This window comes from Neomonachus schauinslandi, chromosome 3 (assembly GCF_002201575.2).
Source record: "Neomonachus schauinslandi chromosome 3, ASM220157v2, whole genome shotgun sequence".
NCBI classification, from domain to species: domain Eukaryota; kingdom Metazoa; phylum Chordata; class Mammalia; order Carnivora; family Phocidae; genus Neomonachus; species Neomonachus schauinslandi.
This window is the reverse complement of record NC_058405.1, coordinates 163,147,495-163,435,852: the sequence shown is the minus strand read 5'-3', so window position 1 is coordinate 163,435,852 and position 288,358 is coordinate 163,147,495. Positions and strand designations below refer to the sequence as shown.

Here is a 288,358-nt window from a genome sequence, read left to right as displayed (position 1 = left end):
CAACTACACATGCACTAGGAATTTGATATAATAGGAATTCTGTGGGCAGCCTGGCTTTATCTGTCCAGAATTCCTTTGGGTAAAAGCAAAACACTTTTTTTTTTTTTTTTAATGAATCATACTTTTTCACAGTAGGGTAGGGGTAAAATCTGGGAGCTGGCTTTTGTTGTGGTCTTTCTATCTTTTGGAGGACTCAACCTGCAATAATCCTGGAGCCTATTACTATTTATAGAAGACGGCAACACTTGCACAGAGTGGAGTCTGTAAGTCAGGTTATAGAAAAGAGTTTATAGTTTCCCTTGTTTGATCATTAATTGGCTTAAATTGAATCATAGAATCTTAACACTGAGTGGAAACTTGGAAATAAATCTATTTCAATCCTTTCATGTTATAGATGAGAAACCTGAAGTGCAGAGAGATGACTTACATTTATAAAGACCCAGATCAGTGGCAGCGATGTCCAGGTGTATCAGGTATCCAGGTGTATGAAGTATCCAGGTGTATGGAATCTCCAGGTGTACCAATTATGTTTTCTGGTTGCAAACAACGGAAACCAACTCCGGAAACTTTACTGGGAGTTTATTGAAAGTTTATTTGGAAGGATACTGGAAGCTTCCAAAGATAACAAGAAACCTAGAGAACCAGATTTAGAAATGGATTCAAAACAATGCATCTCTAGAAGGCTAGGAAGGGAGCCACCTAAGGAGCATCTGCTATCAGGAGCAATCTGGTCAGGGCAGAAATGGGCCTCAACTTTTTCAGTCTTATGTAACTCTATTGACTTTTCAGTTTACTTTTGCATGAGCTAAATTAAGACATGTCTCTTGCTAGTTCCTTGGCTAGGGGAAAACATGGTACCTGATAATAGTCCCAGAGAGCAGATCCAATGAAGAGGAAGTGATTCTCCTAAAGAAAATTTCAGTGCCTCTAGGAAGGTCCTTTGGGAGGACTTCAAAACAAGTATCTGGCAGGCCACCTGTCATATACCAGTTTCATACACGTGTGGCTCTATATTAGAGCTCCATATTCTTTGTTTTAAATTTGAATTCAATTAGCCAACTTAGAGAACATCATTAGTTTCAGATGTAGTGTTCAATAATTTATCAGTTTCGTATAACACCCAGTGCTCATCACATCGAGTGCCCTCCTTAATACCCATCATCCAGTTACTCCGTCTCCCCACCCTCCTCCCCTCCAGCAACCCTCAGTTTGTTTCCTATAGTTAAGAGTCTCTCATGGTTTTTCTCCCTCTCTGATGACTTCCCATTCTGTTTCCTCTCCCTTCCCCTATGGTCTTCTACCCTGTTTCTTACGTTCCACATATGAGTGAAACCATATGATAATTGTCCTTCTCTGATTGACTTATTTCGCTCAGCATAATACCCTCCAGTTCCATTCATGGCAATGTAAATGGTAAGTATTCATCCTTTCTGATGGCTGAGTAACATTCCATTTTATGTATGTACTACATCTTCCTTATCCATTCATCTGGCAATGGACATCTCATGAGCTCCATATTCTATTCCATGCTCTGTTTGTCTGACCCAGTACCAATAGCATCCTGTCTTAATTATTGAAGTTTCACAAAAAAGCATGATATCTGGTGGGGCAATTCTTCCTTGCATGCTCTCTTCTTCATTAAAGCACAGGGTATTTTTTTCCCTTTTACTCTTCCTTTCAAATTTTAAAATCAGCTTATCAAGTTCCATGAAAGTGCATGTTAGTATTTTGATTGGAACTTTATTGAATTGGGGAGATGGACAACACTCTGCTCTTGTCTTCCTATTCATAATGTGATTTATCCTTTAATTTATTTGGGTCATTTTATTGGCTACTAATAAAGTTTTATAATTCTCCCTGTAGAGGTTTTACATTTATATTTAAATTTACTTCTAGGTTCTTGGTATACTTTGAAATTATTGTAAATTTTGTCTTCTCTTTAATTACATTTTCTGGTTGTTTATTCCAAGGGTACAGAAATGCAATTGATTTTCACTAAACTTGGTTACTATTTCTAATAATTTGCTCATAGATCTTTCTTGCTTTTCTGGGCAAAACAATTATGTCACCTGAAAACAATGACGGTTCTATTTCTTCCTTTCCATTCATTCCTTCTTTCTTTTTCTTCTCTCTCTCTCTCTCTCTCTCTTTTTTTTTGCTGGTTGAGGCCCTAAATATCATGCAGAACAGAAATGATAAGACTAGGCTGTCTTGACTCACTTCTGGTTTTAGAATTATTCTAATTTTTTCGCATTCAGGATGATGTTTTAAAGTTATTTTATAGGTACTCCTTATCAGGCTAAGGAAGTTTCCTCTCATCTTAATTTGCTGAGGTTTTTTGAAAATTTTTATTATGGTAAAATATATATAACATAAAACTTGCCATTTTAACCATTTTAAGGGTACGATTCAGTGGCATTACCTTCATTGTTATACAACCATCACCACAATGTTTTCCCAAAACTTTTTCACCACCCCAGAAAGAAACTCTGTAACCATGAAGCAATAATACCCCTTCTGCTCTCCCTCCCCAGGCCTTGATAACCTCTACTCTACTTTCTGTCTCTATAAATGTGCTTATTCTAGATATTTCATGTAAGTGGAATGATACAATATTTATTCTTTTGTGTCTAGATCCTTTTGGCTAGTATCATGTTTTATCTTTGTGTGTGTGTGTGTGTGTGTGTTTCAGGCAGGGCTTGAACTCATGACCCTCAAATCAAGACCTGAGCTGAGATCAAGACTCAGATGCCCAGGCAACCCCTTTGAGTCCCCTCCCTCCTTGGGAGCTTTGTACTATCACTTTGCTATCGTTCAATAGACCTTGCTTTGCTGCCCACCAACCACTCTGTCTGGTCTACCTCTTCATTCTTCAAAGTGGCGTGACCAAGAACTGTGGGCACCAATGGAGAAAAAGATCCTGTAACATTATAAAAGCTAGTTTAAGGTTAATGGTTTAACTAAAACAAACATGTCTTTAGAGTTAGCAACTCTAAATATAAAACTTTTATTCTACCTAAGTTTACTAGCCAATGAAATTCATGTTCTCTTATAAGCTCTGTCAACAAAATATAATGATTAGGATAATGACTGACTTTGTCTAATGTATAATAAAGCTTTTATAGGTAGTGAGAATGTAAGTGTTAAGAACAAATAGATTAAATAAAAAGTTTTGGGTAAAAATTTAAAATAGCTTTAAGTCTTTTTGATAACTTAAAATCTTAAAGTTTTGTTAAGTTAAATGATGAGTTGAATTCATTAAATATCTAAATCATTTCCAACTGAGACAAAATACTAGATCATTAATTATTAAACATAGGATTATCTACTTTTGGCTTCTTATTACAGAAAAACTAAAGATATGTGGATATATTAATGCTCCATTGGAAAATTAAAAAGGCATATACTTCTAAACATTTTTAAACGTATTCATAAATTTGCAAATTTAAAGTACACTAGTATAACAGACAATCCACGATTATTTGCTCCTTAGTTTTCACCAGAAACTAAGGTTTCTAAGGGTTAAGAATTCTAATTAACATATGTGATTAAAGCTACTAAAATTAATGAGGGACACCAGGATGGCTCAGTTGGTTAAGCGTTCACTTTTGATTTAGGCTCAGGTCATGATCTCAGAGTTGTGGAATCAAGTCCCGCATTGTATCGGGCTCCCCACTCAGTGTGGAGTCTGCTGTTCCTCTCCCCCTGCTCCTCTCCTCTCTTTTTCTCTCTAAAAAAAAAAAAGAAAGAAAAAAAAAAGACTCAGATGCCCAACCAACTGAGCCACCCAGAAGCCCCCGCCTGATACCATGTTTTGATGTTTCAGAACATGTATGTAGCATGTATCAGAATTTCAGTCCTTTTTTGGATTAATAATATTCCATTCTGTGATTCTGGGTATAAACTACATTTTGTTAATCCCTTCATCTGTTGATGGACACTTGGATTCTTTCTACCTTTTAGCTATTGTAAATAATTATTTAATAAGTTTCTTTTTAAATCATGAATTTATGTTGAATTTTATAAATGCTTTGTTTGCGTATGTTGAAATGATCATGTGTATGTATTGCCTTTTACTCTGGTATTGTGTGAATGACAGTTCAAGTCATGCAGGGTCTCAATCACTTTACTTGCCATCAGTCATCTCTCAGGAAGCTACTGGAGGATATTCTCCAACAAACTGAGGATGTAAACCAAGAAAGAGGAAGACAGGGGAGACAGGAAACAGAAGACTCAACAAAGAAAAGAGGAGGAGCCTGGTGACAGCCACGCACCCAGTACCGAGGTGCTGAGGGCATCTGGAACAGGTCAGGAGGACCCAACAGGGGTTTATTCAATAAGATGAAATTGAAAGTCTCTCTGCTGCATTCAAACACATGGAAAACAGGAGCCTGTGGAGTTGAATTAATGCTAATAATAGGAAAGCAAAATATTAACATCAGACAAAACAAAAAATGTGCACGGGCAAGAAAAAGTAATCATAGGATAGTTCATGGCTCATCTGTAAAGAAAATTTACTTAGAGATATAAACATAGAATATTAATCTATCTAAAAATGTGATGCAATGTCTTGGAGAATTGAGGGTAGGAGCAGGAGGAGTGCATGTGTGTGGGAGGGATGAAGACATTTGGCAAAAAAAGAGCTAGATCTTCACGTTCCATAGTGGGAAGTCTGTGCATAATGCCTCAAAAAGAACAATCACATATTAGAAATACAAACATGTTATTTGCTGATATGGACATAAACTCCCAGAGAACTCATGGAAAGAATTGAAATTAGTTGCCTCTGGGGAAGGGATAAAGGGGGCAGTGACTGGTATTTGTAGCAACAAAAAGTCTTACAAAACGATTTGACTCTTTAAATTTTGTGCCCATATAACCTTGACAAAAACTAAATTAAAAAGAAATGAAACACTTTCTTCTCTATCATCCTCATATCCAATCAATCACCAAATATCTCCAGAATGTACTTCAAATCCATCCTCTTCTTCCGTCTCTTTTGTTTACGTGGCTCTTTAACTTTTGTGTATTTCAAAGGAAAGTTGAAGGGACTATTCAAATAAGTACGTGACAATTTAAAATCAAGAGAAACCAAGGTTTAAAATTAGATTTCAGGGACGCCTCGGTGGCTCAGTTGGTTAAGTGTCTGCCTTCAGCTCAGGTCATGATCCCAGAGTCCTGGGATGGACCCACATGGAGCCCCGCATTGGGCTCCCTGCTCAGGGAGGAGTCTGCTTCTCCCTCTGCCTCTGCCCCTCCCCCTCCGGCTCGTGCTCTCTCTCTCTCTTTCTCTCTCTGTCTCACTCTCTCTCAAATAAATAAATAGAAATCTTTAAAAAAATAAGATTAGATTTCAGAAGGAGAACAAGCCCATAGACAGGCGCCCTGTCAATTTCCTGCCTCTAAACCTGAATCCACACCCATCCTCCCTCCTTGCCTACTTCAGTCAAGAGGTTGGCTCTCCTCCCACCTGAGAACCATTTCTTCACCTGCTGTCACTCTCTTAACCTCCTCAGGTATTTATTCCACTTTCCTTTTTATCTCCTCTCCTCTGGCCCCTCATATGAACATTTCAACAAAACTTTGCCTCTCTCATTTTTTTAAAAAAAGCCCTTCCTTGATGTCTCAGCTCCTTCAAGCTACTATTGTCCTCCTTTACTTACCCATTTATTTATTTATTCATTCAATATGTGTTGAGTGCCTACTATGTGTCAGTCACTGTTTCAGACTCAGGGGCTCAGCCCTTGCTCTCAGGGTGCTTTTAGCCTAGTTGGGAGTTTATAGTCAAGTTGGGGAGATCATCCTTAAAAATCCACACAAATAATTCATTGCACTTGTGCTAAGTGAATCAGAAGAAAAGTACAGTGGACAAGAAGAGAGTGTAATAAAGAAACCTAACTTCATGGGGAATTGGAGGAAAAGGTGGGGCATCAGGAAGCCTTCACGGAAGACACGCCATTTAAGCTAAGCATTGAAGGATGAGTAGAAGTTGGTTGGTCTGGGGATTGGGATGGGGCAGAGGGTAGAATGAACTCTAGGCAGAGGGAAGACTGTGAGTGACTGACCCTGATTTTGAAAGGGCACCAAAAAGAAGACCATGTGCTGAATTATACTGAACAAGGGGGTGGGGGCACCAGGTCAGTTTGTGTTTGGTTAGAGGGATGGGCAGGGGCCTCTGCAGGCCCCAGTAAGGACTTGGGATTTTAGCCCAAACTCTTTGACTCAGCATTCACTTCCTCACCCAATATTCGCTCATCCCACCACACCAGGTTCCCACTTTAGTGAAAGTCCTTTTTCTAGATCACTTACGAGCTTTGTTGCTAAATTCAGTAGACTTTTTTCTTTCATGTAATTCACTTATTTTCATTAAACAACCATTTAGGGAATACTGTTCTGGGCACTGAAGATACAGTCTCCTGACACCAGTGGACCCTATCGACATGTCTCTTAAATTATTTATTTTCCCTGACCTCTGTTTTTCTCTTAGATTTTAGCTAGTATTTAGTCTTTTTTTTTTTTTCAGACTTTTTTCTGCCCACTCTTAAAACATTGATGTTCCTGTGGAGTCCATCCTAGGGGCCCTCAAATCTTCTCACTGTCCTAGATGTATTTTAGATGCTCAAATTCTCTCAGTTCTGGTCCTGTAAATGTGCTGCTCCTTTCGTCTTGAATGCTTCTCCTCTCCACCCTTCTGCTCCATTTGGTAATTCTCTCCATCCTTTCGCTTCTGCTTACTTGTAACCTTCAGCAGGAAGTGGTTTCTCTAAGTGGATTTATTAACTAACATGGCTTCAAAAAGCACATACATCCTCTTGACTCTCAAATGTGGTTATAGAGCCCAGACTTCTTTCCTGAGCTGTGGACTTACACGTTCAACTACCTACCTAACAACCACATGTGAATGTCCTTCTGACACCTATAAACCAACCTGTGCAAAACTGAACTTGTCTTCCTTCTAAATCTGCTCCTTTTCTGGGCTTCTTTGTGTGCATGAATTACATGATCATTCACTTGTTTGCTTGAACCAGAGCATCACCATTACCTCTCTCCCCCAGGCTCCCATTCACCCTACTATCAAGTCCTTTCGCTCCAAAAGAACTCTGTCCTCTTTCCCCATACCCACTGCCATTTATTATCCCAGTTGAGGCAGTCATCGATGATCACCCATCTGGTTTTTTGAAATAGCCTCTAGCTGGTTTCTATCTCTGTTATCGCTCTCCTGTAGCACACTGTTCACACTGCAGTCAAAGAGATCTTTGGAAAATGCAAATTTCCCTTTCTCCTGTTTCAAATCTTACTCTGGCTTCTCAATACCCTTAGAATAAATGTCAAACTCTGTGAAGTAACTTACACAGCCCTATGAGGTTTGTCTGCTACGTATCTCTCCAGCATCATCTCTCCAACACTCTTTTCCCCTCAACCTGGTTTAAACTTTATTTTAGTTCTTCACGTTCTTTTCCTGCTGGTCTCTTGAACATGTGTTCCCTTTATCTTGTACACTTCTTATTCTACTCCATTCACTTCACTTCTTAATTTCTACTTATCCTCACCTTTCTGCTTAGATGTCACTTCTACCAGGCAGCCTTCTCTGACTTCCCCTTATAGGAGGGAGTGGTCCCTCCTATGGGCTCCTAAGGATCCTTTATCTCCCTCATCATAGCAATTACTAAACTGGATAGTGATTGAGTTATTTATTCTCAGCTAGGCTGTAAACTCTATCAGGACAAAGATTAACATCGGTCTTGTTCACCATTTTAACATCAGTCCCCAACCCAGAACTTGGCACTTGGAAATGCTCTGCAAATATTTGTTGATGGACTGGCTGGATGTATTACCCAATTTTCTTTTGGGACTTGGGGCTCCTTTGAAGGGCTGAGCCAGGGGGAAGAATGTTAAAAGCTCTATCTGTGGTCTCATTGTTTTTAAAGCCCACTTGTGGCCTCTGATTGTTTTAAAGCCCCAGAGCATCAGAACTAATGGACCTAGTTTGTTAGCTCCAGATGTGCTCAGGCCAACACATGTGCAAATGGGGAACCACATCAAAAAAGGAGGAAGATGGTACCAGCTGACAGAGGCACCAACGGCAGGGATGGTGGAGTGACAGAGTACAGAGAGTGGTGAGCTACCCATATCAGGGCTGGCTCTGCTGTTGGTTAAAAATGATGCTAACTTAACTGGACTGGGTTTCATCTGGGACCACAATAATAGAGTCAAGGCGGTTAGCAGGAAATTCTCAAATCCTCTTAGAGAGATGTTCTCGAAGTGTGGTCCAGGTTCCCTGGTGGTCTGCAAGGCTGGTCTCCTGTCGGGTGAATGTTAACATTAGGCTTTTGTTGCTGGTATAAATTAGTAAGTGTTTATGATGGGCGTCCTTTGTTGTTTCAGTCAAAGCACTGCCATTCTTCTCCTGAATTCTCCATTTCTCTTAGGTCGGTGAGTGGGAGCTGCGAGGGTGCGATCTTTGTCTCCCTGTGAGCAGGGAAGTCTGAGAAGCACGGCTCTGAGTGGTGACTTGGCCAACAAAGGGATAGAAGCCAGGAAATCATTCCACGTCTCTCTCTGTTGCCCTGCAGTCATTCTTCATGGGGCTGGCTGCTAGCCTCTAGCTTCTAGCTGCCTGGAGTGCAAATTGTAGGAGGAGAACTAGAATTACCCAGAAAGTGTGTTTTTTTCTGAGACTGCCACAGCGCAGCCACCATTAGGTCAGCAGGAAGCCGCTGTTGATGATAGTGGTGATGATAAGGGTAAATGAGTGCTTCGGCTCATCTGAACAATTTTAGACGAGGCTCTCTAATAGCAGAAGGGTCCAGTTATTGTCTCCCACTCCTTCTGCTCTGGAAGATCCATCCATTCATTCACTCAACCATTGATATTTTTTTGAGAAACTATTATGTAGGAAGCCTAGAGCTCGACTCTGAGATAACACTGGTAAAGAAAACAGATTTGGCTCCTGACTTCATGGAACTTACAGTCTAGCAGGGAAGGTGAATGTCAGCCAGATAAAGACTCAACTGCTTAATTACAAATTGTGATGTGTGCTATAAAGCAAAATAACAGCGTGCCCTGAGAAAATGGGGCAATGTAATTTAGATTGAGGGGTCAGGGAAAGCTTCTCTGAGAAGGCAAAGAGGGGAGGAGAGAGCATCTTGGGCAGAAGAAACATGTGCACAGGGTAAAGCCTCAAAAGGAGCCAAGAAATATCATTGCATCTGGAAAAAGTGAGCTAGGAGGAGATGATGAGCAAGATGAGGGTGAAGCAATAGGCAAAGGCCAGGTGATGCAGGTCCTTGAAGGTCATGTTAAGGATTTTGTACTTTATCCTAAGCACAATGGACAGCTGATGAAAAGTTTTAGGCAAGGGAATGATATACTTTTAAAAGATTACTTTGGCATCTTTGTGAAAATAAATAGGGGGCAAGAGTGGAAGCAAGGAATAAAAAAGGAGTGAAATACTGATTCGTGCTGCAACATGGATGAACCTTCAAAACATTCTGCTAAATGAAAGGAGCCAGACACAAAAGGTCACATATTGTTTGATTGCATTTATATGAAGTGTCCAGATAGATAAATCTATGGAGACAGAAAGCAGATGAATGGTTGCCTGGGGCTGAGGGGAGGTGACTGCTGAATGGAGATGAGCTTTCCTTTTGGGGTTATGAAAATGTTCTGCAGCTAGATGTGGTGATGGTTGTACAACATTGTGAATGTACTAAATACCACTCAGTTGGGCATTTTGCAATGGTTAAAATGGTGAAATAAATAAATTTATCATGAAATAAAGGTTTAAAAAAAAGAAAAGAATGAAAGCAAGGAAACCAGTTAGGAATCCATTGCTTCTGTCTTTGTGAAAGCAAGGATGGCCTGGACCATGGTGGTGGGAGTAGACATGGGAGAGAAGTGAATGGATTAATATTTTGGAGAAAGAACTAAGAGGACTTGGTGATGGATTGGTGGTGGAGAGCGATGGAGAGAGAGGTTTAAAGGACCACTTCCAAGTTTCTGGCATGAACGCAACTAGCTGGCCTGGATCTGGGTTGGGTGGGAAGGCCAGTGTACAGAGTGGTGGGGGAGGGCAGACCCAGAGCCCGTATTTGGACAAGTTAAGTTTGAGGTTCGCATGAGACAACAGGAGAGATGTCCAGTCAGCAGTGAGTCTGAGCCTGTAAGTGGGCTCAGGAAAGGGACCTGGGTTTGAGCTGTGGGCCTGTAGGTAAGTGCAGGAGACAGTGCAGGTGAGAGAGGAGAGGGCCAGGTCTGAGCCCAGAGAGAGTTCAGTAGATGAGGAGGTGTTAACAAGAAGATTAAGAAGGGAGACAGGGAGGATGGTAGCAAGAAAGTCAAGAGAAGAGAGAGTAGGAATGCTTAATGAGAAGGAAGATGGCAGCATCTGGAACCTACTATGGGCTTCTGAGCAGAGAATAGTAGTAAGGATAATAATGAACATTTAAAGACTCATAGTCTACCAGACACTGGGCTAAATGCTTCACATGACTTCTCCTGGCGAATCTTCACAAGAACTCTATAATATCTTCTTTTTATAAATGAGGAAACTGAGGCATAGAGCTTTCCCAAGACCCCACAGCTAGTAAGCAGTGGAGCCAGGTCTCACACCTGGTTCTTGCTGACTCCAGAGGATCTACAACTAATCTCGACCCTCACTGTCTTGACTCTTGGCCCATATGGATGAAGATGGATGTGCTTTAAACTCACCATTGATGTATTAGAGCTTAGATTGAGAGGTCTCACCTTATTGGCAAATATACCTGAAAACAGCTTTGTTCTTCCAATAACTCCGGCCAGCTGTACTCTGTCGACCATGAGTCCCTCCCTACCTGCTAGAGCAGCAGGTTCCCTTAGCAACTTCTCAATTGGATTCCATAATTTTTCACTCATTTCTGCTTATTAGAACAGTCTCCTTCTGGTTGTTAGAATTTGTCCTCATTCATTTTGCAGTTTCAACTTCAACCTCAGATTCTATTTTTTTTTTTTTTAATTTTTATTTTATTTTATTTTGACAGAGACAGAGATAGCGAGAGCAGGAACAAGCAGCGGGAGTGGGAGAGGGAGAGGGAGAGCAGGCTTCCGCCGAGCAGGGAGCCCGATGTGGGACTCGATCCCAGGACCCTGGGATCATGACCTGAGCCGAAGGCAGACGCTTAACGACTGAGCCACCCAGGCGCCCCTCAACCTCAGATTCTATTCATAGCTCTTTGTCTTCCTCCCAGCGCTGGTTGAGTTCACGGCCCCAGTGGCTCAGAGAGGAGGGAAAGGTGTGGTTAGCTGTCTTGTATACCCTCTCTTCCAATGCTTTTCCCTCTGTGGTGAGAAGTGGGGCTGGGAGGGATAGGGGTAGTCTCTTTCTACCTGATTGCCCCATGGGGAGCTTGTTTTTCTCCTTTCAGGAGATCATTACACTGGTGCAGCTTGTTGACCTTGGGTTTGGTATGGAGAAGTGGAAACACCAACAAGCCCTCAAGGGCCTATTGATGGGAGCTCAGCAGCTTCTAAGCTTTGGAATCCTGGACTATATATTTCAGACGTTCCCCAGGTAGTACCCTGGAGCCACATTCCCCTGATATTGTCCCAGTTTGGCCCATGCCTTAATGGTGTCAGGTAAGCCTGCAGCTCAGTGTCTACACTCAGTGGCCTCATTGCAGGGCCTGTAGGCAGGGGTAAATCCATCTTTAGTTCTTTTGGAAACTGGCACTTTCAGTCTAGCCATCTGTTCTCATTTCCTGCTACTAGGGTTAGTCAGGAAGTCCACGGGCTAAGAAGTCAACCAATCAAAATGCCAGCCTCCTTTTCTTACACATACCCCTAAATGTGATGAGTGAACCTCTGAGGGCACCCACTTCCCTGGCCCTGAGAGGGAACCCTCTCTCTTCTAACAGCCTCTCTGAGTTTCCCTGCCTTCTCTTTTATCTCTTTTGCTCCTGAGCACCAGAGACTCTGGAAAATGTGGAACTTTTTCTTTCAGTAGGGATTTCTCTACGTCTGGTGTCATTTTTGGTTGGGAGAAGACCCCAATCAGTGTCTCACACCAGCTTACTACAGGTGACTATATGACTTTCAGAAAGCTGGCTGCCATGAAATCTTTCAGTTTTTAGATCCAGAATACCCATGAAGGAGTGGAAAGAACCTCGGATATGCCCGTTTAGGCTGACATAGAGGGGATTAAGGGGACACAGCACTGGACTTTTTAACCTCTTTACATTTTTTCCCCCTCAGAGATAAGGAGAATGAATAAATGATGTAGCTAACCCTCTGGACATCTAGGGCTCCTGAGGGTAATGAGTGAGGTCCTGGGGCCTAGTTTCTTTAGTTACTCTGAGAAAGGCAAATACTTGTCACATCTTCCTTCAATACAAATTCTACTGCTGTATGTCAAAGGCACCTGCCCCAACATTAGCTTATTTGATCCTCACAGGATACTATGAGGGAGACAGGATATTTCACAAATACTGAAGGTCAGCATGCTGATGTGTTCTACCAATGGTCACCCAATAAGTAAATGGCTTGGAGTTTCTGGCTTCACATCTGATACTGCTGGCTACCTCTCTGAGGAAGTGAGGAGGTGAGAGAGGGAGGTAAGATTGGCCAGGAAAGAAGCAGTATATGTGTATGTGTGAGGGTTGTGGGTACACATGTTGTGTGCATGTGTGTGTGTGTGTGTGTATGTTTTGTGTGTATATGCTTTGTGTATGTTGTCTCATGTGTGTGTCTTTCTATTCATTGCAGTAAGTAGGCCTCATGCTGGAGTCACCGGTGTTTCTGATGGGTGTAATAACTTAGAGGCTACCTTCAAAATGTCAGCAAGGTGGTTAAAAGCACGGACTAGAATATAAGTTTAAGTTCTGGCTCCATTCCTTCCTAGCTGTGTGGCATTGGGTAAGTTACTCTATCTCTCTGAGTGTCCTTATTGTTTAAATAATATGATCTTCTTAAAGTCTTGTGAAAATTAAATTAGTATATGTGACTAATAAATGCTATTATATTTAACATAATAAGTGCTATTCTTCTTAGTAATTACATCTCCATGCAAGATCACAGTCTCAATAATCAAGCTGGTATTATTTTAAAAGTATTCTGTTACGTATACTCTGCAGAGTTGCTGTTGAAGCTACAAACTCTGCAGGACAGTGTTTGGCCTCTATTTGCAAAGAAAAATTAATGCGTGTAAAATGCAAAGCTAGGGAAAAGCCCCAAACAGTCAATCAGTAGTAGACTATTTAAGGACCTGTGTGTATGTTATTAATAAAATATTAATTTAAACAACTTTCCTGTTAATCTTACGCTAAGATGAGAAAGATTACAGATGCTAAGATCACAGAAGTCAAACTGAAATTCTACCACCCTGAAAATGACTCTGGACTGGTCCTGAGCTGCAACTTTTTCAGTGTGATGCAGATAGAGACATGAGCCTGCTTTGCTCTAAGGATCACACGCCAGGAAATATTGTAATACAATATCCTTTAAAACACTTGTGTTTGCAGTCTGCCTCCTGTGCATTCCAGTTAGGGCAGAGATTGGACTGCTCTACCTCACTGGTCCTACCAGTAGAAGTCAGGTGTATGTTTATACTCTAATGAAATGCAAAGCTTGCAATAGGAACTATATGTCAAAACTGTGCCAAATCCAGCTATGTAATCATAAGGACTAGAATCATCAAAACCAAAAGAGCTTCAGCTGTTTGTTGTCATTTTAGAAACTTTTCAAAAGGCACCATCTGTGTGGTTGGATATTTAATTAAAGTTCATTATTCAACCTTGGGTACACCCTTTTTTTTTTTTCAGATTGGTTTAAAATAATTTCCAATGATCATAATAGAGCTTTCCTTTCTTAAGCTCAGAAGTTTTAACAACAACCTGCTTCTAATTATACTTTTTACCACTGTGGCAAATCCCAACACCCATACCTACTTCTGTTATCGGCATTTCGAAATTCCTTAGGGGGACCACAGCACATGCTAGTCCATGTTTCAGGTGAGTCTCCCCATCAACCACCTAGAGATGAGTGTGGCATCCAGGTCAGATCAATCAGAGAGTCTGTTCTCCAGTCCACTGTGATTGAGTGATGAATAAATATTCTGTTTTTGGGAGGAGTGTTCTTTAGATGTCTGTTACATTTAGCTGGTTTATGCTGTTGTTCAAGTCTTATATATCCTTGTCAGTCTTCTTTCTAGTTGTTATATCCATTATCAAAATTGGGGTATTATAAAAGAAATGAAATCTTGCATTTGCAACAACGTGGATGGAACTAGAGGGTATTATGCTAAGTGAAGTCAATCAGAGAAAGACAATCATCATATGATCTCATTCATATGTGGAATTTAAGAAACAAAACAGGAATTTAAGAAACAAAACAGAGTCATTTACTGTTCCACACAGTAGAGTCTCTCTTTATCATAGGGGTAGAAAATAAAAAATATAAAAAAATAAAAATAAATATAAAAAGAAAATAAAGCAAGACAAAATCAGAGAGAGAGAGACAAACCATAAGAGACTCTTAATCATAGTAAACAAACTGAGGGTTGCTGAAGGGGAGGGGGGTGGAGGGATAGTGTAACTGGGTGATGGACATTAAGGAGGGCACATGATGTAATGAGCACTGGGTATTATATAAGACTGGGGAATCACTGACCTTTACCTCTGAAACCAATAATACATTGTATGTTAATTAACTGAATTTAAATGAAAATAAATAAATATTTTTAAAAATAAATAAAATAAATTTAAGAAGTATAACTAAAAAAACAGCAATTTTGTAAGAGTATACTCATAGCCTAAATTTGGAGTATACATAGGCAAAAAAATTTTTTTTCAAAGATTTTATTTATTTATTTGTCAGAGAGAGAGAGAGAGCACAAGCAGGGGGAGCAACAGGCAGAGGGAGAAGCAGGCTCCCTGCTGAGCGCGGAGCCTGATGTGGGACTTGATCCCAGGACCCTGGGATTATGACCTGAGCTGAAGGCAGACGCTTAACCAACTGAGTCACCCAGGCGTCCCAATATGCGAAGTTTTTAAAAACAGTATCTTAATGTAGGATCACAATAAAGTCTACTAAGTCCCCCCCACCCCCCAAAAAAAGACTGGGGTATTGAAGTTCCAACTATTATTGTTGACTGATCTTTTTCCCTTCAGTTTTGCTAACTTTTGCTTCATGTATTTTGAGGCTCTGTTGTTAGGTGCATATGGGTTTATAATTGCCATAGCTTCCTGATGAATTGATAATTTTATCATTATAAAATATCCCGTTTATTTTAGAAATCATAGATATTATAAAATGTATTTTTTATTTTATAATCTAGTGACATTATTTGTTTTAATGTCTATTTTGTCTGATATTAGTATAGGCATTCCTGGTCTTTTTTGGTTTCTGGTTGCATAATATATCTATTTCCATCCTTTTACTTTCAACCTATTTATATCTTTGAATCTGATGTGTTTCCTCTAGACACCATATAGTTGAGTCTTGTTTCTTATCCAGTCTGACAACCTCTGCCTTTCGATTGGATTGTATATTCCAGTAATATTTAGTGTTTCTATTGATGTGGTTAGATTTATGTCTAACAGTTTGTCTTTTTTTCTGTATGTCTCATATCTTTTTGATTCTCTTCCTCTTTTGCTGCTTATTTTGCATTAATTGAGTATTTTCTAGTGTAACATTTTAATTCCTTTAGTTATTTTTAAACTATATTTTTATATTATGTTTTTTATATTTTATATTTTTTAACTATATTTTTTAAATTTTCTTAGTGGTTGTTCTAGGGCTTTCAGTATACATATTACATATATTAAGATTTAGTAGATTTTCTTAAATGAATGCTTCTCCATTTGATGTATCTCTTAGGAAAATTTCCAGAGACTTTAAATGGTTTTTCTTTTATAACTTTCAGTACTTAAATGGTATTTACCTGGGGAGAGGTTCTTCAGCACTCCTTACATTGCCTTTCTCTAATCAGTCTGCACCTTACTACTTTTAAATCTGTTTCATGCAGCAACATCCAATCTGGAAACATCTTGGGCACAATTTGAACTAATTCCTGTCTAGAAAAAAATACCAGAAAAGGTTAAGTCATTTACTATTCCACACAGTAGAGTCTCTCTTTATCTTGTGCCAGCCACTTCAAACAAAAAAATTTAAAACCACAACCAAAATGCCAGGGTGATGGATTAATCTGATGATTCCTTTATGATCATAGCTCTCCAGTGATACCTATTCTTACATTTAGAGGCACACTAATTTATTTCTGCTTTGATCTTTGAAAATTATTTTAAAGAGCATTCTGTGCCTACTCCTTGCTCTGTGAGTGTTGAGAGGATCTTTGTCCAGTTGTGTTAGAGTTTAGATCTATGACAAAAATTCACATGCAAGGAACAACTAGTGAACTATTAAGAACAAAAGTGGGCAGGGGCGCCTGGGTGGCTCAGTTGTTAAGCGCCTGCCTTCGGCTCAGGTCATGATTCCAGGGTCCTGGGATCGAGCCCCGCATCGGGCTCCCTGCTGGGCGGGAAGCCTGCTTCTCCCTCTCCCACTCTCCCTGCTTGTGTTCCCTCTCTAGCTGTCTCTCTCTCTGTCAAATAAATAAATAAAATCTTTAAAAAAAAAAAAAAAGAACAAAAGTGGGCAATCCTGTGTTGAAGTGCAGTAGAAGTTCAGATAAAGGAGATGTTAGTGTAGGTTGGAGAATTTGGTGGAGGCTCCAGAGGGACTCAAGCCGGGCCTTGAAGGATGAGTAGGATTAGTTCAGCAGTAAAAGGGAAAGATAAATATCTGAAGGACCACAGATTCCTTTCTTCTTACCTGGGAAAAATTGGTTTTCAATTAACATGTATTGTTGACTTGATTGAAGAAAGAGTAATGACTTGACCTCTCCTGATAGCAGTTTTATTAAAGGTGGTGTCTTACTCAAGGTGTAATCTACAGACCAACAACATCAGCATTACCTTGTCAGAAATGCAACTTCTTTTTGGAAATGTAGATTCTCAGACCTTAACCCAGATTTGCTGAGTCAGAATCTTTTGGGGTGGGCCTAACAATGTGCACTTTATAATTTACCAGTTGGTTCTTATGCATGGTAGAGATTGAGAACATTTTCTCAATGTGTTTTTCTCAAGTGTTTTTCCTGGCCACTCTTGGCATCAAGGGCATATCTGGAATGAAATAGCCAGGGTTAGCATCTAGGACCTCTAACCATGGATCAAAGCTGGGCAGGTATGGATATCCAATTAGCAGGTCATGTAAATGGAAAACCACATGATTGTACTCAGGCCAGAGGAGTAGTTAAATAAATAGAAAGATGCCTGGCTCTCATCTCCCACAGCTGCCTCACATTTTTCAACCCCAGGCACTGGGCAGCCAAAGTAGCAGGAGTGGTGCTGGCTCCCTGGCATGAGGCAGTCTGGTTATCTAGGGAGAGAGAGCAGCTCACTTAAAGTGCCCTTATGAAAATAACTCACTATTAGCAAGGTTATTACCCGAGCTCGTTCCCCTGACAGCAAAGCAGAACCATAACCAATACTCCCAGTCATTTTGTCAACCTAATTGTATACTTCCCCTCTATTCTTTTTGTTAACATTAGTTTAGGGAAAATTTTCCTGATTCGTTGAATCTCCAAGCCCACAAATCATTGAGTCTTTGCTCCCACTCTAGACAGGCTCTGGAGAGTGTGATGAGAACCACTCATGTATTCTTAAAATAGTATTGGTTTCTTAATAGTCTCTTTTAGCACAATAATGCTAAAAGGGGCTTAGAGGAAAGGGTCTCCAGGGGAGGTCAGAGGCCCTTAGAAAATGCGCTGCCCAGATGGATGGGCTGGGCTTTCCAAAGCCCAGCAGTCTGGTTTCCAATGGTGGTTGGATCCAGCTGCCAAGAACCCAAATTAGGGAAGGTTTTGTTGACAGTTCATAAGAGGACACTTTGAAAGACTGATTGAAGGTTATTGCCAACCCTAGACAATAAGTAGATATATATACAACCCAGAGAAAAAACATGTGCAAATGTGTATTTGTAAGTGTATATATGTTGCTGTGTGTTACCAAAATGAATGTTTCTCATAGTCTTTGCCATGGCTGAAATGATCAAAACCAGCTGCTCCATGTAATTCTTCATTGCAGGGAATAGAGGGGTGGACCTGGCAGTTCAGGGGGATCCACAGGCACACTTCAGCATCAGGCTGACTTATCTCCTCTCTGGAAATGGTTAACATGCCTGGCTCAAACCACCCGTCATGTGGATGTTATGGGCCTCTGAGAATTTCTGTAGATGACAGGTATTTATTTCACCCCCAAATCTGTGGGGCAAAGGGTCACATCACAGGGGAAGCCGGTTTGCTTCTGAGCCAGTTCATTTGCATTTCTCATTAATCCAGGCTAGACCCTTTTCAAGTCTCCACCATAATCTATTCAAAACAGTTCAAACATTTGACTTTGTTTTGGTTGAGTTTACTCTAATGTGGTTTCTGCATAGCTCTCTCTTTTATGGTAATCAAATGTTCTGCCAACATTTCTCCTGCTATGTGCACCAGCTAAGGAAACCAGATGCTTCGGGTTGGTCTTTTCAATGTATCCGAGTGTTGTTTTTGTTTAGAATTTCAGTGATTTGGCAAAAGGCCACTGTTTTCTAAATCTGACCCTTGATGCACTCCATTTCCCAACCTACTAATAGTTTTGGCTACTGCTCACATCTTGATTTGAAATTGCTCCCCATCACTATGCAGATTAGCATGTGGAAAGAGAAGCTCACTTAATTAATCTTGTTTGATTTGCTTAATTTTCCCGTTCATCATTTATTCCATTTTGTAAGTTAAAGAGGATGAGTAGAAGAGCTGGACAGTTGACCCAGAACCGCGCCCTGCATTGTTTCTCAACCAATCACAGCCCTGAGCAGGATTGCTCTTTGATGTGTGGGGTGTTATTTTCCCCTCTCACACCATCAGTGTGGGAAGGAAGCAAGCCAGCTCTCGTGGGAGTGTTGGCTTATAGTACAGACTGAAAGTGTTTCAGAAAAGTAACTTGGCATTGAATCAAACTAATAAGTGGAACTGCTTGTCTGTATGGATTGAAAGAAGACTTTCTTGGGCCTCAAGACTTTGTTGGGAGAGAGAAGAGGAAAGAGCTGAGGTGAACTCTGTGAGAAGGAGCTTTGTAAAATATGGGGCTTGAAGTCAACTTACAGGGAACAATCCTTCAAAAATGGGAAGGTATAAAAGAAAAACCACCTGGGAACGTTAGCCCTCTTCAACCCTGGTCCTACCCTCTTGCTTGGTTACTATGAACCTCTGGTCTGATTGATTCTATACTGAAGACAGGAGGGAAAATTAGAAATTCAAATTCAGTAACTGAAGAAAACCAAAAAGGACCTAATGGTTCCCTATATATGAGCATAGGATAGGATACCTGAACATATATCGATGGAAGCAATGTTTGAGATTACATATGGTTGTTAATAATTGCTGAGCCATGGAGAACAGAGAGGGAAAAAGGCTAAACTTACCTTAAACAAAATCAGAAGGATTAGTCTTCCTTCCAAGGGTCTTCAGTGTTGGCCCTGAGACCTAGAAGTTGAGGCTCTAAAAGACACAGGGTGAGGAGAGTATAAAGACAACCAAATTCCAAAAAAAAAAAAAAGAATAGAAAGTAACTGTTAATGGATTGAAGTTAGTTTAAAGCTATGAGTCTAAACTAATCCAAAGAAAAGGCACCAGACATTGGTTTTTTGAGAACAATTGTTATAACCACACACATTCAAATTCAAAAGAAAGACAAATCTGAAATCTCCAGGGAAGAGTGTTCAGACCAAAGTCTTGGCATGTATTCCAGATGTTCAAAAGGCTGCACATTTTCATTGTAAGTTTGTGTCTTTGTGAAGTCCACTGACAAAGAGGTGGTCCATTTGAAATGGGTCTCATACTATCACTATAAAGGATAAATAGTGAAGTTTCAGCTATGTGCCAAGCAATGTTGGGAAGCTTGGAGAATAGAACAGTGGTGGGGACCAAGACCTATGCGTCTAGAAATAGGTTTAATAAGAGAGAAGGTAAAGACATGGGCATTTTTAGAAGAACAGCAAGCAAGGGTTGACAATAAAAATGAGCAAATACATGAAAGATGTTTCCATATTTTAGCCCAAATAGGACATTATACTCCAACTACAGCTTTTAGTTCTAGAAATTATTCATTGTGTTTGGATCTTTTCAAACCTACTTTTGAAAATCCAGGCACATTTTATTTTCCTCATGGGCACCAGTGAATTTAACAAAGGGAAAACCATCTTGCTTGGGAAGAGATGATTAATTTTTTTTTTTTTTTTTTTAAAGATTTTTTTTTTTTTTTATTTATTTATTTGACAGAGAAAGACACAGCGAGAGAGGGAACACAAGCAGGGGGAGTGGGAGAGGGAGAAGCAGACTCCCTGCTGAGCAGGAAGCCTGATGCGGGACTCGATCCCGGGACTCCAGGATCATGACCTGAGCCGAAGGCAGTCGCTTAACCAACTGAGCCACCCAGGCGCCCGAGATGATTAATTTTGACAGTAGCTATATCAGTAAGATCTGGATTAATGAGTTTTCCAACAATTATGTCTGTTTGTTTTAAGTAGAGATGGATATACAGCATGATGATTGGATTGAGGATGTTGATATGTCATTTTCAGAGTCTTCCAGGATTTGGCTCAATTAGAGGAAATAGATAAACTGGATTTCAACTTTTGTGCCATTTAATTTAGTTGTTCCTTTTCTTTCTTTTTCTATCAAAAAAATTATTCTTCTATTGATTCCTTTCTTCTTTTAATTTTTAAGATGTGACACACCAACCCAGTGCATAGATATGCAAATGTTTGTGGAGGAACATGACCAGGAGCAGAGATTTTTATCAGCGGCTGAGAGGGTCAAATGATGTTCATAGAAGGGGAATGCAGGGCTCCATTTAAGATGACGTACAGGGAGTGAGAGATCCCTGGAAATGTGGAAGTTTGTGAGGAAATGACTTTAAGAGCCTGGGTGGGATGTGATATGAAGAAAAAAAGATTCAGAAAATGCTGGAATTTTGAAGTAAGCTGAATGATGGTTTTAAATGCCTACGCTTAGGGAATTTAGGGATGCTGTTAATACTGCCAACAAAGTCAGGCACAAACATTAGCTTTTTCTTTGCTTGGCCTTATATGATGGCAGGACAATTATGGTGTAATAGACTGATTGGGAAAATGGCAGATATATGAACACCCAGTTGAGATCAAACAAGTCAGGCCCACATCACAAAACTATCCAGAGCACTCATATACTCATGAGCAATAAAAATTGGTTACTGTTTTAAACCACTAAGTTTTAAGGTAGTTTGTTATGCACTATTATTTTGACAATGGATAACTGACACATGTATCTTGGACAGAATTTATGCTGCAGATCTAAAAGATAAGGAATAAGCTGGAGATCATACATGTAGTTGATAGGAAATCTACATAATTAGATGAAACACTTATTGGAAAAGCTACATGGAGAAGAGTTAGAAGGGATGGTCATTGGGCAGGAGGACATATAAGAATCTGCCAAGGAGTTATCAGAAAAGTTGGAGGTGATCTGCTATATGGATGCATCTCTGACGTTTATATTTAAACTTTATATTTAAACTATCACAGTACTAGAAAAAGTGATAAGAAGAACACGATTTCTAGAAAGATTTGTATATAGGGAAACTACTGAGTTTGACACAAAGAGTCATATGTGGTGATGGACAGGAACCAGATTATAAGGTGTTAAGGAAGGAGGAAGAAGAGACAAATCAAAGTCAACAAGATTCTCTGTGCATTCTAGAGGAACAATATGGTAGGGGCCCTAATGGATGGTGGAACAACAGTACGGCCTTCTAGGAGTCGGTGATTAGATGTGTCCTTAAGCACAGAGGGATCAGACCAGACACAAGAGAGTGATGACTTAGGAGAGGGGTGGTAGTACAGGGGTATTAACAGTTACTCTATAATGATAATACCATGAAGTCAACATTCAACCTGAGGCCCTTTAGGATTTGCAGATCTTCATTAATTCTGTGAAGTTCCTCTGTGAGATTCAGTTACACATTCAAGGTTGGAAGCAGCCCAAGAGCCAAAACTAACACGGCTATCATCTTGTTTTACTCATGTTACAGATGAGTAACTTTAGATATCAAGTAGTTAAATAACTTGCCCAAAGTCCAACAGGAAGCCTGTTATTGAGTTGCTGAAAGACCCCAGTTTTGCAAATAAACTTGTAGTCTACCAGCTTTTCACCAAATGAGTTAGTTAGAAGTCAGATTAAGTTCATTTATTTATGGATCCATCGACTTAAGAAAAAAAAAAAAGTTATTTCTTATTGGAGGTCCTAATATCAGAATTTCCTTACATATGAGGTGGTGTTTACTTTTCCATTATTTATTTATTTTTTTAACTTTTTACACACCTTTACCTTCCACAGAGACCTTTTTGGCTTCTTTCTATTTGAAGATAGTACATGCTAGGTCTGGGTCACAGCAGCCAGTTTTTTTTGTGATCCACATTGAGTTTATAACACCTTAAGGCATTTATTAGGTTCTAGAGTGTAAGATTCTTAACTTTTTGTGGAAATCCCTTTAATTTGCTGGAGAGTCCACGATGTGAAAAGATGATCACTATCTTTGGGAAATGAATTCACTCCTGAAGTTTATATCGCTTATCACTTTGAAGCTTAAATTTCCTCCCCAAGATTATTGCTTAACTTTGCTGATCTCCCCTTTCCTTGGTTAGTCCAAGGAAAGTCTCAACCCCCTCCCCGCCCTTGAGCTTTCAGGCTTCAGGTTCTGCATGGAATGAGAGTTTCATATTAAAAGTACAGTCTGCTAATCAACGAGTCTGACACATGGAAAAGTAGCATTTTTTTTTTCTATTTTTACTACAGATTAAGAAAACTAATGAATATTAATGACCATATGTATTCACCTATGAAATGACATTGCATTTGAGATGCACTCTAGTTTCTGAGACAAATGGGAGGCGTGAGAAACTGAGGAGAGTCAAAATGGCAGACAAGAGAAAAGATGGAAGCCAGGAGAGAAAAGTGGACAGAAATTTGATAAGAAGGCAAGAGCAGCCAGGAAAAAGAAAAGAAATGCAGAATGTAGAAAATGAAAGGAATGGAGAAGAATGTTAAGCAGGGAGAAGATATATTGATTTTCATATTTCAAAAAAACTGAAAAAGTTGCATTTCGTAAATGCTTGGATAGATGTATACATATACAGCCCCATTACCACTGTGTCAACAATTAAATCTTAATCTCAAAGGTTTGAAGTATACCATGGAGCTATTCACTCAGTTAATCCTCTCCTGCAATTGTGAAACACATCCACCAACTTCCCTTCCACGGTAGGGGGAAGGGTGGGGGACACCAAGACAGAGGCAACAATGCTTCATTCTGGGACATGGGTGAAGCTGCCACAAGCCCTGGTGACCCCCCCCCCCCCCCACAGTGCCAGTCCTGCTTTTCCAATCAGGCCTACCCCCAGGGAAAGGCCACTGAGCTTGGCATTTTAATGATAATTCATGGTATGTCATTTTCAGTTGCAGTGGTTTTATGTATTTTAATTAGTGTCTTCACATATTTTACTTGGGCCCCAGAAGGAATAATCCAAACACACAAAACCCCAAACTCCAAAATACGACAGAATGAGGGAATGAAAATTAAAGACAATCCTGGGAGTTCTTGGCTTCCCAGCCTGTGTTGTAACCAAGTGGAAACTCCTGCCCCTCCCCAGCTCCCCCTCCATGACCTTCTTCAGCCCCCCACCTCCCATCTCATCTGTGCAACCAGGAGCATCCACCTCTTTTCTGTTTCCTTTCTTTGGGGATCAGCTTCAAAGGTCCCCCCCACAGCCAAAGGCGTGTCGCTGGTGCCTTTGTTGGTGGCCTCTGCCAGCAAGCTGCCCCCTCTCCCGCCCCCACAATCTGCAGTGCGCGCTGCCTTCCTTATTTGCAGTCCTCACTGCACTCCTTCCCCACCATGCCTCTGCGGCTGGCCTTGCCTCTCTTTTAAGTCCAGGTTGGACTCTTTTCATCACGCCCATTTTTTCTGCTCCCAGCTTAGATTTATGGCCCTTGTCAGGCCTTCCTGCTGTGGCCTCTGACAGCCCCTGCCTTTCCTAACATCAGATTCATTGCTGTTCCTAAGGTCCTTTAAGATTTTAATGCTAAGTCTATAAATTTCGTTTCCTTTCTGCTTTAACCTTTCTTTAGACCTTCCCATTGTCTGATGGGATGTCCCCTGGGCATTGATTTGCAGCCCCATTTCTCCACTCCCGGGGAGAGCTGCAGGAGGAGGGGGCCGGTTGGAGCCCATGGAGGGGGAAATGGGGAAAGGATCTGATGAGTTTAGATTTCCATCAGCTCCAACAATTCTTCGGGGTTTGATAGGGATTGACATTTTCCTTCAAAGCTGTGATTTGCTGAGGACTTGTGGTGGCTTTTCATTAAAATAGTATCTGAGAGTTTAAAAAAAAAAAAAAGGAGGCTTGGCTGAACAGATATCCAACCTCCCTTAATAAATGCATCTGAGCTTACATTTTTCCTCTCTGATGTGTCAGCTGGAGATTCTCTTCTCCAGCACACATGGGCACTGCTTAAATCACTCTGATTTCTCTCCCAGGCAGACTTCTGCTGAAGAAACTTTTCTCACCTTAAGATAATAAAGCCCCCAGTTGAGAGAGGTGGAAATGGCAACCGGCTTGAAATTTCAGGGGAGAAGACTAGGTCACTGCAGAGAAAGAAAGAGCTTGCCAGCTCCGAGAAGCACAATGAGTACTTTGGAAGTAGGATTTTTGTATTCATTCTGTCTTTCGTTGGCCTTGGAGGTGTTAACAGCCTCGCGGGCCTCACTTTTCCTCTACTCCCATTCAGGGCGGCTGTAATGAGGGGAAGGTTGGAGAAAGAGTGGGAGAGAAAGACTTTTGTGTCCAAATCACTTTGATTACATTGCTTGTTCAATCTTAAATTTATTCAAGGTGACAGTAAAAGTCTAGGGAGCAAGCCATTAATGGAACGGTGAATTATGTAACTTACATGGAAGTCTTGCTTCCCCAGGCCAGACTTAAGTGGAGTCAAGGCTTTTGTCATTTGATGGTGCCTGTCTCTAAGAACTCACTCCGTTTTCTTGCTTGGATTCCAGGCATTGGAATCCTGTGGGTCACTGATGCTTCGCATGCTTTTTCTTTAAGTTTTGATGTAGTTTTCCATTCCTTTGAGCTGATTTGGGTCTGTTTTATTGCTGTCGCTACTTTTCCAACTGTTCAATGTCCTCAAATCTGGTGCCAGGACTCCCCTCTATTCTTCCAGCCAGGAGGAATGGTCCCCTAAATTCCCAACAACAAAAGATTCACACTTTGTAAAGCCAACTTTAGATGGCTTGACATTCAAGTAAAGGCAGCTTAATATAGAATATGGCAGAGACTAGCTAACCATTCCCTTCAATGGCCCCCTTTTCTTCTTGGGCACACAGCTCCATTGCATTTCCCAGTCTCCTTTGCAGCTGTGAAAGTTGCAACCACATGACTCAGTTCTGGCCAATAGAAGGTTGAAGTGGTGTCTGCTACTTCCAGAACGGGCCCATGAAATTCCTACCCGGTCCTCCAGGTCCTCTCTCTTCCCTTGAGTGATGGTCAGATTAAAACCTGCCACTGAAGATGATGGAAGACCTACACACCTGAAAATGTGTAATATGATAGCAAGGACTTTGTAATTGCCTTGGAACCCGTCGATTCCACCTGCTACCCATTAGCGAAGCTTGGCTAAGTTTATAAACATTCACTTTGATCTGTGTTTTCTACAACTGAATAAGAGTTACCTTGAGTGAATTGGGTCACATTCCTTAGAAGGAGGTCCTTTGCTTTAAAGGGTTATAAAAGCTGGTGGGAAAGATATCGAGCAATTCTTGCCATTTAGGAGAATAGAAGGAAAAGGTCTGTGTAGAGAAAGAGGTCCCAATTCTTTACTCCTTTCTTTGTCATTGTGTTTCATCATTCAACTTCTAAAATTATTCTTATGCATTTATGTATTTCCATTTTTTATCAAGGTACGATTAACAAATCAGATCATATATATTTGAGTTGTACAATATGATTTCTAAAAGGTGTACAATGTGATGATTTAATGCATGTATATATCATGAAATGATTGCCACAATCAAGTTAATTAACACATTTGTCACCTCACATATTCACGTTTGTGTGTGTGTGTTAAAAACACTTAAGATTTACTCTCTTGGAAATTTCAAACATACAATATGGTATTATTAAGTATAGTCACTATGCTGTACATTAGATCCCCAGAACTTATTCATCGGATCACTGAAGCCTTGTACATTTGACCACCATCTCCACATTTCTGCCCACCCCTAACCCCTGGCAACCACTGTTCTAGTCTCTGGTTCTATGAATTCAGCTTTTTCAGACTCCACATCTAAGTGAGATCATACAGTATTTGTCTTTTTGTGTTTGGCTTTTAAATTTGGCATATTGTCCTCCAGGTTCATCCATGTCATCACTCAACTTTGCCTCTCCTTTCACCGGTACTGAAGATACTGGAGTGTGCTTCCCTGCCCTTTGTCCTCGAGCTCAGCTGTGTGACTTGCTTTGGCCAATGAGATGTTAATAGGCATTATGTGGACCAAGGCTTTAGATACATTGGAATATATTGGGTCTTCCCTCCTGTGCTTCTGCCATCACTATGGGAAGAAGATGCTCTGCCTAGCTTACCAGTGTGAGGGGGATGAGAGACATGGGAGCAGACTTGGCTCCAGCCTGTATCCCAGAACAAAGCTCAAACTAGCTCACACTAGGTCACCTTACCCATAGATGACCTACAGATGAATGACTGAGTATAAATGATTTTTTGAATAGAGATTTTATTTTTTTTTAAGTAGTCCTTACACCTACCATGGGACTCAAACTTACAACCCCAAGATTAAGAGTTGCACACTCTACTGACTGAGCCAGCCAGGTGCCCCAGAAAGGTTCTGATTTCTTTACATCCTCACAAACACTTATCTTCTTTCTTTCTTTCTTCCTTCCCCCACCTCTTTTTCTTTTTTTAAAAAAGAATTTTTTATAAATAGTCATCCTAGTGGGTATAAAGTAGTATCTCATTTTGGTTTTGATTTGCATTTCCCTAATGACAATGATGTTGAACATCTTTTCATGTGCTTTTTGGTCATTTGTATATCTTCTGAGAAATGTCTATTTAAGTCCTCTGCCTATTTTAAAATTGAGTTGGTTGCTTTGTTTGTTGTTGAATTTTAAGTGTTCTTTGTATATTCTGGGTACTAGACCCCTGTTAGATATGTGATTAGCAAATACTTTCATTCTGTGGGTTGCTTTTTCACTTTCTTGATAGTGTCCTTTGTTGCACAAAAGTTTTTAATTTTGATGAAGTCTAATTTATCCATTTTTTCTTCTGTCACTTGTACTTTTGGGGTGTCATACCTAAGAATCCATTGCCAAATCCAAGGTCATGAAGATTGACTCCTACGTTTTCTCTAAAAGCTTTATAGTTTTTGTTCATATAGGTGTGTCTTTGATCCATTTTGATTAATTTTTGTATATGGTATGAGGTAAGGGTCCAAATATTATTTTTCCATGCTGATATCCAGTTGTCTGAGAAAAGCCATTAAGTCTTGGAGTTATTTGTACACAGCTTTGTTGTAGCAATAGCTAACTGATACAAAGTTTGTCTTTTCTACTTCACATTTTACACATCCTTACTCCTGCATATACCACATTCTGAGGTACTATGCTGAGTTCACATTTTGGGGGCTCCTTTCAGATGAGGAAGTGAGGTGTAGTTGTCTTGAGAATTCTCCCACATCCCTCCTCATACATGTTATTAATGGTGTTGGAGAAGAGCTGACTTGCAAATGTTTTTCACTGTGATTCTCAATTGGATATGGATGAGGTTTGAGAATGCTAAGATAAGTAAGCCCTATTAAAATTCCTTATATAATGATAATTATTAGGATGCAAAAGCAGCTCTGTTAACCTTTGGGCCAGTTTGCAATATATCTGTGGCCACTTGTATTCTCTTCCTTCCCCACATGCAGCCCAGAGCCCAGAACAGAACTGAAGATGGTGGTGCCAGCCCTTTGTAAAGCTGGTGACTAACTGAAACATCTTTGGGCATCCTTATGCACAGCTGAATAACATGGGGCAAATTTCTTAATGATTTTGCACTTTAATCTCTTCACCTGTAGAATGGAGAGCACAATAGAACCTACCTCAAGGGGACATTGCGAGGCTTTGAAGAGTTGGTATTTGAAGCACTTAGACCAGTGCCTGGCACAGAGCAAGACCCATGCAAATGTTTGTTAGCTGAGTTTTAAAAAACCTTGTGATAGGAGTCATCTGCATTGAAGTGGCTGGCTTGGCTTGAGCTTCATTTCCTGACTTCATCCTTAAACTTCTTCCATAGCCTTTCTGGTTCTTCCTGACTCCAGGAGGCATTGGGGTAGTTCTTTTCCTTATGGCCTTTTGTGGTGTGGAATGAATCCTGTATTATTCTGTCCCTGAGCCTTCCCTTTCTCCTCCAACTGAGCTTGAAGCCAAGATGGCAGGTTCTTCTTTGTAGGTCTTTCACTGGAGTCGGGATGAGCCCATGCAGGTGCCTGAATCACATCAGAGGGTTGTCATATGGCATTGTTGGAACCCATAAAGTGAGTCAGATACATCCTTTACCTGAGGGAAAAACAAAGGAAAGGTTTTCTTTAGAAATAGAATTAAGACACTGGTTTCTCCCCAGCTCATTCATTATGCAGTCTGTTTAGAGAACTACATGGAAAGAAAACAAATGTTCATCCCCACTTTTTCCATTCCTTTTTTTTTTAATTGTCAAAGTTTAATACAGCTGCTTTGCTTTCCTATTCCAGGGCTGGCATCTGATTACGGAAGAACTGATTTATGGTGGGAAAACCTGGAGGTGAATTATTTATTCTCCTCATGTAAAGGATTAGCTATTTCTACTTTTAATGGATTTTTGTTGTGGTGCGTTTATATATTTTTAGATGGATTAAGAAGTCCTCTGACCTCTCATATCATATCATACAAAGCTATTTGCAAATCACATTAGAAGTCTGGATTTAAACTGATGAAAGCAAAGAAATAAAGAGTTATAATATTGAGTCCCTGACCCAAGAGATTTTTCTTAGTTTATCCTCCTGTGTCCCAGAAGGAATACATAGATATGAGAATAGACCATAGCCCAGCAGACTGTGTTAAGCTAGCTGATACAAGTGTCCAGCTTTCCAGGCACAGTGGCTCATCTCAAAGGCTGCATCATCCCCCAGTGGGTGAGGGAAGAGCCTGGAGGATAGGGTACAGACTGGGCAAAATGTTGAACTTTCAGGGCATCGACTTCCAGTATAGAGCGCTGGCAGATGAACACGCTCTTTAGATTGTCAAAGACTAGGTTTTCTTTTTACTTGAAAGCAAGGTGGGTTTATCGATCTATCTTGAATAGATAATTTAAAGTTTCACAGTAAAAAGTTTTCCCTTCAATCCTTACCTTCCCCCGAAGGTAAGAATTCTCCATTCCCTGCCATGGTAATTGTTCTTCTTAGTTTCCGTCATTTCCTTCCAGAGTTTCTTAATGTAGAACAGTTGCAACTACCTATTCTTATCCCCTCCTCATCACCACTTTTATACAAAATCTGGCATGTTTTATACACTGTTATCCTGTGCCTTTAAACAAACCCTTAGCAATACATCTTGGAGATCTTCACATAAAAGTACACAGAAAATGTCCTCATTGAAAATGTCTTCATTCCTGTATAGTATTCAAATGCTATGCTTCTACCAAGGTTTATTTAATGAGTTCCCCACTGACGGATGCTTAGCTTGTTTCCATTTTGCCATTTCAAACAAATCTGCAATGAACAACCTTGTACTTATCCTATGCCACATGGTTGTGAGTTAATCTGTAGGAGAAATTCTCCAGTGTGACCTGCTGGGTTGAAAAGTATTTGTAATTTTGATAGATGTGTTCAAATTGCCCTCTGTAGGAGCTGTGCTGCTTACGCTCCCACCAGCGATTCTTGAGAGACCATACTGTGTGTGTGTGTGTGTGTGTGTGTGTGGGTGGGTGGGTGGGTGGGTGGGTGGTGGGGAGAGGTGTGGTTTAAATTTCTTTAAAAGTTGTGATAGTATTTAAATAAAGGGGTGGAGTGAGAGAAGGAAGTGGGAGAGGTTCTTCTGGGTTCCCAGAATGTGAGCAAGTGGGACTCCAGATAATAATACTAATTGTTAATATTTATATGATGTTTGCTATGACACTAAGTGCCTTACTGTGTTCACTCATTAGATTAGGATGGCTCATTTTCATTTGATTTTCTTCTGATTTTTTTTTAAAACAAGTATTGAGTACCATGTGTGAGACATTCTGCTAGGTGTTGGTTGATGTAATGTTTGTTGACAGAAGTCCTGCCTAATGTCAACAGAAAGGGAATTTTGGGGCAAGCTCTTACCATCACTAACCAAGATTGTATGGAAAATACTAACAGCGATCTGGTTTTGGGTACTGTGTAATGTCTCCCAAAGATGTTTGCCTTGGAAGCTGCAACACAGAGAGCTGTGTGGTTGACTCACCTGGTGTAGGCTGAGGCAGAGCAAATTCCAACAGCTGCTTTACCTCGACGTGCACTGATGGTCTGCTTTGTTTCATGCCTCTGTTTAATAATTAGGGTTTGGGGTTGGATGAGTAGGAAGGGGGAGGAAGAATTTGATTTTGTGTGAGTGAGTGAGTGAGTATTTGTGTGTGTTGTAATACTAAACTAAGCAATAAATCCAGTTCAACCACATATCAGATTTAGTCAATAGCTGGCAGTTATAATTAGTACATGCAATGTATTACTTCAGAGGAATCCTGAGAATGCAAAAAAAAAAAAAAAACTGAATGCATATAAATGGAAAATATCTTCCAGACCTGCAGGCAAATATACTGGTACTGATTGGCAAGAAAAAAAAATTGGAGACCAGATTTGATTAACATTGAGACCTAGTGCCTCTCATTATTTTCTAGTTTCTCTCACTTTCTTTTCTCAGCCCTAGGCCATCCTCAGGATTACTCCAGAACTCTGTTGTCTTCACTCCTGCCGCTGGCTCCCAGAGATTGTCCCTTCACCTCAGCTGGCCTATCTTCCTGGTTCTTAACCCAAATTATTTTATAGTGCCAGGAGATGGTTTAGCCTCTGTTGGCGCACTGTGGGGCTCGAATGCCAGTGTTTCCCTTGTCTTCAGGGTGGATTCGAATAATAGAGGGGGTTTTAGGGTGGGCCAACTATGGTTAGAGTGTTAGAGATTGGAAAATAGTTTTAGTGATAGTATTTATTTATTTATTTATTTATTTATTTATTTATTTATGTTTAAAGATTTTATTTATTTGAGAGAGGGAGAGAACAAGTGGTGGGGAGGGGCAGAGGGAGAGGGAGAGAGAGAAGCAGACTCCCCACCAAGCAGGAAGCCCAAGGTGGGGCTCCATCCCAGGACCTGGAGACCATGACCCAAGCCGAAGGGAGATGCCCAACCGACTGAGCCACCCAGGCACCCCAGGGATAGTATTTATAGCTAGGGAAAGTGTTTGGGGTAGAAGAGTAGTCTTTTGGAGGTATTTGGAAATAGAAAAATGGGGGATTTAGTAGGAAAATGATTTACAGTAGTTGAAGATCGTTTCCAAGTCTGAAGCAGAGAATTGGGTTCTGACTCTAGAAATCTGGGTTAAATACCATTTCAGTCAAGGTCCATTCAGGTTAATGTAAACCACAGTAGTTATTTCAAACAGTGGGAGACTTAATAGAGAGACATGGATACAAGTATCATATCTGGAAATAACCTGCCTGAGCTTGGAACCAACTACACCCTTTATTTTTTAATTTTTATTTATTTTTTAAAAGTAGGTTCTATGCCCAGCATGTAGCCCAACGTGGGGCGTGAACTCATGACCCTGAGATCAAGGCCTGAACTGAGATCAAGAGTCGGATGCTCAATTGACTGAGCCACCTAGGAGCCCCCACTACACCCTTTAGAGAGGACATGTACTTTGCTTCATACCATAGTCCCTGTTTCGCCCATTAACTGAGTATAGGCGGGCTAGACCCCGAGTGTGTGATCCTGACTGTAGAGGAGTTTGTAGCAACAGAATCAAGATCTGTTTCTTGGATTAAAGCATTTTGCCTTGTTGATGTTTTACAGACAGACTATCATTACCTTTTGGTAGCTGTTGACAGGTGGCTCCCTGATTTTTAGACCTATGCTTTACATGCCTTAAGAATAAGCCCAAGGCCTTCTTTTTCTTCTGAGGCTATTTGTCCCTAAGAAATCCCATTCATATGATGGCTTCAGCTGTACAAGAACTATTTTGTGCCTCTGGCATAGTCTTCTCTTCTGAGCTCCAGTCCTCATGGATGCTTCAAAGGCCACTCATTTAGCACATGTGAGACTGAGCTTACCATGTCCCTACAAAACTTGATTTTCTCCTGGTGTTTTCCCAGGGACAGGCATCACCATCTACCCAGTGCCTTAAGTCAGAAACCTGGGAGTCATCTATGACCTTACCTCATTTCCCTACGTCTAATTCATTGTGAAGTCCTCTTGATTTTTTCTCCTAAATGTCTCCTGAGTCGGTCCTTTTCTCTCTATCTGCCCCTCCCTCCCTAGTCTAAGCTACCATCAACTCCCTCCTGAATAACTCAAATGGCCTCCTCGCTGGTCTGTCTCCATCTATTTTGATTTTCCTCCAGTTAATTTTCCAACTGACTCTCGTGTGCTCTTTTCAAAGGCATATCTCATGCTAACATATTTTTCCCTCAGGGATGCTTTCTCTGCCCTTCACATCACTAATCACAGTGGCAATTTTACAGTTCTGAGTGTGATTCCTCAATTACTGTCTGCCTTTCCCTGTGGATTGTCAGCTCTCGGAGGGTGGTGGCCATGTCTGTTTTTCCTCACGTTTCGGAGGCCCCAGCCCTCAGTGTGATACATAGCACATAGCTGGAACCCAGCACATATTTTCCATAATGCTTAGCCCAGAGTTTTGGACTTAGTGCTCAGTAAATACTAGATATTTATAACTACCAAATAACAATTGAGCAAATTGACTTTCAGGTTCCAAAATGGATTGATATGCAGTTATCAGCCTATCTAAGACTATAAAAGTGAGTCTGTGAAGCTCTATTTTCCATGGGATGTAAAAGAATACTTGTCAGGGATTTTAGCTGCAAGTGACTGAAGCTGTGTCTGGCTGACTGGGCAGAGAAGGGTTTGTTCAAAGGGGACAGAGGAGTTCATAAGGTCATTAAGAGAGCTGAAGAACCAGGCTAGAGGCTAAACCTATAGAAAGATGCCTACAACTATGCTGGTCTGATGGGGAAAGATGCCTACAACTATGCAAACTGGTCTGATGGGGAAGCCATTGCAGCCACCGCCATGGACTTAGCACTAGAATTTGCTCTGTTGCAGCCTCTGCACCAGGAACTAGACTTGCTGCTCCCTCGGTTGCATCTGATTGGAGGAGCCCGGGCCACATGTCTGCACTGCAGCTGCAAGGGAGATAGGGAAGTGAGATCCTCCCCAAACATAAGAAGCATATGTGGAGCACCTGGGTAGCTCAGTTGGTTAAGCATCTGCCTTCGGCTCAGGTCATGATCTCAGGGTCCTGGGATCCAGCCCCACCTGGGGCTCCCTGTGGGGAGTCTGCTTCTCCCTCTCCCGCTCTCTGCCCTTCCCCCAATTTGTGTGCTCGCTTTCTCTCTCTGAAATAAATAAATAAAATCTTAAAAAGAAGAAGTATATATAAAAGATGTCAGGCAGCCACCAACATGACGATGGTCCTCTACAAATGGACAGTCATAAAATAAATTCTTCACCTGCTCCTAGCTCATAATTGTGCATCTGGGTGTTGGCATGTACCAATAAACATAGTTACGTAGATAAGCGGTCAGAGCTTGACCCAGCGTACTCTAAACTCTTTTCCTACCTTTGCAACTGATTTTGCATTTCGCCATTAAATGCTTTAGCTTAACCATCTAGAAAACTAATGTAACACTAGCTACCAAATGCTAAGAATCAGCAGTAATAGTAATGCATTTTGAGGACCTTGGATAAAAAGCACTCGAAGGATTTGCTGTATCATTATTCAAAATAGATGATTTCTGATGAAAATGGTAAGTTCAAAGGGCTTGATAGCTTCTCAGGATGCAAAAGAGGCAATGCCCGGCACATACGCTTAATAAAACCAGTCCCGGAGATGTTTGCCTAACTCTCCTTCCTGCTCCTCCGTGGGCTTTCCAAGGCAGGAATATGCAGGAATTGTAATGGGCGTAATCAGTCACAACATGCGATATTATTATATTGGCTGCTTTCACAGCTGGAGCCTTCCGAAACTAGTCACAGCTTTTTTGCAAAGTTCATTGGGTTGTACTTCTAGCACATCCTCATCCCAGGTAGGCTAAGAGGCAGAGAAACTCCAGATGAGGCCCCTGAGAGCACCATTTACTTATGTATGATGCAGCTTGTGAGAATCACACGTGATAAACACACATCTCTTTTCTTTCAGTTGTGGAATCCAAAATCTCTTCCAACAGGGTAGTGTCAGCAATTGATTTCCTTTTAAGGCTCTCCTTCCTTTTCTTTTCTAGTTCTTTTATTTTTTAAAGCCTGGTAGTCTTAGTTCTCTTCTTCCCTGGGGCTGCCAGCCAGTTCTTTGGCACTAACTCCTCTGCAAAAAATGGCTACTCTAGCTTCTTCATCCTTCTCAAACTCTTGCAGCCTATGCTGGTCTGGTGCATTGCTCTCCACCCCAGAAATACCTTTATGGATGCTCACCCTTCCCCCTTAACACTCTTGCCTCCTTTTCCCATTTATTGGCAGAGTCTTCACGGATCTCCAAGATAAGGTCATGGTGCGCCTATGTATCTCTTCTCTGCCTGGTCTGTGGTGAGCCCTGGTCTTTTCCCCTTTACCCTTTTCTCTCATCAGCTGGAACACATACCCTGTTCTTCCTGTAATGACCATGGCCTCCATGTTACGAGGTTCTTCATGCAGCAGGTTCTCTTTGCCTGTCAATAACATGGGGCACATAGCAGGATGGATGCATTAGGTTCCTGCATCCCAGTTACCAGATGAGCTGATCTCAGCCTAGGAATAATCTAGAGAGACTCTATCAACCCCAGGACACTCACACTTACTTGGTAGCAAGCTTATTTGGAGGGAGAACAGCATTAAGAATTCCTTTTTTTGGAGCAATCACTAGATGCACGCACTCAAGAAAGGTTTTTTGAGCTGAATCTGGCCTCTGATCAGTTAGTGATTGACTATGACAAGAGAGGGAAAGGCACAAAGCTTTCCCAAATGGCATACAAATTATAGTGGGGTGGTCATAGACTGAGAGGATGTTGGAGAAAGATTGAGTATTTATTAAAATATCTTTTGTCAGCCAGATTTATTTTCGTCTTTCTTCATAGGATGTGATAGTTTTGCGTCAGCTCATCTAAATGAAATAATTTGCTAAAGGTCAAATGCAATTCCCTCCAGCCAGCTTTCATTTACCTTCTAATTAATAACTAAATGTTCACACATACATTAGACTGAGGCTCATGCATGAAATAATAACTACCATTTATTGAACACCTATTATATCCCAGGCATTTTGAATACATTATCTCACATTCTCACAAACCCAGAAGGTAGGAATAGCTCTTTGATAGAGGAGGAAAATGATGCCTGGAGAAGCTAAGTAATTTGTCGTTGGTCATGAAAATTAGTATATGATGCCAAATGCTTGGTGCTTTTTCCTACCACACTGTAGGCCAGTGGCTTCCTGCACAGATTTGATGTCTCGTGCAAGCTGCTGTTACTGATGAAAGGGAAGATGAGAGATTGGTATGGAAGACTGTGACTTTGTGAGTCAAACACTTCCCACTGGAGGACATTGCGTTGCCCAAAGCTTGTAGTCCTTGATGGTTGTCATGGTGCTAATAACTGGGTAACTGAGGTAGGGACCTTGAGGAAAGGGCTGGAAGAGCCTCTGAAATGATGAAAGCTTTAGGAAATGTGCTCTCTGACAAATCTTCGGCTCTCCTGAGCCAGTATGGGCTGAACTTCTCTAAGAGAGGATGTGTCTTAGTATGTCTCAGCTCATATTTCTTCTCTGAGTGAATGAGTGCCATGATGGGTCAGTGAAAAACAGATCTCCCTCTGTAGGATCCAGGTAAGAAGTCATTCCTCCTACTTTTCTATTGACCTATGGTGGCCACAGACTTTCCACAAAGGGAAATTACAAAAGTTCCTGGTATTAGGGCCACATTGCTCCATGGAACTCTCATAGTGATGGAAGGAGAGAGAGAAGGAGGTATGTGAATATTTGGGAAGGACCAAAATGCTGTTCTGGGCAGAGTTCTTTAACATTCAGTTCAGTTCACCCCCCCTCCCCCAATGCCCTCTCAGTTGAAGGAAAGGTTGCAATTAAATCAGAAGAACATGCTTTGTACTGGGAAGGCAGTTTTGGACATGCCTCACCTGGAGAGGTGGGTGAATAGGTCAAAATAGAGATTGGCCACCAAATGGTGACTTCATAATGCAGGTGTTAACAGTTTAGCTTGAAGTGTATTATCAGGTCATTACTTCCAGAGAGAGGCAGGTGGAACTGAAAAGTAGATAGAATTTTTTTCTGTAGCTCTCCAACCATTCTCCCGACTCCTGTTTCCATGTGTCCTGGACTCCGAAACTCTACAATATATTAGCCATTTACAAATCTAGTACTTGCTTTTCTTGCACATTACTTTTGGTAATGAACTTGTAAAAATCATCCGAACCTCTTATCATTCTCTTAATATTTGAAATTTGAACAAACCAAGTAAGCTTTGAAACATTTATTGAGTAGTTATTTGACTACATCACATTTAAATGACAAAATCACCACCTTCTGACCTCTCAGAGCTCTCCTTTCCATTATGCCTGTAATTGTGATAAATTTCCACCTGGTGGTGATTCTCTGCTCTAGCTGCATAGATCCAGGACATTACCTGGTACATAAATCATAAGAATAGCTTCTCAATAGTGAGATGTAAATCCCTTGCATCAAATTACCTAGGACTTATTTCCTGTCTCTTGTTAAAACACAGATTCCTGTGCTCCAATGCTTCATGTACCCTAATTAGACTTTTTGGGGCCTTGGGTTCAGGAAACCATCATTTTTCAAGAGCTTCCTTGGTGACTCGGATGTAGATAAGTTTTAAGAGTCACTCGTTTTGAGAAAAATAAGAAAATCTCATTATAATTTTTTAAAATAGTAAGAATAGTATAAAAAGTGATACTCAAAAAAGCATACCAAGAATTAGTGTACAAAAATCTATGTGCAGCATACGTTCTTTGTCTCACTAGACTTTGATTATCAAACAGGGTTTATCTGTGACTCTACTTTTCCCTTCTTCCCTTTAAGTAAAACTGCCCAGTCTTCAATTATTTGTAGAGTGTTAGACCAATTCCTTGATCTCTCCTCACAAGCTGCTGGGGGGTCTTCCTCATCCTACAGCTGTTACTGGATACCTTTAATACTTTGGCCTCATCACCTGGCTGAGAAGTTCAACTAGTATCCTTCCTGAGAAAGCCTGGCTTTGTTAGTCTTATAAAAGTCCCCAAACCACCTTCCTGCTTTCTGTGTTTCATTGCTCTGAATCTGAAAAAAAAAAAAAAAGACTGCCTGGCAATTTGCATAAAATTAAGATTTCTTTTTTTTTAATAAGGAAAATGTTCTGGCAACCAAGCCACACCTTCCCATCCATAACTGGTTCCTCCAGATGTGGCAGAGAGATTTTTTTTTTTTTTTTTTGCTTAGATGGATGATTATTCTTCAACTAAATTAGCAACTACACAAATTTCAGCTGTTTTTATTTCCTTCCACACTACCTTGGGTATTGAATTTGTAAAACTCAGCCAAACCTCTTTTCTCTCTTAATATTTTACATTTAAACAAGCCAGACAAGCTTTAAAGCATTTATTGAGTCGTTATTTGACAATATCGCACAAATACATTTAGGCACACTCAAGGGCAATATATTAAGCTGATCTGCAAAATGTTCCTCTTTTACTACATTCAAGACATTTTGTTCTCACTTTCCAGCTCTTGATGAAGAAATTTGACATTGGTTCTGTTTCATCTCCAGCTTCTGCCTACTGGGAATAGAATTTCTAGCAATTATCACCAAGTGTCAATGGAATAAAAATCATTTGAATATTTCATTGGTTGGCTGCAGAGAGGGGTTGGATTGTTATCATGAGATATTTCTTGTCTAACCCATTGTAGGGTGATGATAGTGTGTCAATTGACTGATGAGTCATTCATTCATTACCATTTCCACAAACATATCAAGAACCTATCTTCTGCCTTGTCGTGTTTCCGGTGCTGAAATGCTATCCGAAATTGGCTTTTCCATTCCAGTAGTTATGACAATTTAGTGGAGGAGAAATGCATGGCAATGTAGATGGCACCGATGTATGTACGATTTTCTCACATAGATACTTGTTCCTGGTGTCCCAGGCAGTTCAGAAGGGGTAACGTTCCCAAAGGAATGTTGTGGTTTGGTCCAACCTGTATAATATTTTTATAGCCAGTTTGAATTGAGTCCTAGAGTCTTCTTTTCCTCAGCTAAAGGATGCTAACATCTGCCTCTGATCTCCACCTTCTGTGACTCTCGATTATTTTACTGATTTATCTATACTCTTGGAAGTAATTCTTCCTCACTCTTTTTAACTGCTTACTGCTTACGTCACCTGGAGAGCTTATGGGTAAGTCTTGAGAGAGTTGCTCCCAAGAGGTGTCAGGTTGTCAAAATTTAAGAACTGTTTCCCAAAAAAAAAGGGAATCCAGAGCCATACTAACGGTCAATGTGGGCCTCAAACAATGAATGGTGAGCCGTGTGTTCATTTGACTTGATGGCGCAAAAGAATTCATAGCCAAATCTACCCAAATGAAAGTTGGCAGCCCTTACTTCCAAATTAGCCCTATTGTGTCTGGATGGAAGAGCCTGTTAAGTGGAACAGTTGAGAACTATTATTATATTTTAGTTCGACATCATATAGGTCATTTACATTAACATGTGGTTCATGGTGAACAATGTGGGCTTTGGAGCCTGGGTGTCTTTGTTCCACCCTGGCTCTATCCTTCACTCACAGGGTAATATCAGGCAAGTTACTTTTCCTCTTCGGACTTCTGTTTCCTTATCCACAAAATGAGAAAAATAGTGGAATGTGCCTTGTGGGGAATCGTGAGGATGAAATCAATAATTCATTTAGCATGTGGTAGGACCTCGATATGTGTAAACTATGATGAGTATTTGTAGTTCAGGAGCATCTCAGGTTCTGCTTCCATTTCTTTGGGTTGTACCCTTCTGGAGACACATGGATGTGTCTTTTTAGTTAAACTTGAAACATCTTGTTATTAGGGATTATTACTGTTGTTACTGATACATTCATCCAACCCATGCATTTAATGAGATTTGGAGTCCCTCTGCTCACTTATTAGCCTGGAGGATGGCCTCGAAAGTAGACACTGGCCCCTGTGCCCAAGTTCAGGAGGCCAAGGAGATCCTCACAGAGATCACAGAGAGAGAGAGAGAAAGAGAGAGAGAACATTTTCTATTTTATCTGGCTTCTGGAAGTCCGAGTCCAATGGCAAGTGAGTGAGTGTTAAGAGAGGACAGTTGCGGCTTTTGTCATTTCGGTCAGATGCTGCTCTCTCTGAGCTTCTTCCCATTCCTAGGACTTCCATGGAGCAACATGGAATCACTGAGAAAAGTGAATGGAAACCTATGTATTGTTTATAGTCTCTGTGGACTTTTTTAGAGTCCTGAAAACTTTTTCTTAACTATTTTAATTTTTGACTAGGTAAATCATCCACATGGCTCAAACATTAAAAAATTGAAATAGGTGTATAGTGGACCTTCTTCTCCTTTCACCTAGTTCTCACCCACCCCTCTGTAGGTACAGCTTATTACTTATTACTTATTTAGTATTTCAGGTTCACTGCATGGTAGCCGACCAGCAGGACTGGCTCTGTGGGTGTGGAGAATGCATGTGCAGTCACACAGGGCCCTGCGTTCAGGAGGGCCCTGCCTTTGATTGAATGTTCTGCTATTGCTGTCTTGCAATTCTTAGTAATTGTTGACCCCCCTGCCCTTCCATTTCATTTTTGCACAGGGCCCTGCAATTTATATGGTCTGGTCTGCATGCTTTTTTTTTAAGATTTAAAAAAAATTTTTTTATTAATTTATTTGAGAGAGAATGAGAGAGAGAGAGAACATGAGACGAGGGAGGGTCAGAGGGAGAAGCAGACTCCCCGCTGAGCAGGGAGCCCGATGAGGGACTCGATCCTGGGACTCCAGGATCATGACCTGAGCCGAAGGCAGTCGCTTAACCAACTGAGCCACCCAGGCGCCCCTGGGCTGCATGCTTGACGTGGTCCTTCAGTTTGCTTTTTGGCTTAACTGTATGCCTTAAAGATCTTTTCATATTTATATATAAAGAACTGTCTTGCTATTATGATTTTTTACAGCTGCCCAATAGTCTGTCCCTGAGGATTAAAAACAAAACAAAACAACTATAGGGCGCCTGGGTGGCTCAGTCATTAAGCGTCTGCCTTCAGCTCAGGTCATGATCCCAGGGTCCTGGGATCGAGCCCCACATCGGGCTCCCTGCTCGGCGGGAAGCCTGCTTCTCCCTCCCCCACTCCGCCTGCTTGTGTTCCCTCTCTCACTGTGTCTCTCTCTGTCAAATAAATAAATAAAATCTTTAAAAAAAACCCCAAAAAACCAAAACAACTATATACATGGCTGCTTTAGAATCCCTGTATTCCAGTCCTTCGATGCTTCCAAACTTGGGAGAGAGCAAAAGATTGATTGAGAGACGTACCAGAAAATCTTCCCTCTGGCTGGATCCCTCGTTCCGCCCGCATGATTTTAGAAGCCCTCAGAAGCAACTCTCATTTCCTTCTGAGCTTCCTGAGCAGCAGTGTCCCCACTCCCCAGGGCTACTTCCCTGCCACCCCCCAACCCCGCTTTACCTTTCAATTCACGGTTTCTGAAATGCTTGACAGGGAATCGTCTGGGCTCCATCAGTCGCAGCAAACTACTTCTGTCTCTGCCTCGATCTGGAGACAAATACTTTGGGCTGAAGGACATAGTGGTCACCAGAGACACACTTTTAAAACTCGCCTTCCATTCCTTCTTTATTCTTCCTGATCATTATTTCTGGATAAATCTATGGTCATGGCTCCACAATGTGGCTGCTTTTCAGAAGACAGTCCAAGCCCTCCCTCCTAAGGAGTCTCCCAACTGTTACAAGGCACCGGAGTAATGTCCTGAAGCCCATCACTCATTCTGAAACAGCCAATAGCCCTGACTCCATTACAGACCTGCGTCCTTGAAGCCCTCTCTCGGAGTCAGATAGGACCCGGCGCTCATTCAGGAACAATCGCGGGTAGTAGGAAGCGTACTGCGCCCTAGCTGTCAGAGCAGCCGTCCCTCCGGGGAGAGCAGAGCTCTATGCGAAGTCCACATTCCCTGGGAGGCCAGTGCCAGGGCTTTGTGCTTGAGTACGTGTCCTGCCCGTCACCCCTCCTCTGGCCATAGCTTGGGTTTGAGGACGTGGATTTGGATCGTTGTGCCGGACTGAGTTGTTCAGGTGCGCAATGGGGATGGCCGCCCTCCCGCAGAGCTGCGGCGGTGCGGGCCTCCAAGGCATGCGGCGGCCACGAGGCCTTGGCTAGCACAACGGCTGGCACGCATTCGTGCCGTGTAGACACGCCGCAGGAGTGAGCGGTGGAACGGGCGGGTGGGACAAAGCCCGCAGCCTCGCTGTGTCACCGCCTCTGTTCCTTACCACACACCACTCAGTGGTTTACTGCTCCGTGTTTCCATCAAGCCATACCCTCGGCACCTGAAAGGAAGATTAACTAGATGCTAAAAATGCACTTTTGGAGTCGAACCCGGCTGCCAGGGAAGGCTTCCAGGTACCCCGAGACTCCACCGGAAGAAAACAAGGCTACAATTCCAATTAAACACCGTATTGAGCACTTTGGTCTCGGCACACTCTATTTGTTTAGTTTATTTGAATATTTGATAAGAGGAGTGCTGGGGTGGCAAAAAATTAATCAAAATAAGAAAGAACGATCTTAAGAGAGAAAGGGGGAAAATTGCTAAGAAGCCGTAGATGGCTTCTCCCTGCACCTGCCAGCAATTAATTAATCGCTAATCCGTTCATTATTTCCAACGTAGGAATCTCTGTCCCCTGGACAAAAAAAAAAAAAAGGTTATTATTTTTTAAATGTCTAATTAAAATAGGTTGAAAGAATCTCTGAAATGGGTTTGGCCAATGCTAATCACATCTGCAATAGGGTTGGAAGTTGCTGAAGTGCAGTCTTGGGGCTTTCTGGAATTGGAGAAATCTTTTCTCATCAAAACGCTGAGCCTTGGAGGCCTCTTTTCCTTACAGTTCACCATGTGCTGTTTCTCACTCCAGGTATCAGCGGGTAAGGACAGGCTTGAACACCAACAACGATCTCCTCCGTCTTCCTGCGGTGGGGAGGAGGGGAAGGGAGGAGGGAGGCTTTCCACCGCAGTCGTCCTGGGCAGCTGGTTGGAGGATATGTATTTATAACAGCGGGCTGGAGACATAATTTACATACTCTAAAGTTCACCCTAGGTTGTATTTAACCCTCTGCCATTGACTCAGGAAAGTGCCGTACCTCTGCTTGGGCAGAGGAGGGGTGGACAGAGTTCTGAGGTTTGTGCATCTCTAGCTAGGCTGGGCCAAGTGTCTTTATCCCAGAGCCCCGGGCCCACGCAGGTGCTTGTCTCCCTGTTTTTCTATTACCTGCTCGCCCTTCTTCACTCTAGCAGCTGGGAATCTTTACCCAAGGTGATTTACCACCGTGTGTGTCAGGACGGGTCTGACACTGATTGAGTCCTTGATCGCCCCGCTGTCCTCCCTGCTGACAGCTTCCCCCTCGGGTATCAATCAGGGCATCAGCTCCCTCCTTGTGGGTGAGCCAGGGGCGGTCAAGGATGCATTCGAACTGTCATCTTCGTCTGAACTGCCACCTGCCCTTCACGGCTTAAAGTCTGTTTGAGGCGTACACTCTTCCCAACCAACCGGCCACAGCTCGGGATGATTCCACGTGTTTTGGACAAATTTGGGGAATATGGTTTCTAAGAGGCAGTGCAGGGGACATTTACTTGCATCTGCTGTTCAACCTCCGAATCCCCATCAGGGTGTTGATGGGGGTGGTGACAGCTTCACCGGGCAAGCCCCTTCCCCGACTAAAAATCAGCATCATGTCCCCTTAGCTGGGGCTGCAGTCAACAAGAGCTTTGTGAGTTCTAAAGCTGATGCTCTACAAGAATGCATGTGAGGAGTGAGCAACAGAGGGGACACAAAACGACGCCAAGTGAACAGAGGAATGAAGGGGGTAGAGGGGCAGCCCCCGAAGTTTCCACGGGAGATAAAAACATGGCGGGGGGGGGAAGAATGAAACCGAACATCCGTCTAAGCCTGGCTTTTGAATCGGCCCCAAATGCAGTGACATTTTCTTTCTTGGCTGCTTTGAAAAAGGAAGTGAGGAGAAAATGTAGACTCTGACATTAAAGATGGATGGGGCTTAGACAAATTGAACGTTTTGAAGGTTTCCCCAGGGCGGGGAAAGCTGAGGGCACGTGTCCACGGTGCGCTCCTGGGAGAGGTGCACTCTTGCTGCTTCAGCCCGGAGAAAGCTGCATGATGAAACGGCAGCTTTCAGCCCAGGCCAGCTGCAAGGGAGGTGGAATGCGCAGCATCCTGTTGGCTGGCGAGCGTGCCGGGGGTTTGCTCAGCCACTGTAGGGTGACATTTGCCACAGGAGCTCGACCTGGCCTCTTGGTAGTGAGGAGCTTGGCGCAGGGCTGAGACCAGAGTACTGCGCTTTCCGGGCTTCTGCAGAAGGCACCTGTGGAGAGCCCCCTCCCAGGCAGAGCCTGTCTGTTCTGGGCCTGGCTGTGCATTTGACTTTAAAAGCAGGTTCAGCTGGCTGGCCCCTGGGCATGTGAATGGCATCTTGAAGGAGCAGAAATCCCATTATTGAAGAACTATTGACCCATCGGTCTGCATGCTACTGACTCTCCGCTAACCTTCCATTTGTGGCCTGTGATTCTTTCATGCGGGGAGTGCTAATTGGAGAAGAGAGATTAGAAAGAGGAATTAGACAGTGACTGCATGTGACACTGGACAGCAAGGACTTGAAGGCACTTAATCTGTCACGTCCTCCTGGCCACCACAAAATGGAGACTCCCTGTTCCCATTGCCCCAGAACTTGTTGGTCCAGAGCGGCTCCAAACCCAGCGTGTCTTATGCATCTTGGTCACTCAGCTTTCTCCAGCACGGGCTCTGTGCTCGCATCTGCTAGTCCTCCATCTGTCTGTGTCTGTGTCAGGGAAGGTTAGACATGCAAGGGAACCTGGGGGCCAACAGGGACGATGGCGAGGCACATCTACAGGGACGCAGGTGCACCCAGGATGAAAAGCAAGATATAGGACCAACCCCCACCCCCCCAAAAAAATCCTCATCCTGTTTTAATGGCATAGATAGGTGCTAGACTACAGCGGTCATAGCTGGTGCAAGCTGGACATAAATAATTTCATGGCGTGTGCATGAATCTGCTTCAATTGGCTTTGGCTGCCACTGTGGCCCCCTTTTTGATTAGGATAGCTGAATTAACTTCCCCGCCTTTGGGCTCTGCTCCCACCATGCAACACAAATTGAAATAGCGGGGTGGCAGGCAGTGGCAGTGGGGGCTGTGGTGGGGAGGGGACGCGCAGGGACCTTCCATCTTGTTAATGTAACGCTTCCTTATGTGATGGGAGCTGAGAGCAGCCTGTAATGAATTTCTCCTCTGGTAATCATTCACCAGTGCATTGTGACCCGTGTGTTTTTGCTGTGCTACACATTTCCAGACTTGCACAGTGACTTGTCAGCACCTAGTAAAAATGAATTGGACACGACCCATCTCTTCGTGAAATGCCCTCCCCAGCTGCCTTTCGTCTCGGTTGAGAGGAGTAGGTGGGACCACCTGGAAAGGGAGCCGTGGACTCCAGGGCTGTGGTCTGCTTCCAGGCCCAGCTCGCAGGCAGATTAATGCAGGCGTGCCAAGTCTGTGGGCGCTCTTGTTATACTGAGCCATGTTCTCTGGTCCAAATGGCTCCAAAGTGGCCTTTGCCTTTTGCACCTGTTGTTTCTTGCTGCATGATGAGCTATGCAGGCAATTTCTTTCGTCGAGAAGACATGGGTGCAAGCGGTGGTACAATTAGGCATCTGGGCACCCCATGGGTTCTTACCAACTCTGGTGTGAAGACGCATTGATGGCGGGGGACAAGGCCATCGTCTGAGTCATCTGCATGAGCGTCGCCATCTGCAACTGTAATTCTAGCCACGTGGTCAATCATAAGAAGGGGTTTACAACCAGCTTTTACTGCATTTGTGGATCATGATGATTAAACAACAGATGGGAAACCCAACCAAGATTTTTAATCTCTACCTCTTCACTGATGGAGCGAGTGAGGGTTGAGGGAGTCACTTTGTGGTCTCTGTCTAGGGCTGAGTCTATAATTAGGGCAGGCACCCTCCTGATTTCCTGTGCCTATCTTGTACGCTCATTCTTATCAGACCACAAGCACTGAGTTTGGTTTTGAAACAATGGTCTCTGGATCCTGGGAAGATTCTAGGAAGCTTATGGTGAAGACGAAGCCCTTCATTTAGGGTTGCCAGATAAAATACAGGATACCCAGTTATATTGAAATTTCAGATAAATGATCAGTAACTTTTCAGTTTAAGTATGTCCCAAGTATTAGACATTAAAAAAAAAATGGGACTTCAAAAAAAAGACAAGTTGCTTTTTTAAATTGTGGTAAAATATACAGAACAAAAAATTGATGGTTTTAAACATCTTTAGGTATATAATTCAGTGGCATTAAATATATTCACAATGTTGTGCAACCATCTCTGCTATCCATCTCCAGAACTTTTTCATCATCCCAAATTCTGTACCCGTTAAGCAGTGATTCCCTATTCTTCTTCCCTCCAGCCTTTGGTAACTTCTAATCTACTTTCTGTCTCTTTGAATTTGCCTGTTCTAGGTACCTCATATTAGTGGAATCATATGATGTGTCTTCCTGTGTCTGATTTAGCATAATATTTTCAAATTTCACCCATGTTGTAACATGTATCAGAATGTCATTCCTTCCTAAGGCTGAATAATATTCCACTGTATGGCTAGACCCAATTTGTTTATTTACTTATCTGTTGGTAGACATTGGGATTGTTTCCACCTTTTGACTGTAGTGAATAATGCTGCTGTGAATGTTGGTGCACAGGTATCTGTTTGATCCCTTGCTTTCAATTCTTTTGGTATATGTACTTAAAAGTGGAGTTGCTGGATCACACAGTAATTCTATGTATGACATTTTGAGGAACTGCCATACTGTTTTCCACAGTGGCTGCATGGGATATTTTAATTTGTTAACTCTGGCAAGCCTCCAACTTTTTCAACAGCATTTTAATCTGAATATATTTAACCTAAATCATTATTTTTAAACAGAAACAGTGCCCATCTCCATGTTGGAACTTGTGGGCATAATTTCCCAGTGCGGACTCTAGGAAACCTACTTTCACGGTTTCCTCTATCGTGAAGGATGGGTAGCAATGAGGAAGAATAAAAAAGCTTCTCTAGTCTGCACAAACTGGGGAGCTTGATGCCTGTCAGAAAGGAGAATTTATACAAGTCGTTCATTCATTCAATAAACATTTCTTGTGTTTGGATGGTAAATGCCAAGTATTCGAGGTCCTGATTCACAAAGGTGAATGAGACGCTTCTCCTTACCCTCCACTTTTGCTCCAGCCAGGTTTCCTTTGGGCTCCGAATCTCTGTACATGCTGGCCCTCTGTCTGACATGCTCTCCCCCTGCCCTTCCCATTCATCTGACTCACCCTGGGATTTCAGCCTCCATTGGCTGTGGTGCTCAGGCTTCTCTGACCCCTCACACACTCACAGCTCTCCACACGTCACTTCATAGCTCCTGCCACGGTTGTTATGATGGATTTGTGTGGTTATTTGATTCACTTATGTCTCTCTAGATTGTAAGCTCCCTGAAGGCTGGGATCATGTCCCCTACCTAGCACCTAGCAAGGCACATAGTAGGCATTTACTATAAAATGTGTTGACTGTATGAATGAAGCCATGCATAAATTCTTTTCTCAAGAGCTAATGGGAGACAAGTAAGCACATCCATGTCTACATAAATTGCTATGAGTGAGGGGCTCTGGCAAAGAGAGAGAGCACTTCTGCTGAGACGAGCTTGGATTGGGGCCAGCTCCGGTGGAATCAAGCCCGAGGATATGCTCCTGGGGCCTCTGCGGAAGGGAACCGGCGAGACGGTAGGGACGGGAGGCTCTGCAGAGCTTTGCCCTCACTGAGCTGTACGACACACAGTCAGACAACCAAATGGAGCCATTCCATGCCAAGGATGTCTGAGCTCGGGGCTCAGTGTGTGTTTAGCCCAATGGCCTCTTCCCAGGTGGGAAAGCCAAAATGTGTGTGACCTCCCCGGGGTCACAGAGCTTGAGGTGGAACTGAGAACCCTGGTCTCCCAAGCTCGGGGACCAAATCTCTCCCACCATCTGGGTGTGGCCACATTCAAGGGGAGAAGGGCACTGGCAAGTTCAAAATCCTCTAAAGGTTTCTTTGAACTCCCACAGGATTGAAACATGGTTGGCTGGGAATAGAAATGTGAGCGCTCAGGAGCTGTGAGGTGAGGGCAGGGGGTGGGAAAGATTGAGAAGAAGGGCACATCCAGAAATGCTGCTTGCCTGCCGAGGCAAGGCCCTGGCAAGGAGGTTATGCGGTTATGTGAGAAGCTTGGCAGGCGGTGGGGCAGCCAGCGGGGCGCTCGGAAAGGCTGCGCTTCAGTTCCCAGCGGAGGCAGTCAAGGGCTTCAGGATGGAGATTTATTAGCAGAGCTGTGCTCCAGAGCACGGCAACCTGGCCCCGCAGACGGTGCTGAGTGGGGGCTGTGGAGGCTGCCGCCTGCACTTTGCAAGCAGAACTACACGGGGCTCCAGGGGACTGGGTTTGAATGGGGGTGGAGGAGGGTCCACGCCTGACCACAGCTGCCCAGGCCTGCTGGTTTGGTGAGGGGCCCAGAGGGGAGCGCCCCAAATCCTCACGTCCCAGGTCCTTGGCCCGGGGCCTTACCTCCCTGCTGGTCGAGGGCTTTTCTGGGCCCCTCTGTGTGGGGCCTCTGGCCCTCAAGACCTCAGGCTCTTTGCACCCTGTGTGGGACCTGCTTGGGCTGGGTCCTCCATGGAGAAGTGGCGGGGGGGCCGCTAACCTGGTGCCACAGGACCAGAGGGGGGGATGAGGGAAGGCTCACCGGTGTGGGATGGGGTTTTCTGGCAGGGAAGAGAGAGGAAACAGGTGTTATTCTCTGGATAAGCGGCAGAAACAACTGCAGAACCTCCCTCACAGGTCTCTCACCTCAGTCTTCAGGGAGAACACAGAAGGCATGCTCTTCCTCCAGGAGCTCCTCTGAGGGTCCAACGAAGGAATGAGGAGGCCCAGCCTTGCAGGCTGCAAGGCCTGGGATATTCTGAGAGGTGGAAATTCAGAAGCAAGCAGTGCCTCTGCCTCTCAGTCCTCAGGCTTCTCAGGGAGCGAGAGTTACAGTTCCTGTGAAGCCCGCGGTGGACGGGAGGAGTCTCCGAGGCCCCACGCAGGTAGCGTTTCCTAGCCTGACCATCACCTCATCTCACACCCAGTCTCCTGGTGGGCTGGGGCGGGGGCGGGGTGGGGGGGAGAGAAACACTTCCCCAGGAATTTGTTTAGCTCAGCCTGGGATTAGAGACAGAAGCCTGTAAGAACTGGAATGGAGTCATCTTTCCATTTCTTCTTCAGGCTCCCCTCCCTCCCCCATCGCTACCACCAACGTTGCAGAGACAAGGGCACCTCAGCATCCAGATGGGTCCTGTTTCCCTCAAGGATGGGCCTGTTCCAACTTCATTTCACTCCCTCCCCTGAAGATTGTATAAACATTTCCAGAAGGATGCAGATATGGAAAAAGAAAAAAAAAAAGACCTTATGTAAACACTAGATGGCTAGGGATCAGGAGATACTATTAGTTTATTAGGGCTTTAAAAATCCCCAAAAGCTCAACTAAAGGAAAGTAAAAATTTGCTTTCATTTTAACCTTTGTTATTGCTGCTAAGGTCAGTAATATGATAGAAGCAGGCATCTCAGGAGACACATGATATCATAAAGATCACAGAGGGGCAGAGAGGGAAATTGCAGCAATTTGACTGTGGTGACCTGACTGGTCAGTGAGGAGTGGGAAGAAAGTGGGGGTGGGGGTGAGGGGCCTGGTGGGGGGGAGCTGTCTTTTCTATAAACTAAGGAAAGCCGAAAAGTGATATGGATCAGACAGTGCTCCGCCCCCCCCACCGCCCCATGCCTGAAAGGGTCTTACTCTGCTCCCCAGCTTCTTCTCCACACTTTTCCCACTGCTTTGAGTTCCTAGGGGTGCAGCAAACTCTTTCCCACAGTGGGGATCTCTCAATGCTGTTCCTTCAATTTGGAAAGCATCTCCCAGGCACTTGGCTGAGCCAGCTCCTCCTTATCTCTTCAGGTTTTAGCTTAAATATTACCTCCTCAGAGAGGCCTTCCCTGGTCAACCATTTAGTGGGAGTAACCTTAGTAATTCTTTTTAAAAGGAATTTTAAAGAGCTATATTGTAGTAGATTTCAGATTCATTAGGTTTCATTATGGTAAGTGTTGTTGACTATAAAAGACCATTGTATTTAATTACAGCAAATCCTGTAACATCAGTAACAAAGAGACGTGTTTTGCAAATACAAACTCACGTAACACAAATATTACACTTTTACTGTCTAGTAATTTTCCATCAGAGCTACCTGTTTACTGCCTTACCACATTTATGTAACCAATCCTTATTTTATGTGTTTGGCTATTTGCTCTCAGTCCCCTTCACTGGAGTGTAAGCTCCAAGAGTTTACAGAATCAGGAAGTGCTCAAAAACATTTCCTGAGTAAATGATTGAGCCAAATTTTCTTTCCGGGGGGAACAGAACCCCAGATGGGGGCAAATTTGGTTGTTGACTCCTATTCATGTGTGTATGTGTGGGAAGTTCATAATAAAGCTTCTCCTTCCTCCTCCCTTGGGAACTTGTACTACCTAGAAGTGAACGGCCTCCTTTAGCTTTCCTGGGCCAAAGTCTAGTTTTTTTCGAATCCAAAAACCCGCAGGTGAAAAGATCCCTATTGGTTTTGGGAGGCCAGGCTACTTTTCCTTTCTCCTAGACCAGAGGTTCTTAAACTTGAAAGTATACCAGAAGCCCCTAGAAAGCTGGTTAAAACACAGAGCCCTAGGCCCTCCTCCCAGAGTTTTTGATTCAGTAGATCTGGAGCAGAGCCCAAGAATGTACACCTCTGACAAGTTCCCAAGTGATGCTAATCCACTGGTCCAGGGACCACACATTGAGAAGCACGGCCACAGACCTTAGAATCACCACAGATATTGACAAGCAAATGTTTGCACAGGAAGGAAGCAGCGAAGAGTCAAAAGTTGCAGGGCATTGGCGATGTCTTGTGAGGAAGAGGTTTTACAGGGATGACAGTCTCAGAAATCTACCCGGCAAGTCTTTGAGTTAAAGCAGCCCACCTGGCCAGGTAGCCCAACCCCCATCCCCATCATATTTTCATTTTATAAAAAGCCAGCCAGCCAATCAACCTACTAACTCCATAAGAAGGGTTAAGAAACACTGTCCCAGGAGAACGACTAACCATCCTGGTTTGGCTGGGATTGAGGGGTTTCCAGGGATTTTCAGAGCTAACACTCAAAGTCTTGGGCAAACTGGGATGACTTGGTCACCCTAAACCCAAGTCTCTTTGTCTCCACCAAAAAACATGCAGAAAATATCTCTGGTATAATGTTTATTTAAATAGCAATCTTAAAAAGGCTTTATACAAATCATATAAACACAGTTTGACCTTGTTGTTTATTTTTTACATTGAGGAATCACAGTAAAAGCTCTCAAGTTCCCGTGATCTGGCTCAGCCAGCAAATGGTCGAATATCTTTAACTGCAAACCCTGGAAAAGTTAACCTTCTGTGTGACCGTTTAACTTTTCTCCTTGTTTTCTTGCATTCATGCTCATTCCTCGGACCCTCATCCCTGTTGACTCCCCATCCCCACCGGAGAGAGAAAGCAAGCCTGTGGCCCTGTTGACTGCCTAGTCCGGGAGAGCGTGGAGGTAATGTGTCATTCAATACAAGGCAAAATAGATCAATACTGTGAGTTGGGTTTCCCAAAGGGAATGACTCAAGGAGACGGGTCAGCTAGGCTACCTGCAGATAGAGACAACAAATGCACCAGGGTGCCCCCTGGCCGAGTTAGAACCAGGCCCCACTATCTTTCTGTCTTACAATAGACCGGTCTCCAGTGTTGGTGAGGTATCTACACGTAGCCCTGGGTGGCCTGCTTTTCTGTAGCAGGGCCCACCCAGGGCTTCAAACCAGCCAATGGTGAGTATGGATGGAGGACTGTCATGGGGATGCAGGTTGGCTTGTGCGTAACTTAGAGGTGAACTGCAGGCTGAAGACAGGGCTGGTCTTGGGTGGGGGGCACTGTATAAGGACCCACAGAGCGTGAGAGGGCCCGGACCCCCAGGGTAAGCTTTTGAACTTCTCTTCTTCTGCAGGCAACTTCTGGAAATCCCTAGGACTTGCTAGCTTCCTGAACACTGAGCTACGTGGGAAGGCGAAGAGGAGGGTGGGCTAATTAAAAACTTGTTTTCGATAAAGCGTTAAGAACTTGCTTCTGCTGCATGCCCAGCTTGGGGGGGGTGGGTCCTAAAGCCAAGCCCTTGGGCTTGACAGCTTTACTTTTCACCTCTAACTACCCCTGTGCCAACGAGTGCCGAGATCAGCAGTTATACTCGGGGGCCCTAGGTCAAAGTCACAACAACATCACGGAGTCCCACATGACCATTCACATACACAGTAGATACAGAGAACTCAAAGGCTTGCAAAGACACACACACATATGAATAAATAGCTGTTGGTTTGGACTTGCCCTCTCCGCATACAAAACACTGTGACATTACCATTTGAACTAGCATTTCCATAAGTTAACATTGAAAGGAACCAGCCAGTCCCATTCACCCTTTTCCTTTCACCTGGGTAGGAGACAAATGAAATTGTGGGTGACCATAGCAGCAAAAATGGTCTGACAGTTTACCACTGATAAGCAATGGGCTGGGCATACTGGTTGGGTTTCAAATGTATTTCCAGCACACAGGCAATCTTTAGGCATTACTACAATATCAAGATTTGGATCTTGACGTGGACAATCTTATCCTTCACACAGTTTGATGCCTCCCGTCCTGGAGTAGTTGAGAGTCATCTAGGGCCATGCCTACCTCTCCGGCAGCAGGGCTCAATCCGTTAATAGGATCAGCGGTGAGCTAGGGGAACTGGCAGTGGAGTCACGGGGGTTTGGGAAGAAGGAATGCCTTACTTTTATGATATTCACTGATTTCTACATAGAGGGAAAATACAGTTTTTCTTCATTGTTTCAAGGCACTTAATAAAAAACACATAAATTGTGTGTGTGTATGTGTATGTGTGTGTGTGTGTGTGTAAGAACATAGATCTCTCTGGGGTTGAAGCAGTGTTGTTAGTGTTTTGGTCTATAGTACTTGCACACTTCTGGTTAAAATCAGCTCGCAAACATCCTACCTGACTCTCCTGAAATGCTGAGGTGGGGGCTCTTACCCCAAGGAAAACTCAATGTTTACTAGCCTATCAAAGAGACTACTTCATCAAAATGTCTCTGTAGAGTCTGCTTAGCCTTTGCCATGACACAATCACAGAAGTTGGACTTCTTTTTCCCTCTCCACTGTTCTCCTTTTCATCCAGTGGTCACCAGTTACATCTCACCGGTGGAGAAAACATACTAACAGCCAGTCTTTGCACCCTCCCTCCATCTCTGAAGATATCCAACAATGCTACGTCTTGGGGAGTAGACACCTGATGAATGTGTGTGTGTGCATGTGTATGTGTGTGTGTATGTATATGTTTTAGAAGAACCAGGAGGAGGCAAAAGAAAAAGCAAATCCACCACCAGAGGCCCCACGCAGTGGCCTCACAGCCACAAATTCTGGGTCTAGATTTAATGAATGGCTCCTAGTCACGAAGCATGTTAAGGCTTGTCCGCTTCTAACATGGAGGTGCTTCTATGGATTTTGACGTGTCAAGTTTCCTTTCTGGTTTTAAATCACATATAAGAAAGAGCTATTCATCCTGACCCAAAAATGGCAATTTTCCCCTGGATAAAAAAAGTTAAAGGCAACAACATCCTACTTAAATGCTAGGACTGGAAACGGCAGCTTGTAGGATTGGCTGGAAGGACCTACACCACAGCAAATCCCGGGAGTCATAAGACGATCAGAGGACAGGATAAGTCGGACGGTTTTTTTTTGTTTTTGTTTTTTTCTAAAAGATGAAAAGTCTGAAAAGACCTTTTGCTTTTCAAGTGTTGATTAGAATAAGAGAGCAGAGTACCACTGACCACTACTCTGCTTCCATCCTGGAAAAGTCATTCTTCTCTTCTGCCTCTTGGAGTTGCTCACAGACCAAAGAAATAAAATATATAATAATAACAAACTCACAAACAAAATAGAACTGTGACCCCAAAGAGATGAGCTCCCGTCTTAGTCCCAGCAATGACTCAGCTGCACCACTCCCAGGTGGGTCCTAGCCCCCTGTGCGGCCGCAATCTCCCCACCTCCCTCGACTCGTCTGTCCATTCTGTCCACACCTTCGGTATTCTGGATCGGTTTGATTGAGATTATGGCATTCAATTTCCAAAGGGAAAAAAAAAATGTAATCTCCACTAGCCCCTCTTGCTGGAATGAAACGTCAGATGTGATTTGGATGCAATCTGTCATGCTTCGGAGCAGCACTTCTGGTGGTTCATCTTGACCTTGTGCTTGAGGCCGTCGTAGAGCTCAAAGTTGTAGTTCTCCAGGGTGGTGCAGCTGCGGGAGCTCAGCCCCGAGTAGGAGCAGGTACAGTAGAGCAGAAGCCCCGCACACGTGGCCCCCAGGAGGACGCCCAGGGAGCTCATGGCGATAATGGTGATGAGGATGGGATCCAGTGTGTAGAGCCAGCTCTTTTCTTTGTCGGCCGAAGGGGCCCCAGACCCTGAGGTTGGGGAAGAAGAGTTGCTCCAGTCCACCTCGTACTCATCTGTGACATAAAGCACATGAGAGATTGTGGGCGCTGCCCCTTTCAAGGTGAAGTAACTGAGCCTCCCCAGCCCGGTTGACAGGGTCTCCAGAGCACCGGGACGATCGGGGGGACTCTGGAACTATGCTGGCTGGAGTCCAAGCCCACCCTCATCACATCCTGGCTGTGTAACTTTGGGCATGTTATTTAACCCCTCTTTGCCTCAGTCCCCTCCTCTATAAACCAGGGGTACTCTTATGTATCCCTCACTGGGTTGCTAGGAGAATTAAATGAATTAATATTTGTAAAGTTCTTGGTGTCCAGCACATACCTAGTATGGTCTAAGTATTTGATATTTAAATAATTTAATTCCTACTAGGGAAGTTCGGATTTTGACAGAAGCTTCGGGGTGCCTTTGGAGCACTGGGGTGGTCCTGTGTTCTGGGCACGCTTCTTTCTTTGCCCCCTCATCCCCCACTTCCATTTGCTTCAAGTTAAACCAAAGGACAGGCTGAGACTATTTTTTACATGACAAGTTTCCCAATGTAGCATCCCTGGCCGTCCGAGCTGCAGACTTTTTTCCGAGCCACCACACCTCACTTGACATACATCTTACCTAACTGTTATGGGTTGAATTACATCCCCCAAGGCTCATATGTTGTAGTTCTAACCCCTAGTACCTCAGAATGTGACCTTATTTGGAGATAGGTCTTTATAGAAATAATCAACTTAACATGAGCTCATTAGGGTGGACCCTAATCCAATATGGATGGTGTCCATATTAAAAGGGAAAATTTGGAGACAGACACAGATGGGAGATTGCCTTGAAAACACGGAGATAACCATCTATAAGCCTCATGGTCCTCAGAAGGAACCAACCCTGCTGACACCTTATCTGGGACTTCTAGCCTCCAGAAAGGTGAGAAAATACATTTCTGTTGTTTATGACGCCCAGTTTGTGGTACTTTGTTATGGCAGCCCTAGCAGACTAATATACTCAGGTTTCCATAATGTGGCCAACGCATGACCACATCCACAGCTCATTTTGTGGGATTTCCTAATAATCCCATGAAGAAGACAGGGTGCTATTATAGTTTTTTTTTTTTTTTTTAATAGATGAAGAAACTCAGGTTTTTCTTAAAAGAAATTAGGTGGCTAGGTAACTCCCTCAAGGTCCTGGAATTAGCAAGCAGTGAAACTAGGAATAGGACTCAGGCTTTCTGCATCCTCACGCCCTGCTCTCTCTATGCCTCATAGAGCTTCAGCTGCTTGACCTACAGCAGCCTCTCCCTGTTCCCCAGTTCCCCAGCTTTGTCCATAAAAGGAGTGCTAGATGGGGTTTTGCGGGAGAGTCTGCATTGAGTTAACAAGGTGCTGTTTGGGTTAGTCACTCTGTTTCTATAACTGCACTTGAAGTGTTTGATTAAGGTCAGGTTAAAAGCAGCTGTTCTATAAACTGCTCTTCTTAAATGCATCAATCTTGGTCTAAAGTTGTTCTTTGAGGGAAACCTTGGTGATCTGTTTGGAGATCAGTTCTGGCACTCAGAGAAGCCCAGAGAGACCCGTACTGCCCTGAGTCAAGGGGAGAAATTATATCTACATGTTTGCTCGGTGGCCCTCCAGTCAGGGCTCTTGCTTCAGCCCCCTGAAGTATGTGTATTTGAAGTGGGAGAATAGAGCTTCTAATAAGTATGAAAATACAAGATGGGCATTGTAGAAAGGAAACCTAAATCTTGCAGTGGGCCCCAACTTGGAGTCTTGGATAGTGTGAGAAAGGCTCCCCTCAAGCCAGGGAACAGGAAACCACAGAAAGCCTAGGAGAATATTCACATTTATACTCATTTTCTCAAGTCCTTTTTTGGGAAGAGGTCAATGGGTTCAAGCAGCGACACATATAGGGGAACCTGGCTTTTACTTCTAAAGGGTTTATCCAGATTTGAAGTCCATCAATGTCAAAAGTTGCCTTACGTAGGGGACCTGTTTCAGATTAGGCAGAGGGAACTCAATAAACTTTCTAAATTTCTAAATTTGACCTTGACAAAGCAATTGATGGTTTCATCATTCCTCTCTGGATTCTTTTCACTTATATTTCTGACTGGTAGTTCTAAATCCTGGCCTTCCAATACCCTGGGCATTACTTTTGTTGACGTCTTTATAACCAAACTTGAATTTCATAATTATCTGCTAAATCATACCAATACTCACCATCAATTTCATCTTCATAGCCTTCTCTCCCATGTATTTCTGGGATGTCCACTATAATGAAAAAGAAAACAAACAAATCAAGTTATAACGAGTTCTATCGCCATGGCTAACAGGCAGAGACACAACCTTCCTCAGAGTGACTCCCTGGTACAGTAGGCAGCTAAAGAATCACATCTGCTTCTAGATCATTTAGTACGTACATTACTGGATTCTTTCCCCTTCAAACGATTTGTCTTTATTTCTAACAGCAACCAGAAGAAAAGAAACAAAAAAGGTTTTTCGCGCCAAGAAAATCGTCACTTGTGTTGTTGTAATGACTGTAGTTCATTGCCAATATAGGTTTGCATTTATCCAAGGCAACCTGGATGGCATGCCCATCATCAGTTGCCATTACTGTGATGTTTATATAGTATAACTGACCCTCCTCATATGCATGCATCTAAGCAGACATATACTACGAGGGTCTTTCTCCTGGATTTCAAATAAATGTATGGCAATTTAACAAAGTCACACTTCATCATCTTATGTTTTAATGTAGAAGTAGGACTGCAAAGAATGTCACAATGCCTGACCACCTCCACATATCTGTGCTAATCTCTCTCGTCTTTCCTCCTCAGTCTACTTTTCCTACTGGCTTTCTTTATGGCTTAGAATAGGTCAAACACGGGCATCCAATCTGACTAGCCCAGGCTTGAATAGAGCTAAGTTAATTTACTGTGAATTTTCTCCAGTGTTATCGCTGTCTATCTTTTCTTTTTTTATGATAATTTTTGGGGGGAGGTGGGAAAGACAGTCTCTCTATTCACTATGCTGTCCATCTTACAGAAATCAGAGCCAATGAAAATTACCTGTCTAAAATGGTAAAACATCAAAGAAGAGAATCAAAACATGGTGATTTATCATTTCTTTCTTTCTCACAAGTTAATTATGCCTGCCCTGGCCGTCAGCTCAGGATGGCACCAGCGAGCATATGGGCCCTTTAGGAGTTTTACTGAACCCCAAGTCAGGTGAACAACCTTGAGGTCAGCACTATAAATTGATACCTAAAAACCTAGGCTTAAGCCAAGCCCAAATTCCAGACAGCTAAAACTATCAAACAAGAGGAAAAAAAAAAAAAAGAAAGAACTTCAGACCGGCCTGAACTTTTCCCTCATCAGCACATCTCAGAGAAGATCTACTTGACCATGACCCGAACTGAGGATTGATCTATCACTGCCACGCTCGAAATTCAGTCTTTTCCTGGAGGCTGTGTTTTTAATCATGTTAGATAGAAGTCTTCCTCATTCCTGACCAAAGTGCTAAAGCACATTCTGATCCCCCTGGTCACCAGCAAGGGATGCAACAAAACAACTTGCCAAGACCCCCACTTGAAAGGATCAATGCCATGTGGCACTGATTTGCCATAAATCCAGCCTGTTTCTGGCATGTTTATAGCCCAGCAACTGGCACCTGCAGGTCACGCCAGCTTCCCCACCTCAATGCCCATTCCTGCATTATTCTCCAGACCCCTACGATGCAGGCTGTTTCCTTGAAATGAAGATGTGAATATGAATCAACAAGAGGCAGGTGGTGTCCGTCATAGGGATCAAACCGAGCTTGTGAAAGTCAACCTGGAGACTTTTTTTTAACCGTATGAAACAAACAAACATGGACGAAAACCATCACATTTCCAACAATTAATTGTTTTCACAGGATGCTCATAAGCCTTAACACCTTCACGGTTAAAAGATGCAGAACACTGGATAAGAATATGGGAATCTGCCTAGCACAAAAACTGTGGGGCTCTTGCCAGTGACTTTTGGGCCAAATCCTGTTCTTGCTTTTAGGGATTTGGTTTCTGCCAAGGATGTGACAGATTCTTGGAGGCTAGAATGACATTTTGCTCCATCTCATACCCTCAGGGAAGAACTCTTAGGACACTATTGATCACGGCTAGAAAGGGGTGTATGTGGCATTGATCTTGAAGGATAAAGGGTAAAAGGATGGTAATGAGTATGAGAACATTTTGCCCCAGGAGATCACGGCCTCTTGTCTCTGGAGATAGAGGACTGGATGAGATGACCTCGCAAGAACCAGTCCATTTCTAAGGTTCTCTGAAATTGATTGCCCAGATGTGGCTGAGATTTCTGCACCTGGAGAATGAAAGGCTACTCAAGGTGAAGAAGAACACTGTAGAGGCTTGACTTGGCTTTTTGTATAATCACTGCTCCCAGGAGTTTAGGTGAGTGGGAAGGGGTCGACAAAAGGATAAGTTAATCAACATTTTCAAAAGCGCATCTGTTCACCAAGCCTTAAAGAAAGAATGGCACACTGGGGAAAACCCAAATAAAGGGAACATTTGTACAAAAAGCAATTTACTTTGATAGCAATTTTCTCTAGTCCCCTTGCTAATATTCTTGATATCTGTGTTTGATTAAGAGCTTTTTTTTCTTAAAAGCCCCTTTGCCCTTCATGGGCCACTTTCCTTTTCTGTTAAACCCAATAGGTAAACCTGAGCCTGTTTCCTCAGGATGTTGGCAGGAAAGGAGTGTGGCTCTCCCGCCAGGTCCCTGTAGTTCTAGCTAGAAAAGGCAAGGGTAGAGAGGAGGGAGAAATGGTGAGCTCAAGACACAGAGGGGAGGCAGCACCGCCCTGATAGCAAAAGAGCAAAAGCATGTAGGGACCAGGGACTCGGAATTGAACTGAATTGTTCTTTTTTGTAAAGGACAAACTTGGAGAGGACCTTTTAGGACTCCGGTTCAGTGGGTGGGTATATCTGTGAGTGGGAGATGGACGAGGGAGAGTGGAATGGGCCATACCTATAGGATAACACAGATCAGGAACAGATCTTACCACCCACACAACTTCCACTTTCAACCTTTGTGCTCCCATGACCTGATTTCCTCTGGGACCCTGTGTAGACTCAATCTCAGGCCAGTTTGACTCCAAAGCCTGAATTCTGACTCTCAGTACTGTGTTAGGGCCAGAGGAGGCCTCCCACCCCCAAGCAGCGAGTTCTTTGGATATAGACAGGACACCACAATTACCACCATATCATCACTAACCTCTTCTAACAGGCTAGTAATGGATCCTAGTTGACTGGATATACACTCTCTGGCTGTTTGCCTGCGTCACCAGCTCACCACTTTGATGGGAACTCAGGAGGATTTCTCATGAATGCGAAAATCTGATTTGAAATTTGAGGCTCATGTTTTCTGTGATAGGCGTTACTCAGAGGGGGGAAGGCTGATTTACCTTGTTCTTCCAAGGGCCGTCTTCATTAACCAACCAATCAACCAACCATCACTTATAAAGGGGATTTACAAGGTGCCCGGGAACCACACTGAGGACTTTGAAAAATGAAGATGTATGGGATCAGGTATCTACAATCAAGGCCCTTCACCATGGTTGGGAAGCAAAGACCCGTCCATGCCAAAACAGCAGAAAAGAAAGCGGGGCATTGTAGAGGGGACTCCAAGTGCTGCTGGTGTCCAGGGTGGGGATTGGACACATGAGGCTGGGCCGCTGCCAGGAAGGGAAACATGCGAGTGGGGAGGAGGATGCTTTGGAACCGAGGCTGCTGAGAGGTAGGGGTTGGGGAGTTCTAGCTCCTTTATCTATGGAAAGGAATGGTTCCAAACATAGCACCTGAGTCTTTTCACTCACATACTGATCCCTTGGTGTTGGCTTGAATTCACTTCTACCTGATCCATTAAGGAATTCAAAGACATTGCCATGCCTGGCTACAGATCTTCCACCTGGATTTCCCTTTGCGAGAGTCAGGTCTCTGCTCCTCCCCCCGACTAGCTGCTGTGAGCCAGCAGGGTGAAAGGCAGAAGTGAACTCATTCAGGACTGGAAAGGACTTTCATAGAGTTCAAGTCATCAAGTGAGCAGAGGGGCCACCACTTAAAAAACAAACAACACAATTCAACAAAATCTGGTCGTTTTCATATTGTGATAGAAGCCTTGGCTGCAAAGTCCCGTTTCCCCAGGAACCCCTCCCCTTAGCACCATCAAGAGGTGGGTTAGGTACACAGTGAAGAGGGATTCAAGTTCTTACCCATCCCCTCTAGTCCTGATTTTTCAGGGCAAGAGGCCTGTAGGGGCTAGTTACGAAAACATTCACTCACTGTTCCAAACTCCCTCCACACTAGAAGAGTCACAGACTGTCAAGTGTCCTTATCAGTAAACTGCAACACTATGGCACGAAAGTTGAAAGGCCATACCCGTTTACAAACCAAACCTACTCTAAGGAGATGTGTTTTTCCCTGTGGGGTCTGGAACGCTGCCTGGTCAGACCACACATGCTATGCAGGGGAAACACCCCCAACACTCCAACCTGCAGCCGGGAAATTCCCCACTGAGCATGCTTTAGGCCGCAAACAGGAATGCTCTCTCTCAGTCTTTCCTTCCCATTCTCTCCTTCCCCGCCTTGTGTACGCACGCGCACATGCACACACGCTTTATCTTCCGCTGTCCCTCATTTTCTTCCATTTTTTTCCCCCCAGCTTACATGAAGATTCTTTGGGGTTAGACTGCTTTTCTGCAGGTACTCTTAGAAAACTTTCCACCTTCACTTTCCCAACTTCTGCTAGGCTGTGGTCTCCTGTGAGTGTACTGGCATTGACGTTGTTCTGTTTACTTTCTGCATTGTAAAAGGAGCTCTGCAAGATTGCTCGGGGAGTGAGAAGCCTGCCCCAAACCACTGGCTATTTTTAGATAAATTATTTAGGACAGCCCATTCCTGGGTCACTTGAATGTAGATCATTGCAGGATAACTAACATACTTTTCTATGAAGAGCCCCTTCCATGCCAACTCGGAGCGGTGGATTAAGTGGCCTGGTTGCTGTGTATCTGAGGGGAAGCAGCATGGGCTATGGAGGAGCACTACACTGGGAACAGGCTGCCTACTTCTCGTCTGAGTTTGGCGATCCACCCCAGGTGTGAGAGCCTGGGTGAGACCCCCTGAGTCTCAGTTTGCTCCTCTGCCAAGTAACCACTGGCGTTCTTCCCTGCTCTAGAATTCTGTGTCTTACAGGAAGAAAATGAGAAGGGTCAGAGGGCCTTTCAGATGAGGACTCCCTCAAGAAGCTGCTGGTTGAGGCAGACAAGGTGACTCCCACAGAAAAGGGCCCCACACTACTCATTGCCTCAGTCTTCCTCCCAGGTCTGTCTTCTCCTGGGTCGTTGCTCCCTGAAGGCAGCCATCTTAAGGTGTGTGTGGAAAGAGAAGACCACGAAAAGGACAGGTAAAGGGGAAGCCACGAGGTCCCCTGTTTTTGATACTTGCTCATTTGCCTTAGAAACCAGCCCTGCTAACTGGCAATCAAGGAAGTAAGAGGGTAAATTATGCCCCAAGTGTTAAGCCTCCACCTCAACTGATAAAACCAGCCTGATAACATGGCCACTTAACCCACCAAACTGCAACCGGCCTTTAAAGCAAGGATTGAAGAGTCTCTTACACACAGGGGATCATCGAAATCATTCATTTTCACAGGTACAGGTGTCAACACTTCTAAAGAGGAAGAAATTGAGGAAGGAGGGTCGAAAAATGCAGTAAGTCATTGAACAGATCAGTGGTGAGGTGCGTAAGCCACATTCTCGACACCTTGTTTGGGGCTGTGATTTATGTGGGATAAGCTCTTTGGCTACTTAGAACCCTTGCGGAATTTGATTCCAAGTTCTTGAAACCCCTGAGCCAGCTAAATCACTGGACTGTTCAGACGGGAGTAGTCTTCAGAAAATTCTCTCAGCCATTTTGTTTTGATCCCAGCAGGAGATATAACACCGAGAGTGAAACAAATGAGAAATAATGAAGGACTAGGAGATATTTCTTGGCCTTTCGAAGTGTTTAGTTCAGTTTAACATTTAGTATTGGCTGAAGCTCCCCCTGCCCGACCACACTTAATTTCCCTAATTCAGTTTGTTCATCCCCAGTTGTTACAAGGAGCCAAGAGTTCAGATGTTGATGAAAACTTTGCCAAAGCTCCTCCATTAGGGAGTCAGGGTACTTGAGAGCCATTTATCCCTTGCTGGGTTTGGCTTCAGTTTAGAAACACCATCAGAAGATCCTTTATCATGGGTTTTTATCTCTTGGGCTGATAGCCAAATATATGCAAAGTCATGGAAAAAATATCTTTTGGAGTTTTCAAATGGTTTCAAGCTGGAAAACATGGGGGCCTTGGTTTGAGATATCTGGAGTCTGAACTTGAATTTAGCCATTATTTTTTATTATTTTTAGTTGAATAACTAGGAGAAAACACTAAAAAGGCCTGGAAATACCAACTGCAAATGAGAAGGCTTTGAAATGACCTAATAATATTTTCAAGTGTGGAGGCGGATGAGCAGCTGAGGCCAGAATGGCTCCATTGAGCCCCAACAATGGCATGAAAATAAGAAAAATGCAGCCAGAGAAATATTTTGCTGTAAAGATGGGATTCACAATTGTGCAGGCTGGAAAAACCCCGCTACAGTGATGGAGGAAAATTCTGGAATCTGTCCTCCACCCTAAGTCTTGGAAAAATCAGAGACATTCTTCATGACTATAAGTAGATATGTCAACAAGAAATAGGCTGTTCTTTTGTTGGCTACCTTCTTAGAGTAGGAAGGTGAGGAAACTATAAAATTTCAGGGTAGAGGGGTCTCTCCCCAATCTTATTTTTTCCTGAGATAAAAGTCTTACATTTTCACATTTCAGAGAGCTCCCCCGGTGGGCTTTGACATTTCTCCTCTCCTCCAATCCTGATGCCCAGGAAAGGTGCATACCGGGAACAGCACTCAGGTGGCATAGTTCCCTATGACCTGGGTGAGCGAAAGGATGGAGTTGAAGAAACAAAACTGCGTTCACTCCCCATGTGACCTAAGATGTCTTCTTAAAGCTTCCCCTCATATTTCATAAGTCCCTGAAGAAAACACCCTATGCATCTCACCAAGGGAGTTTGTTATACTTAAAAGCTGGGCTCTTCTTCAGAACATAAGAATCGACAACTCTGTGAGATGTTAAGGGCTCCATAAAGGTGCCTCTCTCTACCCATTCAGGAGGTGATTTCCCCCAGAAGCCTGCTGGTGACCAAGGACTGTAATTATCACATAAGAGAATAATTTAGTCTCCAGTAAGAATGCAACTCCTTGGAGGAAAGTAACCAACTGAGCTTTGAGGGAATCTGCCCCACACTTTTCTGGGAAAGGGTTGGTGATGGCGTGACAATGACAGAGGAGAGGGGGAGGGGGGCCCCCAGGAGAGGGGGATGATGCCGAAAGGGGAGTCTGGAGGTTGAAGACGAGCAACATCTGGCACAAAGGCAGACGGGCGGAGACAGTTCCTGCTCGGGGAAAGAGGAGGGGATGGTGGCCCTATGAGGAGTTGCAAAGCCAGACAGCCATGACAGTGTGGTGGGCCTGGACTTCCCATGAACACTATTCCTGAGCTTACCCGCTTGGTCTACAGTTGGCCGAGGCTGATGAGGTTCCCTGGTCGGGGGGCTGCTTTTACAACCCACGTCAGCCCCTGTCTAGGTCCTGATGCTGCTCTCCGCATCTCAGTGCTTGCTGTCAGAACTGCCCACGCGGAGCAATGGGGAGTCCACACGGGCCCCTGAGGTCCTCATACCCCCTCTCCCAGCCCCTGGGTGGCAGTTAGGAAACACAAAGGGACAAAATGGTTCTTTAACAGTCTGCTGAAATGCAGCCTCAATAACTGGCGGGCTGGCTGAGAATAGGACGTTGGTCAAGGCCCCCTCTGGCTCAAAGCTTTCTCTGCACTCCCATCATCACTGGAGCCGGCTGCTCTCTAGCAAGTCAGAGAACTCCAGTCCAGGCGTCGTGTTAATGAGTCCCGCTACCTGACAAAGAAAGCGTGATTGCTGAAAGCCAAGACATGGTATACTATCATTCCAGTTCTGGCTCGGAGCCGTGCTTAGGGGGTATGTTGGTTAATGATCTTTAAAGAGTTCAATTTTGCACAATTAGAAGACAAAACAAGGCGTGTGTGTGTGTGTGTGTGTGCGTGTTTGCAGTGACATATCTCTAGCTCATCCATACCTCACGCTCATGCTGCTCTCTCTCCTGAGCCACCCCGAGTTATCTACTTGAACCCCATGCCCAAGAGGCAGAAGTCCTGGATTTTTTGGCAGGTCAGAGAAAAAAGCCCATAAAACCCATATATGACAGTAGACACTGTCCATTATGCTCAGAGTCAAAGTCCTATTATTTAAACCCTTTGTCTTAGCGCATAGTAGAAATCAAGGTGGTGCTCTTGGAAGAAACGGTGTTTTGAACAAACAGGCCCCTTGGCTTCTCTTCTACTTGCCACTCCTTGCTGGAGCCATTTGGGGCCAGCAGCTTGGCCTGCACATATAAACCTCCCACTAGAAAACCACCTCACCCCCCCCGATGGCTTTCCTTGGGTCACATCAGCCCCGAACCTCCTCGGAAGAAAGCTGGACGCCACCTTTTGGCCCGGAGAGCCTGCTCTGCTCAGGCCCAGTGTGGGGGCCTCGGTCCTAAGGCCACACGGATTGGAGACTTTCTGTTGGTTCGTGGGCCTGCTTGTGGCTGCTGGAATATTTTAGTCTGCAGCACAATACTGTGCACTGACCTTAAAGGATGTTTTTTACATGAATTTTTTAGTAGAAAACATAAATAAATAAGAGCAAGGCACAGCACAGTCCCTCTTTGAAGAAACCAAGTGGAACTCATTAATCACGGAGAACAGGGCTCTGCCTACAGAAGCCAGGCATGGAGTTAACTCCTGTGCCACGGCGGCCACAGCTCCAGTGAGCTGCCACATACCGCCAGGCCCACACCCTCCACCAATGGACAGTTTTTGAAAAAGTCCCCACAACTACAATTCCCTGCAGTTAAAACTATCTAAAGTCTCCTCTGGCAAGCACTCCACCCACTTTAGGGAAGAGAGATAGTCACAGAGATTACATGGCCTGTGCAGACGTGGCAGGGGACAGAACCCAGGATGTCCACTAGAGATCCACTATCCTGCACATGGGGACAGATGCACTGTAAAAGGTAAGCCTCAGCCATTTGCAGCATCCCTTAAAGTGAAACTAGGCACACCGTTTGACCCAGAAATTCTGTCGGAGAGAAACGTGCACAAAGAGGCAACCTCAAAGATGTTCATCATGGTATTGTTTATCATAGGGAAAAAAGGGAACTAGACACAACCCAAATGCCCACAAGTAGGGGAGCAGTTAATAAAATACAGTACGTCGACACAGTATGGGATGCTATGCAAGAGCTAAGGAGGATGGGGTAAGTCTGGAGGTGTGGACTGAAGTATTGTCAAGATTTTGTTAAAGGAAAGGGAAGAAGGTTGTCCAACAAAGGAGGAAATGCTGTGAAATCATTTATGCAGAATAAAACCAAACCACGATCCAACCAAACCACACTAACTGGACACAAACATACATGTTTGTCATGGTATAAATCAAAGCCTGGAAAGAGATACCTCAAACTATTTCTCGTGATTACTCTCTTTGGAGAAGAGAGTGAGACTGGTTAGCAATGAAATGGACTTCTGCTTCTTCTGTGTTACTTGCATGTTTCCAGGATGTAGTTGTGTATAACTTGTAAGTTAAAGAGAGAGTGAGAAACCCAGGCAGTTATTATCCTAAAATTTCCCCAGCAACTTCTTTCAGGATCAATAACCACTCTGGTCGTAAGCCTCCAAAACAAGATGTTTCCCTACTCGACACCCAGACTGCTACTAGAATATCCATTGCTGATTTTTCAAACAGCCTCTCCTATTTCTTGGTCCAATGCCCATGGGCCTTTAGGTTTTTTTGGCTCTTGGAGGTCAGTGACAGCAAAGCCCAAGAACAATCACTTTACCCAGAAGAGAGTAGAATGATTCTGGGTCTTCTGCCCACTGGGCTAGGGGCAAGAATGGTTTCTGCTGGTTGCCTGGAAGCGCCTAGATTCTCCACGGTGCCATACTCTGCTAAAGGGGTTTTGTTTTTTGGAAATTTCATCTCTTCAGTGCTTAGGTCTGGGGCCAAACGGAACTCCCCCACATAGCACAAGCGTACTCTGGCTGAGGCATGTGGCCTGACGCCTTTTAAGGGTGCGGGTTTCTGATTAGATCTCACCTCTAGACATACTTCAGTGCAACTGATCTATGTCAGGCTTAATTAAATCCTACACTATTCTTAGCTTTTAATTTATTTATGTAAGGTGATTCTTTTCCCTGCCGATTGTAAGACCATCAGCTGGCATCCCCCTCTCCCCTCCTTCTGCTCTGGCTGGATTTGTTTTGTGTTTTCTTTGGGCCATCATTGAAGTGGATGAAAGGCAAATTACAGCTGTGAGGACCCCAGCGATGTGCACAATTAAAGAGAGAAAATAAGCCGCATCTACAGATCCGCAGTTTGGCTCAGATGGGTAGCCCACGACGCAGACAAATCAAAACTTAAAAATGAAGCTCTTTTCATCAAAGATTACGGAAAGGCCACAGTGTTTCTGCAAAGCAATCGCAAAGTCAGTGAACAGGGGTGAGGAAAATGAACGCAATGCTGCCGCAGACTGGCCAGGCTTGGGTGATCTGGGCTGGGCGGGGGGCGGGAGTGTCTTGCTTCAACAGTGAGAACACACACTTAAACCGTCATAAAGGGCCAGGTAGGAGCCAGAAAAAGACATACTGGGCCTCGACATCTGGTACTTATGATCCATGGAAACACAATGTCTGTAACATTTATGCCACACTGGTAACAGTGCTGTGTTTGACGCCTAAGATTCGAGTCCTAACAGTCTTCTGCCCTTTTGGGGAAGACAGAATACTTCTAGAATAAGCCTTGGGACTAGACCCAAAGCAGGAAGAGCAACGATGAAATGCTCAAAGGGGGTTCCAAAAATGGTAATGCTAATGAAGCGTAAGGGATGGCTAGTTTAATTTAGTCTGGCAAATTTGGTCCTGGAGCTCAGGAAAATGTTGACTGAGCCTGGGTCTTTGCCTGACGTAAGTACTTTTGAGATGCTTTCCGTTTCTCCTTTACTAATGGGAAGAAATGGCTTTAAGGAAAGCCAAGGGTTATTTAGACAAAAAGGGTAATTATGCTTTGTCATTAGAGTAACAAACAACGCTTGGGCATTCTACTCTGTTCTCCTGCAGAGGACAGATCGCAACATTTATACTGAGCCATCTGTACGAACAGAGTTTCCTGTAAGATCTGAAAACCAAAAGCCTGCTTCCTTTCAGCACCACTTGGACAGGTTTACAGATGTAAAAAAAAAAAAAAAAAATACTCCTTCCTGAATCTAGGTTTTGAGGGGAAAAAGCAGGACCCTGCCGGAAAGAGGGTCTTCTGGACATGTCCCTTTCCTTAGGACCTTTAAGGATGGTTCTTCGACCCCTGAGGAAGGCTCCTGGGTTGATAGAATGCTCTTAATACACCCCATGAGTCAGGGGTGGTGGAAAATCCTTCTACGACTTCTTGACCACCATTTAGAAGCATTAAACAGCCAGGAGGTGGTATTTCCTACATTTTCCCCCCAGCCCCCCACTGATAGAAATATTTTATATAACTAATCACTAACTACTCAGAAAGGAGAAGCGAAGAAAAATACATGTCAACACAATCTGGCTTTCTGCATAAGTTTCCCCAAGCCCCTCTCGAAGTTTTTATAGAAAGTTCCTCTTACAAACTGTTCCAGCCTGATGGTTCCAGGTTCATAGTCATCATATAATTATCTTCATTACTTGCTCCAAAATGAAGTCTGGAATATTTTGGAGCCTTGAACATGCGGTAAGTTCCCATTTTGGCTGGAGATCTCCATAAACTGGAGATCAATGTCCCCACGGAAGAAATAATTTGGTAGGCGAGGGGTATGATGTCGCTGCTACCTCTCCAGAGGAAGCTATCTGTCTCCATAGGGCCGAGAACATGATTCAGCTCCACTGGTCCCATTCCCCCTGGGGCCCCTTGACAGGAGAGTCCAATCTCCAGGGATTTGCTGTCAAGAGAAATTTTGTGGAATCACACTGAGCAATTTAGCACTTAGCAACTTTTGCAAAATCCCACACCAATCATAAAAGTTGGCTCAGCTGCTCAAATTGAATAAAACTCCTAACAAGCAGTAATAAAAATAAAAGAAGAAAAAGCTGGCATTCAGCCTCAAGGAGAAAAACCCACCTACCTCCCACAGCAAGGGCCTGCAGCTCAGAAGGCGATATGCAAACTTTGGAAACATCAATTTGTTCAAAGCCTACATTTCAACTTTGTTCTCAGAGGCAAAAGTGAAAAAAAAGCCCAGATGTTTGTATAAAAATATCATCATTTTATTACATTCCACACAATACATTTTCAAATAGTTTCCAATGTCCACAAGTTATTTTGACACACAGGCAACTGAGCAATGCAAGAGATGTCACAGTTATAGGAAGAGGGAATAAGAATAGAATGTAAAAATCTTTAAGTTTTCTTGTTTTGTTGTTGTTCTTTGGTAATTTTCGATTACTTAGGTGTTTGCTTGCCTGCTAGTTTCATTTGAAAGACAGGGTCTTTTTAAAGATGGGGTATCAATGTTGGAAATATTACTGGATTTCCTATCCTATTCTGGCTTTAATCCCAAAAATGTGGGATAAGGGAAAAGACAATTTCACTTTATTTTCAGTGTCCTGTTTTGTCAACGACAATGCTATGATTTTTTTTTTCTTTTTTCTGCCTTCACCAGCAATTAGGGGGATAGCAGTTGTTAGCATAATATCAAGGAAGGGATTTTTTTTTTTTTTTTTTTTACCCCAGAGATAAGGGTTTCCCTCCCGGAGCTGTTGAGATGGAACCTCTACTAAGGCAAAAACATTACCAGCCCAAGTTAGACCTTCAATTCATTCATTCATTCATTTATATTTTAAGAGTTGCTATCACCTCTTTGTCTTCTGAGAAGCAACTCTAAACACATGCATGCATGCATTCACCTGTCCAGTCTACTTTTCTTAGAAGAGAGTGATCCTTCCCCGCCCTCTATGAAATACAGAATTTTGCTTTCTAAAGCTGTGAAGCATGATTTTATAGAAGAGCTGCCCTTTGAGCATAGTACCTGGATAATACTATGAAAGTTGCTGGGCCACAGAGAGAGAGAGAGAGAGAGAGAGAGAGAGAGAGATGTGACATCCCCAGCTGAACTGCATCATGGGATTCACATAGATTTGAGCAGTCCCATATTTTCAACTACGGCATGTACATAAAGATGATGCCACATGGGGCATCAGATAAAGACACAGCAAATGCACAAAGTTGTCGTCATCTTCTTTTAAAGAAGGGAAATCCTCAAGGGTATATAGTAACTCAGACAGTTGCTACACTGGCTGGATTTTCCAGGTGTAATTTCCTGACACCATGCCCCTCCACAGGGTGCCTACAGGGATGTCAATCATTTTGAGGGAATGCCTGGCCCCAAACGCACAACTGGATGTGGACACCTGAGATAAAAAGCCCTTAGTGACTGGCATGGAATTCATCACACGGTATGCTGGGCCCTTGCCCCTCCCCCTCTCCTGGCTTCTTTTTCCATCTTCGGCTGGGGTAGGACACTTGAAATCTCAAGGTAGCTCATGCTCTGGCCTTTCATCTTTTCTTTTCTTGGCAGCACTGCTGTGGTTGAGACAGAGTAGCTCTTTGAAATAGAATAAGAGTGGGAGAGCACCTTTCTTTCAGAAGGATGAAAAAAGCCAGATGTGAAAGTGAGTGCGTGCTGGAGGGATCTGCCAGTATATTCTGAAAGAATGCTAAAAGTCTCTCTCTCCCAAGCAGCCAAAAAAAATTAATATTTTGTTCTCAGAAGGTACCTGGAGGCTCTCAGCCCAGGCAACCATCTTTGGAGAGAATCTTATCCTTCCCCGGTGGATTCCGAGCAGAAGGGTGAGAAATCAACACCCCCAAGGCTGAGCCCCAGTTCGCTGAGCGTCTCATTAAAATACACATTTCCTATCAATGAAATTGACTTCATTATTGAATCTATCCTTTGTGCAATACCATTAGGCAATTTATCTCCAACATCCCTCTCCCTGCGTTGCTTAGAGAAGACACATGGGCAGCAACAGATTTATTTTCATTATATCCTCTCCTGATGCAGCAACATCTGGAAATGCCAGGCCAGCGTATGAGGGTGTATTTGCCAGATGCTACGAATACTTTAAGAGGTAGCATACTGATGCGTGAAAAAAAAATGATTACTTTTTTATATTCTCATAATATTTAAATAAGTCAGGTGGACAGTCTTATGTTTTAGTGGCTATAGATTCAGGCACACATTAACACCACGAAAGGAAAGCAAATGATCCCTTTCCCCCATATTTTACAAATGCTATTACAGTGACCAATAGAATACCAAAGAATATGATTTTTAACCTTCTTCCTCAATGCCATCCCAAATCGGGCACAATAAGTCCCCCAACCCCCCCGAGTGAGGAGACTTTTAAAAGACCACACTTCAGTCCTTCCTTCTCCTCCCTTCTCTCCTCCACCTCCTGCTCCCAACTTAAAACAGGCTACTGCTTTTCCTATGCCAGTCTCAGATTTGTTATTCTTTATGACTTATTCCAAGATTGGACTTAACTGATAAAAGCTAAACATTCATTATGAGCTTCTCTTTTATAAGGCAACATGAGACAGATTTGCTTTAGGGCTGGAAGTCGAGATGGTTCTGCACACACCCGAAGGCTTGCTATCTTGCTACTTCAAAGACTCCAGGAGACATGACAACGGGTCATGTCTGAGTGCGTTGGGGGGACTTTCCTCTTGGGTCAGATGGGTTGGGAATGGGACAGGGAGGGGAGGGGCCACATTTCATCTCATGTGGCCTCTAGATTTTTAGGTACCTGGAGATGATAATGGTAGCCAACAGAAACCCAGCCAGGGCTAGATAAGGCAACAGAAAGCTTCAATCTCTTCCCCAAGTAAACAAAACTAGTACAGTATATTATTTTCTTGTAACATGTTCCCCCGGAGAAGTAACACAAGAATTAAAGGGGGTCCTCTCTGAACACACCCACACACACTACTCCCCACAATGAGTCAGTCTCTCTCTCACACCCACACGCCCCCCCCCCCCCACACAGAGCTATTCACACACAAATGTATACTATGTACAAACACACAGAGCCAGGTTTCCTCTCGAGTCTCCTGGCAGACTGCCCACCGAGAGGAGGTAGGGGATAAGGCAAGGGGAAGAAACAGGGAACCAGTCTCTGAAAGAAAACCAGCTGAGCCTTCAGTTGCGAAGTGCTGAGGGGTGTATCTCTTCTCATATTCCAAGATGCAGCATTAGAGTTGGGGGTGGTTGGTTTGGAATCAACAAAAGGGGGGAAAAAAGGACCCAAGGACAATGGTCAGGATGAATAAAAGCACACAGGGTTTGGGCCGAGAAAGAGAGAGAGAGAGAGAGAGAGAGAGATGTCTGAGAGTTCACACAGAGACTAGGCGAGGAGAAAAAAGTGCAAAATCGAGGCAACGTGTTTGCAGTCTTTCTCGTTTGTTTGGGTGCTGTCCTTTGCTTCGGCCCTCAGCAGTGCGAGCCGCGGTCTTGCTCTAGTTTAATGGTTAGGGTGGGCTCCACCGCCAGAGGGGCCCCGTTGGTGTAGTGGGAGGTTTTGTAGGTGATGGAGTGATCGGTCTTCTTGGCCGCATAGCGGAACTGATGGTAGTGGAGCACCAGGGCCAGGGCGACGGAGACCAGCACCAGCACGGCGCCCCCGGCGGCCATTACGTAATACCAGTAGGCTGGGATGGGCTGCGCGGGCACCGTGTCCACTGTGGGCTCGGTCCCTGGTAGGAGGGTGCCCCCTGGTGGAGAGACACAGAAGAGTGTTGCTAGGCTGAGAGCATGCAGACTGATCAAAAAACTAATTAAACAAAAAAAAAGAAACACATACATGCTTTGGAGTGGATAGGGAAGGGGACAGGGGAACAAGATGGTACTGAGTATTTCACTCGTGCCAAGCACTTTTAAATGATTGATATTATTTCCTACTCACAACCGTATGAGATAGGTACTGTCGGGCCCATTTCACAGATGAAGTTCTAAACAGAGGCTCAGCGAGGTTAAATGAACAGTGGTTATACAGCAAGTAAGTAGGTAAGCATGGGAGTCAACCAAGAGCTGTGTGATTACAAGGCTCTTTTCTTCTTTCTGTTAAACCACAGTTACTCTATCATAGATAGAAGCGTTATTAAGTCACACACATACATACACACATGAATGCACACAAGTAAATGATGCTGAAATGAGTTCCGGGATTCCGTAAGGCTGATTCTCTGAATGGGTGGAAATTTTTGGTCTGGTTGGCCAGCATTCTTAGACAGTGTATTAATTAGGCTGGCTAGACTTAAAGGTGAATTCCACTTTGGTTTGCCAAAGCTTCCATGCCCATCGAAATCAGCCTGGTCTTGTCTAAACAGGTCAGTTATCACTGTCAAGCCATGCCTAACACATCTTCGTTTTTGTTTTTTGTTTTTTTAAATTGGAGAGAGGATCTTAAAACCTGATTGGGAAGACGCTGCAACAAAAAAAATGTGGGCACAAATGACAGTGGGTATGAGAGAGAGAGAGAGAGAGAGAGTGAGTGAGTGAGAGCCAAGGCAGGGAGATCATTCTTAATCACGGAAAAGACAGAGGAGGGAAGAGAAGCTAGCAGAGGATTTTGAAGGCAACCACGTTCACTGGCCAGCCTCTGGTTGCCATGGAGATGATATAGCAGATGTAAGCCCAGGGTAACTCTGGGGAAAGACTGGCTAGAGTCCCACTTGATGCAAAACAGTGCTACAACTTGATTCTCCCAAAGATTTACATCAGATAAGAATCTGGCCCAGAACGGGACTAGGAGCTTTGGAGCTTGCCAAAACCAGACATGATCTTTACTTCTGAAAAATGATGCATGCTTAACCTACGAAAGCTTACATCCCTAGTTGCTTACATCAACTGGTGGTGGCCAGAAAGATGCACCCTCTCTATCCCTGGGATCCCTCCAGGGAGAGCCACGGCTGGGAGGGGCCGATGCCTTCTTCATCCATCCTTGGTCCTACGCTGTGGGTGGATCTCTCTGCTCAAGAGGCAGCCAGGGCGGATTTATATTTCCATGCCTCCCCCACAAGACCTGGAGCCCCTCAAGCAGAAGAACTCGCTCTCCCGTTGATTTCTACCTCAGGGTATGCACAAAGAAGGCGCTCATGACTAAAAGACCTTCTGAGGTGAAGACTCGTATGTGGGGGTCAGTGTTGGCCAAGTCCTCAGCCTGAACACCAGAATGCCTCTCTTTGATTTGGGGATTGGCTGAGGGGTGGGTCAGACCTTCTGATGTTTTCTCAGAAGTGGGAGAAACATGAGAATCTTTTTCTGGGAATATCTTTTGGAGCCTCCCCACCCTCCCAGGCTTTACTCCCTGGCTCCCCCAGTGTGAGGGATCCTCTTCCGCTAAGGTGCAGGATCTGTCGGTGCCTCTTGGGCCCTCAGGAGTGCCGCGGTATTGGAAGAGCTTTGACAGGGATGTGTCACACCGCAGACGTAGCGGCGGCCACATCAACAGCCCCACTCTCCCCTTTCTACCTTGTCTTCTTCACGACCACCTACTCTGTTTTTCTTTATTCCCACATCATTTCTGTCATTTAATAATTTCATTACTGTAGCTGAGGAAGCTCTTTATCTCCCTCCCTCCCCCTCCCTCTCTCTCTTTCTGTCAATCTTTGTGACCATGTTGAAAATTATGCACAAAACAGAGAAAGCAAGGCGCTGAAAACGGCTCCTTGAAATGGCCAGCTTGCGAGCCACAGTGAACTGGTGTCAACTCATTATTCAGGTCACCAAGAGTATCTGCTGCCTGGCAACTGTCCTGCTGTTGGATTTGCACGTGGGCTCAGAAGAAGGCACGAGAAACAGCAAAGTGTGTGGGGACGGGCTGACGTTCCCCGGTGCCAACCCCCTCTCCCTAAAGGGCGTCCTTGGGTTTGCCTCTGATTTCTGATTTCAATTTGGTGCCACAGTGAGAGAGAAGGGAAGGGGATTCGCCCCCAGGGATTAACTCCCCACCTGAACAAAGCACCTGACCAGACCACAGAGGTAGAAGCACACATTTTCGTCGAGTGGAAAAGTCGTAACTGCTCACCTTCCCTCCAAATCACATTGTCTCAGGTTCAAAGGCTTGCTTTCCTTCAGTCAAGATGCTGGTTTTCAGCATTAAATACACCGCCTCCCCCCAAGGCTCAGAGTGCCAGGGCTGGGCCTTAATGCTACTCCTAAAGTGTTTCTTGTGATAGCGACAATGTTGGGGCATGGTGGGGAGGATCTGGGGGCCCACCAGAGGGAGGGGAAATCGTAATGCGTGGATTACATGTTCAGAGTCAGAGCTAGACCTCTGGCCTCAGAGTTCTGCCCTGCTTTGGAAGACACACCCCACATTTGGTAGAAGACCCGCTTCCCCTTTCCTGCCAATGCTCCTCTCCCCCCACATTATCAACACGAAGAAAATTTTCATGACAAAAGCCATTTTGTAGACAGCGATGGACAGTATATTAGCTCCTTAAATGTTTTCCTTGGACAATTGTTTTGAGAAATGAGAAAACATGCTACATGAGTTTGTGTTTATAATGTTAAGGGAGTTAGAAAAGAGAGGATCCATTTCACAATTCTCCCCTCATCCCTCGCAGGCAATTTTGGGTGACCCGTAGTTGGGGCCAGAGTTTCTCAGAACATTCTCCAGCTAAAGAGACTCAACTCCCACAGGCAGGCGGGTCGCTGGTTTGGAATCTGGCTTTGCGGCAGCCTTCGAGGGCTGCATACTAAGGCTCTGCTTTGCCAGAGAGAGGAAAGGTGACAGACCGGTAGGGGCTAAATGTCCTGCCAAAGCAGCAATCCAATGAATGTCAGATGGACGGACGGACGGATGGATGGATGGATGGGGGAATGTATTTGAAACAACATCCAGATTCCCTGGAAAACATTAATGACCCACTGGTACTTCACGTAGCAGTTATCCTCGGAAAGTGCTAGTGATTTGGCTGGCTCATATTGTGCCTCTAGGTGAAGTTGCAAGAAAGGGGCCCCCTTCAGACAAATGTCACCTGTACCAGGCCCCTAGGTTGGCTCTATTTTGGCCCCACTTGTCCCCTCAGTCACATGGGGTGACTGGGCCCTTGCTTTGCAACAAAGGAGCCTGGGCTGGTCCCCCAACACGGGAGAAAGAGTGTGGGGAAGACTCTAGCCTTGTCCAGAGCTGGCCACGGGCCAACCTGAACGTTCCTTTGGATTGCACTAACTCTTACCACTTACTCACATCCCCTTTTCTCCCCCCCCCCGCCCCCCAGTTGGAACATGCTTTCAACTCTTGAACTATTTTTCATTAATTACCATCCTCTAATTCTCCACAAAGTCTTCTCATTGTGTGAGATAATGAGAAACAGATATTTAAACAGTCAATAACGCCAAGTGTATTTGCAAGGTTGAGCAGGCTTCCATCTGTAACAGTTCTAAGCTCCCTGGAGGAAAGGGGGCAATGCAAAGGCAAAGAATTTGAATTGTGACAAACAATACACTGTAAGAAGCCATGCATAGGAGGAGACCAAGGGGGAACAAGGACACAGTGGGTACTGCTCCTTCCATCCCTATTGTGCAACTAGGGTTACTAATTAATAACCACTGGGAAACGTGGCCAGAACAGCAGCTAGAGTGAGCGGTCATTTCCTGAGTGCTGGGTGTGGGGCTTCGGGCCTCCCATGAATCACCTTGTTTATTCCTCGTGACCCTCAGATGGGAAACCTGAGGATCTGAGAGGACAAGCGATTTTCTCCTGGTTTGATCTGGAGGAAAATTGAGTAAGAGGGCAGAGGAGCACAAAGTAAAATGCTCAGAGGGAGCAGAGTCCTCGGAGGAAGTTCACAGCGCTGATAAGTAGCAGGGTCAGGACCAGAAGCACATGCACCGAATCTGCGACCAGTGCGGGAACCCAGGGCTCAGATAACCTCTCTCTCTGGCCCACTGCCTATTTCTGTCCATTCTAGAACAAAGCCGCCCTTATTACCTCGTGCTTATGCCCACTCCGGTGCTACAAGGGCAGAGTTGAGGACCTGTGACACAGAGTCTCCTAAAACCCAACACATTGACTGTCTCTCCTTCTACAGAAGAATTATGCAGAGTCCCGTCCTAACCAAGCTGGGAAGGGACAGAAGTAGTCCTCTCCCTCTCTGCCCCAGACTTCTGCCCCAGACTTCTGCCCAAACCTGTCTGAGGACTGTCTCAGTCAAGTTCCCGCTGAGTCATGGTAAAGAGAAAGCATCTCCCACAGCTAAGCTCATCAAATGTCCTCAGGACCTGGAGGAGTCCCCCAGGTCTCCAAAAGAAATGTTTTGAAGGACACCAACAGTGAGGCATCTCTCTCAGAAGAAAGAAAAAAGGCTCAGGGCAAATAAGAACTGTTTAGGCCTGGCCTGTCTGCAGAGTCCTTTCTGCACAGGTTGAAAATGAGGTGCTAGGGAAGGAGTATTTCAGATAAAAGGCTTGTTTAGTTTGTGAGATTAAACACACAACAACAAAAAAATGGGTTGCCTCCTCTAGAAGAGTTTACAGAAGATAGTAGAAGAATGTGGTCACGCCTACTGATCTGTTTGGAAGAAGAATGTTAAAATACAAAATCTCCCTGAGAAATGGCTCTTCGATTTGCCTACGAGCAGTGTTTGGGGGGGGGGCGGTCCTCGGGAGGCTTCCACGAGGCTAGCAGACGCTGCACTGAGCTCCCCTATCTCTCCAAAATGCCCTAAATTCAGATTGGTGGCTGCCAGTTTCGGACCCTTCTCTTCGGTGGCACTCACTTCTTGGAGAGAGGGAAAGTCGGTAAAAAAAACCTGTTCTTCTCCCCTTAGAGAAAGTGATGCTGGCAGCTGTTTAGATGAAGGCACGCTTGCGGGGAGGGGCGCGTCAGCCCCCTTTGTGACAGGAGAGGCAGTCTGCGCGAGCAAACCTCACAAAGAATGCCTCGGTGTCCCCTTAGGCAAGCAATGGCAGCCAAGCAGTGACGAGGTTTACACACATCTCATCTCCATGCTCCCTTGCTCAGCAACACCTAGCCTTAATCTGGCAGCTGGAGACGTCAGGGGCGGGGGGGTTGGGGATGAGGAGAAAGAATTGCACACCACAGCTGCCTATCGGGAACCCTGGCAGGCTTCAGGAATACTTCTCTGCCTTTCGTACCGCACCCCCTCTTGGAAGTGCTTCTAGGAGAGAAGAGCGGGGAAGCCAAGGAGAGAGGGAATCTGAGGCCAACCCCAGGTCCTGCGCCCTGGGGTGAGGGACACTACGTTGGTAGGCGACGCCTCTGGGGGGTGGCCCGTGGGGGAATGAGGATGGGGGGAAAAGAGGAGAGATGGGCAGAGATGGACCAGTTGGCACCAAAGAAACAGAACTTAAACCCCGAGGCAAACCCCAGCCAGCTCTGTCGCTACCCCAGGACGGGTCTCTCTCATGACTGAGATGTTCACTTTCTCCTGGTTTTACCTGGAGGAAAATGGAGCAGGACTGTGGAGAGTGAAACCCAGAGATGGGCCCTACAGCTCTCAGAACTGGTCTGACACATAAAACCCAGGCTCACAGCCATTAGTAAGAGATACTGATGTTCCTTTTAGCATCCATCAGTGGTAGACACAGCGGTTCTGAATCCTCTACTGTAACAACCACCCCTCCTGAGTGCACCCGTGCCTGGGATTTCCATGGGTCTCTAACGGGGAAGGTACCAGACCCAGTCTCTCTGCTCCTGCGTTGTTCAAAGTCCCCAGCCTCTAACGTGAACAAAACCTCTTGCTTCTACTGTGAGCTGCTAAAAATAACCACCTGGTCAACAACTACAGAGCTCTGATCATGGGCTTTCCATATTTTTACTGGCTTCTTTATTATTCTTTTGTCTTTTACTGAAAAAAGAAAGTATTGGTTAAGAGGAAATAATCCATCATCTTAATTATACCACTTTTTGGTTCTTTCTTTTTTTTCTTTTCCTTTATACAATTTTTCATTTGTTAAAACTCAAATTCTAGAAAAAGATACATGACGGCACTATGGTTATAGCCGCTGCTTAAAAAAAAAAAAAAGAAAGGAAGAAAAAAATGCACACCCAGGCTACATTGTTTAAAATGTGACTCATAACAACAACAACAAAAGTCTTCTTACAAATCACATGACAACGCAGTTTATTCATTCTCTCTCCTCCTTGTTCCTTCTCTACACATTCTCTTTTTCTCTATGGCTTGTTTCTCCTCATTACGGACTCACACCCTGGTTTTCAATCAAAGTATACACACTAAGCAGAACACACAGGTGACTGGAATAAAAAGAAAATGTTTCATGGCAAGAAATGAGTAAGAGGCAGAGAATGAAAGACACTTTCAAATATAAAAGATCAAGAATACCTCATAAGACCCAGCCCAGAGGCCACTTTTATTGCATTTCCTTAAAGATTTACCTAGTACACATCGGTCTCTCCTAAAGAATGAGATTGTTTCTGTCTCATGCTTAATTTATAATGGAAAAGAAAAACAACCGGGATTCCAAAAAAAAAGCCATACTAACAATGTAACCGCCTATTGTTATTAGCGTTACACCATCAACTTTCCACATCCTGCCTGCCCAAACCTGATTTCTCTTTGTTTGCCTTTCTGAGTGAAAAGGCTGATTTAATCCCAGGACACCCACGCCCCCACTGGGGCTGCCACTGACCTGGAGAGGTACGCTATGCCGGTCACTCACTAGGTTAGACAGAGCAAATGGCCATCCCCTTTCCTCTCCCCAGTAGAAGGCTCTCCTTGAGTCAAAACCCAGATTTGCATGCTGAGGTCAAAGGGGCCTCGGCCCAAAAGAAGACCGGCCCTGAGTTCACCTTGCTACGGCCTCCGAGTTCCGCGTACAACTTGCCAACGTGATAGAAGTTGTCCACTTTCAATTCCAATCCTGCCCTTGACTCTACGTTCCTTGGCCAAGTCTCTGCCCCTCAAGACTTGGTTTCCTTCTTCCAAAACGCTTGCTCTCTCCAGAGACAACAGTCAGGGGCCAATCCATGCCTCCCATGCGCTGCTTTTGCTTAACCCCCGAATCAGCCCATCAGGAGCGTGCCGGAGATGCTTACCTTCAAGTCACTAAGCCCTGTGTTTATTTTGGCTAAGTGAGCACTGCAGCTCTGATGATATTTTATTTATATATTTTGTACAAGGGAACATGACCGGACTGTGAAGCCTCACGGTAAACAGAGCCTCAAGAACAGCACATGCACCCTGCATCGTTGAATCTCTTAAGAAGCAAAGCACTTAGCCCCTGTACCTGTCAGTCATGGACTCAGACATGCGGGCTCACACACAACACTGCGTGCCCGTTGTCAGTCTTTAGGCAGCCTTCCTGGGAGCTTGGAGTCTTAACGAGCAGGTTTGACTTGCCCCACAGAAACATTACCTTGGGTCCTGGAATTCCAAGAACTTGAATTCAACTGTGATCCAAGTGAGTCAGTTCGGATCTCAGCTTCCCTCCCCACACTTGGACCCGCATTAACATAAATCTCACACACCGAAGAGCATCAACACAGGCCCAGGTACACACTCCATACTTTCACATGTGCCGTGGGGAGCGGGGATGGCGTTCGGGAGGCACAGACGGGGGAGAAAGAAAGAAATTGTATTCTGTGTCGGTCTGTCATTCTCTTTCCTGCCACTTTCTTCCTCCCGCCGCCCCCCCGCCCCCGTCTTAGAGGATGATGAGTGGAAAATTGGGCCAGATGATTTGGAGTCAAAAGCGCATCTAGGTGGCAAACCGGGAATTCATCTCTTTCTAGCCAGGAGCTGGACAGATTAATGAGAGCGAAGATAACGAGTCTAGACTTCGGATATAAAAATGACTTCCCTTATCTCTGGAATGCTGTCACCCCTGGGGTGAAGGCCAGCTGGTACAAAGAGGGCACAACAAGCCTCGCTGCTGTTCGCTGTTCGTATGAAAACCCTCAGGGGTCAGGGGAGGGGGAGTGTCGGTGTGTGCTCTGCCACCCAGGCCAACAGAACGGAAGCCCTTCGAGGGGCTTCTAGACACTCAGCATTGGACAACTGGGTAGAAACTTCATCCGTGTCAAGTCACTGGAGCTCAAGGAGGGCAGGAGGCGAACCCCGCCGCCCCCCGCAGCACAGACCGTCACCACCACCCTCGCTCCGACCACGAGGCAGCATCCCAGATTCGTCTCTCTCTGCTCTGCTCTGTTAGGGAGCAAATGTCCTGTTCTGGTTTTCAGTCCTGTATTTAAATGCTCTAAGTCCAGGAGACAAACATGCCTCCTCGTCCCCTTCACCGGACACCAGCTCCAGAATTCTGCAACTCTTTCTCCTCAGGACCATCACTCCTTGTGTCTTTTCCCTAACTTTCTACGCTCGCAAAACCGCCTGCCACTGCATCTCACTGGGGGCTCATTGCGACCCCTGTCTTGGTGCCCTGCAGCTGGAAAGAAACCATCTTCAGGCGAAAATAAATCATTGCCACCTCGTTTCACTTTTAATTTACTACTGATTTTTGTTGTTCAGTCTCCCCCACAGCCTCTCCTTTCTCACCACTCATGCATTTTTAGCCTCATTGTTCCCCGTTGGACAATGCAAGCCTGAAAGGTTTATCTGTAACCTATTTGTCTCTATTATAGGTTTCTAAACTTTAATTAAACAAGAGACAGTGAAGATCTCAATTCTCTTTCTGGGAATCTACAGGTGTTGTTGGTGCCATCTAGTGGCGGGAAGGTGTGGTGTCTGTTTTCTCTCGAGAGATCTGTCAAGTTTGGAGGTTCCTTCCCCACACCAAATTCACATCACATGGGTGGAAGAAAAAGACATGCAAAAAAAAAATTTTTTTTTTACCTTTAAAATTCTCACCTGCAAAAGCCGAGATGGGTTCTGGGGAAAAGAGAAGAAAAAATATTGAGTTAGATAAGGGGAAGAAATAATGGGGCAGGTGTAAGGTATGATGAAGATGACTTTTTGTAATACCCCATGGAAAATGTCCCCATGTCCACCTCATGCTCTAGACTGTCTAACACATCATCATCACAGGATGGGAGGGGGGTGAGAGAGTCCCAAAGTTGCTTTGGAACAAAAAGTTCTTTATAGAGCAATGGGTCTCTAAAGCATTGTAATCAGTCATTTACCACTGATTACTTTCTCAGAGCCTGGAGTACGTTTAGATGCCTGGGGCCTAAAGGGACTGGGGTGGTCCCAGGTGCTTCTGACATCATCAGGCACACACACATCCAGGACCCATGTGCCAAGAAAAGCTCTCGGTGAGTGATTACAGTCCCTCTGCCTAGTAAAAGCAGGTCCCGTTCCTTCTCAGGATTCCCTCTTGCTTTTGGAAATGTCCATGTCTCCCATGGGAGACGGTCAGGATGCCCTTGGGGGTGACCTGGGTAAAATGTGTGCATCTTCTGTGGGCTGGCTGCTCAGCACTTCTGTCCAAAGGGACACCCATGCTGTCCTTCCTGTGCTGGTCACCTGGCATGCAATGCTGAATCTTACAGCTCTGGGATCTTGGGCATTGAAGCTGTTAGCTTCGGAGCAAACTCTAAAATCTTACCTCACCTGCCATAGTTTGCCCTGCAGTTCATTCATGTAAAGGAACAACCTGGGTAGTTGTGTTATCAGTCTGATATAACATAAGTACTATTTTTGCTCACCAGTGAAGGCTTCCATTAAAAACATCAAAGCTTTGCAGCATGTAATTCTGACTGGCAGCTGTGCTCATCTTCTAGCATTTTCTTTGCTAAAAGCTGGAGTCTGATGATGGGGTCTTGCCACCCTGAGTTTCCATATACTTAGTGCATGTCTATTTCTGAATGGGAACAGGAGATAGAAGACTTCACCTCATTTCACACCCCTCCCATCCTGAATGCAGCCTAAGCTAAACTACATTCATTCCTCACCTCCTGCATAGACCATTGCTGTTCTACCCACTGGGTACAACTGGGTTTGAAAATGGCGTGCTGCCTCCTCTTGTATATCCCAGCCCCCGGTGTCTTGTTTGGAAGAGCCACAAAGAGACAGGTGTTCACGTACCCATACAGTTCTCCAGGGGGACATCAGTGCTTATCCGAATGTCGTCAATGGCAATTTCTCCTGAATGTCCTTTTCCTATGACTCCCTCAAACACAATCTAGAAGCCAGAAGAACAAGGGCCATGTTAACCGAGCTCCCTGGTTCAAACAGTGCAAAGATTTCCAATTTTCTGTTAACTGCAGCTTAAAGTGTGTGTGTGTGTGTGTGTGTGTGTGTGTGTGTGTGTGACTGTACCTGGTACACATCTGTTGACCACAGGGCTATGGTACTTGAAATCTTAATTTAAAAAGAGTTGGTTCAAATCAAATGCATATCTGAAGGGATTAAAAATACATATAACAAGGTGATGGACAGTGTTGTCCAGTAACTGGAACATACTGATTAAAAGGACCGGAATCAGGACATGTTTAAAGGAGGGTTGAAATGTCCCTAGCCATTTTTGAAGTTCCTTTCTCGTAAATCTTTCAAACGCCCAATCCAGGTATTTGGTAACTCAGAGGACATGACAGGTGGGGTAAGCTGAGAAATACAGTACGCTGGGTTTGGATTGCCTCTGGCATAGCATTGTCTTATGGCTCCATTATTACAACTAGGAGGGAAAGGATTTTTTCCTTCACAGTAGTTGACGGAACACCTACTATGTGCCAGGCACAAGGACGGTTACAAAATCTCGTAAGTCCAATCTCTGCCCAGAGATCCTCACCATCTGACGGGTGAGACGAAAATGCAAACAGGTCCTTACAATACAGTGCATTAAGGTTTATCAATGGGAACGCAGGCCAGGGTGGGGCAGAACTCAGGACACCTTACAAGCTCCGGAGCAACGGCCGGCTGCATGCAGAAGCCCCTCTGCTCTGTGGTCTTCAATCATTCCTCGCGCTCACCCTCCCTAGGTTCTCTCTGCAAACGAGCACATGTCCTCTGGCAAACTGAGCGAGCAGTTGGCTGCCTCACCAGCCGTCTGTTGCTGCTTCTCGTCTGGGGAGGAGCAGGTTAATGCCTTGGCTGGTTCTCAGTCACCTCTTCCACAGTGTGTCTACTCCTACCCAAGCCTCAGCCACAGCTGTGCATACCCATCTGTGCCTCAGTCTTTCGCTCTGTGGGGCAGAGATAATAAACCTCAACTCCTGGAGAGGTGGGGAGAGGAACCATTCATTTAGGAGTCTTTCTGGTTTGCTGGCCACTGAGTGCAAACAGCCACCCTCCCCTTCCCTCGCCCACGTGCCCCGGGACAGGTCTGGCAGGATTCTCCCCTCTTCTTGGAGTGCAAGGGGGCTCGGTAGCCTTCTTCCCCCGTGTGTGGAGGCTGGTTTGGGTTTATTTCCCTGGCTTCTGTGTCCCTTTGTCAGCCTACCTGATAGCAATCTAAACTAAAATGGAGAGAAGAAACATTTGTTGGGAAGATTTCAGCAATATAAAGGCAATAGGAGGAACAAAGAACCAAGTCTGGGTGTAGAGATAGGCACATTTTGAATAACAAATAAGAGTGTCATTTAGTTGCCATGGCAATGTGAGGAACACAATGAAAACAGCGGCGCTTAACCACGTTCCCTAATGATGAATGGGCACGGCCCTTTGCAATATTGAAATATGGATCACAAAGATCCCCGGGATCTCTGCACCCACCTCCCGTCACCACCCTACCTGATACTCCATGTCATAGCTGGGCAAGATGATCCGCCCGTGTTTCCACTCATTGCCCTGGTCCTCGCGGATGACCCAGAGGAGCTTGCTCTCCTGGCTGGCCTCTCGCACCACCTGCAGCGCCACCCCGCGGCCGCCTGTGGCTTGGTACTGGAACTCCATGCACACAGGGCTTCGGGGCAGGTGCACGGGAGGGCTGATGAGCCGGGCATACTGGCCCTCTCTCCGCCCATCACTCTGCAGCCGCAAGAAATTCCTGTCATCTGTGGGAAAGAAACCCAGAGGTTCCCATTACACTGGGGAAAGAGACCAGTTTGCGGCTGTGGCCCCCCCTCCCCACCCCGAGAAAGCTGGAACCAGAGTTTGGGGGTCTTGTTTATTCATGTCCTTGTTCTCCAGGCCCTGTGTTTTCTTCTCAAGCTTAAGAGCTGGGCTCCAAAGCTGCTCCCTTTTGAAGCCTTTTCGGGAGTCTTGAGGTCAGGTTGGTCTTTCCTGCCTATTTCTCCGTATCACTTTCTCGGTGTCTTTGTGTACAGACGGTACTTGGTGCAGTTGGCCTTACGTCTTGGCTGGTGGTGTCTGTGCCTGTCTTCCCCCCCAGAACCGAAGATGCCAGACCCATGTCTTATTCACCATTGGCTTACCCAAAGGGCCAATGCATCCTAATGAGCTAAATTCTAAGGGGGCGAGGTGGCTGCTAGACTGGAAGATGATTCTAGCCAGTGGCTTATGCTTCAAGCCTTTGTCATCTTGGCTGGGCACTGGCCAAATGGAAGACATTTAAAACCGTCTGTCTCCACCCATGCTCCTAGGTGGTACCTGGACTCTAGCTACTGTCAGAAGCCAGCATCGACCTCAAGCGGAAGAAGGGATGGTGGCTGTGGAGGGGTGGGGGTGAGCCAGGGGGGCCGGACACCCTACTCCCTTCCCTGTCCAGCCCGGGGAGGCTAGAATTGGCCTTTTTCAGAAAGCCAGGCAAACAGCTCCACCGAGAACAGGCACAGTCATCATCACTAATGAAGGCTACGTGTTTAATAGAGAATATACACTGGATGGGAAATTAAGGTTTCACCCATCCAAATGTTTGGAGGATGGGCCTTTTGGCTGATTAGTTTGCAAATACATCAGACACCGTGCAGAAGATGGAGGTCTTGTTGCCATTTGCAGACCCCATGCCCTGCAGACGCGGGTATGGGCGCCTGCGCCTGCAAACCCAACATACACAGGAGCATTCTGGCCACTTGTACAGAAAACAGGGTGGCATTTGAGAAGACAATCTCACCGCCTCCTTTTGGCCCCGAAACATCCTATGCCGAACACTTCCGCAAGGTGGCGGGGGATGTTCACACCACACAGCCAGCACATCAGACCCTTGCGGATCATGTTAATCTGAGACACACGCACCCAGCTTTCTTATTCACCAGGGACCGTGAACATCTTGGGCTTGTCAGGGGAGAACAGGGAAGAACTCAGAGCCCTGAATCAACAGGTTACCATTGCTACCCCTGCTGACATCGTTGTTCTAGCAATGAGCGTGTCACTGGCCCCAAAACAGCACCTTCCTTCTTTCCCACAGCCATCTCTCTCCCTCCTTCCTGGCCGCACCCCCCCCAAGCCCCTCCAGTTAGATTCTCTAGGATTACTGCTCCAGAAGCTACCCTCCCCTGAAGTCAAATCAGACCAGTTCAGGATGCATAGTTGGGATTCCAGTTTGTCTCCTTAACCATCCAGAACCACATGTCTAATACCCCCACAACAGGAGACCCCTTCAGGCCAGAGGCAGCACAGATAACCGGGCAGCTGTCCACAGCACACATTTCAAAGGTGGTGATCTGCCAAGGGAGGAGACACGGGTGCTGCAACCAGACACTCCAAGGTCTTCCAAACCTACGCTTCTCCTATCAGATCCCGTTACTACCACTATTAATGATAATAATTATAAGTCATATTTGCAGAATGCTTTGCAGGTTTCCAAAGCACATTCACATGCATTGTTTCGTCTAATCCTTCCTAAATGCTTGTGAGAGCTCTATCTTCTGAATCTTACTTGTACAGGACGAAGACATGGAGGTCAGAAAGGTTCAAAGGACTTGTCCAAAGTAGAGAGGGTGGTAAGGAGTACAGCTGGACCTGACGTCAGGTTTTCCACCTCTGCAGTGGGTTCTTCGCTTCAGCTGTGCCCCAGGTACCTGCCCCACATCCGGGCAATCGTCACACTCTATTCAAGGTAAACTGGGCTTCCCCCCCACCCCGCCACACCCCCGCCCCTGCTCCCGCTTCTCCTTCCTGCCACCCCTCCCTCCCCTACCACTCTACCTCTCCCACCTCTTTCGCTAGTTCTTCTCCTACCCATTCTGGCACATTCCAGCTAATGCCTCTTTTGTCTCCACAACTCGAACATTTTACTGACTGTACCACTGATCTTGTTTTTAGAAAGACTCGAGGCCATTTCTCATGCATTTCAGCAGGTAACCACCCACTGCCTCGCGCTGTAATTTAACTGGTTCGCGTGTGTCTTTCCCCTTGCTACAGTGAGATGACAGAGTCCCAGGCTTACACATATAAGGGTTAATACTCTGCTGCTTCTCCCTGCCCCTCAACGGTGATATATAGATGCTGCTACTCAAGAAAACTTTGTTCCAACAGATGAATGAATGACAAACACACAGATAAAGGAACGATAGGAGGCTCTATATTCTCACGAGACACAATAACAGAGGAAGAATCAGCTAGCCTTTGCTAATCCCACGGATTCAGATAATCTCTTCACAATTCCCTCCCACTCTCCTGAGCCAACGCCCCTTTCAAAGGAGAGGAGAGCTGATGATAACAGGGTGACCTGGGGACACACCGTGGAGCCACCAGTGAGACCCTCCCCGCCCCCACCCCTCCGATGCTCCCGTGCTCCAATAATTTCCAAGCCCTGACTGCTTCCACCTCAGATAGAAAGGAAACCAGATTTCAGAGATTTATTATTCAGCCTTCTTCCTTCACAGTTTCACAAATAAGACCCACTTGCTGCTTGAAAATTGCTTGGCAGAAATACTGTCACTTGTGTGAATTTACATTCTTAAGCGGCAGGGGATTCATAGCATAATGGTTAGAATTTAGTAAGTGAAATGTGTGTGGAGGTGGATTTTATCTGGGTCTGTTCTGTTTACCCATCCTGGTACTAAAACTTCAGGCACCATCAGGCCAAAGGTCTCCCAGGCTACTGTGCCCCGGACCCCAGCTAGCCCCCTCCTCCCCTCCTTCCCCCTCCTCTGCTCTCTCTCTCACAGTAAGACGATAATCACACCGCATGATTTAAAGGACCACTGGAAGACTGGGGAGTTAATGCTGGTGGTGTGCTAAGCACGAGCAGCTGAAGGATCATAATTCAGTGCTGACATCTAAGCTAATCCACTAGTTTGCAGAATCTCAAGACAAGCAGGCCTCTGGATTTCACTTAGCTAAATCATTTGTGCCCCACTTGTCTGTTAAGTGCTATGAGCTCGAGGGAAGAGAGATGATATGTAAATTTAAGGAATTAGCAGTAGACATCAGTCAGAGGGACGCTGAGCCGCAAAACGTCCCTGCCTGTCGCTGAGGGGGCCTGATTAGAAGCAGGACGTCATGAAGGGATGGCTAAGACCAGGCAGGGCCCAGGGAGGGGACAGGACAGGCAGGGGCAAGGGAACTGGTGTTCACTGAGCATCTACTGTGTGCCAGAAGTCGTGCAGGAAGCGCCGTCTGCCTTTTCTTATATAATCTTCCCTGTGAAATCTAGGTCTGTGAAGCAAGTACCATTTTCTCCATTTTTACCAGAGAGGAAGCAGAGGCTCGGAGAACTGAAGCCATGTGTCCGAGACAGCTGCTAGCCGAAAGCACCGCACAAAGGAGCAGAATCGCCGGAGCGTGGCCGCTCATCTGGGCTGGAGCCCTCATCTAACACTCACCCATCATTTAAAGCCTCAGTCTCCCCGCCTGTAAAATGGGTCTAATAAGAACATTACTGGAGAGGGCTGTGAGGAGAAGGAAATGGAACAGGCCATGGGAAATGCTTTGCACGCTAACAGGGAAATAGTAACACTCAGTAGTAACAGGGACATAGTAACACTCAGTAGTAACAGGGACATAGTAACACTCAGTAGTAACAGGGACATAGTAACACTCAATAGTAACAGGGACATAGTAAGCACTCAATAAAAGCTCTGATCTTTATCACTACTACTATTATCACTACACATACTGACCCCTATGTCTTGCCTTTTTTTTAGAAAGAAAAAGGGCCAAAAGAGCACCAATAACCTGGGAAGACCAGTCCTAGACTCACAAGGAAGTATGATTTGGCCGGAGGGCAGTGAAGGTGCTCCAACCCCAGCAATCAGCTGGCCCTTACTTGTGCATAATGCACTGCTTACCACATGTCTTTCCTGTCACTGTATAGGAGATGAAATAAAATACTACATGATTCTGGAATGAGAGTGGGACCTCAAGAGACAGCTTAGATCAGGTCAGCCCGGCTGCCCAGAGGAACCACGCTGAAAACATCCCCAGAACAGCTGTCTACCCTCTGCTTTAAATTCTCCAGAGCAGGAGTTTCCATAGGCCACATCGGCAATGTGTTTTCTGGGTCACAACCCTAACTGTCAGGAACTTCTTAAATTCAGTTTTAAGTTTTCCTGCTGTCACTGAGACACATGTCCTCCTTCTATCCCTGATGGAGCACCGCCAATTTCTGTCCTCCGACTTGGAAACCTTTTCACTCGTGAAGAATTCAGACCCTGAGTCTTCGCTTTCTCGGGAAACTCAGCCCTTGCCTCTTCAAATGTCCACTTTGGGGGGCCTTAGTCATGGGGGTAGGTCTACACTAATGCTCCTCTAAGCTAAGTGCTTCAGTTCTTTGAAGTCATGGCACCCATATATGTGCTGTGAGTGAAGTCTGTTTGCGTAGGACGCTCTAATTTATGGCCTACCACTGCCAAACACAGAGGAAAGTTGTAAGCACGCAGTGGGCTGGCATGACGCGGGGGGCGGAGGGCTTTAGCTATTGACTTGGACCTCAAGGAAAAGCCCTTTGGATTATTAAGAGGTCCCCAGACATGACGACTGACCAGCTCAAAACCAGCTCTGCCTGACTATCTTCTTGTTCTTGTAGCCCAGGGCAGTGATGCCGGCCATGGAGAGCTTCCAACAAAAAGACAATAGAAAGGAAATACATTCAGTTGCTGAAAGAGAAGGAAGAAATAATGTCCCAGAGATACAATCCCTCTCCTCCTGGACCTGACATATTTGGGAGGCATTTTGCGACTAGGTCCTTGACTCAAAACATCTGTTGTTGCCCATGACACAGGGAAAATAATCACATGGGAACCAACCACAGAAGTTCAAAAGGGCAGGGAGGACATGCAGAGGACAGGGTCATTCAGGCATTTTAACCTGCCACTGTCTCTAGAAAGGATCTCCTGATACTTCACCTGGCGATTTATGGCTGCATCTGGCTTCAGCTGCAGGAGTGCTGTGTGAGCACGTGACTGTGGCTGGCCCAAAAGCAATGGAATTGGTTGTGTCCACACCTTACCAAACCCTGAAGTACATCACAGTCTGATCGTCCTGGCTACCGCAAAGCCAAACGCACCATCTGTCCGACACACACATCTCCTGGCTCGCATCTTGCCCTCCTACTAGAATAACCATCTGAAAGAATATTTAGTGCTGCAGGAGATGTAATCTCTTTGTATAGGTCATGCTTAAACCATGAGTCAGCCCCTCAGCTGGCCTCCCAAGGTCAGTCTATCTCTGCTAAGGTCCTCAAATTAACAACCGGTTAAGGGAAACATTGACTTTGGATGAACTCAGCAGGATGTTCTCAAGGTTTACAATTGACCATTTTGTGGACATTTGAGGTCTCAGGTCTGGTCTTCCTAGAGCTGGCTCTTTTTTTTTTTTAATTTATTTTTAATTTTTTTATTTTTGTATGTCAGCTTCCGTGAAGGTTTTACAATTGAGGCAGTCTTGTCATCGTTCTGCCCTTTCATTATCAATCTGCACACTGCTGGGGAACTCAGCCAATCATGACTTTCAGAAAAAAAGGAAACGAAACAGATGAACATAGAGGAAGGAAGGAAAAATAAAATAAGAGGAAAACAGAGAGGGAGGCAAACCATAAGAGACTCTTAAGTACAGGGAACAAACTGAGGGGAGGTGGGGGAGAATGGGGCCACTGGGTGACAGGCATTAAGGAGGGCGCTTGAGGTAAAGAGCACTGGGTGTTATATACAACTGATGAATCACTGACTTCCACCTCGGAAACTAATAATACACTATATGTTAATTAAATTGAATTTAAATAAAAAAATTTAAAAAAAGGAATAATAGCTTCTCTTCACTGCTGTCTTTTCTATAAAGTCAGAGATGGTTTTTTCCTTCCTATTTTCCTTAAAGAAGAGCCTCTATGCTTTCCTTTCCCAGTTGAAGGTATTCTTTGAATATTGGCTTTCTTTTAGCCAAGTTGCTCCTGGTCTTTAATTGTCCCCCATAGTCTGAGCCCGAGAAGCTCTCGTCTGGCTATGAGCAGTGACTGTGTCCCGCCACATCATCCTCTTTCCAACGGCAACTCAAGCTAATGCCAATGCAGAGTCTGGATCCTTTGATGCCCTGGTCCCACCTACAGGGGAGGCCTTTTGAGTTCTGAGGGAGTTGCTTTTTCATTCACAGGGTCACTACTAGCTCCCGGTCAAATACCAAACCCATCATGAGCAAGTCCACTCATCAGTTCTTTTCTGTAATTTATTTGCAACCACCTACCTCCCCCCACCCACAACCCCCACCACACACACTCAATCTCTCGCAACTGTGCCCCAGTGAATCACAGTTCTGGTTCTCTACTCCCATGGAGTTTATAAATGGCCCAATCTGCATCAAAACAGCCCCATGATATGTTAATAACTCTACCACTGACATGTGATGGAATAGCTACCACTAACAGTATTCAAATATTTCAGAACACTGTATTCTTAGTCTGTCTTGAGCTTGTTTTTGAATCCAGAGTAAACATATAAGTGCTAGGCAGCCAAAGCTCTGTCTTTTCATAATGGTGTACTGTTACAAGTAGGCATTGCCTGTTTTCTTTGTTTTATTTTTTGTTATTTACTTATTTAATTTTAAGTAGGCTCCATGCCCAACGTGGGGCCTGAACCCACAACTCCGAGACCAAGAGTCGCGTGCTCTACCAGCTGAGCCAGGCAGCACCCTGCCTGTTTCCTTTATATCACTTCCATGATTTGGAGTGACTGAAATGAAGTACTACTGTCACCATAGTTCATGAGGCCAACAAACGTACAAAAGAACACACGTGTAGGGAGCCCACACACTTGAGGATTCTGCAGCTGACCTGCCAAGGTCCGCTCTTTCGCTAGTCTTCTTGTCTCATTCCTGATAACAATAATAATAATAATAACCATAACTATTATTATTATTATTACCACTATTATTATCATTATTGGTATTACTTAGTATTTACTTCTTTTTGGTCAAATGAAATGGTTCCTACCCTATCTAATGCTACGCTACTTGCTTACCTTACTGTGGTTGCTCACTGAGGTTGAACTACACAATGATGAAAGTAGCTGCCACTGGACACTCCCACCAAGGGACCGCAGAGAAGGCACGTCCACCTAAGTACTTGCTTCTTGGTTTACACGGCCATCGGTCCCCTCTGTGCAGAAGCAGCATCAGCAAGGACCCCAGAGATCACGCACACGTCAATACCAAAAGATGCCTACGCAGTCTGACCAAGACAGTCCTGTGATGACGGCCACGGTCTACATCTGTGCCATCCGATATATCCTGGCCACCAAGCCCCTGAGACGAGGAACTAAAATTATAGCTGTATTTAATTGTAATTAACTAAAATTAAAATAGCTAGTGGCTACCATATTAAACAGTGCAGCTCTAGACACGTGGACTCACCACGGCATCTCAGAGTTTTTACCTTGTCCCTGAAACACAAGAATCTGATCATCCTCAAAACTGGGTTTACGATCATCGCACTCGAGAATGTCTCTAGAAAATACTATGGCTCCCACAAGGGAAGACATTTCTGTGAGGCTGTAGCTGCAGAGAAAAGGCAAAGTGGCTTCTCAGAGGACATGGGGCCGGCTCCTCTGCAACCACCAGGGGTCACTGGATTCGGGACAGGGTCCCCAGGGGCTGGTGTGAGCACACACTCCAGGCTTAAAAGCCACAAGCAAAGAGCTAAAAGAAGGGGTTCTGAGCGGCTTGAAAGACTATCTTGAAAAACAAAAACAGTGGCATGAAACCAGTGGGTGTCTTGTCAGCCTTAAGCAACTATTACCACTGGCCAAAAGAACAGAACTAATTGCTGACTTGAAAGGAAAAGAAAAAAAAAAAAAAGACAAAACAAAACACGAGAAAAGAACTAAATCAGAAAATATCTAAGGAATGTAAGTTGTTTCCACAGACACTTCTGAGCAAATAGGCTGTGTATGATATTTCAACATGGCTATTCTGTTGTCCTTTTCCTACCCCCTCGGCTCTCCTGACACCCCCCATGCTCGATGAAGACACCTCCTTTCCTACACGCAATTACTTTTGCTTAGCTCTCCCATAAGGGGATAAAACATATGGCACACTTCTCTTAAAGAGTGTCTCCTCTTTGTGGAGTGGCGAAGTGTGGGGGACACAGGGCTTTTGGGTTTGACTGGAAGGTCCACCATCTGCCCTGCCCTTGATCAGGCACAGCTGTTTCCCCTCTCCCAACTGCTCCCCTCAGGCACCCCCCCCCTTTTTTTAAAGAAAGGACCACCCTGAACAGAAAGGGCTTTCTATCCTCCCCTGCTTAAGCCCCATATCGAGCCTTGTAAGGAGAAGGAAAGTGGCAAATACAGCAAGTGACTTTTAAAATCAGAGGATAGAAGGAAGGGTTCTGAAACCAACAGTATGATTTTGTTTTCTGGAGACAGGTTACAAGAGCCACCTTTTCAAACTTCAGGGATTCCTCCGGAAGAGGAAAATAATTATTTTCCTTCTCAATATCTTCAGGGAGAAATAACATTAGATCGAGGAGTTCCTTATGGCCCTAATTTTCTTTCTGTCCCCATCCATCCAGCCAACAGTTGGAATTCTGCCTGCTTTGCGAGCTTGCTCTGAAAAGCCCTCCCAAACCGCAGGGTGTAATGAATCAACTGGAATGAGGATAAGAGCTAGAATTTCCAACCGGTAGCCAGGGTGGCAGAAGGGGCACTCAAGGTGAGGGCGAGGCCTGAACCAGGGGGCGGTGGAGGTGAACGGGCAGAGGGACAGAGGTGAAGGCCAGGCTTAGATGGAGAGTAACGGAAGCTCTCTCGGAAGTGTCACTTGCTAATTGGTGGCCCTGTAGCCTGGACGGGGCTGGCCTCCGAGAGAAAATCTGCTCAGAAGAGTGCAAGGGAGAAGGCCGAATTCTTAGGGAGAACCTGAAGACAGTTGCTGAGTAAGAGCCAGTAAACCTCCCCATGCTGCGTCATCTATGTCCCTTCATTCAAAGTGCCTCCGCCAAGCTGCCCCCTCATACCCACCTCACGCAATGCGCATGCACGCGCACGACACGCATACACACCGCAATCACAATCAACCACACGCACACACACAGAGGTTCACATGTAAGACATGCATACAAACGCATGCACACACATTCACAGACACACCAACATCTACACATAAAATGCATGACATGTGCACACACACACACACACAACCCACAAAGACCTTGAGAAAGGAACACATATGCTGACGCATAAAGACACCCATAACCCACAAGTACACACTAGGCCTACACACGCTGACGCATACCCCACAAACCTTCTTTATGTTCGGATACAAAGTGGAGGTTGGGAAAAACAACCAATTAATTGGGCCAGGTCTCAAAGGAGAGGAAATGAAATGAAAAATCCAGGCTGGGTTATAAAAATAAGTTTTTTTTTTTTTTTCCAACGTGCAGGAGGCTCATTATATTAATTAAACATTATTGCAGTGAACGAGAGGGGGGAGGGTGATTAAGGCTGGGACGAGGGTAAGTGTTCTCTCCTGTTGCCCGAGGCCACGGTGATCTTCAGATATTAATCTCTCCGAGCACTCAAATGCTGAAGAGATAAACACTTGAAATATGAAAATGTTTTTCTCCAGAGCAGACGCTGTGACCCTCCAGGAAAGCAAGTGCAGGCTGTGTCAGGAGGCCAGCCCACAAAACTCTCCTGGCATCTCTCCCACTGCCGTCCCCTGGGGGCAGGGGACACCGCCAGTCCCTGGGGTTGAGGGGCAGCAGAGCTGCTCTGGGGAACCCTGCAGAAGGAGGGGGGGCCTCATCCCCCTTTTATTCTCCAGTCAGGCAACATTTGATCTACCAATTTCCAGAACGGACCCCTTTGCTCTCAAAAGCTTATGGGGCTCCGAGGTCCAGGCCTGGGGTGCAGAACAGTGAAAACCTAACGCGTGGTGGGCTAGAGCCAACGTGTGCTGGCTTGCAAGAGCCGGCTGTTAAATTTTCTGGAATTTTGCGAGGCAGTTGTTAAGCGCAGTCATTATTAAAAATTAAATGACATAAAGTTACCATTAAATAAGTTACATTAAAAACGAAAGGTCATAAATTCTCAGAACGCAACACCTGCTCAGTATTTGGATCCATCTTGCCAGTCTCTATGCTCCTGAAGTCATTCCTATCTATCCGAGCTGTCTGATGGCAGAAAACGATCTAAGGCTGTTTGCATTTCCCACCTCTGCCTCTGGTGACGTGTCGGTAGCGTAACCATGGGGGGGTGCCTTGACACCACTGAAAGTGGCAAACATTACAAGGCAGGGTTTCTCTCTTTCCCCATCCCCGGGGAGGTGGTGGTTCAACGCTGGCCAGAACCCCGCCATAAAAGCACGCTGCGGTGGACAGAGGAGACCCCTCCTGCTCCTGCAGGCTGAGGAGGGCTCAAGGCAAGCCCTCTCCATCCACAGTGCCCCAGGAGGCTGCCCAAAGCCGGCACTCAGAAAGGGCAGCTGAACAGTGTGTCGGGGACTGTCTTCCAGCAACACTCTTCCAGAAGCCGAGTGCCAGGCAGCTCTGAGAGACCCCATGGGCACGGCAGCATTTTGGCCCCTCAGCTTGGTTTGCTACCGCCATGAGGATACTCTCAGAGAAGTATCCGTTGGGCTGGAGGCCAGTGGTTTCCTAAGGAGGCATTTTAGGAAGTTTTAGGAGTGGACAAGAGGCTCTGTGATGTCGGCCGGGAACACTACAGCTATGGTGACAAGGGGGCACGGTCTCATCCCGCCTCCTGAAACCTCCCAACTACTCTTCCTTTCTTCTTTTTCTTTCTTTCCTCTTGGCCTCTCTTGCTCCCTCCCGGCTTCCGGGCTGCACTGTTAATCACAAGACAGGGCTGGGAACCATGACCCAGCTCTTCTGCAGGGTAGATGCTGTGAGCAAAGACTGTGGTGGTTTGTGGGCGCAGAGCAGAGGATTGCTCCATGGTGGGAAGTTACGACGCTTGTCAGGGCATCTGGGGCTGCGAGACGTGCAGCAGGCTAGCCATAACTCTTTCCTCTCCGAATCGGCCGCCGGCTTACCTGGAAATGTCCGGTCGTTTGGGCTGGAGCTGCCGGTCCAGGTGCTCCTGAGCCACTTGGCATGGTCGTACATCCAACCACAGGGCTCCTCGGCGAAATCAAAGTTGCAGTTGAATCCTGAAGGGAGCTGCAGATCTTTGTCTGAAAGGGGGGGGGAGGATAACCCAAAGAAGGCAAATGAAGTGGGTTGGGACAACAGCCACAGTGGTACTATTCAAAGCGCTGGCAAGGCCTCAGTGGAGGGCAGAGAAAGAAGTGGCTCCCTTTGCTGATTCATTTAACTTATCTTGGCGATCGTTGGCTTTCAGGTCAGCCTTTGGTCTCATCCTTCCCAGGCACGAAAGCCAAGTCTGCCAGTGGTTCCCATAGTAAGCAATTATAAATGAGGCCACCAAATGGCTTCAGGCTCTAATCAGGCTCTTCTGTCCACCTCAGAGAGCAGACAAATGTGAAAATTGCTGTTCCCTAAGTGCCAGAGAAGAATGTCTCCCCAGTGCCTCAGTGGAAGGCTGGCTCCTGCCAACCTGGCTCTCACAAGTGATGGGGCAGCCCATTAGCATCCAGGGAGGCTGGCGTGCTGGGGAGGTACCGGCCAGGGAGGAGAGAGTGAGCTCCGAAACAAGGAAGGCTTGTTTGTCCCCCCTCACCTCCTGTGATAGGTCTTCCGTGCCAGGACACAGGGTCAGCTCGGCCTCCCCATGGGGCGGCACGGCCAGGTGGGCGATTTGGCATGGTAGGGCAAAGCGAGGGGCCAGAGCAGCCGGCCGCCTCGCTCAGCATTGGCCAAGAGCAAAAATAATCTCGCATGGCACCGAGTGTCTGCGGGCCAAGATCTCAGGGGCAGCAGGGAGTGCCTTCCTCATGGAAATGTCAGAAGTGACTGCACAATGGCTCGTCCCTGTCTGCTCGGTGGTCCCATGTCTAAGCCGGAAGACTGAACCCAAAGACTTTCTTTGGAGGCTCCAGTCAGCTCTAAAAATCCACTATGAGCTGGTGCCAAAGATGTGATGAAGCGGGGGCGGGCGTGTGGAGGTGGGAGAAAGGAAACGGGAAGCCAAATCTGGATGCTTGCCGGCAGCGGCTGCGGAGACAGCGGAAAAGTGCTGGCTAACGCTAGTAGCCGGGAGGAAGTGGGGTCTTTGGCCTTCTCACTTCCCTTCCCAGGGTTCCCGGAGAGGAATTTCCGTGGGGAAGGCCTAGAATGCAGGTTGGGAAGTCTACAGGGAACAACGGCCTGGTGGAGACAAATTGCTCACACCACGGGGGCGAGGGGAAGGGCGCTGCTGGCGGCAGAGGCAGACTGCCACCAGGCCCTGGGCCCTGGCTGTGCCTCCCCGTCCCAAGAGGGAGTATTTCATGTTTGCCCACCCTTGGCCAAAGTCAGCCCAAGCCAAGGAGAAACACATGGAATTGATTACAGAGGCCGCAACCTGTGGCTTGGAAAAGTCAGCCCTTAGCCTCACCCCCCTGCTCCCGACAATTTCTCAATTTCTATTTTTCCATTAAAAAATACGGAGTAATTCAATATACCCTAATTCCTCTCTCATGTTTACACGCATACTCTGTCTCAGGAACCAAATTCCACAAAGAAACCTTTTGCAAAAAAGAAAAAAAAATAGGGAGGAGCCACCAAAGAAAGCTCAAATGAAACAAACCACTATAAACGGGGAAATGACATTAAACTTCTGAAAGTTTACAGCAGAACTCTTAAATTTTCCTCTGGATCACCATTTAGATAGAACCCCCTCCTCCTGCCCTCCACCAAGCTAGCTCTGCTAATCCGATGCCATATATTTACTCCCTACGCATTCCACCGTGAGCTCGCAGACCATCTTAAATGCGTCTTGGAAGATTCTCCAAGTCTCTTTCTCCTCTTCATAAAACAAAAACAAGTTCATTAAAATGTCAGAATCTTGTATTCAGCTCACCCTGACCAACAGTGTTGCCCCGCCCACACAATATACAAAAACACATTCCTGAAAGCATATGCATTAAATTATCATTTTTCAGTCACACAACTTCAGCATTTCTGTCTGGCTTCCCTCCCATTCTCCTCTGTAGCCACTTTCTGGAGGCAGCCACTCCATCAGTGGAGTGGTGTTGGTGCGTGCGCGGGGCGTGGGGCCTCACAGACTGTGCCATCTACCTACCGAGTCGGTGCTACGCTGTGTCTCCACCAAGTCTCTCCAAGTCTCCCCAAGTCTCTCCACCAATCTCCCCTCATTTTGTCTAATGAACGTCTAATAAGGATCAGTCATTTACTGTAAGTGGAGACTGTCGAGCCTTAAATTCCAGCCCCAAATGCCAGGTGTTCCAAAATTTGTGGCTTGTTAGGAATGTCCTCATACTTGGTAAGGTGACGTCCTTTTGGGCTCTGCCAATTATTGTTTTTATCTAACCCGGATGCGTTCAGAAGATGAAAGGAAGGTGATACAAAGCTCCCATGTGAAGAGGCTGATCTGGAACGAAGAGCCCCTGGGATCTGAAGGAAGGCTTGACGTGCCTTTGTCACTGACCTGTGCTCCCGCCCCATGGAGGATGGAATGCGTCATTTTCTGGAGCCATGATTATTACACTTTCTCAATCAGCAGTGGGCAAAGACACAGGGCAATGCGGTCACGGAACGGTTAACTGCTGAGTTAACCTGACCGCTGTGCTCCATGGGCCAAGTCACCCCGATGACCACCAGATCTTCACCTGACTTTATGGTGGAGACACAGCTCGGTACAAAGAGGCTGAGGATTCTAATGATTCGAAGTGAGGGCAAAAAGGGAGACTTCTCAAATGAGGGGTCCTCTCTGGATGGACCCTTATCTCAGCTGATGACCAGTAGGTTCATGCCTGTAGGCTGTCCCTGGTTGGTTGTTCCAATATGTGAATATTTCTAGATTGGCTGTAAATGGCCACTGCCCCAAGCTCCTGACTACCCACACCTCCCTGACCTCTGATCAGGGGACGTCCAGGTCCCCGCCCGAGCCACAGGCCAACCGCCTCTGATTGTCAGCACTGTGCCATCCCAGATGAACCATGACTCACCATCCTCAAAGTTGCAGCTCTCCCCACACTCCGTGGCCTCCTCATCAATGGGATATGGGGTGGTGGTCTCTTCACTCTTCACCGTGGGTCCCAGTGTCTCTACTGTGGGCTTCGAGTCTGCATAAGGGCAAAGAGAGGGGGGAGTGAATGCTGCACGCGGCAGCCTGCATTGAAACCCAGCAGGAAGATGCCCCACACTCAGTTTCCTTTCTAAGTGTGGGCTTTTAAAGGAGGAAGAAAAGATAACGAATGAAGATGGATACATACACATACACGCACACACACATCCCTGGAGTCACCTCTGTGTGCTGTCAGTGAAGTCAGAAGCACGGCCTGAATTGAACAAGAATAGTCCCTAAGCTGCAGGAACGGCCACAACACAGGCAGGGACACAAACCTATGTCCCTGCTGCAGACTCCACAGCAAAGGCCCTGGGGCCAGCACAAAAGGCCAGGTGGGACCGTGAGGGATGTGGGTGAAGCGGACCCTAAGGCAGGCTAACACACACACACACACAGTGAGTGGTGCCCATCTGAAACAGTAAAGAGTCTCAGTGCCTAATGACGGGAGCTTCCTGTGTACTGTCCCTTAGGCGGCTGCTGACGTGCCTTCTCAGCCGGCTCACCCCGTGCTCTTAGGTGGAAGAGACGTTCTCTTTTCAGCCTTCTCTGTCTCAGAACTTTTTTGAACCAAAGCTAACTGACCTAGGAGGCCCGCCTCTAACAAGATCATCAGAAGCACAACAGCCAAAGCTCTGAGTGAAGGCAGACAACCACAGCCGTTGTTGTTCGCGTTTGCACAAAACTGGACAGAAAGGGACCCAAAGGGACTCAGACTCCACTTGCCGGAAGTAATTTCGGCTGTGCCTTTAGGTCAGGGTGTGGCAAATTCAAATGCTTCCTGGATGCACGCAGCTCCCGTAAGCCAGGCGGCTGACTGGGGGCTGGGGAGAGTTCAGTGCGGGACGGAAGGTGGCAGAGGGCATCTCGCATGCCCTGATTCAAGGGAGGCCACCAAACGGGCTCCAGCACACTGAAGGCCTGAAGGGAAGGGGCCCAACGTGGCCAGATCTTGCAAAAAAAAATTTCTTTTCCAACACGAAGCCAATTCCATTCCCATGGAAGGTCTCTAGCTTGTCCATGTTGGCAACTTATTCAAAGTATTGTAACAAGGAGCATGCAACAGAGCTTGGCCAGGCCCAACCTGGCTGCAGGCAGTCAGTTCTGACCTAGGCTCTAGGTGATTCATTCCCCCACCCACTCACTTGTCTATTTGCTCACGCCAGTCATTCATTCAGCAACTATTTATGAAATGAATGAAACAGTGAGTCATGCCCTGGGTGGGGCGAGGAGGGGTTCTGGTAACTGGCATTCAAGTCCGTGCCTCATGGGCTGGGGTCTTCAGCCCCCAGTTGCCCTCCAACCAGAGACTCGCCGACCAAGCTGGTGCATCGTTCCTCCCATTTCTATACATGTTCCTACGATTAGGTGCCTTTGCCAGGCACACTTTAGGATACCATTTAATAAAGCCAGGAGCTGAAGGCAATTGCTAAATACGCTGAATAGCTTTTTCACGGTCGACTTCCCATCTTTCTGCTATTAAATACGACGCACGTAACCTTTCACACTTCCCTTTGCCGTGTCTGCCTCTTGCTCACAGTAAATAGCAAATAACCTCGAAGCGTCTTAATTTGTAAGTTCAAATTCGTCACTGTGTCATAGAATCTCAAACTCAACTGTAAAGCAAACTATGGGCAGCAAAGCAAGAAGTAATCATTTGGAACACAAACAAACTAACAAGTGAAGCAGCCCCGTCAAATTATTTAGCTGCAGTGACTCAGGCCAGCCCTGTTATTTTTTTCCTGCTCTCCTTTTGGGGTAGGAGCGAAGTGAACCAGGGACGCGTCGCAGAAAGGAATGGGAATTTGAAAAGCAAAAAAGCTACGTGGCCCACAAGAGCAGCTTCTGGGGAGGTTAGGTAGCTGGTTGGTAAAGATCACGTTAAATCCGGGGGCACAGGGGTCTGAGGAGGCAAGGAGAGGACAGGGTGTGTGAAGGATAGTGAGAAGGCAGGCCATGTCCGCTGCGCTTTCCTGGGAGCTCAGGGGTAACTGCCCATCAAACTGCAACGCTCCCCTTACAATTGAAACCAGATGTCAGCGACTTCAAAGGGAAGGAGGCTGGGCGGAGGCTAAGAAGCCCCAATTCTGATCTTCCAAGGAATGGCCAGGCAGGACTTTGAAATGAGAAACCTGTTGCTGACCATCGCCAGGGTAATTTGGACCAGGTTGGGGCGGGGGAGCAATAAGAGGAAAAGGACATTAGCAACTGTCCAGCCGGTCATAAAGCAGGGCCAGCCCGGGAGAGGCGTGGCACAGAGGGGCAGACCTCTGACAAGTAGCTTCCTCTCTCTGGGACTCAGTTTCCCCAACTGTGATAGTGACGTTGGCCTAGATCTGTGGGGTTTTTTTTCCAAAGTGTATGCCACACTCGTTTGTAGGTTGTGGGATCAATGTGATGGGTCATGATCAGAATTTTTGAATGTGGACTGTAATATGTCAGAGTGTGCTCACATGGGGAAAATGAGCACTGATCTGGGGACCGTTCGTTCCAGTTGCGTTTACTTACTATTGCAGGTTTATTAGGTCCCAGGCAGCAGTCTAAGTACTTTATATCCATTATTTCACTGAATCCTCATAACAACCTAGGGGGTGTAGATATGCTATTATCATCCCGATTTTTCAGCTGAGATAACCAAGATGCCGAGAGTCTAAGGAACTTGTCTGAGGTCATGTAGCCAGCGATCAGCAGAAGCAGGGCTTGTACTTGGCAATCTGTCCCCAGGGTCCAGCACTTAACAATACACCGTAACCCGTATGCACACACCGTGTGAGGATGTGCTTGCGAGCCAACTGGATTGTGATATAAATTTATTTTAAATTGTGGATCATGGTCAAAAATGTTTGAAAGCCACTGGCTTTTAGAAGCTCCTGGGTCCCCTGCAGCTCTAACCCTTTGATTTCGAAGAGGCCATAAACGAAGCCAGCTTGTATCACTCTGGAGGGGCAGTTTTCCTCACCTGCAAGCAGACAGGTGACTCACATTCAGCAGGCTGCAGGGAAACTTGGCCTTTCCCCTACGTGAGGGGGAGTAAAGTATCTTCCCTCTAAAATGTGTTCGCTGGGGCTGCCTTCAATCCAAAGGTGAGAGAGGCGAATTTGGGCCCGATTTCCAGCCTGCGTGCCTCAACGGGGCTCCTCCTCTGCCCAAGGAGGTGCCCAGAGGAAGGGGGGGGGGCCTGATTCAGAAGAAAAGGGTGCTTCCCGGAAACAGGGAGGGTGGGCATGCGCAGTGGGCCTTACCTGCAATAAGGAGAGTTAGAGGTCTTCCCTGGGCCTGGGCCGCCGAGGATGGCGGGGTGAGGTGTGGAGGGGGGGTAGGTGGAGGGGGGGAAGGAATGAGCAAGACTCCCGCTTGCGCACGGGGAAGAAGTCCTACTCCCGGCAGCTCCCCTACAACAGGGTCCCTCCTGAGCAAATAAATGCCTTTTACAGATGTGGCTTCGAAACGAAAATGAAGTCTCTTAGCCACTGACATCTGGAGGCCAGATTCAGACATAAACCGATTACTTTATTATCATGAGGGGTTTTTTTCTTCCCTAAATCAACAGCCACAGCCTCCTGGCCCGAAGAGTCAGGGTCTAATTGAATTTGGGTGGGTGGTGTGTGGTTATGATTTGTTTTTGAGAGACTGGGGTTGGGGAACTGAAATGATCCTTTAAAAAAGACAAAGCACATCCCTTGAGAAATTATCCCCTGTCCAGAGGCTGGAGTGCCCAGGGTTTGAGGGCAGGAGAACATGACAGGGCCTGGAGTGGGTGGGGTTTCAAGCTGACAGAGCTTCACCGGGGAAGGCTGCCCCCTCTGCCCATCCACAATGTCATGGTCTGACCTCCTCCCAGGGCATCCCAGGAAGCCAGGGTCACACGACCATGTGAGCGAGACCTGGAGTGGGAAAGCAGGCCTTACCTGTCCAGTCACAGCCCAGCACCTCCAGCCGCATCCCAATCCCTGCTGGAGACCACCTCTCGGGGTACACCCGCACGTACTGTGCCAGAACGGGGTCGAATCTTCGGATGTCAGGGGTGTCATAGTGCATGTTCCCTTCAAACAGCTGCAGGGGAGACAGGCCACTCAGCCCCTCTTCTGTGGGATCCCATCCCCACCCCTCCCCTTCTTCCCTATCCTTCCCCTTCTCCTCCCTGCTCTGCACATCTGTCCAGAAGGTAGCTTCATAGTTGACTCACTGGACATTACAACCCATAGGAACTCCATCCTCAGACCAAAGTTTTGGTTCATTTGGAAGATGGTTAGGGTCCCAGAAACACAGAAAAGAGGGAGCAAATGAAAGTGGCAATTGCTAGGTTCTGTCTTCTACCATTGGACTGGAGACTGTGGACTTGGGAAAAAATTAGGCTCTGAATGGACTTGGCTGGAGAGAAGACAAGTGAATTTCAGGCTGCTTTGCCCATTGTCTTCGAAGTTCTTGTTGTAGGGGCACCTGGGTGGCTCAGGTGGTTAAGGATCTGCCTTCGACTCACGTCATGATGGAGCCCCACGTCAGGCCTCCCCCCGCTCAGCAGGGAGTCTGCTTGTCCCTTTCCCTCTGCCCCTCACCCCACTCATGCTCTCTCTCAAATAAATAAAACCTTAAAAAAAAAAAAAAAAAGAAGTTCTTGTAATGCTTAAAAGTCTATGTAGAAAGCCCCAGCTGACTGACAAGTCACCAAAAGGCTGAAGGTAGAGTGACCATCCTCTTCTCCAGGCTAATAACAACATCCTCTCATCATACATTGATAGTCTGAGACCGTGCCCCCCAAAGCTTTGTTTAGCAGAGCCAATTCTGTCAAAACAAAGCTCACCTAGGGCCCCAGGACATAAACGGAGGATACTGCGGCTCTCCTGGTCTAAGCCACGTGGGGGACGCAACCCAGAGCACATGTGGGAGCCACTGATTAGGGCGATGTTGGTGCAGAGACGTGCCAGGGGCTGTGGCTGATCAGCACCTAGGGATGCTGCAGGGCTACCTCCTTTGCAGGATGCCCACAATTCCAAAAGGGGGCACTGTCATGGGGAGGGTAGGCCTTGATACTGGCTAAGATCATCTCCTCTCCCAGGCTCCCAGAATGGGTCAAGAAGAGCCAGGGTCAGCTCTCCCCGGGAAAACCCATGGTCCAACTTCTGCTCTGTCCACTGAGGTTTCCAGTTACCAAGTCCTGAGTCTTTCCAGGCCCCTAAAGTGTAAACTGGGTGTTCACGTCAGCATTGCCAAGCCTCCAACCCAGCCTGTGCCTCTACATTAAGAATGGAAACATTTGCTGAGCAAAAGGGACCAAACAGAGACATGAAATTCCCCCTTCCTTGGTAAAAGAGGCCTGCTTTTAAACGAGGGTAACTCAGCAGTTAGGATCAGAATGCCTGACTCCCCCTGAGATTGACCTGGAGAGGGACAGGCATGATGTCTTTTCCCCTTGCTGGGGGCTCCTCCAAACCCAGCATTGAGGGCTGACCCTTACTCCCTGATGGCGGGAGGGGTGGGCTGGGTTGGCCCGGGAAGTTTCTCCTGCCTCTCCCAGATTCAGTATCAGAGGTGGGAAAGATCTAAGCAGAGTCCAGACTGGGAAAATACAAAGGAGTGCAGCAACATTCAAAAAAACAGTTGTTTTTCGAAGTAATCCCCAAGTTTCTATACTTAGGCCTCCAAAACCTACATCCCCTTTTGGACGTCTGGTCAATTCCAAGGAAACATCATCTGCAAGAGGGTGTAAAGGGTGTCAAACTTGATAGAAAGGCAGTGCGGGGTGGGGGGTAGGTGTCTGGGCTCTGGAGTCAGACTGTGTCTGTGTCTGAATCGTGGCTCTCCACGATATACACGGTGACCCCGGGGGTGACACCAAGCCTCAGTTTTGTCATCTCTAACATGGGAGCGACAAAAGGATCCTCCTTCTAGAAATGTTGGAAGGATTAAAATATGGCATTTAGCAGGGTGTCTGGCACAAAGTAATCTCTCAGCTAATGTTTATTAGAATACAGGGGGTCTGGTGACGACTGTCTAGTTAGGAAGTGAGCACCCCCAAACTAAACTTCCCCGTTTGCGGTTGGGTTAGAGAGGTCTTCCAGGAATGGCCTACCTTCGGCTGCTGGGTCCTGGGGTCCTGGATGTGTTCCCAGTCTCTGCCATTTAGGCTATAGGAGACTTTGAACTTGCGCACAAACGCCCTGGCTTCCACGGCAGTGATGCTATCTCCCCCGCGGGCCCCCTGGATGATGATGCCCTTCACCGTCTTGGGCACTCCCAGGTCCACCTGAAGCCACTCCTCGCCCGGCTGGGCCTGAGGGATCCGGGGAAACCAACCCGAGCGGCTGCTGACCAGGCGGGCGGCGCTGGGGCTCCACAGGTACTCCCGAGTGGAGGAGGCCGAGATCTGAGAATCAGGGATGAGGCCCGAGAGCATCCCCAGCATGTTGGAGCAGGGGGCATCTGTGGAGGGGAGGGAGACGCAAGAGCTCATGGCCGCACCCAGCTTACCGGACAGCACCTCCCATTACGGTGAGCTGTGAAAGAACCCGACTACCACACGCTGGAAGTCAGCACTGGTTTCTTTGCGTTTCAAGCACCATGGTTAAGAGCCCAGACTGGGAGCCAGACTGCCTGGGTCCATGTCTGCTTTGTCCCTTACTAGCTGTCTGACCTTAGGCAAATGATTCCACTGCTGTCTCCAGGTCTGAAAGAGGGCTAGCGGCAGAACTTACCTCTTAGGGGTTATTGCAAGGACTCCTTCGGCTACTACACAAACGGTCATAGCACAGGGCCTGGCACATCTGAGCATCTCACCCTGTTAGCCAAGGACTCGCAAATCCTTGTGGGTGACACCTGGGCCCCCGGAGCCTCCCAGGGCTATGAGCGCAGCAAAGCTCAGCTGAGCCCTGAGTTGTTTCCTGGATGATTGTTTTCCCAAGCATGGAAACTCTGCTGGGGTCTTTGCTTTCACATGTGTTATCATAGCTTTTTACGACCTTGTGCCCTTTGCACATGCTGTTCCTGCTGCTCCAAATGCTGTTCCCCTCTATCATCATCAGACTAACCTTTACTTAAGTATCACATCCTCAGAAAGGCCATCCCCAAACTTCCAAACAACAGTCAGTTAGGTCCCCCACTCTTTCTCCGAGCACTCTGTCCTTTTCCTTCATACACGCATCTTAGTTTAAACTATCCAGTACTTGATCTGGTTATGATCCATGCTGCCCACCAGCCTGAAAGTTTCATGTGGTTAGAGACCCCATCTGCTTGTCACTTCCCCTGTCCACTTCCATTCCCAGTGTGGGGCCTGTTGCACAGCAGGCCTCCAAGAATACTTGTGTAGCCAATGAGCAGATGCGCAGATAAATGGTATCTGGCAAGACGGGGTCTGCAGCCAGGGTGCATTAGCTACAGCTAAACAGAGCTCCAGGTGAAAGTGAGCGTTCTGGAAAGGTCACACCCCCCCTCACCTGTGACCCGGCAGCCGAAGAGCTCCAGCCGCAGGGCAATGCCCGAGTGCCAGGTCTGGGGCCGGATCCTGACGAACCTGGTCAGCAGGGGCGTGTGCAGCTTGTTGAGAACCACCTCCGTTGCGTCATTGTTGGCCTGGAACACCTGTAGGGTCAGATGAGAAACCACTGTCAAAATCCCTGCTTGTAGTGTGGCCGCTCACCCAGCCTTTGAAGGGGGTGCAAAAGTTCTGTTGAACCTTATTTCCCCTCAAGCTTGTAATAATCAGTGTGTTTGTTGTTTGGGGCTTTTTCAGAAGTACCATGAAAAAAAATTTAATTTCTCACACTGCTCTAACTTGAAAACAATAACTGGTCTTCACAAAAACTTTTAGAGAAAAGAAAAATCTTGCCTCTGGGCTGAGAGCAAGCAGAAGAAGGCGCCTTAAATCTGGAGCAGAAGGGTCATCTTTTAGGGCTAGTGGACCTCATTAGCTTGAACTTGATTCTCCCCCTCCCTCACGGTGCAGGCATATAGGAGTATTTGCCAGGTATTTTTATAAAGTGCTTCACAGTTGTTTTGTTAGTTACTTAGAGACCTCCCTGCTCCGTGAATGGGTGAGAGCATGGAGGCGGGGGGGGGGGGGGTTTAGCAGCACCATCTACTCCTCGGGGCCCTGTGTCAACCAACACTTTCTTGGTTCCCTCTGGTCTTTGTTGGATGTTCAGGGTTGCAGACAGTCCCTCAGAGTCCTGCCTTGGTTTCCTCTCACTGTGGTCCCACCCTGTAATGAAATCCATCCCTGTCCCCATCTGACCAGTGCATCTCTTAGGGGAGGAAAGGCTTTTCAGAGTAGCTTCTAAGCCAACATGGTAGGAGCAAGTCCTAGTTTACCAGATGGCCCAAATCAATAACTGCCATATGGACCTTATGCTTTCCTGTGCTCTCCATTAAATAAAAAAGAAAAAAAAAGTAGCTGGCGCAAGTATATGTGAGTTTCTCTTGGTTTCCTTGCTAAGGGCTGGGGGAAAGACCCACTAACCAAGCATCACTTCTAAATCATACCTGTCATAGCTATAACAACCAAGAGACTCTGCAAATCGACTCGAGGGACTAGACACTTCAGCTCATGATACCTAGAACAGGCCAGGTGTGTGGACACTGACAGGGCTGCGACCAGAGGATGGGGAAACTGGTCTGTTCCAATACCCCTGAGATAGACACCATGTAAACACAATTACATCTATAATGCCTTGGCAAGTAAGTATTATTATTTCTGCTTTTTTGATGAGAAAACGGAGGCTCAGGATGTCCGTCTGGATCCAAAGCCCCTGTGGAGATGGATCGTAGGTTTATGGTTTCCTACGTTGGCTCTCACCTCTTTTAACAAATTCGCAGTGTTTATATTGGTGGCGAGGAGTCTTGGAGTCCTTAAGGTCTCTGAGCCTGGGCTGAATGGAGGTGGGGTTACTCTTCAGGGATGTGTGTTTATAATCCTGACTTGAAAGCTCTGGATAACAGCAATGAGCTGCAAGCCGCTTAGAGCTAATTAACAACGTGGTCCTTTCTTTCCCATGAACTGTAACTAGGAACTCTGCCATTTGGCAACCTTGAACCCTCCATATTTCCCACTTGCTGAGGTCAAAAGTTAGAGCCCTTAAATAGCACACCACTGATGGTGGGGGTGAAGGGTAAGAGACATTACACCTTTGCAATCAGATCAGGGGAAGTGGCTTGCTTAAGACAGATGGAGCAAAGGAGAGGAGGAAACAGGTTTTCACTGGCCCACCATATTCAGTTTAAACCCCTTATGCCTGGTGCTAAGCGCGCCGAAGCCAGGGGAGCTTCCACCCAGCCTGCCCCACTTGCTGCTCCCTGTCCTCACTAGGGAGCCTCCCGCCCATCCTAAGGCCAAGGTCCTTCCTTTGCTGCCTTGCTAACTGCAGGGGGCAAGGGGCAGAACTGCTTGACCACCCATCACTCCCAGGTCTGATTTGGCTCCTTCCTTTCTAGTGACTGGGGACAAAGAGGGGCTAGAAGACAAAACAAGGGAAGAAAGACCAGGCAAACAGGAGGAAAGAGGGTTAGAGTCAGGCACCTGGGGGGAGGCTGATGGAGAGAGGGGCCCAAGCCTCTGTGATCTAAATCTTGGAGAAGGACGACCGAGGGAGGGGACAGGGCCCAGGAAGGCCCCGGCCTGGCCATGCCCATTCCATGGCTTCTCGGGAGCTTATAAAGAGCTCCTCAGCTCTGAGGCAAGGAATGAAGGCACTGAATCCAAGGGAAAGAGATTAATCAATTCTCTTAGAATTCAGCACGAGGCAGAGGCTTTTGTTTGTTTTTTGTTTTGTTTTGGCAAGGAAGAAGCAAATGCAGCACTTTGCTTATTTGGGGAGGTGCTGTGAGCCATGGGGGGCCGCCACCGGCCGAGCCCTGAGGATGGTGAGGCTGACTGTGTGTGGCTGCCATCAGGAGATGCGAAGGAGTTCATCTGGGGAGGGGAGCTGGATTTGTCACGTGAATACATAATTGGAGCGTTGAGTGGATTTGAACTTTAACACAGCTGCTAATCCACAGCATATACACCACGCTGGTACCGTTTAGAAACACAGCACGTCTTATGTGTTTTTAATATCCAATTTTATCTTATCTGACCCCTTCATTTCTCAGCCTTGGCAGACAACACTAAGAAACCTTTCTTCCCCCTCCCCCCCCCCCCCCCCCAAGGCAATGACCCTGCCTTTGGACTCCCCCTGGGAGGCTGGCAGGGGCGTGAGTGTGGCTGTGCGTGGGCATGTGCACGTGCACGCACACACGTGTGTACCTGTCCGGTGAGGGGGCTGGTCTTCCCACAGAGGCACACGGTCACAGGCTTTGGGTGAGCCCCCTGATCACAGTGACCCCTGCCAGAAAGGGAGGCGAGGACACGGTCTCTCTGCTTAGACCACCTACCTGGCTGCCCGCCCCCGCCCCCCCAAGCTTCATTCTGCCGTCCCGTTTTGCTCACTCTGCTCCTACCCTTGCTCGGAACCAAATGAATGCTCGTTTAACACGGCCTCGAATTGTCCTTTGGGTTTCTGAGCCTGCTTCCTTCTTGGTTTCTTGTGTGCTCTCGACTTTGCACTCATATTTGCCCCTGCTCTCTGGACCCTTTGCTGACGGAGTACCAGCTTATTTTATTAAACTCTTTATACACTTCTCACCAGAGTGGGGGAAAAAACCCCCAAACAGCACTGAACCAGGCACCTGGGGAGACAGGCTGCTGCTGAGCTCATCAGTGTGGGCAAATGTCTCCACCTCCCCCAGGCCCCAATTTCTCCCTCCATTAAATGAGTTGATTTGTCAGGTCCTTTCTGGCCCCCAGATTCTAAGGCTTTCCACGTAAGAGTTTCCAACTAGAACTGCCCCAGCAGCGCTCATTTTGTAAAGGGCATTTTAATTGTCCAGGGTCCCTTAAAGACTAAGTGCTTTGGTGGACGAGGGCTGTGGGTTTTAATACACTTCAAAGAGTGCCCGGGACACACAGTGAGTGCCCCACTCAGAGGGAGAGTACACCTTGTTGATGTTTTCGCTCAATAACAGTCCCAATTATTAATAATGAAAAGTAATGAATAACAACACCCTAGTCCTTACATACTGTCTTTCACCCAATGATATCAAAGTGCAATTTATGAAAATCCATTTTTAATGAAATATTAAGCAGTTTCTATTTCTCCTGACCCAATGGATTTACAAGGTCTCTATTTTTCTCCCTGCATCTTCCTATTTATAGCTGGGAAATGCTATCATATATTATACATCTTTATGACTTTCTCAATGCTTCTGTGGTTTCAGAATCACCCTTCATATGTTTTCTGATCAAATTCTCGGAGATGGATTCTTGGCTTCTAGTCTAGGCATTGCAAGGTAAGGGGTTGTGTGCATGGGAAATGATGCCAGGAAATTGGTTTTATTCCCTATTCCCTGCCGACTCACTGAATCACTATAGGCAAATCAATAATCCTTAGATACCTTGGTTTCTCCTTCAGGAAAATGAAGTCAATAGCAGGCTTGCAGATAGACACTAAGCCCTCCCTGTTGGCTCCAGTGCCTGCAGAGCACCCAGGACCGATGTTAGAGTGGAAGCCAATAACACATGGGTCTCTGTTCAATGAATGGGGAGGCTTCAAATTGTGAAAGCCATTGACTCCCAAGACCCAAATTTTCAGGCCATAACTTGACCTGAAAGTTATCAGTGAGGTGTCCCTGATGCTAAGAAAACTCAGCGGGTCGTCAGCGTATGGTACACCCCGATAAGCATACACCAAATGTGATGATTCACATTATAACATCTGCTTTAAAAGCTGGATGTCACAGATGGTACGCATTTTTGTTAATTTTTAAAAGCAAAATGCTAATATGGTTGCTTTATCACCCAAAAGAAAACCAGAAGTGTGTTCAAGGTGTCTCTAGCTTTCTTAAGAGGTAAGGATAGTGTTGATCGATGTAATTATTAAATTGTGTGTGTGTGTGTGTGTGTGTTTATGTTGAACACAGATTTCTTCAAATGCATCTCTGCAAACCAAGTTTAAAAAGCAGTTCAGGGCACAAAGTGGTTTGGATAATCCATTTGGTGCCTCGCTGAATTCTGAACATAATCCAACACTTTCCAATTGATTCTTGAGACCTTTGGTTTATTTTCAGAAAGACAGAATCTGAAACCGGCAGCACTTCAAAGATTTTCTGATTTGCACCTCTGGGGGGGGGAGGGGACATGTGCCAATTAACTTGGCTGCTATCCAACATCCCAGTGTGGTGACTATCTATGTACCCCACCCAGGAAGAGAAAAAAAATCAACATGTTTTGACCATACCTATGAGCTCCTCTAGTACTATGTAAAATAAAAGAAGATAATACATGTGATCTAATAGGAAACATCTAGGCCGAAAGCATCCCTGATGGCTTTGAGGTCATCTTTTCTCTATTTTTCCACCCCATTTCTTGTCACAGCCACCCGTCCCTGTCGCCCTGTCCTTAAGTCTTCTTGGAAGAATATGCAGTGACTCGGGCGCCTGGGTGGCTCAGTCGTTAAGCGTCTGCCTTCGGCTCAGGTCATGATCCCAGGGTCCTGGGATCGAGCCCCGCATCGGGCTCCCTGCTCCGCGGGAGGCCTGCTTCTCCCTCTCCCACTCCCCCTGCTTGTGTTCCCTCTCTCGCTATCTCTCTCTCTGTCAAATAAATAAAAAAAATCTTAAAAAAAAAAAAAAGAATATGCACTGAGTGTTGGCCTGCCTATCTCGGAGGCCTCTAGGCAGGGGGGATTTGCCGCCAAGCCCAAGTTCCTCTCCTGTACACCACTAATCCCTGCCATCAGCATCTAGGTGCCCAGGATGGTGTGGACGCTCCATGTCCGTCACAGTCTTTGAGCTCCTCGGCACAGAGCTGCGGTGCAGGCTCGTGGTGGGAGTTGGCTATATGTAACCTTCCTCCACCAGGCGGGCCCTTCACCCGACAGATGCAGGCTCTCATTATGTGCACCGCCTCCCATTTGAGTAGGGCTTTGGTATGCAGTGCACACGCCTGTCTCTTCATTACCTATGGTGTGACCTATGGTTTATTCCTATTTTGCTGTAAATATCTGAACATGGCCAGCTCCAGGGACTGCAAAGAAAGCAGGAAATTTTTCAAAGACAATATAGTGCTGGAGCCCTGAGGTAGAAATTGTGCAGGAGACGGTCTTCTTCCTTTTCTTTTTTTTTTTTTTAAATAAATATTTCTCTCCACTAATAAATGTTTCATTGCATCCAAAGTTCTCCTTTTCGATCTACTTGGCACAGACATTCAAGGAGGAGGAGAACAAAGCAGGTAGAAAAGAGAGGTAGCAGAACAGAGGGCAGAAACTGGGGAAACCAATAGCACATTTTAAAAATTTCTCTCAGAAACAATTGAACTGACTCATCCTTATTGCAGAACCAAATGCCTGTCCTCTCTCCCCCACCCCCTTCCCCGGCATTTTCTCTAAAACCAGCTATTGCGTGCATACATAAAACTAAATTATTAATCAATGGACGCCATCCTGTTTAATTAATTTGTTGCACCAAACAGGCAAGGGGTGGGGGGCAGGGTAGGGGTGCGTTGCACGCGGGGAAAATGATGTTAAGGTAATGGACATTTTTTTTTTCTTTTTTGTAAATCATGGCCCTGACATTTCTCCCTTAAAACTCCTCCTTAAAGACTATAAAAAAATTTTTTTAAAGCTGCTTTCATTCTAGTGGATGTGGGAACTTAGCCAGACACAGAGTCAGAAGGGCTGTGTCTCATATATATGTGTATACATATACATATATGAGAGAGAGCAGTGGGGGGGAACTTAAGGGAGGGTGAGAATGGGGGTAGGGCAGAGAAAGTTCCCTAACCACCAAATGCTCATTTCTGACCATGATGCCCTCCTGTCTCCTGCCCCTTTACTGAGGGCTGTTTTTGTCATCAAGCAGTTCTGCTGATGCGGAGGAGACAGGAGCAGGAACGTGTCATGGGGTGTAGGGCGGGGGAGGCCGGTGGAGATGGGTGGGATGTGCACATCCCATCTGTGTGTGCCTTGTGGGACCCGTTAGATTTACTGCGGGATTATGTTACCCCCATTGAGACGTAGAGCCCTGGAACAGAGCATACTAACAGGATTAGGGTTTCGGGACTGGAGACAGGAAAGCACCAGGGAGGAGAGCAGAGGAGGAGAGGGGAGGAAAGCTCAGGGATTCGGGGCTGGAGGAGAGATGGGACATCAGAGCACTGGAAGGGAATGGCCAATGTCCTTCTGTAAAGGTCGGGGGAGAAACACAGATGTTCTCACCGGGTCGGCAGGGTTCTCCATACTGAAAACCTCTTGTGACATTGTCACATTTTTTGAGAAGGTACCTCTACCTTGCAGGTGGGCCGAAGGGGGAGCAAAAGGGTACGGGGAGTAAGGTTCCGGAGCCTATCTGCCATCTGCATTCCTCTTTGGAGCAATCTCAGCCAATCACAGAGCAGGGAAATGGTGATGTGTTCACCCCAGGGCTCATCTAGGAATGCTGGGGTGAGGGCAAAGAGTGTTTGCAGCCCAAGCAAGATCACTGTGCCCTTCGACATCCCCTGCTCACTTGCCCTGTCCTACTAGCCTCAGCGCAAAGCCGTGAGGTGGAAAGCACTGGGAATTTGGCATCGAGGCCGTAGCGCCAGGGAGGCTGGCCTCAGCTCCCAGAGACGACTTGGCACCCATGGGAGTTGGGTGAAGCCAGCCATGGGAGCCTGAGAGAGAAAAGGTTCCAAGCTTATGTATAATGACATTTTCCCTTGGGCTTCCTAAGTGGAGAGGCTAAAGGTCTGAGCTCATCCCATGGCAAATGGATAAGGGACAAACTTAATTACCTAGGGCCCTGGATTCTTCTTAGTTATAACTGAGGGGGGCAGAAAAACTGGGGGATATGAATGTCAAAAGGGCATTGGCTCTCTTTGGAATATAGAGAACCCCAGTTTGATGATGCAATCAGATGCATGACTTCTGAAGTCTGATGCCCATTCCCAGCTGACAGCTTGAGTCACTGTTGTAATCTTATATATAGTCAACTAAACTGCAATGAAAAGGATAGGGGAAAACCAGTCATCCACCAGGAGGTAAAAAAAAAAACAACAACAAACAAAAACACAGTACTTTTTGGAAACTCTAAGTTATTAATCGGAGGAATAATTGCATCCCTAACAGAAGAATGAAACTGAGAAGGGTAATGTTTATCTGAGGCAGCTTGAGTGCAGGACCCATCAGATGCGGAGAGAGGTCTGGATGACTTATCAGGTCCCTTCCAGACCTATGATTTTAAAAGAGGCAGATAAATATCCCATGGGGCCTTGTTACTTTTTAAATTGATAACTTGCTTCTGCTCAAGAAGAGCTTTGTGGGTCTAATACATTAATTATATCTGCAGAGAGCCTTCCATCTACAGATCCCAAGGTGCCCTGCCAACACAAGCTACAGCACCATTCTGTTTGGGCAGAGGCGGAAACACTGAGGCACGGAGCTATTAAGAGAAATTTCCAGGGTCACACGATGCATCCTCTAAGAAGATCTGAAAATAGACGCCACATGGTTCTGTTAGCTGACTGACTTGGGGGGTTTGGTTTTCTGACACTGCTCTCTCTCCTCCTAAGTCTCTGATAATTTCGAGGAGGGTACTAAATTCTCCAATGGCTTTCAAAGTGATTTGTTTTAATTTAGAAAATAAATATAGGACAGAGAATGTTTTGAAGTGGGGTGTGTATGTGTTTTGAAGGGACGTGGCCAAATCAAACGCGAAGCAACTTCTCTCAGCTCTACATCCTCGGGATTCTAGGAATCCGAACTCCAAACTGATGAGCCGGGCACGCTAATCCATGCTGTCCGAGCCCAGCTTTGCCCTTGGGTCTCCACAACGATGGAGGCTCTCCAGGAAAATGCACGCCTCTAGACCCCTAGACTGAAGATCTAGGAAGCCGGCTTCCCTCTGGATGTGAGATGACAGCAAGGCCTGGATCAGATTTCGGGAACATCTTCCTGGAGATGAAAGCCCTGTGACCAGGTGCCTTTCAAGGGGACTCCACAGTTCCCCATGTCCCCAGGGCAAATTACTCTGTCTCTAAGAGCTTCAATTCCAGTCTTTGAAACTCTGTTCCATTCTGAAGCCAATGAGGTGGTACCTGGAGGTTCTCTGATCCCCTTGGAGGCCATCACTGCCTTAATGGGATGAGCTTATTTAGCACATTTCTGCCACTCATTACAGGGTAATTCTGAAAACTCTTGGACCTCATCCCTGTCCTCACCCTCCCATCCTCAATCTGGCCATCAAGATATATTTAGCACCTCCACAGACTCTCTCTTTGAGCCCAAACTTCTTCCAAATACATCAGAACAGCCAACAGCACTGTGACTAACAGCAAGGTAACCAGGGCTATGTCAACAAGGAGATGCCCACGTTTACCAAATAAGGGAGAAATGAAGACAAGGCCTTTTGCCTAGACATCCTGACACTAGTCTTGGCCATGTTCCATCCAGTGTACACCCACAGAACTAGCCTTCAGAGGTGAGCGGGGTCCTGGCCAAGGCCTCGAGCCTCCAGCTACTGCCATTTTTCTCCCTGCCCTTCCTGTGGCTTGTGTGTACATAACTGTGCCCATAATTATAGACACATACGTGAACCTTCTAATACTGTATTTACAACACCATGTCTATGCTAGGGGTGTTATTAATATGGCTGGTGAAACCAAAAGCAATAGTTTTCTGCTTGTGGTTTCTGAAGAAATAGATGTGAAGCAATTTGTATAATCTAAGGGAGAACATGGGCTGGCTATGGGCTCCATCAGGCAGACAAGTGCTCTGCCTTGTGGTTATGCCATAAATATGCATAAGAGGGCCCACCCTATAGGAAAATCATAGGTTCCATATTTATGGCATGTGTAATTGGATAAGGGTTTGGGGATGTGTGGCCTGTGTAAATGGGCCGTGTTTTGCCAGGAGGATGCTTGCAATACCCCCCACGATAGTCAAATGCCTCTGTCAGAGGCAACCTCACCATGACCTGTTAGGTAGAAAGAGATGAAGAAGAGGCTGCTCACAGGCTGGGGGTAGCTGGAAAAGAGCTCCTTAGTCTTCCTCACTTCCTGGCCACAAGAAGTCATTCCCCCGTAGGCCCAGGCTTTGCCTCGGCCCAGCCTGGGTCCACCGCGTAAATCCTGTATTGCAAGGAAACAGCATAGCCATCGCCCACCACCTTCAGCACTCATTAATCTTGTTTTTCTCCGATTTCCCCAATTCCCTGGTCTTTGGTACATAGCACTGGTGTTGACAGTGACCAGGGAATTGAAATCAAGTTCCCACATTTCTGCCCCAAACATCACCATCCCCTCTTCACACCCTGTGCGCGGATTTGCTTCTGCAAACCCTCCCCCTGCACCGCAGAGCGGAGCGCGCGGCCGCCTCTACCTCTGCTCTGCTTTGCTCACAGGTCCTGCTGTCTGAATGGTGCTTGCAAGCCCACCACCTAGCCCCAGTTAGCTTGGCACGGCGCCCACCCGCCGGTGGCTACAGAGAGAAGCTCAGCAGTAGCGGCCGTTATAGACGGGGCACATACGAAGCCTCTCCCCACCCCTCCCCTGCTCCCAACTCCCCTCCTCAGCCACCTCCCCTTCGTGGCAGCAAATCAAACTGCAGCAGACCTGACAAATCTATTCGGCACGGTTCACTCAACTATTTCCACCCGAGCGGAGATCAACCCCGGAGGGGCGGAAGGGCAGGTCTCCCTCGTCGCCCACCGCACCCGCAGTGGGGCAAGGCAGCGAGGGGAGGGGCCAACGCCTAATTGGCAGGCCTTACGTTCTCCTGTCGCCTTCTAGGTAGTCAGAGAATGAATATCTAATGGGGGAGAGAAAGGGTTTTTTCCTCTGCCCAGTGCTTTTTATGCGGGCAGGACTGATTCACTAAAAGCCAAAAACAACAACAAAACAAAAATGAAATTACCCTTTGGCTCCTGCGGAAAGAAATCTAGCCAAGGGTGAGAAGGGGAGGTGAAAGAGAGGGAGAGAGAGAGAAGGATATATCCAATATGAAAAAGTTGAGAATGATTCCAAAGGAGCCCAGCAAGCTAAATTCAGTTCCCAGGAATATCTTCCCTGCAGAACGAATACCAGGGATAAAGCCAGGGAGGACAGCATTCTGTCAAAATGTGCAGTGCTAAGGTATTTCCAAAAGCAGATTTCCTACAAATAGTGTTTTAAATAGCATCCCAGTCCATCTGCGTGCTTTTAAAATCAGCTTATGCTACAGGATCCCTCTGGCCAGCGCTGCTTAGTCATTGAGCCTGCACAGGGAGGCAGTCAGGTGAGCCTCCTCCTTCTCCCCCAGGACCCACTCCTACTCAGCACTGGCCCTCGCCTGCCTGGCTGAGCTGTCAGCTTCTACCAGTTTCGTACTGAAAAGGGTGGGTGAGGAGAGAAGGCATGGGAAAGTGTCAGGGGGATGAGTTTTCAATTAGCAATAATCGCGCCTCGGATAAACCTCATCGGCTACGATACTGCCATTGCGCCAAGCTCGTCAGGGGCATGAGGACTCAGTCCCTTGCCCAGAGCATCCAGGGCCAACTCAGCCTTGCCCTTTCCAAGCGATATTTGCAACTGAAACAAAAGAAGTCAAGGAGAAGCCAGACCTGGTTGACCATGTCAAGGTGGGGAGGTCTTTTAACTGCTAAAATACCTCACTTTCCTGGTCTGTGAAATGAAGAAATTGTGTGTGTGTGTGTATGTGTGTGAGAGGGAGAGAGAGAGAGAGAGAGAGAGAGATACCTGGTAATATCCAGAAGCTGTGATTTCCAGATGAATGGTGCCATGTTACTATGGCGATTTTAGTAATAATAATAAAAAAAAATCCACTGCTTTAAAAACTCACACTTCCTGAGTGAATCATTGCCGACATCACAGTTCTGCATCTTCTCCGTCCAACATTTCCAGTCTCGGCAGCGAGGGCAAGCAACCTCGGGGCAGTGGCAGGAGCCGAGGAGGCCGTGTTTGGAAAAGATCGCTGGCCTCTCTTGGGTTGGTCACATGCGTCCCGTTTTGACAATTCGCAGCTCGACAGGCCAGGGGCCCCGCCCGGCAGAAAGAGGAGAGTCCCTTTGCCTGTCCCTGCTTCCATTCAGGGAAGGATGGGCACTGTCCTCCCAGAGCAGAGAGCCAGCGCATGACAGAGATCGTCCCTTGCCCGGGCGAGACCACCAGCTGTTCCCAATGAGCCCCCCATGTGCCGAGCGCACCCCATAACCAGGATTGGCGGAGCCGGCCACAGGCCTGCTCACCGCCAGGATGCCGCGTGTCCTACGAAAGCCAAGCGCCCCACATTCATCCATGTGTACAACAGAAGCCCCGCATCACCCACACGGACACACCTCCGAGGACCACAGACACTGAGGGCACCAGCTGGGAGAGTTCAATGCCTTGCTGCCAAGCATGATTGCCAGTTCAGATCCCATCCCCGACAAACTGAATTTCTCCTCATTATTTATTGTCCTCTTTCTTCTTCAGGACATTGTGATTTCCTCCCAGGATTTGTGCCCTTTCATTTCTAGACCTCGGTAACTCCTGAACCACAGTTTCATGTGGTTTTGTGATTGTTAACCCAGCATGTGGAAGGGACTCAGGCCATAAATGCTCAATGAATCCTGTACTGGAAGGTGCAGACTGGGGACACATTTTCTCCTTCATTTGCAGTCAGAGGGCACTCTGCAAGCTCGCACTGGCTCGCTCGCTCACTCTCTCTGCAATGCCACACGCCACAGAAGCCAGGCTGTCGGAGAAACTGTGTTTTCCAATCGCTTTAGCGTAAGGAAGAATATTTTCAGGGCCACCGCCTCCCATGCCTCCATCAATTATTTGAGCCTCACCGAACAAGGCCTCCTCCCCTCTGTGGGGTCACCTGGCAGCTCCTCTCGTCCCCAGACTCCCGCAAACCCCAACACCCCAACGTGCCTGCGAGGCGGGGAGGGAAATGGGTTTACCTTGTGGTTTTTGCCATGCCGGTAGACCATCCAGTCTTCCCCGTTAGTGCTGACCTCCAGCTTGTAGGATTTGACATAGTAGCCATTCTGCGTTTCCCTGGAAATCGCTCCCTGTGTTGCAATGGCCGTGAGCATGGTTAGAAAGCGCAGGTCCACCTGAGGAAGAGGGAAGGAGGAATCAGGGACCCACGGCTCCTGACAGGAGGGCAGCAACCTCTTGCTTTTCCTTCCAAGGACAGAACTGTCGTACTTCGCTTACGACTCGTGTCTGTGATCCACCAGAATCAGAGGGATCAGTACCAGTCTGCAATTCCAGACTGGATGGTCAAACTCAACTTATCTGGCCCTAAATTGGACACCTTTGAAATTGTACCTGGATGATTGTTCTTTTTTTCTCTTTTTTTTTGCAAATTTGAACGGACAGTATTCAGTTTATCTTAAAGGGATCCTCAAACATCTAGAACTGTGACCTCTTCTTTTTGAACTACAGCCTGCCCTGCATAGTAAAAGCAGATGCTGTTTAAAGAAACAATGGCTAAATCCACTCCACCCACTCCAGTCCAGTCCAAGCCAATTCACTTATGATGCCCTAGTTGCAACGTCTCAGCTCGGGGCTGCCTCGCCTCCCCTCCCCTCGGTCCCTCACTCCATTGTGTATTTAGTCCCTCAGGTCACTAAAGGGTCAAAGGGCATCCAGAGTCTACCCAAGCAATTAGGCTTATGCACCTTATTAGGCTTATCCCGACCTTTGGCTCGATGAGGAAGATGACCCACATTTTAAGGCACCTCTCTTCCCACAACACCAAACCCATTTGGAAATTGCTGGATGTCATTCCTTTGCTGGCCGCAGTGTTTCTTAACGGCAACCTCCGTGTGATCAAAATTTAGCCAGCGCTCACTGGCCAAATTTGATTCAGGAAGCATTTATTGGTACTTGATATGTGCTCGGCATATTATGCAATTCAAAAGAAGCATGCAGTACTGTATATGCACACGATAAACAGCTGGAGGCCATACGAGAAAGCTTAGGGTTGAGGACCAAAAATAAGAAGTAGAATCTGTGGAACATTGATTATAAAAGAGAACGTTCTGGAAGCTTTGCAGGAAGGATGAGAAGGGTTTTTGGAGCAGCAGAGAAGAGATAGTGACAAATGGCCTTAGGGTTGTGCTGTTAGGACCTCTGTGGACTCCCGGGAAGTTTCTAAGTGGTACTTGTCCCTGTCCTGTTGTCTGCTCTGCCATGTCCTTCTCAGAGCAGAGGTCATCGGGTCACATCAGAACTAGGACCGGCTTGTCAATGGGTCACAAGGCTGTCCGGTGTGTGTCATAAAAGCAGTCATTGCCCTAGCGTGGACCTAGCAGCTCGCTCTTCCCCGGAGATGAGAACCGGACCAGTCTATAGTCTTAGGGGGGGTTATTCAACATACACTGCAAGTCTTATTCAGAACAAAAGCAAACAATAGTCTGAATAGACGCTGCAGAGCATCTGGGCAACTAGAGCTTCATTCCCGGTAGTGACATTTTCCCATGTGTTCTTCTGATAGCTATGTGAAAAACCTTCCTGGCAGGGCTCCCTCCAAACAGCAAAGATCATGAGAAGCTGCCATGCTCAGCTAGCAACTCAACAAGTCTGCCCTCAGGAAAAAGCCCTCCCCCGACCAAGTCTCTGATGCCTCCTTGTGCCAAGAATGAGGAAGATCTGGAACTGTTTATAGAATGTTCCTTGGATATCTATACTAAGAGGCAAACAGCACCCAGGCCAAACAACTTCTCCAAGGCCTGGTAATCTTCACAAGGGGTGGCAGTATCTGTCTTATCATCATTTTATCCCAGCAGTTAGCACAGCGCCTGGCTGAGTCTATTTGTGCCTGGTACATGTGGGTGTTTGGATGGATGAATGAATGGAGCTCTCGAGTATGCTGTGTTTATTTTCTTTGTGTCCTCTGTCCACTCCAGCCGAGCCACCTCCCTCGCCCACCGGTACGCTCACACTCGGCACACCCTCTGGTATTGGAGTAAGTACCTGGAGGTACTCCTTGCTAGAATCCAAGTTGGGGGTCCAGCCATTGTCATCGCCATGGAGCCGGCTTTGTTGAGGTGTCCACCTTTCATCAGAGTAGGTAGATGAGGCACTAATCTGTTCATTAGCAATCCGGCCAGATTCCATTCCCAGAGGCACATTGCACTGGAAGTCTGGGGAAGGGAGAGGGTCAAGGGCAGAGTTATGTCTCTTAACCTCAAACTCCTGGTACCTCCAAAATGTTGCTGCCTTCTAGGGACAAGTCCTTGCAGAACTCCCTCATCTTAAAGACCTAATTATACACTCACATTTTGAAAACAAGTCATAGAGCTTGATAACCCCTCTGGGTCTGAAAGAAACTAAATTGGACCTAAAAGAAGTCAGGCTGTGGGTAAATAAGAATCATCATACAAATTAAAAATACAATCTAAAGCATAGAACTGTTGGTGCTGCAGGCTACGGATGCTCACAGACGCCAGATGCACCGTTATTGAAATACAGGTAAATGTGTGATAGACTCGTGGCAATCTGGGTGGGCTGATACATCGTGGGAAGCCTGCTTTCTTCTTCATAAACACCCAGGAGGCACTTCTGCTTCTCTCTTTCACTCAACTGTCTCGAGTTCTGGCACAGAAGACCGACATTACAGAGCAGTGAATACCCGTCTTTGGGACATCTCTCCCTGAGCACGGGCACATCACTCTCTTCCCCTGTGCCACCTGCCTCGGCAAATGGACCTGGAAGTCACTGACTCTGGCTACGCACCATTAGTTCAACTGCTGTCCTTCCCATGGATACTGCAGACACACTGGTCAGTACCTGCGTGTGCAGGTGTCTGACAGAGACTAGCAATTTTTTCGGGTATCAAACCCATTCTTGAGCTCCGTGACTGCGCTGGCCATTTGCAGCACTTGGTGCAAATGTGCAATACTGTTTTCCTGTCACCCAATCTTCATGAGCTCTTTGAAGAAGAACAAAAGCAAAACCCAGAACAAGACCCATCGCCTTTCCAGTAGGCCAGGCTGCCATGTCTGTGGGTATGCACATGGTAAGCTGTCTATAACCATGGCAAGATTTCCCCAGCTCCAATCCTCCCTAAAGTATTTCTTTGGGACTTAAAGTTTTCACTAGGGTCTCTAAGTATAAATGGCAGCACATCTGAAGCATGTGTCCTAGAGGAGCTGATCTGAAGATGTAGTTCAGAGTAGATGTGGATGGAAGCAGGAGACTCAAGGTCTAGATGGGCATTTCCAGGACAGCTGGGGTCGGAGCTACACTTTAGGCTTTGCACAGTACCTGGCACACGGTAGAAGCTTAGAAACTGTGTATACTGAAGCATGACGTGGGAGTCCAAGCATATACCAGTCTAGTGAGAGAAACTCTATCCAGGGCCAGAGATGTTTAATGTAAAATACATATATGAAGGAGGTTTACAAATTGCTCAGTTTTCTGACAATGGCTGCTGAGGCTTAGAGAGGGAGAGAAGACTCAAAAAATGTTAGCCCAGGGTGGGGACTCTATGTAGATATCCTAACTCACCTCTCTTTCATTCACAGATGAGAAAACTGAAGTGGGAGATGGTCCTGTGACTTACCCGGGGAATAACTAATTCTTGGTGCACATACTTACTTTCTAGAGAAATGAGTACTTGGCCCACATGGGTTTGACTCTTATTAATCTCTGCCTAGCAAGAGGATATAGCCCCCATTCCCGGAATTCAGAGGTTACTAAGAATTCTGGAGAATTCCCCTCTCCTCCCAAAGGCCAGCCTCTTTCCACCGTACATCTCACAGCCCTGATGGAAGGACAGGACAGAGGTTCCCAACTCGCCAACTCACTCTCTGGCGGCTCTTGGTGAACCAGGTAGTAGCGTGCAGAGAAGCCATCCTTGGCCACCGCCATGTCCGTGTGAAAGGTCAGGGAGAGGATCCCTGTCGACGAGCGGAGTTCAGAGGGTGTTTTGGTCCCACAGTACTTGCCAATGAGAGGGCCAACTGGACAGGCAGGACAAAGGCAGGTCAGCAGAAATGGAAATGTCAAACACCATTTTCAATACATTCACCCTTTGCCACAATCACCAAGTTGCTCCACAGAGTACCCTTCGGGTATGCCTTGGCATAAAAGAATGACCAAAGGTAGGTCTTAAGAACAATGTCTAATATTTTTCCTGTACATTAAAAAGTACAGTTGACCCCTGAACAACACAGGTTTGAAGTGCATGGACCTACTTACACATGGATTTTTTTTTTTGACAAATACAGTACTGTAAATGTATTTTCTCTTCCTTATGATTTTCTTAATACCACTTTCTTTTCTCGAGGTTATTTTATTGTAAGAATACAGTATATAATACATATAACATACGGAATATGTGCTCATGGACTATTTATACTATTGGTCAGGCTTCCGGTCAACAGTAGGCTATTAGTAGTTAAGTTTTGGGGAGTCAGAAATCACGTGTGGATTTTCGACTGCATGGGAGACTGGCCCTCTTAATCCCCGCGTTGTTCAAGGGGCAACTGTACTTTTTTCCCTGTTCAAGGGGCAACTGTGTTTTCCCTGACCTGGCCTCATTTTCTTCTCTCGCTCTGTTCTGGGGACAGGCGGGAAAGCTATCATGATAATGCCCGTCTTACAGAAGAATGAACTGAGGTTCGGGAAGGTCATATGACTGTTCCACATTCATACGGCTAGGAAATAACAGAGCTGAGACTCACACCCAAGTTTTCGGACTTAGTCTTATGCTCTTCTCAGGAAATGAAACTGCTTAGTCATCAAGCCTCCCTCACAGAGCAAAACGCTGAGGCTGACTACGAAAGTGAACGATTGGTTTTCTCACCAATACTGACTATAAAGACCTACGCTGGTCTCCACCTGAGAAGTACCAGTTCCACTGGGCCTTGGGTGATACACCTTTTTGACATCTATGACTGTTCTAATAATAGTAAAGTCATAGTAATAATAATGATGATGAAAGCAGCTTATTTATACGGATAGGACACAGGGTTTAACTGAGCTGCCCAGGATTGCAGAGCTGCCTTATAGCAGACCCAGGATCCAGACTTAGTCTGGCTCTAGCATCCTATTTGGGCGGAGATGGTGGTCACGGAGTCACTTTCCATGGAAATCCTGACAACCTGGGGCAGAAAAGAACATTACCCATAGGCTTTCTCATCTTCACCCAAGTATCTACTCAGTCTCGTCCTATCCTTCTCCAAAGAAATATTTCCAAGAAAGGAAACTGCCTTTCTGCAATTTCTCTGAAATCATCCTTGGTGAAGAATAAGAAAGAAAGTCATCATGGGTCATACACAAACCCTAAGGAGCTTTGAAGTCTTTGTTCTCTCTTTTTATTGTTACCAAAGCAATTCATAGGCAAAGATGAAGCTACTGAGAAGGGCCTCGTGACGGCGACATCACTCACCATGCGGAATGCCGTCCCAGATGTCCAGCCAATCGTATTTGCAGTCTCCTTCTCCCACCTGCAAAGGGTCGTGCTCCAGGTCAAAGGTCAGGAACTGCAGGATGATCTCCATCTTGGGTTTGGCCAGGATGGTAAAGGTGCAGTCCAAGTTGTGTGGGTACTTCTCGGGAAATCCAGGGGACTCAATGGTCCCATTGGGGCTTGTGAAGTTTCTGGAACAATCTTCGGAGCCTGTGTGTAAAAGAGAACTGTAGCATTACGGAAAGAGAAGAAGATGCCTTTCTTTGCTGCCTCTGTCACACGGGTTAGTTAAGTGTTTGAGCCCCGATCCCCCTCCTCATAAGGTTTTTGTTTCCACTGGAGTGGCCCTTGAAGCAACATACTCTTCACATCCACGTCTCAAGCCTTTAAGCCAGACTCCCTTTAGGAGAGAAATTAGGGGAGGAGAGATGGCGTGCTCTACATAATAGAGGATGAGCAGCAATTGAGGAGTTGGGGAGTAGAGGGGGGTCAGAAAGAAGTGTGTGTGTGAGATTCAGAGAGAGAGAGAAAGGGAAAAATAGAGAGATTCTCTTGAAAAGAGGAACAGAGTCTTCTTTCTCAATTACTCAGCTGCTTGCTCCAGAAATGTAAGTTATTTCAATCCTTAAGGAAGGCTTGCTGATTGCCAGCAGGGAAAACAATGTTACCCCTTATTTATTGCTGACCTCAACACTAGCCCCTATTGTACCAGAGCCAACTAAGTGCCCCCTTCTCCCTCCAAGATCCAAGGTGCCTCAGGGGAGGGGCAAAGGGGAGCTTGGGTCTCATTCATGTCATGACTATATTAAAACGAGCTGCTCTGTAGTGGCCAGACAATTAACAATCAACTTCTGTAGCTGGTGGATCACAGCAGGGCGTTGGGGATGTTAAAGGCCGCTCCAGCAGCAAGTTTGAAAAAATGCAGCAGTATATTAACATTTGGAAGGCTTCTGGTCCCTTTGTGGTGGGGATGGCCTTGTTTCTCTCCGAAGCTCTTGTGGCTGCTTTCTTGGGACTCGGGGAGGCGTTCCTATTAAATGGGGCACACATTCGCATCCCCGTGTGGGCTTGGACGGCAGTGGGAGCTCTAAGAGGATTATAGCCACCAGATCTGCGAATGCCTCTAGGTGGAGTCACATTAAAAGGGCCCTCATGGGTTTTCACCCAGGGCGGGCCTCAGGCCGGTCCAGGGACACTGCAGCCCAGGCCACGGGCCCACGGAGCAGCCCCGGGCCAGAGGTGATACCAGTCAATGCTGCGGATGTGAAGGCCAGACAACCACAACTGATTTCACTACGTTCTGATTTTAAAATTAAAAAAAGGTAGCAGGATTCATGAGGAGGATAATAGGCACTCTAAGCATGAAGAAAAAATACAGAAATACTCGATAAACCAGGTGTTTACTGGCAGGAAGTGTCCTCTGGGGATCCCGCTGAAATAGAACTGTGTGATGTCAATACACTGATCTTTGCCCGCAGCGATGTCTTCATCGGCAGCTCCTGGAGCAGCCCCTCCATGGGGCTCTTTATTAATGATGGCTCTCTGGGAAGTGCACAGGTCTGACTTGGAAAAGGTGCCATGCAAATAAGTGGGTCAAGGGGGACCGCAACTTCCTTCAGCATCAGACGGGAAATTCCAACATCCCTACCTGCCCATCCGTCCCCTCTACCCTTCCCACCAGCAACCAGCGCTCTGCCCTGGCAGTGTGGGGACCCGCGACAGCTGGGGCGAGAACTAACCTTTTCAGGATTCTGAACACTCCCTAAGCACCACATCTGCATCTTGGAGGCTCTGCACTCCGTCAGGGGCAGGGCGGCCCCGTGGGCAGCCAGGGCCAGAGGGCTGAGCGGGGACGGCCTTTCCCCAGTTTGTTTACCACCGAGCCCCCAGCTTTGTTTACTGTCTAACCCCACACTCTGGAGGGCCTCCTCGAGGGTCCAGGATGAGGCGGTTGGGTAAAGCCAAGCCAGCTGGCAGGTGTCTGGGGGGCTGAGAGGAATCTTGAAAAGGTTAGTGTGTACTGCCATTGTGCGGCCTCCTCCATGTGGGTCACTTAGCCAGAGGAAATTAACTCTCTCTCCACGACTTGCTTTCAGAGCTAGAAAAGGCATCCTGACATTCCCTCCTCGGGTTTGCTCTCTTGTCATTCCCTTTCAAGGCCAGCGGAATCCCCATCCCCCCGGGGAGTGGGGAATTTTTGGTAGAATCTTTCTTTGGTTCCTCCCGTCCACGGGGGACAAAGTTTTCCACCATGGACACCCAGTAAGCCCGAGAGACGTCTGGAGCCTGTGCGATTTTTCCACAGTTTCCAGGGTTCTGAGGTCCTGCACTTGAGTGGTCAGAGATTTTCAATATGATATTCTTTTTTTTTTTTTTAAAGATTTTATTTACTTATTTGACAGAGAGAGAGACAGAGTGAGAGGGAACACAAGCAGGGAGAGAGGGAGAGGGAGAGGGAGAAGTAGGCTTCCTGCTGAGCAGGGAGCCCGATGCGGGGCTCGATCCCAGGACTCTGGGACCATGACCCGAGCCGAAGGCAGACGCTTAACGACTGAGCCACCCAGGCGCCCCTCAATATGATATTCTTAAGGCAAATCAAACAAACAGAAGCCACCAAAAAGAGTGTGTATCCCTCTCTGCCACATGGCTATACGTGGGTATATCCTCTGGCTTATTTTAAACAAGGAAGAAAACCAGTTTTATCCTTTCTGTGCCGAACAATCAAACTTGTCCATTACAGTGGTGCCTTCATCTGTAATCATGCCACTCACAGTTTGGACTGTGGGCAAAGTGTCAGAAAGCAGGAAGCCGAATAGTAACTGTGGAGAGGAGAGCTCAGAAGAGGGGACCCTCTTGGGACAAAAGTGGAGTCTTGTAGACTTCTAGCTCATCCAAGATCCTTTTCTGCCATGTGTTAAAAGAATTAAAGGTTAAAAAAAAAAAGCTCAGTCAACAAATACTCCAGTTCACTCAATGCTAAGACTGTCCACGCAAGCTGGGGGATTTGGGCTGCAGTGAATGATTTTGTACCAAAGGACTCTGGTGTGAAAAATGCCCACTCCATGTTCTTCCACCGTCAATGTTACAATAACTCTGCAAGCGAAAGAAGAATCTGCATGCATAAAGCTATTTAAAACATGGTGGATTTATCCCAACGGAGCTTGGCCTGACCTTGAAAAGTGAATTCAGTTCAGGGAGGAGTAGGGGGCATTCTCCAAGCTTTCTCTATCTGTGAATGACCCCAGGGCTTTCAGTTTCTGAAATGTCACTGGATACCGGAAAAGAAAACTTGATCTTGAACTTTGGTCAAAAGAGTATCAGAAAATGAACGAACAAAAAAAAAAACCACGTTTTCCAGTGATTCAGCATCCAGTGTTACTTTTAAAGTTATTTTAAAATTCCTTTCTCTATTATGCTCATGATTGGGCAATCTGAGATCCTTTAAGTGTGAGAGCTGTTTTGGTTTGCTCTTTTATATGTGGACAGTCTGGTATTACATCGACTCTTTTATAAACCACTTCATTCAGGGCAGACAGGAACCTCCCACTCTAGCCACATGCCCCCTGTCTGTACCTGAGCTGCGGGGTTGCGTCTGTCAGTAGAATTCTGCAGCTGAGCCTGGCCAGGGCAATGTGCAGTCGCAGGCTTCCACGGTCCTCGGTATGGTTATTTTGTGTGTCTGTGTTTACAGTCCCCCCTTCTTTCTCTTCATGAATCTGACTAGCAAACATAGCTGTGTTTGTTTGGATTTCTTCAGCATGTTCACGCATTTCTTTCATGTTCTGTGGATGATGTAAACTTTGTGTATTTTCTTTCAGGACTCTGACAGTGAAAATGTGGGGGCAGGGAGGGCATGGCACCTGGAGGAATGCTCATCCTCCTAGACTTCTCAGCTTTGAATTTTGTAGCCCGCACACGTATGTGTTGTATACCGGGTTGATTTTCATGCCGAGAGCTGTTCTCTCAGGCAGGCATGATGGGAGGAGACAGTGGCCCCCAAGAAGACCACTGGGTTCTCATTTTCTCTCTTATGGTCCCCCAGAGATTTGACTGTTGTTGGTGGGCTATCTCCCACTGCAGGAATCTCTCTCCTCCTTCTTTAGGCCATCCTGGTCCTTGAAGTGGGCTGCCCCATTGCTCCACGCCCAAGCCACCTGCCATGGGCTGGCGTTCTTGCGTCTAGGCATCCACAGACTAGCGGTCTCAAAATAGTAGTGCTCTGTTCTGCTACCCTCCTGGGCGTCTTAACTTTTAACCTCATCCCTTCCAATGTGCATCATGGATAGGGTTCACATTCACTCCTACTGCGGCTTTCTGGAGAATATGGCACCATCCTTTGGGAAATACTAAGTCCAGAAGCCTGAAACAGAGATGAGCTTTAATGGTCCTGCTCACCCTTGCTGAGACTTCCCTGGGCCAGCTCCCCGGAAGACCTTGCTTAGAGCTGCTTTCCTTTTCCTGTCAGCACAGGGTTGCTGAGTGATGGCGTTAGCACTGGGGACCTGGCTATCGAATTGACCTCCCAGATGCCCCGCTTGCCAAGCCACTCAATGGAGCCCTCGTTTTCATAACCGGAGCATGTTAATCGCACTCTTACTCAGTGCTGACTCCTACTGCCTCACATTATCGGTTTCCTCTCAATTTACGTAGCTATTTACCTATGTTCATCCAACGACATCCACTGCGCGTCTGTTACGTGTGAGGGTTTACATACCTGTTTGCTCACTAGAAGAGAGCAAACATCCTGTTTTATTCCTTTCTATCTTCTCTCTCCTCATTGCTTCCCAGCCGAAGAGGGTATGATGAATGTTCCAGCTAAGCTGGTGGACTGACTGATTGGAATCTTGCGCAGGACTCTAGGGACTATGGATCGAGGCATTCAGGAGCCTCACAACAGCCCCTGGGACACTGGACACACAGATTGTCGGTCCCTATGATCTCATGTGGCTGGGAGCGTGATGACCCATGACAGACAGACCTTCTTGGGACTTGTGCCCCGGGACAGTCTGTGCTCCCACTCTGGCTCGACGATGGCTTGACATAGTTCCCCCGGCCCGCCCCTTCATTGGATTCTACGTTCTTGCTCTCAGGCAGACAAATCTGACAAATATTTAGACAGAGTGGATATAAAAAGTGCTTTCAGCAGCTACCACTTCCTTTCAAGAACTGTTTAGTGAAAAGAAAATATATATGAATAGGTCCCCTTACACTGAACTCAACAGGCGCCGGACTTGGGCCTCTCGATGACAAGGCGGACAGCCTCCCCTTGCGCCAGACTCCGTCCACGAGTTGTAAAACACAGGCTCGGAGGGGCTGCACTGGTAGATGGGGTGGGAGCCTGTGAGGTGGGGGAGCAGGCTGGGGGTGAGGGGAGACCTGGAGGGTGTACCTCGCTTAGCCTCAAGATAATGAGCTCTCACCCTGGAGGGAAGGGCATGCTGCTTGGAGCATGTCAGTGCAGATACTGAACCAGCAATTTGTGAATAAAAGTTAGATCAATCCAGTTATGGAAATAAGGATGGGGCCATGTTCTCAGAGCCTAAAGTAATCAAAGGGGGGCCTAACGGAAAGCGGGCAATCACCTTAAAAGAAGTGCAGTGTTCTCTGTCTCTTTTTCTACTATCTTTTTGATTGCTTCTCAGGAGGCGGTTATCCTGGCATTTAGGAAGTAGGGGGTCAACAGGTGGAAAAGGTAAAATGGGTCAGTGAGGGGAATTCCGACAAGCCACATGTGAATTTAAAAGCCACTATATGACCCCACTGGTAAGATCTTTTAGAGACTCTAAACACTGAAAAGATTATGTCCTTCTGCCCATGAAATTCCAGATAAAGGCAACATTAAACCATGAAGTAATTAGGAGGAAGTTCGACCAAGTTTTGCTTTTTTTCCCATGAAGATTATTGTGATTTTTAAAAACACACAAAAATCGAATTCTTTTCAAAAGTGTTGCTCTAGGGGGCTCGAACCCTGCCTCGGGCTCCCTGCTCTGCGGGAAGCCTGCTTCTCCCTCTCCCGCTCCCCCTGCTTGTGTTCCCTCTCTCGCTGTCTCTCTCTGTGTCAAATAAATAAATAAAATCTTAAAAAAAAAACCAAAAAGAATTGTTGCTCTATTTAATTGGTCCTCCTTCCTCTTTCAGTGCCACAAACAATGCTTGTCTGCCTGGCGGGCAGCACCCAGCACTAACCATGCAAGGCGCCCTCTCAAGTTGGATCATAAGTTAAACCAGCTTTTTCATCTCAGGCTGTGTCCAGGGTCACCGTGAGTCTCTCTTCCAACTCCAACGACTTTTGTAACCCTTCCCGTCTGTCTCACTGGGCTCCATCTACGCGCATATAACCATCACACAGTTCCCTTGGACAGCGCCCCACGGCGACACACCGATGGCAGCGGTGGGTCTCCTTGGGGGCACCCAGCACCCCGCTCTCCACCCATCACCCCACTGACCTGTCTTGAAGATCTCATAGCGCAGGGAGAAGCCTGCCCCCTGCCGGGCGTAGTCGGAGGTGAACTTGATGTAGAGCACGGAGCCCGAGGAGATGATGGTGGGTGGGGCGATGTTCCCACAGTGCTTTCCCAGGAGGTCTGCGGATTCACTGTCCCCATCCCGAATCTCGATGAAGTCATACCTACGTGAGGATGGTACAAAGGGGCACGTATCAGCAAAGATCACTCTCGGGAGAGCAAAGGGACCAGTGTCTCACCTCAGCTCCTGCGCTCGCCCTTCCTAGACGTTCAGGTGTTTTAGATTGATAAACAAAGGGCTCTTAGGTTTGCTTGTATAGACTGGCCCACCTAGATGTAGGAAGCTGCATTGCCCTATTGAAGCCACAGAGAGAATGGGCACCTTAGTGGATGGCTAGATTTTAAGGCCTTCTTTCTTTCTTTCTTTTCTTTTTTAATAATCCGGTTTTTTTAAAGATTTTATTTATTTATTTATTTATTTATTTATTTATTTATTTATTTATTTATTTGACAGAGAGAGCGAGAGAGCACAAGCAGGGGGAACAGTAGAGGGAGAGGGAGAAGCAGACTTCCCGCCAAGCAAGGAGGCCGGTGTGGGGCTGATCCCAGGAGCCCGGGATCATGACCTGAGCTGAAGGCAGATGTTTAACCATCTGAGCCACCCAGGCGCCCCTTAAGCCCTTATTTCCTGCCCACATAAGAGCAGTAGCATCCTTCTATCAAATATCTCCAAACAAGCATTTTTCCTTCCTTCCATAGCACCATTTTTATTTCCACCATGATCTCTCTGGATCTTCGTCTTTTCTTCTTATCTTTGCGTCACTGCAAGTTACTTAACCCCTCTGAGATCAATTTCTTCATCTGTAAGATGAGGATAAAAATATCCAGTTCAGAGGGCTGGGTTGGAGATGAAATGAAAGATATAAGGAAGGTGCCAGGCACCGAGCCAGGCACACTGGGGACGTTCCTGAGAGATCTGCTTACTTTCCCACCCTCTCCCCCATGTTTCAGTTTCCTCCTGGGTCACCCCCTCTTTCCTTCTCTTTAATTGCTGGTGACGAAGACTCCCATGCATGGGCCCCCTCCCTCTTGACAGGACTCTGCCTAGTTCACCTCTGCAGCATCTAGTCAACAGCACGTTTTTAAAGGGAATCAGCATCATATTAGATAAGGCAATAAAAACCTTTCTCCAAAAGCAGGGGGTGAATCCCCCGGGACCCAGTGTCTATGAGCACATAACTATTAGCTTCGGCAAGAGGCAGAGCAGGTTGCCGTCCGTCCCTGCACTGAGGCCTGAGCTCATTTCAAATGGAATCAACCTGGCCCCAGGTCGGGGAAGACTCATCAAAGACAGACATCCTCGGCTTGGTTCTCGGGATGGCGTACACACTGCGGGACGCCATTTTATCTGTACAGGCAACATTCTGGGCCTTGCTGTGTGCTCTGGCGGTCTTCACTGTGCCGACTCCGTGCTCCTTCCCTGGGCTCCCAGTGAATACCGCGGTCTCAGCTGCTGAGGTGGGAAAGTCCTTCCCCACCAGCTCCCTGCAAACTGCTGGTCACTGTACCACTATTTACCAACAACCATCCATTTCCTTCTCCCTCCCTGTTGTTTATTTTGCAGCAACCTGTTAAAACAACATGTAAGAAATTTCTTTTTTTGGGTAAAGAGAGGGAAAAGCTACCCTCCCTGGGATGTGCCTGCAGGCTCCTGGCACACACACAGGGTCTGTGGGAGCTGGCTGCCAGCAGAAGCAGCTTATTTGAGCCGCAGGGGCCTGAGGCCTCACTGCAGCCCCCAGGAGCCATATTTCAGATTGCACAGCCACTTAAATAGGACTGCGAAGGAAGTGTAAGGAATGGACCAGGATTAGTTCAATCTTAGACCCCAGAGGGCTGGAATCCTACGGTCAAAAGAATCACAGAAGCTGGTTAGTCTGGAGAACCCAAGATGGCAAGATCTCCCCCGCCAGGAGCTCTGGAGAGATAGCCACAGATTGAGAAAGGCAGTGGGGGTGGGGGGAATCTGTGATTTCGGTTTGGGAGATGACGTTGACTTTGAAAATGTGCTTCCTCACTTCCAAAACAAAAGTGGAAAGACAGTTAGTTTGTTCTCAAAGGAAATTCCCCAAACCTTCTGGAAAATCCCTCCTTAGTATTTCCACAGAGGTAAGCAGTGTTGGGCAGTCAGTCACTCTCAGCTGAGTAATGGTGATGTCCCATCAGGGTGCACAACTGTTGAGAAGCCAGCTGTGTTCAGTGAGCTGATATTACCCAGTTCACCTGGAGTCATGAATGTATGAACCTGGATGGAAGAGTCCCATCCACCCCTCCCAACCCCCGCCCCCTGCCAGGCTGTGGCCAATCCCAGAAGCAGAGAGAACTAGGTTTGGATTCCAGTTTAGCCTTATTAGCTGGGTGACCTCAGGCAAGTTACTTAACCTTTCTGATCCTTAGCAATGGGGAAAATGACAGCAAAATAGGGATATTAGAACTTTTTCCTAGGGTTGTTGTGAGATTTAAACGACCAACGTAATCTATATAAAGTGTCAGTACTTAGCCTGGTCGTTAGTGTTTGCTTAATAAACGTTAGCCATGATTTGTCGTATCCTCACACCCATTTCTGAGGTGAAGATACACAGCAAGTGAGTAGAGGTGCAGTATAAGTGGAATGAACATCTGTTAAAACATTTTGGAGTGCATTTTGGCAGAAATGTGACAAACCCTTTAATCCAGCAATTCCACGGCTAGGAATTTTTCCTAAGAAAATAATCAGACAACTGCACAAAGATGTATATGCACCTTTGTGAGTGTAGATATAATAATAAAAAAAAAGCATAAGAAAAGTGAACAGATGCTTTGTTTATAAAAAACAGCATCATACCTAAATGTCCAACAACAGAGGGTGGGTGAATCAATTTTGGTTTATTTATTTATTTATTTATTTAAAGATTTTATTTATTTATTTGAGAGAGAGAATGAGATAGAGAGCATGAGAGGGGGGAGGGTCAGAGAGAGAGGCAGACTCCCTGCTGAGCAGGGAGCCCGACGTGGGACTCGATCCCGGGACTCCAGGATCATAACCTGAGCCGAAGGCAGTCGCTTAACCAACTGAGCCACCCAGGCGCCCAATTTTGGTATATTTATAAAATGGAATACTCCACTGCTATAGTAGATGGATAGTGCTGTAGGTCTAGATATTTTGTTTTTATGGGAAAATAGTCATGCTACCTTGTTAGTTTAAAAAACAGATTTTTAAAAAGGAATGTGTTAAAATACCTATATTCTTGCCATATACAAAGAGAAAAAAGTCTGAAAGACTACATAAACTAAAATATTAACAGTAGTGAGATATATGGGTGGTAGAAATTGGTACTTTCTACTTCGTTCTTTGTTCTTTTCTATTATCTGAATCGCTTACAACGAACTTGCATTTCTTAATAAGCCACAAATATGTAAAATAAAGCTGCTTCCATTAAGAATTTTTTTTTCACAGTGACAGATGGTAACTGCACCATCGTGGTGAGCACTGCAGAATGTATCCAGTTGTCAAATCATTATGTCCTATACCTGAAACTAATATAACATTGTATGTCAACCGTACTTCAATAACAAATAAAACAATACACAGTAGACTAAAAGAAAAAATAAGAGAAAAAAGGATTTTTTTCAAAGCAGGAGAGCAGAGAAGAACCCAGCTCTCATAATGTAGCAGATGAAAATGTAAATACCATCATCATCATCATCATCACCATCCGTCTCACAGAAGTGTAGTGAGGACTAAATAAGTCACAGCGTTGGGTCACCTAGAACAGTGCCAGAGACGGGGCCCACACCCAGGAAATACTTAAAGGTATTTTTAAAAAAGATAACCAGATATCTCCAATCTTTGTGTTGCCAATTTCTCCGAAAAGGACAAAGAGAGGCCCAGACATCTCACTGGCTGGATCATCAGAAGGGAAGGGTTCTGTCTAGTTGCCTAATCACACGTGCAGTAATTTAGGGGATTAACACAATCATCGATGAAGCTGGGCTCCCTAGCAAATGCCATAGCTGTAAACTTGCCTCAATTTACTCAGTGGATATACCACCCCAAATCCTTTTTTTGTAATGCTGGCAGCTACAAACACATCCTTACCGTATTTATGTACACATACAGCGAAGGGATACATTTTTGAAAAAGGTCCATATACATCAATCGTATTATAAATTTTCTTTCTGGGCTTGTTATTTAAAGGACCCCTCTGGTGAATCCTTTTGTGAAGCAAATAACCAGCCCTTACTTAAACTTCTTAGAAGGACTGGATTTTCCTATTAGGTTTGCTTGAGGGGAAAGGGACCCCAAGTTACAATTTGGTGGCTAACCCCTCCCTCCCCACCCCCCACCCCCCCGGGACTGCCTGGGCTCTGCCCTGGGGACAAGCAGGTCTTCTGGCTGGGTTTTTTGTATAAAGGGCACACACCGAATGACATGCTGACTTCACAGAGAACGGCTCATTTACGTCCTGTGTGACTGACTCATTTGGGGAAATTTTTTATTATTAGGGATTTCCTACAGCTGGAGTAAATCTCCTTAGAAATTTCAGTGTTGTCAGGTTCATTTGGAAGAGCTCGTGGGGGATTAGGAAGTTTGTGGCCTTGAAATAAATACGGCTCCGCATCTAGCGTCTGATGGCCAGCATTTGTTTGGTAAAGGAATCTGGGGTCCAAACTCGGGACTCACCCCAAGGACAGTCAAGGAGAATAATCTGAAAGGCCGTTCTCTTAGAACACATTATTCATTTTCCAGAAGAAAACATAAACCAGCCAACGGACATATTAACTACTGTTTGCATTTCATTATTCATAATCTCCCTCAAATGAAAAAAATTCCTTCCAAAGCTTTAACACTACCTTTTATTATTTTATTCATCTACTTACTTTCCTAAGCTGAAGTAGCCATTTCCACTCCTACCTTTTTCCTTTCTCTCCAAAATGGCTCCCGGGTGCCTTTTTACTTTTCTCCTCACAGATTCCGACATCTGCATGTCGAGCATTTGTCTAGACAACATTTTCTGTACGTTCTTCCTCGACTTCAAAGTCTTAATTTCTCTCCCCAAACCCACATTTGGGGCGTGGGAATCTTGACGGTGGAATTAATTTTCAGAGTCCACGGGAGAGGTATGAAAAAGCAACAGTCTCATCTCTTCTTCCCATCACTAGGCAAACATGAAAAGAGGCTTTCTAGTTTCCATAACTCTATCCACGCTTGACACTTCCCAGCAGGCCCCCAAAGGCTGGGTTAGCCCAGGCTCTTCTCAAATGGCCAGATCATGTCCAGCCTGCCAGAGTACCCCCGGAGGACTGCCACCGAGAACTGCTTGTGAGGAGATTTCTCTGTCACAGGTGGAGTACTTAGGTGCTCTGGGGAAGAGTGCTGTGCCCATTCTATGATACTTGGGTCTACACGTCACAGCACCCGTGCCCGCCCAAGTCCAGAAGCCATAACCTTTGCCAACCAATGTCTCCTTTTATGCTACTGGTATCATAAATTCTTAAGACCTCACACCTTGCACATGGCAAGCTCTTTCCAGCCTCTGGGCCTTTGCACTGGCTCTTCCCTCTGCCTGTGATACTCTGTTACCTTCTTCTGTGGCTGGCGCCGTCTCCTTCTTCTAAGTGCAAAGGTCGCCTCCTCTGAGAAGCCTGTCCTGACCACCCGATTTCAGACGGCATGCCCTTATTCTCTGCCTTGCCATCGTCTTATTGCTTTTATAGCTATTATAATCTGCAAAGGTCTTGTCAATATACTTGCTTATTGTTAATCTGTGTCCTCACTACATAGCACCAGGACGGCAAGGACCTTGCCTTTTTACTGCTGTATATTTCTACTGCTTGCATGGTGCCTGGCATAGAGCAGGGCTCACTATTTTGTGTGGTGTGAGTAAATGAATGAGGGGCCTACAGTTGGTGAGTTCAGGAAGAATTCACTCTGTGACGACGTTTCCCAAGGGGTGGGATACATTTGGTCCGTTTTATACTCTTTGCCTTTGTGCTCCAACACATTCACTGAGCTATTCTGGTTTTATCTGGAAACCAAAATGTTGCCTCATGACTCGAAAACACGAAATATAACATTTTGAGTGGAAGAAACATCTCAAATCATGCTGACAGCATTTTCACTATTAGCAGCAAACAAATCAACTATAATTAAAATGCTGTCAAAGTGATTTGAGACTTTTCTCACACTTTCAAAGTTCCATATTTCATGAGTAGATTATGGAGGCCAGAGAATTTACCACCTCCTGGAGTGCCTTTCTTCTGGGAAGCTCAAAGACATCTACAAACACTGTCTTATTAATCCTTACATTAAAACCTGCAGGGAAAAGAGGAGGAAAACACAACACTGTCACGTATAAGTTCCCAGTGAAGAAGCTGCCTGAGACACAAAGAGGCTCTGGGCAGGTCTGCACGAGGCCCAAGTCTCTGGTCCAGTCAGGCCCACGGCCAGGTCACCTGGTCTCTGCCTCAATAGTGAAATCCAGCCTTTATGGAGAAATCAGTTCACGGTCAGTTCAGATTTTTTAAAGCAAATTTCATTTCCTTGAATTTCTTCCTTTCATCAGGGCCACCCATTTAAGAAGAAGCTGAAACATCGATGGGAATATCAGTGGGAAGAAATATCAATCATCTACCGAGCGTTTATTATGGGCCAGACCCCCGTTTAGATATTACTTCATTTAATCCTCACTGAATACACACCATGCTCTGTTACGGTTCCCACCCATTTACAGATGCAGAAACTGGGGTTCAGAGAGTCTAAATGACCAGCTCAAAGTCTCGTGAGAAGGACAGGTCAGAGGCAGACTTGAGAACCAGGTGGTCTCACTCCTGGGCATACAGACCTCACCTCTATCCCGTGAAAATAACAGATTGCCACGGTACAATAGCAGTAGAAGGTATGGGGTATAAAGAAACCGCTTGGTTTCCGTTAGAGATTTAGCAGAATCTTGCTCTTTTTATTTAGCTGTTTTGTTTAAACAAAGCCTATAGGACGTGCCAAAATTATTAGACAAATCACCGATAGAAGCAGTGAGCGGATTTGGAATTCAGGGTTTCAAGATTCACCCAGTTGAAATCCAGCTTTTAAGTGTTCAGATGGGGTAACATATTAATTTTTGCAAATGAAGTATTTTTATAAGCACATATATACCCATATGTGAACATATGGTCCATCGAGTGAGAAAACAGTATCCTGTGTATTTATAAGCTCTTAAAGTATCATCTAGAGCACATATTCTTAAACCCATGGATTTCTAGTAGGGTCCACAGATGAGTTTCAGTAGGTGAGGGAACCCCTATAGTCAAATGCAGAAATTTTGTGCATTTGTGTGTATGCACATTTTCCTAGGTCTGTGACAAAAAGAATCTTAAATTACTGTGATACAGAAACATATCTGTCGATGAGTGTGTGTGTACTCTGAGAAGTGTGGTTCACGGGCTTTGTAGGCAGACCCAGCTGTTTCCAGCACTCATGAGTGCAGGCAAGGCATTGAACCTCTCTGAGTCTCAGTTTCTTCATCTATAAAGTGGAAATAATCACGGTCCTCACCTTGTTGGGCACTGCTGGAAAGATTGCAAAGGTATATACGAGCCCAGAAGAGTGCTAGATGCCTGCAAAAGTCCCTGGGAGACACTGGCTATTTTTACCATTACTCGTGTTTTTACCAAGCAGGGTGGCAGACGTGGAGGAAAGAAGGGTTACATACACGTGAACCGAACACATGAGGAAGGAATGAAAAGTCACAAAGTAAGAGATGGTCTTGATGCCCCCCCCAACCTCAAGGCTAGGGATGGCGGTTTCTAAAAATCTTCTTCCTATACAAATCCATCAGTAGCGCTTCAGTCACCTGAGTTTTTGAGATTTCCTTTCAATCTCGTGTTTCTGAGCTCCGGAACAAGCCTGTCGTGCCGGATTCAGAACAGCCCATGCCTTCCCCACCCCACCCCCCCGCCCCTGCCACCCCGCACTCCCACCGGTTGGTGGGTCTTGAACAACTGGGGACTCGACCTCCTTCACTGTGGTGAGTTAACGCGTGTCAAGAGCTTAGCACAGTGCCTGGCGCATAGTAAGTCCTCAATAAATAAATGTTAGGCATTATTACTATTATTGTTGTTGTTATTGTTTTTCTTTGCTAAATAGCTGCAAGGACTCGAAGGGACCCAAGACTCGCCATCTGTTTGCCTCTCTGGGCTGGTGCCTCTGCCCTTTTAATGGCGACTTCTGGCAGTTGCCCTTTCTCCCCTCATTTCTTCCCACCACCCGTCTCTGATATTTGGAGCTTATCCACAATCCCCGCACAGCCAGGGTCTTCACAGCGCCTCAGAAAGGAGGAAATCTGACCACCCGGCAAAGGAAGTATGCAAAGAAAATAACCCTAAACAAACCGAAGGAATTATTCCAGAAAACCTTGAAGGCAAGAAAATGGAAATACAAATAACATCTATTTATAATTGCTGGTTGTTTTCCGCAGAAGCCCCGGGATGATGGAGAGGGCCCTGCCGATCTCATTGTTCCTTACGGAGCAGACTGCCAAGAACGTCTCGCAACGTGAGGAAGGAGGTCGCTGCAGACAGGGTGTCTGATAAGTCTCACTGTGGATGAACTTTCAGAGAATGAAGGGCACACAACAAAGCCTCCAGCACCTCTCCCCTGGCCCCCTCGCTGAACACCGCTTCCCCCACTGACCTGGCTCCCCAGCAAGGCGCATTCCTGAGGCTGTATAGCCACAGATCTGTTCCACTCCTGGACCAGCGAGCGCTCTGCAGGCCGGCTTGAATGGAACGTGTTTGCTTATGTAAGGAAGGATTTTCTCGGCAACCAGAGCCAATGTGAAGTTTAAGGCTGTTGGGCAGGCAGTTTTCAGCATGACGGTTGGGCCTTTTTTCCGTCAGCCGTACACATCTATAAAAAATCCTCACCCTCTGCAGTTAGCTCAAAGGGCCCCTGGTCAGCGGAGTAGGAAGTAGGTAAGAGTAGCCCATAATTCATGTCTGTTCACCAGCAGGCTGGCACTTGGATGTGAAGGGGAACCCCACCCAGCAAGGCCAGATGGGCCTATACTGGCCTGGGTGAATCAAGCTTGCATGCCTCGGTGTGCCTCATCTCATGAATGGGAACAGGGATCATGCCTCTGTGCCTCCTAGGACTGGTTGGAAAGGGCAGGGAGTGACTGGCACCCACTAAAGGGAAATCAGAGTACACCATCCCAGGGCCTGGGTGCGCTGGCAGCCACAGCCCTGCACTTGGCCAGGCAAACGGTTCCCTCTGAAACGGGCACTCACTAACCCTGGCTCCCAGAGGGTCTAATTGTAAGAGCAAATCATAACCTTCCCATCTGTCCGAAAAATGGGAGCCTGCTGGGAATGAGGCGTACCGGGCACCAGGGAATCAATCACTGCATCGGAAAAACGTTTTTCTAGGGGTGTAGGCTCCCAGTCGTGTTTCTGCCCCTCTTTGCTAGCATCTGGCCCCCATAACAAAACTTAGAAAATACAAAGCTTGCCTGAAAAATGTACCATGCAGAAATCTAAGCAGGGGACCACCGGGGAGTATGTGGCTGGTGTGCTGGGCCTTGTCCTTGGATTGCATTCACTGCAAGCCTCAGGTTACAAGGGCTCAGGGCTTCTCCTGGCGCCAGGGGCAGACTTCTCACGATCGTGCAAAAAGCACCTTGGTGTGGAAATGATGGGCCTGCACTACTGTCCAAGCAGGAAGGTTGCTGCCACACCAGGGTGGAGATTCTGAATATAGCACTCAGTGGCCAGTCAGCTAGAACAGCTTCCGCCTCTCCAACCAGCACTGGGTGAACGGTGCACTCCCCGATGGCTGGGTTGTGAAGGCGCTGTGGCTGCGCTGGGAGCATTTTAAAGCACTTGCCCCTCCTCATCACAGAAATGGCCCTGTATTTTGCAAGAACTGGCCAGCATCTGGCGGGGGGGGGAGGGGGGGGGGGGGTGGCGCTGGAAGCAGCAAAAGTCCAGGAATATTGGGTTCTCTTGGCTGGAGGTTCCCTAAGACTAGGAAGAAATACGTCTAGAAAGGACAGCAGCTTCTACAAGAAAGGGAACCAGATTGCAGGAAGTCTCCTAGCAGGATGGGAGCAGTGTGAGTCAGACCTTGAAGGACCTTTATCTATCCCACAGCATCGCAGACAGTTTGCTTTGTGCACGGAACTGCTGGCTGCCTGGCTGCACAGCTACTGACTCGAGGGGGGGGGAGACAGCCGGCGGGGGGGGCGCATGGGGGGAGGGAGCACTAGTGGCAGGGAGGCAGGGATGAGCTGTGAGGGCCGCACAAGTGTAAGGGCCCTGGTGGGCAGGAGGGCAGCAGAGACCCCCAGAAGAGCCGTCAGTACCCCAGCACTTAACCCAGCTGCCTGCCCCGAGGCTTAGACGGAATCCTATATCTGCTTGGACCTCAGTTTCCCAGCGGATAAGACCAAAAAAAAAAAAAAGAAAGTACTTTCTTACCCTCCTACCACTCTCAAAGGGATGACACATAGATAAATCACTTTGAACTTTTAGATGAAAGGTGCTCTATAAACTCGAGGTCTCATCAACTGTAATTGTTACGGTAATTATTTTAATGATAATAATGATGATAATGGGAGGGGGGGTGGGGTGAGGACGAAACCTCCTACCTTGAGACAAAGAAAAACTCTTCCATTAAAACCTGCGTCGTGATTCCTTCTGCTTCTCGTTCTCTCCAACCATCTCTTTCAAACTGCCAATTCCTGGGCTGAAATATTATTTACTCCTTTTCTTCCCAATAAAACAATTATTTGTTCCATCGTTCTCCCTCTCACTTGCTCTTCAGTGTGTCTAGCTTCACCCTGACAGCTCAGCCATGGACTGTTTACATGTCTCGCTCACCTCCAAGACTCTGGTTCAGCTCCATTGACACTGAAGGCAGGAGAATTCTCTGTGTGTGAGGAATCAATTACTTCCGCTGACACTCTATTACTAGCCCTCACATCTTCGGATTCCGGCTGCAGAGGGAGGCGATGGGGGGATGGCAGGGAATTTGAAGAGGATGGCGAAGGGGGCTGGAGGGGACCCGGGGAGTAGGAGGTAGATGACGGGGAGGCAGACAGAGACCATCGACAGAGCGTCACAGAAAGACCTCTCTCTCCTTGACTGCCCTGCCGGCATCCGGAGATGACCCCATGGCAGGAAGAGGCAAAGAAAAGGAATAAAAGACGGAAGGGGAAAAGAAAAGACTTGTCAAGGATATCTAAAGAAATCAGAGAGGTCTCAAATACCTAAGCCTGGGGACAGTGGGTGAGAGCTCTAGGTACAAGGATACAGGCATATAAAGGCAGCTTTGGGTGGTGGGCTTCAAATTCCAGCCCTACCATTACTATCTGTGAGATCACTCCCACAGTGTACCCATCTGTTAAATGGGAATAACAGTAGTACCCAGTCCCGTGAGTCCCATGTGCGTATATGTATGTACGTATATATACATGTATATATATATATAGAGAGAGAGAGACTGCCAAGATGCTTGGCTACAAAGGTAGGAAAAAAAGCATAAAAAAATCATGTGGATTTCTTTCATCATGTGAAGTCCTTTGATAGCTTTCCAAACGTAAGCCCAGTTCACATGTTTTTCTTTCTTCTTCTTTTTAAAAATTTTATTCTGACCCAGCTAACATTTTTCAGGGATTTTCCTTCCAGGGAAAAAAATTCTGATTATGTAAATTAAATACAACCATCTACTCTGCAATCACTGAGATGAGTTGTGAGGCCCTAGGTTTTATAATGAAGGTCGATTATGGAAGCTCTTTTCTAGAAGGAAAGACAAGGGCAGCTAATATGTATATATTTTTTTCCGGGATGATTTATCCAGGCAGATGTAGAAGAATGGAATTAAATTATCTATTGAGTTGCTCTTAATCCTAAGGTTTCAATCCGCCTGCCATTAAACAGGACAAAACAAAGAGAACATCTTATTTTCCATAGGACACATGACTATAGGAAAATACACAAATCGCTTTCTAAGAAAAATCTAATTTCTTTACTTGGTCTCTTTCCTTCTCTTCTTTATCCCCTCCCCACCCTGAGCTCCCACTGAATTTCTGAAGACAGACTCTCACCCGGTGTAATTAGCTGGGAGAATTACATGCAGTTACATGGGGTAAGATGCTGGCCCTCTGGGACCTCTGGGTTCAGAGAAGGTGCCAGGGTTGAGAGGCAGAACAAGTGGGATTGTGTATTAGAAAACCTCAAGTGATTTTCTCAATCAGGAGATAAAATGCAATGTTAAGAAGGACATCCACAGCGAAGCTTCCATTTGGAGCACTGCGATTGCAACATCATGTATTTAAAAACAAACTGCCAAAAATAACCGTTTTCCCAACTGCTCTTTAACCTTGGTGGGAGGAGGAGAACAATCTGTGATGTTTTCTCCCCACTTCTTCAGCAAGTGAAGTTGCTGGGTGGAGGCCTTGGTCAAGGTTGGTGAGCCGGGGTCGGCTGCCAGCTAAGCTAGAGTCAGCAGGGCTGTCCCATTTTATTGCACCATGTACCTGCAGGGGGATCTGTTTCTGTCATTAGCAGGGTTGTTGCAATACAGAAAAATATTGCCGCTCATTGGCTCCTTGGGGGAATCAGGATATTTCTGTGGTTGGGCAGGCAGTAAATCTATAACCATGTCATGAGTAATCAACCTGAGGCTCTCTCCTGAGTGCAAGACACTCTCTTGAACCAGAGAACTTATACTCTGTTTCAATTTCCAGAGACTCAGGTGGACACCAGCTGAAGCCACACCTCCATTTGGGCAATGTGGCCTCCTGCTCTCTATTCTTAGGAAAGAGACATGTGTTCAGAGAGAGCCCTGTGTAGGAATAAACTGACAGGTGGAGCTTAATCCAGTGTTACCTGGTTTTTTCCAGGCCAAACCCCAGGTTCAGGCATTAAACTGGGGGCCAGAGAGGGGTTGTCCCTGGACATAGGGTATGAAACTGTAGAGAGCCTGGTCAGGGAGGGTGGGAGCAGCAAAGAGTCCTTAAAATCTTAGTCTTTCCTGCTTCCTGACCACAGCCCCTCTCTAAGATGGTGGAAGTCACCGGGCCAGGAAACAAAATTCAGTAGCATTGCTCAGGCACCTCTTCACTGAAAAGGAGTTTTGCTGATCAGCAAGTCACAAGGATGGCCCTTCATTTACTGTGGTTCCCTAAGGCATCAGATTATTTCCCCGTCTTGTCTTTGACGTGATGCTTTCTACATGGACCACCAGAGATATACACCTCCGCTCTGCCTGGCTAACTTCTTTGGGATCACTTCTTCCAGGGAGCCCTCCCTGATCTCCCCAGCCTAGGCTGGATCTCAGTGCTGTGAGCTCACATATCATGCCTGGAGCATATCCGCAGTGGACATACACAGTGCTGGGGGAGGCGAAGATCATAAGAGTAAAGAGCACAGGTTGCAGAGCAGGGCATTCCGGCTTCAAATCCCTTCTCTGCCATTTCCACGGGTGGGACCTGGGGCCAGAAGTTATTCTTTAAGTCCAAGTTTCTTCATCTGTAAAACGGGAAGAGTAACAATGACTTCGCATTGTTTTGATTCAAGGATCAATGAGATAATATACGTGAAGGACTTAGCAAAGTGCTGGTCTCAGAGGTGATGCTCTAGATGTGGTAGCTTTATCATCAATAACCATATATTTTTTAAATTTTTTATTTTATTTTATTTGTTTAGAGAGAGAGAGTGTGTGTGTGCCCAAATGCAGGGGGGGGAGGGGCAGAGGGAGAGAGAAAGAATCTTAAGCAGGCTCTATACTCAGTCCGACATGGGACTTGATCTTGAGCCAAAATCAATAGTCAGATGCTTAACTGACTGAACCACCCAGGCGCCCCAAACTTGCTCCTAAGCTCTCAGTTCCATGAAGACAAAGAATAGGATTTACTCACCACTGCATTCCCAATGCTATCATTATGTGTGGTACATAGTAGGTGTTTAGTAACTACGAATGAATGCATGGACCATTGCCATCTTGTTGGTGAAAGGCCAAGTCACAGAGAGCTTAGTGAGCTCCATAAGCCCGTGTCTCATCCTCCTGCTCTCATTATATCACATCACAAGATGGACGCATAGGGAAGACAGCTCTGTCTGCTTCCAGTGCAGGTTCATGCCATGCTGACCTATGTCCTGGTAACTCAAATGTAAAAATACCACCGAAACAATCATATGCATGCACCTGCTTAATACTCCAAGACCAGGTGTCCTGGGGGTATAGAAATGAAATATGTAGTCCATGCCCTTAGAGAATTTACATGCTCAGAATACAACATTGACCACCCATGAACTAAAGGCAAGCCAGCAAATCAAGGCAATACACAATGCTCTGGGAGTTCGGCATTGGGACCCATAACTGGAAGAATCAAGGAAACAGAGGGGAGGAGGAGGGGAGTGTTCAGCTGGTCCCTATGGAGGGGAGAGGGAGGCAGGTCCAAGCACTGGGCACTCACAGGGTCTCATGCAGATATAAGGTTGTCTTTGGCTGTTTGACTGGAATGGAGGGTGCTCACTGAGCATAGGAAGTCACTACTGACTGGGTGGGGAGGGGCTAGATTATTGAGGTCTGGTCTGTTCCCTATGTTGACTGGAGTCAGTTTATCAACCTGGGAAGCTGCTACCTCTCTAAGATATTATCCCCTACTTTGGGGGAAATAGACACAACTACGATTTAGAGAGCTCCTCTGGCCATAAATACAAGAGTACCTTGTTTATCCAGGACACTTAGCTAGAGGCCAAATATCCCTAAACCTCCAATATCTAGAACATGGGTGGGCTTTGGGGGGGAGGGTTTCAGAAGAAAAGACCTTGAGCACCTCAACTGATGCAGGGGACTCCGTGCACTGATGCTCTTCACACTCTGTCCCTGAGGGTGTGTCCCAGAGCCTGCTCGGCCATGAGCTTGGCCGACTGAAGCCGAGCAGACATGCTGGCCCTGGGGTTACGCTGGCTTGGGGCAGAGCCGAGAGCCCAGAACCAGCACTTCCCAATGGACAGTAAGACCTCCAGAAGCAAAATCCGTACAACACAATAAAAGAGTAAAACAAGTCAGAAGCGGAAGGCTCCAGCAAGCAGGCATACACCTAACAGGAAGTGACAGCAAGAGTATTGATAGAAAAAAGTCGCAGAATTTCCCGTGACAAAGGACAAAGATGCTAATGCGGTTGCTAATTCATTATGAATCCATATAGACAAGACAAAGCAATCTTGCAAAGTACTTATCAGTGTTGCAGGTGAGGAAACTGAGGCCTGGGAAGTTTAAAAGGTCAACAGAAACTCAACTCTCAACCTCCCTGATCCAAATTGGACATTACTCAGCCTCAGTCTCAAAAACTGAAGTTTAAAATTAGAGGCCTGATTCATCAAGGAAAAGTTGACTCCCCTTACTATTGGTTTTGTTTAAGAAGACAGGGAAGTGTGGCACGGGATTTAGAATGTTCTTTATCAGAAATCCTTTCAAAAAAGATTTTTGGAACTCTGAATAGGAGTAGGTTTGAGTATCTAAACATTTCCCTTGGATGGAGCGCGGTTCTCCCATGGTAAATGAGATGAAGCTGCACTAAATGCACGCATAAAATCATTCCTATAAACTTCGTGTGGGTTCTTTAGCCCAAGAAATGTTCTTTCAGGTCTTCCTAGTGGTTTGTGCACTTTGTGAAGCACGTTTTCCAAGACACCCATCTGGAAATGACCAATTCTTAACAGGGCCCAGACTCTTGGTTTTGGTTCTACTTGGGCCTCTGGGATGGGGAGGGATGCCATGCCGATCTGAGGACTCATGAATAAGCTGTGTATCATATGCAGGTGGGTGTTCTTAAAAAACGCATATATCTTAGATTTTAGAAATGGAAAAAGATTTAAGTCTGTGTACATATGTTTCTAAAGCCCTAGTGTCCCGCCTACTGCCGGATGACTCAGGTGAAAAGCAGCAGTACCCTCTTCCTCACCACAGGGAGTGAGTGGCTTCTCCCTGTTTGCTCAGAGGGCCTTGAGTCCTGCCCTTTGGTCCCTCGGCCACGTCTGTGTGGCCAGGCCATGGGGGCCTCTGGTTTCTGCCCACAGAGCAGCCTGCGGGTGCTGGGGGTTTGGATTCCTGCTCACGGCCCGAGGGAGGAGTCAGAGAGCTCCCCACAGATGGTGGTGGCCTGAGATGGCTGACTCAGGCAAAGCTGGCGCTGTGAGTGAAAGTTTCCAAGCAAAATTAACAAGCGGCCGTTAAAGGGAAAAGGTCTGTCTGGGGTTTATTCTTCAACGGGCTCAACCCTTGAGTTGTGGATTTCAAGGCACAGAGAGCCAAGGGCCCAGGGGCCACCAGGCCGGGCCTGCTCCTGGATCTCGGGGCAACCTCTGCAGTTACTCCTGCACAAGGGAGGACGGGGAGGTGTTGACCGCGGCCCTTCCTCCACGGTGGGGCTGGCTTTTTCCTGCTGCTCTTACTCACCTTCCTTTTTTTTTTTTTTACTTTTTTATTGTTATGTTAATCACCATACATTACATCATTAGTTTTTGGTGTAGTGTTCCATGATTCATTGTTTGCGTATAACACCCAGTGCTCCATTTAATACATGCCCTCCTCAATACCCATCACCAGGCTAACCCGTCCTCCCACCCCCCCCCCCCTAGAACCCCCCGCTTTTTTTTTAAAGTCCACCATTTCTCCCGGTTTTCCTCCCCCCCTGATTTCCCCCCCTTCCTTCTTCCCCCCCTGCTTTCTTCTTCCTTTTTTTTTTTTTTTTCCTTTTTGCAGGGGTGTTGCCGCTATGCCCTGTCAAGGGGAGAGGACAGTGCAGGAGGCATTCTCTTGGTAAGCGTCCATCTACGCTTTGGGCCTGGAGAGTCAAGGCCAATTCAAAACATGCACCGGAAATGAAAAGAGAAAGGAGTCTAATTTCCTTTGGTAGTAAGTGCTTTCCAAACCCAGGATCTCCCTTGGACAGAGTGGGAGAGACGAGGAACCAGACAGAACTTCGAACCCTTCAATTAGGTTAATTGTTCCTCTCACCAGCTAGTGGAACAAGGCAATGGGGGAGGAGAAGCTCATTTATTCTGAATGTAAATAGCCGGGGAAGAATGTTAAAAATACCTTGCAGGGTGAGAGATTGAGAGAACCGGATGTGTCTTTCTAAATAAAAAAAATCAACAAGAATGACAGAGAATGGGAAATGGAGGGGAAATGGGGGGGGGGGGGGGGGAGAGAGAATTAAGGACGAGGTTAAGCAGTGGAGGCTTGACCCCAGCCGAGCCTTTCTGACAACTTGGCACTGGGGAAAAGAGACCCCAGAAAGATTTTTTTTCTGACCTTCCTGATCTTTTCAGTTCAAGCTAGAAGCATCCATGGGGGAGTGGGGAGAAAAACAGGAAGCTACTTAGTAAGGATGATAAGCCAGAAGATAACCTGTAACTTGTCTGCTTCCCCTACTTCAAGTCCAGCAAGAGGCAACATCCTTGTCCCCTTTTGCTGCCAGAGACTCCAGCAACCTGAGTTCTCCCCACCCCTGGGGCTGAGTCCTGCGGGGGGAAGGCAGCCCCCGTGGCCCCAAACAGGGCAGGAGCATGTTTTCCTGGCCTTGCATACTTCCCAACATGGCTCCCTGAGTTTTTCCTTCCAAAAGCCATGCCTTCCTCTACTTCCAATATGAATATACATAAGATGACCCCTTAGCAATTTCCCTGGGAGATTTGCTGGCATAAGCATAACAGAATTTGGCCCTCAGTCAACAGAGGTGCTTAGTCGAATTTCTCGGAGCTCAGACGCAAGCTCTCTGTGCATTACGCTGCTGTCTGTGCCAACCTTCTACAGCCCAGCCAAAGGCACTGGAGTAAAAACATCCAGTATAGGAGCTCTTTGAATAGAAACTCTTGCTAAAGTCCACTGCAGGGACTCAGCAGACCTGAGATGCTGTACGAGTGTATCAGGCTGTGCATTTAACTCAGACAAAGAGGAACTGATGAGTTACCCTATGTCATCCACTGATCAAGAGTAGATCTGGGATTAGAAAATCCGTCTTATGACTCTTCGTCACATGAGGCAGCCATCCCAGAAACCCTCTGGTTTTCAGTGCAGACTACCTCTTGCTAGGAGAAAACCATTATGTAGGTGTGAAGTAGTCCTAGGAGGATAACAATGACATCAATGCACCGCCTCACAGTCTAGCCCTGGTTCAAGGGGGGCCTTGTCTCCTCCACGAGGATGCACTGGCCCGGAGGTAGGCCTGCTCCCTTGCACCTTTCTCACCAGCTGGCCCCTTTATTAATTTTTCCGTACTTGCAACACCTTGGTCACAAGGAATGTCCAGACTGTTTAGGAATCATAAGGGGACACTGAACACCCAGTGGTGTTCAGTGGGTGCACATCATAGGGGCACATTTGAAGCAGGACATGATCACTGGTACATTCTTTTCTGCACAGAAAACTTGCACTATTGTTTCAATGACCAAAGACTTTCAGATAGAGTCCACTAGATGGTACAAAGCACATTCACGAATTCTTGACATTACAAAGCTACCTGCTCCTTCACCTTAATTTAAGGGACTTTGGTGTCAAGAAGGCATTTCTAAAGCACTCATGGCTGTCTAAATGCCCACTTGGTATCTCCTAAGCTGCACATTTCCAAGGTGGCAGGACTGATGTTATGAGACCAACTGAGCCTCCTCGGGTGACTGACAAGCTCTCTGGGCTTCGGTTTTCTCATCTGCAAAATGCTAGTCCTGACACCACCGACTTCCCAGGGCCACTGTGAGGACTGGATAGAGTGATATTTGTAAAGCAGTTAGAAGGGTGTTGGTGAAATAAATCTGTAACATCAGCTTTGAGACAGCACAGGTAACAAGAACCATTGCGAATCTTAGACCTACCAGTGTAGACTCAGATTTTTAACTCTCTTTCTGTAAGGAAACCAGCTGCTGCTTCATAAAATAACAGGCTGATCCTCTAGGGCTGGATGCAGAGGAAGTCTCCACGTGGGGATCTGGCTACTAGTTCATTAAGGAAGCTGGTGGGGTTTCTACATGTGGTGGTGGCGGTGGAAATGGGGAGATCTCCAGGGGGAAAGGAAATTCCAAAGTCAAGAGCTGGTATATTGCAGTCCACCCCCAGCCCCTAGATGGAATTCTCCTCCACTGCCCGCTTTGAAGATAGGGCGCTATTCTCTACACTCTTCACTCAAGAAGGCTCTTTCCTCCATACTATGGGATCCCCTAGGCCTTTATTTCCCCCGAAAGAGAACGTCATCTTGAGGTTTCCCTCTGGGGGCCACTGTTCAGCAGGTGGGTTAGGGGTGCTGCCATTAGGTGGCAGAAGAGGCAGGAGCCAGGGCAGTGGGTAGGAGTGTGTGGCTCACGGATGTACAATCAGGCGCTTACTTGCAGTCGTGCTTCTCGATTTCGAAGTGAGGGTTGAAGTTGAGGACAATCTTCTGGTTGGGTTCAGGGGCATAAACAATCCACTCGCAGTTCTGGTGGGATGGGTAATCCTGGGGGTAACCTGGGGAGGTGATATAGCCAGCATCTTTGGAATTCAAACGACCTCCACAGGGTGAGTCTGAAAGAGAAGGCAAAGAACCCAAAGAACTTCAAATATGCTACCGCCTCTTTTTTTTTTTCCCCTCTCCGTTTCTCTTCCCTACCAGTGGCTGATTAAAACTGTTTTACAGACCTTTTATGGCAGTCCAGAAGACTAACCTACTTACTCATTCAGTGGAAGAGATTATTTCAGCTCATCCCCCTGCACTCACCCAACTGAACACACACACACACACACACACACACACGTGCACAATCACACACACACTCCCCAAATCAAAATATTCCAGAAAATGATCATAAACATTCCCAATTACATGGCCTGAGATGAAACAAACAAGAGAGCGGCAAACGTAACATGCCCCCTGCCTTTTCTTGTCTCCTCTTCTTGGCCCATCTTCTTGTTCGAACCTCTCATCTCTATCTTTATCTCATAAATCCTTCATTTCATTGGGTGTCTCCCAGCCCAGCCCAGGCCGCCAGAAGTAAGGGCTCCGGGAACTGACAATAGTGGTTTTGTGGTGCCGACCCACAAGCGAGCCTGGTAACAATTACATGTGATGTGGAGGAAACATTTTCAGCTTTGGGCCAGAATAGGCCCTGGAGGGTGATTTTAGCTGCTGTTTCTTCTTCTTCTTTCTTTCTTTCTTTTTTTTTTTTTTTTGAGAAAGAAAAAGCAAAAACCCCAAACATTTAATTCTATATACACCACAAATTTGATTTATTATTTCATTATACACCCAGTGGAAAAAATCTGCATTGGAGAATTCACTGGCTCTGACCTCAGAGCTTCGACAAAAGTGCTTTGTGTTTTTCCCTTGCTTTCTACCCGCTGTCCCTCCTGCCTCGTCACCACCACCAGAGTGTGCTGCTGCTTTGTCCAGCAGCAACCGGGACCCGGCCATTTGAAAGGCCACTGCAGGGGGGGTAGCTGTCCCCTCCTTCCCAGCAGGGCCTGGCTGGAGGTAAACAGCTTCCTGTGGGCCAGGAGGCAAGGGGGCGACTTCAAAGGCAGAAAAGGTGGGTGATGACATTTGAAGAATCTCATATATTTGGGAGCGAAGTTCTGTAATCCCCAGGAGGGGTTCCTGGGAAATGGGGGGGGTTTTGCTTAATACCGCAGTAGAACAGAGGACGGGAAGGCACGAGAGACCTGGAAATATTCAGAAGCCTCCCAGAGACCTTCCTGAGATGTGCGCCTTTCTTAGCATCAATCACAATTTAATATCGCCATCTGCATGGAGCAGCACGGGCCCGTGAATTATGCATTACGGCTCAGCAGCCACCCTACAGGATGGGGTCTTTCTCCTGTGTTCGCTCTTTGAGGGAAAGGGTCATGCATTTTTTAACTCTACAGGTGCACTTCACTATTCCCCATGTCTGTTGGCATTACTGTCTTCCAGACCTCTGCTTTAGATTACCAGCCTGACAGGCTTTAAATGCATAAAAGATGGGCATGCCGCACAATGGTGGTTGGGACACACAAATCCACACAAGTAGCCTTTTAGGCATCGTGCCTCCAAGTGCTCAAACTGTGCCGTGTTGAACTGCCCAGAATCTAATGGATTCAGGTTCCATTTCCTACCGGGTAGAAAACAAAAGCAGGCCATTTCCTCTGGCTAGCAGAGCCCACATCATCCTCTAACTAATGACCCTGCACCCTCCCCAGTCCAGCAGGACAATGGGCCCAGCCCTCCCGCAGACAGAGAGGAGGCCCGGGACCGCCCATCCCTCTGCAGCCAATCGCTGCAGCCTTGCCCACACCACTGCCATGCCAGGTACCCAGCACCTTCCAGCAAGTCGAACTGTGGCCCGCTGGTGCTGGCTCAGGCACATGCGATCGGGCTGAGAAGGACGCTCTGAGAAAGCAGAGGTGTGGGGACTTAGCTCACCAGCGGCTCTTACCAGGCTAGCAGGGGAGGGGATTTTCTGCCTGCTCTTTTGCTGAGAATTGCAGCCCTGACTCACACTCATCCCCAAACCACACTGTTCGCCTTGTAACTCACCAGAGGGACCCCGAGCAGAGCTCCTGTTCAGTAATTGTGATGGTTTCTACATCATCCACGCCCTCTCCCTCCTCCCACCCCTGCTCTGCTTCTCTCCAGCCACTCCCAAAAGGAGAACTTCTCCTCCTCGACTCCCCGCACCCCACCATGTTCAAGCTTTTAGGAATCAGACCAGGCACACACAATCAGCAATAAAGACAGGAAACCTCCTCATAGGAAGGTTTCATTTCCCATCCACACCAAGAGAAATCGCTTCCCCACTCAAAAAAATTTGGAACTATATATAATCCATAGCGGATAGTCTGTATTTTCCATGGTAAAAATTTAACAGAAAGAAAAAAGAGTAACTCATTTCTTTTTTTCTGTCCTTTCTTTATCTGAAGAAAATTAAGGCACTTTATTAAAATTTTTGAAAACTCATTAGAACCTCTGCCTTTGCTTTGGTGTAGTTAACCCCTTCAATACCAAAGCATGTATAAATTCACCTTCTTGTTTGCATGGCACTCACACTTATATAGATACTGAGCAGACGTCGGATACATACACATATTAGAAAGTCACACTTCAGCCCCACACACACTTTCACACCCACTCGTAAAATATCACACATCGTTTGCACAGACACATGGCCACCAAGATAAATACTACAATTTCTGCCTCTATTTTTCTTGGAGAGGACTGAATCCTGGAAAGATATCAGTAAAACTTGTAGAGAAAACACACTTAATCCTTCTACACCTCTTCTTGATCATTGAGGTTTCAGTTCCAGGTTTGGGGACCCTCCGTTTCTTGAACACAAACACGCCCCCAGGAGAAATGAACTAGACTTTCTTCTGAAGAGCTCTACCATCCATTACTCTGGAGGCCTGGCTTGTGTCCCAGAAGGAACAGCATAAATGCCCTCTGTCCTGTGTCAGAGGAGTCCAGCCCAGCCAAAAGAGAGTTGAACTCAAGGGCAAACCCCTTTAGGCCAATCTCCACATACAGAAGGGAAGTTGACCCTGTCGAAGTTGGAGCTACTGACCCTGTTCGGTGAGTTGACAAGGGACTTCTTTCTCCAGCTATTTTGTGAATACCTTTCACCTGGGGCAAATTCATTTCCCAAAGAGAAGCAGGCACACCCTGCCCCAGGCTGTTCAGAGCCGGTTTTCTCCTACATCTGGGAGAGCAGCCTGAGGGATGCGCCAGCTCCGGCCAGATACAGACCTCAGAGGCCCAAGAATAAAAGGATTAAAGTGACACCTTTAGGGCGCCTGGGTGGCTCAGTTGGTTAAGCGACTGCCTTCGGCTCAGGTCATGATCCTGGAGTCCCGGGATCGAGTCCCGCATCGGGCTCCCTGCTCAGTGGGGAGTCTGCTTCTCCCTCTGACCCTCCCCCCTCTCATGTGCTCTCTCTCATTCTCTCTCTCTCTCAAATAAATAAATAAAATCTTTAAAGTGACACCTTTAGACCTAATTGGAAAGAAAGGGAATAATAAGTCCTAAAGTCAAGAAGGTCTGATTTTTTTCCCCCCCCATGATGAGTATTTCGGTGTTTTTATTGGACATGGTCAATGTCAGATTATTTCTGACATTTATATCGTTCTGTCTCTCTCTCTTTTTTTTCCCTCCTCCTCAGGAGCCCTCCTTTTGCTGGAGGCCTAAGCACCATCTGATGTGGCCTAGAGGTAACCAGGCTCTGGATAAGGTAAAGCAATTTTGTATCCACCCACTCACAATTCTGAGGCTCTTTGCCAGCTTCAGAAGGAACTCACCCTTCCACAGAACCCAACTGAAGACAAACCACCAGTTCCTTGGTAATAGCTGATTTTCAGGAAGTAATGAGAAGAAGTAAAAGAAAACCTAAAAATCTGGTCCGCCTTCCAAGGAAATTCAACCGGAGTTGTTTTACAGGAACACTGTATGGCCTGCACTTGACACTAACATTCACTAAAAGGAAGCCCTGACTGCTGTGAATACTTTTAAATAATTAGAATGACAATGGCTCACTCCCGGCCAGGCGAGGGCACCAGGTGACGCTGGGCAACAGCCTGCTGGCAGTCCCTCAGCAAAACAACAGTCCCATCACTGTGCTTAGCTGAACGGAAGGAAAATGGCCTTGGCCCAAACAGGGAAGTTTAGGACTGGCTGAACGTGGGGCTGGAGAGTTAGGTTGTTGTCAGAGGTGGGTCTGGGATGACGGGACCGAGTTGCTAGAAAGGGAAGTGGGGGGGGGGGTCCCAGAGTAACAAGAAGAGGGCAGTGGATTCTTCGCTCGATGACCTTCCTCGGTCTCAGCTTCCTACACTGCAATTCAATGGGTGGATTAAATCAAGTATGGAGTTTTCAAACTTCTTCTTAGAAGTGTTTGTTTTCTCTTGGAACAAAACTCTACCCAGAACTCCGATGTCCAAAGCAGGTAGAAAGAAGTGGAGCTCTCTTGGGTGCAGGAGGTAGGGCGGCGAGAAGGGGTGTAGATTCTGGGCCCCTTAGTTCCCTTGTCAACTCTGCTGGGCTTTGGGGAGCACAGTTGGAAACCCACTGAACTAGACCTCTGTTCCCTTGTTACTTTAAAATGCTTCGTGAAAGAGAAGGGGTAGAAGGATTAGTAGACATCTATTTCTTGTATATCCCTGAGGGTCCTGTGGAGAGCAGTCGGTCTCATTTTCCCTGAAAATAAGAGACTTTATTTCCTCTGTAAGTTATCCTTTATCCACAGCATAATCCCATCCTGCTCCTATTTCCAGGGCATTGCTTTCATTTCATTATTAGCAGCAAGGTAAAGAAGCAGCTCTTTCTCCTGCTTAAAAAGAGAGACGGTTGTCACTTTGCCACTTCATTAGCAAGAAGAAGCCTTGTCTTCAACATGGTCTCACCACTGGCAAGCTGTGTGGCCTTGGGTAAGTCAGGAAACATCTCTGAGACTGTGTTTTCTCATCCATAAAACGAGAGGAGTGATCCTAAAGGTCAGTTCCAGTTCTTAAGTTCAAGGCCTATATAATGAGGTAGGGAAAAGATCCTATACCTATAACCCATAGATTCTCTCCCCTCCTAGAGAACAAGATGTTTATTCAAGGTGTTACTCCTGTTTCATCTGTTTGGTAAGCCTTGAAACAACCTCTAGGATTTTTCCGATGAGCATGCCTGTCTTGCATGACGGAGAGTTCAAATGTCTTTTAATCACATTAGCCCTACTGACGTGAGTTTCTTTCCTTAACCGAGTCTGTAGCTGCATATTTATAAATATTGTGGATATGTAGCTCTGTGTGTGAGCATGTGAGCAACACTGATGCATACAAAGGAAGACCAAAAAGTTTCTTGAAATCCCTTGCCTGAATCATCTAAGTCCCCTGCTCTCACTAACCCCGGATAAGCTGCTTTTTAAGAGTTATTTCTGTGAGCTGAGGCTGGATTTTGTTTTATTCAAAGCGACTTCAGTCTGTCACAAGACAGTCTCATAAAATCTGTATCTTGGCTTAAACTGGGAAGAAATGAGCCAATCCATCAGCCCAGGAATGCGGCTGTTTGACCACTTCCTAAGGCAACTGGGAAGGGATGCAATCTATTCAATTTATGGGGCCGGGTGGCAGTGAAGGATGCACTCCTGAAGGCACAGCAAATGGAAATCCCTGTGAACTTTTGCAGTGATAAAGTTCAAAATCTGAATAAAAGAACCTCTGGGAGGGCAGGAAGGAGGGGAAGAGAGAGCGAAAGAGGAGGGCAGCACATCAGCATGGAGAAAGGAGTAGGAACCAGGCAAGCTCCCTCTTCCAAAACACCTCCAGTGCATTCACTGAGGACAGAACTGGGAATTGGGTCTGGAAAGGGGACCTTTGGAAAATCACTTCCCTTTAATCTGGATTCTAAAAATGAACCTTCCTTTAATCGTTAAGACGTAAGTTTGATGTGATTACCTCCTCTGACCTCGAATCATGCCACCTGTGGTAACCTTGTTATTTGTCATCTTATATCATAAACAAATGCAATTCCAATAGGGCAGCCAATATAATATCATTAGCTTATATTTATGTCCACTCTTTTCCAGCCCTCGTTGCAAATGCAATTTTGATGCCATTGATGAGAGATCTGGGATTACAATTCCTGCCCATTTCAACAGACATTTGGGGAAGGAAATAGAGGAAGAATAATTTTGAGGTCTCTCCAAAAACCAAAGGAGAAAAAAAGGTAATATAATTTTTTTTTCATTTATTTTGATTAATTGAACCGAAGGCTTACGGTGAAACGTCAGGGGCTCCCCATTGGTTAGTGAATGAAATCCAAACCCCTTGGCCTAGCAATGGGGCCTTGCATTTAGCCTAATGAATCATTTCTGACCTTATTTGCAATTATTTCCCTCCACACATTCTAAACTGCAGCTTCTGAGTGTTCCCCGAATAAACCCAGTGTCCATTTCTCTGCTCTCATCTTCCCCTGATACCCCTTTCCAGCTTTAAAGCCCATCCATCCTCTCAGTCAAGGCTCACATACCACCTCCACCCTCCCTGGTCTCCCATACCAAGGGTACTCTCCCAGCCTCCGTATCTCAAACCTCCAAGACAGAAGCTCTTTAAGGTCTTCTAAGGTGTGCGAGGGCTCCGGACAGCCTTAACCATTCCGCTGGACCACTGCAACTTGAAAGCATGACTCGTTCCTCATTCATCTTTGGTGAACTTTATAGGATCAAACCCAGAGCCTTGCCCAAGTCAGACTCATTGAGGTTTGATGAATTCATCAATTACTAGTCGACTAACATAACACCAAAAGTATTACTAGCTAGCACAAACTCTGAGGAAGCCTTATTCAAACTGTTCTGCTTCTCTGTTACTACCCTTCCGTCCCAACCCATAGCTGCTATTAAATGTGAAGATTTTTTAGTGGCGAACTGAGAGTTTCAGTTAACGTGTTTGGGATCATGATACCTGGTCATAAGTCAAGGTTCAGTTATGTGAACCAGGTCTCCTAAGACATTCTAAACCTCGGGTAATAATGATGCAGTTCAACGGATATTTACATTTTAATCCTAGTGATGGTAAAAATAATTTATCTGAGGGTTTCTTCACCCCCTCCCTCTCTCACCCTCCCAAAGGTGAGTTCTAGATATTTGTTATCAGTAGCACCAGGAAGGTGCACACTACTACTTCATCACTGAACTGTTTGCTGATAATGGATGATCTCTTCCTTCTACCTATCCCTCCCCATCTCCCTTCCCCTGGCCCCCAGTATGCCTTTGGGGCACATCTGTTTTATTTTTCCCCTTTATCAAAAACAATTATTACTACTACTGCTCGGCCCAGTAGGTTGCAATTCCCTTTATCTTCTTTGCTGAAAGACTGGCCAGAGCCCAGATCATTGGTTATCGGGACCTTTGGAGGCGGTGAGCAGGAATTCACTGGATATGTGCATTAGGCTGGCCGGCAGCCCCATCCACTGCGTGCTACTGGGGAGAGCTTTCCTTTTGTTATTCCCAGCCCCCTCCCTTTTTCCTGGATTAGATCATGACTCTTTTATGAAGACCCAGAGGGAAATGGGATTATTAAGAGTCTTGCTGGGTAAAAGCTGTTTTGTCTTTATGATGACTTTCTTGAGTTCAGCTGCTGAGGGGCCTTGATGCCAGAGGAGAATAACTTTCGGGGGAGCACCTTCTGCACAGTGCTTCCTGCTGAGCACACTTGCAGTGATGAAGGATGGAAGAGGAGATAAGGAAAGGAAAGGGGGAGAGATTAAAAAAAAAAAGTAAGTAGAGACGAGAACACCGAGAGCAAAAGAACAAGGAGGGAGAGAGAGAAAAACATGCAACGAGGAGACGTAAATCTAAGATGAAAATCCAGCAAAGAATATTGCTCTCTGAAGAACAGTGTGCTGAGAGATCATCTGAAGCTTATAAAACACAGACAAACGTTCAGTGGGGTAAGAGCTGAGAATGAGAATTATTTACTTATTACAAAAACTCATAAAAATAGCATAAACTTATCACAATGGTTATAATGTACTTTCTATGATCACGAGATACAGTTAACCTCACTGAAGCTCTTCTGAAGATAAATGCTTTCAGAATTGGACCAAACAGTACTCTATGTAATCTGCCATAGCACAGAAAACCCCAATGGGGTAGGCATTACTATCAAACACACTTTACAGATAAAGAAATTAAGGTACAGAGAGATGGAATGTTCTGGACTGCCAAGCTGGCCAATGGCTGAGCTGGATTTTCAACCTAGGCAGACTGGCTTCAGTGCTTCAGAAGCTGGGAAGCCCAAGGCAGGGCCCCCCAAAACTCCTACGTGACAAACTTATTTAGTGGCATTTAGGGAAAGACAAACGTTTTGCCTGTGTAGAAAACTCCCTTTGCTCTTCCCGCGTGCCAGTAATCTGTCCGTGTGAACAATGAGAGATGTGTTCAAGGCTGGGGTGTGGGGAGGGCTGGAAGCACTTAACATCTTCTCCCCTCCCTGCACACACTGGCACCGCGCTCCTTGTCACCCTGGCCCTCTTTCCTGTGTACCGGAAACCAAGGTGTGTCTTTGGGGGAGGGAGGGTGGTGTGGATAGGATGTCCAGGTCTGAAACCATGTGTCACAACATGGAGGGTTTTTTGCTGGCCAACTCCCATTTCTCTCCTGTCACCTCAACCTCACTCATCCCTATCCTAAATGCCACATTGTTATTGTTCTACTGGATAGGAGCAGCATTTTCAGAAATGCGGGATTTATTTTTATAGCACAGCTGGTCTGCCAAAGGTCACATAATTTGGCAACGTTCCCAGTGGTTAAAAATTAATTTCTTCTTATTAATACAACCAAGGTCCCACAGGATCGGAGCTCAGCCTTATCTAAACTTGACAGCTTCCTAAACCTTCAGAAGATGCTTTCTCCTGGAGGGCCAGCCACGCTACAAGGCCACTGTGTCCAGGAATCCAGCCTCACTGAATCCTGTTATGTAATGAAACCATTAAGCCCCGAGGCCATTTCTCATCAAGGCAGATAAAGCTTTGAAAAACGCTGTAGGCTCTCTAGGACAAACTTAAACAGTATCTTCCAGGAATGGGTTAATTAAAAAAAAAAAAGTGAATTCCTTACCTGGAAGGAAAGGTACAAAGACTAACTTCTGGGATCAAATTCATGTTTGCCACTCAAGGAGGGTGCCGCAAAGATCACAGAGTGGCAGATAACGGTCAGATGATAAATTACTTCAAATATGTTAATGACAACATAAACTACTGCCCAGATGTCACGTTTCAAGTCCTTTCTCAACAGCGCTAGAAATTGAAAGGTATCATGCTTCTGCTCCAACTTCTGAAAAAGGAAAATCTCATCTCTATTTCCTCGTCTTTCCCAGCTGGACTTTTGGGGAACACATTCTGAAAACCCTTACCAATAAACCTGGCTCTGAATTCCATCAACCAAGAACTGTCCCACACTCTGATCACCCAAAGTCAGCTCATTCTCTTGATTACTTTAATGAGCAGTTGAATGAAATGAACAACACCAGGCAGGGGCCTCACGATCACTGAGCCCCCGGTGTTTCTCCCCACAGATGCCCCCAGACCCCTCCCAGCCCTTGTTTACATTCATGCCTTATTGCATGTGAATTGGCATTTGGACTCCTCTAACTTTTTCTATACTAAGGAAGTTAGGAGCTGACCTCTCTTGTTGCAGAATGTGGGCTTTACATTCAACAGCAGGGGATGAGAGCCATTTGGTAGACAGCAGGAGTCCTGTCTAGATAGCCTGGAGTTCCAGTCACTGCAGCCTTCCAACCTTACATTTTGCCAGTTGGGTGCTCTGTGACTTAATCTGAGGGCAGATTGACATAAAAGTCCAACCCCGCAGTCCTGCCCGGGCACTCGCAATTCTACCAGGCACATCTTGGACAAGAAGGTGCTTGCCTGGAGCACTCATGGGGAGTTCTCCTCTTTCCACTGTTTTGCACTGTGTGCTCTGTTGGCAACTGGTAACAGCTTCACTACTTCGGGTGGCTGCTTATGGGGTAAAGTTTACTGGGCATGCATTGAATGCGGGCATGAGACCAGTCCCCAGAGCCTAGAGCAGGCCGTCTGTGTACAATCTAGGAGTTCATAGTTTTGCTTGCAAATCATTACACCTGCCCATAGTCATCCTGCATTTTGGGGAGAGGGGCTAAAAAGGAAACCCTTATCAGGCGCCTAGAACGTCATTGCTTCTCTTTTAGGATTTGTTTGAACGCAGACCTGTCTCCCACAGACAATTTACATCTCTTATCTGATCATCCACTCCAGACGCAAGGTTGATTGACCGCGTCTGCCCGTGTCCATGGCAATGGTGTTTAAACCCAAGCATAGATCAAAGCTCTGGAGGCGGGGGGGGGGGGGGGGGGGGGGTGTGGGAGGGAAGGTTGTTGGTTATAGGGTCCGGGTTCTTTTGGCCCCAAGCGGCGTGTCCCAGAGGTGGAGACGGTGGGGCTGGGAGTTGCCACCATCTGAAGAAACCCATTGTCAGGGCCAGAATAATTTCCTGAGCAAACCCTAGACCCCCCCCCCCCCCCCACGATTAACTCGAGCAAAGGGGAGATTCGTGACCAGGCGCTGATGAGGAGTGGATAGCGCCAGGGGGCTCTCCTCTCTGTCTGAAGCCGAAAGGAAGGGGGGCGGAGGGAGGGCGGCGAGCGGTGAGCACAAGCCAGTAAACCGGAGCGTGGATCCCCTCCCCTTCAAGAGAAATTCAACCGAAGCCGCAGAAGCTGCGACACGGATGAGCCGGATCCCCTAAGCCTGCCAGGAAAGCTGATTCCCACCCCACCCCCACGGTTCCCAGAGGAGAGGCCGGTTCATTCCACCACCCCCGGCCCCCGTCCCCGCCAGCCCCTGGATGTTGGCTCTGCTCTGCGGGTGCCCCCCACCCAGCCGCCGGGCGCCTGGGACCCGGTAGGAAAAACTGCGGTGCAGTGAGCCCGAGGCAAAGGGTGGGGGCAGCCGTTTAATCACAGCTCGCCTCGCCTCCATTAACTTGTGTTGATATCAAAAAGAAATCAATCAGTGAAAATGAAGCATTGGCCGTGAATATTTCTCTTTCTCACGTGGAAAAGCAAGGAGCGAGGCGGCGGGGGAGGGGAGGCGGACCGCGCCGGCGACTGCAGAGGTTCCTCCCAAGCGGAGAACCGCAGCGGCGACTTAACTTTCTGGCACTGGATGGCGTGGAGGAAATGCCGCAAGCCTCTCCCTGGGGGTGTCCTTAGTCAGGAGGAGGAGGGGACAAGGCTGGAGTTGTTGGAAGCGGCCAACTTCTCCCCAGGCTTGAGCCTCGGTTTTGCTTTCGCTGGGCATATTTGTGCCTAATAGAATGTTTATGGATCGTTCGGCTCTGTTTCTGCTGCGTAGCCCAAACAAATCGATGCGGTGTTAGAGACCGCGCTGAGGGGTGGGGCAGCCTTGGGGGCCACCACGTCCCCACCACGTGGATGCCCGCGCGCCGCGTGCTCTTCACCTGCTCAGGCGCACGAGCGGGCGCTGGGCGCTGCTAGAGGCGGTGCAAGTTGCGCGCATTCCCGAGGGTAGAGCTGGCTCCTTTCCGCCCCCTCCGCCCTCGGTTCTGAAGTCCCACCCCGACTTCCTGCCCCCCAGTTCGGCCAGCGCTCGGATCCCCAGCTCCGCCGGCCCCGGGCCTCAGCCCCTCGGCGCCGGCCCTCCAGGGGCGGCGGGGGGAATTCAGCGCACAGCGCGGGAGACAGGAGGGGGCGCTCAGGGCAGGGCCGGCTGGGCGGCCCCGAGTCCCCGAGCCCAGGCAGGAGGGAGGCAGGCAGGCGGCGGGGCAGAGAGTGGGGGAGCCTGGTGCGCGCAGCCCAGGCGGCCTCCCTGCCGCCCGTTAGTGCGAGAGGCTGCCGCCGAGGCCGCGGAGTTATTTGCTCAGTCGCTCCCCCTCCTGCACCTTCCGCCCTCCCTTTCCCCTGACTCCTTCTCGGAACGGGTTCCCGCCACCGCTGCGGCCGGCTGGGCTCGGCCCCCTCCCGGCAGGCGCGCACCGGGTGAGTCAGAGGTCTAGTAGGGCCTCGCCCTTTGCCACCCGCTGCCAGCTCCCCGGGTGCCAGTCCGGGGCTCCGAGGGGAAGTCGGAGTTCCCCGCGGTTTGCGATCGCCTCTTCGAGGGCCTGGAGGATATCCACCCAGGGCGGGTCCCAGCTCCGCGTCTCACAAGGAGGTCCCACCCCGGGTGCCAGGCTGCCTGCGGCGTCGTAGTGGGTGACCGGCCCCGCGCTCCGCGCCTCGGGGCTTCTCTAGAAGTGACGCAGCGCGGCCCGGGGCTGGGGTGGGAGGGGGCTCTGCGGAGAGCGCGAAAGGCAGGTGGCAGAGCGGGAGTGGGTTCGAGCGGGTGTCGCACACACGCGTACACTCCGCGTAGCGCTCGGGGACAGATGTGCGAACATCTGGGGTAGGAGATAGCCCCTGAGTCTTCACGACCCCTCCCGCTCGCAAAGCACACGGAACCTGAAGTTGGGTGTGTGTGTGTGTGCGCGCATGTGTGTATGTGAGCGCGCGCGCGCGCGCGCGCCGGTGTGTGCCCCAGTGTGCGCGCGCTCGCCGGGGCCTACTAGAGTCCGTGCCTGAATACATAATATACCGTGGGCATCTTCATCGCGCGCGCGCGCACACATACACACACGCACACAGCGAATCACACAAACATACATAATTTATGTAGCATCTAGGTCTGTGGGAGGTAATTTAATTTCGCTTCAAGCTGGGAACTTAGAATAAGGCAAGAGGGGATGGGGAGACAAGTGAGACCTGCGCCCATCTCTCCGACACGATTTGCAGCGGCCCTGAAGACCAGTTCTGGCAGAGTAGGAGGGGCAGCAAGCGTGTGGATTTGGATAGGAAAGGAATTCCTCGGTCTTCCTTTCCCTCAAATAAACACTCAAGCTTAAATGGGGAGTGTTGGCGGTGAGGGCCAGAGCACCAGACGCACAGCTTCCCCTTGGGGCTCCCACAGGACCCCCGAGGCCGCTGTGATGGAGGGGAGGTGCCCGGTAAGCCGCAAGGGGTTAGCCCTACCACTGCCGCAGGCCGGCCTTAGCCTTGTAAGTGCCTTCCGGTAAGGGCACTTCACGAAGGCTTTATCTCCTCTTTCTCTTTTCCCTGTTTCCTCCAGAGATGGTTTCCCCATTCCCAATCACCTGTAGCAGCTTCCAAGAGTTTTGTCGGATTCCCGACACTGTTCTCAGAGGGAGAGAGGCTCACTCTGGGGAGAGTGGTGTGGGGAAGGAAGGACAAGCCCCACTGGATTCCCTGCACCCAGAAATCCCTTCTCAGGCCGTGTGCCCCTTGCCAGCCCTCCTCCCCGCTGCCAAATACTGGCCCTAGACTGCTCTGGGCCTTGCAGTCCTTATCTCTGCAGTCTGTCCACACACCCTTTTTGGCAGTGGTTGAGAACAAATTCCACTCAAAAGTTTCTAACCACTTCACAAGAGTAAGAGACCTTCGAAGGCCATGCAGTCTGTTTTATCTAATAATAATTTTTAAAAGAACATGATTTACTTTCCCAGAAAACACATGGATGCAAGAAAGAGAGCGGGGACGACCAGCCGCCTCGGTGGCCAGCAGCGCCCAGCCCCAAGCCCCTAGCTCAGCTGCAGGCCAACTCGTTCCATCAGCCTGCACCCTAGGATTCTGAGGCGTATCCACGCATTCTGCAAAGAATCCACAGCATTGGAAAACCAAAACTAGACTCGTGTTTCCCAAGCTCTTCAGTTAACATTGCTCAATGTAGCTAAGTGGAGAGAATGCAAATGATTTATATTTCACTGGCTAGGTTGAAGAAACTCAAGGGAGATGTGTTCTGCTTTAAGACAGGGGGAAAAAAATCCCAAAAACTGTAATGCAAAAGCTTTGTAGTATTTTTAAACCTTTGATTCAGTCCATATGTGACATCTGAACACCGCCAAATTCTATGTTTCAAAACACACACACACACACTCCTAGCAGGAGAGAAAAGTTGGGTTTTAGGAGCGGTGGTGGTGTATGGCCGGCCGGCTGGGATCTCTCTTTAATTTATTTAGTATAGAGAGAGCCTCCTTCTATGCCATTCCGTGGGGCCCGTATAAGCCGTTGCTTTTAAAGGGAAAAGCATGTTGAGATGAACAGAAAAAACTTTCAGGGGCTTACCTGGTTGGCCTCTCACTTCGTGTCCTGAAAAGTAGAGAGCTAAGAAAACCCAGGTGAGAAGAAACATATCCATTTTGGAGAAGGAGGCTTTCTCCAGAACTGGGTTTGTAGATTTCTTGTATAATTTTAAGTCTTTGTGTTTCTCTCCCTTGCGTTCTTCCTTACAGTGTCTTCTGCAAAGGTTTCTAATGGTCAGTGTTTCCCTCCTGGGTCCTGGCGGCCCGTCTTCACCTTTATTCCTGCTGGATTCTCACCTCACTAAGAGGAGGGTGGCTCCTGAAATCAGCAAAGCGGGAGCAAGCTGGGAAGAGGGGACGGGTTTCCTCTCTTAAAAAACAAAACGCTTCTGTGTCCTCTCCAGTTCCTCAAAGTATCATTTCCTTTATCCTACAACATCACGAAGATTTCCCGAAAGCCAAGCGTAAAAAATAGTAAGAATAATAAAAAGAAAAGCCCAGACTTGCCTTGGGCATCACACGTCCCCAGGCAGCTGTGTGATCTCAGAGGCGTAAACGGACACACATCCCCCGGCACCCGGGACCGACACGCGGGCGGAGGCACCCAACGCCGCCGGACGGCCGGAGTGCGAGGCGGCCGCCCAGCTCCTGCCCTCGCCGGGTTCCCCTAGCGGGAGCCTCCCCAACGACTACCCCCGCTCGGCCAGCCTGACGAGGGGAGTCAGAGGAAAGAAGCGGCGGCGGCGGCGGCTGTTGCTGCTGCGGCTGCTGCTGGCGGGGCGGCGGCGGCTGGGATTGCCTGGGAGCGAGCGAGCCCCTCTCCGAGTTCGCTCGCGCCCGCCCTCACCTCCACCTCGCCCAGCGCCTCGCCGAGGTCTGCGCGTCTGAGGAGGTGCCGGGGGCGGGCTGCCGGCTGGTGCCTCGCTCGCCTTCTCTGCTTCCCCTCCGGCTCCCCCCAGCCTTTTCAGGCCGAGCAGCATGTGGATGTCAGAGCCGCGGCAGAGCTATCCGATTACGCGCCGGCTCAGGGCCCGCCCCTTCTGTGTTCCTGATTAAAGAGGCAGCCGCGGAGCCGCGCGGCGCACAGCTCAGCGCCACGGCACCCGGCTCGGGCGGGGCGGCGGCGGCGGCGGCGGCTTCCCCCCCCCGGCCCCCCCCCCACCAGCCGGCGGCCCGATCAAAGTTGAGGCGGCTCCCGTCCAGCCGCTCCTCTCCCACCCAGTCGCTCCTCTCCCACCCGCACCTCCCGCCCACCCCGGGCTCCTCCGCGCCTGGCTGCGCCCGGCCGCCCGTGCGCAATGCCCGGGAGAGGCAGCGCCCCGGGGCACCTCCGGGGCGCACTGCCCTTGGCCGCGTCGTCCCCGCCCGCGGGAGACTCCGCAGGAAATGGGGGGGGAAATCCCTGTTTCCCCCCCAAATTCCCGGGCTCCGAGGCCACACACGTAGAAGCCAGCACAATGCCACGCGCAAGGGCGTTACAAGAGGGTGGCGTACGGTGTTCGGTGTAGGGAACCAGGCGGCCGCTCAGCCATGCGTTCGCACACGCAGCAGTGCGTGGCGGCGACACTCGCGGTCAGCCCCGGCTGAATAAAACCCCAAACACTCGTGCGTTTACTCCTCAGGGCCTTTGTTGTGTCCCAAACATACTCCTCTCCTCGCTGGGTAAGGATTTCGTTCTCCCGGCGCACCTAACTTGTAACTACCAGAAGAAGAGAGAGTCTCTCTGCAAAGAATTTCTTCAGGTAATTAAATTGGATACTCCCCAACCGTCCCCAAAAGTACGGGTACGTGAAGGCTTCTCCTCAAAATGCTACTGTAACTACTTCTATTCACCTTTTCCCCATGGAAATGTGGTCACAGCGCGCAGAGAAAGAAAACAGCATTATGCCAACTATTTTTAAATGGAGGTGTGAAAACTGTTTAGAGGGAGTTGTAAGCTAACAGCTGGGGAAACACTTGTATCTTTGTTTCTGAGGATGGCTTTGTGGATTCCAAACTGTCTTGCTTCACTAAGCACCTATTACTACATTTTCATAAAGACTCTAACAAGAACAGTCTAAATAACACTGCATATACCTTCTCTGCCACTCTGCAGATTAAGAAAAATAAAGTTTTGGTGACAAGAAGCACACACACATCTGACTATCCCATTTATTTCTTTGCTTGTACTTGTGGATTCTTCTGGGTGGTTTTCCTCCTTATCTGGACTTGCCATTAGCTTTGTTTATCACTTTTAGTGTTTGAAAAATCTGTAACTCCCACTTAACTGTTATTTACACTGAGATAACCAAAACAAAATTGAATCAGAAGTGATTTGCAAATAGTTGAGCCAAGCCATGGAGGGATTTTACAGTGCTGTGTAAATCCACGGGCCGCATATCACACTGTTAATCTTAGATGCCTGGTTTGAAAGGGCATTTAACAGAGGCCTAGTGAGTTCTTCCAGGGAGCATATCCCCTGGCTGGCCTAAAGGCTACCGTTCATTCCTTTCATCCCCACCCCTCTCTCTTTCTTCTCGCCCTCCTTCTTTCCTTGGCTTGAGAGCACATCCACATTATTAAAAACTCCAGATTTACTCCCCCCCCCCCCCCCCCCCGTTTAAACATCAACTATAAAGAAAGACCACCCCTCCCCAGTATTTAATGGGACTTCAGCAGAGATCCCGGCTTCTATCACTGCCAAGATGCTAACCTAAGGACAACTAACATTACTATCTCTAGTGACACAGCCCACATGAAGAAAATCATTTAGTATCACCTCCTCCCACGACTCACCAGACGTGCCAAGCCATTCATGCTAGCAAGTGCCCCACATGAAAGAATCCTGTTTCTGAAAGCATTACAGCCAGAGTTCAGGTGAATGGCATAGGGAAGAGGAGAGAAAGAGAGAGAGAGAGAGAAAGTTACACCGAAACCCATTGGGAAACCATAAGAATGTCAACTCTGGGCTCCTGCTCTTGGCATCTTAGGATTGGGGGGGGCCCCCTCAGGCAGCTTCAAGGGTCCTCAGTTTGGTAGGGAGAAGGGTCGGTTTCAGTGTTCTGTTCCTGGACCTGATTCCCAGCATTATGGATTTTAATTTTTTCAGAGGTGTCCTAAAGAGGGAGCTAACTTACTTCCTGGCAGTCCTCAGTACAACTTCTGCAAGACTTCTCATCAATCCCCTTGAGTGAAGTCCTGATTTCCTGCAGTTGGGTAGCAGGTGAGCCTCGTTCAGAGCCCTGGGGACTCCAAACTGCCGGACCATTTGTAACCCTCTAGGGGGCAGCACTCAATAAATAATGCGAATCCTACCTGCAGGAGCACTTCTGGCTGTGGTGCCTTTTACTCCCCGGAGCTCAAAACCCTTTATCAGACCAGGGAAGAGTCAGAGTGAGACCAGATCTCCCCAGCCCACTCTGAACAAGAGCCCACGGGCCCAGGGAGCACTTAGAATTTCTTTAATCCAGGACTAACCAGGAACTAAACACAAATCCCACATGTGCCTGATGGAAAATAAACCTCTGGGGAAATTCTCCAGACTGGGACGGGCTCAGACCTGCCAGCCCATTTTTGTCTAGACTTAGAATCTCAGGGGTTTGGCAGCAGTTGGTTCAGTTTCTACCAGAGGTTCAGGGGTGAGGAGCCAGGCTCCATACTGTTCATTATTTTGTGAGTCCATAAACACTGTCTACTAAAGGACAAGTAGCATGGATAGAGACGATGGGCTTGTTAACAGAAACACGGAACCAACCAGAAAACAGCTGACTAGTAAGGTTGAGATTCCTGTCAGCATCACTGACTCACCTGGGACATTTCACATCATTATCCTTAATTGTAAAATAATAATAGATAATCCCATCCTACATTCCACTCCTTTGACAGGAAGGGATGTGGGGAACATAAAACAAATTTGTAAAAGATGCTAAGAGAAAGCTGTAACCTGGCCACACCCCAGTGGAAAGATGGGTGTTCCCAGCTAGACAGCCCCACACCCAAGGGCAAGGGCGCATCAGAATCACCCAGAGCAAGTGTTAAAAATTCAGATCTCTGGGCACCATCTTCCTGCCAATCAGGTTCCTTGGATCTAGGGTGGTGTCTGGGAAGCTCTATTTTTAAGACACATTTTAGGTGATTCTGCTGCAAATGCTCAACAGGCCAGCCATTGGAAACCTCTGTTCTGAAGTGTTATATTTACACATAGCCTTCGATGTATGCACTTCCAGTGAAGGATACCTGGATAAGTATTCCTCCACATTTTTTCTCCAGGCAGTTGTCAGACAGGGGGCAGATGTTTCAAGGAAAACATTGGGAAAAGCCTCCCAGAGCACTTCTCGTACAGTGTCAGAGCAGTGGCATTCCCAGCTTTACCTTGTGACATTTATTTAGCAGCAACAGCAAAGAGCCTTTTGAAAACACCGAGAGCCTCTACCTCTCGGGGGTGGGAGGTTTGCGGGAACGTGTTCCAAGGGCCAGCTGATGGGGTTTATGGAGCTGGATCCAGCCCTTTCAGCACCAACCCACTTAACCATTGGTTGTTACTAGAGGTTTGTTTCAGGTATGGTTTTCCATCTGTGTTCATCACATTGTACTTATTAAATGCTCATGGAAGCATGACTATGCAGGAGGTGTGCAAGCAAATAAGACATTTGGGTCTTGCCTCCTGGGAATACGGAATCTAAAGGCTCCAGAAGTTTCATGCTTCCGCAATAGATGCCACCTGTCACATGGTGCTTCCCCTTATCTGAGCACTACCATCGACAAGCTCTCACCCTGAAAGGGGGAGATACGAGCCATAATTGCGTCTTAATCTGTAATTTACTACATTGCCCTAGTTAATATTTAGCTACATCTGTCTCAGAGGCAAAGCTTCAGTTAAAAGTTAATAAGTCCTCATTTTTTATCCTCTCTTTTGTTTGAAGTGAAGTCCAGGTTTCTGGTCAGTAGGGTTCCGCCCACCGCCGCCACTCCTTAAACAACATTTTTCTTTTATTCAATACATTTGAATACTACTTAATAGTTTCTACTTGATCTGACCTGTGAGGGGTTCCCAGAATCTTTACAGATTTCCATAAAATATCAAAATCTCCTTTACTCTAAATTGTGTCTATCTCTCATCTCTTTCTCGGACACGGACACTAGATCAGGTAGGAAGGAACCTTATGGACAAAAAAAAAAAAAAAATGAGCAAAATGTGCAAAATTCATTCAAATATCCCTGGAATCCTTGGCAAAGGAAACCAAGGGAGGTACATTGCTCTCTCTACTCTGCTCGGCTCAAGCATGAGGTGGATCTCCCTCAGCCACACTGACTTTTGTACATTTGACACATTGGTGCCTCAAAGAGGTCCCCATCAACCCTTCTCTTTAGAGCAGCATCCTCCCATACAACTTTCTGCAATGAAGGAGATATCTGTGCTTTTCACATGGCGAATGAGCATTTGAAATGTTCCTCATGTGACTGAGGAACTGAATTTTAAATTGTATTTAACTTTATTAAACATGTTTCTGATCCCTTCAAAAAATACAGATTCCATTTGTGTTTAACAGATCCCACATTGGACAGCTCAGCTCTAGATAATCAAATACCAGAGCTGGAGATTTCCCATGGGAGCCCATAGACATGCACACCCATGTCTATGGGCTACTTTACTTGTTCACCAAAAAGGGAATCCTAGTATGGGCAGAAGCATCATTTGAAAATGTTTTGTGTCTATTTGGCAAGGAGAGAAGGGCTGGATCACATTATTATCTATCATCCTGTGCTCCGTCTGTGCTCTCTTGGATGACTTTTCCAGAGCACTCACTGGGAATCAGATACTCCACAGTGCTCCCCAGGCTCCTGCTCTCAGCTCCAGGCCTCGGTATAGAGAAGCAGGTTGGGGCAGCAGAAACCTGAGGTCAGGACAGATGGACCTTAGGTCTCTACTGCCCTTGAGTGTCCTTGAAAAGTCCGTTAACTAATTTGGGACCAGTTTCCTCACCTGTAGAAATGAAGGGATTAGTTTGAATGACTTCTATCCCTTTACAGTTTTGAATTTTGGCTAGGAATGTTTCCTGACTCCATCCTCATTCATAAATTTAAAACTGTTCTAGTTCTAATTTCATAGCCACCCTAAGTAATTAAAATTAATAGCTATTTATCCCCCAAGAAGACATTAATGCATGGATGGGGCTTAACTGGATATTCCATTATCACAGTATTTACACTGAGTACATCTTCTCAAAGAATGAGTAATAGTATGTTAGGTATCTTGACAGGGCTTTCAGAAGAGAGATTTTTTGGGACAAACCCCTTTTCTAGATCCTCAAGAAAACCAAACCAAACCAAAACAAAACAAAACAAAAAACCCAAAACAAAACAAGAAAGAGATTCCACTTGACAATCACAAACAAAAGCCAAGAACTTATTTATAACTTCAAGGCATTTATAGGTGATGTGACTGGAAATTTTAGGGTTATGATCTGAAATTTTCTCCCATTCAGGAAAATCTTATTCTGAACTGAAAATTTCCGGTCTCTCACTAAATTTATAGACTAATATTCTTGGAAGCTTGAATCTTCCATCCATGTGTGCACATGCTTTTCCTTCGTTCCCATGCAGACCGATCCTATCAAACCCCTATTGATTTACAAGGGATCTTGCTCTTTCTTCTTTCTTTTTTTTTTCCTTTTTCTTTCTTTCTTTCTTTCTTTCTTTTTTTTTTTTTGGTTATTGCTGTTTTTGAATTTGTAACCTGTGACTTATGGTGCCTTAATTAGACATCTACATGTCAGGTGATTGTTACATTATGATGGCAATAGCTGCTAATTTGAGCATGAAAGTCGTGATGGAAAGGCAAGAGTCAGGGAGCTGACCTTTCGCAATTGAGGATACTTCAGGGTGGGTTAATTCACACCCACCCTAGTCATTAGTTCCCACTCTCCTCCTTCATATTTACTCCTACGCAGTTTACTGAGCTGCCAATCAACCTTAGTATCAGGATAGGATCCCTGATGGGGGTGGGGTGGGGGGCTTGGAATGATGCTTGCTTTCTGCAAGGAAAGATAATTTGTAGAGGCATCTCCAGACAGGGATTCTATTTGTTTTCTAAATTAAAAAGATTTAAGTGATAATGTGTAGATCGTTAAAAAGAATTTAAACAACACAAAAAGTACTCAATGAAAACCCAAGCTGCCCTCCCACCCTATCCCCCAGTTTTGTAATTTACCTCTCCATTTCACCTCCCCATTGATACCGGTTGGGGGTCAATATCCTTCCAGAGTTATTGATACTATGTTCCAAGTTACAAGCAAAAACACATTTTATGTTTTTCTCCAGCTCTCTTTTCTTCCCTCTCTACCCCTAAGCAGTAATGATCTTGAAAACCATTAGGGGGCAGCTGGGACCAGAAAAGAAAACAGCAGGAGCACATGCAGAACTAAAATCCAAGAGGAAGAGATGCACAAGGAAATGAAAAAGGAACGCTAAGGCCAGACATCAGCAAAAGTAAAAAAAATGAAAAGGAAAGCAGAAATATACAACAGCAGAGCATTACAAAGTGAAAGGAAATGGAGAAGGAAGTTATATTAAAAAGCTAAAGGAAGAATAAGTGTAAAGGGAGGGGAAATTTACAAGGCCAGGGATTGAGGTTGTTGTTGGTGGTGGGTTTTTTTTTTTAGGAAACCTGTAGAGCCTGAATTGGCTCAATGTTAGCAGAAAGTGGGAGGTTATCTTTTTCTGAACCGGAAGGCATTTATCATACTAGATTTTACATTCTTAGGACCTAGAGGGTTGAGAGCACCCTCTGTCCATTTGGGCTTGTGATGTGGGGCGTGGGGACGGGAAGGAGCAGTCTGCCTCCCTTACATCTTTAGAATGCTTCAGAATGCTTTCAGCCCTCAGCAAGGCAGCAAAATTAGCCTGAATATAAAGGTGCAATTCTATTTCTCAATGCAGCAGAGCTCAGAAATGAGGGAATGGGTTTCTTTTGAAGCCGATGCCGTAATCAAACTGCTTTCAGGTGTAGTGCAGGCAAACCTCCCCTGGTTTCAGCAGGTTAACTTCATTAAAGCTCCTAGCTACTGCTTTAATGTTTTCTAGGCTTTCCCCCTGGGTACATTAGGCAGAAACAAGCCCTCATGGGAGTTCTGTACCCTGATGTTTTGCATTGTGAATGGAATGCAGGGGCAACATTTATGCTAGGATAATATGAAATGGAAAATTGCTTCTAGAGCACAATAAATATGATCACTTTTAGCTTAGTCTCCTTTTCCCTTTCTAATCCAAACTTCCTATAAACTAGACAGGAGAAACTTGAGGAAGCCCTGGTCTAGGGTCACCAGATAAGGTACGGAATGCCTGGCCATCCTGTAATTATTATCTGCTAAATCTGATTCAGAGGACAGAATAATACCCCCAAGCAAAATACCCAACGTCACTGAGCAAAATCCAGTGAAAACTTTTGTTTTAGAATCAAAGGCACTTCCTCTCAATCTTCCATCACAGTTGTTAGATTCCTACATTTACTAAGGCCCAGGAGGGGCAGGGGACATTTTGGGCAAGCTGGGCTATGAAAGAAAAAGCCCAAGGCACACTTGCCGCAAGGACCCGCTAAACCTCGTGCCAGATAAAGCTGGGGCTTTCTCAAGTGGGTACTGGAGTTTTGATGAATTGCGCTTGAGTCGCAATATGAGCTATCCCAAACCCTGGTCATTTTTGCAGAATTTGGCTTTCCTCTGTAGCCTAACATCACAAGCACTCTCTAGTCCACTCTTGTTCTTCCTTTCTTTAACATGGAGTCCTGGAGTTTAGTTTCTAAGAAGTTTAAAAAATCAAAACAGGAAATCTGGCCAAACAAAAACCTCTCTGACCAGACGCAGTTTGCTTCCTTCAAACAAGTCCCCCAAAGTTAAATTACAAAGCAAGTTTGTCTCTTTATTAGAATTTGTCTAGGAGCTAGGATGTGAAAACACTTCCCATTTGATTTCCCATTTGATTTGATCATAATTTAGAAGAAGTAAATGTAATTTCTGACCTTGCAACACATCTGGCCGTGTGCCCATAGTTATACCCCACTGACGGTGTTCTCACAAACACCGAGGCTTCTTCAGCCCCAAGCATCCCCAGCTCTTGCAAAACGGGAAAGTTGCACTTTGGAGGTGAGGAGTATTCTAGGGCAAGTTAGCCCGATAACGTTAATAATTGGGTTAACAATGTAAGACAGGCGTGCCAGAGGGACTAACTCAGGCCCCTGAACTGGGGTCAGGAGACCTAGTTCCTGGTTCTAGTTCTTTCCTTGGCGCTGTGTGTGCCTTGTGTCACAAGATCCGTTCTCTCTTTGTGATGCTGTTTCCTCACTCATACAAGGCATGTTATTATTCCAAAGCAATGGCCCTACACACCATTCAGCTGAGTCCACACTTGATAGAAAGCAGGGTCAGTTTAGAGCTCTCACTGATTCAAAAAATATGTATTGAGCACACACTATAAGCCAAACTTTGCATGCAGGGAATAATAGTGAGTAATCATTGAAGATGGATGTTCTCCTGGTGGGAGAGGCAGGTAACACTCAAGTCAACAATAAGCATGATCATTTCAGAAGGTGATAGTGAGTTTCTAAGAAGAAAACAGAATAAGATAACGTGATAGGGACCCATAAACCAACAGACAGGAAATCTGGGCTAGCCCTTCCATGAACCAAGCCTCTGCCATAAGCAAGTGATCTAACTCAGGCTCCATCTCTCATCTTTAAGATAGGGGGTTGTACTACATCAGTGTCTTTCAAAGTTGAGGATGAGTTCCCTTAGTGAGTTACAAAATCAACTTAGAAGCTTGTGATCAACATTTTTAAAAAAATGCAATAGATCGGAATAAAATCAGAGTATATATTGTTCATGAAACTGGTTTCCATTCATATATATTTCATATACACATAAACACAAGTGTTCTGGGGCACAAGAAAATATATTTCTTTCTGTGGGTTGTAGTGAATTAGGTGATCTCTAAAATATTTGTAAGCTCTCAAATTCTATGATTCTATTAAATTTTTATAGCAGGGGCTCAATGGGGCATAGTTCTTGCCTGATTTTACTCATTATTGAATAAACAGTAGCATTGCTACTATTTATTGTCTGTTCTCATCAGAGAATCCTAGTGTTTGACCCAGTTTCAGGTACGTGATTGGTGCTTGACAAATGTTTTTGAATTAATGAAAACATGAGATTTATGCACTAGGTCTTAAATATAGCAACTTAATATGAATTACCAAGTAACCTACCAAAGTATCAAAATAATTTATTATATTTCCCCAAATGCCAGCCTTACAAACCAAATTCAAAATTATATTGTCCTTGTGATGCTAAGAACTCTATTTTCTTAGAATTCTCAGAAACTTTGTTAAAATTCCAAAAAAAAAAAAAAAAAAAGCTTAAAATGTTTTTTTCCCAAATAGGGTAAACTGCTTTCTTCTCATTTATAACTGTAATTCAATAAAGCTTTAGAATGTGTAAAGAAAGAAAAGAATTAGTGGGGAAATGTTTCTATTTCTTTCCTTGGGGATCCAGATAATTCTGCCTTCCTAAAACTTGTCTTGTGAGGTTTCATTTCTTAAGACAACTTTTTCAAAGCAGTAGTATTCTTACTGTAACACAGATTTTCCCCTTAGTTATGGCTTAAATAGTAAGTTTCTCAGTCTCAGAATCATTTTTAAAAATTATACATTTGATTCGAAATAGATGATCCAAGTCTTCCATCCTTCCCTGACTGGATCCCTTGTTGACGTCCATTGGGATGGGAGAACCAGACTGAGGCGATCCCATTGAGGAATCAATGATACATCATCCTTAAGAAAGGCAAGAGTCAATGGACCCCACTCAAGGCCCAACGCACATACCCATGAGTTAATTTTCAAGTCCATTTCCTTAATTGCCTGAAAATCCATGGCAGGCAATTGACTCAGAGTTTAGGATTGCTACACCCAACCTTCTATATCCATCCCCTCCTGCCTTCCCCAAAGCAAAGCAGACACACATAGACAAAGAAGAAATATCAGCATCCTGGTAGCCCAGTCACATTGCAACTGCTTGCCTAGTGCAGGACAACTCAATGGTCATGGCTGTGCTTCCATTAAGGGCACCTTGGTTCAGGCAAAAATGTGCTCTTGAGCTATGACATAAAAAAATCACATTTTTGTGAGTCGAAGTATAGCATAAATAATCTAAAAGAAGGCACTGTTTGAAGAAAGCATGTATTTTTGAAGTAAATAAGGATCCCGGAGTTGATCTGCCCTATATGTGTAGATTGATCTGGAACTAACTAAAGCATATTTCCTTGGAATCAGTTCTGAAACCACTGTTTAGACCAAAATGTATAAAAACCATGAAAGGCTTTTGAACAATTTTATGGTCTTTATTTGTGTTATTATTTTTGTTATTATTGCTCCTATTACTAATGATGAATTTGCCCAGGCCAGAGAAATTCAATGTATTCATGTTTATATATATTTTTTTGCATTGACAAGTAGAAGCTACATCAAATCCAAACCCATCCCATGTATTTCTCCAATTCTAGTTTTTGTGTAGATTTTCTTCTTGCGGAATCTCTCATAGAATCATTTTAACAATGACACTCTGGTAAAGATATGCTAAGACTCATAATTTTTTTTTTTTTTTAGCTGAAGTTAACTGTGCTCATCATTTTGGGACTCGACATCCAACTGACACTGAGAAATGGCAGGTTTCAGTTAAACAAATGCAAAGCTGTATTTAGGCTCTTTTGCAACATCATGATGAGAAGAAATCAAAGCATCTTCTGCTGCTATTTTTAAAATACTCACCAGGGCAATTCCATCAGAAATACTATTATGACAGCTTTTGTATTTTGATCCTTTCTTTTCAAGATTAACATGTGGGAGAAACCCCACATCCCTTGAAAAGAATTTGAAAAAGTCCATTTGAACAAATGCTGCTGTGCTGTTTGTTATAGAGTTAATAAAAAAAAAAATTCTCAGACTCTTAAAATGTGGTGGCAGGAGGATTGTTTAAAGAGGAGGCAGATGCCCACTGTCAGTAGAAGGAGTGCCAAAGTCTGGGAGCCTCACAAAATGTTTCAGACGAGACCCTTTACTTTTTGCTAATTGCAACCTAAACAGATTTCCCCTGCTCCAGAGTTGTGCAGATTGTCTTTCTGCCTATAGGTACAGGGATGTTAGCTTATTTATCACACAAAGAGTTGTTGGCTGAGGAGGAAATTAAACTCTAAACCAAGTACTGTCTTTTACTATAGGGCAACGTTCGGACTTCAAACTCCAGCTCTCCCCACCACTCCACAGGGTCTGTTTACTCATGCACTGACAAAAGAACTCGGTAATAGATCCCAAAGAGAAATCTTACAATATACCACAAATCAGCATCAGCTGGTCCAAATGGGGTCTGTCACGAGGATGTTGATTAAAAAAAAAAACAGTTATCACCCCTGTAGTAGAAACATGTCATCTTACAATAGCATTTACTAAACTCCTCATTGCTTTTGGGGGTAGTTGGGACAGTGCAGAGAGACAGTTCCTCCTTCAACCTATCTGGGAGTGCAGATCCCATAGGTAGACCGTCCTCGAGATGGAAAAATCCAGGCATGATGTGTCTGGATAGTAAGATATCTGCTCCTGAGTGATAACTTGTTTATTGTTGGTGTGGTAGGACCTCTCCAGGAACAAGCAGATAGGCTGTGCTTAGGGAAGGAGAACCACTGAATGTTCTTTCTACTAGTTCTGATGGGAACTAAGTTAAATAAACCGACTCTTATCCAAATGGGGACAAGTTGTCATTACTGGTCATGTAACGTTCTCAAAAAGAGGAATAGCTCAAATATCTTTTTGTTGGTTTGTTGGTGCTTGAAAAAAAGTTACTGTGCTTAGCCCAAGGAGGGGGCATGGTAAAGCAGGAAGAACATTCTTTTTTTTTTTTTTTAATTTTTTAAAAGATTTTTATTTATTTATTTGACAGAGAGAGACACAGCGAGAGAGGGAACACAAGCAGGGGGAGTAGGAGAGGGGGAAGCAGGCTTCCCACGGAGCAGAGAGCCTGATGTGGGACTCGATCCCAGGACCCTGGGACTATGACCTGAGCCGAAGGCAGACGCTTAATGACTGAGCCACCCAGGCGCCCCAGAAAGAACATTCTTTTAAGGGATAGGAAGTCTACTTTTTGTCATTCAGCAGCTCTGCAAGCAAGTTGTACCCAATGCTCTGGGTTTCTGTTTCTTCCTCTAGGAAATGAGGGGGTAGATAGGTCTTCCTGGAAGTTGAGTCTACTCCGTGGTTCTATGAAGTGTCAGTTCACTGGACATTTGTATCAACAGCCCTCTCTCGATGTGTGTTCTTTCAGAGGTGGTTAGCTTTACATGATTTCCAATGGTCATCCATACTTTAGAAGAAAGAGCCTGGCCATTTATAGGTTAGCGCCCTTTGTCCCAAAGCAGCAGGGTGAGGCACAGGGGCAGGAATACAAACATCATGAAGGTCAAAGGTCATGACCTTTCTGGGTAAAAACCCAGACAGTTGCATACCTGAGTGGCATTAGAGTCTGGCTTTGGCCAGTTGTAAGGTATTTTCCACTAGAGTGTTCTGTTCCCGACCCTGGGTGGAGGTGCTCATCATCAGAGGAGACTGGGTGGGGAAGCAGGGTTCAGCTGGAGCTCTTTGACTATAGAAAGACAACTTGGCAAGCTGAAAAGTGAAGGTTCTGGTGCACATCAGTGTTGTTTTGGAGATAATTTGGAAGTGTCAGTGTGTGGTAGCAAACTCGGGCTGTTTCCCTGAAATGTATAGAGATTAAACAGTGCTATGAAATCCTGCGATGCTGGGAGAAGCACACGTGGTCCTCTGTCCACGTGTGCTCATCTGTACATAGCACCTTCTGGGCAGGAGGAAGGTCCTGAGGAGTATAAAGAAATAATGGTACTGTTGGGAGAGAGAAGAAAATGTGGTGGTGGTGGGAGGGTGCGATTGTTCAATGGATGTGGATGGTGCCCTGCGTCTGGCGTCCGTGTGACTGGGTGGTAGAAGTGATTCTACTTAGCGCTGAAAACAATAAAAAGCCAAAAAGCAGAGCGCACGCACGTGCACACACACACACACACATACACTGAGACATCTTAAAAGTGCCACACTGGGGCACATCTCTCAAGGATAAGTGAACAGAAAGTAATTTGTATGTAACCAAAGATTGTGAAGGAGGCAGATATCCTTTTAGCCGAAGAAGGTACAAAAGCCTTGCTAGCAGGGAGAATATGAATCTCATCTATAAATTTATGGAAACCTATAGGCAGAAGATAAACTCTTGCAGTGTGAATCCTGATCTACTTAGAAGGTGACCACAAGTGAAGGAATTCGGGGAGCAAATAACAGCCATCTGTCTGTTAGAGTCAAGCCCAGGCTACGTCTTTCTTCCCTTCTCTCACCACAAGGACTGGACACTTTCCCGTTGCCTTACCAAGCAGAGAAAATGGGAACAGGAAAGAACATCTGTCCCTCGTGCCCTTAAAGATTTCCAAGGCACACAGGAGGAGGCTTTGGGAAGGATGGCAGCCTGGGGATGAAGGGGATGTAGGGAATTTGAGAGAGCAAGGAAGGCCCAGTCACCGTGTGTGTGTGTGTGTGTGTGTGTATGTGTGTGTGATGAGGAGGGAGGTAAGAAGTGAAGGATGTGGCATAAAGAAGGGATAAGAAATTCCTTGAAGGACACTCAGTGCCACCTGAAGAAATAGCAACGAGGGGTTGCCGCAGAAACCTGGACAGCGGAACTCCATGTTAATGTATAGTTGGAATAAGCAGGTTAGCTCCTCTGTGGGACTCTTCCCCAAACTTTAATGTCGCTGAGATAGGTTGTGTTATTGGCCCCAATTATTCACCCCATTAACTGCAAAAGGATGATACATCCTTCCTTTGCTCTGCGGTGTGCAGTGCCTTCTCTAAGGCACAGTGGACATGTCCACCCCTTCGACATCAGACTTCACCATGTGATGTGATTTGGCCATTGGAATCTGAGCAGAAGTGACATAGTGTAACCTGCAAGCTGACACTTGGAGAGCCATCGTGAGGTTCAGCCGTTGCCCTTTGCCTTTGCCATGAGGATGGCAGTTGCCAGCCAAGGCTGGCCCATCAGCCTGGATCCCAGCATGAGGAGAAACAAAAAGCAGAGCTGAGCTGCAGGTGAGCCATGCCGATGTGTGCCGAGAGTGAGACACACACCTTCCCACATAAGTCACTGTGACCTTGGGGTCATGACAGCATAATCTCTTGGACGAGGATTATGCAAACCTGCTTTACGTTGTATGGGTGCTCCCTGTGATCCTGGGACAACGTGATAGGTGGAATGGAACTTAGACCACTCTGAGGGAGGTGTGTCCTTGCCAGAAGGACGTGTCCTTGGCCCTGCAGCATCAGTAGGGAGATGAGGGGAGGTCTCTGACAATCACCTGACCAGTTAAGCTGTCAGATCAATGTTCCTGCCCATGTTTCCTCTCCCCAAGGGAGTCACATCTTGTGGGACCAAGTGAAGGACTCTGTGCCTTATTCACAAAGTCTTTAAAGAGGAAATAACTGGGGGAACTGACCCAGAAAAGGGGAAGTTGGGGCAGAGGGATTCCATGGACAGAGTGCAGGAAACTCCGCTGAGTCAGTGTGGATGATCATGAGATGAACAGTTTTAATCTGGAGGTGGACGTAGGCAGAGAGGGAGCTGGGGTTCAGAGAACAAAGACTCTTGCTTTTCCAGGAAGCTTAAAAGGGAGGAAAACTGAAAAAGATAGAAATGCCTCAGGTTTTCCTATCAAGAGAAAAAAAAACAACAACCTGTTGTCAGATAGTGGAGTGGGAACTTAACGGGTTTCCTGTGACAGAGTCTTCCCACAGAGACTCAAACTTTTCTCCACTCAGTGGAACACTCACCAAGCTTCACGTCACCAATGAGGGCTTCTCAGGCACCATTTCATGAAAGAATTTTGTGCGGTTTCTTAATAACTTGTGATAGAGCTGAAGTAGAAATCTCCATTTCACTGGACAGGATATGACAGAAGCTCTATGGGGTGGGAGGTAGGACTAGATGACCTCTCAAACTCTTCTAACTCAAACAGATTAATATTTATTATTCAGTGCTATAACTTATGACATTAAAATGTCAAAATTGACTTAATTAGGGCAAACAAAGAGAATTAAATCTGAAATGCAAACATACCATTTTATCATCTTTACCCCTGTAAGCCACATCAAATTATTTATAGGAATAAAGCAGGGTATAAACAAGTGAATGAATGAATAAAATGTTAGGTTGCTGCCTAACGCCACATTCGGCTAGTAGGAGTGAGCACTAGCAAGTTTTGAGAGGTGCAAGACCACAGAAATGGAACCCTCAACCATGGGGAACATTCTAATAGATTTGGGTGAGGAGGGCAAAGGACTGGCAGTGTGTATAAGGTTCGTGAGTTCCAACACTTCTCCAAAATGCTGGAAATGGTTCAAAAGAAAAGTGAACCATTAGGTGGTTCCCAGCAGGCACCGGTGCATTCCAACAAGAGACGTGCTTTACGTTAATTTTTTTTCCATCCCAAATGTTCATTTTAGTCTCCTGAGAGGAGTCCCCCCTACCCAGCGTGACAAATTTTCCAATTTTGTAATGGAAGCCAGGAGAAAATGGCATTCTCTTTATAGAAATCCATTTTGGAGCCAACTTTCTTGAGATGTATCTATCCCTGAAAGCAATTTCCCTCATCCAGTAGAGGCGGCTGAGGTGTTTAGGGCCGGCTAAGTGGATCGCTGACAATTTGCTCCTAGAGCTTGTGGGAGATTTAACAGCAAGGCCTTGTGGGGAAACATGTCGAGAGCCATCCTGTCCAGGCCCTTCTCTAGCTGCACTCAGTTCTGTTTTCAGAGCAGTGATTTCACAATGGAGAAGGCAGGATATGGGGCAGTGGAGCTGGGCGTCACTTCAACACCCCAAGGCACGAGGTCCATTACCCTTTGTGTATCTTCAGCATGCTTTAGAATCTGCCTGGGAAACGGCACATCACAGCGAGGTAAATGGAAGACAAGTCAAGAGACCAGAGTGGTGTCCAGGTATGTCTCCGTCAGAATGGCCACAGAGGATTTGTAAGAAAGTGGAAGGAGTTTTCTAATGAGGACTAGAACTCATGTCTGGCTGGCTCCTTGCCCTGGCTTACATTCCAATACTGCCTCTTTGGGGGCACATTTGTGATTATGTAATGGCAAAACAAAGCGTTTGGTAGTAAATTAAATCAGTTTTATACTACGTGGGTGACTTGCATGCAGTATATACCGCCAGGCTTTGATGCGTTCCAATGTGGGAAATGCACTCTTGAAGCATAACAACGGGCTCTTCTCCATCTGTTCATGTTCCCCATTTGACTCATCCCTCCTCTGTAAATACTCTCTGACTTGTTAGCAAGTTGAACAAATTTCAAAGCTCCGTGAATGAAGTGCATGTAGGTCAGAAGTTACCCTATGGGAGCCTCAGAAGACTTATAAACTTGTCTCACCATGAGAATAGTTTCATCCATTTGACACTCATGAACAACGACGTTTCTCACTCAAGCAAAGGGATGCAAATATAGATCAGATGAGGGCTAGCATGGAAGGAAGTCAGCGAAACGTAAAAGTTTATGTCCGAACAGAGAGAGCAAAAACCTACCATTGGGGCACGATAAAGAAAAATAAATGTTCACTAAGGTAACAAGCCAGAAAAAACATTGACAAGAATGAAGAGAAGAGCTCTGTGATTCTTTTTTTTTATTTTTTATTTTTTAAAGATTTAATTTATTTATTTGAGAGAGAGACAGAGAGAGAGCATGAGAGGGGGGAGGGTCGGGAGGGTCAGAGGGAGAAGCAGACTCCCTGCTGAGCAGGGAGCCCAATGTGGGACTCGATCCAGGGACTCCAGGATCATGACCTGAGCCGAAGGCAGTCGCTTAACCAACTGAGCCACCCAGGCGCCCGAGCTCTGTGATTCTTAACTGAAGCTTGATGGGTGTCCCTGGTCTCCTCTCCCTCGTTTTCATAACAGCATCTCAGAACACCATCTGTGACTCGCCATGGTGGTGACACACCATCATGGGCTTTCACAAGCGAGCCACGTGCTGCCCAACCCCGCAGGTGGTGAAGCAACACCTGATTCCACAGGTGGAACAATCAGAAAAACTCTGAAGTGCACCTTGTAGGACGGATGGATTCTGTATCTGTACACCCAGAGCTGAATGTGTACAATAAGGCAGATTTCACCCTTAAGAAAACTAGCTTATGTTTTTTGAGTATTTGCTATGATCTGGGCTTTATTTTTTGCCTATTTTTACAGATAAGGAGAATGAGACACAGAGAGGCAATGATTAGCACAAAGTCACACAGTGTTTCATGATTCGAACTCAGACCATCTGGAACCAGAGTTGGAGCTCGTCATCCATGCACGCAAGTATGCATATATCCCAAACCAGTCAACAAACATCCTGTGAGTTAAAACATACACACATGCGCACATGCCAATTACACTTAAATGTTTTGATTGCCTGACCAGGTTGTTCTCAGAATAAATCAAGTCATTCTTCTGTGCCTTGGCTTTCCCTTAAATCTAAGGAGCAGCATATCACAGCCAATCTCAATTAGTAAGTTCAAGATCCCACTATGTATCAGGCTGTGTGCTATACTTTCAGAGGTACAAACCTTGTCCCCAGAGAGCTTTCAATCTCCCCACGGAAGAGTTGCTGAGAATAATAGGATGCAAACGGAAAGGAAGAGATGAGAATGAAGGCTTCTGATGAGGCCCGTGCAGAAGAGAGGGGGGAACCCAAACACAGGACCTCGTATCAGGAGAACAGTTCTAAGCTCTAAGATGAACACAATGTGGTTTGCATTACAAGGAGCAGGCACAAAGAATGGACAACAAACTTCTAATGACGCCCAACTGACTGGTAAGGAGGTTGACTATATTCTCTCAAAAAAAAAACATAAGTCATTTCACATTACCTTTTCTCTCTGTTATAGATATTATGAAGAGATTCACAAAACAACTGTTTCATCCAATCATGGGGTTTGGACTTTTGTGACTCACCTTCCCCCAAAGATGAACTGATAAATCTTGTCTATTCTTCATTGGTAAGTTCATGCCTGAATTAACCAAATCTTTTACTATTACAAGGAACAGATATTCAATCCAAATTAACTCAGGTAAAAAGGGAATTTATTGGCTCATATACTTAGGAAATCAGAAGTCTAGGAAAAGCTAGATCTAGGAACCCAAATCATGTCAAGACATTAACTCATTGCCCCATAGTAACACATGTGTCCCAAATAATCATTTCTCTCTTGCCTCAGAATGTCTCTGACATTCCCAGGCAGGCTTTGTTCAAGGGGCAGGCAACTTACATCCATCCTCCCTCCCTTAACAACTTCAGTGGAAATAGGACTTCTCTATCCCAACATCTGAACATCAGTCATTGAAAAGACTCCCAACTGGCCAGGTTGGTGCCCATCTCTTAGTCCAGGGGATGGAGTATTCTGATTGACCAACCTGGGTCATGTGCCCACTCTCAGAGTGAGGTGCCGATGAGACTCTATACATGAAAGCCCCACCATGACTACATGGTGTTGGGGGAGGAATCATCACCAGAACAAGGAGACTAGGAGATGGGGATAGGGTGAGGGAGTGGTAAAGAAGCTAGACCCACAGAACTACAACTGCTACAACCCATCTGAGGATGCCTAAGAATTTCAAAACTTGGAGCTCTTCAGTTTCTCTTATCAGTGTTCCTTAGCATGACTAAGTATGCCACACCTAGAGATGGCTACCTCGGTGTGATTTATGACTACGAACAAATGTATCTTCCTACATTTGCAGGGTTCTTATGATGACTCATCTCTTGCTACTAGTAGCCACTTACACTTGTCTAGCTGTCGTGGTTGACAAAGCACTCCCACATACAAATGATCTCATTCCAGCCACACAGCAACACGGAAAGTATGTAGGGTAGCTATTGTTATTCCCATTTTATGGAAGAGGAAGTGGGGCCTCAGAATCACTAGTGGCTTGTCCAGTAAGTGGCCAACCCAATTGGAAAGCAGGGTCTTCCAGCTCTAAGATGAACACAAAAGACATCGGAAGCTTTAGGTGAACCAAGGGGATGTTTCTGAGATTGCACAGTGACTCAGCCCCTGAGATAGGATTGGAGTTGGAAACCATGATCTTCCTTCCAGGTTTTCATGACTAAAACATTGGCCTCCTGAGCCTGTCTTAAACCTGTCCAGAAACGATGCCAAAAATTTCCGTTTCAAAGTGCACTTGGTGAGGACTCTGTAGGCTGATTTGTCTCCAGCACACACTGGAATGCTACACATGCTCACTTGATTTCCAGGCTTTTTAAAAAAGGAGCCAGTACAAGAGATTTGTGCTTATGAATTATTGCACTTATAATGAAAAAAGAATTACAATACATGCTTGAGATGCTCACATGTTAGATGTGTGCGGAGCTTCTAGGTTGCTAACACAGCATCGAACTGCCCATCCTGTTAATAATGCCATTAAAATTTTTCTGAAAGGTAAGTTAACTTCTTTGGGGATGCACATAGTGGGAGAGGGGTGCAACCTGTTCCTGGCATTACAGATGGTAAGGAATAGGATTAGAGGGTGCAGTCAGAACACTGTAACTCGTTACAGCTGCTAATTGGGCTCTCATCTGACAAGCACCTTATTGCCTTACAGGGGAGGGAGAAAAATAAAACAAGCAGCCCAGACAATTAGGGACCAAACAAAATTAAACTAGTCCTTATGGCCATAGGTATCAGGTATAGTGCTTTGCCTTGCATTGTTAGCGATTCATGTATTATGAAGCACTTAGGGATGCTCGTTAATGGGGTCTCTCTCCCTCCTGGAGGGCGACTTGAACATTAGACTCTGTGACTCAGGTGCAAAAACTCTGCTGTATTAGCGCGGGCAGAATGATGCTTTCCTCTCTCACAGGGGTGTAGTGAGGCTTAATTAATTGTTGGGGAAGCACTTTGAGATTCTGGGATGAAAGGCACTATAGAATGATAATAATTTGCATCGACAAGGTACATTTCTTCAGTGGAATTCCAAGCACTTTACAAACATTAATTAATCCTCATAATACCCTGGCGAGGCAGGTAAGTTTTCCCAGGATACACTAAGCAAATCCACCATGTTATGAGTAGGAGGGAGGCTACCGCTCTATTGCTCTGCGCTCACTTTATTATTTATTCTTGGTGGGAACTTCCGGAAAGGCTGATGTGGACCCTGCTTCCCATTAGTCCAAATGGTTTGCCATTCGCTTTTGATTACCCACAAATATTGTATTCTGCTGGAGCGCTAATCATTCTGCTTGGGGGACGCGTGTCCTGTGCAAAGCGAGTCATAAACAGCTGTCATTCCGATGGATATTAATGCCTATTGTCTCCCATTCTGGAGCTCGGCGCCTCCCTCGCGAAAAGAGAATGGCGGAGGGGTGGGGGACATCTGTTTCAGAGATGGTCTGTAGCAATGCTGGAGAGAGTGAGCCTGGCTTCCACTTTCAAGCCCATGTCACCAGTGGCTTCTTGGCCTTTCTTTGTCACCAGTGCATTTTCCATTTTACATTCTGGTTTTTCATCTTCATGCAGCAGGGGGAAATGGAATTGAGGAGGTGGGAGGGGGAGGGAGTTCTGGGCGGCAGGCAAACAGGGCAACCAGCGTTTCTAGAATCACGAGTCTGTTCTAAATCAGTGGTGCAGAAGCAGCTCAAGTATCAGGACCCAAACAGCTCCCCCAAACCCCAACCATTCCTCAAATGAAATAAACCTAAAGAGGAGAAACAATCCTCCAGCTAGACAAATGACTTCAACATGCCGAGTGGTCGACTTGTCAGTCTTGAGTGGCTCTCCGATCAGGCCTCTGTTGCCACACTCCTGGCTCTAATTCTGCACACATTCACTGACTGCAGCTTTTCAGATTGCAGAGGAGAAGAAAAAGAGCAAAGAAGCTTGCGGGCTGTCGTCCGCACAGGCGCCACACTTAAAGGTAGCTGTTTCCCAGCCGGGCTCTTGGGCTGCAAGGAAAGCATGGGGCCCATGAATCAGCGTGTCATCCCACGTGATGTAGGGGGCATCCCCCAACAAGGGATGGGACTGTTGTTTCCAGGCTGCCCTCTGATCAAAGGGAGGGTAAGCACATCCTGGTCAGGTGTTGGATTTTGACCAAAGGCAATCTCTGAAACCGATGACCATTTTTTGAGGTCCCTTTTAGCTCTAATAGTCTATGGTGGGATGACTTGGTAAAATGCCCCCCTTGCTTCCCTCTGCAAGGCACCCCCACCAGCATGGCTTCAAAGGCAAGTAGGATGGACAGGTACTGATCCCCTCAGCCCTTGGGATGGTTGAGTACCCGAGAAGTTTGCCTTCCCTCATTTGGGAGTGCTTTATAAAATTTTTTTTTATCTTCTCTGGGTTTTGTGACATGAAAAAAATGGGAAGTGCTATGCTACTTATTGGCATTATAAATGAGTAAACGGAGTCAAGGAATGTTCAAGTGACTTGCCCATCGCTATACAGTGAGTAATACATGCGGGTCTGACTGATTCCAAAGACTGAACTCTCAACCAGTATTCTAGGAGTTCCCAATCCTGGCTGCCCTTTAATACCAGTGGAGGAGCTTTAAAAAATACCTATGCCTTGGGGGAAGCCAGCTCCACTTCCCCGCCCCATCTGGGATTCTGATCTGACTCATCAGGGTGGGATCTGGCCTTTGCTATTTCCTTGGTCTCCCCCAGTGAGCCTAATGTGCAGCAGTCCCGAGAAACACGGAGCCGCACGACATCGCTCCTGCCCTAGCACTTGTCACTGAGGGATCATAGTTGCCCTTGAAAAGTCAGTGAGGAGCTATGAATCACCTACCTGATGTAGGAGAGGCAATCTTCAATTTTCATTCACTTACCGTGAGAATAGAAAATGCGTTTGAAAGTAAAAAAAGTCCAAAAAGCAAGCCATAGACTTTCATATTATAATGTACAGAGAACTAAACAATTTAAAATCCTGAATTATGTGTTCAGTAATTTGGTAGGTAACCTGACAAGCTTCCCTGGCTCCTGGAGCCGGGGTTGGAGCTTGCTCTGGGCTGCCTCCTTCCTCCCTATCCTCTGGTTGGGAAAGTTGTAGAACCCTGTGGTAGGATTATTTCCCAGGCACGGGGACCCTCTCCTTCACCTCCAACAACAAGGTCCCATAGGCCTTTAGTCTTCAAATCTCCTCAGTGCCTGGATAGGTGTCTGGAACCATGATGAAGCAAAGGGGTCAGGTAGGGCCTCAGTCCATGCCCCTATCCCCATTTGACAGCAAGGTTTTCTAAGCTGCTGTCAATGCCTGCGGCAGTGAGACCCCAGCTGGGGGTGCACAGAGGGAGGAATAGTGTTGATGCCTATGGAATGGAAGGGAGTTGGGGCAGGTGATGCAATGCTGCTCCCAGGGAGGAAGTAATCTCCAGCCTCTCCAATCAGATGATGGCTCCTCTTGGAGAAGGCACGGAGGGGAGACCAGAGAGCCCTCCATGGGAGAAGGGCCGAGAGCCCACCACAGCTCCACTCCAACAGCCAGTCTCAGACACCTGCTGCTGCTTTGGGGGAAGCCAGCTCTGTCTCCCAGCCCCAACCAGCAGGAGCTTGAAGTCTCTACAGGGTAGGTTTTATCACCTCTACTTTAGAGGTGAAGTAACAGGCCCAAATGGTGAAGAAATTGGTGCGAGATATACCACTGGTAATAAGTGGAGGAGTGAAGGCTCCAACCAGGGCTTTTGGCTCCAACTCCAATGCTGTCGTTTCTATAACTCAGCATGGTGGTTTGGAAAGAGCTTGGGGTGTGGGTTCTTCCAGTTTCGTACTCATGTGACCTTGGACAAGGCACTCAAGGTCATAGCAGAGATTATATGAAGTAATACTACATGTGGAAGTGTTTGCCTCTGCCTTAGCAGAAACAAGTGCTCAAGAAATGTGGGAGCCATGGTAGGGTGGGAGTCGGGGAACTGAAAACAAGAATAACACTAGGTCTTTGGCCCTTAGGAGATTCAGGGTCATGAGGGAATGAAAGACAAGGTAACAGCAGTTACACTCCTGGACCCTGGAGTCATACCGCCCAGCTCATCTTCTTCCGAACTGCATCACGTCAGGGATGTCACTTATCCTCTCGGTGCCTCAGTTTCCCCATCTCTAAGATGAGTATAATGGCAGTATATGCTTCAAAGCGTTATCATGAAGATTAAATGAATGAGTGCGTGTAAATACTTTAGACAATGCCTAATACACAGAAGGCTTGTGGTAAGTGTTCGTTGTCAGTACTATTATAAAAACACGTAAAAGTGTAGATAAAAGATTTTCATAATGGTCAATAAAAATGATGGAAGAAATGGCACAAAGCAAAAATGAGAACTTTCAAAATGTTCTAAGGAACACATTTCCTGCCATGTCTGGAAACACACGCAGGTACAATTCATGGCCAGATGGCAAGTGATCTCATTCTTAGTTCATCATAAGGCAGAGTCCAGAGGATGATGCCAAGTATTTCTTTAAAAATACATAGTGTTGTGTCCTCTCTCCACTTGGGCTCTGGTTTGCTCTTGGCATCTTGCTGCAAGGTCAACAAGTCCTCTGAACTTTCCAGGTTCCATCCTGAGAAAGTCTTTGGTGTAGAGCATTGTGTTATCTTGCCGTTGCTGCTATGAACAAAGTTAGTGGCTTAAAACAACACAAATGTATTATCTTACAGTTTGGGCAGTCAGAAGTCTAAAATCAGGGTGTTGGCAGGGTTGTGTCCCTTCTGGAGGTTTCAGGGAGAATCTGTTTCCTTGCCTTCACCAGCTTCTGAAGTCGTCCTATATTCCTTGGCTGGTGGTCTCTTTCTCCATCTTGAGACCAGCAGGTGTGACATCTTCTCTCCTCTCTGACCTCCTGCCTCCCTCTTATAAAGATCCTTGTGATTACACTGGGCCCACCAGAATAATCTCCACATCTCAAGTTCTTTAACTTAGTCACATTTGCCATCTGAGGTAATGTATTCACAGGTTCTAGGGATTAGGATGTGGACAGTTTTAGAAGGCCATTCATTATTCAGCCTATCATAAGTATCTATGATTCAAACACATCTTTCTCTTGCTAATATGGGCAGCCTTGCTTAGACCAATAACATGAGCTATTATGCAAATTCTCCACTCTGCTGTGAGTAAGGAGGGGAAAAATGCCAATGGTGAGGGGAAATGAGAACCCTATCCATACAATAATGGCTATGGGAATTCTGGTCGGGGTGGGGGTGGGGGCAGTAAGGGAAGACTCTTGCTGGAACTAAGAATGTTAAAATATCTTGGGAAAGGAATAGGTCCAAAATTTATTTTATAGCACTTGAGGTATGTGATGTCTATTCTAAGCACTTCATGGTCATTCAATCCTTCTAACAATCCCATGAAATGCATTCAATGATTATTATCCCCATTTTACAGATGAGAAAACTGAGCTACAGTCAAGGTTAAGGGGTATGCCCAAGGTCATACAGCTACAAGTGGCAGCTCCTCGTGAGATGGTGTTTGATGATCTTGAACAGCCGAACCCTTCGACACTCTCCACTTGGGGCTTCTTGTGTCCTTGAATCCAAAATTATCAGTGTCCCTCAGGGTGGCTTCTTTTTTTAGATGGTGCAACGTGAAAATCAGAAGTAATTTTCACCTAGTGGAATGTATTTATATCACCTCTGGAAAGAACGAGCCCCAGGAAATAAAGGAAGATGTACTTTTAGAATCCACAAGCTGGGACAGACCTTGATGATTATCCTGCTCATCAAGGTTTCCTAAACTTCTAACCCTGGGGGCAAAGGAAAGTAGCTGAGCTGGCCTGAGGGTTCAAATGCTTTGCCTGGGTTTCCTGCCTCAAGCAAGAAAATGGCTTTCAGGTCTCAAATTCTAGCTTAAAAATTCATGAAGCATTTTGCATTCTAAACCTATAATGTCTCTGTTAATGAACTGCTTTTTCAAATAAATCTTTGAATAAGATTATCAGAATATTATGCAACATATAGCTGGTGATTTTGAGTGTCCCCCAGACCCACCTCACAGCTGAACACATAATTTCCACACCCATTTAAACAACAGAGACTCTAGCCCCACCTACTCATGAGTCTAAGCCCCAAACTTACCAAATGATGGTTTAGACAGGGCTTGGACACAATCCATTGGGAAGCAGAAAGGCACCAACTGTCGGCTCATGAAATGCATGAGATGCTGTTGTCTAAGTCTTTGAGCTAAGAGCTGAGTTCTTACTCTTACTTCTAGAATCACTGCACACCAATTGGTGTGACAGAAGAGGCAGTAGATGGGGACATCAGGACCTTCCCTTCATCTTGGGCCTGGCTAGGCTCCTGGGGACAGAACTGCTGCTTTTAATAGAGAGGCACTAATGGCTGACGGCATGGGCAGAGAGCAATGGTGCTGAATTCCCTTAGGACTTGAGGGATTTTTAGCTTGTGTTAGAAGCAAATAGCAACTGTTGTATGGCAAGGGAGAGCCAGATCATTTGGTTCAAGTTTAGTGGGTTTTCCCAAGCAGACATTGTTAGGGGCAGATTTAGGGCAGGGTTTGGGGAGGCGGGGAGCTGGGGGTGCAGTGGAGGGCAACAAATACACTAAATAAGGCAAGAGTCTGTGTTCCAGGCTCTGGTTGGCTTTTGAGGCAGATGGTAAATTCTTCTTAGTGACTAGCTACCTTCAAGTCTTAATTTACCTGTGCTGGGAAGCATGGTTCCAAACAGGTCAGAAATTTGTTGCTTAGGCTTCTAGCAGTCCTGAGGTTGTGCCCTTGTATGCACATGCACAGAGCTTCACAAGACTTTTCACTAATGCTTGGTCTAAGCAGATGATAGGCTAAGAATGTATTTCTGTGTAGGGATATTGTCCAACCAACCTGGGCATCTCTCACTCAAGAAAATGAGATGGTGGTGAGGGGGGAGGAGGAAACTCTGGTTTGTATTTGTTTCTGATAGGACTTAAGGACCACACTACAGATTTTCAAAGATCCATAAACTGTGGAAGTTCATCCCAATCTCAGTCTCGAAACCAGAGGAACACAAAGAACCACAGGCGGCATTAGCATGACCCTTAAGATCAAGATGGGGAAATGGCCACTTTGCCGTTCTAGTTGCTGTTCAGAGCCTCACTTTAGATTTACTTTTAGAAATGTGGTTCTAATCAGGAATAAAATCATAGGAGGAGGATAACAAGCTGGAGAAATCCAGGAGCTGTGCCAGGGGCTTCTTGGTTTCAAGACCCAACCCACTGTTGCTCCGAGATGGCGCATTTCGGCTTATGCTACTAATAGGGGATTCTTACCGGAGCAAGGGGGCAATTCAGAATCATGGAGGAGTCTTCCTTTGAAGCCTTTCTGTCTCTAATAGACACCGTAATGGAAGGATCCAAAAAGGGAAGGAACACAGCAGGCTGGGAATTACTATGGGCAGAGGACAACTTCGCTGGCAGAGATAGAACCTGAGGACAGTGGGGCTATTTTTCCTTCCTGCCTCTGCTTGCGGGAGAGCTGCCTAAGACTGGAAATCAAACTTGGTTGGGGCACTTTGATGTCTCTTCCCATCTGAGGTTCCGGTGGAGGGATAATGGGTGGATGAAAGGCCTTTTTAGCCGGGGCTGTGAACAGCCAGTTCCAGATGCATGGGCGCTAGGAACACAGGGCAGCCTGTGAGGCCTCTTCAAGAGGGGAAGGGAGGAACAGAGCAGGCCTTTGGAGGGCGTCTGCCCCCAGCTCTAGCCCTGGAAACAATTAGTGAGAGGACGGGAGCAGAAGGGAAGCCAGGACGGAAGGACAGTCCTCCCTGACTGGGTGACTCATTGGCTTCTGGGTTTGCCTCTCCTTAGGCATTTGAACGGACTGAGGACAGTAGAGGGTGTGAGCTTGGAGAACAAGGCAGATTCTGGCAAGATCTCCCTCTTTCCCAGATGGGAGCCCTTTCATCCTCCCGTATTTATGGATCAAAGGCTATCATCCCCCCTTTGGGGGCTATGAAGAAATCTCTCAGATCCCCTGGCTTTGGGGTCCCTGGAAGACCCTTCTCCTTGCCCCAGCATCCTGGACGCCTCCTTATTTATTGCTGAGGAAATCTCCCTGTCTCTTTACTCTGCCCTTACCTGAGAGAGCAAAGTCCTTCGGACTTGGCTTTCCATTTTCCCTAAAGTACACCCCTTCCCAGGTCACTCCTTGGTGGCTGTAAAATAGGCCACAAACTGGCCATCCTTGGATGAGCTGTGGAAGGTTGAATTCTGTGCCATCACTTAACCATCGGATTTCACTTTTCAAAGAGAATTCTGATTCTGAAGCTTGGTCAGCACCGTGCCCTACAATTGGCCAGAGCTGAGTAGAGGCTGCCACTTTGGATGGGACATGGGTCCCTCGGTTTCCCAAGCACAGCCTCTGTCCCTCCTCATCTTCTCCCAGATCCTACATCTTCCCAATGCTGCTCTTGATCTTCTTACACTCTTGCACTCTTCACATAGCTGCATTATCCCCCCTGGAGCATTTGAGCTGGTGACTGCAGCTGGGGCTCATAGGGGGAGCATCTGGTCTCCCCCTTTCATGATTCTATGCAGAGAAAGTTTCATTTGAGTATCACTCCTGGCCTCTCTCCTTCCCCTCACCTGGCAAGTTTGGAAGAAGAACCAGTGTGCCCCGCTCAGTCACTCCATCCTCAGACTTGCCTGTCTACAGGAGGATGCCTGATGGCTCTGCTCCCACCCAGAGGGGAGGGCTCTCTCCATAGGAGACCACCGAGGTTGTCCATCACTGCCTGCACCTAGGAGGTCACATTGACCTAATTTAGGGGTGAAATGTTAGCAAGCTGACTTGGGTACAGTTTCAAGCCAGGTTCTTAGTTGACTTTATCAGTGATCAAGCTGACATATCCATCAGGGATGTTGATATCTGGTTCAGAAGGTGAAGGATGCAGTTTATATGTGCTGATAAGAGTATCTAGCTTTGGACCAGCAGACTTCTTACCCCGAAGTGTTACCTGAAATCCCCCAGGCCTCATGGATGTGTGTATACCCATGGGCTCACAGAATTTGATGATCCTGTTTCACTGGCTTGTGTTCCCTTACTTGTATGGTAAGGACTTCAGTCCTGTGCAAAATGTCCCTCCCTGAAAGTCAGGGAGACCTAAGGGGCATCTCTTTTGCTCTCACTCAGGGCCTGTGAATGTATAGCTTCTGCCCACCTGATAATGTCCACTGCTTATGTAGTTCCTCCACAACACCCCTGGCTTGTGTCCTCCCTGGGAAAGCTGATGTCTGTGCTGATGGTACTCTGTTCAGATGCCCCCCCAAGTTCCCATCGTTGTGGTGACTAAGCTCTGCTGGGTTCTCTTCAGGCCTCACCGTACAAAAGTAGTTTTGTGTTCTGGGCAGAAGCATCAGGAAGACTTCTTTCTTTCTCCCTCTGGGTCTTGCTTTGTCTAGCCCCAGAGTAATTCTATGTGTGCTCACATTCCAGGGCTGGCTACATCCTCTCTCTCCATGGGTCTCCATGGGGCTCAACCGAGGAGTTCATTTCTGACATGGATCCTTGGCTGTCTTTCCCATGCCACACTCTCTTAAACCTCTTTCTCTACCCGAACTTCTCATGAACCTCTACTCATGCAAGCTGAGATCTCAACAGCCAATCCAACAGTCCTGTCCAGACAAACTGAATGAGAAGTCAACACTGACAGAGCCAGACCTGATTCTAACCACTCCACATAAAGTAAGCACTGGATCCTCTCAACAGCTGCGCCAGGTAGGTGCTCTTATGATTATCTACATTTTATAGACACAGAAACTGGCTCCCAGGGCCTCAGAGACTTGCCCCACATCACAAGCCTGGACAGATACACAGCCACTCTTCAGATATGGGTGGTCAGGATTCAAAGCCACCCCTCCCAGCCCTCCCAGCTCTCCTTGGATTACATCTGTGCTGTAGGCCAGAGAGGAAGAAAAAAAGGAGAGGACAATTTAAGGAAAGTTGGAGATAGGCAGGAAAGGAAAAATGAAAAGAGAGAAAAATAAGCAGGTGCCCAGCTCCCAATGTTTGCACGAGCAATCACTCCATCACACTGTGTTGTCAAGAGCATGAAGCCACCTCAGAGAAGCCGTCTTCACTTCACCAGAGAGAAAGCTGAGATCCAGAGCTGCGAGAAATGTGCCCACCATGAAAATATGCATATTCTGAGGATAAGGAAGGCAAACTAAAAGAGCTTCTAAAATGGAGATGGTGCAAACCTTTGTGTGGCTTTATGAATGGAAAATCAAGGCCCACAGGGAGAAATGACTTGCCCACGATTAGATTAAAATATGTGAATTTCAAAGAATAGATGGGAAACGGAACCAAAAGAGTGAGAGAAACCAGCTTGGAAGAGCTTCTAGAATGGAGATTACTCCATTTGTGCATTATAAATTGAAAGAAAAATTACTGCGAAATATGAGCAATATATTAAATATGCTGTCCGTACTGCTATTGAGTAATGGTGAGAATGGAAGATTTACCTATTGATCTCTTTGAGTGTCATGTAAAATGGAGCAATTTTCTAGCTGGAATCTACTGGAATTTGGGGCCAGATGCCCTCACTTTTCATTAATTGAAAAGGCTCTTACTAGGTGTTTCACATATGTTCAGAACTGTGTTTGAGGGAAGGCACATAAGTTCATGGTAGTTTGGGAGGATGGTGACAAAGGTGTGCATGGTGTGGGGCTCAAGCAGGATCCACCCGTGTTTAGGCAAAAGGATAGATCGATGATCGGGAGCCACTAAGCATTGCAAACACTAAGCATATGTTTAAACATGAGTGACTGCAAAAAGGCTGAGGTTAATGTGAATGCCTTTCACTTCCCTATTAGAAAATGGAGCCACCCCTTGCCTCTGCCCACAGACTCAGCAATGCCTGTGTGGTTTCCGTGTGGTCAGAAGCATTAGTGAGGGTCTTGTCCATATCTATTAGGAGGGAGGAAGCCCATTTAGCAAATTAAAATTGTTTTTATTTCCCCAGCTAATTGTTTTTTAATTGTTTAAGTAAAAGGTTTGGTCTTGATTAGAGGCTTTTAGTAAATTAAATCTGTTCACATTTTACAAGTCTCATATTTAGATCATAGAGAGACAGTAATGGTTAGTGAGGTTTGCTATGGCAAGAGTTCTGAAATATAAATGTTGAGGCTGAAGAGGCCTCAGAGATTATCTGGTTCAACACTCTCATCCTATCACTGAAGGAACAGAGGCCCAGAGAAGCTAACGGATTTTCCCACAGCTTGAAAGTGGGAAAAGCTAGGCCTGAGCTGTCAAGGTCTGCTATCCCGGGCTATCCAAACATCTTCAGGAGGAATACCTCTAGTCAATACAGAAGGCTTTAATTAAATATTTAACCTTGAAAATAGCCTACACACAGAATAGATGGGGCATGTAGAAACATTAATTAATGTGTTTTACACCTTAATGTGAATTATGTGTTTCACACTTTAATGTAAACTGGTCAGTACTTGATATTTAACTGAGTAGTTGTTATGGGAAAATTTAACACACTTTTGAGGATATTGGAGCTAAGTGACCCAAAGAAAGGTATACACAGAAGTATGCATACATACACTCCTTAAGATAAATGTGACATGCTCTACTATGCTATTTATTTATTTATTTATTTAAGATTTTGTTTATTGGGTGCCTGGGTGGCTCAGTTGGTTAAGCGACTGCCTTCGGCTCAGGTCATGATCCTGGAGTCCCTGGATCGAGTCCCGCATCGGGCTCCCTGCTCGGCAGGGAGCCCAACGTGGGGCTTAGTCCCAAGACCCCGGGATCATGACCTGAGCCAAAGGCAGACGCTCAACGGACTGAGCCACCCAGGCGCCCTCCACTATGCTTTTTGGAACAGATGTGGAAAAAAAAAGAATATTGATACGATGCAGAATTTCCCAAAGTATGGTCTTTGGAACCCCACAGAACTCAGTGCAATGACAGATCTCATGAAGGGGAAAATGATCTCATGGCCTAAGAAAATGGAAAATACTAGGGGAAGCAAGGTTAAACAGATTTTTTTTCTTTATTTTCCTCGTCTGCTGCTCTCTCCTTCCCTCTCCCCCTTCCATCCCTCCTTCTTTTGTTCTTCTAGTCTTTCTTGTTCTCTTTAGCATCAGGTCACTGGGAAAGTAGATCCCTGGGGCACGGCTGTATGACTCAGCTGGGAGGGCCCCGCCTCATCTCCACGCAGGTTCTGGGGAAGGCTGGCTTGGGGCACACCAGACGTTTCCTTCCGTCTAGGGTCCGGGCTCACCTGGGCTTCCTCACTGCTCTGCCCAAGAAATTCCTGCCTTCCTCAGATCCCAAGAGCTCATCTCTTCCCTGTCACTCTGGGAGCGCTCAGGCCCAGCAGTCTACCCTGCCCTCCCTTCTCAGTCAGGTTGCCTTGATTCCCAGGGTGACTTTGCAGCCGGAAGACCATGCAGCCTTTCCCAGAGAACAAAGAGGCACCTCCTGTTTACATTCAGAAAGGGCCATGCACACCTATTTTCATGGGCATTCTGGGGGAGCGCAGCCCTGCACCGGTCACAAATCCCACGGAAACTCTCCCCTGGCCGGGATGCATCTGTGAGGGGGCAACGGTAGACACCAACTTTCCCCTTACTTGTCCAGTCACTTTGGTTATTAACAGCCTTGTAGAAATAAGCTTCCCTGTCTTGAAATATGGAATGACTGAGAATACAGCCGCAGGATTTATAGCTCTGCACGGCATGCAGTTATAATTTTTACTTGGCTGCCGCGATGACAAGATTCAGTAAAGCATTAGGCAAGTAAGTCTGAATTACTCGGCTAAAATATGGGCTGTCCCTGGACACTCAGCCCCTCCAGGAGGACACCTGATTAGCCTTGGCTCGTCTGGGGGGCAGGGAGATGTTTCGAGTGTCGTTTCCATTTGGCTGGCTTGCAAAGGTGGGGACCAATTTGGCTAAGTCTCTCGGGATGTTTGGAGGCAGGTGTAAGAAAAGGAAAACTGGCCACGGAGCCACCACTCAATGTCAGTCACTGCCATTTGAGATAAGGACTCTCTTCTTTTTCATTGTCTCTCTCACTTAACCTCTGCCTGGTTTCTTTTCCTTCCCCTCTGGGGACAGGAGAAGGGGAGAGGGGGGAAGAAGGGGAAAGAGTACTTTCTTTTCAAGCCCGTAACCACTTGGATTCAAGTCTGTAAATAAAGGTTAAACTGAGAGGGAGCCGGGGTGAGCACAATAAAGGCCGCCTTGAACTTATCGGGGGCCCGCTCCCCCACTGGTCTGGCTCCTGGAGCCTCCGTTGAAGAAGCAGCTGCAAAGATCAAACCTTTTAGCTATTTGGTCTCCCGAATCCAATCTGACTTGGCCCCACTATCACCCACTGACATTTGAAATGCGTCTATTTAAAAAGGAGAAGAGAAAAGAGCACAACTAGGAGGAAAAACTATGCCGGCGATGCCATTCCTGCAAGGCAAGAAAAAGAAATATCCTGTGTGTGCGTGTGTGTGCGTGTGTGGGGGGGGTTTTTTTGTTTGTTTCTTTTTTGTCTTGGTCTTTTCCGCTCTCTCTGCCCTCACACTGCCACATTTATTAATATGGTGATAAGGATGACTTAAACTGTCTGAGTGTTTCTAGAAGGCGGGAGGGAGGGGGCTTGGGAAATGAATGGACTGAGCCTATCCCCTGCTTAGTCACAGAACTGTGCTTTGAAGGGTGTCCTTAGGCTCTGGGGCTCTGGCTGGTTGAGTGAGGGAGGTCACTGGAGGAAGTTGGCTGGCCTGAGACAAAGACAACAGGCACATCCCTCAGAGGAAGGATGTCCTTAACCTGGCCTCTGAATCCCAGACCATGGGATGGGCTCCTGCAGGCTTGCCATTTGGTGGTCAAGGAGCATTAGATGTGCCCATTGAGACTCTGTCTACAGGGGAATTTCGAGAAGGGGAATTGGTAAATGGGGGTTGTGGCATCATTTCCGGCATCTGTAGGTGTCTAATCCAGTGCTTTTGAGTCTTGTTAAAATGTAGGTTCTCATTCCGTTGGTCTGGGGTGGGATCCGAGATGCTGTTTTTCTAACAAGCTGCGGGGTCATGATGATGCTGCTGATCGTGGACCACACTCTGGATAGCCAATGTCCTTGGCACAAATGTAGAGGGTCCACAGGGGAGGGTTGGGGCCTGAAGCCACAGCAGTGAGGGCAAGGGTTACTCACAAGTATTAGAAATGCTATTAGTTATCTGAAGGCAGACCCCAAGGTGGCACTTGGTTTTCCCACATTTACTCCAATACACTGGGTGTTTTATAACCTTAGAAGAGATTTCTTCCCAATAAGGAGTAATGCATATCACAGTGTTTCTCAAAGTGTTGTCCCTGCATTGGCTGTCATAGACATACCTCGAGAGCTTCTTAAAACTATAGTTTCTGAGGCTTTTCCCAGACTTCTTCAATTAGAAGTTCTGGAGGGCTGGGCAGTTGGGGGACCCAGGAATTGACATTTATCAAGTTTGCCAACTGATTTTCTTTTTTTTAGATTTTTATTTATTTATTTGACAGTGAGGAAGACAGCAAGAGAGGGAACACAAGCAGGGGGAGTGGGAGAGGGAGAAGCAGACTCCCCGCCGAGCAGGGAGCCCGATGTGGGGCTCGATCCCAGGACCCTGGGATCATGACCTGTGCCGAAGGCAGACGCTTAACCGACTAAGCCACCCAGGCATCTCTATGAGTGATCTCTTTTAAACAGTGTTTCCTTAAGCAAAATGAAGTACCTTTCTTTCCTTCCTTCCTACCACCTTTTTTTTTTTTTTTTTTTTAACTTTCCCTTACAGGTCAGGTGACAACCAAGGTTTGAGAGTTTTGAAATTAATTTCCCAGGTACTGTTGTGTCTCACCTGCTGACTTGCTGAGTCACCTCAAGAAAGGCTCATCCCTTCTCTGTGCTCCAGTTTCTGCATCTCTAAGACTAATAATGCTTGCCCTTAACCCACTCACAGATGAATTTCCAGAGTTTTATTAGGATAAAATCTGTAAATCCCTTTGTAAATCCCTTTGGATTACTGAGAGAGAGGACGATAAGAAAATCTAAAACACTATTGTGATTTCTTTAGTACTTATCACAGAATTACCAGCTGATGTCCTATAGAACATGTAAAAAAAAATGAGCCACTTTAAAAGGTCTTCACTTCTGCAAAAGATACATTTCTCATCTCTCCTTTTGGACATGGGCATGACACTGGCTGCAAAGGGGGCCTATGTATAAGCCATGTAATTTAATTCTATTTTGAATCCATTTCCTAAAACATGGGCAAGATAAAGAGCTGTATCACCAAGGTGCAACCAGAAAGGAAGAGGCAATGGGAGATGATTGATAGCCGGGTAGGTAGGCAGATAAACAGATTTTATATATATGGGTTGATTTAGATATCTGGGCTATATCTATGTAGGTTTCTGTATGTGATAGGTATATGTGTTTATACATAAGTGCACATATACATATATGTGCAGATATAGATTTAGTACAAGGCATTGGCTTACACAGTGGGAGATGACTAAACAAGTGTATAGGGCAGGCTGTCAGGAAGGGAAACTCACAGGTAAGCTAGAACTTCATAGGCATTGGCTGAAGCTGTTGTCCACAGGCGGGAATGTCTTCTTTCTCTGAAGAAAGTCTAAGCCTGCCTTTAAGGCCTTTCAACTGATTCATCCAGGGCCACCAGGACAGTCTCTCTAGTTTACGGTCAACTGATTAGAGAAGGTCATTACATTTGCCATATCCCTTCACAGCAGCATCTAGATTAGTGTTTGATTGAATGAGTGGGGGGCTGTCATCTAGCCAAGTTGACACATCAAAGAGCTATCACAGTTCACTTCTTGTCAGCCTGGCACCCACACACATCTCCTTAAACTACACTTAGTTTCCAAATAAAGCAGTCCTACTTTCACCCAACATGGTACAACTATCCAGCACACAACTGAAAACAGTTGTGAAATTTGCACACCCCCCACTGTTTCTACCACTTTCCACTCTACCACTTTTTCACATGCTCTTACTATCACTCCTTCATAATTTGTTCACCTCCACTTCCATTAAATCCCTACCACTGATCTTTCCAAGGCCAATATTCCTCTTGGTTCATTTCTATTGTTTTTGTGACAGAAAGCCAACTTAAAAATAAGACAGCAACCAACCTGTTTGATGGCTCTCCTTGAAGTATTTTTCCTTAGGAATAACTGTCCACATGGAACGCTTACAATTACCAGGGCCAGTGCCTAACGTCATTTACGTAGTATTTTATTTAATCCCCATGACAACCCTAGGATATAGGTATTATTGTCTCTATTCTCTGGGTGAGGAAAGAGAACCTTAGAGTGGTTGACTTAACTGCCCAAGATCACAGAGCTAGGAGGAACGGACAAAGCTGGGTTCTGTGCCAAGTGTAACTTTCTTCCAAAGACAATGCTCTTAAACACAACTAAGATATTTTGAAGGTTCCTATAACTGTAATGTTTCTTCAAGGGTGATCTGTAGGCCATTTATATCAGAATGAACTTCTGTTCATGTTAAAAATGCAGATTTCTGGCCCAGCCCCACACCTAATAAAACTGCATCTTTAGAGACAGACCTAGGATCCATCAGTTTTAACAAGCTTCCTAGGTATTTTTATGTATTCCACGTTTGGAGCAATTCTGAGGTAGGAGTAAAAGAAAGTATTTTCAAAGATGGATCATCTTGGCTGTTGGTAGGTTTCAATTATTCATGTTGTTGAAAAGAAGCACTGTCAAATGTGGAGAACAGCATTCTAGATGGGCTGGGGCTAACAAGGTGGAAGGCTTTCCATTGCTCAGAGAATAGGTTATGCTAACTAGAGAAGTTTGCTCTTCATGCAGAATTTTCCCTCTTCCCATAGGGTTTTGCAAAATGGGACCCTACCAGAGCCACGTATCACATGGTCAGAGGACCAATCTCATCATATATACCAGTTGCCTGACACATCCAGACACTACCATGAAATGCTGATATTACTACCCCCATTGCAATAAAGATAGCATTGGATGGACCAAGAGTTCATATTACAATGCAATCCTTGGTAACAAATATATACACCAGAGATTTATAAGACCTTTTCATTACCCTGGTTTTGCAGATAAAGGCAAGTGTTGGGGAGGAAAGGAGCCCAAGGAACTCTGAAAGGCAATGATTAAAAAAAAGAAAAGCGGGGGGGGGGTGGTGGTGGTGGTGAAGCTTAGTCTCATTCCCAAGCTAGATCAATCATTATTCCAAAGTGATTTTTAATCAAATCCAACATATGGTTTTTATTAATTTGGGGGCAATTCCCCTACCATCTAGTGCAATAAAAAAGGATGTTGATATCATAAAAGATTATAGCATCCCTTATCAAGCTAGCAAACAAGAAGTGTAAAATCCAAGATAATGAAATAAGTTGAATTGCTTCATCCTTCCCTCCCTGGTTTAATTGTTATTTTTTTATTGCCAAAAGTTCTGAGGGGAAGAGATTCAGAGCTGGGTTATGAATAAATTGTGAGTCAGGTTCATTTCCAGGATGAAGCAGATACCAAGGGCCCAAACTTCTAACAGCCTCAGTGGGAAGAAAACAAAGTACTATCTCGAAGCTCTAATTTGCAGGCATGATTCACCCATATTCAACTTTGTTTTTTAAAGATAGAAAAAAAAAATCTGAGCTTAGGAGGTTTCCTTTTCTTTTCTTTAAGATTTTATTTTTAAGTAATCTCTAAACCCAGCATGGGGTTTGAACCTACAACCCCAAGATCAAGAACCGCATGCTCTACTGACTGAGCCAGCCAGCTGCTTCAGGAGGTTTTTTCCTCGTCAGTTGGTTTGACCAACTGTTGTTCCTGTTACTATAGGTTCATGCTGCTTTCTCCCGGGCTAAGCCCAAGGACAATGGAGGCTAGTAGATCTCCCATGATAGTCCCACCATAAACATTAGGTTTCTCCTCAGGGAAGGCTGGCTATCAAGGCTTTTTAGCTCTGCCGCTGTGAGCTTCTGCAACATATCCTCAAACTCTGACCCACTCAGATACAGCCCAGAAGAGTGAGGTTGGTAATACAGGCGGGGATGACCCATTACTTTTGAGAGTTGCTAATCTACTGTTGAGAGAGATTGGGAAGGATGGGCAGGAGAAACACGTTGGTGGAGCGCTGTGCTAGCTATGTTTACACAGGTATCTTATTCATCTTCTTAAACATCCTGTGAGGCAGGAATTATTGCTACCTGCTCATAAATGAAGACTGTGTGTCTCAGAGAGTTTCAATGATCCACTCAAGGTCATACAATTCGTCAACCCAGGCCTGTCATACTGGGAAGCCCAGCCTTCTCCTATCTACTGGTATCTGCCAAGGTGATCACCTCTAGCCACTGTGGCGAGGGGAGAAGCCAGGAGGCAGGGGGCAGAGGTTGCAAAGAGTCTTTCTGTTCCATTTCTGTTCCCACAGCTCTTGGGGCAGCCAGGTTTGGGGAATAGAAGAGGAGCTCATGTCACCTGCCTTTCTCAGGAGAGCTTGAAATTGGCTTTTCCATGAGGGAAGCAGGTTAGTGTAGAGCTTGCCAAGCTGAATGATGTCCTTCTGTGAGCCAGCTCTGTGTTTCAGAGAAAAATTCTGACCCGTAGAATTTTTTTTCCGCCAAACTGCACTCTTCAGGTTTGCCAATCACCCTGCAGATTGCCATAGCACAAGCGTTCAAGAAAAATTACCATAGAGGGGCTAATTCACAAAGAAGAAATGGTCATGCCATATTTTGTGGGATGAACGGATATCTTAGCTCCGGCTGCTGTAATAAAAATACTACAGATTGAGTGGCTTAAACAACAAATACTTATCTCTCACAGTTCTGAAATCTAAGAGTCTGAGATCAAGATGCCAGCAGATTTGGTTCCTGGTGAGACCCTTCTTCCTAGCTTATAGATGGCTGCCTCCTCATAGTGTCCTCACATGGCAGAGAGAAAGAGAGCAAGCTCTGGTCTGTCTTCCTCTTCTTAGAAGCACTATCAGTTTTAAGGATAAGTAAGGACTACGCCCATCCTGAGGGTCCTACCTCATGACCTCATCTAAACCTAATTAACTCCCAAAGGGCTCACCCTCACATACCATCATACTGAGTGTTAGGGCTTCACCATATGGATTCCAGGGAGGGGGGAACACAGACATTCAATCTATACCAGGGATTCAGTCTTGGCATTAATGAGAGGAGGTTGGCCATTTTCTGTTCTCCCGATCTAATCCACAGGAGGCATGGCAGGGAGGGCTCTGACTGCAAAGGAACAGCATCTGAGGAGCAAGCAGACAGAGCTTCCCCTCCATTTTTGCTGCTCTTGAATTGCTTTCAACCTAAGGAGAGGCCTCACAGAGGCTTTTCAGGGGACTCTAAGAAAAGCTCGCAGGGATTTTTTTTTTCCAGCTGAATGAACTGCTGTTTCAGGCTTTGGTAACAGGGCATATAAGAAAAAAAAATCTTTTCCTGTCATCCTTAAGTAATTTTTCCAACCTTGATGCCTGGAATAGAAGAATTTCCTTGCAACCTCGGCATCCTGTTTCTAAAAGTCGAGAAGCATCTCAGGATAGTTTGTGGAATGCCCTGTGTGATATGTGGTGCGTGAAGAAAAAAAATCAACATTTAAGGCACATTTCTTAGATTAAAATGCAAGAGAAGAGCACACACTATAGATAGAGTTTGGCAGATGAGGTTTCTCACTAATAGGGCTAACAATTTAGAAGAGAATGTCATCAATTGTAATATAAGTTTACTTTTCATCTAATGAATTTTAATGGCAGCTTTCACCATGAACGCCAGGAATCCATAAGAAACAGGAAAACCTGCCTGGAAACTTACTTGATAGTCGCTAAAGCAAAGTCTCTAGTATTATCTCTGCTCCGTTTCTAAAACACATTATTTTCTCACAAAACATTTATAGCACAAAGAATATTCATCATATTGCTTGTACTCACTGCAACCTAAACGCAGACTCTTTGAGAAGTCTTATTTTTTTTGCATATCTTAATTTGTTATTCAAGTGATGAAGCATATTTTGCAGGGAGTTACACCTTTTTAGAGGCAGACTTTGTTCTGGAAGATGGTGCAGCATTTCCATTTCTCCCTTCTTTACATACCTGGTTTTTTGTCAGCAAATGTAACTATGTTTGACAAACCAGTCCTGTAATCTATCCTTGCCAAGTAGTGGGCTGCAGTGGGTTTCCAAATCTCTCATTAGGAGGATATACCTTTCCCAGGAAAAAGGTAAAATGGACAGGCATTTCTCAAGATCTTGAATATTTCTTTCACCAGATTTTGACTCAAAATAGAGACCCTTGTCACCTGAAAGTCATCTTTGTCCTTGACTTAGCTTTCAGGCTTAAACCTGTTTTCCTGATAAGGCTGTGCTCCCCATTAGCCATGATAGAGAGTGGCCGGACCACACAAGCTCACATTGACCCCAGCTCACCTGACTGTAGACTGAGATGAGGTAACCCCAAAGCTTCCCTTTTTGTTGTCTTTTTAAGTAGAATTTTTGACATTAGGAGATCGCATTTTGCACTCATCAAATACCAAAAATCCTGGGACTGCAAGATAGATGCTTTCGATAGAGGTGAGCTGTAGAATACCTTGTACAGACATTGCCCTGCCAAGCTCTAGCCCCTACCATCATAGATGCCACATGACCCCTCTAACTAGCAAGGCTATTGCACTGCACAACTGTAGGAGGCACTGTTCACATCAAAGTGGGGGAACGGCACTCCTACGCGAGTGCTGCCTCCCGAGTTGTGTATCAGAGTAGTGCTACTCGCCACATTAACACAAAGTCAGTCACACCAACGGGCAAGATAACTTTCTTCCAGAAATCTTCATGGTTCTACACCCTGGGGGGATTCTCACCATCCTGGGTAAGCAGGTCCTCAACTCTTCTCTAAAGCCCTTGAAGCTACACCTTTGGATGCCGCGCCAAACGCCATTATGAATTGCATTAGTTTTCTATTGCTGCTATAACAACTGATCACAAACTTGATAGCTTAATGTAAATGTATTACCTGCTAGTCCTGTGGGTCACAAGTCTGGGATGAGTCTTACCAGGCTAAAATGTAGGCTGGCTGTGTTCCTTTCCATCGGCTCCAGAGGAGAATCCATTTTCTTGCTCATTCAGGCATTGGCAGAACTCAGTTCCATGCTGTTACAGGACTGAGAGTTCCATTTTCTCATTCTGTCTTTTCCTAGACGTCTCTTCTGGTCCTAACATATAGATTCCTGTACCTCAGGGGAGTAACAGAGCATCGAACCCTTCTCACGCCACCATCTCTCTGGCCTTCTGCCATTGACTTGCTCTCTCATCCCAGTCCTCTGCTTTAAGGACTCCTGTGATTGGATTGGACCCACCTGGGTAATGCAACATAATCTTCCCATCTCCAGGTCCTTAACCTTAATCACATCTGTAAACTCCCTTTTGCCAAGGAACATAACATATTCATGGTGTCCTGGGATAAGGATGAGGACATCTTTGGGAGCCCATTCTTCTGCCTACCATGTTATTTATTTTTTTTTAAGATTTTATTTATTTGAGAGGGAGAATGAGAGAGTGAGAGAGAGAGCACAAGAGGAGGGAGCAGGAGAGGGAGAAGCAGACTCCCCGCTGAGCAGGGAGCCCAATGTGGAACTCAATCCTGGGACTCCAGGATCATGACCTGAGCCAAAGGCAGTCGCTTAACCAACTGAGCCACCCAGGTGCCCTGCCTACCATGTTATTGATTTAATTATTTGGCCTTTTCAACTGGTTAAACAATAAAACCAATTATTTATTGAAAACCTACTGTGTTTTAGACAATATTAACTGTTACTGCTTTTCTCCATCCATAGACCTAGATTTCCTCATTTAATCCTTTCGGTGACCCTGTGAGGTAACACTGGTGTCAACCAAGAGTGCAATTAGCTGTAAAGAATGGAAGCCCCGACCACTGCTACTTTATTGTTTTAAAATTAAAAAAGGAGTTATATAGCAGCTCAATTATGCCTTCAGGATCTCCAGACTCTCTCTTTGCTGAGAGGTAGAATACCGTAGTAGTTACTAGCATGGACCTTGCAGCCCATTGCATGGGTTTGCGCAAGTTTCCTTCTCTACAAATGGGAATAATAATATAATCAGACCATGCAGTTGGTGGAGTAAGTGACTTAATGCATTTAATGTGCTCAGAACCATGCCTGGTGCGTATTAAATGCTCAATAAGTGTTGACTATTTTAAATTATTTCTGCATGCTATATGTTATTTAGCATGTTGGCTTTTGGCTTCATATCTTTATGCCTAACACCTCGTAGCAGCAAGATGGCTGTTGTACTTCTAGCTATGACAGGAAGGAAAAGAAAGGAACAAGTGAGAAAGAGAGAGAAGGGTGTGCTATTTGTATCAGGAAGGCAAAAGCTTCTCAGAAATCCCCGGCCACTTCTCACTTCTCATTGGCCAGGCAAGTGAGACTCATGATGTTCTCTTTATCGAAGGAAAATCTGAGAAAGCAAGCTTTTTTTTTTTTTTTTTCATATAATGAGGCATTTGGATGGGCAGACATCCATTACCCCCGTCCTTTGGTCACTGTTCCCCAGTCTCCCAAGAAAAGGGTGACCTTTTCAGTAAAGAAGGAAGACAAGTGCCAGAAGACACCAGCAGGATCTGCATGGTTGGTCATGGGTACATTGGTCAGTGTGCAGGAGTCTTAGCTGCACATGGGGCAGAGATTTTGATGGGAGGCTAGTGGGAGATGCGGAGATCGGGGAGAGCCTCCGGACAATGGAGAATGTTATGGGTTGAATTGTGTCCTACTCAAAAGATATGTTCAAATCCTAAACCCTAAGACCTGTGAGTGGAGACTTCTTTGGAAATAGGTTCTTTGCAGATACAGTCAAATGAAAATGAGGTCATACTGGATTAGGTTAGGTCCTAGTCCAATTCTTGGCATCCTCATAAGAGGGAAATTTGGACACAGACACACGGGTAAGATGCTATGTGATGATAGAGGCAGATTGAGGTCTGCACTAAAGCTAATGTCATTCCAAGGCTTTGGGGACAGTAAAGCTTCCATCTGATGCTTGTCAACTTGGGTACAGGCTGGCTTGTCTCTGGCTCTAGCAGGAGAATCAGCCAAATACCCCTGCAGTCACCCATTGCTGGGGATGAGAGCAAGAAAAGGACCCATGGACCCATGGCAGAACTCCAGCCAGGAGCAAAGCAAAAGGCTAGGCAAGATCCTCCTTTGGGGAAACCTACCTGGTCAGCACAATCTCTACTCTTAGAAAATTCTGGCCTTGTTTCATTCATCTACAGGTTACCCTGGAATCCTAGGGCTCAGACAAACAGCTTGCATCCTCCAGAAGTTACTCTGCCTTCTGGAAGCCTCAGAGATCCCTGGGATACCTCTCCACTGGCTTAGCACAGTGTTTCTGAACTTCATTTTTTGGCCATGCCATGGTTGTTACTATATCCATTTGTATCATTATTTGCTTAATATCTACCTAAATTATTTTATTTTATTTTTAAAGATTTATTTATTTTGAGAGAGAGCGAGTGCGAGCGGGGGGAGGGGCAGAGGGAGAGGAAAAGCGCACTCCCTGCTGAGCGCAGAGTCCCATGTGGGGCTCAATCTCATGACCCCAAGATCATGACCTGAGCCAAAATCAAGAGTCAGACGCCCGACCGACTGAGCCACCCAGGCGCCCCCTAAATAATTCTATTTTTAATGAAAACTTATTTCACTACTGTAAGTGAAAAAAAAAGCCAGGAACGTTTTGTCCTAAATAGAAGACAATTATAAAATTAATACAATTTCATTAATACAATGAAAGCAAAACAAAGTTATTAAATTCAAGGTAGAGCCTGCAGAAGTCTGAGGTCTGCTCTCTGTCGATAAAAGAGATTAGCAGGTTGTAGAGGGGTGTTGAAGACATACTAGCAATTGACCAAGTCTTTCTTCTTGTAAGCAGCAGAGACTTAGAAACAAAATGCTTTCTCATGGTGATCGTGTGCTATTTGCCACTTAAAGACAGATTCTTTGCAAATCAGGACTAATAATGGTAAATAACATCGATCCTCCTTCAGCTGATATAACAAATGCTTTATGTACATTATTTCATGTCATCTTCCCATCACCTAGGAGGTCAGCATGATCATCATACTGCAGAGGCGGCAGCTGAGGACTCAGGAACGAGCTGGCTCACCCAGCTCGTCAATGCCAAGAGCCACCTGTAACTCACCTACCACAGTGCCGGCCCTAGGAGGGGGTATCCTCCCATGGAAAACTGGGGTGGAGGGGGTGTGCCTGCCACCCCAACCTTGGCCCAGCATGGCTCCGTCATCAACCCCACTCCAGGGAGTTCGCTGGGACAGGGTGATGGTGTGGGATCAGAGTGACAGACAGCATTAAGGTCCTAGCTAAAGCCCCAGAGGGAGCTGGGGATGCACCGCCAAGGAGGGACCAAGATGTCCTAATGCCAGGTCCTTGGGAAGGACCTCACTGCTTCTCAACACAGCATGGCAGGCCCTGGCAGCGGGGAATACTCAAATTTCCCCACCCTCCAGCCTTACATGGCACAGGCCCGGTTTGTGTGTTGGGGTGGGGGGCGAAATATCCGTGGAGGAAAAGTTCCATGTTTCAAACAAAACCAAGTTTCACACATCCAACATCTATAAGACAGTCGGTTCACCTGCAGATGCTCCTATGCCCATTGCTCTACTGTGGTCTCTTCTGGGGGCCTGAATCCTGTGATTTTGCAGAACACAGCCTTGATTTTACAGCCCAGAGAAGAGAGCCTTTGAAAGTGGGACCGCACTTCTCTGAGGCTTCCCTTTTAAAGCCTGGATGGAAAAAAAAAAAAATCACCGCGAAGAGGCACAGCCCCAGGCCAAACACTGTCACACTGCGAAGGTCAAGAGAGGGTCAGGAGAAAAACGGATATTGAAAGGCCACCTGGAGAGCAGGGCTCTGCCTGTCACCCCGCCCCACCCTGCCATCTCGCACCTGGGGGGTCGGGAGGCAGGATGGTGGGAGAAGACAAAGCCAAGGCTCCACTTTCCAATCACCCCAAATGCTGCTTATCAAAGGGATTTTGACTCCGAGGTGGTAGAGCCATAGGGAGCACGGAACGGGGAAGGTATAATATGGCTAAAAGCTGCTTTAATAAAGCACAGGGCTGGGTCTGAGCTTCACTCTCCATAAATCAAAGGGCGACACCATGGCTCTCTCTGAAGATCAGCAAGACAGTGCATTGTGGGGCTGGGGCGGCTCTTAAATCTAATCGACAGCTCTTTGAGCAAAAATATGGCCGGGACTGGAGGATGGAGGTGGCTGCATGCTGGAAAATATCCTAAGGAGCACGCACATTTCCCAGGTGATAAGAATGCTGAGTGGTTCGGAGCCGAGAAGCCTTGGAAAACAATTAGCCAGAGAAGCAAGATAACCTGTTGAAATTATGGGCCTGCACTTTACTGCTCTTAATAAATTTCCTGGCAGCCTCCTTCCACCTCAGAGTCCTGGTCTGTTTATACCTTTAGTAGTTGGGGGAACTAAGTCATCAAAGTTTCATCTACCTGTCTGACTTCAGCCAGAAGTACAACTGATTTGCCCGGATACCTTTCAAAACTGCTGTCTACATAGATTATAATTTAATATATAGTGGAACTAACAACACAAGGCTGCCTGTTTCTTGAGTCTCAAATGTCAAAATCTGCATTTACATGTTCTGAATTTTCTTCAACGGTGCACACACTTTAGATAGTAATCACCATGGAGGCCTCGAAGAATTAAAAGAAATTGCACTGAGATTTGCTTTTAATCTCCATGGGGGTAGCAAGGAGAATCGTGGGCCCAGAGCTGGATTTACTAGCCACTTCACTAGACACAGCTGTTCTTAGTCTCTTGGGGCCTCAGTTTTCTCATCTGTAAAATGGGCTTAGAGTGCGCACTTTGCTGATGTGAAGAAAAATGAGCTGAATGTAGGGAAAGCAACTATCACAGCTCCTGGACACTCAATAAATATTAGCTCTCTCCTCTTTAGTAAGAGCTGCTGATTTGATGAATTTTCCAGTTCAGTTTGCATAGTGCTTTCATTTGGGCTGGTTTTAGGTAAACACTCTTGTGAAGTGATCCCCCCCACCAAGTGCCGAAGTCCCCGGAGTCCCTAAGTCACTTTTTCTTGTGGGGTCTGAAATCCCAAAGGCAAGTTCTTGATTCCTTTAAGGCTCTGTTTTCTCATGGAGTTTGAGGATGAAATGAGATAAATTATGAAAATCATTTAGGCCAGGATCTGGCACTTGCTAGGCACTGAATAATATTAGCCACTATCAGTATTAACCTCCCATCCTCCCACCCCCATCACACAACCTGTATTCCTCCTTGCTCCCAAATCACACATAGTTGGAGGGTTCCTGTCTCTGTGCGGATGCTTGTGTTCTCTTCTGTAGCTGGAATGCCAATACCCTTCCTTGCCGGGCCTGTTGACATTCTTCACATCCTTTAGGCCGCTTCGGATGTCATGTCTTCCATAAAACTGACCCGATCCTGTGCACACCCAAAGTCAGAAGTCAGGCTTTTCTTGTAGTAGACACCTCCCATGAGCACTCACCACCGTCAGCCTTGAGTTTCGGTCCTTTGTGTGCACGCAGGTCCTCGAGGGCAGAATCCAAGCCCTGTCCACGTCTGGGATCCTCTGCAGCGTTTTGTAATGTTTGACCTGAAGTAGCTGTTGGGCTATAATCGAATCTCACTTTATTTTTGTACTTCTTATTTCATGGATGAGACAGAAGAGCTACAAAGTCCAGGGTCGTTAGGTTTCAGTTAAAACTATTTTTCTATGGTGTCACACACTGATTATTGTGCAGCAAACTTAGGTATGTGGGCTTGTTTGGGGAGAGGCAGTTACAAGCAGCCGGATAAAGCTTCGGTGGAAAGGATGATAATTGACCGTTAAACATTGACTGCGGAAGCACCTCTCCTCCTCTTCCAGAGGACAGGGGCCATGCCTGATGACCTCTGAGAGGCCCATGATTAGGAAGGCACAGGTATGATGTACATTGGGCCACAGGCCCAGGAAGGAGGCGAGGCACCTGCCCACACTGCAAAGCAGAGAGCCCACTCAGGAGGTGGCCACCGAGTGCCAGGAACATAGGAGTTTCTCAAAACATACTTCATGAATAGAGAGAAAGTCAGCTTTCTCCTTTGGGTGGCCCTCAATTGCCTGGTTGGCTTTTCATGCCTCAGTTTCTCCAGGTGTAAAATAAGTATGAACCTGATGTTCTTTGACTCCATGAGAAGCAAAAATGACTGTGATCATGAAATATTCAGCATGCACTGTAAACAGTAATTAGTGAGAATAAACATGGCCACGAACAAAGAAATCTCAACTGTCAAGACACTTACAAAGTAATCTCTGGTTCCTTTGGATACGCCTGAAGAGCGTTCATTAAATTTTTATTTCAGTACCATTGTAGGTAGGACTCAGTTTCCTTACAGAGTCAGGGAGCCCTCCAGTTCCCCACCTACAGTTGTTGAAAGGAACAAGTAATGCAAAGCTCTTGCCTAAAATCCAAGGAATTATACAATAATAATAGTAATCATCTGTCACTAAAAGTATTTCCATCTTAGTAGGTTGCAAGTAATACATTTTCTCTTAAGTCTCTCTTTACTCTCTAAATAATGCATTACCCACTGCATTTACAATTTCCTAGCCTGCTTCGTGTTTTAAATTAGAATCTGGCCTGCCCACGTGAACTAACACCTTCTACCTCAGGAATCATACTGGGCGATCTTTCACAACAACACTTGGAGATTTATGGCTTGGGCTGCCAGGTGGACTGTCAGCGGCACACAGCAATTCAGCAAAAGAACCCTCACACCTCATTTCTTCATTCAAATGAATTCAGCAAATATTTCTCGAGCATTGAGACCCAGGTCTCGAGACCCAGGCAATGTGTTACAAGTACGGTACTCTTCAGAAGGCCACATAGGCATGGAAAGTAATCATCATAATAGAGGTAATAAAAATTTTATTGAGGATCTGAGGAAAGTATCTCGGTGTCATTCAGGATGGAATTGCCTAGTGTGGCTCAGGAGGAGGGCTGCGGCGAGGTTGGTTGCAGATAACTGAATCCCTTCGAGCGGACCGAAAAGGGACTTAATGTGGAAAGTTAGGTGCTTGCAGAATTCTTCGAAGGGCTAGAGAAGCCAGCTCTAGGTGGGCCTTCTAGGAGGACAGCTCTGAACAGCATTACAGAACTGGCTCACCGAGGAAGTGGCGACCTTTTCGAAGGTCGGAAGACGCCCGACCGTTGGCACAGAATCACATTGCCCCAGCGGGGATCCATGCTCACATGATGGGTGGCCCTCACACAGGCTCTCGACCCCCAGGAAGCGAGGGGCCGGACACTCTTACAGGAAATCAGATGCCTCTGTCACCCTGATGGCCAGCAGTAGCATGCCTGGTCCTCGGTTCCATCCTCTGGAGTGTTTGGCCTGATCATAGGAGCTGGGCCTCACATGGAACCACGGCCGTGAAGGAAGGCGGGGAAATGTGGTCTCCAGGGCGAGTAGCCCGGCCCCGCAGTAGGTCCTGCTACAAGAGGGTGGGAGGGATGTGAGGCCGCCAATCTCCTGTTCCTGCCTTGAAGTCTTCAGAAAGAGCTGCTGGACCCGGGCCTCGAGGGAAGGAATGAGGATCCATAGACGAAGGGCACTTTGAGCAGCTATGTTTATTGTGTGTTGCCATGGTACAGAGCTGGGAAATGCACACGTGGCTCAAATAAATAAAAGTAATTTGGAAATAACAGTAGCACAGAATATAAAGCTGGGAGCAGCAAGATGTGAAGGGGTGGCACAGGGGACTGATTCTGGAGGGCTTGGGTCTTTCGACTTTAGGCTGTAAGTATGAGGGAGCCACAGAAAGGTTTTAAGGAGCGAGTGTGTACCTGTGTGCGTGAGCATATTTGTGTGCATGAGTATACGTGCAAATGTGGGGCAAGGATTAATTTTCCTTGACTGCCGGGTATGTATCTACAGTGGAGCGCTGGTAAACGTTGAACAACGGCCTCTCCAGAGGGGAAAGAAAAAGTCTCGGTTTGAGGCCATGCTGATAACTGTGTTGTAAATGCCTCCCACACGGCCTGTGTCAAACTACCAAGGTGGCATCACTTGACATGGCGTTGGGGAGAGATGTGGACAGTGGGCTCTCGGGAGCTGGCTTAAACGGATTCTGGAACCCCTGTATATGTCATGTGAGTTAATTCTCAAAACAAGCCCCTAAGCTGTGGAGGGGTTCCATTTCACAAATGGTGAAGTCGAGGCCTAAAGAGATCAGTATTTACACAACTGATTAGCGCTTCAATCTGGTCTTAGATCCAGGTCTGCCTGCTTTCAAAACCAACATCTTTCAATAAACCTATGCTGCCTCTGGAAGAGTAGCATATGTGGCCTGATCTCCACTTCCACTAAACTCCTTTGGCAGACTAGAGCAGAAGCTGGTACGGTAGCATGAAAGAGTTCTGGACAGTATATAAGCAAATGGGTATGTACGTGTTCCAATCAAATTGTATTGGCCAATGCAGGTGCTAAGTCTGTATAGTATAGAGGCGTTTGGGAAGGAAGCATGGTCAGAGGTAGGAGATCAGCGAGAAGGCTAGTGAAGAGGCTGGGTGAGAAGCAAGAGGATGAGCCAAGGCAGGATGTCAGGAAGCATGGACAGATTGGGTTCAATGGCTGGCCTTCCAACGTATCAGATGGGGATGGGTGGGAGGAAGGGGCAGAGTCGTAAATAGGAAGTCAAGGATCATTTCCAGATTTCTGGTTTATAGCTGTGAACATGGGGGGAATTTTGGCCAGGACAGAATCGTGAGAAGCAGGTTTCTTTGGAGAGAGCTTTTGCTTTCAGTTGGAGCGTGTTGAGTCCAAATGGCCTGTGGAAAGCTCCAGTGGGCACGAGCAGTGGGAAAATGGAAATGCATGTGCCTGGGAGATAGCTCTGAGCTGGAGATTGTGAGCAAATCTCTCCAGAGATGGTAGCTGAAATCTTGGCTGTGAATGAACTTGCCAGAGAGTCTGGGGAGGTCTGAGAACAAGCCAATAAAGAAGCTTGGGGAACAGGGATGGTCACAAGGAGAACCCACTCAGAATCATGTTTCCATAGGCAAGGTAAGAGTGTTGCCAGCATGAGAGAGGAGGGGTCAGCGGTGGCGGATGCTGTGATGAGATGCCCAGATCCCACCTCAAGAATGAAGGACAATTTCGGGCGCCTGGGTGGCTCAGTCAATTAAGCGTCCAACTCTTGATTTCAGCTCAGGTCATGATCTCAGGGTCGCAGGATCGAACCCCGTGTTGGACTCCATGCTTAGTGGAGAGTCTGTTTGGAATTCTCTACCCCTCCCCTACCTCAAATAAATAAATCTTTTTTTTTTTTTTTAAGATTTTATTTATTTATTCGACAGAGAGAGACACAGCGAGAGAGGGAACACAAGCAGGGGGTGTGGCAGGCAGAGGGAGAAGCAGGCTCCCCGCAGAGCAGGGAGCCCGATGCAGGGCTCGACCCCAGGACCCTGGGACCATGACCTGAGCCGAAGGCAGACGCTTAACGACTGAGCCACCCAGGTGCCCCACAAATAAATAAATCTTAAAAAAAATAAGAAAGAAAGAAAGAACAATGTTCCCAACCTTTGTGAATACCCCTCAAAGATCGTCCCCAGCTGTCAGCCCCCTTTGGGGATTGCCTCACCTGAAGAGAACTGCCCGGTTCTGGGTCCCACCTCCTTCCCGGAAGTAGCCGATACCCACTGACCAACACAGTGGTATAAAGGCCCAGCTTCCTGGTCCCAAGTTGGGACAAGTCTGAAGGGCCACTGTAGCTCCAGGGTTCCCTGTGGAGTTGGCTGAGGCCTAAGCTGGGAGCATATCACTTCTCAGCTTCTCCCTCTGCCCAGCCCTGCTTTCTTGCTCTGCCTTCTGTGGGTACTGAGCCCAAGTACACTCTCAAACAAACAGCCTGCTTTCTCATCTCCATCTTACACGTGTTTTTTGGGAGCCTGGCATGTGACAGAGGTTTTCTCCTCATGTCCTCTGCCCTGTGACGTTGCTGTTCAAGGGTGATCAGGACCAGGCCAACCTATTCATTCATCACATCCTAAAACAAACATGTGGGGAGTGAAAACCAACACTCTGGTGTCTTACTGACTGAATAAAGCTTTATTTTAATGCAAAATAAAATGAGAAAAATTTATATATTCATATATAACAACATCCAAAATGTTTTCTGTGGTACAAATGGGATCATCCTAAAAAGTCTGTAAAGAATTCATTCGCCGCCCCCGTATGCCAAAATATGATTTCACATAATTTATCTTCAGAACTTATGAACAGACTTGGTGTCATAAAAGCACAGGAAAACATTAGAAGAAGTGACTGGATACACAGTGGGGTTTGTTTTTATGTTCCAGTAGTAAACAGCACAGCAGTCCGCATCAAGGGAAGAGAACACTATTCCAGAGCTGAGTCAGCAGTCTTTGGGGTTAGTTCACTCGGCACTCCAGGCTGGGGAGTTAAGCCCATCTTTAAAAGTCAGGCGCTTTGTGATTCTATTACTATTTAAGGACATGAGGGAGAAAAGAGTTTCCCTTAGAAGTAGTAGCTGCATATGAGATTCTAGGCTTATTTTAGATATCTACCTTTTATTCTCCTTTTTTTTTCAGAGAGGTGACTTTGTAGGGATACCTTATGGAGACTCCTCTTTCTGGTCTCATTGTGGCATCATTTCCCACTAAGTCGGTGTGAACTGGTAGTGCAGAGAAATACTCCTGTGGCTGTTTCTGGATCCAACTCCCCCCCCCACCTAATTGCACGAAATCTGGACTTTTTTTGCTCCTGGACTCAGAAAGCAGTAGGGTGTCTACCCAATTTAGCACCAATTTGAAGGCGGTTCATTGCAGATTTCAGAGTTTAATGTCTATGGGAGTTTTATAGACACACATTCCGATCCAAACTCTGCAGACCTCTCTAACCCCCGAAAGGCTAAGATGTTTCTCCAAAGAAAGCAAATGCTGGGGTTATAGGTTAGGGGAACAAATGCTCTTTAAAGGCTGGATCCTTATGCATATAGACTCTATGCATGTTGTCGGGTACCTTTCCTTCTGAAGATAGTTCAACAAGTTCACGAATCTTTAAAGGGAATAATGAACCATGTTTTAATTTTATTTAGTTGGTGGCACAAATAAAGGTACAATGAAGTCACACACCTCCTTTATCGGGCAGCAGGCAGTTTGCTCCATGGGGTGACAGTGGGTCTGTGGGTCTCATCACACTCTTGATTATAAGATCTTTGCTCAATGCTGTCCTGTGGGGTCAATGCACGTTGACCTACAAATCTAAGAATAACGAGCTTCATGGTAATTTTATTTTCCAATTTTTGTTTGTTACTCAATTATGATTTAAGAAGATGCTCCTGTCTTTGGGATCGCCTTTCATCCATTGATTAATATTGTGGGGAAACAATTTTCTACCAAGAGTGATATTGCCATAGTCCAATGGCGCATGGGGTTAACGAGATGCAGTGTTTCCCTCCCGGGCAGAGGACTGAATTCTCCTGCACCTCAAAGTTTTCCTATTTCTCCTCCTGCAGAAAGGGATAAAACAGAGCTCCATCAAATATCTAGTGACTCAAGGCCAAGCCATCATCACCAAAAACTTTTCAAGGCCCCAATGACCCAGTGGTCAGATCAGGAGCCAGGTGGGTGTATGTTGGTGGGTTTGCCGCTTGCTCACTATGTCACTCTGTTCCGGGGGTTATTATATTCTGAGCGACAAGCAGACACCTGGTTGTGTCTTTCCAAGACCATAAATTAACCAGGAACTACTTCCTGCTACTGGGCACCTGCTGATTACAGCCTGGTCTTCTAAATACTCTAAACAACCTGTTCTCCTAGAGACTGGGAAAGAGTTCTACAACTTCTGGGTGGTGACAGTGGAGGACTGGGACACAGGAATTTATAAAGCTTACATTCAAACTGCTCTTCATTGAGGCTTGGCTTGACAGAGCCTCTGTCATACACATTGGGCATGTGTTATACTTCAAGCAAGAAAAGAAAACGGCTATCATCTATTTTTTGTCCACTTTAACAGTACCTTCGCATCCCTGGCTGCCCCCTCAGGATTAACAAGTGTTTTATTGACTTTGTGTACAACACGAACCCATGTTTTGAGCAGCTTGCCCTGAGCCTGGAAGCTGGAGGTATTGTGCTCCCAAGGTGGCAACGTGGTAAAAACATGGGCATTCTTCCTACAAGAGCCCCTGCTCCAACATGCACAGAATATCTCACCTTCTCGCACTGCCTCTGGCTGACCCTCATGTGGTCTTGGCCTTAATCCAGAAGGAGACTTCTGGATTGGCTACGTCCAATAGCCTAGAGAAATTTGGTTCAACTATGCAACAGACCGAAGAGCTGATTTTTAATGCTCCCCAACACGTTGCATTTCCCTCACTTCATCATTTTCTTCCGGAAAGTTTATTCAGTCTGAGGGGAAAGTGTCATTCAGGATGTTGGCAGAGAAGCCCCGTAGCTCACCTGCACTCACCTCTGGGTGAGCAGGGCACAAGACCGTCAACCTCCTTGCACAAACCGCCGAACAGTGTAAGAGAGATGGCAGATGGCCAAAACCAACTTGACAAGTCTATTTTTTAAGAGGGCCATAAGTAAATTGTAGTTTAGAAAATGATACCTCTTAAAGTCCAGTAAATAACAAGTATTTATGTCTAAAACCAGCAGTTGCTTCATTCCTGGTAACGCAACTCTATTTTAAATAAAAAAAATAAAAGACTAAACTGGGCTGGATACTCTGTATATTCCATAATACTATAATTTATTAAACCCTGTCAGTCAGAGGTATTCTAATCTCAGCCAAAATATATCTACATTGAACTCAAGACTTTCATTTATTTATTTTCCCCCCGGAGGGAATGGAGAAGGAGCAGTAAAGGCTTTAAGTCTCTTAAGCATCACTGAACAATTCAAGCTTGCTGTTTTGCTGGTCCTCAGTCTTTTGTTGTGTTCTCATTTGGGGCAGTTTGGACGTTTTAGAAGTCCTGCTGGAATAAGTAGGAAATTACTGCAAAACTCAAAGGAAACGTGATGGGTTTTGGAGGGTGGGGCGTCAGGTTTTCAAAGCCCTAAGACCTTCTATTCCAATTGGAGATGCTGACCTCGGTGTTGCCCTGATTTTTGTTACTGAAAGACAGCAGATAGATTAATGATCTGGTTTTATGCCTCTTTTCCTTTTCCTTCTGATTTTTTCCCCCCTTTTATTGCTTTCCCCGTCAAACTTTTCAGAAAGCATTTTTATCTTACATTCTCCATACCAGTAATCACATGCCTTCACACACACTTGCACACGCAAGCACAAACACACACACGGTCAGTCACTGCCACCTCCTGCCTCCTGGTTATCAACCCCAAAGGCCACAGTCAGCCCCTCCCTGTCCCCAGTGCAGATGGCACTGTTTGGCACTGACTGTGCAGTGAATTGGCGTCTCCAGAGCATTGCTTCCTGTGTGACCTAAGCAGCGGGCCCTCTCTTTCCCAACTACATTTTAGCCCTCAAGTGGGATCCTGAAAGTAGAGGCTCCGGTTATGATAATTACAGGCAGGAGATTTGGGGATGATTCTGAAACTGGATATCTCTGTGCTGTCGTGCCTGGGATTTGCGGGGAAGGAAGGTGAGGACCACGGAATTTTTGGCCCTCTTAAGCCGGTCCTCAGAATATATTCCTTCTGGAAGCCCTGACTGGCTTTGCACATTCTCCCAGGACACTAATACTGCTTTCATATCTTATTTTTTTTTTAATATAAAAAGCAAGGAAATATAAAATAGTTATACCAAATGAGTGGTACTGGGAGCCTGAGAAATTCTGCAAATAGGGAAATGCAGCCTTCCTCTGGGTATAAACATTTCAAGGAGATCACGAGTCATGTTTGCTGTTGCTTTGTTTTCTCAATGAAAAACTACTCATTTAAGATGCCCGTATTTGCAGCCACTCTTCAGACTTAACAGCTTTCGTAAGGGGGGCCGAGGCTGAGCCTCTGAGATGGCCTCCGCACTGCCAATTCGATGAGGCTCGTGTGCACCAGGGAGGCCCCAGGTGCGGTGTCTCCATTGTTATTTGCCCGTCCACTCTCACTGATCTGAACAATTCTAAATGTACTTCAAATCTCCGGCAGTACTGTCTTTATGAGCCCTGTCCTCTCTCTTCCTTGTGATCTCCCTGCCCTCCTGTCCCCTCCTTTTCCCCTCTGGTCAGCAGTCCAGTGTTGCAACCTCGGTGAGAAAAGCCTATCTATACCATGGAGAATTCCGAACAGAGGAAGGCCTGAAAGTCTAGGAAGGGCAAAGGTGATGTCACCCATCTCCCTTTCTGGGCTGGGCTGAGCTTGGTGGTATTCAGCTACACAGCTGCAGTCATGGGGTTCTTCTGCCTGGGATCCTGGGCTCGGTAGGGGTACTGGTCTGGGCTGCCCCCGCGGGGCCCTGGTCTACCCATTTCCTGATAGGCTGGCACTCTGTGGTGCTGAGGAGGAGAAGGTGGGACATCTTGTCGGAAGGGTCCTTTATGCTGGGGGGCTGGCGGAGGAGGGTAATACTGAGGGTACCGGAGGTCTGCAACCCTCAGATCCGGGGGGCGGGGGTAGCTCCCCTTGGGAGGATGCACGGGATGAGCCCCTGGGTAATATGGAAGCTCTCTTTCCTTGTAGAGCGCTCGAGGTGTTGCCGTCAGATAGTCTATAGGATCAGCTGGTCCTCCCCTGGAAAGAGAAGAACAGACACATATCAGTAGCTACTAAGCTGGCTGCCCAGCTGAAGACCCCACTCCTCAGCCTCCCGTGTAGCTTGGTGTGGTCAAAGACTAGGTCTGGCCCATGGGGTGTGAATAGAAACGATGTGCACCCTTGAAAAGAAGAGGGTGAATTTTCTTCTTCCCCTCTCCTTCCTGCTGGCCATCGGAGTAGCCATTTTAAACCGCATGGAGGAAGCCACATGCTGAGGAAGGTCGAACAACAAGAGGGCAAGGGCCCAAGTCCTTGATATCACGGAGCCCCCTGTCAGCCAGGACTGCTTATACTCAGATTGGTGCCGGAGAGAGAAAGCTACTTCTTTTTTTTTTTTTTTCAAAGATTTTATTTATTTATCTGACAGATAGAGAGACAGCGAGAGAGGAAACACAAGCAGGAGGAGTGGGAGAGGGAGAAGCAGGATTCCCCCTGAGCCAAGAGCCCGATGTGGGGCTCGATCCCAGGACCCCGGGATCATGACCTGAGCCGAAGGCAGATGCTCAACCGACTGAGCCACCCAGGCGCCCCTAGAGAAAGCTACTTCTACCTGGTTTATACCACCGGGTGGTGGCCTTCAGTATAGTGGCTCAGCTGGTTTTCTAAAGAAGGCAGACTTGGGCTCTGCTAAAGCTGCGATGATTTGACCCCGCCTCTACTCTTCCCTACGATGACGGAAGCCTGTCACAGACACGGTGGTAGAAGTTTACAGGTTATTCAGAGTTACAGAGTTCCCGTGGACTGTCCTCACGTCTCTGCTCGGTCTGTGGGGTGCTGTTGACATGGGCCACGGTCTTGGTCTAACTCTGGTTAGCTTCTGTCACATTCCCCATGTGCCCTCCCCTCTCTACAGTTCCTAGAGAAAGTCCTAACCCAGAGCTGGGAATCATCCACCTAGAACTTGATCTGAAGCAATTCTATCAGCAAGCCAGGAAGCACCACCAGGCCAGGAGCAGAGAGGGAAGAGCCGAGCCAGCTGGAAGCTGCATTGTGTAATGAGTAGGCACACAGAACGGTCCAGGGCAAGAAGAAACACTCACAGAAAGTGACCCTGTCTGGATCTCTCTACTAAGACAACAAGCATCCTCTGATCTGTTTGCTATAACAGAAGCAATACGTCTTTAAACAACGTACAGATGACTGCATCTTATCTAGCCTGGGGTTAAACAGATGAGTTCTGTTTGCAGCTCTTAAAATCCCATAAACCTTCTGTGTGCATGTTTGCCGGATCCTTCCCATTTTCTACTACTCTCCCTTTTATAATCTTTTTAAAGGAAAAGAAAAAGCAACAATAATAATTAATGAAAAGCTCTTCAATGTCAGAGTACAAATTGGGAGAACACTTGAAAGAAATGACAGAGCTGTAAGAATACAGTGTCTGCGGTTAATCAAGCACTGTCAATGAGGGTCAGAATCACCCTGTAATCTGCAGAGTTTGATGTTAAAACAGCTCTGTAAGTTCCCCAAATCAATGAAGGTTTGACAGGCTCCAAGCTCTGGTACATGTGGAAAGTAGCTTGTGAACACATTCATAACGATGAACAATAGCACTCTCTCCGTTTTGATGTCTTCATTTGGCTATGTATAATAATGAAAGATCCTCGAGCTTGGGGTAATTTAGTTAGAGTTTTCAGATAAAAAAATTAAATTGTTTGTGTACAGGTTATTATAGCATCAACCGCTATTATTCAGTGCAGTTTGCTTTGCTCTATTTTAAATTGCCCATGACAAATACAGCACAAACGTATAATCTGTCACTCCAGCCCTGGGAAATAAAGGATCAGGGTTACATCTTCCCTTTCCTTTAGAATTTTATTTTTGATTTAGATAACTTCCAGCATTCATTATATCTTTTGTCGTAAAATATTTTAAGGCCTCCCCCCATTTCTATTTCCTTTTGGTTCATGTTAGAGATTTCCGAAACACTTAAAAAAATATCCTAAACCTGTGCTTTCTCTCGAAACCTACTGAAGCTATTTCTCTGCATGAAGTGAAACATGTGGTTTTTCTGCACTCATTTTAAGCCCTTGGGATAAATCACTGACATTTGCAACACACAAACATTATCTGCCTTAAAATGAACATACAACCAACGCTCCCTCCGGACCCTCTTAGCGGGATTGTTTCCTGTTTAAAATGGAAAGAGAGAAAGGAGGAATTCCAGGCCTTGGACTTTTAGGGTCCTGTGCTCTCCACGGAGATTTCTCTCCTTTAAAACAGAACATTATAAAAGACAGGCACACCTTGTTTTTTTATTTTTTTTTTTTTATTTTTGAAGAGACAACCCAGATCAAGTGGTGACGGGGCAGAATCCACCCTGAATGTTGCTGTGACAGCACGGGGTGGGGGGGCAGTTGTTATCTCTTCTCCCACACCTCACCCCTGAGACTCAACCACCTCTCCCAGCAAGGGGCAGGCAGGCTTCTTCCCCTGGGCAGATGGGGAAGAACTCTTGAGAGTTCTGTGGACCCATATCCCTTCCTCTGACGGGAGGTTTTACGGCTGGGAGTTTGCTTACATGTGGCAGAAACCAAGTGAGGTAGCTGTTCTTTGTCAAGAAATGAAATCATGGAAACTGTCTTTTCCCGGAGAACTCATCAAAACAGTTATCGTTTTTAATTTTTCATAGTGAAGAAAAACAATGAACTGGCCTATAAAAACACTGTTTAAGGTTCAAAGAGTGCTAGAAGAATTTTCCTTCTTTGATGGGGGGGCACTGCGGTTGTTTATAATAACTTTTTCCTCAAAACTGAGCATTTCCTATAGACTTCTGCCAGAGCAACTTCTAAGGGCTGGTGAATGTTGTGTGTGTGTATGTGCGCACACACAGACCCCCTGAGAGAGACACACACACCCACACACACACAAAAGAATGATTTTTAAACAGGAAAAAAATAAAGCCCTCCTCATTAACTTGTTAAGATATAGAAAGAAGAACAAGGAGCTGAAATTTTAGCTTTGTTGATCTTGAATTTCCCTTTTGTATATTGGGTGAAATTTAGTGTTTGTAGGAAAGCACAAAAACCAGTCCATTCTGAGTCCTAAGAAATGCTTATCATGGCGACCGGTGTTGCACGTTACTGGCCAACTCTGAGAAATCCAGGGGCAGCTTCCTCCAGAGACTATGATGAAAACAAGGACCCAAACAGCAAATGTATCAGTACTTCCAGACCCCTCGTTTTGCAGGTGACCTCATGAGTTTTATTTGTATGTATTACTAATTTTCTTAAAAATACTTTCAATTGAAACATCTCACTCAGGAACCATATTTACCTGCAGAAGAAGAATGAGTCTGTATTTGCTTTCTTTATATACCTCTTTGAGGAGGCGATCATGAAAATATCTTTACTTTTAAAATTTTGTTGTTTTTTTTTTTCCACATTTTTCACGGTTTACTCTTTTTCCTATTTTATTCTTGATTAGGCTCATTTCTGGAGGCCAAAAGGCTTCAGCTTTTGGTTGGAAAACTCATAGGAACTCTCTCAGTTACGTGGTTTCCAATCACATAGGTGCAGATGCATGCAATAATGACTGCTAACCTTTAAGCCTAAACATGACAAGGTTGTATGGTGTTGATATGTGAAGAAGCAATAACAATCACTTTCTTTACATGAGATTCTCTTCTTTTCGCCAGTTCAGTATGTCACTATTTTTCATTGAGCAAAAAAGGGGCTGAAAATCAGAGGCTAAGCAGGTCAGATAGCCAGCCCCCGGTACCAACAGTCTTCACTCTATGGAAGGATGGAAGGCAAGCTTCTACCTTTGCTAAGGCAATCCTGTATGGGGAAAGGGATCAGTATTGGAAAGACTGAGTCACTGGCAAAACCTTTTAGCTGGGAATGAGGTGGCTATACCCACTGGAATAGAAGACAGGCCATGAGCAATTGTGAATCCTCCGATCTGCCCCTGCTCTCCCCCCGACCTCCCTCCTCGATTACAAAAAAAAAAAAAAAATCTCTTTTTTCTGCATTCACCACAGTAGGTCATTCTCACCTCATGTGGGTGAAAGACTAGTTATATACTGAACTAGAGCACAAACATCTTGAACGAACTGAGTCTTATATATCTAGTGATCTCCCTCTGAGCTTAGCACACGGCTTTGCACATCCCAGGTGCTCCATAGACGTGTGTTGAATTTGTTGAAGAGGGTTTAAAGTAAAGAGAAAACCCACAAACATGCACCATAACCACAGACGGTCAGAAGTGTGGAAGGGGTAGAAATAGGTCAGTGAGTAAAAAAATAAAAGGAGGTAGCAGACTCTCATTGAGAGCCAGAGATTGGCAAAGGTCGAGGTAAGACTGGTTTCTATTCCTTCCTCCCTGTTTAATTGAGAAATAATTGACATACCTCACTTTGTAAGTTTAAGATGTACAGCATGATGGTTTGATTTACAGCTATTGTGAAATGATTACCACAGTAGTTTCAGCTAACATCCATCTTCTCATATAGACATGACAAAAAGAAAAGAAAGAAGAATAAAGGGAAAAAAATTCTCCTTGTGATAAGAACTCTTAAGATTTACATTCTTAACAAGCTACCTTATATCATATGGCAGGGTTAGCTGTAGTCATCATGTTGTACATTACATGGTCTCTAATTTTTAAAGAAGGAAAGAGGGATGGAGAAAAAGATGGTGGGCTGAAAAAAAGGGTTGGATTGAGTCCAACATGGAATGACTATAAACTTTATCAGGGCATGGGTTCTTATATTTGTCTTGTTTGCCAAGAACAAAAGTATACCCCATTGTCTTATATAGTACTTGAAACATCGTATGTGCTTTATAAATCTTGGGCTCACATTTAATTGCCTTGACTTGCCAGTCATGTGAGGTCAACATGTCTAAGTAATACAGGTTAAGTGTACTTATTCAAGAATCAGGTACGGACTGTGTTTATTATCATCCGGCAAAGAAATTTTCTTTGTTTCTGTCATAGACACAGTAATCTAGGAACACTATAATGTATGCAATTAAAAATACAGTACACAGGATCTCAAATAAAGGCCTTAGGGAGATAATGTCAAAGGTGACAGCCAGGTGCAATCACCAGTTTCAAGTACCTGGACTTGAGGATTGATGAACACAAACCAGAGGTAGAGGTGATGTCCAGTTCCCATCTGTCACAGCACTTCCCAACCTTTTCTTTACCAAAATACACATGATGGATGACTTTCATATAAGCCGCTCAAGCTCCAGAGAGGCAGAAGCTAGGATTATGCAAACTTCCCTACCACCTGTGGGAACACAACGCCCTTCCCTCCCACTCAAGAAAGAACAAGGGGACTCAGGTGAGTGGGAGCAACATTATTGAGGGAGGAAACTCAAGTCTGTTGTAATTTATCAAAATAAATTATTTGCAACCTTCAGTTCAAGTATCAGTAACGAATCCCTGCAATACAGAGCTGATCATAATTCACTGATGTGTCTCAGTGCTGAGCTTAAGAACCATCACTATCTCCCATCCAATGAGCTCCTTTTAGGAGAAGGAAGGGCAGGTGAGGTTGAAGAACAATAGGGAGAAACAACGGAGCTTGAGACACATTCAGTGACTAGAAGAGAGTCTGCTTCAAGAAGGAAGGGATACGTTTAACAGGCATAAAAATAAGGTAAGCAGTAAAAAGTGTGAAAGTCATAAAGAATTTATAAGAAGAGGTGAGTACGTCTACCTTTGGCATAAGCACGGGATTTCTCACCCAAGGAGAAGCTTCCAAAAGGCAGAATCTTGTTCCTCTTAATTTCTGTAAAATACCACGCTTGCTATTAGCAGCTAACACAAAGACAATTTCTTAACTTTTCCAAGGTAGCCTTTGTGGATTTCCTTTTTTGGTAATAACTGGCTGTGCCCAAATTTGGGGTTCACATGGGAGGAAGTAACACAACGTGGAACTCTGGGTGCTCCGAGAGGTACCTGTACCCCTCGGCAGAAAGTCGACATCTGGCAAAGCCATCCTCCTGTTAAGCATGCCATGCATGCATTATTTAGCAGCTGAGCTGAGGCTGAGGCTTTGCTCTGTAGTTCTTCTACAAATATGGTAAAGCTAAAAGGAAATCAGCACAAACTAATACACTCGTAGGCACTTGAGTTGCCCATGTGATGTAGCCAGAGATGCTTTTAGTCTGTGTTTGGAATTCCTTCAGTGTCAGGTTTCTAGTTACCAGCCCCTCACCCTTCATTCTGGCATGAATGTGGTCGGCCAGGATTAGCAGAGCCCTCTGCAATGTGTGTTACATAGCTTTGATTTCTACAGATTTCACAGAATCATAAAATATAACGATCATTTGACGGCCGGTGTTGTAGAAATGATTTTTGGGGAAAAAAAATCTCCTTTTCATCACTCACATTTCCCATCGCGTTATGAGGAGAGGGCTCTTACTCTTTGTTAAGAACTGGAGTGGGAATCGAAGGATCAGTACATGCTTTTGGCCCTGGTTAACACCAAGGAAATGTTTGCGAAGAAAGTGAAGGTGGAATGATAATGACTCAGGGCTCAGAAGACATGTCTAAAACAGTTTAAGACAGTGATTTCGATCGCCCACATTTAATGCCTTTTTGGTGCATTTTTCAACAATGACCGCAAACACATGATTTTTAGCTATTTCCCAACTGCATGCGCCACGAAGATGGGATCTGACAGAACCCTGTAGCAGATGTTATCTGGGAAAGGGTCCGTAAGAGTGTTTCATCCTACCAGATGGTGGGAGGTATTCCCTAAAAACGGTCCTGCACAAACAATTTCCTTTATGAGAGGGTGTGAGGTTTCTACTGGGTGCTGAGGACAATCAGGAAGGGCTGCATGAAAGCATAGGAGGAGAAGGAATCCTGTGGAAAGCCAGACTGTTGTGAGTGGCCACAAAAAAGTCATGAAATCTATCTGAGCAATAGCTGCAAATAATCACCCTGTGGTCTTTTTAACCACCGAAGAGGTTTTATCTGAAGAGAATGGCAACCAAAGGAACAAATCATCATAACTTGTTAGGCCACTCAAATCATCTCTCTCTATTTTAATGGTAGTCTCCGAATTTCATTATCAAACACTGAGGATTTCATCCAATTGTCATGCAAGAGACAATTTCAAGGTCAGACTTGGAGGGCCAGAGTGTAGGGTCCAGAATTCTAAAGACAGTTTCACCTGCCCCTTAGGAGAAGCACTATGCAGCTTCTTGTCCACGGTTTCTGCCAGGACAAAGGACATTCTAGGGGAAAAACACACTGTTCATGAGGGCTGCTTTCTCTTGATCAATTTAGATCATATCTATTTTCAGAGTCATACATGCAATTTTTGGATAAGATATTCATGTATCTTATCCAAAGTGAGTCATATATTCATATCACTGCCACATCTTCGCCTGCCCCCTGTCCCTCTGCCATTGATTTCTAAAACCTGGGCAATAGGAAGACTTTGGATGTAAACCACCTATTTCTTAGATCTTAGATCATTAGAATCCCCTTAGATCATCAGAATCCCTCTTAGATCATCAGAATCCCTCTTCACTAAGGGCAAGGACCACAGTGAAGGAGTTTTAAATACTTCCATGTTCATGAGGTGTGTGTGTGTGTGTGTGTGTGTGTGTGTGTGTGTGGAAGGGCTTCTTTCTATATCATTTTATTAAGACCACAGAGAATCCTGCCACCGCAATTCTCATCCCCTGCAATTCAGAAGCAGAAATATAAGTGCTGAGAAGGGTGCTCCTACCGTCCTTGATGAGCTCAGGAATAAGCTTCAGAAGCTTGATTTAGAATCACAGAGATCTGAAGCCCCTGGAGCACTTTCCTGAAGGCCTCCAGCAGGCAAGATTCTGTCCCAGCATTTTCTCCACATTAATGTGTTCGTTCCTTTCAACAGCTCTATAAGGTAGGTACTATTATCATCCCTGGTTTGCCGATGAGGCAACTAAAGAACAGAGAGGTTAAGTAACTTGACCCAAGTCACACAGGAAGTAGCGACCTGGAGGCTGCATGCTTAACCACTAAGCTAGCCCGTGCAGCCTCTAACCTCTCTTGCTCCTCACTGCTCACAGTGTGCCCAGTGGAGGCAGATGAGAGGAATCATAGACATTCTGCTGACACTGCCTGGGGAACCGTGGGTCAGTAAGAAGTAGCGGAGTGTGGAGAGGCTGTTTGGAGCCTGGTCATGGAGGATCATAATACCAGAGGTGGTGTGGGGAGGATGAGGAGTGTGATTTTCATTCAGTAGGATTTGGAGCAGGGGAGTGACGTGAATTACCTGTGGGATGGGGTGGCATGACTCCACTTGGAGGCTCCTTAGGCACCTCAAACCTTCCAGGTGCAAAAGTAAATAATTACCTCCCTCCACATCCGCTGCCCCTCCAGTGACCCCTTTGGAGAATGACAATCTACACAGTCAGCTATACCAAGAAATGGAGACTCCCTCCCTGTCATCCCCTCTCCCGCCAGACACTGGGTTCTAGAAATGCTCTCTTAAATGTTCTTGGCTGTCCATTCTCACTGCTCAGCCTTACTCTCAGCTCAGAGCTCCTTTCAGCTGGACGAGCAATAGTACGTTAGGGTGAGCAATAGTACATTAGGGCAAGCAATAGTACTTTAGGGTGAGTGGACCGGCAGGCGGAGCTGTGGGCCAGCCTCACCAAAGAGCAGTTCACCGCCGTTAAGCCAGGTGCACGTGAATCCAAAGGACAGTTGGATTTTGTGCACATCAAGCCGGTTGCCACCAACTCTGAGGCAACTTGGAGCACGTCATACTGACTCTCAAATGAAAACATGGCACAGTTGGTAAAGGCGGGCGAGATTAGTTTTCTTTTGGGGACTGTGTGATCATTTGCATTTTTTGGACGGGATAATCTCAAATATAAATCCTGACACCGGGGAAGAATTTTTCGCCTGTACCTGAATATAAGGTCTGCCGTAAGCTTTTTTTTTTCTCCTTAACATCAGGTAGTCTTTTCTCCCAAATTTATAAGACTAAGTGAGGCTTATATAACATATTTCATAAAACTCTGGGTTCGCTTTCTGCCTTAAGAAATGAGCATATTAGTCTTTCTGACTGGTGTGAGGTGGTATCTCATTGAGGTTTTGATTTAGACTTCCCTAATTAACAAGTCAGGAAACGACAGATGTTGGCGAGGATGCGGAGAAAGGGGAACCCTCCTACACTGTTGGTGGGAATGCAAGCTGGTGCAGCCACTCTGGATAACAGTATGGAGGTTCCTCAGAAAGTTGAAAATGGAGTCACCATATGACCCAGCAATTGCACTACTGGGTATTTACCCTAAAGATACAAATGTAGGGATCCAAAGGGGTACGTGCACCCCAATGTTTATAGCAGCAATGTCCACAATAGCCAAACTATGGAAAGAGCCAAGATGTCCATCAACAGATGAATGGATAAAGAAGACGTGGTATATATGTACAATGGACTATTATGCAGCCATCAAAAAAAAAAAAAGAAATCTTGCCATTTGCAGTGACGTGGATGGAACTAGAGGGTATTAACGCTAAGCGAAATAAGTCAATCAGAGAAAGACATGTATCATATGATCTCACCGCTATGAGGAATTCTTAATCTCAGGAAACAAACTGAGGGTTGCTGGAGTGGTGGGGGATGGGAGGGATGGGGTGGCTGGGTGATAGACATTGGGGACGGTATGTGCTATGGTGAGCACTGTGAATTGTGTAAGACTGTTGAATCACAGACCTGTACTTCTGAAACAAATCATACATTATATGTTAAAAAAAAAAAAAGAAGAAGATAGTAGGAAGGGAAAAATGAAGGGGGGGAAATCGTAGGGGGAGATGAACCATGAGAAACTATGGACTCTGAGAAGCAAACTGAGGGTTCTAGAGGGGAGGGGGGTGAGTAGATGAGTTAGCCTGGTGATGGGTATTAAAGAGGGCACGTACTGCATGGAGCACTGGGTGTTATATGTAAACAATGAATCATGGAACACTACATCTAAAACTAATGATGTAATGTATGGTGATTAACATAACATAATAAAATAAAATTTAAAAAAAGAAATGAGCATGTTAGTATTAGTGTTTAATTTATAAGGTAGTTGAAGCAACAAATGGACCAGGGACCAATATAAAGATGAGGAGAGCTGGGTTTGCTTTTGGGTAGGAAGAGTTGGAGCTCAGCCCCTCCACATACTGCCTTGATTTCATCTCCATACAGGCTTCCTGTGAAAAAGGCTTCCCTCATCCTGCTCTCAGTAGTGACCTAAGCTTCTTGGTCCCACCCTCCATTGGAGAGGGCACACGGAAGGAGGTACGGCCTGGTTCCAGAGCTCCACTCAGGGAGAGGCTGGATTTTGGTAATGGATTCAGCCACAGTTGTATTTGGGTATATTTTGGAAATTTATAGTCTCACCATCTCCCTGATGCCCAGCACCAAGGCTATGGGCCCATTCTCCAACTTCCACCAGGTAATCAATGGAAGCGCTTTTGGCCTCTACGTGGCAATTCTGATGTGGAGTTGAAGCACCTCATGACAATTTTCACCAAAGTGCGGAGGGTAATTCTGGGCCTTCATCTCCTGTTCTGTGCTGAGCAGGTGCCAGAGCCCAAGGCTGGGCCTGTTGGGCATGCAGGCGGCTCAGCCCTTGGCCCCCATTCAGTCTGCCCATCTAGAATCCAGCTCATTATTTGGCAGAGAGCTTTGGAGATGGCACCTGCATGATAGGTTCTCTATAATATCACATTCTATTCAGCTTTCATTTTTGCAGATGAAATGGACTTATAGCACAAAGGCTGCTGAACTGTATTGTCGAAATGATTTTCAACAAATAATAAAAGTTATTAAGAGAGTCAGGTGCCAATGACTAGCGCTAAGCTCGCCCAGCTGGCCTTGGTCTCTTCATCCTCGGACTGATCATTACATGGCTGGTAAAGACTGGTTATTAATGTCATTACAAGCTTTTTACTTTCAAATCTCCTTTTATTGAAATCCGAGCATTCTTGTTATTTCTCTTTTTGCGGTAGCATAGCCCGGCTGTCAGCCCAGCTTCTGCGGGTTCCATGCTTGCCTTTGATGCTGGTAAAATTGGGCAGCTAGCCAATCAAGGCTTATCATAGCTCACACTGATTGGGGCTATGAAATTGCTCTCATCATGACTCTGTCTTCATCATCATCATCATCATCTTCTTCTTCTTCTTTTGTCTCCAGTGTTCTTGTACAGTTATTGTCCCGAGCCCTTCCACAAGCCCCCTCCCCCGCCCCCGCCTCCACTCCTTTTAGTGAACTAGTATGTGGGTCCAGAGCCATTGATGAGTGCTTTTAAAAAAGACAGAGCAAGATAAGCTTTTATTGTGAGTGAGCTCCTTCAGATGTTATTTCATCCTACACTTGTTCTCTAACTCCCTGATTTATTGATTTATTCCTTGAGCAATTTGAAGAAAACTGTAAATTTACCCTGGCTCCTATTTCTCTGAGCGCTGCCTCGCTCTCAGCGGTATTTGGTGCCAGCATATGTGCCAAATGAAGTGATTTCCCCCTGTTTTAGCACATGCATTCTATTATCAGCACGGCGGCAACCTCATTTCTTACAACCAGTCACGAAGCTGAAGCTTTAATAATTTAAATAAAAGCTTATCATAGAAAAGCAAATATTTACATGTTTGAGTCGTCTAATTTAAAGAAATTCATTAAAAGTAAATGCCGAAGTGATTTAAAACTAAAGAGCCATTACCAAATAAAATGTTATTTACCATTTGCCCCACGCCAGCTTGTTTTTGAACTTGGGGAGAGATGGGATTCCAGGCTCAATCTTTGCTGTTTGGACTTTTTAAGGCTTCAGGCTGCCAGCCTTTTTGGAACTAGATCTCACTCGCCTGTGAGGGTGGGAGGTGCTCTCAGGATGCACTTCAGAGTCGCGGGGAGAGCGGAGACGCTGAGACCGAGACAGAGATTGGGCTTGGACCGGGCAAGGCACCTCACAGAAATACCATCCAGGTGCCTTGCCTTCTCCTGAACCTCAATGACCTCATACGTGAATTGGGGATAGCAGGACCTCCTTTGCTCCCCTTGCAGAAACTAAGTAAGAACAAACAGACCAATTACACTGAGATCCTCAATACTTGTTGAGTTTGAAGTTACACTCAGTCGTTTTTACAAGAAAGAAAACTGCATCTTCTATAGGGAGTTTAAGGTAACTGTCCAGACCTAGAATGAGCAAGTAAATTCGTAAGCAAATCTAAAATTTATGACAGACTGCGAAGGGACCCTCTGTGTCCCACTCCATATTAATATGCAACGGTGCAGGAAACCCTCCATCAGACATTGCAACTTAAAAGTCATTACAATGAATATATATATATGAATATATAAATATGAATATATATACACGCACCACATAAATTCATATATAGTCTCTATATATGTTCAATATTCTTGTATAGCATATATATATATGTGGAGAGAGAGAGAGGCTCACATATTTTTAAAAAACTCAGCTAGTTGCTGACATTGGAACATTGAGGGCTTTCACATAAATATTCAGCTCTCCTGTTTTTCTTTAAACTCAGGCCTTGCCTTCCTTTAAGATGATACTCAGCTGGAGCCGCCCCTGGGGGTAGGGCTTAGTCCCCCTCAGTTTCTCCTCCTGCCTGCTTCTCTCCTTGAAGGCTCCCACCTGTCCCTGTAGCTCTTAGGGCTGTGACCCCACCCCCATTTCTGCATCACCGGATTTGGGTCACAGCCTCCAGTTGACATGTGTATGTTATCCAAATTCCCCACTTTGAAGAGCAAAAGTGTCCTGGGAAGTACACTGACTTGTCTATTACCATACCTGGTCCACCTGTAAATCTTTAACAATAAGTTCTCCATCAAGACCTCTGTGCAAGAGGGCCACCTGGGTGGCTCAGATGGTTAAGCATCTGCCTACGGCTCAGGTCATGATCCCAGGGTCCTGGGATGGAGCTCCACGTCTGGCTCCTGGCTTGGCGGGGAGCCTGCTTCTCCCTCTCCCTCTGCCTCTCCCCTGCTCATGCTCTCTCTCTGTATCAAATGAATAAATAGAATCTTAAAAAAAAAAAGACCTCTGTGCAAGAGACAGCTGCAGCGTGGAGAAGGGGTCCCGGGTCGGAACTGCAAAGACTGGGTCATATCCCAGGGGGTTTCAGACAAGTCATTTTACTTTCCTAGACCTTATCTTCAACGCTGTAAAATGAATAGGTGCCCCCCAGTGAGTCACCCAGGGTTACAATTTCAGGACCCTTCCAGGAAACCACACAGGCTCCAGTCCAAACTGACCCGAGGTCACAGTGCTGCATTTCAGCCTGACCTCTGCCTGTGACCCTGGCTGGACTTCTTCACTTATCTGTGCCTTGGTTTCTCCATCTGTAAAGCAATATGTGCTTTTCTTCTCACAGAAGAGAGGGCAATGATACGAGTGAAAGCACACTGGAGGAAAATTGGGGTAAAAAGAATCTCAGATCTTATGTGATGCTGGTGTCTCAAAGGTTATAGGTATGAAGGGAAACTTGCCTTGCCTAATGGGATTTCTGGATCAGAATTTACGCTCCCCACAAGAGGCATTATGCAGATATCGTCCTGGCCCACAAGGCGAGACTGTGCAAAGCCTTGGCAGAGAATACCAGTTCTCAGGTAAAGAAAGGGGAGACGTGTCCCCTTTCTGAAAACCTAGACTCTAACTTACCTCCTTGCTCCATGCATTTTATGAGGAAAATCTGCAGTTAACTGTTATCAGGTGGTTAAGCAAGTTGATGAGGTGTAAACTAGCCCTTTAATTGTTTTATTTACAACATACTTACCCTGCCCTAACATCTCGCTGGGGAATTCTCTACTTAGTTGATTAAGTTGAGTGAGGTTTAGTGAACTACAATTTGGTAAAACCAGAAACAGAAAAATACCTGCTGGATTTTAGTGATTTTACAGTAACTTGTAAGTAAGTGTGGAACACACTCGGTGGGCGTTCAAAAAAAAGTATCATCAATAACAGCAACAACAACTAACGGATTAAATTGTTAATTACCTCCATCACCACCATTAAAAAAATAACCTGGAAAATCAAGATGGTGGAAAATAACTAAATTTAAATCCATTTGTTCTTCTCTGGGTACTATTTCTCATAGAAAGAAATAGCTTCAGGGGAAAATTTCATTTGTCAGGGACAGGCACTCAGAATTGCCTTTAGAAGCCAAATGCTTACTTAAGAAATAATCCTCTTATCGTTCCTCTGTAGTTCTAAATCTGGACAGACGAAACTTGTAACGTTAACCTAGCCCAGAGGGCCATCTTACACGTTAGTTGGTGACAGTGCTCTATGATCCCCCGAACATCAAGCACCTACAGAAAGCTATGAGCCTCAATGTCTATCATCTGGGATCTTACCAACCAACTGAGGGGACAAAGAAACAGATGAAAGACGAGACAGGGCACATATGCTCAATGCTGAGGAAGTGCCTTGGGATACCTGCTGTAGCAAAGGGTTCTGATGAGCTGTTGCATTGGAGGAATCTGGAAGAAGAGCTGGGTATGAGCGACAGAGAGATGGGGACGGGGAGAGAGGATGACCCTCTCTGATGACAGGAGGCCGCTGAAAACCTGCAGGATGCTGGGCAGAAACTCTCAGAGGCCAAGAAAGTGCTCTTGTTTTTAAGTGTCAAATCTGACCTGTCCTAGCTATCATTTCTTCCTGATCCCTTATATCTGAATCAATGCCCCTCTTGTAAACTTCTTGAGCAATGTCAGTAATGTTAGAAAATTGTCATGATTGATTTAAATGTATATGGTAAGATTACTTAAGGTCACGGAAAATCTTGAATATAGTGCAGACTTTATGTTTGCTTAGGGAAAGTTCTGCCTCTATGGAATTGCTAACCACTATAACTAAGTACCTGTTTTCTTATTTGACCCCCAATAAACTGAGCTTCATGATGGTAGGTGCTATTATTGAGTTCACTGTTGACTTCCCAGTGCCTGGCACATGATAAGCCCTCACTGCAATATTTAGTAAATGAATGTTCTCTGGTGCTTCCTGGGGTGGAAAAAAGGGTCCTCTTTTCTTTAAACTGAGTGGGCGTTAGACTTGCCGACTGAGGAATAACACCATGCCCATTTGAGTTTCAGCCTTGTATCTTTCTCTCCTGGCAGCTGACATCTTGCTGGTTGCCTAGTGACCAAGCACTCGTCTCGACGCCGGCTTTCGTAAATAGGTTTCCAGCGTGATGGTGGGCTCAGCCTCTCTATGGTCAACAAGAGCACTGCTCTCGGAGTCAAAACTCCTGGTTTCAAGTTCCGGCTCGGCCACTGGCTTTGAGTGGAAAATGGCCATGTTCACTTTCTTCGCTCGAAAGTGGAGGTTATAATGCCAAGTCCATAGGGTGGTTGGGGGACGATCAATCATTAGAGGCGTGTGGAAAAGCATGGTGTAACTGACAAAGCCCTGTTCAGTTGTAAGATATCATAAGTATTAGTAGTACCCCTTCACTTTCTCCAGGCCGGAGGTTGTGCCCTGCCCATTAAAATCCTTCAAGGAATAAGGTCCTAGCCCTGAATCTTAACGTTCAAGGCTGGGTGACTTCATTGGTTGCCCCCTTCCTAATGCCAATAGAGTCTTTGTCTTTGGTCTTTGGCCATCTTTCAGGCTGTGCTCCTTTCTGCTTGTTGGGATCTTGAATTTTTGTCCAAACTGGATAGACTTCTAGGTGTCTTCTGGCTACAATCACCTACAATTCTGCCTTCTCTCCTTCTGCCGGGGCCTCTCCCGATCTCTTCTATCTCCAGGGATGTCTGTGTTCAGGTCTCAGCTAACTTTGAGCTGAGCAGCCCTGACCATCAACACAGATCCCGCTATGAGCATCAAGAGATGCAACAGCAGGGGAGTTAGGTGCTTATAGTTCTGGCCTTTCACTTAATGGACATGTGATGTTAGGACAGTTGCTTATCCTCTATGATAGTCTGTTTCTTCATGTGTGAAATTGGAACTGTAAGGGTTACCTGTCTCACTGGCTAGTCAGAGGGGTTAAGTTAGAAAAAGCACTGAAAAGCACTTAGCACACTACCTGGGCATGGTAAGCGATTGGTAAAGATTGGCTATTATTATCATTATTATTTTTCTCTCTGCTCCAACTTTTTATTCCTTATTCCATAATGTTTTGCATGCTTTTCTCAGTCTTCCAAATACTCAAATATGTCTAGAGGCCTTTTTCTCTCTAAAAATCTGCTTTCTCCAGATGGAAATGAGGCAAGTTATCACCACTTTCCCAAAACTTGTGGACTATGTTCGTTAAAAAAAGATAACAAAATACACTGAAATATATACTCTCTAAACAGTTGTTCTTTTTTGTGTAGTCTTGGTTATATCCTTTATGTCTTATTGCTACTTATTCGTGTGTCCACACTGATGCCACCTCTTGGAGAGCTGCTGGAGGACTTGGATTGTGGGCTGTCCACGTCTCTGAGAAGGATCAACACAAGTTATAGACACATGCACCCAAAGCCAAAGGAAGCTGGGCCGCAGCCAAAAGACCATCAAGCATGGTCTTGAAAAAGACATAATATCCTCCATCTCTCTTGTCCTTTTCTTTAATATCAGACTATCTGGAGGGATGAAACACTGGATTATATTTACTTGAGGAAGCATTTCTGAAGCCTGTGGGTTAGATGACAAGCAGATCCAGAAGTAGAAAATGGTTTGGTGCACTGGTCTGATGGATAATTTTTTAGGGGTTTAGCACTCATTCTTCCTTTTATGAGTGTGTAACAGGAGCTTCTACTTTCCTCTTTCATCCTTGATTCTACCTTTCCTTCTTCCCTTGTTATCACACTTGGGACAGTGGGAAGTTGCTGGTTTTCCTGCTTCGTATCAGTCCCCCCTTATCCTGGTGATAGTATTCTGTTCGTTTGCGAATTGTACCATGCCTACTCCCAGTCCATGTGGTTCAGGTGGAGCGACTGTACCCATGACTCCGGAGGTGGCACGTAACTTAGGCCTGGCCATCAGAACATTCCACCCCGCTGGCTACAGTGATCATCTATGGTTAAGTACATAATCTGATCTCAGCAACCTGGGACAATTCTAGGACTTCCACTGGATACGTTGAAATGTGAGATTCCCTTTCTTATGGGAGTGGCTGAGAAGACAGGAAGATAAGCTTGGTGCTTTGGGCAGCTGTCTGGAACCCCAGGGTGGGTGAGTTTGCCTGGGAATGGAGCTAGCAGAGAAGAAAGCAGAGTCAAGAGATGGGGAGAAGGACACCAGCTCCTGAGGGCAGTCTGAGTTAAGTTTACCCTTGGACTTTTTTGTTATATTTGCTCGTAGATTTTTTTCCCATCTTGCATAGAGAGGCATATCTGAATACTTAATCTAAAAGGAGACCAATGATCAACAATGCTTAACCTGTTGTTTGTGTGTGGAGGAGGGTACCTAATGGTTTAAACACAAGTTCTACAGGATAACATACTTTGAATGGCATTCACTTTAGAAACCACCTGGGGAGGGAAAAGCTTCCTTGTAGCTCATGTTGCCTCAGCTTGGCACAGTTCCCAACATCTCCAGAGTGGAGAAGGTGCAAAGCAAAAGGTCTAGACCTTTAAACCACAATAAAGAGGGTGTTAGGTGGGGAAAGAGACGAACCATGCCATATGGGAGGGTGCCTGATGCGCTGATGGGTTTTTGGTCCGGGAAAAACTTCCCCTAGGTTTCAATGCCTGTGTCTGTGACTAACTGTCATAACTCCATGTGCAATTAAGTTAGTCTCGTTCTGAGAAAGTGAATGATCCCAAACTCTCATTCTCTACCAATTAGCCAATAGGTAACGACAATGAGCGTGCAAATAATTAGCAATTAGTTGTATAAATCTAACACATGCCAGGAAAATTCCTGCCTGCTCAGACCTACCGGGGTAAATAAAAAGGGAGATACCACAATGACCTCCCCATCATCTCCATCCCTTTCAGCCACTTCTCCTCTTCTTTCTGGCCACAGAAACATGCAGCCTTTGTTAGTTCTCCATCTCTGTCCATGTTCTCCGTTCACAGACACCATGGGAGAGAGGACTGCATCTGGAGTTGTTTTGGGAAAGGAGGTCTGGAGAGTCTGACTTTGGTGAGATTTTCATCTCATCCTATGGCATATTGATTTTATGAAAAGGGTAATAAGGCTCACGGTGTTCATTTGAATGGCAAAGAGACTATTGCACTGCCTGATAATGTGGAGACTTGTTTCTCAGGAGCAGCATGAGGCTGCCAGACCAGCTTGGGTCCTGTCCTGTGCCTTAGAAAGTATGGTTGGTAGCAGCCAGGGCTCCCAGGGGTCTCTTCGACTTGGGAGTTTGCCAGGGACCAGCAAGGGCCATAGCAGTGGAAGACCTCCCGAGAGCTTGAGCTCTGCCCTGACCTGGGAGTAAAGCCCAGATAAAAACGGGCCTCTCTTTTCACTTCTTTTCCCCCTCAAATTTACTGAGATATGATTTACATACAAGAAATGTGGCCATTTCAAGTGTCCAGTTCCATGAGGTTTTATAAATGGACATAATGAACCACCCTCAGAATCAAGGACATGGGTGGCTCTTTATTTTACTTTGTTCAACTGCTCCTTTTTCCTTACCAACTCTTAAACTGAGCATTCCACAATTCCACAGAAGACAGAAAGAAAATCCCACACTTGAAAAATTCATGGCTTGTCTGGAAAAAACTACGGTCACTCATGTCTGATAAAAATTGCTAAATGTATCAAAATAAAATCAAGGTCCGGGCAGGTAATGAAAATGAGAAATTTGAGTTTTGGAAATAATTATTTGGGATAAATAAACCATTCAGAACTGAAACTTGGAAAAACGTGCCATGCGTCTCAATCACAATTATTCTATTTCTTTACGTACCGCTGTTTGTAGAAAACGTTCTCTTAATGACAAAAATATAAATTACTGAAAAAGAATTTGCTTTCAATGAAAGAATTCTCATGCCTCAATTAGAAAGCCCACAAAACTTAATACAAAGGGAGGATTTCCACTTAAACTCAGTATGGTTGAAAAAGGAGAACTGTCTTTCCTGACACCTTCCCAGTGAAATGTCCGATATTTTCCCAAGTTGCAAATTCTTTCTTGTGTTTTGCCTTCCTTCCCTGTCCCCCTGCCTTAAAATTTAGTTGAATGACTATGTGCCAGGTACTATGCAGGGCTGATGATACAGTGGTGACGAGGCAGGACCCCGCCCAGAAGGAGCCTGTGGCCTTTGCTTTTGGTATCTTAAATCCACTCCCATTTTCATCTCACTTCTAGTGGGTCTGTTGCTCTTCGCAAAGCATGGCTAGAAATGGGAAACTGGGAAAAGAGAGAGGAGCTGATAAAGGGAAAAGAAAAGAAGTGTCATAACTATTTTCCATGTAATGAAGACTAAGAATTCTATTTCTTTTCCCCACCATTTCCTCATTTAGTTTTCCACCATTTGTCATGGCGAGGGATCATGTTAGAAACAGATTCTAAAAACCCAAATCAACAAAAAGCAAAAAACCCAAGAATAACCCAGTACCTGAGCATTTGCCTAAAACACAGAACTCTCTCTCAGCAGCTCTACCTATGTTAGGAAAAGAGAAAGCCACAGAGAGAAGTTAAAGTTAATGCCAATACAACGAGGTACCAGAAGCTTCCAATAGTTGCTGCATTTCTTACATGTCAGAAATTTGGAGAAGGAAATACAGTTTCTGACAGCTGTGGTACCATTATTCAGAACATTGGAGCAGTGGTTTATTTAATATAGATAGCATGATAGTCAGCCACCAAATCTAAATCTGGTTATATTCTGGTGCTGATTGTGAATCCTTTTCTTTTTGTAGCTTCTTCATGAAAACACTAAGAAGTAAAACCAGATCTATACCACAAATATAATTGTGGTTTATAAAGAAATTAGTTGGTAAGAATAGACATTTACTTCTTGACCAGTGACTTCTGTGATTTTCCAAGATGCAATGACTCATCTGGACATCACCCCTGGTTCTTTGAGACCCATGATTTCTATATTGGCATCTTAGACTTGACTCCACAGGGCACCTGATAGTAATGCAGGTCTTCTGGTTTAACTGCGGTTAAGAATGTGGCTCCTGAAACACTAATGTGAGATTTTCTTCTTGAGACCAAAGGATGAAAGCGGATGTGTTGATGTAGAAGCTCACTGCTGTTGGCTTCTTGGAAGAAAAGGCTCAAGAAATTTATAATGCAGGTTGTTATCAGAAATTAAAACAGATGAAGGGTACATCCCTATAACTGTGAATAAGTATTTGGTTCTTAGGATTTCCAGCTCTCTGCTTATATTTCCCATCTGTTCTTCTGTGCTGTCTACCTTATCCATATTAATCATCATTGTTTTAAATTCCCAGTCAGATAATTCTAACATCCCTGCCTGGTCTGGTTCTGCTTGTTCTATCTCTCCAAATTATGATTTCTGTTTTGTTTTGTTTCTGGTTTTTGCCTTTTAGTATGCCTTATAGTTTTTTCTTGCTAGCTATACACAAGGTACTGAGTACAAGGAATGTGGTGGTGAGGTGTAGGGGGAGGGAGCATTCTATAGTCCTGTGATAAGGTCTCAGTCTTTCAGTGAGCCTATGCTTCCGGTCTGTGAACTGCACAAGTGTTTCTCCCTACTTAGGTGGAACAGGATGGCCAGAGTGGCCTGAAGTTGAGAATTTCCCTTCTCCCACATGGAAAGCTAGAACCTGTTGGAATTGGCTATTTCCCTTTCCTCATGTCAGTTAGGCTCTGATAACACCCTCAGCAGGTTAGGCTTTGTTAACTAGTTTCCCCTGAGGGTATGCCTTGTTAAGAACAGGCATATGTTGTATCTGCCTGGTGTATTTCAAAACAGGCCATGTCCTCCTCTCACTGCTGGAGACAGAAGGGCATCCCCCTCCATATGTGCTGTGGGGATCTGGTTGAGCTCCTGGATGTAAATCTCACAATGCTGTGGGCCTCCTTATGACTGGGTCCACCTGGAGTATATAACTCTCAGAGTCGTCCCCACTGAGCCTCCAGCAATTCGTTAATTACAGGTCAAGTTTTTCCTATCCTAGCACTGGTCCTTGCAGTGGTTTCTCTTGAGTCTCTGTTCCTGTAAGCTGAGACTCTTTGTATTTGCCTGTCTGTCTCTCCAATCTTTGGGGCAGTGGCTTGCTCTGTGTCTTCACCTCTCTTGCAGATCCAAGAAGCATTGTTGATTTTTCAGTCTTTTTAGATTTTTACTTGTTAGGATGGAGCTGTGACGTCCAAGCTCCTTATGTGCAGAACCAGAAAATTCAAGTCTCCCCCTTGTATTTGGTATCAAAGTTTGCAACTTGTGAAAACTTCTTCTTGCTCCTTTTCCTCCTCCTCCTCTTCTGATTCTTCTCCTCCCCGCCCCCCCCCTTTTTTTTAAATAATAAGAAAGTACAGGGATACTTGACTGGAAACTTGCAAATCCTTTTGCACAACAGCAAACTATCATCCCACGCCAATCCTCCAGTGCTACATTGTCTCCAATAACTAGGCAGCAAATAAGGCAGAAGGAGTTAAGTAGAGGAAAATTTTGACTTAAAATAGATACAATGGTGAAATCGAAATCATTTTTATCCTTACACAAAACTCCTAAAGAAATTATATATTTTCATGGATATCTTGAGTCTACATAGAAGGAGTGTTAATGATAGGAAAGAGAACATTTCCATTGTGCCTTTAAACTAAAGAAAGACGTATCATATGGGATGAAGTGTCTGAGATGAAGAAAATTCTTCAGTCATCTCTCACCAATCCTCCTTGGATACCAGGCGACAAAAGAGAAGACCATAATGGAATAATAGCCTTCCACATAAAAGAATTATGGTATGTTGACATTAGGTTGAGCTGCGGTCCCTTCAAAATGGAATAAGTTCTGAGCCCAGACTGTCACAGAGGTTCAGAAAGATGACAACCAATGTGTGTTTTTATACTGTCTTCCTCATATTCAGCCTGCGGTAACTTGAACTGAGAATTGGCTTTTTATGGAGATTTATTACAACAGCATTGCCATTCAAGAATAGGTCTCCATCATCATAAATAAAGAGCAGACACAAAGGGATGTGAAGATCCAAGACAGAGAGAGAATTTGTCAAGGTGGGTAAATCACGAACTTACTTATATAGCAAATAAATACACACGACTAAAGCCATCACTCATTAGGGGAAAATCTATTCTTCTTTCCTGAAAAAAACCAAGTCAAGCTGCCCCAGTTTGGATTTCTTAACCTTGTCCAAGGAATCCCTGGTCGTCCTAGAACTCAGAGACCGAGGCTGGTCCCTCCGTGTTAGGGCACACGTAGGCCACTCCAATGAAGAAAAGGTGTGGATTTCCTTGAGCACCAACTCTACCGTGGCCTGAGGGTTGATCCTTATGATCAACAGTGCGGAGAAGGCTAGTCTTCTGCAAGAGACCACAAAGCTACTGACATCTACTACAAAGCCCTTCGTGAAATACGAGGGGAGAAAGCCGACTCCTTGCTCCCTGCATTTGCCTCAAAAGTCCAAGAGGCAGGGCCAAAGTGCCTCCCCACATTTCCTCTGGACATTGAAATCTGTATAAGTGAACGCATTTCCATGTCCAGCTTTGTTGTTTCAGCTGTTCCGAGAGCTGGGGATATCCATTACTCCCCGCCCGGAGACACTGACCTACGCAACAGCTCCAGGCTCCCCTCCTCTAACCGCTCTGCATTTCAATAAATGCCTGCCTGGAGTCTTCCTGAGGCCACCACTCCAGCCTGCTCATCCCCACTAAATGATTCATTAGGTTGGATTAACCCTTTAAACACTACTATTTACCAAAGGGTCCCTGGGGCTTCTCACACACTCCATCATTTTTAGCCATTATAAACAGCCGGTCCCAGCAGGGCGGAATCCACTTTAAGGCTACTCAGGTTGACAATGTGGGTTTTGTTAGCCCCAATTTACTTAAAAGCTCAAGACAGCATTTACTTTGTGAGATGGGGCATACACATTTTCATCTCCCAGCCTGTGCATTCCAAATATGCCTCTCGCCATAAACACCTAGGCAGTGCACAAAAAAGGCTGCAAGGAGTGGTCACACCAAGGCTGTGGGGTGACGCAGGGTCTATTTTCATGCCTCCGTTATCCAAGCCTCCTTTTTGGTTGTTGCCATTTTCTGCCTATAATCAGCTGTGTGCACAACGAGTGGTGCCTGCCAAATGGCCATTTGTGGGCGCAATTAGACACCTGTGCCTTCAAACAAGTTGCAAGCACCTAATTGTGTCTGCATGTAGCCACTTGTGGGTGCAATTATCCAGAAATCCAGGTGTGCCTGGTATTATGCACAATTTAAGGGAAAAAAAAAAAAAAGAATGTTTTCCAAAAAAGAAGGCTCAGGTTGAACGTGTGCCCTTCAGACTTGAACTGGGGTGGTCCAGCGGAAGCTTCCACCACTCTCTTCGCATGGTGTCTCATTGTTTTAGGGTCTATGGTAGTGCGGTCCAATAGACAATAATGCAAGTTACCCATATAATTAAATTTTTTCTAGTGGCCACATTACAAAGTATAATGGGAGAGATGAAACCAATTTTAATAATTCATTTTATTTAACCCAACATAGCTAAAATAATTGCAACATGTAATCAATATAAAAAATAATGAGGTATTTTCCATTTTAGGGGAGGGGGTTGTACTAAATCTTTGGAACCTGGTTTGGATGCTACACTTAAAACACATCACGATTTAGGCTCGTCGCATTGTTAAGTGTTTGAGAATCACATTTGATAGTGGCTACCATATTGGAAAGCGCAGGACTACAAAGCATTGTTTTCAGTTGTGTTTAAATGCTTGGGATTTTTATCCTTTAAGCACTTTCCTGAATATTTACAAAATCAGATTTCAAAGAAAGAACATCTAAAAATGCCACTTAGTGTCTGAGGCTTGCCATTGGTTAACGTGGCCCTTCATAATAAGAACTGCTAGTAAAATAAAGTAAGATGTTGAAAATCTCTCCCTACCTCTTTGTATTACCGTTTATGAGGAACACGGTGGGGCTGGGTTCAAAAGTGACAGCCACAAGCTGTGTAGACAGAGTTAGAAGAGGGGTAGCCAGAACTGGAAGGGAAGTGGAAATAGGGCACCTAGGATAGGAAAAGGGAATGGACCCGAGATCAGGGCAGACCTCTGCATCATCCCTTATTATATATGTGAACGGTTGTTCCAATTTATCCAGATAAGTGTGGGTTTAAGAGCACTGGAACAGAAAGTCTGATTCATCTTGGTTGTGTTTGGGAATCGCTAAATTAAAATTTGGCAAGAACTCAAGAGATTATCTTTCTTTAACTATAGCATGGGGAAATTATAGTATGTACTTGATAGAATTGTCGTGAGGATTAAATGAGTCAAAACGGGTAAAACACTGAGAAGGGTGCCTCGCACGTATGAAGCCGTCAGTGAGTATCAGCTGCTGTCATCACCCTCCCCACCAGCACCGTCATCATGACTTTTATCATGATATTTATTCTCAAGCCATTCCAGAAAGTATGAATAGATATCACACACACAGGTGTGTATGTTAAGTATGTATGTACACACACATACACACACACACAGTGAGTTGCAGGGAGAGATGACTAACCTCTCCTTTGCATATTGTTTCCAATGTCTTCTCCTAATTCCTTTAGCCATCATTGCCACGCGCTCAGGTAAGTTCTCAGAATGCAGGAATCACATGGGAACATCTCTGGTTCTCCAGAGCCTCATTCCTAGTAGATGTCAAGCTCATGACACAGGCATTGCCTGAAAATTGGTTAAACCGAGGCTCAGAGCCACTCGTAATGCTCTAAGTTTCATTTCATGTAATGAATCCATGGAGAGCATGTAGAGTGCCTTCTCTTTCGGGTAGAAATACTCCCTGAATCGAGAACAACCACTTTCATGTACTTATGCAACAGTTAAGTATATTTTTTACAATTAGGTTATATATTCACACGCCTACTCCCACACTGCCCTGCCCCCCCCATGACCCATTCTTTCTTCCTTTCCTGATTACCTGAGAATAGCCAGTTTACCAACCCAGCTGTCCTGAGTTCTGCACCTTCTATACTAGTTGTCACAGGAAATGCTGGTTAGAATAGTTCTTCCTCATCACCCCCTGACCCCGCTTTTTTAAAGCCCCTGCATCAATCAGCAAGAGACTTGAGTATGCCCAGTTTTCCTCTGGGTGCCACGAATAAACACCCCATTTAATTCCATCCGAGGCAACACCACTTTCTTGACTTCTACTGTGATATTTATTCTCAAGCCACTCCAGAACAGTATGGCTACCGACCTCCTCTCTCACTCCTTCCAGATACCTCAATAAAATGCCATTTGCTCTTTGGTCCATTGGCAGGAATATTTGAGGAAAAAGGCAATAATCTAGGCTAGTCTACAGAATGTTTTAGGAAAAAAAAATTGCAAAGGAAGCAAAGCCATCAACCTGGAAAGTGGCCAGATGCTCCCTTCAGAACCTCAACAACAGCTTCTAGCTATTTCCTCATCCTTTTCTGATGGAACCTGCTTTTTCTCAAACACAATTATTCAATTAGATGAAACATGCCTTCTTATTCAATTTCATATTTTTCGGCTTTAGTTACCAGCATTGTCATAGTAGTCTTCAAAGTCATGATTCTTCATCCTGTTTCCTTTCATTACATCTCAGCTTTGCGTTCAGACTCTAGTGTGTGACTCCAGAAGGCAAGAGGGTTCTCCTGAGTCCCTTATCTGTAGCGAATGCCTACTCTGGGGAAGGTGTGTCAATGTCCCACAGCAACAATATTTTAAAAGTGGTTTTCATGTGGACAGCATTCCAATTATGTAATGGGCTAAACAGGTTTGTGTGGCTACTAGCTTGGCAGCTTCTTGCACAGAGCATCCTTTCTAGGAGAAATGCATTCCGAGCTCCAGGATAGTTGGTATAAACACAGACTGTAGAAACACAGCCCATTTGAGATTGAGGGCCAACTGCATGATGGATGGATTTGTGCTGGCTCACCCGTGTCTTCTCATCTAGTTATTTCCAAATGGCAACCAGAAATGAAGACAGCAGGCCCAGGATCCACATCTGGGGGCCAGGACCCAGCCAGGCTGCAAAGACCAGCCCTAAACTCAATCCATAAAAGCTGCCTCCGAGTGAGTGATGCCTGAAAACTAGAGTTATGTCTTCTTCCAACATCTTTTTATCTTAAGAATATAAAATTAAAATTTTTAGACCATTCAGTGTCCTTAACTGAAAGTATTAGTGAATTCTCAACCCTACTCAAAGGCTTGGAATGTGAGCATTTTCTCAATTTAATATATATTTCCAAAAGTAGGTAGGTATTTTAGACTCAAATTGCGATAAAAACTTATAAGCAACTTTCAGTATGAAGTAGAATAATTTAAACTTGTCATGATAATTCTAAAGAAGGCTACCATACTTATTGCTGCATCCAAGAGAATAGCTTTTTCCAAGGGATTTTACCATCTTATGCCTTCCCATGATTCAACAAGTGAAGAGTGAACCAATAGGAAGGTTTTATATCTCTCCTCTGATTGTCACGAGTAGATCCATTTGTGTTTCAAAGTTCCATTCTTTGCGATTAATTCTTTTACAAACTCTAGTCATGTAGAGTGGGACATTTAATGTCTCCTTTTTTTTTTTTTTTTTAGGTACTGAAACTTATTCCTTGTATCATTAAAACATAGGCATAAGTATAGCTTTTGGTACCAAACTGGGACGGAAGTCACTGATGCATGTTTTCAGCTCACCCTCTGGTCATAGACCTTTAGTCCCTGCCACGAAGCAGTATCAACACACCCTCTTGTTACGGGGTCTCCACACACATGTCATTCCCATTATTATAGATGTCAAGAAAGAGACAGGAGAAGCCTGTTTTATTACGGCCATGAATGATGGCAAGAGATTGGACCTTTCCAGGGGCATGCCGATAAAATGGGTGATTCAGAGATGCTGTGCCTCATACTTGAAAAAAGATCTAAATTTATTACGTTTAATGTTTAATATAAATCACCAAACCTAAATGTGTTATAAAAATGAGCTAAAATGCTGCTTAACAGACATTATTAAAGAGTCTTAAGTATGGAGCCGTTTCTAATTGGTAAAAGTTCACAGATGAACACTTCTTGCAAGTACTCATTTTTAAGAAACATTTCTTCCAGGAAGAAGGCCCTTATTTCAGCGTGAGATATAATCCAGGGGACAAATCTCTTTATGAAAGCATCCTCTTTATGTTCGCCCAAGGAATCTTGGTGGAACCATGATTGAGCTTTATTCCTCATTTATTTTAATATGAGACAAAAGCAAGGTGAAAAATAATTAAGACTCAATGGTAAACAGTCCAAGCTCGTGTGTCGGGAGTAAAACTTCTGCTCTGCGAGGCAGTAAATGTCAAGAGCCAATCAGCTATTATTAGTCTCAAAAAAAAAAAAAAAATTAAAAGAATAGTGTGGAAAATTATTTGTGCTGTTTTTATCATCTTGATTAAAGGATATAAACATGGGTAATTTAAAATTAATCTGTGAAAGAATATGCTGTCACTTCAATTGAAGGAAAAAGAATCATTCTGGAGCTGTCCCACCTCGGCAAAAGCCCCACCCTCAGCCAGGGCAGTTTGGCCTCCAAGACGCAGTGGGCGCAGTAAACCAATTTTCAGCCCAAAATGTGATTTGCCGAATTGGTTTGAAGTAGCACTGGCTGGATACCACCTCTGCTGGGGAGTGAAATGCAAACTGTCATCCATTCACAGAAAGTGCCTGACAGCCTGGGGGCCTCTGGTGTGGCAGCTCCGTAACTGCCCCTTCAGCTTGTCAGCTGGAATTCACAAAACAAGAAGGCAAAGGTACCTCGGGGTCTCAAGGGAGCCCTCACCCCCAGCGAGGAGGACAAGAGAGGCCAGGAGAAACTGACCAAGCCACAGTGGCTTTTTTCTCCCTTATGTGGGTCACTCAGATTTTTCTAATTCCTTGACTTTGACATTTTTCTCAGCCTCCCCTTTCCCCCTAAGCTGCATTTTTATCCCCAAAATGTAGGCTCTGAACAACTGGGTATAAGAATAACAGCTCTCACTGTTTTGAACAAAGAATTCTGGGCCTGCAAAAATAAACAACTGGAATGCTAGGGAAAGAGAAATATATTTTCTTGCAGATTCAAAAATCTGATTTTTTTGTATGAAAATATTTATGTTTTTACACTTTACTGATTTACTTAGTTGTTCATTTGTACTCTTACAGCAGATGAACTTTATTAGAGCATAACTCATTATAATCAGTTGTAAAAAACAAATATTTACCACCTATCTACTGTCTAGCTGGTACTACAGAGCATATAGAAAAGTTTAGGACAGAGTCTTTACCTTCAAAAATCTCATACTTTCTAGTTGGGGAGATGAGCTAAAAAAGCATTAAAAAAAAAAAATAATTTGGAACGCCTGGGTTTCTCGGTTGGTTAAGCGTCTGCCTTCGGCTCAGGTCATGATCCCTGGGTCCTGGGATCGAGCCCCACGTCGGGCTCCCTGCTTGGCGGAGAGCCTGTTTCTCCCTCTGCTGGCAGCTCCCCTGTGCTCTCTCTCTCTCTGACAAGTGAATAAAATCTTTAGAAAAATAAATAAAAAGATAATTTGATGGGCTACTTTGATGCAAGAATCCACGTCAGATGGCATAGATTTGGACTTAACTACAAAGTTAAATTACGCAATTGTCATGTAACAGTAAAATCCGGAGGTTGATGGGATCAGCTTGAAACATGAATTTTGGGCCACTCCATTTGACATCACCATGTCAATACTTTTTTTTTCTTTTTTTTTTTTTTAAAGATTTTATTTATTTATTTGAGACAGAGAGAATGAGAGACAGCATGAGAGGGAGGAGGGTCAGAGGGAGAAGCAGACTCCCTGCCGAGCAGGGAGCCCAATGCGCGACTCGATCCCGGGACTCCAGGATCATGACCTGAGCCAAAGGCAGTCGCTTAACCAACTGAGCCACCCAGGCACCCAATACTTTTTTTTTCTTATTCTACTTTTAACATCCATTCTTATGATCTTGGTTTATAGTATTCGATCCCCCTTGTAAGGCTTTATGCTTTATGTTTTAGAGTAGGCACATCTTCATTGGCTTTAGCTACTTTGCTGATACTTGGACTACAGCTTTCTGTACCAGTGCCAAAGTGATTGTAAGGGTCATGGATGTGTCTGTCCTACCTTCTTACATGACATAGACATGTGCCAGGGGACAGTCTTGCTTTCTGGGGGGATTTTGGTCTTTGAATGCACATGATATAGAGTCGACAAGGGATTTAAAACTCTTGCTATAAATGACATGTACGGATGAAACTCTACCTAACATATTATTTGGCATTTATCTGTAGTCAAGCAACATACAGAAGTTTATTTGCTCTAATACCTGTCAAGGTAAGAAGAGGAAAGGGAGAGGAAAACAGTCTGTAGGAAACTCTTGGGGCAGCTGTTGGGACTCTTGGAGACACGGAAGATATATTAAAGATCCCATCAAAAGATATATTTATTTCCATAGTATTTCTGATCTAAGGGGAAGAAAAAAACTTGGCAAAAGTTATTTATCTTTAAACTATCCTTGTGAAATATTTAAATATATGTTACCTACTTTACTGTTATTCTTTGTTCTCCCATATATATTACCCCTCCTATATGTATACATATATATATTCCCCATATGTGTGTGTTTGTCTGTGTATACATACACATGCAATTTGGCCCAGATGGAATTGAAATTAAAATCGGCATGCATTTGCTTTCTCCTTTAAAAATTCACCCATCACCCACTGTATAGCAAATCCTCTGGCCTAGTACCTATTTACAATCTTTTCCCATTTCCCTGCCACATCACAAGCCTACAAGTCTGAAAACTATTTTTTTCAAACATTTGCTTTTCCTGGCCCCAACTGACATTTTTTTGTTTATTTGGTTTTGAAACAGCAAACAGGATACTCAAAAATGTGTCCTGATGTGGAACGTGCCTTGTTCTTGCTAGAGCCAACAAACAGTTAAGGCTGCGGCCGGTGGCTTTTCCTCTTACCATAATGTCACTTGTGAGATGGGCCACTGACAGAGGGCACAAACTTTCTTTGTGCAATAGATGAAGCCACAGGCTCTATTTTTAAGTCTGTAAATGCTACCTTCAGTATGGCATCTCTCTCTCACTCCTCAGGGGCTTCTGTCCCCTTACAGCTCCTTTAGGTGTTGATGGTTCTCTACTTTCTAGCTCCCTCTCCTCATCAACACAGAAGAAATAGGGTATTATCCTATACATTTCAGCCCAGGAATCCCATTTTTAAACTCATTCATGTAACTGTGAAGGGAAAGGCTTTGTGTCCTGTTAAAGCTTCAGGACACATGCTGAAAGGATGTGACATTGCACCAAATTAGAGCATTCCGTCAGTGGGTTTACGGATTTCAGTACATGCTAGAACACGGAGGGGGCGGCTTTACTACCAGGAATGACTGGTGGGTCTCTGAGTAAAACAGGTGGCACAAAGAAGTACCGTTGATCTTTTTGGGGGGATTCTTCTAGAGCAGCAATTGTCTGCTCTAGCCGGAGTGTGCGAAGAACAATGAAAATCCATGCTCACGTGGAATGTGGACGGGATAATTTGGGGCCATGTACCTGGGCACCTCTTCCTGGAACCATGATACAACTAGCACCAGAGCGACACCTTGATTTACAAAGAGTGCCATGTGTAGTCCTGTTTGTCGTCTGCTTCTGCTACGTTCTCGTTAGGCAATCTATGAACTCTGCACCCTTTTCATTTTATGCTTTTCACGTTCCTAAAGAATGAGGTTCTCATCGTGAAGTTGCCACAAGGGTTACTGGTTTAGTAGACTTTGATGTCAACTTTCTTTCTAAAAATGACTTTTGCTGCACAGAGTATAACATTGTTACTGTGGTGACTGAAATTCAGAAATAATGTTTTATCTTTAAGGACTTTTTTTTGCTCTTCTGTGGTGAAGTTGTCAACACCTTTCAATATATAAGAATTTCTTTTTCCCCAATATATAATTTCTTCCATATTTTCAGATACTTACATCATCTAAACCAATTTGTTGGCACCTTTCACCCCATACCGTAGAGAGAAACCACAGAACAGATTTTAAGTGCTGACAGAGAAAGAATTGTTAATTTGCCTAGTCTGCAACCTGTGCAATTTTCTACTTTCTACATAGAATATAAATTTCCTGATATTCATATCGATGTTTATTAACCATTGATGTGCTGAGCTAAAAAAAAAAAAAAGGTGGCTTTTCCAAAGATGATTATTTCCTATTTGTCACTTTCCAATCACTTGAACACTATGAACAGTGAGCAATGATACAGCCACAGTTTGGAGACATCTGCATCTTTGAAATCCCTTCCTGTGGCAGAAAAACCAACCAAAATACCCTTCAGCAATTCAGTTTAAACTTGAGGAATTATGCAGTTTTATAAGTCACAGTTTCCTTTTAGCATGTACTTTTCAAATCTCTTTAGGTGACTCCCATGGATAACTTCTTCTGCTTCTCTGCCAGCTCACCATCCTCCTAGGGACCAGAACCATCACTGCCTTTCCGCCAAAACTTGCATCCCATTGTCCTTACTTGCTGAGGAGAATGGCGCTTCCCTCCACCCAACTGCCCAAGCCTGGGACTTGAGAGTCACCTTTGTCACCAGCCTGTCCCTCAATGACCATATCTACTCAGCCATCAAGTCATGTCAAGTCATCTCCTTAAAAGCACACCCCCTTCTTCTCTTGCTGGCATTCTCCACTGTTACAGCCTCGTTTCAGGCACTCAGCGTTCCTCATAGGGAATATATCAACAGCTTCACATTGTCTTTTCTTATTCCAGTCTTGTCCTTCCAGTTTATTTTCCATGAAATTATCAAGGGGCTTTTTCTAAAACGCAAATCTGATCAAACCATTCCCTCATGTAAAAGGCTTCAAAGGCCAGAGGGTTTCTGGGTGGAGTCAACCATCTTAGCGTGTTGTACAAGGTGCTCCTAACTACATGTCTTGCCACTTTCTCCCCTCAAATTCAATGTATGTAAATACAATTTTAGCATTTGATATACTCTACTGCAATCTCCCTTTGTCTGTCTTCCACTCCCTACCTAAGGCACCAGAGACTAGACTGTAAAGCCCTGGAGACAAGGACTGTGTTTCACTGAAGAATATCTCCTCAGTGCCTGCTACACAGTATTGTCCAACTAAAAGTTGACTGAATGATTGACTGAGTGAATGAATAAATGAATGAATGAGTGAAGTGTCAACTCTCTCTACTGTCACGATCTCATCCAACCTCAGAACACTAGATTAAATGTTCCTCAACAACTCAACTCCTCAAATTTCCCACGCTCATCTCAGCGGTCATGGTAACACAAGACACAGGTTTGCTTCCTTCCATCAGATTCCATCTTGTCTCCATCTTTTCTTTGCTCAGCTTCAGCCAGATTCCCTACAATTTTCCTCCTACACATAAAGTGCACTAAATCGGACCCTAATCTTCTTAAAGAGTTAATGTGCCTCCCTAAATGACTAATTTACTACTAGAAAGTGACTTAGGCACTGGGGAGAATCTGGCTCATTATTTAATAGCCAATAAGGCCAGCTGTTTCATTTCAAGAAATTAATGGTCTTTAAAACCTTTCCATATTGTACCAACTGCTCTTCTCGATGGAGAGCCAAGTGACTTTTATTAGCAAGGTTGATAAAATCCAAACCCTGTTAGCCCTGCTCTAGCCTTCTTCATAATACCAATAGAGTCTTCTGGGACATCTGGTTATTTTTGCTTTACTCTTGCTGTTGATTTTTTGAGAAATTTTCTTTGCTGGGTTTTCTTTGGTTGCTCCCATGGAGACTGCAAAAAGGTGGTTTGACAGCTGTACTCCCGGCCTGATGGCTTGACCCCTGGCCTTCTTGACTTCTTAAGGAATGCCTTTCAGCATGAAGCCTAATTTGGCTGAGACAGTGAGCAGTTTGTTACTTTCAGGTTAGCTCATTCCATCTTTAGCCGCCTGAAATTACTCATATGTAAAAAACATTCACATGCAGAGGATGTTTTATGCAACCATCTTTCTCTTATTTATATCCCACCATTAGACAAAAAGGTCAAGAAAATTCTAGATTAGGCCACAAATCCATATTACGAGACAAAGATACAGCAGCCCTTAAATTTTTAGCCATTGATTGGTATTTTATTTGAGGACATTCGGCTTTTAAATATAAGAATGAATAAAGGATATTTGTCATCTATTAGCAACTAATGTCTCTATTCTTTTCCAGTATAAACTGTTGCCGGTGGTTCATGAACAACTATGTTACAACATCCTACATATGTTAACCGGATTCTTTCTCTAAATTATACCTGGTGGGGTGGCTATGGTTTTGTGTTAGTATTTTACTTTTTTGGGGTTTCCTGTGGTTTTATTTGCTATCATTTATAGTGGGATTGACGTAACGTAGTATTTTGTGTTCCAAAGAAGGTTGCTGTTGTTCCTTCTCAGAGTGTTTCCTCTCCTCTCTACTCTCAGGGGATGAAACAGAATGTTACCTTTCAAATGCTGGGAAGATAGGATGTGTAAATCCTTCCTTAGGTAGCGCTGGTGAGCTGGGCCTGTGTTTCATGTTGCTGGTGGGTGTGATGGGGAGGAGGGAAACAGGGGCTCCTATTTAAGAGTTTGATGCCATTCATCCCATTTTCTGGGATTTATATTCTGGGAAGGTTTTGTTCTTTCTAAAAGCACACAAAAGGCAGGGTTTAAAATAGAAATATATCTACACATTATGCTGTGGGGGGCTGAAAGGAGACCAAAATAAGTCTTCTTGCTAGAACTATTATATTTACTCCGATATTGAAGACACCCTTCAACACAGTAAGCTACTGTTTGGGTATTTTTTCTCATGAATTTTACAAATGAAATATTCTCTATGAAGACATTATTATTTTATTGAAAGAAAAATGCTGGCCACATAGAAACTGTAAGGGGAGGATTTTTTAGAATGACCCCTTTAAGAAGCGTTTACAGCAAATTCCTCGCATTCGGTACGTTTTAAACTTATTGAGTCGTAAAACTTTTCTCACTCACCCCTTCCCTCAGAAATATGAATGAAATCTTATTCATTAAAAAATTAGCACGTCACTTCAGGGAGTTTGAGGGTCCCCTGAAACCAACCAGTGGACAATTTAAATTTGCCAGATCAAGACCCTTCTCATGGTTCCTTTGGGTTTCGCCAAAGTGATACGTGTGCTATCTCAAGCTAAGTCTCTTGCCAGTAGATCTGCATCTTTCTCACAGAAATTCAAAGAGAAACTTCCAATGATATAAATACTGTCTTTGGGGAGCACACTTGGAGGTCTTGTCAAGCAGATCTGAAGAACAGAGGCACGCATGTTCCAAGGGATGCAGGGCGTGTGTGTCAGCTCAACCGTCACACTATGTTCATGCCACAGAGGGTCACCTCAGCTGGCAGAGAGTCAAAGAGAGGAGCACATATTTTGAAAGAGCAAGTGCCACCTTAAGAAAGAACCCATCTGGGTGATCCTGACTACTCCCAGGACACTGAAGACCTGGTGTATTCTGACACAATACACAACTGCAGTGAGAGCAAGGAAAAAAATTGGCTGGTTGATGCATGTCAGTAAACTGCATGGATATCTTCCACATTATCTGTACAAAGCCACTTAACATGGGTATCTAGACCACCATGTATTTTTTATGATTACAACCATATCACAGTTAATACTGCTTGAAACTATGTTATGAAAGCACATTACTGCTTAGGGTGACATGTGCGTTCAAAATATTCCTGCAGTAGAATAAATAATTAAGAAATAAATTAAATCATAACTAGAAGAAAAATAGGCAAATGTTTCTGGTCTCACTATGGAAGACAACTTTTTACATATAAAAGCAAAGAATAAATAATAAGCCAAAAGTTTGAAGATTTAACTTATAAAAATTATAAACTCCTATTTACCATAAGTATAATTTAAAGTTAAATTAAAATAATATTAACATATGACAAAGGGTTAATGTCCTTAATATATGAAGAGCTCTAGCAAATCAAGAAGTATTAAACACCTAGACAAAAATGATATGAAAACAGATGAGCTACCATAGACTGAAAAAAAAAATACCAATTCCAATAAATACGTGAGGAACACCCAACTTGATGACAAGTAAAGGAGTTGCAAATTAAAACAGTTTGTGATCATAATTGGTAGTTCTTAATCGATTACATTGATGCAAGTTAAAGAAGTATTTTATATTTGCTGCTGGTGGAGGTGTAAGTTGGGACACCCTTTTTAGAGGTCACTCTGGCAATATATATCAAGAACTTTAAAAATATTCACTCTTTGTTCTAATAATTACATGTTAGGAATTTATCCTGTAGTCTGCTTGATTTATAACCTATACATTTTGTTCTCAGGAAGAGAGCTTAAGCATCTTAATTGACTGGATGTGATTGATCCAGTTGTATAGGCTTCCTGGATGCAACACTGATATCCACATAAAGTCTCTTGCTAAGGTGAGACCACAGGTGCAGTATGACTAGAGCTCTATGACTAGTACTTGCATTTGGCTAAGTTCTTGCTATTCTTAATTGGAGCAAAGGTGGCCTGTTGAAATCCGTGCAAACCTGACCAGGTATGTGTTTACAGCCATGATCATAAGTCAAGTCACTGCAGATCCTCAAATTGGCATCATGCAATAATGGGCATGCTTGAGTTAGGCACCTAAGTACCCAATTCCCATTTTCCTGAGGCTTTCATATTCTGGCATTCTCAGAAGTGCTGCCGTATTTCAGTGAGGTTCTGAACCTGGACTCGAGAGAAAATGAACTCATCAAAGACTTTCCATCATTTTGATGAATTGTATATTTGAGTGAAACAGAGAAACCGGAAATACATTCTTCTGAGGTTCTGCTCTGGGGCAGCTCTGTCAATTCTATCATTATTCACTGTGTTCCATAGAAGACATGACCAATTCATACAACACCTCCTTCAAAAATAAAATGAATACATCAGGATTGTCTGGACCTACTTAATAACCATCTATTTTCCTCTTGTGAAAGGATGTCAGGACTGATTCACTTTGACCCTGGGACTTCTGGCTCACTCGCTGTAGCAGCGCTGCTCGGTCCCACTTGGCTCTCCCCACTTCCGGTCCACTGCAGGACTGACTCCACATATGTGTGCTTCTTGGCTTGAGGCTTCCTGGTACCAGTGCTCTAGATAGGCAGAAGTGCTGGGGAGCTGGCTCCTTCAGGAGCAATCCTTAGCCAAGGACAAATAGGACTCGCAAGATAAATTCTGCAACATCCTTGCCCTCGGGTGGCACAAGGTGTGAATGCATGCGGTACTACTTCCAAAGGGCCCTAGCGGAACTGATCCCCATGGCCTGCACGGTTACCTGCTCATGAATGCAGTATAGACTGGCTTCCTTCCCTGTTCTTCCTCACTCTCCGTCCAGTACTTCTTGGGATCGCTTCCCAAATAAAATCACTTGCTCTCAAATCTCTGTCTCAGGGTCTGCTTTTGGGGCAAACCCAGCCTCAGACTTTAGAATGAGGACATTTTTTACTTTTGAGTTGGCACTAGAAAATTATGGGAACTTCCACCATTCCTTGTATTGTTGTTCTTGCTGCTGCAACAATAGTAAAAGGGACTCCCTGTATCCTTTCTCCAGATTTACGACATCTTCACATTTGCCCCATTTACTTTTTCATTCATTCTCTTTTCTTCCGGTCTTTTCCCTTCCCTCCACGTGCCCTCTTTCTCTCCATATTTATAAACATGTACCTACACATATTATTATATATACATATTATTATTTCTGGAACCATTTAAGAGTACATTGGAGACTCGTGTCTTTTTATCCCTAAATATTTCAGTGCGTATTTCTGAAGAACAAGAATATTCTGTCTTTTAAGGACAGCGCAGTCACCAAAATGATTTCCGCTGTTTCTTGTTATCTTTATGCCTACACTTTATGGGGTCAGAGCTATGCTAAGTCACAGAATGCCAGATGGCATTAAGTCACCAACGCTTACTACTTGAGAAAAATATAATTTCCAGAATGAAATTACACAGACAGTGACAGATAAGCCTTTGTTGTCCATATAAGCAGGGAAGACACGTTACAACCACAGACTGGAGGCCAGGCCTATGCAATTTACACCGTCCACCTGCTTCTTTGTGTACTTTCTGAGTAGGAGATTCTGCGCTTCATGACATCATCACCCTTGATATGCCCTGGGGTCTTCTGTGCTCAAGTGCACACATTGGTCTAATATCCTGGACTAGCCACCACACTTCCCTTCCTTGTTGAGCTATCTCTGCTGTGTGTTTCAGGATCTCCTTCTGGAAGTCTAAAAGGCACCTCAAATCTAGCACGTCTCAACTCACACTCATGATCTGCCCCCACCCCCCCCAAACCTGGTCCTCTCCCGGCACTTCCTCTCTTGGAGAGTGGTACCACCACCCATGCCGTTGTGTGGGGATTCGTTCTCGACACCTGGCTTTACTTATCACCCACACCTCCACATGCAATCCATCAGAACGTTCTGTCAGTTCTTCCCACCCTCTCCTCCCATCTCCGCTATCATCACCACCACCCCTGGATGCCCCACCATCTCTCACCTGAGCTACAGCAAATAGCCTTTGAACTGGTTTGCATCCTACCTCCCTCCAATCTATTCTTCACCCTGCAGCTAAAAAAAAAAAAAAAGTTTGATACACAAATCTTTGTCTTCCTCCTGCTTAAAAACCATAAATGGGGGCGCCTGGGTGGCTCAGTTGGTTAAGCGACTGCCTTCGGCTCAGGTCATGATCCCGGAGTCCCGGGATCGAGTCCCGGGATCGAGTCCCGCATCGGGCTCCCTGCTCGGCAGGGAGCCTGCTTCTCCCTCTGACCCTCCCCCCTCTCATGTGCTCTCTGTCTCTCTCATTCTCTCTGTCTCAAATAAATAAATAAAATCTTTAAAAAAAAAAAACCCATAAATGGTTTCTAATGAGTGTTTGGACGAATATAAACATATGTAACCACTCATGGTCTGACTTTTACCTGCTTCTCCTGCTTGGCTCTTGCAGTCTCCTTCCCAGCCTTTTTTCAGTCTCTCAGTTCACTGTGCTCTTTCCTACCACAAGGCCTTCACACATGTTGTTTTCCCTGCTTGGAATGTTCCTTATGTCTTCTCTCTAACCTCCTTCAGGTCACAGCTCAGGTGTCACTCCCTCCTTTGATTCAGTCCAATTTGCCATATTTTTTGGAATCACGTATCTCTTGTTTTTCGTAAGGGGCAGAGTTGAAATTTTATGTTTCTTTCATGACTGTACAATTATTATCTTTTCCACTTAGTTACAAGTTTCCTAGTCCAGGGACGTGTCTTGTGGGCTTCTTATTATATCTTCAAGGCCTATGGAGTGTATTGTACTTAGTAGGTAGTCAGCAAATAGCTGTTGAATGAAGGAATAAGTAAGCATAGATGACTTTTTAAGCTCATCTGTTTAGGCTAATAAAATTGCACAGTTAGCTCTGAACAATTCAGGACTAGGCTGGGGTTTTAAAAAATCAGATATGAAGGAAGTGACCAGAAAAAGGACAAACTATGGAATTCAAGCTGTTGACAAGGTGATAATGTAAGTGACTTGTCTATAACCAATCCACAGAAAGCAGTCCTTCCGTTATCTTGGCCACATTACATGTGGCACATCTGGAAATTACTCATAGAATATTGGCTAGAAGCTCTGGCTTATATATGGACCTGATTCTGGATGTTAGGAAAAAAAAAAAACCAAAAATGTAAAAGCATAAAAGGGTGTCACACAGTCTAGACCATTTAGCATAAATTGTCAAAGGCACCAACATATCAGGGGAAAGTGATCAAGCAAGCACAAACTCTGATCCTGATTTTATAGGACTGTTTCCAGAAGAAAAACTTCATTGTGGCAAGCTCCTTCTTAAAATAGCTCAACGTGCTTATTTTCCATCTTAAACCTCTCCCGCAACAATTACAGCTCTTTCCGGTACCTTGTAAAACCCAGGCTGTCAGACACTATCATTTCTGGAAATGGGCGTGCATTTGCCTCAGCTACACGCAAGCAATTAGTGGGCAGAAACCTTATCTGAGCAGTCACCACCCTGTCTTCACTTTCAAGCAATGGCGAGGTTCAAAGGCGACTTCTCATGCCCCAGAGCATATTGTTGGTGGAGAGCTGCCAGGGAGAATTGCCAGGTTCCTACCTATTTGACATGTCATTCCATGTTCAACCACAAGGGGCAGTTTTGCTGATTGTTGAGTGGGACAACCCTCTCCTGGGACAAGCCTGAACCACTTCTCTCCAGGCTTAACTGAAGACTTGGAATCTAAGCAAGAACACATTCTGGATGCTGCTCTTTTTGTACCAACCCGTTCCACATTTGTATTGCAAATGTTTGCCTTTGCTAGAAATAATGGAGCTGGACCAAGGTGTTTCCTGGCACAATGACTGAGGTTAGGGGGCCTGTGTCACATGAAATCCAGGGCACAGATGGGCTCGTGTGGCACCTCTGTGGTAACTGACTGCCAAAGCTCTCTTCTCTGGACTTGAAGCAATACAGTCAATTGATGCCATCCCTATCTGGCATTTACATCGCAGCCATGTCCCCTGAGGAGCTGCCAGGCCTATGCCGTGAAAGAAGCAACAATACTTTCCTGGCTATGAAAATTGCTCACGTGGAACCAATTGGTTATTTTTTAAACACGAGCATAACAGAGAGGTTGTCTTTAACAAAGAGCACTTTTTAAAAGATTTTTTTTTAGCTGGAAGGAGGTGGGTGTTCATATACACTAAGGGGAGCTCTGTGGCTCATGGTTGCTGTTCTTCGTTAATTTTGAATGCCTGTTAGGGTTTTGTTCATTTTCACGTCTTAGAGTTACATACAGCAGTGACTTAGGACGGGGTCAGCACGGCGAGGGCTGCCTCAGTAAGGGACGGCCATCAAATGCTTTTCTCCTACTTGTTTTCAGCCAGCCTAGCACAAGACAACTTGATTTGTAAAGATTCTAGAGGTTTCAGAGGTAGAAAGAGCTAGACCACATCCAAAGCCTGCCATTTATTCTATGTGCAACCCTGACCCTATCACTTTGGATCTTGAGCCTCAGTTTCTTCATCTATCAATTGGGATAATGAAATTTATTTCAGGATTGTTGCTAGAAATAAATGAGGTTAGATTCGAAGTATGCACCAGAGTTCTTAGAGCACAATAAATGCTTAGCAAGCGTTGGTTCCTCCCCGATGCCCCATGACAAGTGCTTCCGCGGAAGGGCCACCCGGGTACTTGCACTTGGGGTACTCAGCCTCTGTGCCCGTGCAGCCCTAGGTGGAGCCATTTACATCCTTATTTATGCTCCTGATAGGAACAGAATAACTGCTGTAAGGAAAATGTGGCTATCTTGTTTTTACTCAGGGAAAACGGTGATATAAGACGAAAAATGGTATGCTTCAAAAGCAATTTTCTTTTTCCCCATAAATTCCCTATTATTTGTCTTACTGTATTTTATTACTTTTTCACCACCTGCAGGTTTCAACATTTCCCATGTTCTTTGGAGCCCTAAGAAACAACAAATGCATTTCTAATATGGCCCCAGATATTTTCCTTCCCATGAACTTATGTTACTCGAGAAAAAAGCTGCTGTATTCCACCTTCTCCCTAACTTGTCAGTGTTAGTGGTCAGGTAAATTGAAAGAAAAAAGATCTTGAAAACCAGAAAGAACTGAGCTTGAATCCTGAATCTGATCTTGCCACTTCAAGGATGGATTTTTTTCCTTTTCCAAAATGAGCATCCTAACGACTCCTACCCAGTTGGATGGTGAGTAGAAAGTGAGACAACCCACAGAAAGTACATGGCGCGTGGTAGGCGTTGCACACACTTACATCACGCCCCGTCTGCCTTCGCCTTCATTGTTCTTGGTTTGATTTCCTTTTCAAACACAATTGGCTAGCTTAGGAGTAAGTATGGCATCTTTGAAGCCATCTGCAGGCAGATTTTGGTGAATAAAAATGGAAACTAAACCTGTTGATTTTACTCTTATTTATGCCTGCTGAAGACATCATGTGTTCATGCCTTTGGGGAGGCACTCGCTTTTTATCCAAGATGCCTGCACGTTTGAGTGATGTGATATCATTTTTTTTTAAAGATTTTATTTATTTATTTGAGAGAGAGAATGAGATAGAGAGAACATGACGGGGGAGGGTCTGAGGGAGAAGCAGACTCCCTGCCGAGCAGGGAGCCCGATGCGGGACTCGATCCTGGGACTCCAGGATCATGACCTGAGCTGAAGGCAGTTGCTTAACCAACTGAGCCACCCAGGCGCCCCGATGTGATATCATTTTAAAGAACCATAAAACATGGCCCTCACACACACATACAAACCGGATATGGTAATGAATTAATACACTTGGTTTATTCAGAGCATCTCTGCCTGCGGTAGGTTGACACCAGGACAAACTGAGGAACTTGGGCCAGGGGACAGCAGCAAATGGCTGGAGAGCTGCAAAGGACAGAGGGAGGCAGGTGCAGAGTGAGAGCATCATGCAAAGCCCTTCAGCAGGGTCAGGAAACTCACCACGGTCATCCAGGGCCATCCAAGCTTCTGGCGGCAGATGGTGGTGACAGTGCAATAGGAAAACATCAAGAATAACCAAAGACCATGAGAAATTACAGAGAGCAACCCTCTCCATGGAGCAGCTACCTAGGTGCAAAATAAACTTTTCTTTTCTTTTGGCTGAAAAGGTGGGAAATAAATGCTAAAACTCAAATAGGTGTAGGAGGGAAAACACGGAAGTCCGTTTACCAAGCTTAACACATTTCAAGTTCAAGGTAATATCACAGTTGGCGCCGCTGAAATAGCAGGCACACCCTTCTTGTCTGAAAGGAGTATTGAACGAACAGACATGTCATAGTTTAGAATTTTCTAGGGACAAGGAGGGAAAAGGAAAGATCTGTGGAATTTAATATATGTGGTCCATCAAGATTCAGTGAAAACTATTTTGGGGACATCAATACCGTTAATGGGCCTTAACGTGTTTTAAATCACTAATCGTCTAAACTCATAATGGAGGCCTTCCACTGAATAATTAATATTAAATATTCTAACTGGCATCAAGGATATATTGGCTACAAGGAAATGATGAAAAGTTTGATTAAAATGGACTTTTATCAGAGAAACTAAGTGACATAAAAATGATATGGCAGTAGCATTAACCCCCTGATCTCAGCTGTTTGGCATCTTGAGGTGGTCTTACAGGCTAGGGTTTTTTGCATTTTTCAGGAAGTTTGAGTCAACAATGGAGATACCTTCATCTCACAAAGAACTAAATCGCCACTAATTCCTCATTTTGTCCCCTGCATGGAGTGAGGCGGTGTCCGACGAGACAAACAGGTAGCTGACTCGGCACAGCAGGACAAGCAGAGACTAGATTTTCGGCGCAGGGAGCCAGAGGAGAGGGGATGGAATCTGGTGGGGTAACAGCGCCTTCCCCGATTTTCAAAAGGCATTATGTTCTGTCATATGCAGGTGCAAGAGCTATGATCTAGACAGGTTCTTTAGCTCATCGTAGCTTCTCTCCAAAGTCAGGGCAGTGATCACAGACTTGAGCACTAAAAGGTGGCCTTTCACGCACGGAAAGGCAGTTCAGATAAAGTTGTGCCATCAGGAAGGTGTCAGAAAGACGGGCCATGATTAGCTGTATCTAGATGATGTGCACCAGGCCCCTGTCTAGTGCCTTGCGGAGAAGGAGTCCCTGGAATGGTTTCAAACCCGGGCTGGACATCTGATTGCTGCCATGCCGCCTGGGAGCAATGCATATATGCTCATGAAACCTCTTATTTGACAAACTGGCTCTGTGGCAGAGAAAAGTACTCAATTAGGCAGCATGGAGATTTTGTTTACCTCCACAGGCCCAGATGGCTGAGGCCCCACCCACACCGGACACACACTCACACACATATATACCTAATGTGCTGATCGCTCATATTTTCATTGCACTCACTCAATCCCTAGCTTAGCTTCAGCAAAGACCAGTCCCATGGCATTGGTGGAAATCTTTGCAGGACTCGAATGTCACTGCCATCTGCTTGGCAAGTGCTATAAAACAATGCAAGGTTGGCAAAGGAACACTGAGTAGCTGTGAGCAGAGCAGAAGCTCCCTCGAAGAGAACCAGAGCAATCAGGGAGGGAGAAGGTCTTCAGGCAGCCAGGTAAATGACAGTCGAGGGCTTAGAGGAGGCCCAGATAAAATGCTGTCAGGGATAATACATGTAGTGGGCGGGGTGCAGGTCGCAAGCTTCAAAATTAGCTGCGTGCTTGTGACTGAGTCTTACTGGGTGGGCAAAAGCATATGCAGACAGGAAAGCTGAAACCGACAAAATGAACCAACTGAAATGTTAAAGCAGAAGTATGTTCTTATGGCATGTTCTTCTGATCTGAACACAATCCTACCCAACACGAAAACACTGGGAACACACTTAGGAAGCAAGTTTATTTTGGGTTCCGAGGAAGCAAGCATAAGCTGTTTGCTCCTTCTAAAGTTGCTCTTTCTACCCGAAATCAGTTCTAGTATGTTGCTTCTCATTACACAGCCAAGTTAAAGCTGCTTGAGACAATCGGAGACACATTTTTCTCCCCCTCAAGTAATTTATGTAATATGGGTTAGAGCAACATCAGGACTGGGAGCCAAGTACAGCCTGAGCAGGCCTCTGTCCCGCATCAATCTCGGGAAAGGGAGTCTCTCTGTCCTCGGGAATGCTCACGCAGCTTTCTACCGGAAAATGTCTTATCATTTTTTTTTCCTTCTGGGTGGACATTATTCTTAATCTTAAAGAACCAAAGTACCAGTTTGCAGATACTGCTTTTTCAACTCTGGGGAGTGTTCTAACAAAACAGGATTCTCTTTTTGGTAGACAAAGTATATTGCTTAATGTTCACCTAGCAATTACGCATTAAATTGTTCATATTTCAAGGGCAGAACCCAAGGGGATGGGAAAAGAATTGATTTTATGACAGCGTTACAGAGATGGTTGAAAGGCATTACCTAACCTGTATATTAGTAATGTTCTCTGTCATATACAAAAATGAATAAGACATAGTCCCTGTCCTCAAAGGTACTTACAGTTGAGGGAGAAAGACAAGAAGGTGAGCAAATGATACAAGGGAGTCTGATAATGACAGTTTGATTCTTTTTTTTTTTTTGTAAACTTTATATTTTTTAACTATTTGGGCTTAGGCTGCATGTATCATGACTCTTTACCTTTAAATATGTCAGTCAGTATGTAATTCTACAGAACAAGGATGTTCTTTTTTTTTTTTAAGATTTTATTTTTAAGTAATCTCTATACCCGATGTGGGGTTTGAACTTACAACCCGAAGATCAAGAGGTGCATGTTCTACTGACTGAGCCAGCGATGCACCCCCACAGAGTTTGGTTCTGATTCTGAGCTGGATAACCTTAGTTCCAGAGCCTAAATGTACAAACTTGCAGCCAGACCGCTTGGGTTCAAATCCCACCTCTGCCATCTCTAGCTCTTGAACTTGGGCCACTGTACTTGTGCTCTTGCTTATGAAATGGGGATAATAATAGGGTTGCTTTGGAGTCACAGGGTTGCTGTGAACATTACGTAAGTCAGTAGACATAAAGCATTTAGAACAGTGCCTGGCACATATTAAATGCTCATTTAGAGTTGACTATTTAGAAGTCTGGACTTCTACAGATTCCAGGGAAAAGAGACATTCTCATGAAAAATTAGTGTTATATTAGAAAACAGCATCCTGAAACAAATGGTCAAGAAAATTCAGAAGAAATTCTTGCCCATCACTTACTTATACAAAAACAAATCTATTTTCATCCATATGCTAATGTATTAAAAACCTGTTATATACATGGTCCTGTGTTAGGTCCTGGCGGTGGCTGTAAAACATGGTGGATATAAAACAATATCCCTTATTTTGAGGAATTTATAATCCAAAGGGGTGGAAAGGGACAGCAAAGCATCATAATCTAATCTAGGCGGTTTTCAGTGGCACTAGAAAGGTGTCAAACAAATGTCATGGAAGTTAAAAGTACGAGGAGCTAAAGAAACATGACATGGGAACTCTGAACTATCTTGGAGGTAGAAGGATGGAGGTGTCAAGCAGGCGGTTGTAACTGGGGTCTCAGGAAGAGTGAGATAGGAAGGTTAGCCAGGTTCATTTTGGAATTATCATCAGAGTGGTGAGAACTGAATCTGTGGGAATGAAGGCAGCTACTACACGGTGGGTGTCGGCAACGGGGGGAGGGATAGAGGCAGAATCAGCCAGAAGCGTCAGTGTCAGAAGCCCGGGGCAAGAGGCTACCGTGCCAGTGGGTGGTGTGGAAATAGAGCTGGTAGGGATGAGCCACTCTTCTTAAGGTAGGAAATGTGGGACCTAGAGGAAGGAGGAGGGTGGAGGGGAGGTCTTTGTTTTCTCTGATGGACCGGAGTCAAGTGCATGGGGTCGTCCTGCCACCTGAGCCTTATATGAAACTCCCTACCCACAGGAATTACTGTCTCCCAGCATGTCCATTAGTACAGCTTGTTACTCAGATCAGATTGGTTTGCTATGTCCTCTTGCTCCTGACCATCTGGACCACTGGTCTTTCCCCAGAGTTGGCTAATCCTTTAGTCTCAGTTATACCCCCAGCGTACCGCCATGCAGGTGTTGGCTCTCCCCTTGTCCATGCTGCGGGCTCTCAAAGAACTGTGCACCTGAACCTATGCATTTACAGTGTAGGCGGTGGGTTGGGGGAGGCAACTGCCAAGGGACTTCAAGATGCAGCCAACAGAGGGGTAGTTGATGGCACAGGATCTCCGAGAAGCCAGCAGGAATGAGCTCTGTTGTATGAGACTGACTCACTCAAGAAACACGTCTTCCCCAGAAATAAAATTAAAAAGAGCTAACACTATGAAAAAAAAAAATCCCTAAAATATGTCGGGCAGGCTCTTCACTAAGGGTTTTGCTTATGTTACTGTACTTACTACTCAATACCAGCCCCATACAGAGGCCCTAAGACCATCCCCATTCGTAGATGCAAAAACTGAGACTGGAGCAGTCAGATCCCTTGGCCAAGGTCACACGGGTGATGAGTGACAGAGCTGGGGCTGTAATTATGGCCTGACTCCAAGTTCATGCCCTCGTGGTCTGTCCTCAGGAAGTGTGGTCAGTGAGGACAGCAAGTCTGAACTGTGGGGGGCAGAAGTGGAGGAGCTCATGTTGAGTGTCTCAAGGTCATAAAGGAGAGGAAGTGAGGTCATCTCTAGAGATGGGGCTTGGGGGGTTTAGTCATCTTCACAGAATTTAACGGGAGTAGAACAGGGTTGGAACGGCCACTGTGGGATAGTCAACGGAGCCGACAGCACAACTAAAAGGAATTCTGGACAGCAGCAGGGGCCCAGCTGGGGCTGCATAATGTGCAGTTTGTAGTGGAACCAATGAAGGCATTTTTATGAGTTTTTCCAGCAACCTTTCACCGCCTGCATACATAGGACCACAGAAGAGATGTTTTTGCTCACTCCTTAGGACTCAACACTTGATTACAAGCCCGGAAGAGCAACATCACGTGCTGATGCACTGAACCATCTGCAGAGAAGGAATGATGGGATTCCGTGGGGCCAGGGATGGGCCAGGTTGGAACAATGGAGGCTTGGGATGGGCGAGTAGCACGTTCTCTGCTGGAGGGACTGACCACAAGGAGGCCTGTAAAAACAGAGCGGGGCTGGGAGGCTGAAGTGAAAAAGCAGCTGCTTGCAAAAATACATACACTGATGTTCACACATTAGAGCAGCCTAGGAAACGACCGCTTCCCTACTCACTCAGAGTGAGTCATCGTTTGTGTCGGGCAAGAAGAAGGGAATGCTGATTTCATTGTGTTTACTACCAGACAGCATGGGGGGCTGGACAGGATGGTAAAACATCGGTCCTGGTAAAAGCCTGGTGTTTGCTAGCGAGGTTGTATTACAACCGCGCTCTGCTTTCCAAAACACCACCCTCAGGAGACAAGAAATAAAGTCATTTTTCTTCAGAGGCAGAAGATTTAACATTGCTTAACAGTAATACTTAACATCCTTAGCCCTTAGCCTTAGACAACATCCTAACTACCAAGTGCTAGGAATTGTCTTTTTCCCAGGCTGGCTAGGGCTCTGGCTTTACTGCGGGAAGTGACTTTTAGCCTGGCAGCAGGTTGCATGAGCCCACTTTAAAGATGGCTGAATTCCATGAAAGCAGAGCAGGGGGCTCCTTGACCCAGGCTACTAGCTGACTCCCTGCCTGGGGAAGGGGGGCGCGGGAGGGGTGTGTGTACATCTTCTGTGTGTCAATGGTTCCAAATTTGGCATAAAAATCAGCATTACTGAGTTAACTTAAAAACTCCTGTGATGCTCTCCACAAACCTCATAGGAACCATATCAGGTAGGAGCACATTTAGTCCACTGTAAGGTTGGCCACCAACTTCCCATAGATAGAATTATTCCTATTTTTTTTTAAGATTTATTTTATTTATTTGAGAGAGAGAGAGCACAAGCAGGGGAAAGGGCAGAGGGAGAGGAAGAGGGAGGGAAGCAGACTCCCCACTGAGCACGGAGCCGAGGTGCAGGGCTCCATCCCATGACCCTGAGATCATGACCTGAGCCGAAATCAAGAGCCGGACACTTAACCAACTGAGCCACCCAGGCGCCCCTGAATTATTCCTACTTCTAATTAAAAATCTAACTCCATAAATATCGTAAAGTTCCCTGCCTCTGTGACAAAGAGGGGATGTGGTGCCTACAGAGATGCGCTCCCCACACTCTTCTGGCAGAGGGAGAGAGTGGTGGAGTTGCTGTGATTCAGTCTAGTGAACAGTAAAATCTCCAGGGTGGGGGAGACTAGAAAGCCAGGGTAAATGTCGCTGGCACACAGAGCTGGATCAGCAGTGGGTCCCCTGCCTCTGCATTCTGCATCTTGTTGGGTAAATATGGAGCCCCCCCATGGATTGGAGGCACATCGGTGAGGATGCTCTGCATCTCCCCTTGAGATGCTGAGATGGAAAATTGAGGTGGAACTCCTCCATTTGAAAACTAGTAGCAGGGACCTCTCGTGCATTTGTCTGAGCTCCATTTACTGTCCATCATGGTGACTGCTGGTTGCCAGGTAGCCACAAAGGTCTGTTTGCTCCTGCAGCTACCTTTGCAGGAGCAAACCTTAGCTAACCATGCCTACCACCACGCGCATGTGTGAGTGCACTGTTGGTCAAAATTGTTTTTCGTTTGAGATGCTTCCCTTCCAGCTACAGTTATAATCTTGGGGCTGGCAGGGTTTTGTCAATTCATGCATTGTGATGATAACTCCAGAGCCACAAACAGCATAAATGTATTGCCTTTGTCAGAAAACTCCCTCTGTAATGTTTAATCCTAAAATAGACTTGTTGAGAGTCAGCTACAATTGAGCATTTCAGGGCTTACTAGTAGAAAATAAATAGGAGTTGGAAATTCAGAGGACTTTCTGCTAATAAGTACTAAACTAAGCATTTGTTGCATTGTCATGAAAAGTTGATTTGCTGCCTCCTGTCTGAGAGAGTAGGGTCCTGAGGATGGACTCGTACCATGTCTCCGGTTTCCAGATTCTCAGGGCTTGATATGGAGTAAATGATTAATAGATATATGGGAAATGAATGAGTGAAGTTTATAGGGTTTTCAATGTTATTTCTGTGCTTTTGATTTGTACCAAAAAAAAAAAAAAATCCATTTCCGCAGTCTGGTGCAAGTTGGCCAGGAAGACGGTAAACTGTTTCCAGTTTTTTCTTTTTTTCTTCCCTCTCATAAGAACATACTACTTTCCATCTGCCTTAACCACAATTTCCATACACTTCAACATTGAGAGCCAGAAATGTTATATTTAAAGCAAATTTTGGAGATGACTTCCATTTTTTTAAATGAAAACAAAATACTAGGCCAGAGAAAAATAAAGAGAGGAAAGAAATCAAGAATGAGAAAAGACTATAAGACAATATGCAAAAAAAGAAAACAGGGAGAGAAATAAGACACAGTTGTATAGAGGCTTTTAAAATATTATAGTTAGAGTATCCCACCCAATCAGTGTTAACAATTGGTTCTCCACTAGATTTGAGATTTTATTACTTTTGAAAATCAACATACTATTTATAAGAGCAGATGGTCACTTAGGCTATGCCTGTTGCAAGATCCAGGATGGTATTTTTGTAAATTCACACACAGAATTATAGCCAATGTGAAACTCAACACAGTAACTCCCACTAGGATAACACTTCAACAATTCCACTTTGATGAAAAAGCTCTATTTAAGATCCTCACCCCTCTTTTTAAAAGGAGATATTCCATAACATTTCAGTTTTCTGGCTGGCATTAACCTTTCTTTGTTTGTTTGGTTCCCCCCCCGCCCCCTGAACTCATGATTTCTCACACTCCTGCTTCATTCCCATAGTAGCTGCACTAGACATAATCTTGGAAAGTTTTCCTCTTTGTCATGGGCTACTGATAGCAGACCCAAATTATTCTTCATCTCAGAGATAAGAGCACAGGCCTTTGAGAATTGTATCTCATTTTCAGGGGTGTCTAGTTACAGTGTAAGTGGATCGTGTTGGGCCAGAATCACCAAGCGAACTTTTCCCACGCGATTATTTCCTTCCCCCACTGTGTCTGCGCCTCTCAGCAATATTTGCTGACTGCCTAGCGAACCTGGTCAGATTCTAAATCAAGCAAAGAACATCTTCCCAGGTTCACATTTTCTCTCCAGCTTTTTAACACCCACATGAAGCTCCAAGGTTAAGGCTGGCTCACCCTTCCTTGGAGGTAACTGCTAGGACAGAGGATTTACTATTTTATTGTCCTTCAGCTTGGTGCAGGATGTTCAATACTATTTTTATAGCAATGGCTTAGGATTTCCATTCTGTATCCAATATTCTTGCTGACATGTTCAATTGCAATGATATACTATTTGCTTCCCTTAAAAAATAACCCACAAGTGTTTCAATTATTAGCACAGTTGTGAAGATGGCAAGAGGGTTGTCGCAGACGGCAGTGGGGGAAATTATAACATATTCCTCATTTCAAAGCCAGATTTCTATTTCATGTAGATTTCTCTAAAGACATTATTTGTAGGTAAGCTGGCGATAGGAGACCCCTGAGTGATCTACCTGGGTAAGGATGCGTACTGTCTCTCCATCCCCTCAAAACGGACGTTGTGTGCATTCCCATCTGGACCCTTTCCAGACACCTGTGGAGAGAAAAGTAATTAGAGATGACGATCCATTATACACCCTGGTTACTGACAATGCATTGCAAAGTTATAATCAGCTGCTACTGCCTGCCAAAAATCAACCATGGAAAAGCAAGCAAGATCTCACTATTGCTATAGGAACTGATGATCAAGCCACAAACATGGCATTTCACAACAAAGTCACTTCTTTCAAAAAGGGTCATTGTCAAGCTGACCCCTTCCTGTCACTAAGCCAGGGAGATTCTGTAGGCTCTAAGACCATTTTTTTTCCTTTTACATATGCTTTAGTTTTTAGAACAGTTTGAGACTTACAGAAAAACAGAAATAGTACAGAGTTCCTGGAACTCAATTTCCCTATTCCTAACATCTCACGTAAGTATGGTACAATTCTTACAATTAATGAATCAATATCAATACATTATTGTTAACTAGAGCCCACAGTTGATTTGGATTTTTACCCAACCCCTTTCCTGTTCCAGAATCCCCTATTACATTTAGTCATGTCTCTTTAGGCTCCTCTTGTGACAAGGACAGTGGGTTTTTTTTTTTCCCCCTAAGATTTTATTTATTTGTTTGAGAGAGAGAGAACACAAATGGGAGAGCAACACAAAAGGGAGAAGCAGACTCTCTGAGCAGGGAGTCCGACGCAGGGCTCCATCCCAGGACCCTAGGATCAAAACCTGAGCCAAAGGCAGACACCCAACCAACTAAGCCACCCAGGTGCCCCAGGACCGTATTTTTTAAAAGTACCTTTTCCATGAAAACTTTCTTTACTAACAGGGCTTGGTGACAAACAACTGTTTACCCCGCAGCTTCCATGAAGCCCTCCCTCACCCAAACCTCACTTAGTTCCGTCCCTTAGGAACTACCACAGAGAAGTGATTGACTCTTTTCTAACTAGGGTTGATCTTTAGTATTTTTTTCCCTTCCTTTGTACTTCCTGTGTTCACCTCTCGTCCGGTCTCCTCCATCAGCCTCTGACACTCTGAAGAGCAGTGCCTGGCCCCAGTAAGTTCTCAATAAAGCGTGCTAGTTCTGTGAATGTAATGACTTTATACGTAGTCCTTCTGCATCTATCATAGCAATCAAAAACAGGATGAACGCATCCAGGTATTTAAAAGTCTGTTGACTTGTCAATTCATCACCTGTTTGTGTCAACACATGTGGTTTTGTGGCTCGCTTATGTGCTGGCTCTTATGCTGGGCTAGCCCTCACGGAATGGGCATGGAAAGGGTAAACAGAACACCTGGACCATTATAAGAGGGAAGGGAAAGTTTGCTAGTAAGCACAGGAAGAAATGGTGTCAAGTCAGTGAGGGAAATTTTTCTAGGTAGTATTCAACTTGCAAGTTATTTTCTTCCTACCAAAGGTTCTAGCTCTCTATGAAACCACCATCCCAGCTTGGGTGGTGTGTGTAGGGAGGGTTTATTGTGAGAGGTGTTACAAAACAAGTATACACACTCATTTAGAGTAAGAAAGACTATTTCCAGTGGCAAATTATTAGAGGAGGCTCTTCAGAGTGTGTCCTGCAAAACTTCTTTATATTTCACCAATACATGGAACAGGAATGGCCGGAATTATTTGAGTGGGCAAGAGTCCAGTGAATTACTGAGGTAAGGATGAAGATTGCACATACAAACTTAGAAGCAACTGCAGGGAGACTGAGAATTCTCTGCATTAGGATAAAAGCCCTGATTTAAACCACTGACCTTTCTAACAAAGATCAGAGACAAGGATGGTATCAGACAAACAGGGGATAAAGAAATGGCACAGAAAAAGAAGGGAAGGATAGAGTTCCTGTCCTCAGCCACTTCTATCTAAGGTTTGTTTTGTTTTTAACCTATTGGTTATGGAGGAAGAATTAGCATGAATACCAAGACTATGCTGACGATCATTTCATTGTGGTTGTTGGGCATTGTGCGTAGTATGTATCCCTAGTATGGCTCTAGACATTTACAAGTGATCTTTTTCTGGTGGCCACAAAACTCCAAGTTAATACTTTCAGCACTGTTAGGCAGAACTGGCCTGGCCCAATGGCGGCCATCCACATTCTGGTGTCTCTAGGAGGCAGCACCCAGGTGCCTCTTCTTTCTGGTGAGTTACCAGCATAAGAGATTATATGAAACGTAGGATGATCCCTATCTTAGGGAAGCTCTAGTGTTGTTGGGAAAACAAGCATCAGAAATGAAATAATTAAAGAATGATGTAGGACAACATGTGATCCCATGCCATTCAGGCTGTTACTAACAGAAGGACAGGTGACAGCGGGAGGTGTCAGGAAAAACTTCACGGAAGTAGCAGAACATAGACCAAAGATGGGTGGCATGCTTCCATATCAAAACTTACTCTCCTCTTCACAAAACGTGTAGATATTTATTATATTTATATTGTGCATATATCATGCTTCTCTATTAACATGACATCTTTAATGCAATCATGGACTTAGTGATTACTGAGCACCTACTGTATCCCAATGCCATGCTAGCCATATATTTGAAGGAATGAACAAGGGCTGGATTTCTTCATCACGTTGAATAAAGAGGAGACAGGCCTGCAAACAATTACGGTATAGTGAGATCACTGCTAGAGTGTCAGCATGAGAGAGGAGGCAGTAGGAGTCTGAAGAAACAGATACCAAAGTCCACTTGGCAGAGTTGAAGACAGCTTCATATGGGTGTTGAAGCTTCATCAAAAACTTGAATATGAATGAGGAGAAGTTTTTGGGGGGAGAAGGTGTAGGAGTAGCAGGAGAAGGCATTCTAAGTAGAAAGAACAAAAATGAAACAATATGGAGGCATTTAAAAAAAGAAAAGCACTGTGTTTTCAGGGAAAGTCAAGATTTTGGTAAAGGAAGAAACAGAGCCTATTAAGGAAAAGGATACTAATAATAGCAACACCACCACGACTATTAGGGCTATAGCCATTAAAAGTTGCCACTATGGCAACTTTTTTCTTAATGGGCTTTGGTTTTTTAGAGCACTTCTAGGTTCACAGCAAAACTGAGAGGAAGGTACAGAGAGTTCCTATCCCACTGCCCCACACACTCCGCCATTATCATCACCCCCCAACCTCTCGTCCGGTCTCCTCCATCAGCCTCTGAGACTCTGAAGAGCGGTGCCTGGCCCCAGTAAGTTCTCAATAAAGCGTGCTAGTTCTGTGAATGTAATGACTTTATACGTAGTCCTTCTGCATCTATCATAGCAATCATATTTGTTACAACTGATGAACTTACATTGACACGTCATCACTCAAAGTCCAGAGTTTACATTAGGACTCACTATTGGGGATGTACATTCTATTGGGTTTGAACAAATGTATGACATGTATCCATCATTAAAGTATCATACAGGATATTTTCATTGCCCTAAAAATTCTCTATGCTCTGCCTACTCATTCCTCCCTCTCTCCAAACCCATGGCAACCACTGGTCTTTTTACTGTTTCCATAGTTTTGCCTTTTCCAGAATGTCATGTAGTTGGAATCTTACAGTCTGTAGCCTTTTTTATATTGTCTTCTTCCACTTAGTAGTATGTATTTAAGTTCCAACCATGTCTTTTCATGCTTGACAACTCATTTCTTTTTAGTGCTAAATAATATTGCATTGTCCAGATATACCACTTTATCAATTCATCTACTGAAGGACATCTTGGTGGCTTCCAAATTTTAGCAATAATAAAGCTACTATAAACATTGTGTGCAGATTTTTGTGTGAAGATAAGTTTTTAATGCCCTTATGTAAATACCAAATAGTACAGTTGCTGGGTTGTATGGTCAGAGTATGAAACTGCTGAACTATCTTCCAAAGTGGTGGTACCATTTTACATTCCTGCTAATGATGAATGAGAGTTCATGTTGCTCCACATCCTCACCAGCATTTGGGGTTGTCAGTGTTCCAGATTTTGGTCATTCTAATGGGTGTGTGGTGATATCTTATTGTTGTTTTAATTATATTTTCCTGATGACCTATGATGTGGAGCATCTTTTCATAGGCTTATTTGCTATCTGTATATCTTCTTTGTTGGGGTGTCTGTTAAGGTATCTTTGGTCCATATTTTCATTGGTTTGTTTCTTTTCTTATTATGGGGTTTTAGGAGTTCTTTGTAGTTTTCAATAACAGTCCTTTATCATATCATATGTGTCTTTTGCAAACATTTTTTTCCAGTCTGTGGCTTATCTTTTCATTCTCTTGACAGTGTTTATTGCAGAGCAGAACTTTTTAATTTTAATGAAGTCCAGGTTACCAATTCTTTCTTTCATGGATCTTGCCTTTGGTGTCATATCTAAAAAAGTCATTACCAAAACCAAGATCATCTAGATTTATTTTCTATGTTATCTTCTAGTAGTCTTATAGTTTTGCATTCTAAATTTGGGTTGGTGATTCATGTTGATTTTTGTAAAGGGTGTAAGGTCCGTGTCTAGATTCATTTTTTTTTAAAGATTTTATTTATTTATTTGATGAGAGAGACACAGTGAGAGAGGGAACACAAGCAGGGGGAGTGGGAGAGGGAGAAGCCGGCTTCCCGCTGAGCAGGGAGCCCGATGCGGGGCTTGATCCCAGGACCCCGGGATCATGACCTGAGCCAAAGGTAGACGCTTAACCACTGAGCCACCCAGGCGCCCCTAGATTCATTTTTTTTTACATGTTGAATGTCCAGTTTTTCCAGCACCATTTGAAAAGACTATCTTTGCTCCATTGTATCATCTTTATACCTTTGTCAGATGCAAAAATAAATATTTATTTGGGTTTATTTCTGGGCTCTCTATTCTGTTTCATTGATCTATTTGTCTGTTCTTTCACCAATACCACACTGTCTTGATTACTATAGGTCTATAATAAGTCTTGAAGTTGGGTAGTGTTAGCCCTCCAACTTTGTACTCCTTCAATATTATGTTGGCTATTCTAGGTCTTTTTCTTCTCCATATAAACTTCAGAATCAGTTTGTTAAGATTCTTTAGAATCAAGAAAACAACTTGCTAGGATTTTGGCAGATAGCACATTGAATCTATAGATCAAGTTGGGAAGAACTGACATCTTGATAATATTAAGTCTTCTTATCCATGAACATGAACTATCCATCCATTTATTTGGTTTTTCTTTGATCACTACTACAATTTAACACTTACTTGATATTTACTGTTTGTCAGGCAAAATGCTAAATGTTTTATTTTCATCAGCCCAGTCAATCTTTCCCATAACCCCAATGGTTGGCCCATTTTTTAGAGAAAACTAAATAGTTGCCCAAGGTCATATAGCTAGTGCATGGAAAATCTGTGACAAAGATCAGGTCTGTCTGACCCAGAGTCCAAGCTCTGGAGATACCCCCATGGGCCACATCTTGGAGGAGCTCATATGCCATGCCAAGGAACTTGGTTTGACCCTTAGGTGATGGTGAAGTCATTGAGAATGACTACTTGATAAGTGATGGGACATGTTTACAGGTTGGAGAGATTACTTTTGCCATAGTGTGGAGGTTCCAGTGATAGTTTGAGCCAGAGATGATGAAGGCCTAACCTAGGGGATATACAAAAAGATAAAGGCCCACTCACTGTTAGAGCTTGGAGTGAGGCCACTGGCTGGCCAATGAACTCACAAATGTAGGCAGCATGCTACATGAGGGGTGAGTCTTTTACCAACACCACCAAGGGTTCTGGCCCAATGGGTGGAGTTCCATAGTAATTCTGGCTACAGGTACAATTGAAATGTGTCAGAACTTTAAGAAAAAATGAAAACATTTTCAAATGACCTGTGTTTTCTCCTGCTTTTCTCCATATTTCTTAACTGCCTGGGCCTCTCAGGTATTACTGGGCCTTTCTGCTTTCAGAGCACCTTGATGAATCCTGCTAAAAGGGAGCTCACTCAGTGGGCCTGCTGTGGTAGATGTTGGCCAGGGAAGTTCTGCACATGCATGGCACCATTTCCCGTGAGCACCCATGGGCGGTCATGTCTGATCTCTACTTCTACAGGGTCCTGAAGAGATTGAAAAGGAAGAGCAGGCCGCTGCTGAGAAGGCTGTGACCAAGGAGGAGTTTCAGCGTGAATGGATGGCTCCAGCTCCTAGATTCACTGCTATTCAACCTGAGGTCGCAGACTGGTCTGAAGGCAAGCAGGGGCCCTCGGTGCCTCTTCAGCAGTTCCCTCCTGAGTACTGGAGCACTCAGCCAGCCACTGAAGACTAGTCCACAGCTCCCACTGCTCAGGCCACTGAATGGGTAGGAGCAACCACCGGGTGGTCTTAAGCTGCTCTTCCACAAAGGCAAACAAAATGGAACTAAGGTTGACAGAAAATAAACAGTTTCTTAAAAAAAAAGAAAAAAGATAAAGGCAAGGGAGTGATATAAGAATATTAAGGGGGACAGGTTCAGTAGGACTGACTGAGGATTAATAGGAAGGATGTGCCTAGAATAATGTACAATTTTCTGAGCTTAGCAACTAGGTGGACTTGGTAATCATCACCAAGAGGGAATAAGGGAGGACGAGATTTAGGGGCAAGGGTACAGTGGGAGGAGGGAATACTTAGATATACCAAGCTTGAATGGGCCATCTGATGGTGATGTCTCATAGATAAATGAGTGTAAAAGTTTGCAACACCGAAGCCTGGACTAGAGATGGAGAATTGGGAAATACAGGGCCTATGGATGGTACCTAAAACCTTGGAAAAGAGTTAGAATGCCCAGGGAGAATCTGTAGACACAGAATAGAAGAAAAGACACGCAATGGAAACAGAAAAGAACACCAGTAATACTCTTAGGAACACTGTAATTTAAGGGGCAGACAAACACAAGTTGAACGCAGGAGGAAATCTGAGGAGGTCTAGACCAGTAGTTGGTCTGGAAGACAACTAGGAGAGAGTGTTATCGTAGAAATCAAGAGAAAAAGCATTCCATGAATGAGGGTGTGGCCAACAGTGTCAAAAGCAGTCAAGAACTGCAGTAAGAGGGCGCCTGGGTGGCTCAGTCGTTAAGCGTCTGCCTTCAGCTCAGGTCATGATCCCAGGGTCCTGGGATCGAGCCCCGCATCGGGCTCCCTGCTCCGCAGGAAGCCTGCTTCTCCTTCTCCCACTCCCCCTGCTTGTGTTCCCTCTCTCGTGTGCTCTCTCTGTCAAATAAATAAATAAAATCTTTAAAAAAAAAATAAAAAAAAAAGAACTGCAGTAAGAAAAGGTCTGTAGTCAATATGGTATGTTGGTAGGCTTTACCCAAACCTCCCCCCCCTTGCAGAGCGTCACCCTGAACTACCGGGCTCAGAAAGCTAGACCGGCCTTTCCCAGAATGCCCTTGTAGTCAGTGTACTGGTCTGATTTAAGATGGGCCATTGAGGAAGTGGCCACACTTCCACTGTTTATTCTGACAACAGTGACCAAAGATGTGTTTGGTTTCCTTGGCAGTTTTAGCAGATGTGTCATTGCAGGTTTCTGGGGTGGAGCGTAGCTTTTGTAGCTAGCTTTGGAGTTGGCAGCACTAAAGATGGCTTCCTGATTGTGGCACTTGCCCAATTATGGTGGCTCCTAAGACAGGCATTGTTGTGTGGCTCTGGAACCAAAAGCTTTCTTAGAGAGGTGGCAGCAGCTCCCTTGGTAGCCTGGTTCTGTAGCATGGCTTGAGAAATCATTCCTGAAAGCTTAGCCAAGATTATGTTTCTTTATCTGTCCTTGAGATTCTGTAAGCCCATTAGTATGGCATAATAAATTTGTTCTTGCTTAAACCAGCTAGAGTGGATATTATTCTCTGTAACTGAACAGTGACTAACATAAGTTCTGCAGAAGTGTCTGTGGGAATTGGCAATGAGATGGTGATCGATGCTTTATCGAGAGTGATTTCTGTGGATTGATGGGGAGAGAAGGCAGGACTCCACAGTATTGAAAATCTTTATCGCTTTCCCCCTAAAAAGAAAGAAAAACCCACAACAACCAAAACCAAACACTGGTTGTACTGTCTTATGCTATCATGCCGAGAAAATAAGATTAATACTTTCAAGGAAATAAACATTTGTTAGTATCTCCTAAGTGGAGTCATTTGCTATGTACTCTAAAACAGAGAGATGAGAAAAAGTCCTCTCCCTCAGGGACACGGTGTTAGTTAATGGAAATGATGGGAATAAATTTGTGTTCCATCATTTAAAAAACACATTGAACTGATTTTTCTCCCTAAATCATTGAAAGATGACCTCTGTTAACATTTTTAACATATACATATTTTAAGGGCATATAGTTTTCTCCCCCAACTATTTATTATTGGTATTTTGCTGTGCTACCAGATATATTTCACAAACATAAATTTTAATAGCTACATAACATCCCATTTATGGATAAATCATAATTTATCTAATCTCCTCCTATAACTTTTTTTTTTTTTTTTTTTTTTTCTCCTCCTATAACTTGATCAACTTTTATATCCTAATCAGAAATAGTAGCAATACGGACTATTGTGTCAGGTACCAAGATTCTTGCAAATAGCTGTGAATTGAGGGTAGGAATTTGCAGATAGAGGACTGCCAAAGAGAAACTAATTATAAGTTGTAGCTAGGTCCTTAGGAAGTCAGGTCACTTTAGGAGGGAGTGAGGAGAAAGAGAACAGGCACAGGCATTTATAAGCTCATTTCTCATTTTGCTCGGTGTGCAGTAAGACTCAGAAATGTTCCTGCTTCCAGCACTCCTTATCAGGTAATTTCCCTCATCATAAAAAAATAAGGTCAGCGGCTTTGATCCAATTAATTTTTTTAAAGAAGCCCTTTATCCCACTTGGTATCAAGCAGGTTTTTTTTTTTTTTTTAATGTAATGACCTAAATATATGTCTGATAGAAGTAATTTTGACTTAAGCCATAAGGGAAACCTAGTCTTTTCCAAAACAATGTAATGTTAGAACTTATGCTTAGATTTGGGGCATATTTATCTTTCTCTACTAATAAAGCTCAGGAAGAGAAACTTCAGAGAGCTTATTCAAAAACAACCAGAGAGGCCCACGCTTGGTGTGCCTTGCGGCGGTGATCCTGTTTGGCTGGCTTATGACAGCCTCTGACGGCCTATCAGGAAGGTCTGGTGTATGCAGAATGTTGAATTAAGATGCTTTTAGTCCATGGGAGTTCTCCCAATTTCATTCACTCAATGCCTGCTGGCTGGGATGTTAAGAGCCTTGTTAATATAAAGCTATTAGTCTTTTCTCTACAAAAGCAAGGAGCTTGCTGGTTACATTCAGGGTTCCTTAAATTAGTATGTATTTCTAGCTCAGTATTGCTGGAATCAGCAGTTTCACAAAGCAATATACTAAAGAGGCCATTTAACCCCCGATTTCTCCCATTTGCAGATTAATGGCAGAGGGGAAGATTTAATGCCCTTTCAAACATGTTTTAACAATTCATTACAAATAAAAGAATAAATCACACAAGATTTTCTGCAAATGTCTGATGATAAAAAGTGGAAACAATTCAAAATTAACATGTTTCCCAGTTCCCACAGGTTGGGACACATTTTTGCCAATGTTGTCATTTATGTCCCTTAAGTCAGTTTTCCTGAGGAAGTTTAAAAGCTGCTGTGACAGAAACGTGCTGCAAAGTTGCAATCTGGCTGATTCACCTGTATGCGACATCCTCATTTACAAATAGGTCCTGCTCGGATCCATTACACAGAAGTGCGTTGCATGCTGCCAGACCCATCATAAGATTAAGATGCAAAGTATAAAAATTTAGATGCCATTTTAGGAAACACGCCTTTCATTTCAAGTTGGTAACATGACAGATATTTTTAAGCAGTTTCCAGAAGCTTTCTTTTAATTACATTCCTCTTACTTAGCTATAGGTCTGGCTCGAAGATTTTTGAAGGAAACAACATGATGAAAATGTCTAAAAAACTTAGGAACTTGTCTTTGAGCATCTTCTAATATGAAGACATTCTGCTGAAATGCTACATATTTGGAGCAAAACTCACCATACTTCATTTAAACAAAAAGAAACTAATCAAAATAGGTTGTAAATGATTTCTCTTTGGCAATGTGAAGTATATTATGCTGGAGATATGTATTTAGAAATATGCTGTCTAGAGAAGCAAAAGTACGCACACTCTTTCAAACCATTATTTCTGAAGTGTTTATTTTCTCTAATTTAATTTCAGTAATTTTGTCAAATAACTGGGTATTCAGTTTATAGACTAGTTTAGAACATCTGCTAGTTTAGAAAATACAGCAAATAAAAATATTTTAAAAATAACTCTTAGGGAAGCCTTTTAACCATTCTGTGCCTATATTTTCCTCCCTTGGAAAATCCTGGAGTAAAAATAAATCCTTAAAGTTCCTTCTAACTTACATACATTTATAAAAGTTATCTTGCATATAGTTTCCACATTAAGTTAACTGCTTCCACCTCATTAATATGGTAACCCTACATCTGTAACATAATTACTTTAAAGCTGAATGACAGACAGCAAAGTAATCTGCAACATTATAAAATTATAACACATTCATTGGGATTTCAGCATTCAATCTTATGCTAGCATGACCCAAGTACTAGCCATATGTACACTGGGCCATGGCGTCTTGATAACCTGAATTCCCTCTCTTCTGATTGTCTTCAGAGAAAATAAAATCAGACATCTCCTGCCCAGCTCTGTTTGTGCCTGGGCCTAAGATACAGTTACCATAGAAACTATGATTATGGATACAATTTTACAAATTTGGCTTCATCTATCAGATGCACTTTGCATGTGAGTGAGTGTGTATGCGTGTGTGTGTGTGTGTGTGTGCGCACATGTGCATATGTGTCTTGCCAGTGAGCGTGAAGAGCACACTCTGGCTCTACATCTTTAATTAAAGAGCCAGACACCATCTCATTTCCTTTCCCCATCTGTCCACCTACAAATAGAGATATTGCAACACTGGCTGAAATCTAAACTTTTACTTGAGAGAAGGCAATTTCTGATGAAAAGAATGAAGAGAAGGTATTAGGAAAAACATTACCCTAATAAATCTGTTTACGTGTCCTATATTTTCCAGGAATGGAGTAAACAGGAATTTAGTGGGGTCTCAGTCAGTAACATTAATCACCAGCTGCTAGTATCCAATATTTATTGAATTTGGTTTTGACTCATTTCTTGGATGTTATGTGTGAGTTATTTATGCCTCAGCTGTTTTATTTTTAAAAAGATTTATTTATTTATTTATTTATTTATTTATTTATTGAGAGCATGAGCAGGGTAGGGGTGGAGGGAGAGAGAGAGACAGAGAGACAGAGAGAGAGAGAGAATCTCAAGCAGACTCCATGCTGAGCATGAAGCCTGATGCGGGGCTCGATCCCACAATCTTGAGATCATGACCTGAGCCGAAATCAAGAGTCAGATGCTCAATCAACTGAGCCACACAGGTGCCCCTGTTTTATTTTTATTATACTCTGTGACAGTCAGTGTTCTTACTCATTTTAAAAGAAAAAAGTTGACCCTCAAAATATGCCAAATCATAAAATGACATAACAGTTTATTCATATTATTTTTTATGAGTTCACACTATCTCTTTTAACTAATAGGTCTTATAAAGGATATTTAGTGATGAAAGCTCTCTAGTATACTTAAAATATACTTGCATTTATAAAGACTACACAATGTAAACATACATGCAATTTCAAGCTTCTCATAATGTTTTCTCTTCCTAGTTCAGTCCGTGGGCAGGCTCCAGTCAGTCCCATTACTAGAAAAAAGATGACTAGAAAGAAATGACTTTCTGCAACACTGTGTGATCCATATCATGAGCTAGAATTAATGCTATCATTTCCATTTCTGCCTCACGTTACACACAAGAGAAGGAGAGTTCAGATAAAGTTAAAGCAACTTGCCAAAAGTTCATACAGTGGCAAGGCCAAGATGTGAACTCAGTCCACTCTCAATGCCGTCTCATAGGTTGGCAGTGATCATTCCAGTTACTGTAGCTCTAGCTCCTGAACAAAGAACAGAGACAAAAGACTTGAACGTTCAGATGAGCTTATGGGTGCAGTGGGGTGGGACATGTGAAAACACGACTGTCTGCAAGCATTTTATGGCTGAGTAATATTCCATTGTATATATATACATATATACATATATATATATGTATATATATACCACATCTTCTTTATCCATTCATCAATTGATGGACACTTGGGCTGTCTCCATAATTTGGCTATTGTAGCTAATGCTGCTATAAACATCGGGGTGCATGTATCCCTCTGAATTAGTAGTTTTGTATTCTTTGGGTAAATACCTAGGATTGTGATTGCTGGATTATAGGGTGGTTCTATTTTTGACTTTTTAAGGACCCTCCATACTGTTTTCCACATTGGCTGCACCAGTTTGCATTTCCGCCAACAGTGCAAGAGGGCTCCCTTTTTTCCCCATCCTTGCCAACACCTGTTGTTTCTTCTGTTGTTGATTTTAGTCGTTCTGACAGGTGTGAGGTGATATCTCATTGTAGTTTTGATTTGCATTTCCCTGATGATCAATGATGTTGAGCATCTTTTCATGTGTTAGTCGGCCATCACTGTGTCTTCTTTGGAAAAATGTCTGTTCATGTCTTCTGATCATTTTTTAGTTGGAGTATTCATTTTTTGGGTGTTGAGTTTTAAAAGTTTTTTTATATATTTCGGATACTAACCCTTTATCAGATATGTCATTTTCAAATAGCTTCTCCTATTCTGTAGGTTGCCTTTTAGTTTTGCTGATTGTTATGGTCACGGTCATCACAGCCAGACCGCTGAACTCCAGTTGCCGGGAATAGTTATTGTGTATAGCTGGAGGCACTGATATATGCCTATATGTTAACTTTTGGCACACCAAAGGTAATTTTTAGTAAAAAATCATGTTTTATAAATAAGAACAGGCTGTATAATGTACAGGTTTTGTTTTCAGTATTCATGCACTGCGTCAGTCTATTAATTTGGTTTACACAAGACAAGGGAGCTTCACTGGAGTTGGGACGATTCTGCTTTCTTGAGCCACTGCATTCTCAAAGCCTGACACCTCACCTTGTTCATGAATATTTACTGAGCCCATAAAACAGAAGTCTCACACATCTACTCAGTGGCACTTAACAGAGAGAATCAGCTTCCATAATGGCTAGCTATCTTTTTGAACATGACCTGTTAAATAGCACAACATGTATCATCAACATTTTGTTTTAAAGTTTATTTATTTATTTGACAGAGAGACACAGCGAGAGAGGGAACACAAGCAGGGCGGGGGTGAGTGGGAGAGGGAGAAGCAGGCTTCCTGCGGAGCAGGGAGCCCGATGCGGGGCTGGATCCCAGGACCCTGGGATCATGACCTGAGGCGAAGGCAGACGCTTAACGACTGAGCCACCCAGGCGCCCCATCAACATTTTTTTAAGGAGGTTTTTATGGCATCTGTCCTATGGTTCAGTCTTATTAAGACTGCCATTTTCAAGCTCTTTTGTTTACATAGTTCTGATTTTTCCCTTTCCCTTAAAAATAATTTTTAAAACATACATTCTAACAATTTAGATTTAAACTTGGATCTGGCATGTAAGTCAAACCGTTAGGAACCTCAGTTGTGTAATTGCTTGGAATGAGGGAAGATTCCTAAGAGCTGAAAATAATAGTAGCGTAATAGGAGAACCTTACATGGTAGGATAGATTGCTGTGTCCGCTGGGCACAGCTACTGTTGATCTGAAGAGCTACCTCAGTGTGTAGCACCCACTGGAGTCACAAAGTAACCTGACCATGCTACCATTAATGCTGAAATCACACACATGTTAATCTGAAATTTGTATTAACCAAATTAGTTTGCAACTGACTATTGTATCAGCAGAGGTCAAGTTCTAGAAAGATGAATGAAGACAAGAGGAGGAGAAAAAGAGAATTAAACAAATGACATTCTGAAAATCGATGTTCTTGTGTCAGAACCTGGTTTGAAAAACCAAACCCCCATGTCCATTTAATGATTTTCTTTCTTTCTTTCTTTTATTAAGATTTATTTATTGATTTATTTATTTGAGAGAGACAGAGAGAGAGAGAGAAAGGTGGGGGTGGCAGGGGGAGAAGCAGACTCCCTGCTGAACAGAGAGCCCAACATGGGGCTCCATCCCAGGACCCTGAGATCATGACCTGAGCTAAAGGCAGACGCTTATCCAACTGAGCTGCCCAGGTGTCCCCATTTAATGATTTTCTATTAACTAGTAGATAAAAGTTTTCAGTAACCTGTAGCGACCAAATTTTCCAGCTTTATCTCATCTCTCTCACACATATTCAATGACTTGATCCCGCTGGATATTTTATAGCTCCTAAACATGCACTTTGGTGCCCATTCCAGAATGCTGGCTCCTGCAGTTTTGGTAACTCTTCCCGTGGTCAGGTCAGTGCCCTAAACATATCAAGGGCTCAATAAATGCTTATCGTGTGAATGAATAAAGCAACAAATGTTGCTCTGATTGGTTGTATTTACTGACTGTGAAGGGACAAGAATAGGCAAAAGTAGGAGTAGATAAGAAAAATAGATTCTGTAGAAGGCGGTGAGAACATCAAAACAGTGGTGAACAGAGGAGGGAGCCTTGAAAGAGGGGTGTCAATGGAAAGAGAAATAAAAACCCCGAGAAACAAAGAAGTGTTGTAAAAGAGAAAGGGAACAATGGAACGAAATAAGCTAGGCTATTGCAATCTGTTCTAATTTTTAGTATACAGATAATTCCTGCCCTAAGTAGCTCTCCATTCATCAAACTCTTGGGATCATTCGGAACACTCCCTACCTTTACCAGGCTGGTAATACAACTTTGTTCATCTGGTGAGATGTGTATATATAGCATCTTGTTCTCAAAGTCTTTAAAATGTGATTTTTTTTTTCAAGTCAACATTTAAAGTTGGATTTGATAGAATCATTTAATTGGGCATTGATTCATCTACACAGAACTCATTACTGAATTCTTCAATTTCACCAACAAAATTCCCTTCCAAATTATCTTTTATAAGCTAGAAGTCCAAATGCTCTGAAAACTTTGCCAAATAAAAAGCTTTTAGGTTTCTAGTGCTGGCTGGACACAAACCCGTGGAAGAGTGTTGAAGAATAATGCATGCCTGCCAACTGCCAGATATGATTGCTTTTCGCATAATTAATGTCATTCTTGCTGTTCGAGTACCATTCCCATCCTCTAATAATTTCCATTAATAGAGGAAGTTTCTGCAATAATTTTTGCATCCTGAACAACCACCATGGCTTCTATAGACCTTTTAATCAAAATAATGGCAATGAGTGAAAAGGGGACGGTTAGAGATATTGCTATAACCCTGGGTTGCATTTGCTTCATCATTGTTTTCAATCTCCAAAACCTGTCCAAAGAGCTCATCGTGTTATTATGTCAGTTAGACCTTGGTGTTTTGATTTCAATAGCACTGAACTATATGAATTTATACCATGAAGAGAAGAGTGTATTAAGCGAGTATATTGGGCAATCCATCTACCCCCAAAAATGTTAAAAGAGAGTATTTTTTTTTAAAGATTTTATTTATTTATTTGAGACAGAGAGAATGAGAGAGAGAGAGCACATGAGAGGGGGGAGGGTCAGAGGCAGAAGCAGGCTCCCTGCCGAGCAGGGAGCCCGATGCGGGACTCGATCCCGGGACTCCAGGATCATGACCTGAGCCGAAGGCAGTCACTTAACCAACTGAGCCACCCAGGCGCCCAAAAGAGAGTATTTTTAAAAAAGCAACAACAAAAGATGAGCCGATGCAAACAGAAGCTCAAGTCCTGTAAAATATGATAATTGTGTAATACTTCAAGCTGAAGCTTCCAGTAGCGGAAGTGATAGACCAGCTGCAAATCATACCCCTAAACCTGCCAGTTCACACTGTTTTTTATTATGATGTTGCAAAATCAAGAACTCCGTTCAGGACATAAAATTATGCAAATATACCGAGAGCAACAACAACAAGTTTCTTATACGAGCCAAGAAATGAATGTAGCATAATGGCACAGTAGCCGTCTCCCCTACCAGGGAGGGGTGCCATAGCTGCGGCTAACGGGGTCTAGAAATGCCGTCCTGGACTTGCCCTCTAAGCTGAATACTGATATTTAAATGAGGAACAAGGGCACAAGGAGACCAGCGCCGAGAGTCTCCCCTAGGTTCCCGAGCAGGTTTGCAAATTGTGAGTCTCCACCAAAGCCTCCTTCTCTGCCTCAGATGCTTTGAAAACACCTCTAACCTCATGGGCCTCATCATGACGCCACTTGAGCAGGAATCGCTTGCTCTGGACAGTGACCTGGGGTGAGGTGGTGGCTTCAGCTTCGGAGACTGTGTTCAGTGACCTGATTAAAGCTTGCAAGCCAGGTCCCTATGTTCTTGAGGAGAGAGTACAGAAACAATGCTTGTGCATGGGTTTTAATAGCCATTGTGAACATAAAACACAGCTGGTCATTGATTGTAACAGCTGTGCTTCCACTTGGTGAAAAATCTGGTGGGGACGCAGGCGAGGACAGGGCCATGAGCAGGGGCTGGCTTCGGGGCTTGGATACACGGGCACCCAGCCATGCAGCCAGCAGCATGCACATAGGCTTCCTCTAGAGGCCGACCCCTAAGGGGTCAATGCCAATTTGCAAACTATCTGTCATTTCTAAAAAGTGCTCACTGTCTAGTTCCTACATACATGTAGGATGAATGATATGTCACTACATACGATACTCACAAAGGATGTTGCAATGATCAAAGTCTGTGCTCCTACATTATCTGACACATTCATGCCACTCCTTGACCAGGAAAAAGGCAGGTGTTATAAATTCCTTGTAAGGCTCTTTTGTTTAAAGAGAGAGGCACAACGGGAGGATGATCCTGAAGAGCACCACTGTTCCTGCAGAGCCCCGGGTCCCTCCATCCTAACTGGAAAGTGACTTGCTTGCAGACTTTCTAACTGGACACTGAGTGGCGTGGTCTCTGGCCTGCACAAGGAGCTAGCACTGAGGTTAGGAGCGCTTCTTCCAGACAACACTGGCTGGGCTCGATTCTCATCACCCACCCACTGTGTAACCTTGAGCAAGGTCACTTCTGAGCCTCGGTCTTCTCCCCTCATTGATCTCAGTTTTCATCATGAATGTGGTTAATAATAGTGCCTACCTCAGATGGTGGTTGTGTGGATTAAATGGTCCGATGCATGTAAACTACAAAGTGTGTATCATCCATATAGACTGTACTTATATGTTCAGTCAATCCGAGTCGTTGCCAATGCTGCTGCAGTTACATGGAATCTGATCTTTCTTTTAGTAAGGAAAACACCTGGAGAGAATTTTTTTTCCTGTTCTGTAGAGTTTATTTCTATGACCCTCTGCCTAGCCCTGGCTAAGCCAATGGAAGCTTCTTCAGCGATACTGTTCTAAAAACAGTCCTGGGAAAGAGAGTGAAGAGAGAAAAAAAGAAGAGGGTGGGGGGGGAGAGGGGGAGAGAAGAAGAGAGAGAGGGAAGGAGGGTGGGGGAGAGAGAGAGCAATAGGAAAGGAGGGAGGAAAAGAGGGAAGGACAAGGGAGAGAGGGGGAGGGGGAGAGGGAGGGGAGGGAGAGAGAGAGAGAATTCTTACTTTCTCATAAAAGAGCCTATTTTCTGTGCTTTTTATATACAAGATGAATGGCTGGAATGATATGACATATTTAAAAGATGATACATGTATTCATATGTCTCTGTGTGTACACATGTATGCATGTCTATGTATGTGTGATGTATGTATATGGATTTATGCAGA

General features: G+C 45.3%; 2 protein-coding genes, 1 non-coding gene and 1 pseudogene across 10 annotated transcripts in view; 1 reads left to right on the top strand and 3 right to left on the bottom strand.

Annotated features, from left to right (window-relative positions):
* Positions 1–53,896: 53,896 nt before the first annotated feature.
* Positions 53,897–164,936, bottom strand: NRP2 (neuropilin 2). Of its 5 annotated transcripts, none has more exons than XM_021702747.1 (17): positions 164,550–164,936; positions 150,275–150,452; positions 130,835–131,016; positions 124,368–124,598; positions 122,782–122,937; positions 120,947–121,116; positions 118,924–119,079; positions 106,410–106,554; positions 105,050–105,399; positions 102,888–103,032; positions 98,861–98,977; positions 95,825–95,965; positions 84,230–84,492; positions 82,586–82,682; positions 81,395–81,430; positions 56,557–56,607; positions 53,897–54,372 (listed from the first exon to the last, which is right to left on the bottom strand). In XM_021702747.1, exons 1-17 carry the CDS (start codon positions 164,620–164,622, stop codon positions 54,068–54,070), a joined length of 2,796 nt encoding a protein of 931 aa, XP_021558422.1. In that variant the 5' UTR covers positions 164,623–164,936; the 3' UTR covers positions 53,897–54,067. The 5 variants fall into 5 exon arrangements, with proteins under 5 accessions (XP_021558422.1, XP_021558423.1, XP_044769639.1 ...); XM_021702748.1 differs by having other exon boundaries at positions 81,410–81,430; XM_044913704.1 differs by lacking the exon at positions 56,557–56,607 and having other exon boundaries at positions 53,997–54,372; positions 81,410–81,430.
* LOC123324359 lies at positions 117,317–117,465 on the bottom strand (annotated as a pseudogene).
* Positions 164,937–219,956: 55,020 nt separating the features above from the next.
* Positions 219,957–288,358, bottom strand: part of PARD3B (par-3 family cell polarity regulator beta) — a 996,466-nt gene continuing 928,064 nt past the window's right edge. For all 4 annotated transcript variants that reach the window (XM_044913701.1, XM_044913703.1, XM_021703002.2 and 1 more), the window contains 2 exons: positions 270,588–270,667; positions 219,957–220,386 (listed from right to left, as the gene is read on the bottom strand). In XM_044913701.1, coding sequence (XP_044769636.1) covers positions 220,029–220,386; positions 270,588–270,667 — 438 coding nt within the window. In that variant the 3' untranslated portion in view covers positions 219,957–220,028. The remainder of the gene's footprint in view (positions 220,387–270,587; positions 270,668–288,358) is intronic.
* LOC123324472 lies at positions 276,209–276,361 on the top strand. The gene has a single exon (XR_006539836.1). It is a non-coding gene; the product is annotated as a small nucleolar RNA SNORA62/SNORA6 family (small nucleolar RNA).

Coding starts and splice junctions, on each gene's coding strand:
- NRP2 (XM_021702747.1), bottom strand. CDS start 164,622: ATGGATATGTTTCTTCTCACCTGGGTTTTCTTAGCTCTCTACTTTTCA. Junction 98,978..102,887: donor GCTGGGCTGTGACTGGACAG/GTAAGGCCTGCT, acceptor GCCCTTATGCAG/ACTCGAAGCCCACAGTAGAG. Junction 82,683..84,229: donor GCTATGACATGGAGTATCAG/GTAGGGTGGTGA, acceptor TCTGGCTTCTAG/ATTGTGTTTGAGGGAGTCAT.